Below are 285,613 nucleotides of genomic sequence, written 5' to 3' on the forward strand. Positions count from 1 at the left end.
TCACTTAGAATCCTTAATAACATCAAAGGTAAGATATTCATCTCATTCATCTAGTTACATTTGAGACCAATGTTCAGAGATGGTATAGCATTGTTCCAACACACTAAATCAGACAGTCTGCTATCCTAAGAGATTTGATGAGAAGTGAGATCTTGGATATTACTGTATGCCGCATGGTCATAACATCAAATAAAGGCCAACAGTTTTAAACATATTAAAATAATAAGAGAGTCACCATCAAAAAATATATTTCAGGAAAGTCGGTGTACTACGAAACATTTCAGATGGAAATTATTTATCTTGCATGTGACTACAGTGTCAGAATTAAAAAGGTCAGTCATCAGCTGAAGAACTCCAAAGGAAACATTACAGCCAAGTGATCAAAATAGATTTTAGGTCTTAAAAATGTGGTTGCATCCATAAAGAGTCCACATTAAACATTTGTTGGAATCTCATTAAAATGATATTGTGTTCTGCACAATATTGATGTTGAGAACATAGTGTACATTTTGAAACAAACTCCCCCCTGCAGCAGAGCAGAGCAGGGAGAAGATGAGGGGCAATTAATCCCTTTGAGAAAACCAACTCGTGCGTCAAGTACGTGGGCCCGGATAGAGGGTACTGGTGGTGATTAACCAGCAATTATTTTTCTCGTGGTCTGGACAAATTCTTAAACATTTAAACATTTTTTATACACATTTGTAAGACTTGGGCATTAGTGGCTGGCCAGCATTCCTTGCCCATCCCTAGTTGCCCTGTTCAGACAGTAGTGGAGAGTCAACCATAATGATATGGGTCTGGAGTCATATACAGGCCAGACCAGGTAAGGGCAGCAGATTTCCTTCCCTAAAGAACATGAGTGAACCAAACGTGTTTTTCTGATAATTGACAACGGTTTCATGGTCATTAGCAGATTTTTAATTCCAGTTTTTTTTTACTGAATTCAAATTCCACAAACTTCCATGACTTGATTCGAACCGTGTCCCCAGAACATTAGCTGAGTTTTAGATTAGTAGGCCTGTAATAATACCAATAGACCATCATCTCCCCACACAACTTTAAACATCAATCCCTATTATTATGTATAGTTAGAGTAACAATTAATTGTTTTCACCACAGCTATGTAACCAGAGGACACAGGTCTAAGATAACTGGCAAAAGAGCTGGCGGGTGAGGATGGAAAGATGTGGGAAAGAGCAGGAGGCAGCAAGCATTTTATTTATACAGCAAGTTATGTCTAGAATGCACTGCCTGAATGAGTGGTGGAAGCAGACTCAGTTGTAACCTTCAAACAGAAATGGAATGTCTACTTGAAAAGGAAAACCTTCTGGGCTGATGGAGAAAGAGCAACAGTAGACTAAGTGGTAGGTTTCTGAAAAAACAAGCACAAAGTGGTGAAGGGCTGCTTTCTGTGCTGTTTGGTTCTATGAAGACATTATTTTTAATGCTAACTTTACATGGAAAGTGCTGACTGCAACCCTTACATTGTTGAACACGCACTTTGACTTAAGAGTTTGGTGCATTGGTTTTATTAAATTGCCCCTTAGTGTATAAAGATGTACAGGTTCGGTGGATTAACTGTGGTGAATGTGCAAGATTACTGGGATAGTTGGGAGGAAGGGCTTGGATGGAATGATGTTTTAGGGAGTCAATACTATATTGATGGGCTGAATGGCCTCCTTCTGCATTGCAGCACTTTTATGGTTACATGAGTGTCTTATGTTCCATGTGATGTGTGATGTTTGCTGTGGCCTTTTGCTCCCTTATGTGAATGGGTGAGTTCTTCTTTCTCACTCTTAAGGGATGACCAATAAAAGAAGTAGGTAAGGAAGAACGCTGAAAAGTTTCCTGCAGACTCGTTTGCTCTTCAGCTGGCCACCTTGCTCGGGGCATTTCCAACACAGAGCCTTAGTTGGGTTGTTCTATTCCACCTGACGGGACCTGCACGTTTTGATGTGCTTCTCCTGTTAATCGCCATGACGTGTGTGCTATTAAGAAATGGGTGTTACCCCGAGTGAAAAATCAGCTGCTTCTATGCCTCCACACATTCCTCTAATGAAGTGTGAGTTCTGGCTGTTGCCACTGATCCCTGCAAATAACATTGATGGGAACTAACCTGAAAACCTCAATATTAAGTGGTTCGCAAACAGATCACATTGATTTTACAGATATTTGATGAACATTCTGTAAATTATCATTTAGAATAACACCTTGTACCTTTGAAACAAATGGCAATGAAGACAGTGAATTGAATATGCAATTCATTTAATAGATATTTGAATCGTTGAACAAATCCTTTCTTTATTATCGTTTTTAGAGCAAGGCATAAAGTCCACCCAAACAGGAAATTAAAATGGAATAATTTGCTTTAACAATATTATAATTTCATTATAGCTGAAAGTTAGATATTAAAGGGGTAAATTTGCAGTTCCATTATCCTTTACCTTGCGCAATATTGTGCTATATTTCAGAAAAAAACATTTAACAGCACTTAGACATTAATGGTGAGTTTAAGACGCAAAAGATATTTGGAGAAAAATAGCAAGTCAGAATAGAATGAATTATTAAATGCATTAGCATTAGTTTGGACCGAATATTAAAAGTTGCATTTGCTTCATATGCAGAACAAGATTGCTTGCAACAATTCACCTAATAGTTCAGAATGAATGTCTGCAATCTTGTATTCACATGAGCGTTTTGGTTACATCCATATTAGCAAGATTTGGATACATGTACTGCAATTTTACGTTCATTGGAGTAAAGTCGATCAATGAAATTGGCTTTATGGCACGTTGCTTGTCTTTATGAATTAAGGAATGCTGGTTGGATCCTTGCAGGTACCAAAGTTGGTGTTTGTTATTGAACCGATGATGGATTTATCACCGTCACACTTCAGACCTTTCTGACAGGGACATTTGTAATAGATATCATACAGGAGCTGAAAGGAGAGACACAGTTTCAATATTTCCTCAATTACATAAATAGGCTCAGGAAATCAGTGATCCTAGGGTTGGAGTATTTACTTTTTTTTTAAGTGAACCTGGGATTGCTGCATGTCAAGATTGTGTAGCCATAAATCAAATTTAATCATCATTACAGGCAGTGCAATACCACAATAATGGTTGGATTTGTTTGAACAAGGCAAAGATTGACAGCAAATCTAATCGTATCCTTCACCATGCCCCCACCCCATTATTGCCAAACCAAAGGGAAGTTCTCCCTGGTGTATGGGCAATATTTATCCTCAGTCACCAAAACAGATTATCTGGTCTTATCACATTGCTACTTGTGGGATCCAGCTGTCTGTGAACTGACAGCTGTACTGTGCACATTGCAACCCCTCAAAATACTTAATAGGCTCTGAAGCACTTGGAAGTATCCTGACGTTAAAGAAGGTACTCCACAAATATAAACTTTCCCTTCTTAAAATTGCAAATTTGGAAGAAACTGATGGGGCAAGATTAACAAGAATAAGTGTGCTTTACACAAGAACAGATGTGGAATTTTTTACATTTATATAATGCATTATCATGTTATTTACAGAATGAATGATATTTGGAATATAGGGATTGTTATGATGAAGGTGAATAGCGTTTTGCCGCAATAATAAGCAGCAAAGAGACCTCAGGAGTGCAATGATACAGCAATCAGAATAAATATTTCCATTTATGTTTGGATCCCACCAATGACTGAAAAAATGACTATTTTTGATATTAGTGAAGATCACTTTAAAATTGAGTACTTACATGACTTGAGCATTCGTATCCTTCAGCACTTCTATCAGCACACCTTGCAAGACTCAGTCCAGTTTCTCTATGGCAGCAACGACTCTTGCATTGAAAGCTTTTAACACAGAGCTCTCCATTATCCTTTTAAGAAGATAACACACATGTTCTGCATGTTACAATCAAACAGCCAAATTAATTGTGTGGTTGTGAAATGCAATTTCTAAAAATGTATCCAACACATTACTTGTCACAATCAAACAGCCAAATTAATTGTGTGGTTCTGAAATGCAATTTCTAAAATGTATCCAACAGATTACTTGCCACACAAGGAACAGTACAGCGCAGGAACAGGCCCTTCAGCCCCCAAGTCTGTGCCAACATAGATGCCTTTCTATTCTAATACTTTCTAACCACTACATGGTCCATATCCCTCTATTCCCCGCCTATTCACGTATCTATCCGGACACCTCTTGAACATTGCTATAGAATCTGCTTCCACCACCTCCTTCAGCAGCAGGTTCCAGGCATTCACCACCCTCTGTGTGAAAAACTTGTCTCTTACATCTCTTTTAAATTTTCCCCCTTTCACTTTCAACCTATGCCCCAAGAAATTGATCCTTTAACCCTGGGAAAAAGACTCTGACTACCCACTCTATCCAATCCTGTCATAATCTTGTGAACCTCTATCAGGTCCCCCCTCATCCTCTGATGCTCCAAAGAAAACAGTCCAAATTTGTTCAACCTTTCTTCATAGTCCATATCCTCCAAACCAGGCAACATGCGGATAAGTCTCTTCTGCACTCTTTCCAATACAACTCTCGTATTTTGAAAATACAACAAGGAAAATAGACTGGTATTATTAACATGAATGATATGGAAAAATTGCAAGTGAAGATCTCTAAAACTACTATACATTTTTAGAGAGCACGTTAGTATCAATCACTTCCGTAAAACAGTCAATCAACCAGCTTTCTTTTGAATTATTTTACTAAACAGACATGTTGTCCTTAGGTCTTTCGTTCAACATATTTTTGGTCAAAGCCCAAAACAGTTCTAAGTTCTGACATGTTGATTTATTAAATAAAGAGAAAACATCCTTGTTACGACAGGTAAAGGTTCCCTAAACATTTCAGCCAATTTAACTGAGTCTTCCCGCACCCATTTTCATAACTTGACTGGAGAGGTCATTTAAGCTTAAACAAAAATGACACTACTTTTCTAGGATTTCAGCTGAGGTTGCAAGCAAAGGAACCATGCCCCTAAAGCATGGTACTGAGTCAATAATAGTATGTGTAACCTCTTTCAGAATAATCTCACCACCGTTCACTGATATTGCATTGCCTTGTGTGCATAGTTGGTGTACGAAATGTTTCCACATAATCTTACCAGGTTCAGAAACAATCCTCTCTCTGGAGCTGCTATTCCATATGCAATGCAGCAAGCTAGGAAGACCAGTATTAGCTTCATGTTGCACAGTGCTGGACAATGCTAGTGCAATGAGGGAATTCCAATTCTTCCTTTTATGGACACTCAGTAGGCAAGCTAATCGATAAATTTGACCTTTTTAATTATTGCAAAATATGATTCATTATGTTTACTGGTCTGGGAATTTGACAGATGTACAGTACGTAAGTGGTTAATCGGTAATGACTGCTCCTCTATCTTATGTTTAGTATACTTTCTCTTAATAGATGTTCTGTAAAACTTTGCTCGCTTATTATGTTTATCTTTCAAACTACATTAGTTGGTGTTATCAGCTCTAAAACCAGGACATTTTTAGATGTGGAAAAGCAAACTTTTTTTTACCTCATTCATGGGATTGGACATCGTTGGCCGGGTCAACATTTTTGTCCATCCTTTATTGCTCTTAACTGAGTGATTTGCTAGGCCATTTCAGGGGCAGTTGCTGTGCATCTGGAGTCTTATGTAGACCAACCAGGTAATTACAGCCGATCTTCTTTCCTAAAGGACGTTAGCGAACCAGGTGGGGTTTTACATCAATGTTTTTGTAATTCATTTTCGAAACATGGGTATCGCTGGCTGGCCAACATTTATTGCCATCCCTAGTTGCCCGAGGGCAGCTGAGAGTCAACCACATAGCCGTGGCTCTGGAGTCACATGTAGGCCAGACTGGGTAAAGGCAGCAGATTTCCTTCCCTCATGGACATTGGTGAGCCAAGTGCGTTTTTCCAACAATCAACAATGGTGTCCTGGTCATCAGTAAATTCTTAATTCCAGATAGTCTTTACTGAATTCAAATTCCACCACCGAACTTCGACTGGTTCGAACTCGGGTCCCCAAAACATTAGCTGAGTTTTTGGATTTATATTCTAGTGATAATACAACAAGACCATCGCCTCAGCATCATCATTAGACTTTTTCAAGTCCAGATTATATTGAATTCAAATTTCACCACCTGTTGTGAGATTTAATCCTGGGTCCCCACAGGATTAGTTACTCTGGGTCCCTGAATTACTAGTCTATTGACAATACAACTATGCTATCACCTCCTCATGTAATTAACAAACATGCCTGATGAGTTACTCACGGTCATATATAATGTAGTTGCAGGGTTTTTTTTAACAATCAAATCATAATTTTAGGTTACTGAATGGGCCAAAAGTTAGCTGCATTGTTGGGAATGTTAGATAGAATGGGGATAATGATCTCTTTCTGTATTTTAACTTCTATGATCTTCTGTACTGAGAAAACCAAGCGTCCAGGGATCCCATCAATGATTGTGATCCATTGATATTTGCTCAAAATTGTGCATGTAGGAATATCAGGAGGAGACAGGATCAGATCCATTGTGATGATCTCCATGGCCAAACAGTCTGATGATAATCACTATTCAGGCTCAAAGATAAATGGCATAAAACAACAAACAAAGCTCTAGTGACCATGGCAAAATGTCCAAACTGAGTAAAGGTCTTCAGAAAACCATCAAACTGAATTGGTATCAGGATGGTGCAGTCGTTAGGACTGCTACCTCACAGTGCCAGGGACCCACGTTCAATTCAGGCCTCGGGTGTATCAGTTGAAACATGTCATGCTCATCCATTAAAGTAAATTCAAATTGTTGCTTACTTTTAAGCTGTTCATTGATCATAATAATAAAATGTGTAATGTATGCTGTAATCTCTCACATTTATTGTTACAGCATTGAATTCTACAAGACCAGCAAAGCATGAAGGCAACTAAATGAGTAAATAGTGTTTGGCCTTAAATGGAGTGAGTACGAAATTGCTGAGTTAGCCGCTAACTGATTCATCATGTGTGCTAATTGGATTTGATTAACAGACAGGCTATTAGTAGATTTGAACATGTTGGTGAGTTGTTGAATTGTTCTAATTCCTTCAAGTTACTTTATTATGATGAAATAGTGGAAACCAGTATAATGTGGAACTTGAATAGTTGTAACTTCCAGGAAACTACAAAATGATTTCCATAAAATTCCTACCTACAGTGCACTAAGAGGCTTTTTGGCCCTCAAGTCTGCACAGGTTTCCAAAAGAAAAATGGAAGTCTGTTGGTTGTTATCCTCCCACATCCACGTTTAACATCAGACAGCGTGGGCGTACATCCCATAGAAGAAGCAGATTGTCAATATATTCATTGTTTAATTACAGTGATATTAACATGGTTTTTTGCTGTTTAATATCAGCTCCGTGAGTTTCCCAAGCTTCCGAGAACTTCATAGTCAAGGTAAGGCAAGAATTCATTAGCACTTCGAGGGGCTGATGGCATAATAGGGAACTATGCCAGTAATCACACAATACTCAAAGCTGCTTTCTTACTTGTTAATTTAAAATGATTTGTTTACTGTGGTTAAACAGATACTTTACACATTTTGATGGTGACTTTGCACACTTTAGAAGTGTCAATTGAGTTTTAGCAATCTGATCTATCAGTGTGTTGCATCAATTGATGATAGATATTTAAATCCCCGGCCCTTTAAAAGTAGAAAAACTGGCTGCAGCTGTCAGATGGAGTTTAAAAAAAAATCTCTGGAGTATGTTAGTTTACAGATAATCTGGTGCAGTTTAGAAAAAAAATTACAATTTTGTTCCTGCAGTTTCAATAGAGTTAACATTTCCCAATGGTTGTTTTTATAGCAAGTGGCTGGAAGGAGGCTTGCTACCAACTGGATCCTGTGCCCACACTTTAACAGTGACTTAGTATCACTCCTGCCCTTGATTTTCTCTTTTGTCTCTGCCCTGCCTTCCTTTCCCAGTCAACATTGCTCAGCGCCAATTTATATCCTCCCATTCATCAACTGCCCACCAAGCAATCAAGAATTAGCAAGATAAAAAGTGGTGCAAAAATAATCTTTATGCCACACATTAAAACAGACACCTCACAGTGCCAAGGACCCAGGTTCAATTCTGGTCTTGGATCACTGTCTGCATGGAAATTGCAGATTCTTCCTTTGTCTCCATGGGTTTCCTTTTGCGCGCTCCGGTTTCCTCAACAGACCAAAGATGTGCAGGTTAGGTGGATTGGCCATGTTAAATTGTACCAAGTTGTGTCGGTTCGGTGGATTAGCCATGGTAAATGTCCAGGAGTTACAGGGATAGGATGGATGGGTGGGGGCCTGGGTAAGAAGCTGAGTCAGCGCAAACTGAATGGGCCAAATGGCCTCTTTCTGTACTGTATGAATTCTATCACAATGTATAATATACCTACATGCAACTACAAATTTTTCCTCTTCCTTTCCTTTGTACTTCTATCTGGCACAGCCTTGTAGTTTCAGCAAAGCTAAAAGCGGGATGTTCTAACTGCTGACTATCTCTTAATGGATATCTTTATGGCTTTGGAGCCTCCAAAGCCCTGCTCCCTACATTGTGAAGGTGAAAAATGAAAGGCTTTCACTAAAGCACCCTTTCTATAACCACTTTCACTATGCTCCCTCTCATGGCCTAGCCACACTTCTCTGCTAACATTGAACTGGAGAACACTTTGCTGCAGATCAGAAAGTGATGAAAAGTCAGGACTAAAGTATCATTCATTCTGTCTTAGGTGCACTCATAGTGTGCAAGCACTGAGTAATACATTGTAACTTAAAAATTTCCACATTATTTCCGCCGGTGCTAAAGCCTGAACCTTCAATCAGTATCAGAAGTGCTAATGCTAATGTTATTGTACTAATTGAGGTTAAGTATATACACATTGTGAGCATTGATTGAATAATTATTTGAGGACAAGTAATGAACAGATGGTAATGGATTCTTCTAAGTTAGACCTTATGGCCTGTAAACATAATGGGCAAAATTTTTCCTTCCTGGGACTAAGTCCTTAGGAATGTGGAGTGTTTTCCACTGAGGGGGCCAACAGGTAAACACACAAAATCTTCTGACCTCAACCTCCTTAATTATGCACTTGGGTGTTTTGCGCCATATTCCATGGTGGGGCAGATTTGATGGTGTATAGTCTACCACCTTATCTGGGCGCTATATTGAAAAGGTGCCCAACATCACTGACCCACTATTGAAGAAAGAAGGCGGAGTTCCTGAGAAAGAAGATGGATCTCCAGGAACATTCTGAGGTTGAAAGATGGACCACCCTCCAGGATACTGAATCTGGAAGGTCCACCTATAAATGCTCCCCCAACCTACTGCCATGGCGTTCCTTAGACCAGAGGCCAGTGGCCTCCATCCTGAACACCAGAGACAGCTCCAGGCATTGTTCAGGTGAATCCCAGCTGCTGCATACCACATTTTTCAAATGTGTCCGTGCCGGCATGTTTTCCTGCTGGAAACATATAGCAAGAAATGGAATGTTACATTTAACATCTTGGTATGCCTCTTACAACAATCACTGAAATTCTTGCTGAATTCCCCAAGCCTACGCTCTAACATTTACCAAGAATCGGGGAGACACATAAGGGGGCAATTCCCCCATCTGGGGTTGGAAGAATCGCACGTTGGCCGATTCACGGAATTCTGGCTAGTGTTCACCCCGTGATTGCGCCTCCCCAGGCCTGGATTTCCAGCAGCGTCTGCATGAGGCTGGAAATCGGCTGGGAGGCAGGGCTAATATTTGAATAGTGTTTAAATGCAATTTAAACGTAATTAACGGGTCTGGGACTCAATTAACTGGGCATGTTAGAATCTCCAGCCCCACCAGCAGTATTTCACTCCAACAGGGTTCAGGCTGCCCATCGTGGATGGGGCAGTGCCAAGGGGATGGTGCCAGCTAGGGACAGGGTCTAGGGGGGGGGCGATTCGTAGGGGTGGGGAGTTCTGCTGCCATTCTGCATGGGGAGCAGTCGGGGCTTGAGGGAGGCCAGCAATCACGGGGGGGGGGGGGGGGGGGGGGAGGGGGTATGTGGTCAGCCAGGGGTGGTCTGCTAGGGGTGGGGTTCTGCGGGGAGGGGAAGAGCTGGAAATCGAGCACTCTGGTATAGCAGGAGGTTGAGGGCTGGCCCAGGAATGGGCGGGAGCCACGATTGGGCTGTGGGAGATTGGAAGTACAGCACTAAGAGGGTCCTGGACTGGCTAGCGATTGAGCTAGCCAGCAAACTATAGGCTGACACTGGACTTACACTGATGCTCAGAACTGTCAGCCTCTGGCAGGCATAGGCTCACCTCCCCGAAGTTTTAATGATATTCCTGACTGTGACCTCTGCATTGCACAGCAGGTGGGAGACTATTGTCTGAATTGCACTGGAAAAACCAGCATGATTTACGCCAGCTTTCCTGTGAATCTGAAATTTCGAACTATCATAGCTTCTAACTATCCTCTGATACGACTTTGCAAGCCAATCAATTGGAGTCAAGAAAGTGGCTCACCGTTACCTTTATCCAGGACAATTAGGGAAGGGCAGTAAAATGCTGGCTTTAGCAGAGATGTGAATCTGTGAATGGGTTCAAAAAAAATAAGTGGCATTACCAATTGGTTACTTACCATTTCTCAGCTAGGCTAGCTCCAAAGAGATCAACTAAAATGAAAGCTGGGCACTACATTTTGTTGTCAGTGTCAAGTGTGGGTAGAATCCTGGCAGAGCGGAAATGCAGTTTGTAGCAATTAGCAAGTTGAGAAAATAATATGGCAACAGTCCCTAACATTGCTTGAAATGGTAAACTCTCTGCTGCAGTTTAATCATGGGTCTCACAGGTCATTTATCGAAAACAACTCACATTAACATTCACAGTTAGTTATGGGGGCACCTTGGGCTCTATTTTACCATTGTGTCATGCCTGTTTTCGGGCACAAAAACATGGCAAAGTCGGGTGTGAGTCTATTAATGCGATCCTTGCCCATGTCCACGCAGAGAGCTACTTTATCGAAACCCGGGAATGGTGACGATCTGATTCACGCCCAAAACAGGCGCAACGGCGATTGAAATGCATTTGCATGTATCTCAATTGAATTAATGAACTGCCCGCAAACTTTATCGGCATTTCCCCCTTTACCGCTGCGTTTGCCAATCAGGAACCGCGCTGTAATAGACCTGCTGAATAAAAGTCTGAATCGGGTGCTCCAGTTCCAGAAGAACGAGTTCAGCACTTCCAACGGCTTTCTGACTCAGATTGGTGGTAGCGGGGGAGGAGGGAGGCGGGTCAGATGTATTTCTGGCGGGGAGGTGGGGGGAAGGGAGGCCCTATCGTTTCTGGTTATTTGGGGGTGGGGGGGGTCACTGCGGGAGGGCCGATCATTGCCTGGTGATTGGGGTGGGTGGGGGGGGCTGATCGTTGTCTGGTGGGGAGGGAGAAGAAGGCGGGTCAGATGTTCCTCTGGGAGGGTGAGTGAGGCCAGATCATTCTCTGAAAGTGGGTGTGGGGGTGAAGGTGAGTGAGGCCAGACCATTTTCTGGAAGGGGAGTGAGGCCAGATCGTTCTCTGAGGGGGGCACTTAGAATGAAAATGGTAAAATCAGGCCCATTGAGTGCAGTGGTGACGACATTGGACTAGTAACCCAGATGCCCAGGTAACTACTCAAAGGACACAGGTTCAAATTCCACTACGCGTCAGATGGAATTTAAATTCCAGTAAAGCAACCTGGAATTGGGAGCTAGTCTCAGTAATGGTGTCCATGAACTAGCATTGATTGTCGTAAAAAACTATCTGATTCATTAATGTTCTTTAAGGAAGGAAGTCTATTGTCCTTACCTACTCTGGTCTACGTGTGACCCCTGACCCACAGTAATGTGGTTAAATGGCCTAGTAAGTCATTTGCTGGAATTTTACTGCTTTGCCCGCCCAAGGCTCGTAAGATCTCACCCAGGCCAACGGAGAAAGCTGTTCTGCGGTAAAATTCCAGCCATTCAGTTCAAGGGCCATTAGGGTTGGGTGACAAATGTTAACCCAGGCAGCGACGTCCACATCCCATGAAAGAATAAGAGAAATCAATGTACTTGATAAGATCTGAAGACATTTACACTCTCTCTGTTTGGTTACTCCCATTGAATTCATGGGAATTTACTTTAAGTAGCAGGTGAATAACATTAGGTTATCAGCCTGACATTTTACAAGCTGTTTTAGTCTGCCAAACTGCCAGACTATTAATAAACATCCAGATTAATCTATCAACACTCACCATAGATTTTCGATGCAAGAGCTCCCTGTGCTCCTAAAACAAAGTATTGTAAGAAAGATTTGTGAATCTGATACATGACTGACGAAATAACAAAGTTACTGTGTTGAAGTTGCATGTTGGGGTTTTCTTTTCATGGGTATGAACCGCATTAGGAAAAGGAGAGCTAAAATATATTCACCTGCAATAGACATCGGTGGTTTTGTGAGGCATGTTACCATAGATTCATAGAATCGATGCAGTGCAGAAGGTGCCCATTCAGTCCATTGAACCTACACCAACAACGATTCCACCCAGACCCTATCCCTGTAACCCTAGGCATGTAGGACGCTAGTCCCCCTGACACTAAGGGGCAACCTAACCCGCACATCTCTGGACTGTGGGAGGAAACAGCAGCACCCGGAGGAAACCCATGCAGGCACAGGGAGAATGTACAAACTCCACACAGAGCTGCAATCGAACACGGGTGCCTGGCGCTGTGAGGCAGCAACGCTAACCACTGTGTCTCCGTGCCACCCGACAAAAAGTTACTTACCCTGTCAACCACTACGGTTGCACAATCATTTTAAAATGGAAAAGTATTAACTACACCATGCCTCAGCATGAGCTGAATACCACATTTTCAATAAAAATGTTGGCCTAGGAACATCGAGTGAAACATAATTTAATTTGATGTGAGGAGTATGTTTAATTTGTTTCAGTGAATTGTGCATTTGTTATACCAGAATGATGAGGTTTCCAGCTACTCAAGAGGCCAAAACTCTGGAACATAAATATCAGTGACCTCCAGAATAAAAAGACAGACCATCTGCTATTTTCCCAGTTTTGTATCAAAACATTGTAAGATTTTGATAATACTACTAATTTTTAGGATTCTGTATTGATTTGAAATAACATTTTATGGTTTTGCCTCAGATATCTTTTTAGACAGTTCCGTGTGAATTTCTGCTCGCCAGACAATTAACAGTTAAGGCAGCCTGGGAACAGGACAGCAGTCGTTTGTAAGAACCTGTCCTTGATGCACTTAGTAAGTTTAAGTGTGTCGAAAAGCCTGGATTCAAGCAATTTCCTTTGTAATAATTGCACAATGTGCAATTCAAGGCTTCTTGTTAGCTTTAAAGAAATAAGCAAAGGGTTTGAACTCAGCAGGCTGAACTTAGTGTGACAAAATAGGTGAGATTCTCTGGCCTCCCAGGCCCATGTTTTCCGAAAGTAGAAGATGACGTGCTGTTCGCTCACGGCAGGATTCTCTGGTCGCACCGCTGTCAATTAGATTTTCCACTATGGTTACCCCACCAGCCACCATGGGGAGGGTTGTGCTGCTGGTGGGATGGGAGAATCCCACTGGTTGAACAGCCAGAGAGTCCTGGCCCTTATCATTAAAGAAGAGACATGTGTTTTATTAAGCTTTGACTCGCCTGCTACCTAAATCTATGCACCAAATCTGAACAGTTATGTTTTAAAAAGCGATTCTGTCCCTGACATTATGGCAGGAATTATTACTCTTAAATGTCTTAGTATTCACGGAAAAAGGACAATAGGTTGATAGGGATTGTTTGGGATAGGTTGTATTATTGATAAAAGGATGCAACATTGTTTGTATAACTGCTCTTTATCAACAAGGATGTATCATATGCTAACAATGAAATGTCACTCATGGAGTCTAAGGAGATAGAGATGGACATTTGTCTTTCATCTACATGATTCTAGTTAGAGTTGGGGTGATACTAGATGACTCTTGCCTAAGCCAATTAAAAAGGTTCATTTGGATTATTTCCTAATAAGGAAGGTGAACAGACAGAATTAGAGATAAAAGTTGGGAAATCAGAGACTTTGTTGGCACAGTTTACCATCATTCCTGTGGTGTAATTCTTCTGAGACACTGGAGGGAATTTTCCAATCCCACCTGCCACGGGAATTGTAGCGGGCGAAGTGCAGGCCATGTAAAAGGCTGTTGACTTTGGGTGGGATTTTCCAGTTTTGGGGCAAGTATGGCTGGAAAATCCTGCCAGTGTTCAGTGTAATATTGCTTCAGAAACAGGAGAAGAAAGGCATTCTCTGTGCTGGCAGCACCTAAGAAAACCTGGACCTTGAGAGATAACAAACTTTCACGCTGGGAAGAAATGTTGGTTCGGGTGAGAAAAGCAGGGTGCAGTACACCAGCTGCACAGCTGACCTTTCTCACCATATTTTCCAACACTTGATAAAAAGAATGCTGAAGTCATGTCCCATGTTGTCATGCTGGCATGGGGTGGGCATTGAAAGAGCCAGAAACGGCACCTTTCCAGACAACAGTGCACTTTTTTTTAAAGGGCACCCCGATCTCCAGCACTAAAGATAAAAACAAAGCACCCACCCATTGAGAATGCCCATCCGTATACACATGGGGAATCCCTCTCCCTCTCCCCCACCTTCCGCCCTGACACATAGGGAAAACATCCCTGTGGCCCTCCCCAGAGGAAGCCCCATCTGGCCTTCTCAGCCCTGGGGGCTGCACCTACCTGTGTATCCCTACGTGGTCTATTCACCTGGTGCGTATTGCCCCATACCTGACATAAACCTTGCTGACGTGACGTCACATCAGCGAGGGAGGGGATCCAAATGTGGAGTGACGATACAGCAGGGAAGCCTATTAGTGACACAGTAATGTATTTAAATTTGGTTCTCGACCTTCCTGGAGGTGAACCGCATTATGTCGCTGGTGGGGAAGCGGGGGGAAACGATCATGTCGGCAAGATTCTCATTTGTGGTCTCTCGCAGGATTTTGAGTCCACATTGCCGTATCTACCCATGGCAAATGCGGGGGCAAAATCCCCACCATTCTCTTCATTGGTTTTGTTGATTATATGCAACATCTTGCTGAATAAATTTTGTTTGATTCATAAATAACTGTTCTGTGTACCTTGTTAGGTGAAGGTGGCACAGTGGCACAATAGTCAACACTGCTGCCTCACAGTGCCAGGGACTTGGGTTTACTGCCTGTGTGGAGTTTGGGTCCTGGCTTGGGTCACTGTCAGTGTGGAGTTTGCACATTATTCTCCTGTCTGTGTGGGTTTCCTCCGGGTGTTTCGGTTTCCTCCCACAGTTCAAAGATGTGCGGGATAGATGGATTGGCCATGCTAAATTGCCCCTTTGTATTAGGGGGACTAGCTACCGTAAATGTGTCAATTTGTGGGGATTGGGTCTGGGTGGGATTGTATTGGGGCAGATTTGATGAGCTGAATGGTCTCCTTCTGCACTGTAGGATTCTATGATTCTTTGAGACACAACTGGGGATTCCATTTTCAGGGAGTAAATATTTTAAGTAAAAATATTTTTTAAGATTTAAGAGTTTAAGATTTAATTCCTTAAAATTCCCAAAACGTAAAACATGTTAACAACCATCAAATACAGTTTGCAAATTTACTTCCCATTACTTAGTAATGACTTTAAACTAAAATGTTAATAGGATTAGAAATTTCTTGGTGACGGTTGTTGTGGTAGCTTAAATTAATTATATCTTTTAATACCAAATATCATGCCAATGTTTAGTTTCACTGAGAGAACTCTATCCCACCTGACAAAAAGGGGTGGAAAAAGGGAATGTCCGTGAAAATGATTAGATTATATCCTGAGCAAAGTATGGAGACACCATAGAAAAGGCAATATGGAGGGAGGGATCATTGAAGAAAAGAATTATTGTGGCATTCATCTGAGACACAGAACTGTCATAACATGCAGTATCGTGACATTTTTATCAGATTGTTTAGAAGATGCTGCCATTGTGGGTTGTCAAAACATATTCTCCAAATTGTTGGAGTTGAGAGTCCTTTTAATTCTTTAGTCATTGTTGAGTAGTAGTCAGATAAAGAGATTAGTTCAGAAGATTTTATTATTAGAAACTAAAGCATTGATACACATTATATATTCCTGTTCAGCTCACATTATCCAGTCAAGTTCTTGAGCTTCAAACTCAAGTCATTTCAAGTCAATGGAATCAGTTCTCCCCTGAACACTTGAATAAAAACACTTCAATGCCAGTTCCTATTTTACTAAGCTATGTTACTTATTGTAGATGGTCAAGTGGGTGGCATGGTGGCACAGTGGTTAGCACTGCTATCTCACAGCTCCAGGGACTAGGGTTCAATTCTGGCCTCGGGTCACTGTCAGCATGGATTTTGCACATTCTCCCCATGTCCGCTTGGGTTTCCTCCAGGGATCATTTTCCAACATTCCAAAGATGTGCAGGTTAGGGGATTGGCCAAACTAAAATGCCCCTTAGAGTCCCAAAATGTGTAGAATGAATGGATTAGCCATGATAAGTGTGTAAGGTTACAAGGACAGGGCGGGGGAGAGGACCTGATAAGATATTCTGTCAGAGAGTCAGTGCCAATTCGATGGGTCAGATGGCCCCTTCTGCAATGTAGAGATTCTATGATATCACCAGAGACAGATTGTTGCTGCTCTGGAAAGTTGTGAAGTTAAGCTGGTGGTGCATTGCATTATTGATGGATTTGATTTTTTTTCACATATGTGATAGGAACCATTGATTAGTATTCAGGTGGAAAGAATTCAGGCCATGTCTTAACTACCCGCTCCCCCAGTCTAGGAATTCTCAACCATTTACCCCAGATGTGGATTTCACAGATTTGTAATGGTGGGGCGGCATGGTGACACAGTGCCAGGGGCTCAGGTTCAATTCCAGCCTCAGATTACAGTCTGTGTGGAGTTTGCACATTCTCTCCATGTCTGCATGAGTTTCTTCTGTGTGGTCCAGTTCCATCCCACAGTCCAAAGATGTTTGGTTAAGTTGATTGGCCATGCTAAATTGACCCTAGTGTTCGGGGAATTAGCAGGGCATATATTTGGGTTTACGAGAATAGGACCTGGGTAGGATTTTGGTTGGCACTGACTTGATGGGCTGATTGACCTCCCTCTGCACTGTAGGGAATCTATAAAGAGTCGTGATTGCAATGTACTGAGAGTGTAATGATTTGGGACAATATGTAAAATGACATGTTGACAACTTAAAGAAATGAAAAGAGTATATTGAGAAGAGCACTGATCATAATGGCATATGACATCAGGTTTATGCTCTGGAATAGACCCACCTGTCCCGGTCAAGACTCAAGCTTCAAGACTGAGTCTTATATTTTCTCTAAATCACTGGATATTTCTGCTAACTCTTCTAGAATTCTTACCCAGAATTGAAATACCCCTCCCTCCAATTAATCACACTATTTTAACTCCTTGTGGTACAAAACTCCTGTAATCAGCATGAAGGAAATACTCTTTCTGTTTATAACTTTGGGATGGCAAATCAATTGAGTTTTCACAATGCGAGTTTTTAAAAAAATATATGGAAATCTGACCAAATGCTGACAAAGTATTTGTAGGTTTTCTTCAGCAAGTCTTTGAGTACACCATAGCCACAAAATCTCTACAAGAGAGCAACAGAAAATTTATTGCATGTATCCTGTGGAATTGCAAATCTTTTAAAAATAAAGGCAATTATCCTTTCCTATTTTTACATTCTTCCCTGACACATTTATTTTTCCAAATTAAAATGATTAGTGGATATAATCTTGAAGCAAATATTGATTTTTGGTATTTAAGAAATCAATACCAACCCAAAGTAGGGTGCTGAGTAAAACCTTTGAACTAACCAGCTGAATGGTGATAATCATTAGGATTGCAATCATAGAATTATAAAGAAAGGTCTCACAGACCATTGGGTCTATGTCAGCTCTTTGACAAAGATACCCAGTTTGGCCTGCCCACTTCCAGGTCTTTCGCGGCAGCCCTGCAATTCTTTTCAAGTGTATATCCAATTCTGAGAATTACTAATAATTCTGCTCCACTGCTAATTTAGACTTTGAATTCCAAATCCTAACAAGGAAGCTGATATATTAAGTTACAAATTATCATCAAAGGCTGCGTGCTTCATTGTGTTTGTTCTCAGAAAGCATTCGGAATGAAAAATAACACAGTATAGCAAGTAATATGCACAGCACGGTGGTACAGTGTTAGCACTGCTGCCTCACGGCACCAAGGACTAGGGTTTAATTCTGGCCTCGGGTCACTGTCTCTGTGGACATTCTCCTCATGTCTGCGTGGGTTTCCTCTGGGCGTTCCAGTTTCCTCCCACAGTCCAAAGATGTGCGCGTTAGGTTGATTGGCCATCCTAAGTTGACACTAGTGTCAGGGGATTTGCAGATTTAAGTATGTGGGGTTACGAGAATAGGGCCGGAGTGGGATGTGGTTGGTGCAAACCTAATGGGCCAAATGGCCTCCTTCTGCATTTTAGGAATTCTACTATGGAGACACGTGGCAGGAGTTTCTAGTGCACTCGCCCCAAAACTGGAAAATCTCTGTTTTCAGTGGAACTTTGCATAATCTGCTCCCTACCCATTGAGATTCCAGCAGCAGGTGAGAAGGGAAAACTCCCCCAGTGGCATAGATTTTCAGTTGGTACAGCATAGATCAGGACATGACACTGAGAAGTACTCAGAAGCAAATTAATTCATTTAAGTTGCTTGTGTATTAATCTTCAAAGGTTCCCCTTATTCTTTTGTTAACTAATTTAGTTTCTGTTCACGCATAAGGAATAAATAAGAGTGGACCAGATGAAACTTCCTCCTAATTAGTTATCGTTTAAGTAACTTCAATCAGAAAAAAACTGTAGTTTTGCTATAATCCTACAAAACATACAGCTGAACTTCTTCACTGCATTCCCACTAAAATGTTGTCTCATCATAGAAACCCTACAGTACAGAAGGAGGCCATTTGGCCCATCGAGTTTGCACTCACAATAATCCCACCCCAGGCAGTATTCCCACAACTCCACACATTTACCTTGCTAATCCCTCTAACCTACACATCCCAGGACACCACACGCCAATTTAGTGTAGCCAATGCACATAACTCGCACATCATTGGACTGGGGGGGGGAACCAGAGCGCCCGGAGGAAATCCAGGCAGACACGGGGCGAACGTGCCAACTCCACACAGTTATTGACCCAAGCTGGGAATCAACCCAGGCTCCTTGAAGCTGTGAGGCAGCAGTGCTAACCACTGTGTCATCATAGATCTTTGCCTCCAATGTAATTTAGTTAAAAAGCAAAACATGTGACACTCACATTATGAAATGCGGTTTCTAACTGTTCAACTGGAGTCATCACAGTGCACAATGAGGTACATCAGACTTTTTTGTCACATGCAGACTACTCATCATGTTTAGAGATTACAGATATATTCCTGCAGCTTTATGTGAATACTTCTTCATCAAATAGTACTGTTTCAAAAGAAAACACCAGGGGACCAATCTTACCAAAAATATTCTAAGTGCTGAATGAGCGAGGAAATGGAAAAGTTTCAGACTCATTTATTCGGGTTTAACATTGAAAAATCAATCTTATGACACTTTGCTGGAAGAAAAGCCATAATACGATTCTCACCAACAGGGGCAGGGGAAGACATGGAGTCATAGAGTCAGAGACATTTTCAGCCCAACTTGTCCATGCCGCCCTTATTTTTTTTAAAATACCTAAACTAATCCCAATTGCCCACATTTGGCCCATATCTCTTCATAGTTATCGTACACATGTAACTATCTAAATGCTTTTTAAAAGATAAAATTGTACCCGCCTCTACTACTACCTCTGGCAGCTTGTTCCAGACACTCACCACCCTCTGTGTGAAAAAATTGCCCCTCTAGACACTTTTGTATCTCTCCGCTCTCACCTTAAACCTATGTATGCCCTCCAGTTTTAACTCCCCTAACTTTGGAAAAAGATATTGACTATTTACCTTGTCTATATCCCTCATTATTTTATAGACCTCTATAAGGTCACCCCTCAGCCTCTTATGCTCCAGAGAAAAAGATCCCAGTCTATTCAGCCTCTCCTTCTAACTCAATCCATCAAGTCCTGGGAGCATCCTAGTAAATCTTTTCTGCACTCTTTCTAGTTTAATAACATCCTTTCTATAATAGGGTGACCAGAATTGCACACAGTATTCCAAGTGTGGCCTTACCAACGTCTTGAACAACTTCAACAAGACGCCCAACTCCTGTGTTCAATGTTCTGACCGATGAAACCAAGCATGTCGAATGCCTTTTCACCACTCCGTCTACCTGTGACTCCACTTTCAAGGAGCTATGAACATGTACCCCTAGATCTCTTTGTTCTTTCACTCTCCCCAATGCCCTACCATTAACTGAGTAATGGAGCCTAATTTCACCAGAAAGCCGGCTGCTGAGCTCTAGGTGTGCCAGTGCACAGGCACCCGATCTCCCAGTGTACTGTGTGCACACAATGTCATCCCAACTGATCAATGCCCTGCCAGGCAGATAATGCCAGAGTGGTACTGCTCAAAGGGTACCACCCCACCCTGCCTCCAACCACTCAGGGAGCTTCAATGGCCTCCAGTCCAACAGTGAAGCCAGCACATCAGGTTGCCATTGGTGGCAACTATATGTGATCCTTGCCAGTCAGCACCTTGATCAGCAAACAGGTAAGAGCAATTGAGCCCAGACAATAGTATCGGGGACTCACTAATTACATTTCAGTTAAGTCGCTGAATATTGAAATTGACTTTGCACCCATATCACTGGCAAATCAGAGGTGAAAAAGCCAGGCACAATCCCAATTTTTTACCACTCGTCCAATGTTATCGGCTCGCCTTGCCAATCATCCGGTAAAACGAGCTGGTAAGATCACCCCCCTCCAAATTTTTAGTTATCTAATTATCCCTTTTTGTTTCTCAAACAATAGAGATGATGTAAGGCCGGGCCACTAATTGCCTAAAATTGGCTGCTTCCCCTGTCATTGATAAAGTACCAATGGCTGCAGATAGGCTTTGGGTGTAGTGTTCCCCCATCGTGCAACACAATTTTACCCCCTGCTCCTGGCAAAGCCCATCTGAGATAAGGGAGTGGGGAAATGTGGGAAGTTCCGGCCTTTTGTAAGTTGGCACATAGTGGATCAAATTCTCCGACCCCACTATGGCTGCAGTGAACAGAGATTTGGTTGAGCGCCAAACTCTCCATTCTCGCTGGCAGTGGCAAAGGACAGGAACAAACAGCAAATTCCGGCCAGTATATCTATTTCCTGTTCTTTTGAACACTGCTAACAATTTTCATATGCTGGCCTGTTGAAACAATGAGGAAATTCCGTAATACATACGGCAATTAACTAATTACAGAACTGATAAAAACCTGCAAGAAATGGATGGTCCTGATGTTGCCAACTGCAAGCCTCGCCCAAGCGAGGTTGTAAAATCCCTCATATCTTAGCAGGCTCCTCAACTGAGGCCTTTTGGGTGGAACTTAAAAACAAAAAGGGGGCAATCACACTGCTGGGAATGTACCATAGGCCCCCAAACAGTTCGGGGTGCAGTAGAAAAGCAGATATGTTGGAAAACCTGCAAGAAGTGTAAAATCAATAATAGTTGATGGCTTGGAACTGAGAGATGGAGTCAGAAATAGAGAAACACCTGCAGTCTGCTTCAAGTGCTGTCAAAGGTTAGCCACATGAGACTGATTTGATGTGATGCATTCCAACATGATGTACTTTGATGGACAGAAAGCGAAGGTGTTGAATTTACTAAACCAACTTTCCTCTATTTGTTCAGTTCGGCTTTTTTTTATTTGGCTCCTTTTCTATTGGTTTAATTAAGTGCTTCAAAAGCCTGCCATCTGTTTTGATATTTTTATGGAATAATTAGATCTCTGTCCAGCTGTCAGTCCCAATACCTCTCATTTTGTTTTGAAATCGTTAATTGTACAAACTTCTACCCTACCCACAGGCAGCACAGTACAGGTCATTACTACTTGTTGCATATCTCAAGTTTTCCTCACATACTCCATTGTATCTTTTACCCAAAATTTTAAATCTGTTTGCTGTCCTTATCTTTCTCGGTGGTAAAAATCATGGGATTGGAAGGGGTTGTTGAAGGAGCCTTGGTGAGTTGCTGCAGTGCCTCTTGTAAATGGTACACAAGGCTGCTATTGTGCATCAATGATGGAAAGACTGGATGGTGAAAGTAGTGGGTGCAGTGTTAATCAAGTGGGCTGATTTATCCTGGACGTTGTTGAGCTTCTAGAATGCTGTCGGAGCTGCACTCACCCAACCAAATGGAGAGTATTCCAACATACTCCTGGTTGTAGAAAGTTGTTTTTCAAACTGGAGGCCTGTGACCAGCGGTGTGCCTCAGGGACCAGTGCTGGCCTCAATGTTATTTGTCATTTATATTAATGATTTGGATGAGAATATAGGGGGCATGGTTAGTAAGTTTGCAGATGACACCAAGATTGGTAACATAGTGGACAGTGAAGAAAGTTGTCTCCAATTGCAACAGGATCTTGATCAATTGGGCCAGTGGGCTGACAAATGGCAGTTGGAGTTTTAGCCAAGTGTGAGGTGATGCATTTTGGTAGATTGAGCAGGGCTGGACTTACTCAGTTAATGGTAGGGCACTGGGGAGAGTTACAGAACAAAGAGATCTAGGGCTACATGTTTATAGCTCCTTGAAAGTGGAGTCACAGGTAGACAGAGTGGTGAAGAAGGCATTCGGCATGCTTGGTTTCATTGGTCAGAACATTGAACACAGGAGTTGGGTGGCTTGTTGAAGTTGTTCAAGACATTGGTAAGGCCACACTTGGAATACTGTGTGCAATTCTGGTCACCCTATTATAGAAAGGATATTATTAATCTAGAAAGAGTGCAGAAAAGATTTACTAGGATGCTACCAGGACTTAATGGATCGAGTTAGAAGGAGAAGCTGAATAGACTGGGACTTTTTTCTCTGGAGCGTAAGAGGCTGAGGGGTGTCCTTATAGAGATCTACAAAATAATGAGGGCATAGACAAGGTGGATAGTCAATATATTTTCCCAAAGGTAGGGGAATCTAAAACTAGAAGGTGTAGTTTTAAGGTGAGAGGGGAGAGAAACAAAAGTGTCCAGAAGGGCAATTTTTTTTACACAGAGAATGGTGAGTGTCTGGAACAAGTTGCCAGAGGTAGTAGTAGAGGCGGGTACAATTTTATCTTTTAAAAAGCATTTAGGTAGTTACATGGGTATGATGGGTATAGAGGGATGTGGGCCAAATGCGGGCAATTGGGATTAGTTTAGACCTTTTAAAAAAAAGGGCGGCGTGGACAAGTTGGGCCAAAGGGCCTGTTTCCATGCTGTAAACCTCTATGACTCTATGATTGAGGTAACAATATAAATATTCTAAATATTTTTAGTTCATATACATTGGTACATAGAATTTGACAGACTCTATGTTAATGTACACACACTTTTTTGTATATAGAGTTTTTAAATCTATCATAGCTTTTATGACTGAGCACTATTTAAATACTTCCTAAGGGGAGCTGCATAATAAATATATCAATACCTAATTGGTTGCCTTTCTGGGCAAAGTATTTGCCTGTGATGCCCACAACACTCTAATAGGACTGTTGTAGAGTTTGGCATTGTACTATATGTTCAGTGACATCAGTGGTCTCTCTCACAAGTTGGTCGCATATCCCCTAACAGAAGTTAACCTTTTCTGCATAATACCTGTTCATATAATGTTACCCAAGGGTATGTTAATAATGAAACCCCTCATTGTGCAAAATTGCAGTATCCAATGTGCATATTGTCCTGTGCACATTATGCCCATCTTTCAGAAGGTGGATTGAGTAATATGAGACAAGCCTAATGCTCAACCCAAAAGATGTTCTTCTTTACATGCAAGAAATGAATGAACAGGGAACCCAGGAAACATTATACCTGATGAGCTGGCAAACTGGATGTAACTGAAACCCCAGATTAAAAATAGTCTGGGCCTCAAACAGACAGCATTGAGCATGTTTGACCCACACCATACCTTCCATCTGCTAGAATCCCACTTCCAGTTAAAAAATCCCTCTCTCCCCCTTACAAATGCAGATTCATTCCAAGGTCAGCAAAGAGATGTTAGAGTCTGCCCTGCCAAGTGTGGGAGAGAATTTTGCAAGAATGGAGGACAACCTTCTACTTTAAAGTGAGTTAGCTTCAAACTGATGTAAGCGTCTGCGAGAGTTTATTTACAACAGCAAATCAGTACTTCAAGAAGATTTCTGGATGAAAGAATGGAGGTGAATCTTCCAACTCACTGTGGGCAACATCTTTGCAGATCAACTAGTTCAGAATTAAAACTTTGAAGATCACAATTATTTCAATATCAGAAGGAACTTTAACAGCCATTGCATGGGGAGATGGTGGTATAGTGGTATTGCCATTGAACTGGTAGTCCAGACATCCAGGATAATGTTTTGGGGACCCCCAGTTCAAATCCCACTCCGGCAGATGGTGAAATTTGAATTGAATTAAAACCATCCGGAAATGAATGTCTGTGTGGGTTTCCTCCGGGTGCTCTGGTTTCCTCCCACGCTCCAAAGAAGTGCAGGTTAGGTTGATTGGCCAGGCTAAATTGACCCTATTGTCAGGGGGATTAGCAGAGTAAATATGTGAGGTTATGGGAATAGGGCCTGGGTGGGATTGTAGTTGATGGGCCAAATAGCCTCCTTCTGCACTATAGGGATTGTATGAATAGGACTAGCTAATTAAATGACTTGAAAATGAAAAAGAAATCTGAAGGAAAGGAATAATGTCACTGTGCAATTATAGCTAAATTGACAATTTTCCTCTCGCTAACTTTCGGCTTCAGTGCAAATAGTTATAACGTAAAAAATAATAATATTAAAGATAAAGAAAGGATTTGGCAAATCCTCTATGCAATGTCATTGGAAATCATGTTGCGAACAACTTCAGAAACCTGAATTTAATTCTGCCACCAAAGATCTTCACTGGGTCAGATTATGATAGATCTATAATGTTATCTTAATGACACATGCTGTTATCAATGCACAAATTGACTAGCGACATGTAGCAAGGAAGAGATAACCCGTGGATTGTGAATCACCACAAGTTGAGGAATGGTATGCATTGCACCCCCTTGAGCATTGCGAAAAGCCTAGGCTCAACCTCTCCATGATCTTCATGGGATTGCCTTTTTACATCAATTGCTCATTCAATTCACCATAAATGAGTGAGCCAAGTAATTATCAATATAAACAATTATCACATTTATCACAGAATCGCTACAGTGCAGAAGGAGCCCATTCGGCCCATCAAGTTTGCACTGACAACAATTCCACCTAGGCCCTATCCCCATAACCCCACATATTTACCCCGCTGATCCCTCTAACCTACACGTCCCAGTACACTAAGGGGCAATTTAACATGGCCAATGTACTTAACCTGCACATCTTTGGACTGTAGGAGGAAACTGGAGCACCCAGAGGAAACCCACACAGTCACGAGAGAATGTGCAAGCTCCACACAGATAGTAAACCAAGCGGGGTCCATGGAGTGATGAGGCATTAGTGCTGACCACTGTGCCACTGTACCACATTTAACAATGTAATCATTTTTATTCAGTACTAATCACCCTCTGTTGCCCAGTAATTGTGTGGAGTCTCGTTCCTCTTGGTTGAGAGTTGCTTATGGGGAGTTTAAAAATATTAAAGTTTACAATTGTTTTCTTGTATTTCTTTTTTATCTGTTTTTCACTCTCTTTCTCTGAATGTTTTAAAGTTTTCTTATTAGTGTCAGAAGTGGGCTTACATTAACACTGCAATGAAATTATTGTGAAAATCTCCTAATTGCCACACTCTGGCACCTGTTCAGGAGCACTGAGGGAGAATTTAGCATGGCCAATGCAGCTAACCAGCACGTCTTTCAGACTGTGGGAAGGAACCGGAACACCCGGAGGAAATCCATGCAGACACAAGGAGAATATGCAGACTCCGCACAGCCAGTCACCCAAGCCGGGAATCAAACCCAGGTCTCCGACGCTGTGAGGCAACTGTGGTAACCACTGTGCCACCATGCCACCCCTTTCTCTATTTGTATTTCTCCTTCTGGCAATGATTAGATATTGAATTCACCCACTCTGATTCATCCTCCTTTGCAATCATTCCTCTGCTTACTTCTTAAATCTCATTTGTTAAGAAAATGAACTGTTTACTCTATCACTTACCCTGATGCCCTGTTTCCCTCGTCACACTGTTATCAATCATGTGAGTGACTATTTGGTGTTGGGTTTCAATGAGCACATTGTTTGTTGGTTATTATGATGGAAACATCCAAAATTCCTGTATGTTCTAAAAAGACAGTCAACTTTGAATATTATCAAAATATTCATTTCCTTTGTGGAACTATCTCATTGACATCATTACACAGAACTAAAAAAGTATTGTCACTTTACTTATGACACAAATTGTAACAAAGAACTGTTGGGAACAAGAACTTTTTTTCAAGAAAGAAACAAGTGCATGCATTAAAATAGTCAGACATAAAAGAGGGCAACTTGCTTGGTAGCTGTTCTGAATAAAAATAATGGAAATAGAGTGAATTGTTCTCAAGAGAAATATAATACCTGTTATTACCCTCTGTGCAAGTTCTACTGAAAGTATATCAGCACTCACACCCACACATTTTCATTTATTTAGCTGTCATTTCATAAAAACTGAAACTATTTACAACTTCCATGGATTGCACTAGAAATGTAAAATGTATAGCAAGTATGGCCAGCACAGGTGGCACTGTTGCCTCACAATGCCAGGGACCCAGGTTCAATTTCAGCCTTGGGTGACTGTCTGTGTGGAAATTGCACATTTTTGCCACGTCTGCTTGGGTTTCCTTCGGGTGCTCCAGTTTCCTCCCACAGTCCAAAGATGTGCTGGTTATGTTGATTGGCCAAGCTAAATTGCTCCTCAGAGTCAGGGAATTTAGCAGGGTCAATACGTGGGGTTACAGGGATAGGGCTTGGGTGGGATTGTTGTCAGTGCAAACTTGAAGAGCGGAATGGCCTCTTTCTGCACTGTAAGGATTCCATGATGATGAAAAATTTTCCGACCATTAACATAATGGGATTTTCTGGACCCAAAGCCGTGAATGGAGATTTGGCTGAGCGCCGATGCTCAGTCCATGCTTGCAGTGGTGGTGGGACATGAATGGTCAGAAAATTCCAGCTATTGCTTTTTATATTTTACTCTGAGAAAACAGTTCCTTAAGAAGTGGCCTATAATTCCATGTAATAATTATTAAAAATGTACAGGCAGAATCATATGTTTTATGACAGAAAATGTGTATATATTTTAAAAGCTGTTTTATTCCAAAGGGACTAGACTTGACCTTTGATGTGTTGGGTTCGGCATGCTGATTATGTAGATTACTAACTTGGAAGTCATGGTGCCGAAATCTGTCCGAGTGGTACTGGTGGGTCATATTAGATTAATTTGAAATTAACTTGCCTTCTGATCTCTGATTTTTTTTTAAATTAATTTGTGGGACATGGGCATTGCTGACTAGCCAGCATTTATTGCCCACCTCTAGTTGCCCCAGGGAGTCAAATGCCATTCTAATTTATCCTGTATTTCCTCCTCTGCTATAATATGCTACAATATTCCAAAGCAATTACTGACCTGAAAGGTTGCACAGATGCTGACAAACCTGTGTTTTATTTAGTACCTGTCTCCCAGAATTGGCACTTGCCACCTGCCCTATGATGTGTAGATGAGACTGGCAACATTTTTCGAGAGTTTACAGCATTTAAGAGTCAAGCACACCTTGCAATGGGTCTGGAGGCACATATAGGGCAGATCAACTAAAGATGGCAGATTTCCTTCCCTCAAGGACATTAGTGAACCAGATGGATTTTTCTGACAATGGTTTTATAGTCATCAGTAGATTCTTAATTCGAGATATTTTTTATTGAATTCAAATTCCTCCATCTGTCATGGCGGGATTTGAACCTGTGTCCCCAGAACATTAGCTGTGCTTCTAGATTGATAGTGTAGCGATAATACCACTAGGCCATCGCCTTCCCCAATGCTTAATATTGTTCAGGGCTCTTTTCAAGCTGGCACTGATTTCAACCAATACCAGTATAACCTGGCAGTTGGATTCAATGACAAATTGCTCATTGCATCTTCCATGAATAGCAAAACCTACCAATACCAGGCCTTCATCCCCACAAATAACTAATTCGGAAAAGTATAACTCCAGAATTAAGGCAAAGGATCCATCATTCATTCTTGTTAATGAGACTTGCCCATGTAAATAGTGTGGCCTCATTTTTGTTCCAAAGTTTCTAGTCAAGAATTTAGGCAAACTGAGCTGGGATTTTAGTAACACATTGCACCTGTTTTTGGGTGTGATGCGGTCGTAAAACGGGATGTAAAGTGATATGCACCAGTTTTCACGACCCGTGTCATTTTATGAGCGCCGGTTTTCCATCACAGTCAGCCTTTCACCAGAAAGGCTGACTGTGCTGTCGATCTGGGTGTCGGAGGGGTGTTCGTCAGGGGCTGCATCTATGGCCAGGGACTGCCATGATTCCAGGAGGGAGGAGCTGCTTGAGGCTGCCTGCACCAGCAGGGACCTGACAGCTCTCTCTTTGTCTGTCAGACCCCTGCTACTGCTAATGCGCATGTGCAGTACTAGAGGCCTGCACATGCACACTATCTCCCTCTGAAGGCATTTAGCCCTGCCCACAGGCTTTCTGCATCGAGCAACAGGCTCACTCAGAATTTTGCAGCCAGAGTGCGTAGGGGGTGGGTGGGTGGGGGGGGGGGGGGGGGGGAGGTGTCTAAAACACACCCAAAAGAGATAATTGAAATTCTCCCACTTTCAACTCCGCCTAGCACTTAGGCAAAAAAATTGTAAAAGACCGTCCAGAGTCTAACATGGCAACCAAGGGTCTGACAAACTAACCCCATCTACAGTCTTCACAACTCTACTCTTAACAGCACTATAAATGTACCATTGATAATTTTTAACATACAAAACTCCAAACAAAATGTTGACCTATTCTGAATCCACTTGTACCAAAAGTGCAGTGAAGATATTTGTCAGGAGTTTGATGTTGCTGAGAAGATGAAGTAGCGAGTGATGATCTTCAGGAATTACTGGGCAGGCTGATACTGGTTCCAACTTAAATCAGCAATTTGAATTCAGAATTTCAATGACTGCTGAACAGATTTATAGATGAGGGAAGAGAATCTGAAGATCTGTTGAAAGCTTATACAATAAGTTGAATAAAATAGATAAATGTCAGAGCAGAAACAGTTGAAATTTAGTATGGATAACTGTAACATTTCTCAGCTAGGAAGAAAAATGTGCTACATGTAGTTTTGAATGGTATTGAGTGAACTGAAAGTAATCTGGGGTATTGGGAACTTGTGTTCAATAACCACAAGTTCTGCACTCCTCAATTTTCCACACTTTCATTTTAATAAGTGAAAATTCATGAGATGGTGAGCACAGGAATTGAAATCTCAGCCTAAACTCCATGTCCTGCTTGTAGCTACCTCAACCAGGAGATGTGCCCTCCAGCAGACATGATAGCTTCCACAAAATTTCACAGTCAATCTGGAGGTACGCGAGGACCAAGAAACTAAGAACTTCTTCCCACATCATTCTAATGTTGCTCCTGAACAATGCAGATTGAGAATGGGGACAGGGAGGGGAGTTAATGGTGGGATGAATGGATTGTTATAAAGATAGTTGGAGTGATGTATGGATAGAGAGACAGATGGATGGAGGAAGAGTCAGAGAGAGGGATAGGTGGATGGAGAGATGGTCAGAGTATTGGACAGATGGAGTGATGGACAGACAGAGGGATGGAAGGACACGGGATGGACAGATGGAGGAAAAGTCAATGGGATGGGTGGATGGAGTGATGAACTGACAAAGGGACGGATGGATGGAAGAATGGTCTGTTGTTGCACTAATTGTTTGCAATAAATCCCCAATTATTATCTTTGGTTTGTACTAGACCCAACCATCAGGCAGGATTGAACACTTCAAATGGCAAAATAAAAACATTTATTGACAATTAAAAGGTAGAAAGGTAACATGTTAAAAAGATAGATGGCAAAGTTTGAATTAACGATAAAAGGAGGAAGCTCAATTTAACAACTAAGCAGACCTCACAACTTCCTCAGGTGATCATACTGAAGGCATGAACAGGTCACTCAGTACTGGATAACACACTAACAAGTGGCTTCTGAAGCCTTAATTTAACACTTAAAAGATGGGGCTGGATTCTCCAACCTTGCCCATAGCTTGGATTCTATGAGCCCAAACCACCTGCTTGCCATGAAATAGGGCACATCAAAGCCATCCGACAGGACAAAAATACCCGGTCTTTTTCAGATTGTCCTGGAACGGCAAGGTATCTTAAAATTTGAGTGACAGATGAAGCGAGTTATTTCATGCTGCTACTATACAAAAGCAACACCACTAACAGGATACTGCTGTCAAGCCAAGAAGACATTCTGTCTATCACACAAATAAGTAATGTGGTGTGTGAATTTTTGTGTTGGTGTAATGCTTGGTACTAGTGGATAGTCTCAAACAATATGAGCCTTCCAGTATTATGACAGACAAAGTATGAACCCTACCCCACCAGCCCGTGTTTGCAAACTCAAATTTGATATGATTCTGAAGTTGGACATTTCGTAAATCCTCGGTGTGATAAAAATTACATTGACAACTAATTTAAGACGGTCAGTCATGCTCACAGTGTGGCACATCTACATGTAGTGGAAGCTACATATATTAATACACAGGGCCCTATTCTTTTTGAAGATAAAAATAATCCATACACATATTGCACCACTTTCAGCTAAACACAACAAACGAAAGCCATTCACTCGTTCATTCCTCAGGACAATACCTTGACTAATCAGAATTAAGCTGCCTGGTTTAAATTTTCAAAAATGTTTCACAGTTAACTGTAAGTCACCATTAATTGATGCATTTGCCATGGCAGCCACACTACCAATCAGATCCGCTTGCCAAACAATCAGTACTCTCTTCTAGTACAATATCAAGTTGTTTCTTCTGACATCGGTATTCTTGCACTTGTCCTGATGAGAGTAAGACAAAACGTCTGACAAAATGTCTTTTTTCAGCAATACTCAAGTTTTGTACTACCAAATGACTATTTAAGTAACAACCCTTAATTAATACATATGATAATTATACAGAATATAAATTGGCTTTTTATCTCAAATGTTAGTGCAAAATGGCATTTGACCTTGTTAGCTTTTACAATGAATATAACATGATATTAAACTGAAAAGTGGTTGGATTACACTAAAATTATTGATTTTAAAACTCCCAAGAGGTTGAAAGGATGGACGGATGGAGGGACAGTCAGAGGGAAGGATGCTTAGAAGGATGGATGGATAAAGGGATGGTCAGAGGGAAGGATGGATAGACAGTGCATGGAAGGATGGATGGAGTGATGGATAAAGAAATGGAAGAATGAGTGGTGGGGTGGATAGGTGGGGGAGGAATGGGCAAAAAGATGGAGAATGGTAGAGAGATGGCGAGATTGGTGGAAGGCATTTCTGTGGGGTGGTTAAAGTTGTCAGCCTAAAACATGTAATGATATATGAACACACAATCTTCTGACTCACAGGTGAGAATTCTACCAACTGGTCCAGAGATACCATTTTGGGAGAAAGAGGGAAAATGACTAAGAAAGACCAATCCTTATAAATAAAAGGTGATATTTCATGCCAGAAATAATTGCCTCTGCACTCAATTTGCATCGGTTCAGCTAGTATTGCATTAAGTTATGTTCAAATTTGACTACATTCATTTGTATCTGTGTATAAATATCATGCAATCTACTGCGAATAATATTTTACGTTCAATCATCCTGGAGTTTGCTGCATTTTGATTTTTTTTAGACATGCAAAAGGTCTAAACTGGGGATATGTAAGGTAGATTTAAGTTTCTGGTGTTATGGTTCAGGTCAGAAAATGTTTTAGAAAGCCCACTTGAATCATAAGCTTTGCATCTTGAATTTGGCTGGGGTAAGTGTGAGATGTTCCACTTCAGGTATGATTCGAATGACCCAGTAGGGAGCTTTTATCAAACAAAGTTTATTTAAGAATATAGTTAATATGTATAGTAAGAAAATTAGCAAGAAGTTTTATCAATTACAAGCAAGCAACAAAACAACCACTATAATATATCACCCTTAATGAAGATCTCTAATATGTTCCAGTTAAAATTAAACCCTTGCCACAGATAAATCCTTTTAAACTGGTTCAATACAGCAAAGTCTACTCCTCACGTGATAATGGAAATTGAGTCCTCTGAAGTTTGCAATTCTCTGGATTCACTCCAAGAAAAAACAGCTTCCCAAAGCACCAGAGAGACTCTGGTCCAGCCCCAACAACAAAAGATTTTCACTCTTCCAAAGAAAAAAAAGACAGGGAGAGGGGGAAAACGCTTCTTCTTAGCTTGCTGTCCCTTCTAAAACCAAAAACCTCAGATCTATAGCTCCTAACTGAAACTGAAAATGAATCTCTGTGACCTGACCAGCCTACAGCTTTTTTCTCCTGCCAACACTGACATAATCCAAGGCTATGAGCGCGAATTTAAAAAAAAAACCTCTTACAAGGTACAATAACACCACACTGGGAAGCCAAAAATAGTTTATTTTGAAATCAACAGCAGAGCCATCGTGTTAAACCATTGATTCTACCAAAAGAGGATGTGATATTTGTGGAATTGCATTTTCTTTTCATATTTATACTGTTGATATTAGTTTTATTAAAATGTATTAGAATGGTTGTGATGTCAGATACAATCATGACAGAAGGCGGTGAGTTGGATGATCTTGCTATTCTGTCATCCATGGCTTAAAATGAAATGCGAAATATGAGACATTGCCATGGTGACGCCTCTTTAAGGTCCAAGTTCAGAAAAATTAATTTGTGCAAACATGTGGTTTTACACAAATTTTTTCACATTGCACAAGAAGTAAAGTACAAGTGAAACTTTATCAATCATGAATGTACAATTATTCTGGATTGAATTTAAATGTACCTTGCCTTCAGCTGGTTTAACCTTGAACACCTTAATTTTCTGATTGTAATTTTTCAGCATACAGAATATAAATTCAACACAGTTAAAATATTTACAAGTTTTCTTTTCCATTGTTGGTGTTCCTTACATTTGCAGGCAAAATAACTCTTTAGGTTTCAAAGGTGCAAATGCTCCCAGAGTGCACCGCATGGATCACTCTGCCAAACAAAATCAAATTACAGACATCAAAGAGAAACAAAGAACAAACAGCTGCTCAGAATCGAGAGGAAATTGAAAGTCTGAGGGGAGACTAATCATCCTAGGGAGGCATGATGGTTAGCACTGCTGCCTCACAGTGCCAGGGACACAAGTACAATTGCAATCTTGAGTGACAGTCAGTGTGGATGGAGTCTGTACATTCTGTGTCTGTGTGGGTTTCCACTGGGTGCTCTGGCTTCCTCCCATAGTCGAAAGATGTGCAGATTAGGTTGAATGGCCATGCTAAATTGCTCCTTAGTGTCCCAAGATCTGTAGATTAGATGGATTAGTCATAGGAAATATGTGGGTTACAGATATATGGTGGGGACAAGAGCCTGGGTAAGATACCCTGTTGGCTCATCGAGTTGGTGCAGACTCCATGGGCCAAGTGGCCTCTCCTGCACTGTGGGGATTCCATGATTCTATGAAAAACACATCAAAACCTATATGGACTTGGCTTGAGAATATGCTTTTTTTTAAAATGAATTATTTTATAGTTATCTTCAGCTGTGAACAGTTGCAGGCAGAAGATAATACTCCACCCAAAGGCTATAATCAGAAATATAAGGTCACTTAAACACTACTTTCTCCAAATCAAACGTGTAGCGTTTGGTACCAGGATGGGTGCCAGCTATGGTTGTCTTTTTACAGAATGTATGGAACATTCCTTGTTCCAGGCCAACCCAGGTCCCCTCCCACAACTCCTTTACCAGTATATCGATGACTATTTTGGTACCGCTTCATGTTCTCATCCAGACCTGGAAAAATTCATCAACTTTGCTTCCAATTTCCCACCCTTCCATCGCCTTCACCTGGTTCATCTCAGACACTTCTCTGACCTTTCAGTCACCATTTCCAGCAATAGATTATCTACAATTTCCATTACAAGCCCACTGACTCCCACAGCTATCTGGACTACAGCTCTTCACACCCCCACATCCTGTAAGGACTCCGTCCTTTCTCTCAGCTCCTCCTCCTCCATCACATTTCTTCGGATGATGCCACATTCCAAAGTGGTGTTCATAATATGTGTTCCTTCTTCCTCAACCATGGTTTCCCATCCACAGTTGTTGACAGGGTCCTTAACAGCATGCGGTTCATCTCCCATGCTACAACCCTCACCCCCTTCTCTCCCTCTGAGAATAAGGATAGAGTCCCCTTTGTTCTCACATTTCACCCCACCAGCCTCCGCGTGCAAAGTATAATCCTCCACCATTTTCACCAACTGCAGTGTGATGCCACCACTAAACGTATCTTCCCTTCACTCCCTCTGTCAGCATTCTGCAGAGACCGCTCCCTCTGGGATAACCTAGCTCACTCCTCCATTATACCCAACATCTCTCTGATCATCCATGCACCTTCCCATGCAATCACAGAAGATGCAACACCTGCCTTTCCCTTTTCCTTGCTTACCACCAAGGTCCAAAACGCTCATTCCAGGTTAAGCAGCGTTTCACTTGCACCTCTTTCAATGTGGTCTCCTCTATATCGGAAAGACCGAATGTAGACTGGGTGATAGCTTTGCTGAGCACCTTCGGTCTGTGTGTAATCAGGACCCTGACCTTTCGGTTGCTTGTCAGTTTAACACATGATCCTGCTCCCATGCCCACATATCTGTCCTTGACCAGCTGCAATGTTCCAGCGAAGCTCAAGCAAACTGGAGGAACAACATCTCATCTTCCAGCTACAGCCTACTGGTCTTAACATCAAATTCAACAACTTCAGATGATTAGCTCTACCCCATCTCAACCCCTCTGTTTTCATTTTGTTTTTAACTGTTCTCTACCTTTTATTTCGTTATTGTCTTTCTTTATTTTTCTTCTCCCTCTCATTCTTTTCCCCATTTCACCCCTTTTTTCTTACCTTTTCTCCCCCTTTTTTCTCATTTTCCCTCTCTCCCACACATCTCCCCCCTCCCCCCACATCTTCATCTGTCACAGCCTACCCTCTGATTTCAGCTTCTCTGCCGTTTGGCCATTCACACCTTCTACTTTCTCAATGAACTGCCATTAGCACTTCTTAGCCTTTCCCCTTTTTTGTGGCAATGACTCATCTTTCATTCCCTCACCCTGCAATATAAATATACCCTACTTCCTATGCCTTTTAGCTTTGACAAAGGGTCATCTGGACTCGAAATGTCAGCTCTTTTCTCTCCTTACAGGCGCTGCCAGATCTGTTGAGATTTTCCAGCATTTTCTCTTTCGGTTTCAGATTCCACCATCCGTAGTAATTTGCTTTTCCTCACCTCGTCCCTCCCACACAATCTCAACAGTGAGAGCCATGGAGACCCATGGTGACAGATATCCTGGAATGACAGCCTCATCACTCAATGAATCCTAGGCCTCACTGGTCCTCCCTCCCCCCCGCCACCAGAGTGAGTCAGGCTTAGGCAGCACCAGAGCAGCATCACAACTTGTCTCACAATGAGTCGTCATCACCCTCCCACCTTGACAATTAGTCACTGACACAGACAACCCAGGCCCAGCACTCTGGCATAATGCCAGTAAAACCCTCGAAGGGGGTGGAAGCACTATTCTGGGGAGGTGAGAAAATGGTTGTGGATTTGGGGGTGGTTGGTGGGTTTGCAGATTCTCCTCAGGAGACAGAGGATGTGGGGGTGGGGGGGGGGGGGGGGGGGGGGTGGGTGGGGAGGGTGGTGTTAGACCTGCCAGACACCAAGCCTCTATTCGGAGTATCTGGCAGCCATCAGGGTGTCCCCCTCTGGGGCTGTACTCCAGAACACCATCAGTGCAGTCCAGGCAGCAGAACCACATCCTGAGCAGCCCAATGCATCTACTCAAATGACAGATCAGATGGCAGCCTGGGTTTCCGCCTTGGTCTCAGGCCTCCACACCAACGCCATGATCAGCAGGTAGCACTTAGGTAGAGGATGTGGTTAAGAAGGCGTATGGTATACTGGCATTCATTAATCGAGGAATTGAGTTTAGGAGTCGGGAGATAATGCTGCAGATGTATAAGACCCTGATCAGACCCCATTTGGAGTACTGTGCTCGGTTCTGGTCACCTCATTACAGGAAGGATGTGGAAGCCATAGAAAGGGTGCAGAGAAGATTTACAATGATGTTGCCTGGATTAGGTGGCATGCCTTATGAGGTTAGGTTGAGAGAGCTCGGTCTTTTTTCCTTAGAGAGACGAAGGATGAGAGGTGACCTGATAGAGGTGTATAAGACGTTGAAAGGTATTGATTGAGTGGATTCTCAGAGGCTTTTTCCCAGGGCTGAAATAGCTGCCACAAGTGGACACAGGTTTAAGGTGCTGGGGAGTAGGTACAGAAGAGATGTCAGAGGTAAGTTTTTCACTCAAAGGGTGGTGGGTGCGTGGAATTGGCTGCCAGCAGCGGTGGTGGAGGCGGATTCGATATAGTCTTTTAGAGACGTTTGGATAAGTACACAGGACTTAGTAAGATAGAGGATTATAGGTAAGCCTAGTAGGTAGGGACATGTTTGGTGCAACTTGTGGGCTGAAGGGCCTGTTTGTGCTGTAGTTTTTCTATGTTCTAACCCCCACAACCATCCCAGCAGCCTGGGGATAGCCTAGTGCCCCAGGATGATGCTGTCTTGCTATCACATTCAATGCACCTGGGCAGTCAGTGCACAAACTGTGACTTGTAGCCCGATGGGGAGACAGATGGTAGCCCCCTTCCCGTCCTCAGGGTGTCTGTCCCGACATCTCTCTCTGAGTGACATACAGCCAGCCCCTTGTGCTGGCACATTTCAGTTGTGCAACTCCCTCCCACTCAGATATGGACCCCTGGCATAGGTGGTCATTGGCAACAGCATGCGGCAGATTGGGCTGAGCTCTGTGGCGCTCAAGTAGACAATCAGTGAGAAGGCCCTAATTGGGGAATGCTTGCAGTATGATTTCTGGGTGTATACACCTGGATGTCTGGGGCAAACTAGTCTTCGGGAATGGCATATAATTCAAACAAAAGAAAGTACACTCCTCAGTTCCATGCAATTAGATATTATGGTGCTTATTATAGGAAGATTTCAGGGCTTATGCAGTGTGAAGTGCCATTTTAAAATCTGGCAAGCTTCCTTTGAGGCAACAGCTGTCAGACCTGGTGCTTGTAACTGTTAGTGGAGCCTGGGATGGAATGTCAAAAACAAACAACAAAGCCTTTCAAGCAGGGTAACCAGTGCAACATTAGTGGGCTTTGCAATTGATATCATAGGCAATCCCTCAAGCAGCCTGAGAGAATACTCGCCACATGAGCCCCAACCCAGCGGTGGGCCCTGACCTGCAGACCTCAGTCCCACCAAGCCTTTGCAAGACTCTGCACACTTGAAGGTCCCCCACCCAACACCATGGTTGCAGCTGACTTGTCCTTTTGCACCCTTTAGACTGGTGCTAAGCGGTACCTTGCTTGCCCTCACAAATAGCACCTGGACCACACTTCAAGGGGGCAGTAGTGATTTGTACCCATCTGACTTCCCGCTGGACCAGGGAAGTGTGGGGGGGGGGTGGGGGTGGGATTATCACGCCCTTTCTGGATGAGATCAGGTTTGTGCCAGTAGAAAGGAACCGGGAAGATTGCAAACTCTTTGGCACCAGGTATACAGCCCACCTTTGGGCCCACTGGCAATTTTCCCACATCAGCGCCGTCTACTCCAGGCTCAACACAGTTGGAAAATTGCAGCCTTAGTTTCAGTGGCACAATGACGGTGACATTGACAGTTTTGCTGTTGTTACAATCGCAAAATCTGGACTAATTCTGTCGAAATATAGAAGCAATGTGGCACAGTTCATAAAATTAAGTTTGTATCCAATCCATGAGCACAGCCTTCAGACAGCTAAGGACAAACGTTTTTGATGCCTGTGACATCCATGCTGATCCTAAGATCCTTGTGTCCAATGCAGTTTCTCCTCCCAATTCTTCTGTACGGCTCAGAAACAATAGACTACAGATAGGCACCACCGGAAGGCCCTGGAGAGGTATCATCAATGCTGTCTGAGTCCGATTCTCTGCATTAGCTGGGAGGACCAGCATAATAAGATCCTCGAAGCACTTTTCAATGCAGCATAATTCTGACTTAAGTACAAATTATTAAGCAAACCAGGGCGGAGTTCCCCTTTAAATTATCACAGCATCCGATCTCTAATGAGTTCAGCTCCAAGAAGTTAATTTGCAGTATTGGCTTCAATTAATACTGTATGGATTCATTAAATTGTACATCACCGAAGTGGTTGTTCAATTAGTACTCAACTCCCTTTCAAATGCAAAACACGGGCTGTAACGCAATTCATTTCAACTTAATATGAAAGAGATTCCCTGGTTCTATTATTTTAAAGAAAGAAAGAACTAGCCTTTATTTAGTCTTTTAATTACCCATATTATGCTTTAAACTGCAGCTTTCATCCACATTGGGAATTAACTGAAAATGGTGATGATATGAGTCTTTGCTTGTGCTTATTAAACATGCCTTCTCACCATTTAAGACATTAAACAATGACGGGGGTGGAGGGATTATATTACAGTTCATAAAACTTCAACAACAGAAACAGAAAATGCTGGAAAATCTCAACAAGTCTGACTGCATCTGTGGAGAGAGAATAGATGTGGAGATGTCGGCGTTGGAATGGGGTAAACACAATAAGAAGTCTCACAACACCAGGTTAAATTCCAACAGGTTTATTTGGTACCCAATGGCACTAGCTTTCGGAGCGCTTGCTGCTCCTTCGCCAGGTGAGTGGGGAGTTCTGATCACAAACAGGGCATAGAAAGGCGCACACTCAGTTTACAGAATACTGATTAGAATGCAAGTCTTTACAGCTAATCAAGTCTTAAAGGTGCAGACAATGTGAATGGAGATAGCATTAAGCATAGGTTAAAGAGATGTGTATTGTCCCCAGGCAGGACAGTAAGTGAGATGTTGCAAGCTCAGGCAAGTCATGGGGGTTACAAATAGTGTGACATGATCCCAACATCCCAATTGAGGGTGTCCTCATGTGTGTGGAACTTGGCTAACAGTTTCTGATCAACGACTCTGCGCTGTCATGTATCGTGAAGGCTGCCTTGGAGAACGTTTACCCGAAGATCAGAGGCCGAATGCCTCTGACCGCTGAAGTGTTCGCTAACAGGAAGAGAACAGTCTTGCCTGGTGATTGTCGAGTGGTGTTCAGTCATCCGTTTTTGTAGCATCTGCATGTCTCCCCAGTGTACCATGCCTCAGGACATCCTTTCCTGCAGCGTATTAGGTAGACAACGTTGACCGAGTTGCAAGTGTATGTAACGTGTACCTGATGGATGGTGTTTTCACATGAAATGATGGCATCCGTGTTGTTGATCCAGCATGTCTTGCAGAGTTTGCTATGGCAGGGTTGTGTGGTGTTGTGGTCACCGTTCTCCTGAAGGCTGGGAGTTTGCTGTGGACAATGGTCTGTTTAAGGTTGTGCAGTTGTTTGAAGGCAAGAAGTGGGGGTGTGGGGATGGCCTTGGCGAGGTGTTCGTCTGCAGCAATGACATGTTGAAGACTCCGGAGAAGATGTCATAGTTTCTCTGCTCTGGGAAAGTACTGGATGACGAAGGATACTCCGTCCATTGTGTCCTGTGTTTGTCTTCTGAGGAGGTCGGTGGGGTTTTTCGCTGTGGAGCGTCAGAACTGTCGATGCAGTCAGATCTGCTGAGATTTTCCAGCATTTTCTGTTTTTCTTCCAGATTCCAACAACTGCAGTATTTTGCTTTTAATAAAACTTCAAGATGTGATTTTTGTAGAGCTACAGATCTAAAAGTTGACTGCATGGTACCCTTTTATGCTACAAAGAAATTGTACATTTATTACAAGCCAGAAGCTAGTCCGTCATCATATTGATGTAGGCAAAATATAAGAGGGAAGGACCCACTTCTTAAATAGGCTTCTTACTAAGAACATAAGAACATAAGAAATAGGAGCAGGAGTAGGCCATCTAGCCCTTTGAGCCTGCCCCGCCATTCAATAAGATCATGGCTAATCTTAATCAGTTTGCGTAGACAAATAAGGGGTCTAGTGCTATAGTGAAGCTCTTAATAATATGTAAGCTTCGTTTGCCCTGAGACTCAGCACCTACTACATTCAATAAAACCAGGCCAACATTCATAGAATCCCTACAGTACAAGAGAAGGCCATTTGGCCCATTGCACCAGCACCGACCACAATCTAGGCCCTATTCCCATAACCTCACACATTTACCCTGCTAACCCCCCGACATGAGGATCAATTTAGCAAGGCCAGGCCCTCTCCCTTGTCCTATCCCTTGAATCCCACACATTTCTCATGGCTAATCCACCTGACCTACACATCGTGGGACACTAAGGGGCAATTTAGCATGGCCAAGCCACCCAACCTGCACACCTTTGGACTGTGGGAGGAAACCAGAGCACCCGAAGGAAACCTATACAAACACATTGAGAAAGTGCAAACTCCACACAGACAGGGCAGCTGAGAGTCAACTACATTGGCTCAGGAGTCACATGTAAACCAGATCAGATAAGGATGGCAGATTTCCTCCTCTGAAGGACATTAGTCCGATCCGCAGGGATCAGTGCTAGGGCCTCAACTGTTTACCTTATACATTGACAATCTGAAGGAGGGAGCTGAGTGTAGGGTAACAAAGTTTGCTGATGACACAAAGATGAGTGGGAAAGCAAATTGCACGGAGGACATGGAAAGTCTGCAGAGAGATCTGGATAGGCTGAGTGAGTGGGCGAGGATCTGGCAGATGGAGTATAACATTGGCAAATGTGAGGTTATCCACTTTGGAAGAAATAATAGTAAAATGGAATATTATTTAAATGATGAAAATTTATAGCATGCTACTGTGCAGAGGAACCTGGGGGTCCTTGTGCATGAATCACAAAAACTCAGTCTGCAGGTGCAGCAGGTGATCAAGAAGGCAAATGGAATGTTGGCCTTTATCGCAAGGGGGATAGAATATAAAAGCAGGGAGGTCTTGCTGCAACTATACAAGGCACTGGTGAGGCCGCAACTTGAGTACTGTGTGCAATTTTGGTCCCTTTATTTCAGAAAGGATATATTGGCCTTGGAGGGAGTACAGAGAAGGTTCACCAGGTTGATACCAGAGATGAGGGGATTAGTTTATGAGGAGAGATTGATAGATTGGGCCTGTACTCATTGGAGTTTAGAAGACTGAAGGGTGATTTTATAGAGACATATAAGATAAGGAAGGGGCTAGATAGGTAGAGGTAGAGAGATTCTTTCCACTTAGAAAAGAAACCAGAACTAGAGGGCACAGCCTCAAAATAAGGGAGGGTCAGTTTAGAACAGAGTTGAGGAGGAACTTCTTCTCTCAGAGAGTAGTGAATCTCTGGCATTCTCTGCCTATTGAAGTGGTGGAGGCTACCTTGTTGAATATGTTTTAAGTCACAGGTAGATAGATTTCTGACCGATAAGGGAATTAAGGGTTATGGGGAGCAGGCAGGTGAGTGGAACTGATCCACTTCAGATCAGCCATGATCTTATTGAATGGCAGGGCAGTCTCGAGGGGCTAGATGGCCGACTCCTGCACCTATTTCTTATGTTCTTATTAGTGAACCAGATGGGTTTTTCTGACAATCAACAATCATTTCATGGCCATCAGTAGATTCTTAATCCCAGATATTTTTTATTGAATTCAAATTCCACCAGCTGCCATGGTGAGAATCACACCCAGATACCCAGAACATTAACTGAGTTTCTGGATTAATATTCCAGTGATAATACCACTCGGCCATCGCCTCCCCTTAGATCTATAATAATCTGTAACTTTGAACAGAAAAGAATTAACAAAATAGTGGATAGTTTGTTTTGCAATCTACTGAATAAAACAAATCAATATTACAGATGACAAGGTGTATGTCAATTCAGACATGCTGCAATCTGGAAATAAATATCTACTGTGATGTTTCTTATACAATGGCAGCAATCCTGGCCTGGCACACACTCTGTTGTAATACACTTTAGATGAGAAATAAAATACCCAAGTGGATGTTGATGTAATGGGCAATAGACTCACCAAATGTATTTGGTTTAGATAAATGCAGTGTTATGCACATAGCAAGACCAATGACACATATACCATCACCATACACAATTTAAATCTATCAGCAGGGAAAGAGAATTTAATTTTATTATAGCACATAATTCTCTGCTGTGACCAATGTTGTGAAATGGCAGCCAAAACAAATAGAATATTTGGCTACATTGTCTGGACAATGCAGTATGAAGCAGAACAACATTCTGGTGTATGGCTTTGGTTAGGTTTCACGTAGAGCATTGGGATCTAAATTCGTAACAGAGTCTCAGGTAGATGGAATTAAGATATAGATGAGTTATGATCAAACTGAATGAAACACAGAGGTGCCTCCTGGCCTACTCCTTTTCAAATGCCTGTTTTCAAGTATATAAATTTCAGTATGTTACCAGAGCACATGTGAGCCAGGAGGCATGAAGCATGATCAAAACTAGGCCTTTGGCCTTGCTGCAATAATCTTGGCAAGGTGCCAATATCCATGTGCCTGGATTAAATTTGGACCATTTGCTTCAGTGCTTTTTCTTTGCTTTTGTCAGGAGATCATGTGGTGGTTGTTGTTTGGTGGATTCATAAATCTAATGCTCAGCGCATGATGGATAAATGGGACAGGCACAAAAAAAAACACTTAATCTGTTCCTGTTTTTCATATTGCACAGTCCTCAAATATCACAGTTTTATCTAATTATTGATTGTTTTGATTTCCATAGAGATCACGAGATTTGAATTCCCAGTGACTGGCTAAAAACGTCACACAGCAACATTTCACCTAATGAGACTTTTATTGTAACAAACAAACTAAGATCAACAATGAATCACCATTAAAATAAAAGCAATAAACTGCAGATGCTGGAAATCTGAAACAAAATCAGAAACTGTTGGTAAATCTCAGTAGGTCTGGCAGCATCTGTTGCGAGAGAAGCAAAGTTAAAGCTCTGAGTCCAATTTAACACTTCTTTGGAACTGGGAAATGACTAAACTTTACTAAATAAGCAACCAGTACAGTAAACGACATAAAATACATCCCTTATAATCTTTTTAACCTACTCATAAACTCCACGCTGCATTTATATGTTACAGCAGCCCTTCCACAGAATTGTAGTCTTTACTGGACCCAGTCCAAAGTTACTCCCAGCTCACTTTTACTGACTCATAAGGCAGGATTTTCCAGCCATGCTTACTCCTAAACCAAAAAATCCCACCCAAGGTCAACGGATCTTTGCATGGTCCGCCCCCTGCTCGCTTCGATTCCCATGGCAGGTGGGATCAGAAAATTCCCCTCATAATGTCCAGTGATCATTGAAGGTCCTTTCTCCCTGTCTTCCAAGAAATCCCAAACCAATCTCCAGCAGCACAGTTCACTCTAGTGACTCTTTCCCCTTGCCACGTGAAGACAAATCTTCCAATGTCCTTAAATGTCCGCAGATTCATTTTGTTTAACCAAGAATGTTTTCCCATCCACATTCTGTCCGGTAGCTAGCAGAGAAACTGTATTTTTTCCCCTTTGCTGATTGCAGCAGCTACATCACTGTCTCTCTTTCTTTAGGACAAACAGGAAGTCATTGGTACTTATATTATGCAGAAAGATTTAAAATTAATACCAAATTACTCCAATTCATCCTAAGTTCCAAATGTACATTTGCTGATTATGCTTTGACGTATACTGGTTGCAAAAAAAGCATAGAGGGAGATATACTTTTTAATGCTCTGTTTGTGTTCCTTTTATTGAGACTGTCAAACAATATGTAAAGAAATAATAAATGTTATAACATTTACATTTTTTAACCAAGCAATAGATTTTGTGGGTACAGACAGTCACACAATACAAAATGTCCTTAATTCCGTTGAATAAGGGAAAGCAGAATTTTTCAGTCAGGCTATTCAAGTCAATGGGGACTGCCACATCACTTGCCAGCTCTTTCTTCCCTTCAATACTATCCCAGCTATTAAGAGTATGAATATTGAAATTTTAGCAGAGTGATTGAGGAGTGGCAAATCCAATATGAATTATGAGCTGGCAATCATAAAGTAATTTAGTGACCTCAATGGGACATTATTATATTCAGAAAATGTTGCAATAATAGCACTACATTGTGCACTACAGATGAAATATAAATATTCAATAACACACTAAGGTGAGTGACTAAGTTTAACCTGGATTTAAATTCCAAAACATTTTATCGGGTTTAGTTGTTGAAGTGTACTTGTTAGTGTCATTACATTAACACTGCAATGATGTTACTGTGAAAATCCCCTAGTTGCCATACTCTGACACCTGTTTGGGTACTACACTAGGGGAGAATTTAGCATGGCCAATCTTTCAGACTGTGGGAGGAAAGCAGAGTACCTGGAGGAAACCCACACAGAAACTGGGAGAACGTGCAGACTTTGCACAGCCAGGAATCGAACTTGGGTCTATAGGGCTGTGAGGCAGCAGTGCTAACCACTGTGCCACCATGTCGCCCGAGCTAACAGATCAAATAGTGATCTTTTTTAACATACCCAGTATATTGTGAAATAATTTGCCTCCTATGAAATCAGGTGGAATACTTTTAGGAAGCACATGTGCACTTAAATTCAAATGTATCTATTCTTTGAAAACACTGTTGATTTAAGAATAAACTTCGTTGTTTTGTAGATCTGTATAAAAATGTTTATCCAGCAATCTGAATTTTTATTCCCTTCAGTCCATTGCTTTTGCAATGAATTAGTACAATGTCGAGAGTTCATTTTTAACTATGAATCGTACATGAATTATCAAACAATCCCTTCAGTGCAGAAGGAGGCCATTCAGCCTATCGAGTCTGCACCAACTGCAATCCCATCCAGGCCCTATCATTGTGACCCCACATATTTACCCTGCTAATCCCCTGACACTAGAGTCAATTTATCATGAACAATCAACCTAACCCACACATCTTTGGACTGTGGGAGGAAACCAGAGCACCCGGAGGAAACCCATGCAGACACGTGGAGAATAACACGACAATAACACGAGGCCAGGATTGAACCTGGATCCCTGGTGCTGTGAGGCAGCAGTGCTAGCCACTGTGCTGCTCATAATTGAACTATCATGATAACTTTTTAGAATAAATACCATTTATCGGGATTTGGGACAGTTTATTCTAGAAAGAAGAAAGCATGACATGTGTCAATAATATTTCTCAAACATTGTGAAATGTGCAGTTTTTCAGTATCAACATGAGATGTGAAATCAAATAGAAACTAAAATCATGAAAAGCTGAACAAAATCTGTCTCAGCTAAAATTATGGCTTTGTAACATCAAAGCCCATCAGATTTACAGATTGGAAACACGGAATGCGTTCCACTTAAAAATAATGTCCCACCAATGATAATACACCTGAATTTTGGATTTACGTTCTTGGTGGATTAGACTGTCCACTGAGCGCATCAAGTCAGAAAAATCACCCTTATAGGTTTACTACATCCAGATTGTATGGAGAAAGGAATAAGAAATGGGGCTAGGCTGGACTAAGTAATCTCTGGTTCCTCTGAGAATGCATGCACAAAATGGTATGATTTAAATCAGGACCAACCATCGAATGTTTTCAGAACTTTTTACCATGCTGATCTTAGCTGGTGCAGGGGTGTTCAAGTTAACATCAGCAATCACTGGATTTAGGAGGAGAAAACAAGCCACCATTTGCACTCCAATTGCTATATAATAACAATTGTTTGATATGTATATGTGTGGAATGGATTGCACTTGATTTCAGTTCCCATCTCTCATCATGATCAAATAAACCAAATAGTGCTGAGGTGGTGGGGAGCACCCAGCACCAGTGGAAATGTATACTAAAAATGAAACAATGTGCTTCGGAAGAGGAGAGGTGGGGAGAAAAGTGATTAGGTGAAGCACCTTAAGAGAATCATTTTCAAATGCAGAAGGCATCCGAGAGTGAGCTGCTGCCACTGATGTGCTCACATTTAGAACAGTTGGAAGGGATTTCTAAGATATCATTCTAAGTTTAAAGTTTATTTATTAGTATCACAAGTAGTTTTACATTAACACTGTAATGAAGTTCCTGTGAAAATCCCCCAGTCGCCACACTCCGGCTCCTGTTCAGGTAGACTGGGAGAGAATTTAGCATGGCCAATGCACCTAACTAACAAGTCTTTCAGACTGTGGGAGGAAAGCAGAGCGCCCAGAGGAAACCCATGCAGACACGGGGAGAACATGCAGACTCTGCACAGACGATGACCCAAGCCAGGAATTAAACAACAATCCACTGACCTGTGAAGCAGCAGCACTAAGCACTGTGCCACCTTGCCGCCCATTCTCGAGACACTATCAAGAATTAAGACAATGCTTACATTGTGGGAGAAAATTAAGAAGTTGTGTGATACAGCTCATGTTTCAAATTTTATTGAGAACAGTTTGTACTTAACAAATTTTCATTCAATTATATGACTATATATCAAGAAGAATAAGAAAATCAGTGGAATATAGATTCCCTTTATGAAGTTTGCTGTTTTTATTGTACTGCTTTTGAAAGAAAAGCATTTGACACTTGACATAATAGAGAAAGGTACATTTGAAGCAGTTACACAGAAGAAAGAAAAAGCAGCAAAAGATGCATGGTTTATAATGAGACTCTGGTAAGATTTTTTTTTCTTGATATCAGCTGCAGAGACACGTAGAAGAGGAGAGGGGTGATCCTTCTGAATCCATATACTCGTGATGTGATAACATTATCAGATCTCTCCAACAGCCACTGTATCGGTGTTAGTATTTTACAAGGCATGATTGTTAGCAGCACCAGTATAAATCTTCAAACTTCAAAGTATTGACCACAGCATTTACTGCAGTGGCTGATCACTCCAGATTGTAAAACCCTGATGGTAAATACAGAGAGCAAAGTTGATGCAGAGAAAGGCAGTTACCTAACTATGCATGATCTTGATGTTTATCTTAGTCATCTTATTTGTTTGTAGGTTCAAAATAATGTTCAAGATTTAAAACTGCTATGACCAACAAACCACTACAGTTAGGCTCACAATTTCAAAATATATTAACAATTGACTTTGTTATACTATAAGACTATAAGACATAGGAGCAGAATTAGGCCACTTGGCCCTTCAAGTCTGCTCCACCATTCAATCATGGCTGATATTTTTCTCATTCCCATTCTCCTGCCTTTTCCCCATAACCCCTGATTCCCTTATTAATCAAGAACCTATCTATCTCTATCTTAAAGACACTCAATGACCTGTCCTCCAGAACCTTTTGTGGCAAGGGTTCCACAGATTCCCATGCTCTGGCTGAAGAAATTCTTCCCCATCTCTCTTTTAAAGGATTGTCCCTTTAGCCTGAGGTTGCGTCCTCTGGTTCTAGTTCTTCCTACTAATGGAACCATCCTCTTCATGTTCACTCTATCCAGGCCTCACAGTATTCTGTGAGTTTCAATAAGATTCCCCCTCATCCTTCTAAACTCCATCAAGTACAGACCCAGAGTCCTCAACGCGTTCCTCACACGACAAGCTCTTCACTCCAGGGATCATTCTTGAGAACCTCCTCTGGACCCTTTCCAAGGCCAGCACATCCTTTCTTAGATACGGAGACCAAAACTGCTCACAATACTCCAAATGGGGTCTGACCATAGCCCTATACAACCTCAGAAGTACAATCCTGCTCTTGTATCCTAGCCCTCGTGACACAAATGCTAACATTGCATTTGTCTTCTAACTGCCGACTGAGCCTGTACCTTCGTCTGGTTAGAGAAAATGAGGAGGTGATTGACAGGAGCTACTGGCAGGTAGTCACACCGGGGCCACAGGAGGAAGGCAAGTGGATAACTGTTAGGAAGGGGAAAGCTCAGGTGATGGAGAGCACCCCGGTGGATGTGCCCCTTCATAAAAAGTACTTCTGTCTGAGCACTGCTGGGGGGGACAGCTCACCTGGGGGAAGCAGCAGTGGCCGTGTCTCTGGAGCTGAGCCCGACCCAATAGTTCAAAAAGGTAAGGAAAGGAGGAAGGCAGTGTTAATAGGGGACTCTATAGTGAGGGGGTCAGACGGGCGTTTTTGCGGATGCAGATGGAAGTCACGGATGGTGATATTGTTGTGGAACTGCACAGTTCAGATTTTTTTTAATGCGGAACACACTCTCAAACTGTAATTTTGGCAGGCATTGAATATATGTAGCCAGAAAATAAGCTGAGATAGATTTTGTTCAGTTTTTTGTGACTTTTGCTTTTATTTGATTTCACATCTCATGTTGATGCTGAAGAACTGCACACTTCATAATTTTTAAGAAATCTTAGAATCATAGAATCTATTACTGATATTAGACTAAAGAATATAGGAATAAAATTAGGCCATTCAGCCCATTGAACCTACTTCATCACTCAAACATGGCTGATAAGTTTCTCAACCTCATTCTCCTGCCTTTTCCCTGTAACATTTGGTCTCCTTACCAATCAAGAACTATCTATTGCTATCTTAAACACACTCAATAATCTAGCCTCCAGAGCCTTCTGTGACAATAAATTCCATCAATTCACCACCCTCTGGCTGAAGAAATTCTTGCACATCTGAAGAGTGGTCCCTTTACTCTGAGGCTGTGCCTTCGGATCCTTGTCTCTCCTACTAATGGAAACATCTTCCCCACAGCTATTTTATCCATACATGTCATGAATTTTTCATTCAAAAAATAAGCTTTTCCCAAATGCCAATAAGTGATATTTATTCTAAAAAGTTACCATTGTGGCTGGACATTTGAAATGCATGCCTTTGTCTGAAGAAGAAATACCTTTAAACGGCAATTGTCATATCAGTGGGTCCCACAGAAATGCATAATCATAGTGTGTCGGAACACATTCATTTCCTCCAAAATTATTCTCATTTATATTGTACTGCATATTGCCCCACCCCTTTTATCATGGGCGACAGAATGGTTAGCACTGCTGCCAGGGACCCAGTTTCAATTTCCAGCTTGGGTCACTGTCTGCGTGGAGTGTGCACATTCTCCCTGTGTCTGTGTGAGTTTCCTCCCACAGTCCTGGATTAAGTGCACTGGCCATGCTAAATTGCCTCTTAGTGTACTTGGACAGCCGCTGGACTGTGGCGACTAGGGGATTTTCACACCAAGTCCATTGCCGTGTTAGCCTGAGCCCACTTACGACACTAATAAATAAAACAAAAACGTAAGCTTGGCATCAGTGGGACCCGCCACAAACCACACTTGGACATTACATTTCAGAAAAGAAAGCATTCTTCGGGTTACTCCTTGTCAGGCTCCACCGCTAATGATACTTTCACAAAGGCAGGCTATTGCCTTTTTAATCAGCCAGACTTCCCGAAGTCTGCTTTGGGAGCCACGTCTGTGCGTCAATTTCGCGTCAGCCTCAAAACTCTGTTCAGATGAAGCCGCTGTCCACGGTGCTGAAACTGCCAGTTGTAGAAACCTTCTCTCCCCCTCCCCGCCTCCCCAGCTCCAGGGAACACAACACCGGAGCAGGGCAATTCAGCTGCACCCCGAGGCAAGAACACAGGTCGAGACGGCACCATTGATTTGTGTCTCGTTCAAGCCCAGCTTTTCGTTTCCTTAGCAACATGACTCAAGAAAAAGCCAGCGAGAAAGCATCTTAGGTGACGACTATCCGCATCAAAAGGAGAGAGAGGGAGAGACAGAACAGGGGCAAAGCACTGGTTAAGACCCTTCTCTGTTTTAAGAATGGGGGACAAAATGATCCCGGCCCAAGAGGCTGCCAAAATCTATCACACCAATTATATGAGGAATTCCAGAGCCATAGGTGTCCTCTGGGCTATTTTCACTATTTGTTTTGCTATTATCACTGTGGTCATTTTTATCCAGCCTTATTGGATTGGAGATAGCATCAACACACCCCAGGCTGGCTATTTCGGACTTTTTCATTATTGTATCGGCAACGGACTCACCCGAGAGTTGATCTGCAAGGGAAGTGCCCTGGATTTCGGCTCCATCCCCTCGGGAGCCTTCAAAACTGCCATGTTCTTCGTTGGCATCTCCATGCTTCTGATCATTGGCTGCCTTGTTTGCTTCAGTCTCTTTTTCTTTTGCAACTCCGCCACGGTGTACAAAGTCTGCGCCTGGATGCAACTTGCATCAGGTAAGTTCCAGTACTGCTGCTAACTCTTTCCCCCTCTCCCACCCTCATCCGGACTGCAATTCAATTACTCAATGTTACAAAGTAATGAGCCTCCCTTATTAAAACCAGAGTTCCATTTCTCCGCCTTTCCAGTTTCGCTAAGATCGCCTTTATCGTTAGGAGCTACTCACTGCCTTCCCTCTACCGCTGTTACTTGACTATTTCAGAAGGTGCCCTGTCCAAACGGTCAACTCGTCTAGGATCGCTTCCGCCAATTTTGTTATTTATTTCACAACAACTTTTCATCCTTAATTGTCAGCGTATGTTTACTGAAAGTTTGTTGTATCTCAATGCTGTAAGATCTATGGTAGGAAGTTTCCTTGGCAGTAATGTATAGACATAACACGGTTTGAAAATGTCACCCAAACTCCTAGATCAGTTTACAGGTTTAAAGTCACTGGCTTACGTCAATTATTCCTATTTTAGTCAGCTAGTTCTGTTAAACTGTCAGATTGACATGACCTGGGCAACTGCATTTCTCTAATGTGTTAATAGATAATCCTTCAAACACCAATATTTCTTTTAAGGCCATTACTTCTGTGCCTAATGTAATTACTGACTTTTCTCATTAATGCTCATTCCAATAAAATTGGTATCTAACAGTTAGCACTAACAAATGTTTTGATATTCTAATTACCTTCAAAACTCCACATCACTAATCATAGATTAGAATTCCTACAGTGCAGAAGTTCAGTCCATCAAGTCTGCACTGATCACAATCCCAACCAGGCCCTATTCCCCTAAACTCTCATATTTACCCTGCTAATCCCCCTGACACTAGGGTGAATTTAGCATGGCTAATCAACCTAACCCTCACATCTTTGGACTGTGAGAGGAAGCTGGAGCACCCAGATGAAACCTATGCAGACACAGAGAGAAGGTGCAAACTCCACACAGATGGTGACCTGAGACTGGAATTGAATTTGGGTTGCTGGCGTTGTGAGGCAACAATGCTAACCACTGTACTACTGTGGACTAATGAAAATTTTGCTGGGCAGTTCACTACATTTTGTCTCAACTTTATAGGCTGTCATGTCTGAGGATCAACTTTATTTTTAAAAAAAATCAAAATATACTGTAAACTATAGTTTGTGATCACAAGTTAGGCTTTGGTGGCTTTGTGTCATTCAAAGAAGTCCTACATTGTTTTTCAATCCCATTCTCCCATTACAAGAATACTCATCATTGGAATCATTCTGCAAGATTTCTACGCTCATTGGCACTTGCATCAGATGTAAGTAAATACAAGTACAGATAAAAATAAAGCTATTTCCAGCATACCATAACAGTATTTGAAACAATACTCTTTCTTGTGCACCAATTTTGAGGAGAAACTGCACAGAATGGAAATAAACACAATCCTATTGTAGCTTTTGAATTCACTAAAGCTTTGCCAGAGAAAATATCAGAGCATGACAACTTAGGGACCATTAACTCTGCGGGAATTCCTCTGCTTTTACACATTTGCACATGCTGTGTGCAGGTAAATAAACCTTTGGATAAAACAAATTAAATCAAAAATACAGAAATTCGGGCACGTAGAATTAGAAAAAGGAACCAAATGGACTGCAGTCATATCTGACCTGATATAAAATAATAATTCAAGTCTGGATAAATGGAAGAAAACACACATTCCTTTAACGTTCTTGTCTTAAACTATCAATGCTCATACAAAATTGCATTGTGAATTTGTATTGCTCCATTCTGCAGCCAATGTAATTAATAATCAAAATACATTTTGATTCTACAATTGTGGAGATATTAGACAGAGCAGACACTAAAGGATAAGTCTTGAGACACACAATATTACTGGTAAAATGACTTTGCATGCATGCTGTACCTGATTTCCCAGTCACAGTAATTCATGGATCTGCATTGCCAGAACACAGTGTCTCAATTCTCACAATAAAGTTTTCAGTCCAAGTTTTTATGATATTGAGGGCAATGTTCTGCCCACAAAACTAAGCATTCCTCTTATAAAATGTTTGAAGGATTTTACTGTGTTGATTACAATTCTCACAAGGCATTAACTGAATTTGCTGGGAAGAACTCCATTTCAGCACTAATGTTTAGTTTTTTTCCCCCCATTCCCAATACATTTCTTCCTTATTCTTTCATAAGATTAGCTTTTACACTGTCTCTTTGAAAGATGTGGAATAGGTACCCTGGACATGCTACCATAATCAAGATCAGAAAGTTAACAGCAAGATAACAGCAAAATACTTTGGATGCTGGAATCTGAAACAAAAACAGAAAATGCTGGAAAATCTCAGCAGGTCTGACAGCATCTGTGGGGAGAGAACAGAGCTCTGATGAAGGGTCATCTAGAATTGAAATGTTCACTGAATTCTGTCTCATCAACAGATACTCTCAGATCTATTGAGATTGTGCAGAGTTTTCTGTCTTTGTTTCAGAAAGGTAACTTACATGGAACCAACAAACACATGTGCCTAAGTTATTTCGAATACATCTATTAATATGAGGCTTGTACTTGGACATGTCAAAAGAGCTGCATTTTCACTGCCCCTGCTTCTGAAAACATGTAGCCCAGAGTTGTGTGATCTGTTCACAATGATGTATGCAATAACATCAACGTTAAGATGATTATTCCATAGAACTGAACAACCTTTGTTCAGTTCAACTGTACCCATTGAAGTCAACCCAAAGATATCTGCCACATATAACTGCAACCTGCAGTGTATATGTAAAACATATGACAGCTGCAATAGGTAACCCCATGGAAAGGAAGGTTCAACTCTTCAAGCTTCAAAACCGCCACCAGATAACAGGGACCCTTTGATGCAAAGAATCACATGAGGACTTGTGTGACCAATAAGGCTCTTCATATAAACATCATGACCTTCATGAACAGGAAAGAATTGATTTCTACACACAGTCAGTATCTGACCATGTCATCATGGATTCAGCAACCATCAACTAGGAAGCAACCATGATGTTCTTATTATGGAACAATCAACATTGCTCATATTTTCTGAAGAAGAAGTAACATTGAGTGCATGCCTCAAATAGGGAACAAGGCCACCCTCTGCATCCTTGGCTGCTGACCCATACAATGGAGTAACAACTTACTGTGCCAGCTGTGTATTTGGGCAATTACTGTGTGTGGCCCCTTTAAGAGGATGGTCATATGATTATTCTTAACATCACCAGGGCTGCCACAGGCAGCTGGCAGTTGGGGATTGGAGCCTGTACAGTGCACCTCAAAAATTAATCTCCAGTTGCTTTTAGAAAATCTTGTATGGACCTCCTGAATGAAACCGATCTCTGCAACCCCCACGCCATGTCTGCCAAGCCCCCCAGCCACAGACAACACAATAACTAAGCTGATGATGAGGCAGGATGAAAAAAAAACAGAAACCAGGCAAGAAACCTGGGCAGGATCCACGACAGGGACCAACTCTGCAGCGGCCGGTAAGCAACAAGGCTGAGTGAGTTAAAAAGAAAGTGCAACTTCCTACCGGCAAACAAAGCAAGTAGGTCCCAGTCGGCAGTGTCCAAACACATGGTCAGGGAGGGATGAACAGAAGTTACAGAGCTCACACACAGCAAATGAGGAGAATATAGGACAGCCAGTAATCATCGTAAGGTATTTAAATCAGTGACAATGTGCCACAGCTAACGTCCCAAGAATTTGAAGATTATCTCAAGGGGAATAATAGCCAACATGGTAGCACAGTGGTTAGCACCGCTGCTTCACAGCTCCAGGGACCTGGGTTTGATTCCCAACTTGGGTCACTGTTTGTGTGGAGTTTGCACATTGTCCTCATAGTCTGAGTGGGTTTCCTCCAGATGCTCTGGTTTCCTCCCACAGTCCAAAGATGTGTGGGTTAGGTTGATTGGCAATGCTAAAATTACACCTTAGTGTCCTGAGATGCTTGAATTAGTGGGTAGGATATAGAGGTAGGGCCTGGGTGGGTTTGTGGTCGGTGCAGACTCAATGGGCCGAATGGCCTCTTTCTGCAAATTGCTCCTTAGTTTTCTGAGATGAGTAGGTTAGAGGGATTAGTGGGTAAATGTGTAGGGATATAACAAAAACAAACAAAGAACAACCCAGCACGGGAAACAGGCCCTTCGGCCCAACAAGCCCGCGCCGCCGCATCACCCTACACCTATTCTACCCTGCGTATCTACAAATAGAACCCCTGACTTAGCCAGATTCAGGGGAGAATAGTGTCAATTTGGTAAAACCAATCAGCCTAAGAGCATATCTTTGGGGTGTGGGAGGAAACCGGAGCGCCCGGAGGAAACCCACGCATCCACAGGGAGAATGCACAAACTCCCACAGACACAGGCCCAAATCCATGTATCTGCACAGCTAGCAGTGCTAGTCACCGAGCTGTTGCGGCGCCCGTCTACCGGTCCAGGATCAAGCACACACACTGACACGAAGTACTAGGCCACTCCCGGAACCTCCAAGAGCAGCCCACGCACGACCCACCGTGTGCATGCCCCTCGTTTGACAACGAGGTGGACCTCCACTTGCGGAATAAAAAGACAAAAACGTTAATCACAAGCCTGCCTTTCCGGTGTCTCCCGAGGTTCTAACCCTTATTTAATAACCCCTACCATAACCCTCCATCCTCGTTTCACTCATGTGCCTATCTAACTGAACCTTAAACGAGTCCAACGTTCCCGCCTCCACCACCCTACTCGGTAGCGCATTCCATACCCCCACAACTCTCTGCGTAAAGAACCTTCCTCTCATATCCAAATTATACCTCTCCCCCCTCACCCTTAAATCATGTCCTCTTGTATTTGTAACCAATCTAGGGAGGAGTCTCTCACTATTGACTCTGTCTATTCCCTTCAGTATCTTATATACCTCTATCATGTCCCCCCTCAATCTCCGTCTTTCCAAGGAGAACAGTCCCAGTTTCTCCAACCTTTCCTCGTGACCCAGCCCCTCCATGCCAGGCAACATCCTGGTAAACCTCCTCTGCACCCTTTCCAGAGACTCCACGTCCTCCCGGTAGTAAGGTGACCAGAACTGGACGCAGTACTCCAAATGCGGTCTAACCAACGTTCTGTACAACTGAAGCATTAGACGGCAGCTTTTAAACTCTATACCCCTTCCTATAAAGGCTAGCATTCCATAAGCCTTCCTGACAACATTCTCCACTTGTGTCGCAACCTTCATGGATTTGTGAACCTGCACTCCCAGGTCCCTCTGTGTTTCTATACTCCTAATTTGTCTACCTTTAATCACATAGCTCCTCTCTACATTATTCCTTCCAAAATGCATCACCTCGCATTTGTCAGGATTAAATTCCATCTGCCACCTATCTGCCCAATGCACCAACCTATCTATATCTTGTTGTATCACCTCACAATCCACTTCGGTACCCGCCAACCCTGCCATCTTGGTGTCATCAGCAAATTTGCTGATCACACCACCTACGCTCTCTTCCAAGTCATTTATGTAGACTACAAAGAGGAGAGGTCCCAGTACTGAGCCCTGCGGCACACCACTGGTCACTGGCCTCCAGCCGGACAAAGTCCCCTCCACAACTACCCTCTGTCTCCTATTACCCAGCCAGTTCTCAATCCACCTAGCTACCTGACCTCGTATCCCATGCGCCTTAACCTTTTCTACCAGCCTACCATGAGGGACTTTGTCAAACGCCTTACTGAAATCCATATAGATGACATCAATGGCTCTCCCCTCGTCAACCGTTTTTGTCACCTCCTCAAAGAATTCCACCAGATTCGTAAGGCAAGACCTCCCTCTAACAAAGCCATGTTGCGTATCCCCAATCAGACCGCAACGCTCCAAATGCTCATACATCCTACCCCTAAGTACTTTTTCCATTAATTTCCCTACCACCGATGTCAAACTCACCGGCCTATAATTTCCAGGGTTATCCCTACTACCTTTTTTGAACAGCGGTACCACATTTGCTACCCTCCAGTCTTCTGGGACCTCACCTGTGCCCAAAGAAGAGACAAAGATTTGGGGGTAGGACCTGGGTGGAATTGTAGTCAGTGCACACTCGATGGGCCAGATGACCTTTTTCTGCACTATAGGTTTCTATGATTCTATGAAATCAAATCAGCACCCTATCACCCAGCTACTAATGGGTTAGCTGAACAATCTGTGCAATTCCTGAAACGTGCAGTGAAAGCTTCTCAAGACCAAGACTTGTTAACCCAACGTCTCGATAGCTTTTTGGCATTTTACAGGATTGCTACACATGTGACTACACAGAGTTCACCCACATTACGAATCATGAAGAGAAAGTTGCGAACGACATTTGATCTGTTAATACCCTAAGAGATATTGGTAATAGTAGAGTGAAACCAACAGTTGCAAGTAGCCAGGAGACAAACGAGTGCTAAATGATGCTAGTTTCACAAAGGGGAGTGAGTGTTGTCACATAGCTATACTACCCAGGAAAAGTGGATATCTGCAATTGTCTTGGCTCAAACTGGCCCCAGATCAAACATGGTCCAAACTGAGGATGAACTGGTTTGGAGATACCATGCTGGCCAGTTTCTGCTGCCACAGTGGCTTGCCCAAACCACCTCAAGACAAATCGCCTTCCCTAGTTCTTGACATTGGACCTACTACTACTGGAACAGCAGACAAGCCCGAAAAGACTGGTGATCTTATTAGTGCTACCAATGCCCCTATTGGGACGATACCATGACCTCTCCAAAGGAAGAAATATCTAGCAACATGCCCGAGCGATGGATACAACCAGTGAGGTCGTCAGCCTCCTGACGGCTTCTCCTATTGATCTGTTGCATTTAGCCCAGTTGCATAACCTAATGTGTGCCCAAATTGGTGATGCCATGTCCATATACCTCCGTGATTGATCAGGGAGTGGGGGTGGGACCTTAGAAGTAAAGGGGGAGGAATGTTGTGTATTCAGAGAATTACTGTGCGTAGAATATCCCCTTTACGAGGACAGTCACATGATCACTCCACAACTCCACAGATTGCTGGCAGTTGGGGATTGCAACCTGTACAATGTACATCCAAAATAAACCTCTGGCTTTAATCTCTTGAATGGAACTGATCTCTGCACCCTTTCCATTCCACCAGAAACCTCCCCCCCACCGCCCCCCAGCCTGCCCCTCCCTGCCCGCAGACCCCCCTCCTCCCCCCCCCCCCCAACCAACAACTCCCTCACAACCACACTCCCAAGCACTGACAACACAACAGTGGTACCTCAGCATCTGTTTCTTTTCTGTTCTTTGGCCAGCCCCTGAAACATTAGCCAAACCATACCTCATAGCTAGGGCGCAAACAAACAGAATTGCAGAAAGCTAAAAGTGCACTCAATGCTTAAGATGGTGCCTCACAAAGACTGTCAAAGTTTCAACATTCAAGTGGTTGCAGACTTGATAAGCCCCTTGGGAAATGTGTGGAGAGAATGACTCACCCTCTACAAGGTGAGCTCCTACAAGCACCAAAGTTGTTCCTCACTTACCAACAGAGGAGGTGAGCTGGGTGACTTCAATGATTTGATAGGTAACTTCTGGACTTTGCAGCACGTAAGCATATTTTTACAGGAGGATGACCAACAACCCTAAACAGGACCAGCTCATTTGATGCATTGTCTGTAGCAAAAGCACCAAATATTCCCTCTTGAAGCAATTAGTGCTGCTTTCACTGAGCATTGTAAACGATTATTAGAATTTTCTTAAATGATTAGCTGTTGCTTTTTAAGCACTGTTCTTAATAGAATTTGCACTGTTCTTAATAGGGTTTGCACTGTTCAATTAAGTGTATCACTAGTCACATCTACTGGGTGAACTGCATTCTTTTCAAAATATGGCATGAGGTTTATATTGCAAATTTCAACACATCACCCACCTCGTTATATGTTACCATCCCGCAGGCTTGTACAGACCAGATTTTGCCAAGGTCCTTGTATCTTTTTGTATTCTTCCTTGTTAAATATATATCTAAATCCACTTTACACAATAGTCTAGTCTCTGCCCCCGAGCAGACTCATGAAGTTGCAGGCTGTCATTGACAAGTCGCTGGGTTCACATAAACTTCATTCTAAGGTCTTAAAAGAGACGGCTGATAACATAGTAGATGCATTCGTGTTAGTTTTCCAAAACTCCCTAGATTCTGGAAAGGTTCCATCAGACTGCAAAGTAGCAAGAAGGGAAATGACCAGAAAACAGAAAACTATAGGCCAGTTAGCATTGTGTCTGCTAGGGAGAAAGTATTAGAATTAATCATCAAAGAGGTTATAGCTGGACACTTAGTAAAACACAAGGTAATTAGAAAAAATCAGCTGGTTTTGTGAAAAGGAAATTTTGTTTGACCAATTTATTGGAGTTCTTTGAATCAGTAATGTGCTCTAGGTAAAGGGAAGCCTGTAAATGGACTGTATTTGGATTTCCAAAAGGCATCTGATAAGGCGCCACATCAAAAGTAATTGTAAGAGCTAAAAGCTCATGGTGTGGGGGTATCATATTGGAGATATAAAGATTGGCTGGCTGACATAAAACAGAGTGTGCATGAGTTGGACTTGGTCTGATTTTCAGGATGAGACAATTAGAGTCCTTTAAGGGTCTATGTTGCAATCTCAGCTTCATATCAATGATTTAGATGAGGGGAGGCAAGGCATGGTGGCTAAATTTGCAGATGACACTAATTAAGACTTAAGTTGAGTTTGTTTATTAGTGTCACAAGTAGGCTTACATTAACACTGCAATGATGTTACTGTGAAAATCCCCGAGTCACCACACTCTGACACCTGTTTGGTATCGGCCTCTTGAGAAGAAGACAAAAGATTTGCAGTCAGACATAGAGAGATTGAATGACTGGACAAGCATCTGGAATGTGGAGTATAATGTGGGAAGTTGTTTACTTTGGCAGGAAGAATAAAAAAAAGTATTGCTTAAACAGAGAAGACTACAAAATTCTGAGAAGCAGAGGGATCTAGGTGTTTGATTGCATGAGTCACAAAAGCTAGTTATGCAGGTATAGCATGTACGAATAAATGATAATGGAACACTATTCCTTTATTATCAGAGGACTCGAATATAAATGTGGAATGTTATGCTTAAGTTACGCAGAGCATTTGTGCGACCACATTTCAAATATTGTGCACAATTTTGGTTTCCTTATTTAAGGAAGAACGTAAATGCATTCAAGATGGTTCAGAAGAGTTTACAAGATTGATACCTGGAATGAGAGGATTGTCTTATGAAGTGAGGATGGACAGGCTAGGCTTGTTTCCACTGTAGTTTTGAAGAATAGAGGGTGACTGGATTGACGTATACAAAATCCTGAATGGTCTTGATAAGGTAGTTATGGAAAGAACATTTCCTCTTATGGGTAACAGAAATAACATATACATTTTCTAAAATTAGGGTTCATCCATTTACGATAGACTTGAGGAGAAAGTTTTTCTCTCAGAAGGTTGTGCAAATTTGGAACTATCTGCCTCAGGAGGCAGTGGAAGTGAGGTCATTGGATATTTTTAAGCAGAGGTAGATGGATTCATGGTGGATGAAGAAATTAAAGATTATAGGGCTAGCTGGGAATGTGGAACTCGAAACACAACCAGGTCAACCATGATCTTATTGAATAGAGGAGCAGGCTTGGGACCAAATGGCCTACTTCCGTTCCTACTTTGTATGTTTGTAATAGTCCCAGGAGGTATAACATTCTGTTCTAATAATCCTCTGTATCCTTGATATCACAGTCAAAGTCCAATTGTTATTGATTCTTCAATCAGTGGTGGTTATCTGCTAAACGAATGCTGCATGTGCAAGAGCTCCAAAGAAAATGTCTGATTTGATTAAATAGAGAAAGGAAACTAAATATTTTGCCTTGTTACGTTAATGTTGTTAAACACAGTTATTTGATACAATTGGTTTTAGTCATATTATTATGACAATCAGATGCACCTTATCATATCTCTATATAATTACAGTCAAAATAGCATTCTATAGTCACTACTTTCCCCAATCAGCAATAATGTTTCGTCAAGCAAGAAGGGTCACATGGATGAGGTATGTAATAGCAATAACCATTTTTAACAAAATCTGCAGGTGACAAAGACAATTGTTTGTTATATTTAGCAATAATAATGGATGAACGATTTGTTGGACAACTTGGCTCATTCGATACAATTCCAGACAAGTATCCTTTTCACTGCAATAGTGTGTAACATTTCTTTAAAACTCATCACATTGGAACAGCATCACCAATTTGAACAACACGGCACTGGCAAAAGAACTTCAATATGAATAAATGTCAGGTAGTACGTATCAGTTACAAGTGTAAGGCAGCCACACAATCGTTGAGAAATAAGTATCTGAAGGGGTAATGAAACAAAAATTTGAGGATTCACAAATGTCTAAAAGTAACAAGGCGGGTTAATCAGGCCATAAGATGAAGGAAACATAGAACTTGGGTTCATTTCTAGATAGATACAACTGAAAAGCAGAGATGTTGCGTGCAATTTTACACCAGCATTTGCCATTAGTGTTAATGGCAACATGGGCACAAAACCTTGCAAGAATCAGGAAACAAGATTCTAGCCAGTGAGATCTCGTGTTCTGATTTTTCTTGTACCTCGCCAGTGATGGGATCCTCGTTTCAATACACTTTAATAAATTCTAATATGATTCATGGGCTTCCCCACCATATGGACAAGATGGGCTGAATGGCTTCGTTCTGTGCTGTAACTTTTCTGTGGTTCAATAATCTCTTTTAAGAAGTGCACCTTAAGTGCTGTAAGCTACAGGGCTATGGGCCAGGTGCAGGAAGGTGGGATTAGAAAGGGCACCTGGCTGTCTTCTGGTTGGCATGAACAAGATGGAATGAATGGCATCCTTCTGTGCTGTAACTTTTCTATGGTTCTTTAAACTCTTTCTAAGGTTTGATTGTTCAATGGTTCTATGCTCCCCCCACTTTTAGAAATCCCCCCTCACCAACATGACACAAGTATTTAAAAATGTGAAACAGTCAAAGGGAACTCATTGGGGGGTGGGGTGGGTTGCAGATGTGAGTGGAGCCACTGGGTGGGGGGAGAGGAGCATTCCCGGGTAGTGCCCTGGCACTGCCTGCGCCAGCATTACAGCGGCAGAGATGCCTGCAGCATTTTTCTACTCTTAATCCTGCCTTATCTGGCAAGCAAAGCCGGCTGTGCATCCTGGAAGCTGCATGCTGCTTTTCTTACTAAAACCAACACTTAGGCAAAAATTTCTGATATTTACTCTGTTATGTTAAGCTTGTGCAGAATCTACATAGAATACACCTGAAGTACTAAAATCAATTCTGGTTACATATTATTATAAAAAGCACATAGAAGCATTGGACAAGATGAATTAAAGATTTACTAGAACGATACCAGAACTGGGAGGTTATATGTATCAGGAAAGATTGAATACACAGGGACTCTTTTCTCGAGAGAAGCAAAGATAGGTATCTTTAAAATTAGAGAATTTTGATAGGGTAGATGTTAAGATGTTTCTATTTGCAAATGAGATCAGAACCAGGGTTCATAAATATGACGTTCATCAATAAATTCAAAAGGGGTTCAGGAGAAACCTTTTTACCAAGAGAATGGTTAGAACACGAAATCCACTACAGTACTTTAGTAACTTGGCTCCACCAGTTAAGAACAAATTATAGATGTTTATTAATTAACAACAACTATTTATAGGGTGATGCAAATTCACTGCTTCCAGACGTGACTCTAGGATCTAACTGATAGGACAAGCCCAGGCTCAGTGAAGCTCCAACTCAGTTCTCGATTGGTCAGCCTACGTTATGTGACCCTTTCAGAAGATCATCCCCATTAAGGGGCTAGACATCATTGTACTATGGGTAGCATAGAGGCTTTGATAAGTAAGCGAGGGAGAAAGGAACAGAAGGAATTTTTTGATTCATGGGATTTGGGCATCACTGGTTCAGCCATTTAGGAGGATATTTAAGAGTCAACCGCATTGTTGTGTAGATCTGGAGTCACATGTAGACCAGACCGATGTGGATGGCAGATTTCTTTCCATAAAAGGACATTAATGAATGGGATTTTACGACAATTGACAATGGTTTCATGCCATCACTGGACTTTTTAATTCCGGATTTTTATGAAGTGTAAATTTCACCATCTGCTGTGGTGGAATTCAAACCTGGATCCCCAGAGCATTACGCTGGTCTCTGGATTACTAGTCCAGTGACAATACCACTATTCCAATGCTTCCCTAGTGTGTGACATGGTGATGTGCTTAAATGGAAGGGGATAGGAGGAATCTCCACTTACAGTTTACTGTGCATGGATTTCGCCTTGCGTGCGGCCACCAACCAAAAAGGTAAGTAAAAGCTTTTTGACAAAGTGTTTTGTGAAACCAGAAGGAACAGGTCCAAAGATGTGTGGGTTAGATTGATTGGCCAAGCTAAATCACCCCTTAGTGCCCTAGATGTGTAGGTTGGTGGGATTAGCAGCTAAATGTATGGGGTTACGGAGATCAGGCCTGGGTGGGATTGTTGTCGGTGCAGGCTCAATGGGCCGAATGGCCCCTTTCTGCACTATAGGGTTTCTATGATTCTATATGGAGTGCTCTATAGTCCCATCGTATTGTCCCTCTCTCCAGCAATCCCCTCCCGGCATTTATCTATTCATGGGACCAGTGGTCCAGATTTGAATTTGGCATAAACCTCTGCCCCATAGAAACAAACATAAGATGTCACTCAAATTGGCTTTTGCTTACTTTTTAATTTCATGAGCTTCTTCAATGCATTATATATTTGGGAATGTAAATTCTAAATAAATTAACATTTCCTCAAATTTACACCACAGTAGAAATCATATTGATTTATCAAAAGATTTGGACAAAGATTAGCATTCGCTCCTTTTAACCTAATGCCAACAAGAATAATGCAATTCTTTTCCTGAAACTAAACAGTGGAGTGTTGCAAATTGGACAGTAACTTTTGGATATTCACATTTAACTACCTTCTCCTCATTTGTAGGTGATGTGCCCTTTACCAATAAATAATGACGTGAGCCATCAGCTGTGCTGTTATTACAATAGCAAGTTCTGGCTTAATGTTCTACTGAAATTACCCTTTTGTATCTGTTCTGCTGCTCTAACAAGGTGGTTACCCAGGAGTCTGGGAGGTGAAGGGTTGAACTTTTCTGGACTGCACCTGAGATGGCCATGTTGGATGAGTTTGAAGACAGTTGGTGCTTGAAGACCAAGCTGCAGATTGTTATGTTTCAGCATCAGCTGAGCTGATCTGGGCTAGCCTGCTGTGTGGAACCTATTAAATGGAACTGGGTCAAAGGCTGGGTAATAAAAAGAATAGCTTAAGCCTCTCCTGTGGATCCAGTTTCACTGTCAGCAGGCTGCATACACTGCACATGAGACCAAAGTGGAGAGTGCTCTAATATTCTGGAAGGCATTCATGCCCTGCCTTATTCTTTCCTTCATCAATTGAAACACTGAGAAGATGTTAAACCTCAGAGTCACAACGATAGCAATCTGATTTTTCAGCAAAGCTGCTGGAATCTCTGGCAATGGCTCTTTCATTCTGAGCCCCATTGCATTATTCACAAAGCTGGTTGCTTGTTACATGGTGTGGTCTGAATACCATTCTTCTGACAAGTTACTTACTGGGTTGTTCCATTCTCTTGCCCATGCTGCCGCACATTAGTTCACGGTGAACCTCCTGGTCCAAACTCCTCCTGCCTATCCTGTGAAGGAGGCAGTGCCATTCTCTGAGCTCATGCTTATCAAAGCACGATCAAGTGAGACTGATTCAGCATTTGGATGCTCTACATTTTCTTCACATGGGAATAAAGACAGGGACCAAGATTTGTATTTAACGTCAGAGAGAAGAAGAGATGAATGGATGACTGCTGAAAGGAGTTACTCTTTGTTTTAGATAATTGACTAAAGTTCCAATGAGTGTGTAAAATAGCCAAGAACACTGAAGGACTCATTCTTCAGCAGGTCACTTGCCTGTACCCAGATGCAACCTATATCCAAGATCTAGATGATGTACTCCTTGTTTGGGAAAGAAACCATCCTGTTGTCACCTTTTTAGCGCTAGCACTCACAAACTTGATCCTGCAGCAAAGAAGAAAATGAATGCTGGTTTTAACTGGGTGAGGTGTGCACATCAAGGTAGAAGAGCAATGCTGGAGTGAAGGGTGGTAGGGCTGTGATGAGATGAGGATGGTAATAGTGGGCATGTACAAGATGCAGAGTGTAGCATTAGAAGCAGAATGAGGTCGGATGAAGTATCAAAGCAGTGAATGGAGGAGAATGCCTGTGATTAGGAGAGGAAAGGACTATGAAAGCTGGGGCTTCAGATGGTACAGAGTGATGTGGAAAGTGATGAGACATGAGATAGGAACATTATCCTACCAAAACCGTTAGGTCACGAACTTTTTCCCTGCATTGCAATCATGTCCTAGGAGTGTCGCTCCTAATGCAAATACACTTTGCTACCTCTGTGCATACTTCTTCAGAGTGGTGCACCCTTTATTGTCACCTGATGGGGAGAGGATCTCTCTCTTCTGTGGACTTTCTCCACCAAGACTTCCAATACTGTATCTTAGGTCACTTCATAGAGCTTCTCTTTAGCCTACTATTTTCAGAAGTTGCCTTTTGGATTCCTGCCAAAGTGCACCTTTGCTATGAGAACAGCAGATAAATAGCATCACAGATACCAAATATTCTTGCTGCTCTTTTTGGAGACCTAGCAATCATAAGCACTAGCGGCACTGAAGACTGAATTGTTTAAAGATAATGAGACACAAGTGTGTCTCCTGTGGTTAGTGCATGGTGTCTATCCAAAGACATGATGCATGTCCAGATAAATTATTTCCATCAAGGAACTATCGCCAATAAGGACATTTTTTTGTATCACATTGAAATGAGCTATCATTTTTATATAATCATGTATCAAAATCTGTTCAAAAATCTTGGGCCAGATTCTCCAAACTCAGTTGCGGCTAGAATTCTCCAGTCCCACTGCAGTGAACGGGAGATATGTCTGAGCGCCAAATTCTCTGTTCTCGCTAGCAGCAGTAATGATGGGGCATGAATGGCTGGAGAATTCTGGCCCTTATCTTCCATTGCCTCAAACAGTTTAAGAAACATACATGTTTTCTATTTGTACATTCTGTCACTACTCTTTATGTATTTCACTTATTTTTGGCGGACAGAAAAGTAACAACCTTTTGTCCAAGTTCATAGACCATTTCTGAAAGGTTAGTATTCAGTTACCATTCTGCAGCATATAGCATTTGCATATTGAGTGTGGTCCGATTTTTCTAACCACAGTCCCTTCACAAAACCACTCTAAATGTAAATGGTAGATGTTATAGTTATGCTTTCCAGTAATGACTCCTCAGCTTCAATATCAGATTTTTTGCCAGTTTTAGACTATGTTGTATCAACTTGATTCCTTGGTGGGTAAATCCAGAATTGGCTAGTTAAAATTTAATTTTGTGAAAATAACTTCTATCCATTTTTGAAGATATTTGAGGATTTCAGGAATATCTCTTTGAAATAAGATGATACCAATTTTCAACGCTTTTCAGTGTCAGCTTAGCTCTTACACACAAGTTGGCAAGCTATGGGTTCAAGCACCATTCCATGGTTTGAGTGCATAATCTGGGCTTACTTTTCAATACAGTACTGAACTATCAGGAGGGCTGTCTTTTAGATGAAGCCTCATCTATTACCAATGGATGTAAAAGATTCTCTGGCACTATTTGAAGAAGAGCGAAGGCTTCTCTCAGTGTCCTGGTCAACAATCAACACTAACTAAATAAATTAACTGGGGATTAATCTTACTACTGCTTGTGAAACTTGCATTTTGAAAGCTGGTTGCCATCCCTGCTAATATAACAACATTAGTTACACTTAAAAACAAGTTCATTGACTTTGAAATGCTTGCAGTTATCCTAAAAAATGTGAAAGATGCAAATTCTTCATCCAAACAGTATGAAAAATTCAAAAGAGCTTAAATACTTTATACAATATAAAGATCCATTAGGAATAATGGTCACTTTCTAAAGAAAGAATGCAGATTTTTAAGTGATTATCACAGATTATCTTTTTTTTCACACATCTCAGAATAAGCACATTTTTAAATGACTCGTTAGTTTTATGTATTTCTTCATTATTTTATTGGCTATTGAACTTTGGTGAGGTGAATTGGATAGTACTCTTGAACGATTGAGCAGTTTATTCAGAAGGATTTCCAAAACAAAACCTTGTTGTATCTAGTAAAAGAAATCAGTTCCTAGTTCAGTGTCCTTAGACAGCCAGCATTGCCTTTAGAGAATTTAACCAGCAAAGTATAAATTTACTGCTTCTTCTCCATTAAGCACTTCTTGTGTTTTTTCTTTCAATTGAACAGAACAATGGCAAGGAGCAGGGGGAAGAAGAAATATTAAGGAACATACAAACTAAATGCAACTTAGAGTGATAACTTCATACTTAATAGCCTGCTTGCTTCCAGAAATACAGTAATTATAGAATTTAGTGGAAACAATCAAAAACCAAATGGATAGTTTCTTAGTCTAACAAAGAGATATATGTTTGGTGCCAAGGTAGAAAAAAGATAAAATGGTTTGTGTTGGATCTAGATGTGAGACTAAGTGATGGGAAAAGCTAAATATTTTAAACAGATCTACTTGTGGGTGGGATTTTACGGCCTTGCTCAGCAAGACTGGAAATTCCTGTCGAAGGTCGATGGAGATGTCCATTGTTGGACTCTCAACCTCTCCTATTCTGGGCGGGCGAGGCGGTAGAGTTGCGGTCAGTACTCTCTTCTGAACTAATTGGTATTAATATGCAGTAATCTGAAGATGGTGCATTGTAAATTCATATTTGATACATATTTAAAATTTAAAAAGAAGTTATGGTAATCAAGTTAAAAACATGGCTGCGGGTTAACAAAAAAACTTTTTCCATCTGAACATAGTATTAACTTTAATTAACAAGGTTAAAAAAAGTTATTCCCTAACAATTAGGTCAACTTAAGGGATACTTAAGAGTTGATTACACCAATACATTTCAAGTCACACTCTCCACATGTGACTTGTGTTTACTTACTCACTAAAATGAATGAAGACAAACCTAGTCATTCCTTTGTTCAATGGATGCTTTATGCTAAACCTAAACATGCAATATCTTACCTGAAGATGATTGAGGCTGACAGTGGAGACTGCAAAATGGAAAATGGTTTCTACTGTAGCCCCCTTAATATCCCGTACCTCAGTAAATACAAAGCCCTCAACAAAATATGGACACATGTCCTTGATCTGAAATAAATCCACATTGATTTTTATTTTGTTTCATTAGTTTTATTTTAAGAATGGTAATTTGAATGGTCACGTCATTCTCCAGATTTAACAAGTGGCTTTCTTCTGTAGCTTTTCTTTATTCATTAATGGGATGTGGGCATCATTGGCTGTATCAGCATTTATTGCCCATCTCCAATTGCCCTTGAACCAGCTTGGTTTCAGAGAGCACCAAAGAGTCAGTCACATTGCTGTGGAATGGAGACATAGGTAGGCCATACCAGGTAAGGGTGGTAGATTTCCTTTCTCTTAAGGACATTAGTGAACCAGGTGGACTTTTACAACAATCAACAATGGTATCGCGATCATCATTAGATTGTTGTCATTACAAGCTCAATGGCCTCCTTTGGCACTAGTAATTCTACTGAGTTGAGGCTTTTATGAGCTGCTTCTAATGCAGAAATATTCTTTTTCAAATAAGGGGAGCAAAACTATACACAATTCTTCAGATCTGATCTCACCAAGGCCCTGTAGAGCTACAGTAGAATATCCCTACTTTTATATTCCAAACCTCTTGCAATAAACATCAACATTTCATTTGCCTTTCTAATCGCTTGTTGAACCTGCATATTGACCTTTTTTTTGATTCATGGGTCAGGACATCCAGCTCCTTCTATGTCTCTGAGTTCTATGATCTCCCTATTGAATAAATGCTGTGTTTCCTGCCAAGATGGACAAGTTCACAATTTACCATCATGCTCACTCACTTAACTGATTAATATCCATATGCAGACTCTTTGGCATAATCTTACCAAAAAATGGCAGTGTCAGTTCCTGCAAGAGAAATGGTGGGCGGGATTTTCTGGCCGAGCTCACCCCTAAAACTGGAAAATCCCACCCATGATCAATAGTCTACCTCCGTCCCATCCGTGCCCCCCCGCCCACTATGATTCCCATGGTGGGAAAATTCCATTCCTCCCAATTGAGTGTGGTTTTCTCCAGATCGAGACTTTGTCAAAAAATATATAGAATAGAACCTTATAATCCCTACAGTGCAGAAGGAGGCCATTCAGCTCATGGAGTCTGCACCACCAACAATCCCATCCAGGCCCTATCCCCATAACCCCACATATTTACCCAACTGATCGATGCATCACGGGACAATTTAGCATGGCCAATGCACCTAACCTGCACACCTTTGGACTGTGGGAGGAAACCAGAGTACCCGGAGGAAACTCACGCAGACACAGGGAGAATATGCAAAGTCCACACAGACAGTGACCCAAGTCAGGAATCAAATCCAGGTCTCTAGCGCTGTGAGGCAACAGTGCTAACCACGATGGATTTCAGTTTACTGTGCATGGGTAGATGAAAATATTGCCCATGAGTGGACTTTTTTAGCTTACAACCATGCTTTCTGGCAGTTTCCCTTCAAATCCCCTAGTGAGAAAGTGCTCACAGCAATCTGTCATGTCCAGTTTCTCTGGGTCATTCTCTGAGGTTGACAACCAGTGAGACATTATGATATCAACCACAGCTCATTGATATTAGCAATACATATCTTGCAGCCTGAGGTGGAAGCTTCCCCTTCACAAAGGGTTACTCTAAGAGCATGTCCAGTAAGAAGCTACAAATATACTCTGCCTTTTCATTTTATCTTATCCTTCAAACTCTCCATCTGTCCGATGTTTCTAACTTTTTTTCCTGTTTACTTCTGTCTGTCCCTGATCTGTTTCTCTCTTTGATCTGGTGTCTTTCTCCTGCTTTCTGTAGCTTTGCCATCTTTTCTTTCTGTTGATTTTTGGTCTACGTCAGATCTGTCTGTCATCCAATTTCTCTTTCAACCTACCTCAGTGTTTCCTTTCCTTGGCCTGATTTCAACTGAATGATTTTATTCTTTAGATCTTCCCGCAATCTTACCTATCTTCCTATGCAGTACATTGAGCTCTTATTCATAAATGTGAATAGCCCAGCACTTACACAAGCATGGATATTTATCTTTACCTGATATGGTAGGTGACATATATACTTCTTGACCACCATATTGGAGCCATAGTCCACACAGTTCCTGATGTTTTGTGTTCTAATGAGACTTGCAATATCTTTCTCAGAATACAAAGGCGACACAACTGTCTAGCATGCCCATTTAATTTTCAACATATTTATGGTACACAAGAGGGAATTACTTTTAGAGAGAAAATCAGGTTCATCCCAAAGATTGTGTGAACTATCAGCGTCCCAGTGAATTAGTATAATCATGATATCTCAGGCATTTAAATCCATTTGTTATTATCATTGGAAGATGATTTTTTCATACTTATAGATATTGCCCTGTTCAAAATAAGTCTATTTTGGCCAATATGTAGTCAGAGAATACAAAATAGACAGGCATGATGAATGGAAAACTGACAAATGAATGTTAGTTATTGGATAATTATTTAAATAAAGATTTTGTGGCCTGATTCTATCTCCAACCTGTAACTTATTGTTGCCCAATTATTTAGTGCATGCTGAATTCACAGGTAGATGTGATGGAGGCATGCAGGTATTTATAGTAGCTCGGCTGCAGCATCTTTAACAATATTGCAGGTCGCATAAAGAACCTTGACATCTGATGAAATTGGACCTGACAAGACAGGAGCTTTGAAATAATCTATATTTCTGACTGACAAGATTGCAACACAACAAACGAATCATTAGGATTCTTGTAGATTGAAAACATACAGTAGAAGTGTCAATGTGACAGTATTTCAGCAAAGTGCTTTAAATTCACCTGATAAGCTATCTGGTTTCTTGATCGAATTGATCACCCAGGTCTATTTAGTCTTTAGAACAGCATTGCACCGTTCTGACTTAGTTCATTTTTCGTGATTTCTTCTCTTCCTATTAGCAGAATGGAATTGTTTTTGTAACACAAAGCATTAGTTCATCTTCTCTCTGTCATTTTCCATCACAGTCAACAACCCCTTTTCTTTCCTGTCACTTCCATGAAGGTGCTGCCCACATCACTTTGCACAACATGAAATGGAAAGGTACTGCGATACCTGCTGTAACATGATGTTATTTCACAAATGGATTAAATCAATAATCTTACAGGTAGCAAGTCTCAAGTGAGATTACAAGTGACAGAAAATCCAAAACACATGCTGGTTAGGTGCATTGGCCATGCTAAATTCTCCCTCAGTGTACCCGAATGGGCACCAGGATGTGGCGACTAGGGGACTTAAGAACATAAGAACATAAGAAATAGGAGCAGGAGTAGGCCATCTAGCCCTTCGAGCCTGCCCCGCCATTCAATAAGATCATGGCTGATCTGTCGTGGCTCAGTTCCACATTCCTGCCCTCTCCCCATAACCCTTAATCCCCTCTCTTATCAAAAACCCATCAACCCGCGTCTTAAAAATATTTAGCAAGGTAGCCTCCACCACTTCAACGGGCAGAGAATTCCAGAGATTCACCACCCTTTGAGTGAAGAAGTTCCTCCTCAACTCCATTCTAAACCGCCCCCCTTTTATCTTGAGGCTGTGCCCCCTAGTCCTACTGTCTTTTTTGAGCGGGAAGAGTCTCTCCACCTCTATCCTATCCATCCCATTCATCATCTTATACGTCTCAATGAGATCTCCCCTCATTCTTCTAAACTCTAACGAGTACAAGCCCAGTTTATTCAGCCTCTCCTCATAGCTCAACCCCCTCAACTCCGGTATCAGCCTAGTAAACCTCCTCTGCACTCCCTCCAAGGCCAAAATATCTTTGCGCAGGTGCGGCGCCCAAAACTGCACACAGTACTCCAGCTGCGGCCTCACCAATGCCCTATACAGCTGCAGCAAGACCTCCCTACTTTTATATTCAATCCCCCTCGCTATGAAGGCCAGCATCCCATTCGCCTTCCTGACCACCTGCTGCACCTGCAAGCTGGGTTTTTGCGACTCATGCACAAGGACCCCGAGGTCCCTCTGCACCGTCGCCTGCTGCAGTTTTTCGCCCCGTAAGTAATAGTCCTTCCTACCATTATTCCTACCAAAGTGGACCACCTCACACTTGCCAACATTAAATTCCATTTGCCATTTCCTGGCCCATTCGCCCAGCCTATCTAGATCCTTCTGCAGACTCTCCACACCCTCCGCACAATTTGCCGTTCCCCCAATCTTGGTGTCATCAGCAAATTTCGACACCCTACACTCGGTTCCCTCCTCCAGATCATCTATATAAATGGTAAAAAGCTGAGGCCCCAGCACCGACCCCTGGGGCACTCCACTAGTCACCATCCGCCAATCCGAATAGCACCCGTTGACCCCCACTCTCTGCCTCCTATTTGACAACCAATCCTCTATCCACGCTAACACCCTACCCCCAACTCCATGTCCCTCGACCTTCTGCAATAACCTCTTGTGAGGTACTTTGTCAAACACCTTCTGAAAATCTAGAAAGACCACATCCACCGGCTCTCCTCTATCCACCGCCCTAGACACATCCTCATAGAACTCCAGTAAATTTGTCAGACACGACTTCCCTTTAATGAAACCGTGCTGCGTCTGCTCTATCAAGTAATTCCCTTCAAGATGCCTCGCAATTTCCTCCTTAATGACAGATTCTAACATTTTACCCACCACTGACGTTAAACTAACCGGCCTATAATTCCCCGCCTTTTGCCTGGCACCCCTCTTAAACAACGGCGTAACATTAGCCGTTTTCCAATCATCCGGCACTTCCCCGGAATCCAGCAACATCTGGAAAATAACCATCAAGGCATCCACTATCACCTCCGCCATTTCTTTCAGAACCCTCGGATGCATTCCATCCGGTCCTGGGGACTTGTCCACAATCAGCCCCTCCAGTCTGTCGAGCACCGCCTCTCTAGTAACAGTAATGTCATTAAGACCCTCCAGTCCTACCACCTTTCCATCGCTAACACCCGGCAAATTATTCACGTCCTCCTCCGTGAAGACAGAAACAAAAAAGTTATTCAATACCTTAGCCATATCCTCATCCCCTACCACTAGGTCCCCTTTCTCATCCTCTAAAGGACCAACATTCACCCTAGCCAGCCTCTTCCTTTTTATATATTTATAAAAACTCTTGCTATCCTTTTTTATATTAAGCGCTAGCCCAGCTTCATAGTTTCTCCTACCCTTCTTTATCAACTTCTTTGTCAATCTTTGTTGACATTTAAACCTCTCCCAATCCTCTTCTCGCCCACTACTCTTAGCTACTCTAAATTCCTCCGCTTTTAATTTAACACTTTCCTTCACCTCCTTCGTTATCCACGGCTTATTACCACTTCATTGCAATGTTAATGTAAGCCGACTCATGCCGCTAATTAATAAACATTAAATAAACTTTAAGCAGAAGGGAAAGAAAGGCTTGCATTTACATAATACCAAAGGGTCTCCCAGAAATGTGTGAACGAGCTTCAAGCACAATTATTGTATTCTAACTGCAGCAACTGTTGCCGTGTGGGCAAAAGCAGCCACCCTTTAGCTCAAGACCTTACTAACAGCAATGAAATAAATGATTAATTGATCTATTTTAAGGGGGAGAGAAGCAAACAAAATTTGATTTCCAAGAAACAAATCTCCTCTCATCAAAAATGCCTTTGTGTTTTTGAAACATTTAAGGCATCAAAAAATTGTTTTCAGGGTTCGCAGGAAAGCCATGCTTAAACATAGATGATTGTGGCCATTAAATTAGTTGAGAGGTTGTGGGAAGCTTGTGACAGGTTAACAATGGCTGATAATTTGAAAATGACAAGCAGATACACCAAAATGAATACTGGTGATGACAGTTCCCCCTGACAATTGGGCTGCAGAGATTAGATACTAATAATAATCGTAGCCTACACGGTGGCTGGCAATTTCAAGATATTAGATTAAGTAGAGGGCAAGTGCATTTGCTTTGCCTGTTTTATCATATGACTTGCCCCATGTCATTTTGGTAGCTTTCAGAACTCAACTGGTAACAAAGCTTTAGCAACTTTGCAGTGAGTTACTGCCGTATTCTACAAATCCTGTGTTACTCCATAATTTTTAATGATGTTTACGTCATTAATATTATTATATAGAATAACCCAAGCTGCATGAAGATAGTGATCAGTCTTTTTGACAGCAAGTGCGGTTTTACAGAACAAATGCAATGCTCAGGCATTATATTACGCTGATATTCTTTCTTGCTTAGAAACAAGAAAATCGACAACGCTATAAATTCAGATATGTTTATGGGAACCACAACCTACAATGAAGTAGATGTTTTCAGATCACTAAGTTCACAAACTATATTTCCCGCCTGTAGCTAGCTGCACCCAGAAAAAAAATAAGCGTTCATTTGTAGAGTAAAATTTCATCGAAACTAGATTTGAAAGTTAAAAGGCCCTATGAGGTTATTAATTACGCAGTAGAAGTAAGCTACGTAGCTGTAACTAAACATAAAAATTAAGATCAGATAATCATTACTGGGTGGCATGGTGGCACAGTGGTTAGCACTGCTGCCTCACAGTGCCAGGGACCTGGGTTCAATTCCTGGCTTGGGCCACTGCCTGTGCAGAGTCTGCACATTCTCCTTGGGTTTGCATGTGTTTCTTCCCACAGTCTGAAAAGCATGCTGGTTAGGTACATTGGCCATGCTAAACTCTTCCTCAATGTATCTGAACAGATGCCTGACTGTGATCACTAGGGGATTTTCACAGTAACTCCATTGCAGTGTTAACATAAGCCTAATTGTGAGTAATAAATAAATGTTAATTTTTATACTGTCTTATGCTGTTTTTTTTTGCGTTGTGAACAAGCCTGGCATTCTTCCCATTTTGTAGCTTCTCAGTTATAAATTTTTCTTGTACAAACCTTTGTACAATGGTATTATCTCTGGTGACTTAATTACTCCAAGTAGTTCAGCGGGCAATCATTCTGTGATCAATTTAAATAAATATATTATGCAAATAGTATTTAAATGCTTTTTTCCTTTTGGTCAATTAAAAAGCACGTTGCTTCTATTTTATGTTTGGTATCCAGAGGCAAGACGAAAATTCAAATTACACAGAAGATTTTTATTAGTTTAGTTAGTGCATCATAATCAGCATGGGTTTGGTGGGCCAAAGGGCCTGTTCCTGTGCTGTACATCTCTTCATTCTTTGCAACTGATACACAGGTTTAGATGCTTAACATAAACTACAAATCCAAATGTTAAATAAATGCTTTTGGAGCTTACGCCACCTCCTAAATCCTTCTACCTAAAGTGTAAACCTAGAGGAACCCTGGCTGTTACCAATACTTTGAATTCCTCATCTGAGATTGATGTGGAGACGTCGGCATTGAACTGGGGTGGGCACAGTAAGAAGTCTCACAACCCAAGGTTAAAGTCCAACAGATTTATTTGGTATCACGAGCTTTTGGAGTGCTGTTCCTTCATCAGGTGAGTAACTCATCACTGAGTTTTGTGAGACTTCTTAGTGTTATCTGAGATTGATAACCAAGAGGCAGAGTAAGTACTGTATAATACTCTGAGCATTTCATAATAACAACCAATTTAAATTGTCTCTGTTTAGTGTATTGTTAAAAAATACAATTGATTTGAGTTTAAGAAACAAACTATCTGGAACTTGAGCCCAATTAAGTTAAATTTTATTCTGTGCAACTCAGCGCTATTATATCTACAGATTACTTTCCTCTGTGACCTGCCACTACAGGCAACAATTCAAAGTGGGAAGCACAGTGGCACAGTGGTTAGCACTGCTGCTTCACAGCATCTGGGACCTGAGTTCAATTCTGGCCTTGGGTTCCTGACTGTGTGGAATCTGCACGTTCTCCCTGTGTCCGCATGGGTTTCCTCCGGCTGCTGCAGTTTCCTCTCACATTCCAAAGATGTTCAGATTAGTTGGATTGGCTGTGCTAAATTGCCCCTTAGTGTCCCAGGATGTGTAGGTTATGGGGACTAGTAGAGTAAATACATGGAGTTACAGGGAGAGAGCCTGCGTAGGATGCTCTATTGAAGATTTGGTACAGATGCAATCAGCCCAATGGCCTTCTTCTGCACTGTAGGGATTCTGTCAAAAGAATTATCGCTTTTTGTGCTGATTTGAACATCAGAGCATGAAGACAGACATTTAACGGGCTGGAATCTCACCTTTTACAGTTCCCCAATTTGCTCCATCATTAAAATGGTCACTGAATTCTCTGAGGATCATTTCTTACAAAAGGTTTGATCACAGATTCAGAACCAAAAGATTTTCAAGAAAACTGCTAAGGCTTGAAATTGTTTTGAACAGCTGGTTTTAACTATTGTATCATATTTACCGGCTGATTCATTTCCGCCTCTGTCTAATTTTGCTTCTCATAAGGCATTAGTCCCAGTTCAGTGGCGGTACTCACTTCTGAGTCAGCAGGATATGAGTTCAAGGCTGATTTCAGAGATTAAAGCATGTAATTTAAGCTGACATTTCAGGGCAGCATGGAGCAAACGCTACATTGTCAAAGGTAACTTCCTTTAGATGAAATATTAAAACAAGTGCCTGCCTGCTCTCTCACATGGAGAAGATAGATCAATGGCAGTACTTGGAAATCAGCTGGAGAGGTCTCCTGACTTTCTCTGGCTGACATTTATTTCTCAGTCAGTAAACAGACTATCTAGTCGTTTAGCCCATTATTGAGTACATGTTGCCCCACGCTACATCAGCAATTACACCTCAAACAGTACTTCATCGGCTGAGAAACGTTTCCAGAATATCCTGAGATTGCATAAGCCGTTATAAAAATATGACTGTTCCTTCTGTTCTTCACCTGAGCTGTCTTCTGTCAGCATGACATTTACAACTATAGCAGTAGTAATTTATATAAGCTGGGAAGAATACAATAGATCAAAGTGCTATTGTTATCTTAGTGGTACATCATCTCATATGCTTTAGGTCTATGACAATTTCCAGTTTATTGGGAATGCAAAATTGCCTAGTGAGCTGGTTAGCTCAGATGGTTAGAGCATGGTGCTAATAACGCCAATATTGTGAGTTCAATCTCCAAACTGGCCAAATGCACTTTACCTGCATCTGTGGAGTCCAGGCTGATGGTATGTTCAGTGACAATCCCTTTGGGGCAGGAGGGTGGCACAATGGTTAGCACTGCTGCCTCATAGCGCCCGGGACCCAGGTTCAATTCTGGCCTCGGGTTACTGTCTGTGTGGAGTTTGCATGTTCTCCCTGTGTCTGTGTGGGTTTCCTCCAGGTGCTCCGGTTTCCTAGTCCAAAGATGTGCAGGTTAGGTTGATTGGCCATGCTAAATTGACCTTAGTGTCAGGGGAATTAACAGGTAAATATTTGGGGTTACAGGAATAGGGCCTGGGTGGGATTGTGGTCGATGCAGACTCGATGAGCCAAATGGCTTCCTTCTGCACTGTAGGCATTCTGTGATTCTATGATAATTAGTGCTGAGTGTGAGTGAAATGTATATCTACCAGGAAAGGTTTAGTGGCATCCAAAAGCAAAACTGTTCATGTGTAAGTGGCTTGCAAAGTTGGTCTTGCCATAAAAACATAGAGCTGATCACCGAAATGGAGATTACTAATTTAATCAAGCCAGAGATGTCCTTGGTTTATGTGGAATTCATATCTGCTCCTTCAGGTGGATGTAAAGGATGACATAGGATTATATTGAGGGAGGAAAGGAGAGTTATTCCAAGTACTTTGGCCAATATTTATCCCTCAACTAACACTACAAAAACAGACTATCTGTTCACTATCCCACTGTTGTCCGTGGGATTTCACTGTGTGCAACTATCTCTGGGAAGGCGGTGACATAGTGGTATCGTCACTGGGCTGGTAATATTCTGGAGACCCAGGTTCGAATCCCATCATGGCAGGTTGTGGAATTTGAATTCAATAAATATGTACATGGCACAGTGATTAGCACAGCGACCCGGGTTCAATTCTGGCCTCAGGTCACCATCTGCAAGGATTTCCTCCGGGTGCTCCGGTTTCTTCCCACGGTCCAAAGATGTGTGGATTAGGTTAATTGACCATGCTATGTTGCCCCCTACTGTCAGGGCAAATATGTGGGATTATGGGAATGGGGCCTGGGTGGGATCTCGTCGGTGCAGCTTTGATGGGTCAAATGGCCCCCTTCTGCACCGTAGAGATTCTATGATTCTGTGACCTGTAATTAAAAGTCTAATGATGATCATGAAACTGATGTTGGAAAAACCTCCATCTGGTTTACTAATGTCCTTTTGCAGAAGGAAATCTGCCATCCTCACCTGGTCTGGCCTACATGTGACTCCAGGCCCACAGCAATTTGTTTGACTCTTAACTGCTCCCTGAAATGGCCACGCAAACCTTTCAGTTCGAGGGCAATAAGGGATGAGAAACAAATGCTGGTCTAGCCAATGATACACGCATCCCATGAAAGAACGAAGAAAAAAATGGGGGCTTTGTGTTTCTTATAGTGCAACAACATTTCAAAAATACTTCATTAGTTATAAAGGCACTTTTGGACATCCTGCAAGTCTTTGTTTCGTAATTAAAATACACTTTGTTTGCATAAGTTCAATTAGAAATATTTAGCAAATCGACATTTTGAGAGAGAAATGTCATTGTACCATCCAGAATACTATTTACAAGCAAGCAGGTGACCAAGCATACGTTAAATACATATGTAGAATGGGTGATAATCAAGTATTTCTAAAAAATAAAGATTAGAGACATTTTCAGTGCACCGTAACTACCTAGAGTTAATTATGTTGTTAAATAATGCAGTGTCCGAAAATAGATCCACATTAATGCATTCAAATTACTGAAACCTGCTAGGAGAGAGCCAAGTAGTTATTTTCTTTTCCACCTTTTCTGTTTGTATTTTGAAGGCAGGCTGTCCAATTGTTTCTCTGCAAATGAATAGTTCTAAAATCATCTGTTCTGTCTGAGTCTCTTTAGTTTCAGTGAAGGTATTTTGAGATTTGAAGAGGATGTGGTATTGTTAGGGAATCATTTGCAGTGGTAACATTTGGGCCTTTTTTTGAGTTAGTAAATCCTACAATGCATTTGGGATGACTACACCTTTGGCAGTAGTGATACACCAATGCATTTGAAAACAATATATTAATGATAAAACAGAATATGCCGGAAATACTACCAGCTTGGGTCATTGTCTCTGTGGAGTTTGTACATTCTCCCCATGCCTGTGTGGGTTTCCTCCGACATTCTGAAAGATGTGCTGGTTAGGTACATTGACCTGAACAGGTACCAGGCTGTGGCAACTAGGGGAATTTCACAGTAACTTCATTGCGGTGTTAATGTAAGCCTTACTTATGACTAATAAGTAAACTTAATAAACTTTAAAAATATTTAGCAGGTCTGGCAGCATCTGTGGGGAGTGAAGCAGAGTTAAGGTTTCAGGTCTGCAACCTTGCATCAGAAGTGATCTGCATGCATACCTGCTAAGTAATTCCAGCATTTTCTGCTTTTAATTTCAATTTCAAGTTTTTGTAGAATTGTTAATAAACTCCTTCCAGATTCAGCCATGTTGTGACTAACACGTACAAAAATGCCAGGGGCACTTTCTTTTCTAAATCTGTAAAAACAGGCATGAAGCATGAATATTGCTAATAAAAATAACACACGCTAGAAGCTTTTAGCCTTGCACTCATCAGGAGAAATTCACTAGAGTGCCAATAGTAAAGGAAGTAACAATTTATACTGCATAAGAAAAGAGTGCTGACTGACAAGGCACTGCAATGGAGGATGCACCGGGGAATTAACTGCTAAGCTTTTGATTAAATTCAACTCTGATTGGTCAAAACGTTGGCCGTCCCACAAGCTTTTGTTTAGTTGAAAAGGTGCAAAGCATAGACATGCTCCTTCTGTCTGCAAAGGAAAGGGCTCTGTGTGTAAATATAAATAGTTTCTAATATGCATAAGTAAGCACATTGCCAGCCTGATTGTTTACCCTAAATTAGTTGTCAGTTTAATTCCAAGCACCATCCGGATTGTTCAGCAAGTGCTGTCCAATTATAGAACCACTTCTAATAGCAGACAGTATATTTTGAGTTTTGCAAGCACAAGCTGGTTAGGTCGATACTTTTTGCCCGTTACGATCAACCAAAGGAATGTGCTGCTTGATATAACCCACTAGTCATTGGAAACATACGGCCTATGTACCTGGCATCATATTGGCACTGAGATTCATATACCACATTATTCATTTGTGTGATAGGCAAATCTTTTTTGGCATGTTGGCAGCATTAGGTTAGTGGTGAATCCCACTTGTGTCATTACTACATAGTAACAACGTGAAATGGCTAGCTTCACCTGTTACTCAAATCTTTGAAACTCCTTATCTTTCAAGGGCAATCTGAGGTAATCTGGGCACTTTTCAGAAGTGGCAGCCATGGGCCCATGCATGAGTTTATGTTATATACGGAGAGCAATGATCTGATCAAGGTAGCCATTACCCTGCAAGATGACTATTATGCATCCTAATTCAGCATCAAGAATGCATGAGCAATTTTCTCAGGCCCTACTTATGAAGTTGCTGACGAGTCCACTCTTATAGCATATGGACAGTAGAAATTCCAAAGCACACATTGACCTGGGCTTAGTAAAGGTAGGCTTGCAGTAGACTACAGTAGAGAACCTACTGACAGCTTTCTCAACTGGTACATCAAGGAAAGGAAACCCATTTGATTGCTCCATTTCAAAGGTGAACTTGAGTGCAGGTTGAAACCCATTGAGGTGTGTAAAGAAATACCTGCATGCAGTTGAGGATACAAGTATTGCAAATATATCATCTGCATACTGGATGTTTGTGAAAACTGGGCCTAGAGGGATTCCATGGCCATACCATCTACTTAGACATAAACAGTGTCATTAAAACTGGACTCAACTGCATGAGTTGCTGAGTTCATAAGTTCCATGAATATAGATTCAGACATTGGTGGTGTGTGTCTAGGTGGCCATGATATAGTGATATGAAGCAAATGGCTATGACTTCTTCGAGTGATACATTGGTGAATAAGCTTGCAATATCAAACAAGCACAAAGGCACAGTATTGCCACTGATTGGTAGTCCTGTATAGTCTTCGCAAAGGTGAAGGAATCCTTCGCTGCATTTGGAAAACTTGTTCAGAACTTGTTGTAGCAACTGGCCCAATCATTTGGCCCAATTCATGTTGTACAGAACCAGAACATAAGTAAGAAAGGGCAGAAAGGGAGCAGGGCTATTCAGTCATGCTCCGCAGGAGGTCCAATATATAGAAATTTAGACCTATCATTAAGAATGGCATGCATTTTGTTGACTTAGCCACACTTTTTAAGGATGACTCTTCCAGTGCCTTTGTTGGATTTACAGATATGCATGCCTGGGTTGGCCTTGAGGCTTTGCAAAGCTACCAGACGTTCGCATTGCATGTGAGAAACAGCCAAGTCATTTGGAATTCTGCAATGTCTGTGTGCCAAATCAGTTAGGTGTGCTTTTGAGGTTTCAGCATCTTTAGTGGACACTTGTTTGTGGTGAGATAGCTGGGACTAGAGGAGCTCAAACGCAATAAATATCTCTTCCTGTTTGATGTGGGATAAGGCACACTGAAATTGAAACCACGCCCAAGAACAAATTGTCACTTTGAGAGTATATGGTCAGAGAGTGCTTGGTAGCATTGTTAATTGCACTGCTTAAGTGAATGTATAGTGCATAGTGTATGTATAGTGTTTCAAGTGGGTATTGTTTGTAATGTGATCATCCGTTGAGGCACTATAGTGGCACAGAAGGGAGAAATTGAAAAATGAAGAATATTTGGGCACCTCAGACCAAGCACAGTGGAAGGGACATTGTAAATTAATAATCCTAGTACCAATTCATATAAGCTCATTATGCATGAATACTTGCTCAAATGTGGGACTGCATCTCACTTCAGTATTATCAAGATGCTCAGTATTGAGAACTGGCACAAGCTTGGGACTAACACACTATTGAAGAAATTAAATAGATAGCTTAACTGCTCTGAACTTGTGTACAAGTCAAACTGTGCTGTTGATATCCCGAATTTGGTCTTTCTTATACTTCTGTCTCAGGTATACAAACAGTCGTTCGGTGTTACAGAACTTGAGTGTTGCTAAAAAGAAAGAGATAGAATGAATCAACACGGTCTTCTTATGCAATATAAACAATTGTTGCCTTTACTATTGGTATTCGTGCAAATTAAGAGCAGCACAATGGTTAGCACTGCTGCCTCTTAGTGCCAGAGCTCTGGGATCAAATCTGGCCTTGAGTGACTGCCTATGTGGAGTTTGCTCATCCTCCCCATGTCTGCATGGGTTTCCTCTGGGTGCTCTGCCTTCCTCCCACACTCCAAAGGTGAACAGGGTGGTGGATTAGCCATGGTAAAATTTGCCTTTAGTGTCTGAAGATTAGATGGATTAACCATGGTAAATTTTGGGAGCTTAAACATGGTGTTGTCAGACTTCTTAATGTGTGGAGCTACAGGGATAGGATGGGGGAAAGGGCCTGCATAAGATACACTGTCAGAGAGTTGGTGCAGATTCAATCGGCCAATTGGTCTCCTTCTGCACTTCAGAGATTCTATGACTCTAAATATGTCCTGATGAGTGCAGGATGAAAAGCTTTGACAAAAAAATGTTTCTTGTTTTCAGCAATGCTCCAGTTTTGAACTGCCAAGCAACTATTTGTAGTTCTGATGCAAATTTTCACTTCCAGGAAGTTTCAGACATCCCATAAAAATCAATCAAAATAACATCTAAAAAGACAAAAAGGTTAAAATGTAATTTTCGCATCCACTATGTAATGGAATTGTATGAAAGAAAGGAGAAACTCTTTCTACATTCAATCATCAATACTTCAGAAACAAGCATGATTGCTACTAATGTATTCCTTTCAATGTGCAATTGGAAATTCATGTCAGAAACAGTCAACCAGTGTTAATGAAACAAGGTCAGCTTCCCACACCTCCCCGGTTCTCTTTCCCAGACACTTCGTTAGTTCTCTCTCCATTTGTTATACCTTTATCAGGGAATAAACCACTCGGTGAGAAAACATCTCCAGAATCCTGAAGAGAGAACTGTCATTGGTATTCTTTCCTGCAGTGTGAAAGATTCTGCTTAAGAGTCTTAAGATATTTTGTTCTCTGCGAAAGGTCCCTAACATGTCTGGGGCATCCTTATGATGTCATGGAGGTCTAAACTCAAGCATTGCATTATGATTTGGAGAGTTAAGAGATAAGAATGTGATTACCTGGATTGAATCTAGGGACAAAATTGAGCGAGGGCACAAAACCGATGTTACTGGTTTGGCTGCCTGTTATATGCAGTGCAGTGTTAGTGCTGCCTCACAGCACCGGGGAGCCGGGTTCAATTCCAGCCTTGGGTGAATGCCTGTGTGAAGTTTACACGTTCTGTCTGTGTCCGTGTGGGTTTCCTCCAAGTGCTTCAGTTTCTTCCCACAGTCCAAAGATGTGCAGGTCAGATGGATTGGCCATTCTAAATTGCCCCTTAGTGTCCAAAAACATGTAGTTAGATAGATGACCTATGATAAATGTGTGGGGTTCCAGGGATAGGGTGGAGGAAAGGGTTTGGATAAGATATTCCGTCAGAGAGTCACTGCAGTTTCGAAGGGCCAAATTACCTCTTCTACACTATGATGAATGTAGGGCAGCACAGTGGCATAGTGGCTAGCACTGCTGCTTCACAATGCCAGGGACCTAGGTTTAATTTCCAGCTTGGGTCACTGTCTGTATGGAATCTGCACGTTCTCCCTGTGTCTGCGTGGGTTTCCTTTGGGTGCACTAGTTTCCTCCCACAGTCCGAAAGATGTGCTGGTTAGGTGCATTGGCCATGTTAAATTATCTCTCAGTATACCTGGGCAGGTGCCTGAGTGTGGCAATGAGGGGATTTTCACAGCAACTTTATTGCAGTGTTAATGTAAGTCTACTTGTGACACTAATAAATAAACTTTAAACATTGATTCTATGCCCAATGTTTCTTTCCTTACTGACAGGCTGTAAATTGCGCAGTAGATCTCCTGCCACAAGTTTTGCACCTTTGCCAAATTACATGGGCACGTGAATTTGGAAATGATCATCTGTTCAGCCTTAGCTTTAAATTCTGATATTCATGGATTCCTCAATTTGTCTGTTTTACTATTTTGCACTGGAGTTTCAGCTTTGATTTTTGCCCTCAAGTCCTGGAGTGGGACTTGAATCCACAATCTACTGATTCAGATGCGACAGTAAAACAAACTGAGCTAACCCTTCAACAAAGATCACGAAGATAAATTAAGAATATTCAAGCTGTCCAGTTATGCCCACAAAATGTAAAATTATTTCAGTCTGACAGCAGGAAAGCACTGAAGGTCTACTTTCATCTTGGTGAGATTAAAAGAATTTAAGAGCCTGACTGTCATGCAGAACAGATGCATTTGATCATACCACCTAATTTTCTTATTAATTTAAATTTAATGACAACCTTCTACCATTCCTCACAACCTTCAAATAATGTGTGGATGAGCACTTGAAATGCCGTAACATTCAATGCTATGCAGCAAGTGCTGGAAAGTAGGTTTAGTATAGTTTTGTCAGTGCAAACTTGATGGGCTGAAAGGCATCATTTGTGCTGTATGATTCTATGGGGGAATTTTTATGATTTGATTAGATTTATTATTGTCACATGTACTCACATGCAGTGAAAAGCATTGTTTCTTGCACGCTATACAGAGAAAGCATACCATTCATAGAGAAGGAAACAAAAGTGCAGAATGTTGTGTTACTGTTATAGCTGGAGTGTAGAAAAAGATCAACTTAATGCAAGGTAGGTCCATTCAAAAGTCTGTTGGCAGCGGGGAAGAAGCTGTTCTTGAGTCAGTTGGTAAGTGACCTTAGATTTTATATCTTTTTTTTGATGGAAGAAGGTGGAAGAGAGAATATCCAGGGTGTGTGGTGTTCTTAATTATGCTGGCTGCTTTGCCAAGGCAGCGGGAAGTGTAGGCAGAGTCAATAGATGGGAAGGCTGGTTTTTCTCATCCTGCCTGCCACAGGAATCGTAGCAGGTGGGACACGGACCATGCAAATGTCCATTGACCTCGATGTGATTTTCTGGCCTTGGGAAGAGCCCGACCAGAAACTCCTGCCCTATGTCTTTACATCAAGGCAGCTGACACTAGCTGAGGCTAGTATGAAAGTTAATTGAACAATCCAAATAAGGCTTCATTATCAAAAAGATTAGTTCTAAAGGTCCTAGGAAGGGGATACAGATTTTTTTATAAGAGCAAAATATTTTTTATTGACTGAAGATTAACAAGGTGGATATGAATAGATTACCAGACAGATTAGCTAGAATCCCATTTATGTATCAATCTGTCAAATGATCCCACTTCAGACTGATTTGCTGCAATAATTTAGTACACTCATTTTGAAACTACAGCCAAGTGTTCAAATGTTGATGGGAACAAACCAGAAACAAATGTGCCAGAATGAATTGACCATGACACGTTTTCATAATTAAATATTTCTGAGGTTGTAATAAAAGAGACAAGGATTATGTTATGAATGAAACACGCTGGGCTTTGTACGCATAATCCAAACTTGTAATCTTGTACATCACAGTCCAATCTCCCCTGAATGTTCTTTGCTGCAAGGTGATCAAGGCCACCGTCTTCTAGCTAACCTAGAAAATAATGCATCTTCATATGTACTGTTAGAAGATAACATGAGACACTTTAACAATACAACTGGTAACTAACTAAGATGCAGGCAGAGGTCAATCCAGTTTCTACAGGAAAGGGGGCCTAGCTGCCAGCTGCATAAGGGAGCTTGCAATCTCTAACTCTTACAGTTGAAAAGCACACATAGGAAGAGAGTAAGTATGGATTGTAACCACAGTAATGGAAGATGCAGCAACTCAGGCTTGCAATTTAGAAACAACATCAAAGAACAAAGAGGAACAAAGAAAAGTACAGCACAGGAACAGGCCCTATGGCCCTTCAAGCCCATGCCGATCATGATGCCCTAACCAAACTGAAAAAAAAAACCTTTTGCCCTTACTCGGATCATATCCCTCTATTTCCTCCCTAGTCATGAACCCATCCAGATGCCTCTTAAAAATTACTGATGTGCCTGCTTCCGCATCCTCTGGCAGCACAGTGCGTTCCAGGCACCCACCACTCTCTGTGTGAAAAACTTCCCCCACACATCTCCCTTAAACTTTCCCAATTTCACCTATAACCTGTACCGCCTTGTAATTGACAGTTTCACCCTGGGGAAAAGCTTCTGACTACCTTCTCTGACTATGCCTCTCATAATTTTGTAGACCCCTCTCAGGTCTCCCCTCAGCCTCCATTTTTACAGTGATAACAATCCTAGTTGATTAAACTACTCTTTGATTCAATGCCTTTGAGGCCAGGCAACCTTCTTTGGACTCTCTCCAAAGCTTCCACATCCTTCTGGCAATGTGGTGACCAAAACTGCAGTAATACTTCAAATACATCGATCTGACATGATAAGACTTACTGTTCCAAGTATTAATTATAGCATTCTTGCAATGTAAAAGGACAAAGATAGAAAGCCTCTTTAATGTACTGCAGTTAAATTTCTTAAAGTATATGCCAGCTTTATAGGATGACTTATAAATGACAAAATGGATTATATGGTGCTATGCATGCATGAATAAATTTTAAAACCATGACCATAAATAATACGCTTTGCTTATAAAAATGCAAAGGAACTTGTAAGGAACCTGGCAAAATCTCCTATTATGACTTTGTGTTAGCTTTTTCTGGTTTGAACTGTAAAATTTGGGTAATTATCTAACAAGCTATGGAGAATGGGAGTAATTTTAAATTATACGATGACACAAAGTAAGTGATACTGGAACAACCACCCATGAAACATCTCTCAACTTTAATGCAGATTGGGAAAGATGCAAACTAATATAATATTGCGGAAAGTCAAAATCATCATCCGGAAATTTTAGGTTCATTCACTTGGCCCAAGTGTAGATTGATTAACCGAACGACGCATGCAGTGACATTCTACTGCAGTGCACTGGGAAATGAATTGACCTAACTGCTTCTCAGGTTAACATTCATTCTTTTTCAAATGATACTCTGAAATGACTAAATTATTTTTCCGGAAATGACAGGTTACATGATATTCTTCTTGGTTTGCTTGAAATACCATCAAAAATAGATTAACATCTTTTGGCTTTAAGAAGAGCGATATGCAGGATGCAATGTGTTGTCATGCCATAAAAGGGGACTAATTACTCTGGATTGGGAAATAGCCCTTCTACCTTCTCAAGGCAGAGGCTGAAAGATCCATCAGCACTACTTTGACAAACAGCCAGTAAGCTAGCTCAAGTGGCTTGGCCAATACATATCCCTCAAACATCCTAACAAATTATCTAGTAACTAATGTTGCTGTTTGTGGAAGCTTGCTGTGTGCAAATTAGCAACCATGATTCCTACATTACAATTATGAGCACTTTATAAAGTATTTAATTGGCAGCAATGTTCTTTGAGAATCCTGTAATTATTGAAGAATAATATAAATGCAGGCCTTTTTTCTTTCTTTCTTTAATAATTGACAATTGTTAAGGCCCAGGCAACAAACTCCAAGGTGATTTGTGAAGTTAGCCTACATGGCAAATTTTATATTTGATCTTGGCATGGGTGGCACGAACACCTCCTCCAGCTGCCTGACCCCCTCCCCCTGAGAGGCCCCGATTGTCCCCCCTTCAGTCCAGCAGGGTCACCCCGCTAGTTCCCGAAAGTGGGGAGCTAGTCTGAACCCCGCTGAAGTGAAGTATTGTTGGCGGGGTGGGAGATGCTAGCAGGCCCAGAGAATTAAGTCCCAAGCTTGCTAATCATGTTAAAATAACTTTAAAATGAGATATTCCCGCTGGTTTCCGGCACAATTCAGAAATCCGGTGCTGAGAGATGCACACACAGCGGGAACTCATGCGCAAATCCCGTGCATGCCCGGATGTGAGATTTTCCCACCACGCTGCGCTAAAAAATTAGCACGGCAGTGTAGGAGAATTGTGCTCCTACAGTGTCAATAAGGGGAAGATGATGGTGTGCTGGTCGTGTTACTGGACCAAGAATCCAGAGACCAGGCTTATGCTCTGGGTCACGTGGGTTCAAATCCCACCTGGCAGCTAATAGAATTTAATTTCAATTCATAAAAATCTGGAATTGATGAAACTATCATCAATTATCATTAAAATCCATCTTGTTCACCAGTCTCATTTTAAGGAAGGAATTAGGCATCCTCACTCTTCTTAGCCTACCAGCAACTTCAGATCCACAACAATTGCCCTCTGAAATTGCCTTGTAAGCTACTCAAGGTAACAAATGCTGGTCTTCCCAGCAATGACAACCTTCCAAACAATGACAAATATTTTGGCTGCTGTTGCTGGAATAGGAAATGGAAATCCAGGCCAAGGTTTCAAAATCCTTTTGCTAAATGAAGACAGAGTTTTTAACAATTAAAAGCAAGTAATTGCAGATACATTAAAAAGCTTCACTTTCAAATGTCCAATTCACTTTCTTGAGTTTTTTCTCATAACAACACAACCCTCTTATTTCTAATAACAATGCACTTTAGAAAATGATTTTAAATCCTCTTGTATTTGTTTCATTATGATAACAGTTTAAGAATGCAGAAATGATTTGCTTTGCTCCAACTATTGATTGCTAAGTTGTTACCTAGCTAATGTATTATGGAATGGGAAGTAAGAGGGGGTGAGTGAGAATGGGAATGGTTGGAATAGCCATTAGTATTATCAGTTATGCTGAAATTGTACAAGTTCAAACCTTGCATTAAACTACCAAACATGGACACTGTTGGGTTGAGTGAATGTTTTTGAGGGGACTATATTTCTGTCATTATATCTAAGACATGATTCTCTATTTGTTAACTGATTGAACACAAACTATAACAAATAACTCAACAAAGGTTGCCTTTTAAACATTTGCCGTAAACATAGAATTCATAGATTTTTGAAAGTTTCAGTCTTTTAGAATTTAAGTGAAATACCTTCTTGAAATGAACATTAAAATATTCTGAGTTTGGAACCAAACATAAAAGTCAGGAACAAACTGAGATTATGCATAGGAATTTGTTAGGTTGGCATGGTGGCACTGTGGTTGCACTGCTAACTCAAAGCACCAGAGACCCAGATTCAATTCCTGGCCTCGGGTCGCTGTCTGTGTGGAGTTCGCACATTCTCCCCAAGTCTGCTGAGTTTCCACTGGGTGCTCCAGCTTCCTCCCGCACTCCAAAAATGTGCAGGTTAGGTGGATTGGCCATGTTAAATTGCCCCTTAGTATAAATACATGGGGTTAGGGCCTGGGTGGATTTGTAGCTGGTGCCGACTTGATGGGCCTAATGGCCTCCTTCTACACTGTAAAGATTCTATGATAGTAACTATTAGCCCAAATCTCCTAATATGGGGAGTGATGAACAACTGAACTCAAATTGCTGCACCTTGGGATGCTGAGGAAATCCAAAGTGCACACATGTATAAAAAGGCAAAAGATGCTGTGAATCTGAAATAAAACCAGAAAATGCTAGATAAACCCAACAGACCTGGCAGAGGAGAGACAAACAGTTAACGTTTCAAGTCCATATGACCCTGCTACAGAACTTGATATAAACACTCAAGACAGGATAAAAAGGATAATAACCTGGCCTGTTCCAGACAACATTTCCTGCAAGTATCAAATAATTACAGTTAACTTCAAGCAATTTTCTCAATAGATATTACTGAGGTTTAAACACTTGTAGTAAAAGGACTCGGTCATTTTTTTCTGCTGGGACTCAATCTTTCTTTGCTCTTTTCACTTCACTTTTTGCAGTTATTACAGTCATAGCTTCATGAAGAATTGCCGATCACAATTGAACTGTCACTGGTTATAAATGGAGGCCAGTAATTGGACCAAAGTAACTGTAATAAGTTAACTAAAACTGATAATTGAGAAGATTGTTTTTAATTAAGAATATAGCCATGTAACAAACTGCAAATTCTCTGCATTTCTATTCTGCTGAGTGACTATTTTTATTTATTGAAGGGATGTGGGATAAGCCAGCATTAATTGCTTATCCTTAACTGCCCTTGAGAAAGTAGTGCTAAGCTGTATTCTTGAACCGCTGCAGTCCCTGTGCTATAGGTACACCCATGGTGTTATTAAGGATTGAATTCCAGGATCTTAACCCAAGAACAGTGAAGGAATGGTGATATATTTCCAAGTCAGTAGGTGATGTTCCCATGCCTCTTCTGCCCTTGTCCTTCTAGATGGTAGTCGTCATGGGTGTGGAAGGTGTTGTTTAAGGAGCCTTGGTGAGTTCCTGCAGTTGCATCTTGTAGATGTTTCACACTACTGCTACAGTGTATTGGTAGTGGAGGGAGGGAGTGAATGTTTAGAAGGGGTAGCAATCAAACTGGCTGCTTTATCCTGGATGGTGTAAAGCTTCTTGAGTGTTGTTGGAACTGCACTCATCCAAGCAAGTGGAGAATATTCCATTAAATTCCTGACTAAATAGCTGACTCCCCTTCTAACATTTGCTACAACTCCTCTCTAATGCACCCCCCACAACCATGCTTCTCCATTGTCACTGAGCCAATTGTTAGCATAAGACAGCCTGAGTTCTTCCAATGAGGCTTTATGCTTCATGAAGAGGCAATGTGGTTGCAGTGTTGGTGTTACATATTGTAAAACAATGCGTCTGTGTGTGATTAGTTACATGACATTCTGTGATGTCACTAGAGGCATTCAGGGGTTTTTATCTCTCTTTCATTTTGGACTAATCAGGCAACACCTTGTAAATAAAGTTGCATTGGTTTAAGTAACTCCTGGTGTGGCACCTCAGAAATCCTTTTTTCCTTGTTGTCAAATTGGTCAGAAACAAACATACACAACAGTTAGCACTTTCTACACCAACAGCTCTTGAAACTCTGCAAGGAGATACTTACTGCTGCAGGACTTTCTAACAGAAAACTCCCTCAACACTCAAGATCAACATTTTGGTTTCTGTTCCTTGTCCTTGAAGCACGCTCACAGTTATAAGAATATAAGAATAATAAGAATATGAGGAATGGCCCAGACACATCCTCTCTTTACAAAGAACTGATAATCTGTATTCAATTTTTGTTTGACTCTGGAACTTCTAGTTCAGTTACTTCATTTCTTTATAAATATTAATTTTCACTCAATCTGCCCTTGCACTCCCCCTATGATGAGATTATCTTAACTGCAATTTGCCCACCTTGAACGGAAATAGTTTAGTCAGTTTGGTGAGAATTTGAAAATCAAGTTGAAGGAGTTCAGTGCTGTAAAGCTCATTAATGGGAATATCCAGTCCAATTTTAATGTAACTCACTCACCAGAAACTCTCAATTTACACTCCTTGGCCGGAGAATCGGAACAGGCAAGGCAAGGAGCATGGAAATATCTCTTGACCTCAGATGGGATTTTACAGAGGAGCGAGGCCATAAAATCCAGATACATATGATTTAATACCCCATTGAATTCATTGAGCACAAAACTGGGTAGTTTGCAAAATAGGTATCCAACCCACGCATCCCAATCCCACCAGGGCGATTGGGTCAAAATCGGGGCTGAATCATTCACAGTGGCACAGTGGTTAGCACTACTGCCTCACAACACCAGGGATCTAAGTTCATCTTTGGTGAACATCTTTGTGGATCTTGCACATTCTCCCCTTGTCTGCATAGGTTTCCTCCAGGTGCTCTGGTTTCCTCCCACAGTCCAAATATATGCAGTTTAGGTGGTTTGGCCATGCTGAATTGCCCCTTAGTGTCCTGAGATATGTAGATTAGAATAATTGGCCATAGTAAATGTGTGGAGGAAAGGGTCTTGGTAAAATACTCTGTCAGAGAGTCGGTTCAGAGTCATGAGCTGAATGGTCCCCTACTGCACTGTAGGGATTCTAGGATCATTCTAATCATCAGAAAAATACCAGGTTTAGCAGTCCTGTCATACCCTGTTCCCAATAATGGAGAGAATGTTAATTCCTTTGTCTTGGGGTTGGGGTTTGAGGGGGGTTTAGAACAAGGGTGTAATCTCAGTATATGGGGTAAGCCATTCAGGACTGAGATGAGGCATAACTTCTTCATTCACAAGGGTGGTGAACCTATGGAATTCTCTATCACAGAAGGCTGTGGAAGACAATTCACTGAATATATTTAAGGAAATAGATAGATTCCTAGACTCTAAAGGTGATAAAGGATATGGGGAGAGTGCTAGGAATATGGTGTTAAGATAGAGGGTCAGCTGTGATCATGTTGAATGGTGAAGCAGACTTGAAAGGCCAACTAGGCTATTCTTGCTCCTATTTTATGTGTTTCTAAGGTCTGATGTTGTCATCGCCCATCTTCTCATCCGGGGATTTCACTTCAGAGGGGTCAAAGATGAATGTGTCTAGGCATCGGGCCTGATTTTGCCATTTTCATTCTGAGTGCTGAATCTGGGCACAATTCAGATCCGACTTGGAAATCTGCATTCAGGCGCTCCCATACGCACTTAGCCTGAAAAGAAATTGTGAGTCTAAATCGTGCCGTGGGTGGGACTTAGTGCACCCAGAACAATCGGCGCTCTGAACTGCACATGCGCAGTTAGGAAAAAGTTTGAAAAAGCGCGCCTGTGTCACATCACTCCCAGGCTGCAGAAATCGGAGAAAGCCGCTCGGAAGCAAAATGCGGGAGTGATGGCCCCCTCAGACATCAGCCCCACAACAGAACTGTTCCCCTTATCCACACACCCCCCTCCTCTATACAGACTGATCGCAACCCCTTTCCCCCTGCCCTTCCCCCCGAGCAGAGATCCATCAGGCCTCCGCCACCCCCCCCACCTCAACCAGTGAGTGATCGAACCTCCCTCCCCTCCACCAGAGACACATCTTATCTGTCTCACCCCCCGAGAATGATCTGGCCTCACCCTCCCTGCCCCCTGCCTGTCGAGAATGATCTGGCCTCAACCCGCCGCCCCCTCCCAGAGAATAATCTGGCCTCACTTCCCTGCACCCCTCCCCCCACCAAGCGAATGACCTGGCCTCACTCCCCCCCACCCCCTCCACCCAGAGAATGATCTGTCATCACTCCCTCCCCCCCAGAAGGTACATTTGACCTCACCTCCCTCCCTCCCCCCCCAACCAGACAACAATCGGGCCTCTTTCCTTCCCCCCCCACCAGAGAATGATCTGACCTGCTTCTCTCCCTCCCACCCCCCCCATCACCGATCTGAGCCAGAGAGCAGTTGGAAGTTCTTCTGCTCTTCAGCAGCTGGAGTGCCTGATTCAAACCTTTATTCAGCAGGTTCATTTCAGCGCGATTCCAGATCGACGAACGCAGTGGTAAAGGGGGAAATGTTGATAAAGTTGGGTGGGCAGTTCATTAATTCAATTGAAATGCATTTAAATCGCCATTGCGCCCGTTTTGGGTGTGGATCAGATTGTGGCCATTCCCGAGTCTCAGTAAAGTGGCCATCTGCGCGTAAATGGCCTCACATCCAACTTTACCATGTTTTCGCATCCATTGATGCAATGGTAGAATCGGGCCCATCACTTCCACTTTTGTGGATCAGTTTCAAAGAGAAAAATTGCCTATTACTGCTCCTACTTCCCTGTTCTTATCAGATGAAGAATGTTGAACAGTTATGTTCCTCCCCCACAAAGAGTCCAGCTATCAGTGTTATATCTTGCAGAATGCAGCCCACCACAATTATCTAAAGATCTTCACTGATAAGTGCTGATAAGTCTTCAGGCCCATACAGACCCAGAAGTAAATGTGAGCATGCCAATGATTTACTTGATGACATACTAGTGCTATTATTGTTTCCATGGTTGTGCTTTTGAGTTCATTAGCAAAGTTCCTCTGATACGTCAACAAGCAGGTTGAAAGGTCTATACTTTGTCACCTAGCAACCATTCCTTCAACCTGGTTCCAAGCTGAAAAAGTCAGAGATTTTGGACAGTTGCAGCGTAAAAGCATCATGGTAGCTTCCAGAGAATATGATCCAGACCTGCATGAACTTCCTTTGTGGTTGCACACCACCTGTACATTGATGGACTCTCTCAGTTGTACTTAACAAATGCTGTAGTTGAAGCTCATGGTGAGCGGATTGCCATGTCTATGCAACCAATGGCACCTTACTCCTGCCTGCAGGGACCCAGTCAGAGTCATAAAAATAAATGGCTACTCATTCTGGCTAGTGCTATTACAGGCAAACTTTTTATATTTCCCAGCCCTGGTATGTCGCATGTCATATAGATTTATGTGCAAGGGCCAACAAGTCCCTCAGTAGAGCCCTGGAAGGAACCAGAGGTGAAAGAAACAAGGATAGTGATGACTTGAGCAAGCACAAACATCAGCATCCAGCAGGTAGCAATCTTCCTCAAAGAGACTGCAGACGCCTGCGATCACTTGATTCAACAACCTTAGCCTTCAGAAGCACTGCTCTTTTGAGAGGTGGTTGAAGCTGTGCCTATATACCCTGTTATATGGATATTGTTTCCTGCAACCTCGACTCCTTTGTTGTTTAACTCTTGTCTACCCCCAGGCAGTTCCCTCCATGGCACACCTTTGCTGCTACTGATAGTTTTTCTCTTCTGAAGTCTTGCCTAAAGCATTCATGGCATCATCCATCATGATGGTGAAGACCTCTAAAAAGTACAAACAAGTCTCCCACAATGAAGACTGTCACTAAAGCATTTCCCAGAGGGAACTGAGAAAGCAGTTGAGAGCAGCGACCCTTTATTAATCTCAGAACTCCAAATTTCAAAACAGGGTGAAACTCAATTTCACCCCTGTCTTAATGCCGAGTACCCCAAATCCTAGCAAACTTGTGCAGGAGGCTTTAATTTCAAATTGTTGCCAAAATCTCAAAAATACCTTCACTCGATTATCATAATCACTAACCACCATTCCGGCGCATATTACATGGACACACCCATGACAGAATAGATTCAGAAAGAATGTTCCCAATGGTGGGAGAGTCCAGAACTAGAGGCCATAATTTGAGGATAAGGGGTAAACCTTTTAGTGCTGAGGTGAGGAGAAATTTCTTCACCTAGAGGGTGGTGAATGTGTGAAATTCGTTACCACAGAATGTAGTTGAGGTCAAAACATTGTCTGATTTCAGGAAGAAGTTGTGGAGGCCAACTTATTGAGTGTCTTTAAGACAGAGATAGATAGGTTCTTGATTAATAAGCAGACCAGAGGTTATGGGGAAAAGACAGGGAAATGGGGATGAGAAAAATATCAGCCATGAGTAAATGGCGGAGGGGACTCGATGGGCCATGTGGCCTAATTCTGCTTCGATATCTTATTCTCTAAGAATTTAGATATAACTCTTGGGGCAAAAGGATCAAGGGATATGGGAGGACAGGGGAATCAGGATATTGAATTCCATGATCAACCATGATTAAAATGAATGGTGGAGCAGGCTCGAAGGGCCGAATGGCCTACTCCTGTTTCTAGTTTCTATATTTCTATGTAAATACTCCAAGATTAAATTGGAAGTAGATGAGTTTATGGATTTCATACCTATGCAAATTTATGCCAAACATCAACCGCCTGCTCCCCAACCAATGTCTTTTTAACATCACACATAATGCTTTCCCACATTGAATCGTAGAATCATAGAACCCTGCAGTGCAGAAAGAGGCCCTTTGGCCCATCGGGTCTGCACCAACCACAATCCCACCCAGACCCTACCCCCATATCCCTACACATTACTACCCGCTAATCCCTCCAACCTAAGCATCTTAGGACATGGTGCATGATTCACTGAGCGATTGATTTGTTCTCATTAGTGTGTCAACACATCTGGGCCAGAATTTTGCTGTCCTGCCCACTATTGGAATCAGAGTGGGCGAAGGGCAGACCATGGAAAGGTCCATTGACCTTGGGCAAGATTTTACAGCTTTGGGACGGGCGAGGCCATAAAATCCCACCCCTGATATTTTCTTTGATGAGTGACATTGCTGCTTTAAGTAACAAATCAATGAGGTGTAAATATGTAAAGTATTCTGATGATTTAGAAAGACTAACAAAGAACTGCAGAATCATGTCAAACAAAAGGCTATATACCATCTGGTGTTTATTTACCACGGTGTGGAGATACCGACATTGGACTGGGGTAAGCACAGTAAGAAGTCTCAAAACACCAGGGTAAAGTCCAACAGATTTATTTGGTAGCACAAGTCACAAGCTTTTGCAGCACTGATGAAGGGGCAGTGCTCCGAAAGCTTGTGGCTTGTGCTACCAAATAAACCTGCTGGACTTCAACCTGTTGTTGTGAGATTTCTTACTGTTTATTTACCATGCCAAAGCTCTCAAAGTCTTACCTTTGGCCATTTTTTTAAATTCATTCATGGGATGTGGGCATTGCAGGCTGAGCCAGCATATATTGCCCATCCCTAATTGCCCTTGAACTGAGTGTCTTGCTAGGCCATTTCAGAGGCCATTTAGGTGTCAACCACATTGCTGTGGATCTGGAGTCAATTATAAGTCAGACCAAGTAAGGGTGATGGATTTCCCTTCCCTTATGGACATTAGTGAATCAGATGGGTTTTAATGATAATGGTTTTGTGGTCATTGTTGGACTATGAATTCCAGATTCATCTTATTGAATTCAAATTTCACAATCTGCCAAACCCAATCTTCAAACCCATGTACCTAAGGCAGTACCTTGGGTCTCTGGATTGCCAGCCCAGTGTTACGATATCACTATGCCACCACCTCCCCAGTGGGGAATTGATGGCATCTACTTTTCCCACTTTATTTGTATCCCAATTTTGATGTTTAATTAAGTCACTGAGCAACCAGTTTAAATGTTAGCTTATGAAGCGTTTCAAATCAAAATGTACTACTCAATCTCTTATGAGCTCATCAAAGCAGGAGAGGACCAAGTTTGAACTTTGATCTGTATTTGAATGAGTTGACCTTAACCAGGAGAGTTTGGGCCTCTACTCTCCTTTATTGGGGATGAAAGAAATCAATCACTCCTCATCATTTTTCCTCCTCGGATGCTGTACACTGACACCTGCAGGAAATGTCATTTGTACAGATGCTGAGTAAGAAAAAGACTCAACCCAACGTCAAAGCCTCACATAACTGATTAAGCCGTCCATATTCACTGATTATACTTGGGTAACAGTACTGCAGCTCAACATTGTACACAGTTTCGTGAACAATCAGCAACCACTTCATCTTTGGATAGAGGGAACAAATTGAGCGAAAGTACTTTTTTTAAAATAGAGCTGAAATACACAAAATCACATAGTTTAGTATGTGTTGGGGGATTTGTGGGGTAAATACATGGGGTTATGGGGATAGGGCTTGGGTGGGATTATTGTCGGTGCAGGCTTGCTGGCCCAAATGGCCTCTCTCTGCACTGTAGGCATTATACGATACTGACAGTTCTGACTGCTTCACTCTGCTTCCATCTAAATAGGAATTACCATATCAAACAAAACAGCAAAACTAGAACATACATGCAGGCAATGGTGATTGTTATAGGCAATGGTGATTGCTATAGGCAATGGAGATAGTTACAGGCAAGGATTGTGACTTACACAGTGTTTACCCTCCATGTACAGATACTGTCTGAGAAGCCAGCAGCAGCTAAATTAATTACCAAGAAACAATTACAATTCAACACTATTCTTTCCACCAGCAATACCTTCCAGTTCTAATCTTAACAGCTACATAATCTTCCTTCAGCACCTTGTCAACCTCTGACTTGGCTGCTCTTTTTTATTGGTACAACTGCCACTTCCAGAGAAATACCTTTAGCACTGAGTTCAAAAACACATGCAAACTTTGGTATAAAAGATGTAACACAACTAAATTTATGTCCCTCTTTCTCACTTCATTCTAAATAAAATACTGTAATTGGAAGTATCTGCTAATTAGAGCCAAATGTTTTACAATTGTCCATGTAGAACAATGCTCAAGATAATGTGTAAAGGTATGGCTAAACTCTTACATCTAATAAAGTGAACATTTATGTTACTGTATAGTTATCAGAAGAGCAGATGTCACAGGGCTGTTCTGTCACAAGGTCCTAATGGAGAAATGGTAAATGTTAATATAAACACAAAAATGTTTTTTCTCCTCCAGTGAGAATGAATCATTGAGCTAAAAATGTTAACAATCTTGTTGATAATTTATTCCAAGTATTGTGAAAGAGGGCGAATTAACTTGAATCTTCAAACCACTTAGCACCAACAAGTAAGGTGAATAGTATATATATTTTGCAGCGGTGCATTAAAGAGCCCACATCTTCCATTCAAACGTCTATCAAAATACACAGGATTCTATTATTCATTTTGGCCTTAATGTCCCCCTCCCCATATATTTCTATTCCTGAAATGGAGTGATAAACTTTGATTTGATTTGATTTATTAACTATGTATTAGTTTACAGTGAAAAGTATTGTTTCTTGAACACTATACAGACAACTCATACCATTCATAGAGGAGGAAATGAGAGAAAATGTCATAGCTAGGGGTGTCAAGAAAGATCAACTTAATTCTAGGTAGGTCCATTCAAAAGCGGGGAAGAAACTGTTGTTGAGTTGGTTGGTACGTGACCTCAGACTTTTGTATCTTTTTCCCGATGGAAGAAAGTGAAAGTATGACCACTGTGCGTGGGGTCCTTAATTATGCTGGCTGCTTTTTCGAGGCAGAGGGAAATGTAGACAGAGTCAAAGGATGGGAGGCTGGTTTGCGTAATGGATTGGTCTACATTCACAACCTTTTGTAGTTTCTTGCAGTTTTGAGCAGAGTGGGAGCCATACCAAGCTGTGATACAACCAGAAAGAATGCTTTCCATGGTACATCTGTAAAAATTGAGAGTTGTAGTTGACATGTCAAATTTCCTTACTCTTCTGAGAAAGTACAAGCATTGATAGTTTTCTTAACTATAGTATCGGCATGGAGGAGACCAGGACAGATTGTTGGTGATCTGGACACCTAAAAACCTGAAGCTTTCACCATTTCTGTTTTGTCCCCATTGATGTAGACAGGGGTTACGGTTCCTAAAGTCAATGACAATGTCCTTCAATTTGTTGACTTCGAGGGAGAGATTATTATTGTCGCACCTGTTCACCAGATTTTCTATCTCATTCCTGCACTCTGTCTCGTCATTGTTTGAGATCCAACCCACTGAAGTGGTGTCATCAATAAACTTGAAAATCGAGTTGCAAGGTACTTTGGCCATACAGCTGTAGCTGTATAGAGGGGGCTGTGAACACAGCCTTGTGGGGCACTAGTGTTGAGGATGATCATAGAGGAAGTGTTGTTGCCTATTCTTACTGATTGTAGTCTGTGGGTTGGGAAGTTCAGGATCCAGTCACAGAGGGAGGACCGAGCCCCAGGCCATGGAGTTTGGAGATGGGTTTCGTAGGAATAAGTGACAAAAGGAACAAAGTGCCACTGGGGGTGCAGAAGTGATTTGGGCGGTTAGGATTGCTAGGATTGTGACTTATCTTGCAACACCATCCACTCCACAGGCTCTTGACTATAAGAAGCTAAATAGAGTCCCAGAGGGATTGGCGTGTAAATAAATACAAGAAACAATTTGCACAGTAGAAGAATGAGTAATGTTGGGTCGATAGCAATTAGGAGTAGTGACCTTGCTTGAACAATTCTTTCTCTTTTAAAAGTTTAAAGTTTATTTATTAATTTGACAAGTAGGTTCACATTAACACTGAGGTTACTGTGAAAACCCCCTAGTCGGCACATTCTGGTACCTGTTCAATATTCCTGAGGGCGAATTTAGCATGGCCAATGCACCTAACTGGTACATCTTTCGGACAGTGGGAGGAAACCGGAGCACCTGGAGAAAACCCACACAGACTCGGGGAGAACGTGCAGACTCTGCACAGACAGTGACCCAAGGTGGCAATTGACCCATGTCCCTGGCACTGTGAAACTGCAATGCTAATCACTGTGCCACCGTACTGCCCTTACAAGCCCAGGAGTGCTAACTGTTGAAGCAATCTTCTCCACTGACCTTATTGCATAACATCCAAGAATCAACTGTGAAACCTGTCTAGGCTGTTAGGCTCAGTACCCTGCATCATCACAGCATAAAATAAATTAAGGTTAAGCCTGAGAAGAAATAAGGTGTGCCCTGGCCAGTGATAAGCAAATATTTACATTCACAAGAGTTCCACCTCATATTTTGGAAATGAACATTAATTTCCATGGTTAACACGTTTTCCTTTATATGGGATGTGAGTATTGCTGCTTGGGCCAACTTTTATGGCCTGTCCATAACTGCCTCCCCATTTCAGAGGGCATTTGCAAGTCAACCACATTGCTGTGGGTCTGGAGTCACATATGGGCCAGACCAGTAAGGACAGCAGATTTCCTTCCCTAAAGCACATTAGTGAACCAGATGGATTTTTACAACAATTGACCATCATTTCATAATGATCATTAGACTTTTAATTAAAGATTTTTAATTGAATTAAATTTCACCATCTGCTGTAGCAGGATTTGAACCCAGGTCTCCAGTGTACTACCTGGGGTGTCTGGATTACTAATCCAGAGGCAATACCAGTGCATCATTGCCTCCTTTACAAAACATGACTATAACATTGATATAAAGGATCTATTATTGGGCCACATTTTACTCACGGCTGCAGTGAAACATTTCACTATGAGCTAGAAAAATTATTTAAGATTTTATTATCGCTGACATTTCAATCATTTTCACATTGAAAAGGTACATTAAAAAGATCATATTCTGAATTAATTCAAATACTCCACGAATGTGGTTTTTTGTTAATCATAGAATACTACGGTGCAGAAGGAGGCCATTTATCCCATCAAGTCTGCACAATCCCATGCAGGCCCTATCCCCATAACCCTATGCATTTACGCTAGCTAGCCCACCTGACACTAAGGGGCAATTTAGCATGGCCAATCCAATTTAGAGTGTAGGAAGAAACCCATGCAGACGCAGAGAGAACGTACAAACTCCATACGAGCAGTGACCCAAGCCCGGAATCGAACCTGCATCCTTGGCTCTGTGAGGCAACAGTGCTAATCACAGTGCCACCATGTCGAATGCTTATTCAACACAAAATCACACTATTATGCCCCCTTTTCAAAATTACTTAGAGTGAATTGTGATCAGGTTCTATGTAAGGGTGTTCTAATTTCGACGAAGTCTTTGAATGGTGACATTATGGGAGAAAATTTGTTGAGGGGAGTTATCAAGTTCAGCAGCATGAGGAAACAGTTAAAATAATGTTAATCAAAACCTCCATTGAGTATAAAGCCAATGCCCTCACACTTTCCAGTCTCAGTGATTCCTCAACATTCTTCATATGTTTTATTGGCAACTATGGTTTTAAAAACTACCACAAAATGAAGTGAGCAGTTGTTAAGATATGCGCTCTTTTATGAAAACAAATAACTCTTTAGTGAAAAATGAAACACAAAATGAGCACATTTATGAAAAAAAGTACCAAACAGCTGTTCTGAACATATTACAATAAAAGGACTTTAGGAATTTCCCTTTTTCTTTGCAAACTACTTACTTATACAAAATTCTTAAACTAATGTCATCTTGCAACTAACATCATCTTCCATGATGGAATTCACTGAGCCCACCAGTGAAAAATGGTGCCTAAGTATCAATATGATAGCTATGATATGTTTGTTGATTATGCACTAGAATATGCTACCTACCTTATTGCCAAAGGTTACAATCCAGGGTCTATGTTTGAACCAAGTGTTCATCTATTTGCATGTGCAAATGCCAATTTGAAGCCCCTCTACAAAATCAGGTTATCCTGAATTTAGCTGGCACTGGCCAAGCTTACAAATCTCCAGCTCTTAAAGGGATTGCTGGAGGCTGACACCAAAATATTAGGGTTCTTTAAAACTGTTTAGTGGAATGGCACATCATAAGGAACAGAATTCTGCTCAGGTACAATGTTGAGGACCACTTCCTGCACTGGTTTGAACTGTTTCCTCCCTCTTGATTAACCTATCATTCACAATCACACTATACCTTGTTCATAAAATTGGTTAAAGTACATTATATAACTGTTCAGATTTGATATGACAGTGCAATACAGTTCATCTTTTTCAATACAATGTGTGACACCTTGAGGTACTCCACCAGATTTAGGATTACAGATTATATTTACAATATGCGATTATATTTCATGTCAAACATTCTCTGATGTGTATCACTAAAGGGGCACAATGGCAGGAGGGCCTTCAGACCAAGGCCTTTCCCCATTGAACCTTTGCGGTGGCTTTTTTAAATTCATTCATGGGACATGGGCATCACGTCAGTGGCTGGAAAGCATTTATTGCCTATCCCCAGTTGCCCAAGGGCAGTTGAGAGTCAACCACATTGCTGTGGCTCTAGGGTCACATGAAGGCCAGACGAAATGGGTGGCATGGTAGCACAGTGGTTAGCTCTGCTACTTCACAGCTCCAGGAACTTGGCTCACTGTGTGGGGTTTGCACATTCTCCTCGTGTCTGCGCAGGTTTCCTCTGGGTGGTCCGGTTTCCTCCCACAGTCCAAAGATGTGCAGGTTAGGTTGATTGGCCATGCTAAAAATTGTCCTTAATGTTCTGAGAAGTGTAGGGTAGGGCAGTAGGGCCTGGGTGGGATTGTGGTCAGTGCAGACTTGATGGGCCAAATGGCCTCTTTTTGTACTCTAGGGTTTCTATGATGCTATTTTCTAATTAAGGACAGCAGATTTCTTTCCCTAAAGGACATTAGTGAACCAGATAGGTTTTTCCAACAATCAACAATGGTTTCATTGTCACCAGAGGATTCTTAATTCCAGACTTTTTTTTAACAGAATTCAAATTTCATCATCTTCCAGGATGGGATTCAAACCCAGATCCCCAGAATATTAGGTAAGGTTCTGAATTAATAGCCTAGCGATATTGCCAGTAGGCCTTCACCTCCCCAGGCTCATTTACCAGACATCTTCCCTAACAATTCGCCCCTTTCAATCGCATTCCTCTCTCTAGAACATTATTTTAGATGCAGCAACACAAAATTTAAATCATCAGTTGGGTTAATAGGGGGTGCCCAGCAAGGATCCACAACTTGCTAACCTCATTTAAATGAGGCCAGAGCTCAATTTGGGAGTGGCACAGGGGTTAGCACTGTTGCCAAACAGCACCAGGGACTTGGGTTCAATTCCCAGCTTGGGTCACTGTTTGTGTCAAATTTGCATGTTCTCCCTGTGTCTGCATGGATTTCCTTCGGACACTCCAGTTTCCTCTCACCGTCCAAAGATGTGCAGGTTAGGTGGATTGACTATGCTAAATTGTCCCTTAGTGTCCCAAGGAATATATACGTTAGGGGATTAGTGGGATAAAATATGTGTGGTTACGGGGATAGGACCTGGGTAAGGTTGGGTGCAGATTCAATGGGCTAAATGGCCTCTTTCTGCACTGTAGGGATTCTATTTTATGATTCTATGATCAAACTAAAGCAATTTGCAGCCAATACATCAGAATGACTGCTTTGAATATTTTGAAACAATTTTTTTTTAAAGTTGCTCTTCCACGAGTCATCTGGATTTTTTTCCACAATTAATGCACCTTCTATTTTGTGATAAATGCTAGAAATTTGAGTGAGTGGGGATTAATTAGACCTGAGCTTCTTTATGAGCATGTTGTGACGAAGCCCCAATACTTAATGCACACTCATGATCCCCGAGTTAACCAGATGGCAAGTGCAAAACAAAAGCATGTTATCACATCCTTGATTAGATGCTGGAATCCAATTCATTAGTGTAATTGCTTAAGGAAGCAGCATGCATGCAGAGTAACTCAGCACATTATGAAATATTCATTCGCACTTTGTCAGCACAGCAGAATGCAGACATATCACAAAATAAAGCGGGAGAAATAATTTACAGGAAAAATATTTACCATGCATGAGGCTTCTTTAATTGTCATTCTGGGCATTAGCAGCAAAGACTGGCATTTAACAGACAGGACTGAATTGGACGCCATGGTTAAATGGATTCTATAGATGAGAATTGAAAGGAACCATAATATGATACAGTACAGAAGGAGGTTGTTCCATCATACCTGTGCTGACATTTTGGTAGCTATCCCATTAGTTAGACTTCATCTTCCTTCCTTGTGCTATAATGTCCTTGTACTTAATGCATACGCATGATTGCACTCCTCTGGTCTTTCCCCATAGACCAACAATTTTTTTCCTCCCTTGAATTACTTACCCAATTTCCAATTGAATGTTATCATTATAATAGAATAGAATTCATCCAGTTTAAAAGGAAGCCATTCGACCCATCAAGTCTATACCAATAACCAGGCCCTATCCCTGCAATCCCACATATTTAGCCTGCCAGTTCCCTTGACACTAAGGGGCAATTTATCATGGGCAATCAACCTAACCCAGCCATCTTGGACTGTGGGAGGAAACCGGAGCATCTGGGAGAAACCCACACAGACACAGGGAGAATGTACAAACTGCACACAGGCAGTGACCTGAGGTTGGAATTGAACCCAGGTCAGCAGTGCTAACCATTGTGCCATATTCTAATTTACATACAAAATAGGAGGAGGCCATTCGGCCCTTCAAGTTTTTAGACTGACATCTCATGATACACGTGTGTGAAACACTGGGGGCAATCTCCACTCCCGCCAGCTGAAGGCAGGATCACCCATTGGTTCTGGTGTGCGCATTCAAAACGGAATTCTCAGCAAGCGTCAAAACCGCTGCCAGTCTCCCAGCCCATCTCTGTGAAGCTAGTGCATCAATACTAAAAGTGGGCGAATCCCTCCTGACAGGCACTGGTAACTCCAACGGGAAAAGCTTTGGGCAGGATTCTCCAGCTGCGCTTACCCCAAGGCCAGAAATTCCTGCCAAGGTCAATGGACCTTGCATGCCCCATATCGGATGGGTTTCCCACTAGTGGAGGCAAACAGGAAAATGACCCCACTGTATAATCACTAATACACAAGATTATTTCTGAAGAAATGCTGCTGTTTATTATTTCTAAAAGCTATATAGAAAGAATCATTTGAAAAAATAGTCAACTCAAGTTGATGCTTAAATCTGTTTTTAATCAATACATCATTTTCTTTCTGAAGAAATATTGTGGTATTTAAACCTTTATGAAATAATAAACAGCAAAACTTCTTCAGAAATAATGATGGTCTTTTATACCTGCAATATACATTAAGTTTGAGAATTAACTGGACTTGATTATTTTTTTCAAATGATTCTTAATCTTTCAGAAATAATAAAAGGAATTATTTGAAAAATAGTCAAATCCAGTTAATGTTCAAATCCAATATCCTCACCAGTACTTTGACTTTAGTGCCAAAATTCTACCGCCTCACCCGCCCGTGGCTCATAAGTTCCCGCCCCAAGTCAACAGAGAAGGCCGTCCTGCGATCCTTGCCCGCTCCAATTCTGGGGTGGGCGAGGCGCAAAACTCCAGCCTAGGTCTCTCATACATAGAAAATCCAATGAAGAGATAATTGTTAAAATGTAGCACAAATTTTGCAAAGTTGTTAAGAAAATTTCTCAATAAAGAGAATAAAATATGAAACCCTAGCAATTGCTTTACATGGGTTTCCATTGACAACTGGATTATTAAGGGCAGCATGCGTTAATTAAATATTTTGAAAGACTACGGTCATGTGATCACAAGTGGAAGTAAGGAAGTAGATTGTATCCTTAGCCTAGAGAATTCTATTCTATACCAGGAACCATCCAGGAAAGTATGATTGAACTGTTAATCCTCTCTAATTACATTGGATGTACAGCACAGAAAAGATGATGAAAAGAATCTTGAATTTCTCAACTTTGCTTTGCTCCCAATGTTTAAAACTGAAACCTCAAACGTTCCGGATTTTAAAGCTCTACGACGATTGCCGATGGCAATGCTTTACATTTTGTCCCTTGTTACTTCTCTTTCCTCAGGCAGTTAGGTGGGATCCTGTGCCACTTGTGTGATTGAAAAGTTAATTTGTGGTTACCACTGTAAGTATCAGACTGTTTGAATGTCCTGGCTTTGACTTAGTCTGTGACAACCCAATACAAATTCTTCCAATGATCTAAACAACCATAAGTGTCATTTTTCTGCCTTGCTACAACTGCCTATGACTGCACCACATTATTCGATCTGGTAAACAAAAAAAGAAAGCTTTATATAGTAATTTGATTTTTAAAAAAGGCATTGTGATCTTTACAAATATTGGAGTATTTTGATACCATTGGTTAATTGCAGAGTATTGTGTTAGGAAGCAGATTATGTACTAATTTTAATTTATTTTCAAAATTACAACAAAAACTCAAGAAATCTCTCAAGGCCATATGTGTCTATTACATTCCATCAGCTACCTGAGAGCTTTCTAAAACAAAACCCAGTGTTTGATAAGATTGCATTTTGCCCATAACAATCTAGCACACCACTCAATATCAGAGCAATTGCTATGCTAAGCAAGTCATTAATTAAGATGTACTACACCATAGATCTCCCACTTGAATAAGCCACCAAGAGCCATTTCATTGGTACTTTCTCCAGCAACTTGGAAGAGTTTTGTGAAATCAACCATGGGAAAGGGTGCTCACTCACCGTTGAGTTCAATTGTTGATATCATGGCTGTTGCATTAAAGTATCATTCTTTCCACATTACTTTTCTTTGGAAATGGGCAAATCCTTAAATCTAACAGTATTGTTCAATTCCCGTACCAATGAAAGGTATTCACGAAGCTTGAGCCTTTTCAACCTTGCCCCTCATCCTCAGGTTAAATCACCACCAGTCATCTCTCCCCCCTCAATGGGGAAAGCAGTCTATGATCATCTGGGACTATGACAACTTTACATTTTTTAAACTAGTCCTTTAATCCATTTTGTTCACTAATTCTCAAGACTCAGATATTCCAATTATTATTCCTCAACGGTGAAAACACCATATATTGACAGTCCAGAATACAATCCAGAGATGTAAGTGAATAAAAGGTATGTTGCTAGCTGTATTTTCTACTAACTGATGCTTACAAATCAACAGAAAACGTTGTCAAGCTGCATTACGGGAATGACAGTGACTCAGCAAGAGACCCATATCACACATCAGCTTAATAATACTTTTTCAATTCTTAAACTCAATGGCAGGAATTTTCCGGCTACTCGTGCCCTATTGCTGCTGAGGATGGAGAATTTGGTGCTCAGCCAAATCTCCATTCACTGAAGTGGGACCAGAGAATCCCGTTGGTGTGAACAGCCAGAAAATTCCAGCCAACAATTCTTGAGCAAGTTGGAGATATTTAGCAAGCAATCCTGAACTAGATGATGACAGCACAATAACATTCACCTCTTCAAAGTGGGAAGCAAAAGTCTGTGTATCACAGTCTTAAATATGTTCAGCTATTGAGTATCTACATCCTTCTGGTGTAAAGAATGCCAAAGGTTCACAACCCTCTGAGTAAAGAAATTTCAATCTTCAATGATTAGTCCCTTTTGCTGAGACTGCACCCAAATGTTCTAGAATCCCTAGCCAAGGGAAATGACCTCTCACTATCTTCAGAGCCTTGTATGTTTCAATTAGAGCACCTCACATTTTTCTTAACTCCAGAGGGTGCAGGTCCAATTTACTCCACCTCTCACCATATCACAAACATCTCATTCCAAGAAAAATCGAGCCAGCCTTCACTGTATCACCTTCAATGCAAGTACACTTATGGGTGGCACAGTGGTTGGCACTGCTGCCTCACAGCACCAGGGACATGGGTTCAATTCCAGCCTAGGGTGACTGTTTGTATATTCTCCCTGTGTCTGAGTGGGATTCCTCCGCTTGCTCCGGTTTTCTCCCACAGTCCAAAGACATAGCCACACTAAATTGACCCTAGTGTCAGGGAGATTCGCAGGATAAACATATGGGGTACAGGTTTGGGGTCTGGGTGGGATTGTTGTCAGTGCAGGCTCGATGGGCCAAACGACTTCCTTCTGCACTGTAGGGGTTTTATGGATTCTGCTATCTTTGTGTTTCTTCTAAGAGTACACCTGTATGTTTTGTCCTACTTGCCGTACTTTGCAAGTCAATGCATTGTGGTGTTGCAGGGTTCATGTTTTCTTCTTAGTTCGGTTGTGACAGCAATAAAGAATAGTTTCAATGTTAATCACTCATGGCTCTACATTTGTTCTGTTTGATCTTGAAAGGTACCAGGATCAAAAACATAATACCCACTCTGAACATCAACATTTACAAATTTTGCACCTTTGGTGGTAAGAATAGGAAAGCAGATATTATTTGAAAGTGAATAAGCACACTTCCATACATTATTCTCCATCTTGTTGTCAACTTACATTATCTGTCTCTACCTCTTTGCAGCCTCCTTTGTGCCCTCTTCCTATCATTTGGTCCAAGTTGAAACATAGAACCTCAAAGGCTCTGGATTGTTTCCTGAATCAAATACAAATTGGCATAGAGTAGATACGATTAGTGAATTAAATTTCTGTCTCTAAGACTGGTGTGGAAAGAAAGGATTTTGAATCAAGTGACATTCACATCATTACTTGGCAAAATGGGAGCTATTCTGTCGGGTTGGGCTCCGCTTAAACTAGACTGGCATCGGTGTTCTGGTGAATTATATAATTAGTGCTGTGGTTGGGAGAAAAGAGATGGAAATCAAAACAATGGATTTATGTACATCTGGATAAAGGTAACTGGTAAAATTAGGGCTGGAATTCCTGCTGTTATTCGATTTCCTACCTCTGCATCATCGCTTTCTTGAAGATTCTGGCTTTACGCACTACCTAAGTTTGGTGGGGAAAAGGAAAGAGGAACAGACAGCAATGAACACTCCAGAGAAATTCTTCTCATTGCTGTAAAACAAATGCAGTAGATTTTCCAGAAAGATTCAGATAGTGTGTAAAGAGAAATGGAACTAAGGTTTCAGATAAATGACCATTCATCAGAGCCAGGAAGAGTTGGAGCTAATAGGTGTGAAGCAAGTGAAAGGGAGGAGGTTAGTAAAAAAAAAGTAAAGGGAATAAAAGCAAAATACTACAGATGTTGGAAATCTGAAATTTAAACAGAAAATGCTGGAAAAATGCAGCAGGTCTGGCAGCATCTGTGGAGAGAGGAACAATTAACAAATCAAGTCTGTCTGACTCTTCCTCAGAACAAAAGAGAAGCTCTGTGAGAGAGTGCAGAGCAAGAGAGATTAAGTGACAAGAGATGGTGGTGCCAAGGCAAAAGAGAGTGGTAATGGGACAAGTAAAGAAGCAAAAGAAGTGTCTGGAGAAATAGTGAACGAGAAGGAATAAAAACAGCAGAAGAAGGGGAGGTGAAATGATGACCTTAAAATATTGAACTCAAGGTTGAGTTTAGAAGGCTGTAAAATGCTCAGTTGAAAGATGAGGTGGTGTTTCTCAAAATGACGCGGAGTCCTGCATTGAGACTGATTGGAACAATGTAGGAGACCGAGCACAGAGCTGTCAGCATGAGGGCAAGGTGAAAAATTAAAATGACAAGGAATTAGCAGCTCAGGGTCACGTTTCCATACTGTAAAGGCATGTTTTGCAAAGCAGTAACCCAATCTGTTTTTTATCTTCCCAGCATTGTGAGCAGTGAATGCAACACACTATACTGAAAGAATTACAAGCAAATTACTGTTTCACTAGAAAGAAGCACTGTGGAGACACGGACAGTGAGAACGGAAGGGGTGAAGGGCAGGTGTTGCAGCTCCTGCACTGGTATGGAAAGACGCTATGGAAAGAGGGGGCAGTAATATGACTGAGAATTGGAGCAGAGTACCATGGAGGGAGCAATCCCTATGATTGCTGAAAGGGGAGGAAGAGATTTGCTTGACAGTGGAATAACACTAGAGTGACAGAAATAGTGTAGATTAATCCTCTAAACATGGAGACTGGTGGGATAGAAAGGGTGACAAGGGAAGCTTATTCTAGTTCTGAGTGGGAGGGTAAGGGGTCAGGACAAAAGTGCATTCAATGAAACTGATGTTTGAGGGTTCCATCAACCATGGTGTGGGTGGGGGAGGAAATCCCCATTTGAAAAAACAGACATACAGAGAGTATCAGTATGGAAGATTACATCATCAGAACAAATGCAACATGTGATGGAGACAGAGAAACCGGAAGCATGGAATAGAGTCTTCACACTACAGCAGGGAGTAAGGAAGTGTATTCATGGTAGCTATGGAAGATAGTGGGCCTATTTTGAACATTGATCAATTGCCTATCCCAAAATAGACATAAAGAAGTCAAGGAAGGAAAGAATCAGAGATGGATAATGTGAGAGCAGGAAATGGCACTGATACACTCCCTGAAAAAATAAAAAAGGTGAGGGAGTGAGTTTGAGTACGATCAGAACAAAGGATATTCCATGTTTCTCAGAAAAAGACAGGTATAGCTGGGAGCCACATTGGGTTCCCATAGCAACACATTTTATTTGGAGGAAACAAGCAGAGTTAAAGAAAAAGTTTTAATTTGAGTTTTTACTGCCACATGTACTGGGATACAGTGAAAAATATTGTTTCTTGCACGTTATGCAAGCAAATCATACTGTTCATAAAATACATAGGAAAAAAAGGAAAGGAGAGGGTGCAGAATATAGTGTTGCAAGTACAGGTAGGGTGAAGAGAAAGGTCAGCTTAATATATGATAGGACCTTTCAAATGTCTGATGACAGGAGGGAAGAAGCTGTCCTTGAGTCAGTTGGCACGTGTTTTCGACTTTTATATCTTTATCCCAGTGGAAAAGGTGGAAGAGAGTATATGCATGGTGTGTGAGATCTTTGATTATGCTTATTGCTTTCATGAGGCAGCAGGAAATGTAGACGGAGGCAATGGATGGCAGGTTGGTTTGCATGATGGACTGGGCTATATTCACAACCCTTTTTGGTCAGAACAGGAGCCATACCAAGCTGTGATCTATCCAGGCTTTCTATGGTGCATCTGTAAATGTTGATCAGGGTCATAGTGAGCATGCCATATGTCCTTAGCCTTCTGAGAAAGTAGAGGCATTGGTGGGATTTCTTAACTATCAACGTGGAAGGTCCAGGACAGATGGTTGGTGATCTGAACACCTAGAAACTTGAAGCCCTCGACCATTACCACTTCATCACTGTTGATATAGACAGGGGTATGTCCTCCATTATGCTTCCTGAAGTCAATGACTAGCTCCTTCGTTTTACTGAAATTGAGGGGGAAATTATTGTTGTCACACTATTACACCAAATTCTCTACCTCTTTCCTGCATTTTATCTTGTTGTTTGAGATCTGACCCACGACAATACTGTCATCGGCAAACATGAAAATTGAGTTGGAGCAGAATTTGGCCATACAGTCATAAGTGTATAAAGAATATAGTCAGGGACTGAGGGCACAGCCTTGCAGGGCACTGAGGTTGAGGTGGGAGTGGTGTCATTACCTATCCTTACTAATTCTGGTCTTATGGGTTAGGAAGCCTAGGATCCAGTCGCAGAGGGAGGAGCTGAGCCAGAGGCCACAGAGTTTGGAGATGAATTTTGTTGAGACTAGAGTGTTGAAGGCTGAGCTGTAGTCAATAAATAGGAGTCTGACATAAGTGTATTTGTTAGCCAGGTGTTCCAGGGTTGAGTATAGGGCCAGGGAGATGGCAGCTTCTGTGGACCTGTTGTGGAGCTAGACAAACTATAGTGGGTCCAGGCAATTTAGAAGACTGGAGCTGATGTGTGCCATGACTAACTTTTCAAAGACCTGAAAAATAAATGATATAAAACTTACTTCCCTTCCTCAGACACCTTGGACAAGAATTCCATTAATCATTAGCCCAGCAAAACCATGACATCATTGATAAATATGCTTGTAAACTCATAGCAGTGAAACATCATGTTGGCCGTGCTTTTCTTCCTACTTCCCTTCATTTGTAAATGCTGTATCTATTAATACAAGCAAACTCTCCAACATAATCCGACCTAAATATAACACCAGGCACACACCAAGGCTGTGGTCTCTCAACTACTATCTGAAATCAAATTATTACAAAGAGTAGCAGGGATTAAACAGCCTTTATCACACAGACTGTGACGGTTCATAAAAGCAACTGATGGTCACTTACTGAGGGTAACAGAGGATGGCCAAAAAATGCCAGCAATGCCAAATCACCAGAAACAATTCCAAGTGTTGAGCTGCAAATGTTTAACATTTATGGCAGCTTCTGATTCTCGCCATTTCCTGATTGATGAACACATTACCATTCAGTTCTGATTAAATTTCCATAGCATTGAAATGCAAGCAACATGGTGGCACAGTGGTTAGCACTGCCACCTTGCGGTTCCTGGGACCCGGGTTCGATTCCTGGCGTGGGTGTCTGTGCAGAGTTTTCACATTGTCCCTGTATCTGTGTGGGTTTCCTCCCACAGTCTGAAAGGTGTGCTGGCTAGGTGCTTTGGCAATGCTAAATTCTCCCTCAGTGTACTCGAACAAGGGCTAGAGGTGTGGCAACTAGGAGATTTTCACAGTAAGCTCATTGCAATGTTAACGTAAGCCTACTTGTGGCACTAATAGATAAATTGCACCATTTTTGGATGGTTATGCCTGGGGACACCTTTTTTTCATTCGCTGCCCAATTTGTTTTTTTAAATGATTAACTGCAAGAACTGCAGAAGAATTGATCTCCAATTTGAAAAGTAACCACAAGGCAGCCACTCTTATACTAAAACTCTGGTTCAGCAATTAAGTACACTATGACACAAATAAGAGCCAAGGGAAATGTCAGAATGGGATATTGTAAAAGCTGACATGTAATTTGTAATTTTATGTATATTTCATTGCTGCTAACTATAAAAGTAAAATGGGTTCACTTTTAAAGGATTTTTTAATGAAAATAGCAGCCATAACATGGTGAGTAACGTATGCACATAACTGATCCAATATTAAAATAGAAAATGCTGGAAAATACCTGGTTCTGATGAAGGGTCATTGTCCTGAAATATTAATCAAGTGTCCATAGGTGCTGCCTAAACTACTGAATATTTCGAGCATTTTCTGTTTTCGGGATTCCAGCATCTGCAGCATTTAGTTTTTGTTTTAGCACGTTCAGTTTAACGGTTAGATGCATGTTACAGGGGCCATTTCTCAATGTTTTGACAAAGGAGACCTTTCAAAGGCAAAGATTGCTGTTAATAATTGATTTTTTTAAAAAAATCATTCATGGGACATGGCTAGCTGACTAGAATTTATTGCACATCCCTAGCAGCCCTTGAGAAGATTGTGGTGTAGCGATTGATACAACTGAATGGTCTGTAGGCCATTTCAGAGGACAGATGAGACTTAGCCACATTGCTGTGGCTCTCGAATCACATGTACGCCAGAACAAGTAAGGATGGCAGATTTCCATTAGTGAGCCAGATGGGTTTTTCCGACAATTGACAATGGTTTCTCAGTCATCAGTAGATTCTTAATTCCAGATATTTTTCATTGTTTATACTTTGGTAAAATTATTAAAGATATAAGGGGGAATTTTCCCATCCTGCCCGCCACAAGAATCATAGCATGCGGGGACGCGGACCATGCAACGCTCCATTGACCTCAGGTGGGATTTTCTAGTTTTGCGGTGAGCACGACCAGAAAAACGCACCCATAAAATCAGTATTCCAATAAAACACAAATTGTTTTAAAAAGCAATAACTGAAAAGATATCTGCATTTTAACCAAAATTGGAAATATATCTTTCCCTTTCTTTTCCCTATGTATCATTTGTTATTCCAATAGGTCATCAAACCATAGCGTTAATGCAAAATGACAAGCTCATTCACAGGGTGGCACAGTGGTTAGCATTGCTGCCTCACAGCGCCTGGGGACCTGGGTCCGTATTCCCGGCTTGGATCACTGCCTCTGTGGAGTTTGCATATTGTCCCCATGTCTGTGTAGGCTTATCATGTATGCTCCAGTTTCTTCCCACAGTCCAAAAGATGTGCAGGTTAGGTGCACTGGCCATGCTAAATTCTCCCTCAGTGTACCCGAACAGACGCCAGAGCGTGGCAACTATGGAATTTTCACAGTAACTTCATTGCAGTATGAATGTAAGCCTACTTTGATGTTAATTGCAAGTTTTATTGTTGACATAGCCCTGTGCATGGCTGCAAAATCTTCAGCTTCAAATGTTCATTTGGAGCTTTTCTTCTGCACTGTAGGGTTTCTATGTTTCTATAGCTTTCCATTCAGCATGTGAGCACATTATTTGAAAAAGAGCCTTTCTTCCCTCCGAATCCATGTTTGGCGTGGAGAGAAGAAAGGCTAACAGCAGTTGTTTTGTAGTTAATATCACATATACAGCAATTTCACACCTTATAATTGATTCAATCACAGTCAATTATCTGCTGGATGACCCTGAGCATGTTGTTTCTCTCCGGATATTGAGCTGAATTTCAGAGCAAGGAAATTAATCGGATGGGATATGCAGTTAGAGGTGAACGTGTCAGTGCTTGACTGCAAACACGTCAAGTAATGTAAAAAGACAACCTTTATTGATTGGAAGTTAACGTTTTAGAATTAAAACAGCATTTAAAAACAAAATCATTGTAATAATCTACAGACTAAGCAGTTTTTACAGTTTATGATAAGATTAGAACAATCATTGTAAGATTTCAAGGGACTTGGCTGCATTGCAAGATCATTCTTTCATCTGTACAATCAAACTTAGGGTAGACTAATGCAGGATACATTTTGGAGCACATACATAACATAGACCAGCACTTTCATTCATCAACAATGGAGAAAACAATGGAATCCCTATGGTGCAAAAAAACGCCCATCAAATCTTCACTGAGTCTCCAAAGGGACATCCCACCTAAGCCCTTCCCTTTGCCCTATCCTCGTAATCCCCATACATTTACCATGGCTAAGCCACCTAATTTACACATCTTTGGACATTAAGGGGCAATTCAGCAAGGCCAATCCACCTAACCTGCACATCTTTCGGACTGTGGGAGGAAACCGGAGCACCCGAAGGAAACTTGCGCAGACATGGGGCGAATGTGCAAACTCCACACAGGCAGTCATCCAAGCCAGTATTCGAACGCTGTCACTGGCGCTGTGAGGCAGCAGTGTTAAGCACTGTGCCCTTGTGCCAATCTTCTCTTTTTAGTCGGATCTTTTTAATCAGATTACCAGGACATCTTTACATATATCCAAAGCACAAGAGCATCTGGCTGTTTATAGGACATCTGCACATGCCTGTAAACAACTTCAGGAAAATGGCTATCAAGTTGTGAAGTACTTTTCAGCTGAACATTGACCTGTAAATAGCCTGACATCTGTTCCCCTGAAATGAATAGCCACTGATGTATATTCATCGAATCATAGAATCATACAGTGCAGAAGATGCCCTTTGGCCCATCGAGTCCACACCGACACATTAGAAACACTTGAACTTCCACCCAATCCCATCTGCCAGCACTTGGCCCATAGCCCTGACTGTTATGATGTGCCAAGTGTTTAAGCAGGTGGCAATTGCCAATCAAATCTTGCCATTTCCTTGCCAAATTTCAGGGGGTTTATTTATCCAAACACATTTAGAAATAATTTATAGGCCAAGACACGATTCATGAGTAACTGGGTCCAACTCTTAAAGTTCCATGGCACTGACTCAATGCAGAAAGACAGTAAAAGGATAGGTGGATTCTCAACTTGCTGCTTGGGCAGGAGACTGGCATTGTGAACCTTGGAGTACTTGTGTAATCTTCATGCCAGCCATACCACAACTGTGCTTGTTACAAACATTGTTGCATCACATTGATATCGAAATAAAGGTTGCAACACCACCTCTTAGCTACAGAATCCAACAATGCAGAAGGAGACCATTCAGACCATCAAATCTGCACTGACCACAATCCCACCCAGGCCTTATGAAGGCGCTATTGCTAAGTTTGCAGATGATACAAAGATATGTAGAGGGGCAAGTTGTATTGAGGAAGTAGGAGAGCAGCAGAAGTATTTGGACAGGTTGGGAGAGTGGGCAAAGAAATGGCAGATGGAATATAATATGGAAACGTGTGAGGTTATGCTCTTTGGAAGGAGGAATGGAGGCATAGACTATTTTCTAAATGGGAAAATGCTTAGGAAATCAGAAACACAAAGGGACTTGGGAGTCATTGTTTAAGATTCTCTTAAGGTCAAAGTGCAGGTTAAGTCGGAAATTAGGAACTCAAATGCAATGTTCGCATCCATGTCGCGAGGGTTAGAATACAAGAATAGGGATGTACTTCTGAGGCTGTATAAGGCTCTGGTCAGACTCCATTTGAAGTATTGTGAGCAGTTTTGGACTCCATATCTAAGGAAGGATAAGTTGGCCTCGGAAAGAGTCCAGAGGAGGTTCACAAGAATGATCCCTGGAATGAAGAGCTTGTTGAATGAGGAACAGTTGAGGACTCTGGGTCTGTACTCATTGGAGTTTAGAAGGATGAGGGGGGATCTTATTGAAACTTACAGGATACTGCGAGGCCTGAATAGAGTGGACATGGAGAGGATGTTTCCACTAGTAGGAAAACTAGAACCAGAGAACATAACCTCAGGCTAAAGGGACAATCCTTTAAAACAGAAATGAGGAGGAATTTCTTCAGCCAGAGAGTGGTGAACCTGTGGAACTCTTTGCCGCAGAAGGTTGAGGAGGTCAGGTCATTGAGTGTCTTTAAGACAGAGATAGATATGTTCTTGAACGATAAGGGGATTGGGGTTATGGGGAAAAGGCAGGAGATTAGGGAGGAGAAAAAAAATCAGCCATGATTGAATGGGCCGAGTAGCCTAATTCTGCTCCTATGTCTTATGGTCTTATGGGAGACTAGAGGACTAAAAAATTATGAGAGGCACAGACAGGTTGGATAGTCAGAGGCTGTTTTTCCCAGGGTGGAAGTGTCAATTACAAGGTGAACATGTTCAAGATGAGAGGGAGAAAGTTTAAGGGAGATGTGCGGGAGAAGTTTTCATACAGAGAATGGTGGGTGCCTGGAACACGCTGCCAGTGGAGGCAATGGATACAGGCACATTAGCAACATTTAAGAGGTATCTGGATGGATACATGAATAGGGAGGGAGTAGACAGGTATAGACCAAGTAAGGTAGTTTAGTTAGGGCATCATGATCAGCACAGGCTTGGAGGGCCAAAGGGCCTGTTCCTATGCTGTATTTTTCTTGGCTCTTGGCTCTCCCCATGTCGGTGTGGGTTTCATCCGGGTGCTCAGGTTTCCTTCCACAGTCCAAAAGACGTGGTGGTTAGGTGCATTGGCTAAATTGACCCTCAGTGTACCTGAACAGGTGCCGGAGTGTGACAACTAGGGAATTTTCACAGTAACTTCATTGCAGTGTTAATGTAAGCCTGCTTGTGACTAATAAATAAATAAATACGTGTATTGGGATACAGTGAAAAGTATTATTTCTTGCACGCTATACAGACAAAGCATACCCTTCATAGAGTACATATGGGAGATTGAAAGAGTGGGTGCAGAATGTAGTGTTACAGTCATAGCTAGGGTGTAGAGAAAGATCAACTTAATGCAAGGTAGGTCCATTCAAAAATTTGATGGTAGCAGGGAAGAAGCTGCTCTTGAGTTCGATGGTGCGTGACTTCAGATGTTTGCATCTTTTTGCCAATGGAAGAAAGTGGAAGAGAGAATGTCCCATCGCTGCCAACCCCTCCCCCCCCCCACCCCCCACCCCCAATTCAGCCCATGGTACAATTTCTGAATCATGATCATTTGAAACAGCTGTGTTTCTTGCATATTCAATTCAGTTTGAACTCAATTATTGAAAATGTCATTGAAAAGCGATTAAGTATTTGAATTACTTACAAATATATTGGCCCAAATTCTCCCGTCCCACTTGCCTCAGGAATTCGAGCTGGCCGGGAGCATACATTGCAAAGCTCCATTGACTCAGGGAGGATTCTCTGGTTTTGAGATGAGTGCGGCCGGAGAATCCCGTCCATTGTTAGCAGTGAGTGGTCATGTTTGATGCTGATAGAGAAAAATAGCATAGAAATATGAATCATCTAATCATTTGAAAATCTTTCAATGATGCAGATGGGGATTAACTATAATGAAGATGAATAACTCAAAGAGTGGACCTTAGTGATTATTAGAATTGTGGAAAGACTTAAAGAATTAAATTAAGATAGCAATGAATAACAAAATCCTGTATTTTAAGTTTTGTTATTAGTGTCATGAGTAGGCTTACATTAACACTGCAATGAAGTTACTGTGAAAATCCCCTAGTCGTCACACTCTAGTTCCTGTTTGGGTACATGGAGGGAGAATTTAGTACGGCCAATGCACCTAACCAGCACGTCTTTGGGACTGTGGGAGGAAACCAGAGCACCAGGAGGAAACCCATGCAAACACAGGGAGAACATGCAGACTCTGTACAGACAATGACCCAAGCTAGGAATTGAACCTGGGTGCCTGGCACCGTGAAGCAGCAGTGCTAACCACTGTGCCACTGTGCTGCCCCATTTAATGGGTTGCACCAGCTACCTTGATTCTAGTGGTTCACTCCTCATTTGAACATACATAGACAAGAAACTTAGCTGTAAGCAAACACCCTCTTTTTTTTAATTTATTCGATCATGGGATTTTCATTTGATTTGATTAGATTTATTATTGTCACATGTATTAACATACAGTAAAAAGTATTGTTTCTCGCACGCTACACAGACGAAACATACCATTCATAGAGAAGAAAACAAGAGAGTGCAAAATGTAGTATTACAATAGCTATGGTGTAAAGAAAGATCAACTTAATGCAAGGTAAGTCCATTCAAACTTCAGCATCAGGGAAGAAACTGTTCGAGAGTCAGTTGCTACGTGATCTCAGACTTCTGTATCTTTTTGCCAAAGGAAGAAAGTGGAAGAGAGAATGTCGGTGGTGCATGGGGTCCTTAATTATGCTGGCTGCTTTACCGAGGCAATGGGAAGTGAAGACAGAGTCAATGGATGGGAAGCTGGTTTGTGTGATGAATTGGGCTACATTCACAACCTTTTGTAGTTCCGTGTGGTCTTGGGCAGAGCAGGAGCCATACCAAGATGTGATAAAACCAGAAAGAATACTTTCAATGGTACACCTGTAAAAATTGGTGAGAGCTGACATTCAAATTTCCTTAATCTTCTGAGAAAGTCGGGGTGTTAGTGGGCTTTCTTAACTATAGTGTCGGCATGGGGGACCAGGACAGGCTGTTGGTGATCTGGACACCTAAAAACTTGAAGCTCTCGAATCTTTCTACTTCGTCCCCATTGAAAGGGGAATGTTCTCCTTTACGCTTCCTGAAGTCAATGACAATCTCCTTCCTTTTGTTGACATTGAGGGAGATATTATTGTTGCCGCACCAGTTCACCAGATTTTCTATCCCATTCCTGTACTCTGGCTCGTCATTGTTCAAGATCCGATACACGGTAGTGTCATCAGGAAACTTGAAAATCAAATTGGAGGGGAATTTGGTCGCACAGTCATAGGTGTATACGGAGTATAGTAGGGGGCTGAGAACACAGCCTTGTTGAGGATGATCTTGGAGGAGATGTTGTTGCCTATCCTTACTGATTGTGGTCTGTGTGTTAGGAAGTTCAGAATCCAGTCACAGGGGGAGGTGCCGAGGCCCATGCCACGGAGTTTGGAGATGAGATTTGTGGGAATAATAGTATTGAAGGCTGAGCTGTAGTCAATAAATAGGAGTCTGACATAGATGTCCTTGTTATCTAGGTGTTCTGGGTTGAGTGCAGGGCCAGGGAAATGGAGTCTGCTGTGGACCTGTTGCAGCAGTAGGCAAACTATAGTGGACCCAGTAGTCCAGGAGTCTGGAATTGATTCGTGCCATGACTAACCTTTCGAAGCACTTCATAATGATGGATGTCAGAGCCACCGGCCGGTAGTCATTAAGGCACGCTGTTCAGTTTTTCTTAGGTACCTGAAGGATGATCATCTTCTTGAAGCAAATAGGGACCTCAGATTGTTGTAAAGAGAGGTGAAGGTGTCTGCGAATACCCCCTCAAACTGATAGTTCGGGTACCCCACTCGGGCCAGTCACTTTCCTTCGAGAAAGCTGCTCTGACATCTGCAATGGTGACCCCAGATAAAGGTTCATCCAGAGCTTCCAGGGTGAAGGTGCCACTGATATGGGTGCCACTGACTGGGCCAGCATTTATTACCCATCGCTGAGGACACTTCAGAGTCAACCGCATTGCTGTGGGTCTGGAGTCACATGTAGGCTAAGGATGGCAGATTTCCTTCCCTAAAGGACATCAATGAACCGGATGAGTTTTTACAACAATCAGTGATGGTTTCATGGCCATCTTATAGACTTTTAATTACAGATTTTTATTGAATTCACATTTCACCATCTTTCATGGTAGGATCTAAACCTGGGTCCCCAAAGCATTACCCTGGGTCTCTGGATTACTAGTCAAGCAACAATACCACCACGTCACTGCCTCGCCTTGTGGTACAGCTTATGTAATTATGTTGATGGCCATATGCAGTTAGCTAGAGAGGTTACACTCTGACAAAATTTCTCCAACAAACAAGTTGATTTACAATCTACTCTGGTTGTTTTGAAGTCAGTGATTGCTTGAGAAGAAATGATTCAGTAACGTAAATTAAGCAATTTCAATAAAACAACATGGGAGGCTTTGTTTTTTGCATAAATTCCATTTAAATTGCAAGGCAATTTAAATTAAGCCACTTTTGAATGAAGGGGAGTAGACAACAGTTGGATACTAATGAGCTTCAAACGCCTGACCTAGAGGACATGAATGGATCGTGTCAAAAAATATCAGGTGGCAGCTATAAAAGATTTGAAGGTCAAGATGCTGAAATGAATGCATTTTGTTCATTTTTCAGCTGATAACAGTAGTGGACTGTAAGAGAGAGAATGGAATCCTGGAGACTTTGGAGGGAATATAGAGAAGGTTTACCAGGATGTTGCCTGGTATGAAGGGTATTAGCAACAAGGAGAGACTGAATAAACAGGGATTTTTCTCCCTAGAAAGATGAAGGCTGAGGAGTGTTTATAAAATTTATAAAATTATAAGGGGCATAGATAAGTTGAACAGTTGGAAGCTTTTTCCCAAGGCAGAAATGACAACCACAACGGGCCTCAGTTACATTAACAACATTTAAGACTTATCCGATAGGCACATGAACACGTGAGGGATTGATGGATACAGGAGATTGGTCTAGGTAGGACAACATGATCGGTGCAGGCTTGGTGGGCCGAAAGGCCTGTTCCTGTGCTGTACTATTCTTTGTTCTTTGAAAAAGAGATTGAATAGTTTGAACAAAGCTAGGGTCAGCAAAAATTAAAAGTAGTCTATAGAATAGTCCGCAAGTGATATTTCACAGGTGGTATTAAAAGAATGAATATGAATCTGGACTGGTACGAGTCTCTAGGGATACACATCTCTGCTGGCTCCATTTATTCTCTAACTTGTTGCAATTGCTATTCTCTCATATCTTATCCTCTGTATCTCATGTTAAATTCAAACACTCCTTCCATCCCCACAGCTGCCTAAGTCCTGTGCGCTTACTCAGTGAAAGTTCCTAACTAATTCACAATGATTTCCATTAAAAATCTATGGAGAATTTTCTTCCCCAGAGAGCAGAGTTCTTTATTCAAGATAGATTTTTGTTCTACAAGGGAGTTAAGGGTTATGGAGGACAGATAAGAAGGTGGAGTTCAGTGCGCAACCAGATCAGCTATGACCTTACTGAACGGTAGAGCAGGCTTGATGGATTGAACAGCCTACTCCTGTTCCTGTTCGTTATATATCTCACCGCTCTGAGATCATGTGAGCAGGCCACCAGTTGCATGGAGGTTGCCTCCCAGTGACTTGAGGTGGGGAAGGTGGGAGCTGGTGGGGAGGTGAGAGGAAGGAGGTGGTGGAAGGTGGGAGCCTTGGTTCCTGCAGCACCTGCCTCAGAAAGGAGGCCCTTGGGGGTAATAACTACCCACCGGATGCTGCCACTGCTTGCTTTACTGATCAGGCTTGGCACAAAAATATATTTGTTTTTACTGAAATAACTCCTCAGAGGCCGGTGTCCCTTCATCAGATCCCCTTTATTTACAAATTTAATTCCACTCCTAAGAGTGCTTCAGGTATAAAGTCAGAATCCAGAGTGCCTGTAGACCTGACATATTCGTATTTATACACAGATGGAACTGCCTGACTGTGCAATCAGTCAGGGACTCATACTCCAAGAGGACAACCTCCTGGATCTTGTTGAAGTCATTCAGTTGTACTGTTAGGGTGCTTCAATGTGGAGATGTCTTCTCTTTCCGTTGCAGCCTTAATAGTGGCCAGTGGACAGCGTGGACAGCGGCAGTGCTGTCCCTTCAGATTGGGCTGGCAGCTCAGAGAGACAGGTTGCCTTCCTTATTTGGACAGTGGGTCTAGCTGCAGCCACTGTGGTGATGGCACTGCGTCCACACTGGGTCCTGGCAATGGAATTTGCCTCATGCTGGGGAATTCCCGACAAGGATCTTAGCTTCTGTGGAGACCACAAATCATCGTTGGTGAAGGAATATTTTACACTTGTACGGACATTAATTTTCAGAACTTTTCAGAATACTTAAAATGTTGCATGGAAGATCAAATGAATGCAGAGCTTGATGTATTCCATTATGCAAACCGAGGGAAATCTCGAGGAACATTAAACAAACATAGGTTCTGCAAAAGATAATTTCATTATCTCTGATTCAATAAATAAAATGTAGCAGAAATAAGTTACAATAACAAAGTGCTAGCCTCTATCGTAATGAGCATCTTCTCTGAGGGGTGTCAGTTTTGAAGGCAATTAATTATAGCATTATCTTTCACTAAACCTGAAAACGGGAAGTGCAGGAACATGAGAAGCCTTTTCTCCTCATCACGCTTGTGTGAAAAAGTTGGGAGATTGTACGTAGAGGCTCAGGCACAGTGGGGAAGACTGGAATACAGTCTGCTTGTACCCAATCCCTCATGTCCTGTGGCCTAGCGACCATTTCAAATTATACCTCAATGAGGCACTTTGGTCTCTTTTCTGTGTGAAAAACACCATTATATCTGCAAGCTGTTGTTGGTGATATTGTTGCTAAGTGAGGTTGGAGAGCTGGCAGCACATCAATTCCTGCAAGCAGCGTGAAACCACCTTAAAAATGCAGTCTCTCGCTGTGAGTGGTGAGAAACAACTGCGCTGCATGCTGGCTAACTTTCTGAACTTCATTTTGAACTTTTCAGCAATAGCAAAGTGCTATTCGGCCCTTCTTCAATATTAGATATTTAATGAGTATTTGGACACAGATTGCTGCAATTGTGTAAGAACACACTTGCAGAGTTTTCCTTAACTGGCCCAAAAATTGTGTGAAGTCAGTAATCTAACTCTAATATCATGATTCCACTTTATTACAACTGGACACTAGTCCCAACCACTTGCATTATATTATTACATGTAATGACTTCAGCCAGGCTAATGAGGTTGGCATGCTAGAGTATGAACAACCTAATGAGTCTCGGATGTGCGGGTGATCTGGCTGCGACATGTGTCACCCCATTGATGGCTAGGGTTGATTCAGCTGACCTGGCTGGCTAGGCGGGTACCCACCTTTCCTCACAGCTCCATGTGCGTCCCTCCCGAAGCTCAGCGCTCGGTCACAGAGGATGATCCCCTAGAAGAGAACCGCTCCGCCGGTCTAGGGTATATGATGTAGCTACACTCCCCTGCTAGGCTCGACCTCCAAGACCATTTGTAGGATGATGTAGGGAAGTCAAGTCTCAAGACTTCAGGTACATCCAATCCTTAAAAGTGATACCTGATGAGTGTCCCTAAGTTAATTTGAATTTGTTTATTTGGTTGGAATATAAAAGAGATCCCTGATGAGTCTTAACTGATGATTAAATCAGGGAGCCTCAGGCTTCCTATTTAAGCACATGTGTCAGACTCCCAGCCTGCATTCAGCAGGGAGCAACTGGAAAGCTGGCTGTGTACAGATGTATGGTGTAAATAAAGTAACTTGGTGATGGGACTTTTGCCTCTGTGCAGTTATTACTTAAGTTATTAACTGTAGCATAGAACTAATAAACACTCAAATAATAAATCAAAAATAATAACATCTGGTAGCCATCCGTAATGATGAGTGTTAGGTTCCTATGACACAACAAGAAACCCAATATCCTTATTTCTAATTTTTTTAATAGATTTCCTGCTAAAAATCTGCTCTAACCACCTGACCACAGGGTAGGTCTTTTGCCTGGCAGCGATCCCCAGCAGTTTCAAGCACAAAATAATTATTTTCTCAATTTCTGGAATTTCACACTTCATTGTACAGAGCAGAAGAAGTGTGGACAAACGGCTCCCCTATCCTGAACACTGAAACTCATTATAATGCAAAGGATGCCAATAACCATCTCATCTCTCCTAAGGAGGACACTGGAATTCTGACCAGAAGCACAGAAACTGTTTGTTACATTGCAATTAACTATTAATAGGCCGTAGAACAAGAACTAAGTCTCCAGATCTTTGTACAGTTCAACATTTGGGCTTCACAATCAGTCTGATATTTTAAGATACAGTTGGTGAGCCACAAAGCAGTGACCTCCTCCACATAGAACATACCCATCTAGCCTGACTTTGCTGGAAGAGTTTGTCCCATTGCCTACAGACCCGACTCAATCTCTATGTATCTGCTTTATCTTTACTATGAGTGTGTACAGTGGGACATAGCAAGCATCCCCTTATGTGGGTTTTGAATATGGAAAATAAACTAATCTTCTGAGTTAACCTGACTCCAAGTTTGCCATGGATTATTAGTAGATTTGGATCATGCAAACTGAGGATTAGGATAAAACACCTGTTATTTTAAAAACAAATTCAAGTCACCTTCTGGTTGTGAGGTGGCACTGTGGCACAGTGGTTAGCACTGCTGCCTCACAGCGCCAGGGATCTGGGTTCAATTCCAGCCTCGGGTCACTGTCTGTGTGGAGTTTGCACATTCTCCCTGTGTCTGGATGCTCTGGTTTATCCCACAGTCCAAAGATTTGTGGGTGAGATGGATTGGCCATGATAAATTGCCCCTTAATGCCAGGGGGATTGACAGGGTAAAAACATGGGGTTATGTGTTACGGCCTGGGTGGGTTTGTGGTCAGTTTTGATGGGCTGAATGGCCTCTTCTGCACTGTTGGATTTCTATGATTCTATGACTGGTTGTAAGAGGGAATCAGAGCAGTTGGACTGTCTCTCTCCTGTCTATAGCTGAAGTCAATTTACCTGCAACTTGGAGGCACAGGTTCTAGCATACAAACTGAGAACCTGGTGGGCACGAGGCTTTAAGGTAGATGACAACTAAACTGTCAGAATGCATAGGGAAATAAAACTCTACCATCTGCACTCCCATTCTCCGTATCCCCAATTAGTGACATGAATTTGCACAACAGTGGAAAACCATCAAGAATGAAACATTCAGGTCACAACTTTGCTCTGTAGGATCGAGGAAAGCAGAACCCAACCCATTTGTTTGATTAGAATAGAATCTTGAATATCATAACCAGCTTCTTTCAGCAGCAGTCACATGCATAAAAAGACTCCAAATGAATGGAAAACCCCATTGTGTCAATAGAGTAGGCAGCCACTATGGTAAATAGCTGGCATACACTTCCATCACCTGCTTCCAATGTCTCCTAGCATAAAATATCAGACTTTTAACTATCTACAAGTATTTATTGTCTACCTGGGAATGGCTTGGGACGCTGTCCTGGACTATGATGAAAAATCAAGGTCCTCCTTTAAGTTTTAAAGTTTATTTATTCATCTCAAAGTAGGCTTACATTAACTCTGCAATGAAGTAAGTTACTGTGAAAACTCTCTAGTAGCCACACTCCGGTACCTGCTCGAGTACACTGCAGGAGAATTTAGCATGGCCAATGCACCTAACCAGCACACCTTTCAGACTGCGGAGGAAATCGGAGCACCCGGAGGAAACCCACACAGACACAAGAAGAACGTACAGATTTTGCTCAGACAGTGACCCAAGCTGGAAATCGAACCCAACTGTGAGACAGCAGTGCTAACCAGTGTGTCACTGTGCCGCCCCCTTTACATCATCATCTCAATTAAAGTTCTCAAGAAGCTTCTCCAGCATAAACAGTGAAACTAGTTTCTTTGAAGTGCTTTGCTTTCATGCTGTTGTGCTGTCAGAAACCTTCATACCTGCAATGTAAAAATGAAAATTCATCAAAAGCCCTTTCTCTTGATGACAATTTATCAGGACTTCACCACTTCCTCTGCTATGTTCAAATTTTAATCACATTTGTTTCCTGTAACACAATGTAATAATTCCTTGAAAACAGCTATCAGATGATTTCCTGGCAGTAATGAATATCACATTATATCATCAACAAGGAGTGTGGACTCCTTGCAGAATGGAACCAAATCAGCTGGTATCATTGATCCAAGCTTGGAAGAATGTCATTGCCGTATTTAAAGAAAGTCTCTCAAAGCCAAGTAACTCTTCAATAAACTAAAAGAATTAACATCGGCTGGAGTCATAAGGCAGAATTTTTGACAGATATTTTGGGGGTGGATGTAGGTGATGCCTGTGATGAGCTCCCTTTCCACATTAGTCTCAACCATCATGTCCCCCCTCTCCTTCCCAACCCCCACTGTCTCTTCCTGCTTGGCCCAATTATCACAACGACCGCCCATCCCCTTCTCTTCCTCACCTCCACATCCTGAGCCTCTCCAGGATCCAGGACTTAGCTGGTCCTGAGGGTTTTGGCACTCACTGGTAGGGCTGCTTGTAGTCCCAGAAGTGGCCACCATTCCCAGTGGTTCTGCTGGGATAACAGAGAAGCCAGCCAATCAAATTGGCTAGAGGCTCTTTGAGGCAGAACGTCGTCGCAGGCAAGGGGCAATTCAGGTTGTGGGCAGGAAACACTGCCATTGGGAAAATTGTGCCCACTAAGCCAATAAGATACAGGGGGCACTGATTCGAACCATCAAGCAACTTAGTTTCTAATCATTGGAAAGAATACTTTTCAACCAGACACCTTGGCTCAGCATCTCACTCTGGAGTTTGAAGATCATGTGTTCAAACCCCACGGCAAGATTTGAGAATGTAATGTAATGTAAGTTGACATTTCATTCTTTACAGAGGATGTGCTACACTGCCATAGATGTTGCCCTTCTTATTGAAATGTTAACCCAAATATAGTCCAACTTCTCCTGGGGATGTAAAAACTGACAGCTCCCAGAAAATAGAGAATTTCCTGGTGTTTTAACCAATATTTATCCCTCACTCAACCCCACCAGCCAGCAGAATATCTGGTTACTTATATCCATATCGCTTGTTGAATCTGCTGCTTATAACTGCCCTACGTTATAACCATGACAATGCCCAAAAGTATTTTACTGACTGGAAAGTCCTTTGGGATATCCCAGGGACATGAAAGGCAGCATATAAATCAGTTCTTTATTTCTTTCAATACTTTTGATTTGCTCACAGTATTGCTCATTGAGAATTGGTTTGGAAGGGAGGCGATGGCCTAATGGTATTATCGCTAGGTCAATAATCAGAAACTCAGCTGATATTCTGAGGACCTGAGTTTGCATCCTGCCAACTGATTAAATTTGAATTCAATAAAAAATATTTGGAATTAAGAATCTACTGATGACCATGAAACCATTGTCAATTGTCAGAAAAACCCACCTGGTTCACTAATGTCTTTCAGGGAAGGAAACCTGACATCCTTACCTGGTCTGGCTTACATGTGACCCACAGCAATGTGATTCACTCTCAACTAGCAAGCCACTTACTTCTATCAGTGTTTGAAGGAGGCAGCTCACCACCACCTTCTCAAGGGCTACCAGGGATGGGCAATAAATGCTGGCTAGTTGGCGAAGCCAATGAATGAATAAAAGGAAAAGTTCTCGAACTGCACAATGAGAGAAGGGCAGACTAAAGAGCTGCTTACCCAAATATTCTTCAGTAACCACCCAAATATAAAACTACTGACCACAAATGAGTTTTTCTTGGACTCAGGATGTCGTGTACTTGGTCGCTTCCTAGTCTCTCTGGCGCGTTGCTATGTTGTATCATGGTTGGGGTCAATATTAGGCTCAAATAGAAAGGGAAAGAAGCAAGATTTTCATGACTTAAAGAAAAAATTAATATTCTCACAGCGTACTCTCTATTTACAAGCTTCATTAGAAAAACAGCTGAGTTCTCCAAGTTAGATCTAGTTGGCTTTTGCTTCGGAGGGCTGTGCTGAATATGCATACTTTGATAAAACATGAAAGGGTAATGAGAACAAAAGCCAAACAGCACAACATCATGATGCTGTGGTCCCTGAAATAGAGGATAACAGCTACTATCACAGACAACCCAGTTCCTGCGGAGATTTCATATAAAAAATATACACTTCCAACTCAGAACTCTTTTCTTATTTACCTACATTTGCATTGAAGATAAGTGCCAAGATAGAGAGCTGACACCAGCAGATAAAACAATAATCTAGCGGGATAAAGCAATGTTAATTTTAGTTGCTTACAACAATGTACCTCCCTGAAAGCTGAAGCATTGAACTACACAAAAAAAATCCATCTAAATAACCTCCCTTTGGTGTTATCAATGGATAGATTTTTCATCATTTTAATTGTTTTTTTTCATCCCAAGCTGGGTCACATTAGTATAATTTGCTAAAACAGCCTTCAAGACCAAAGATGATGCTTTTTAAAAATTTGAACATTCATCGCTACAATTTTTATGTCATTCACTGTTCTGATATGTTAGAATCTCTACTGTAAGTTTAAGTTTATTTATTAGCATCACAAGTAGGTTAACACTAACATTCTAATAAAGCTACTGTGAAAATCCCCTAGTTGCCACACTCCGGCCTGTTCGGGTACACTGAGGGAGAATTTAGCGTGGCCAATGCACCTAACCAGCATGTCTTTCAGACTGAGAGGAAACTGGAACACCCGGCAGAAACCCACGCAGACATGTGCAGACCCCACACAAACAGTGGCTCAAGTCAAGAATCAAACCTGGGACCCTGGCGCTGTGAGTAGGACTAACCTTAGGGTCACAAGTAACCTGTGTTCAGCACTGTGAGTCAAGCCAAAGCTATAATGAAAGAGAAAAGATCTAGAGTTAAAAGAACTGCAACAAGATTGGAAAAGATGGAAAGGGTTATAAAGGCAACCTGGCGCAGAGAGACAAACTTCAAATCATTATTTCCAAGACAATACTAGACAGTCACAACCCATGATGCTACTCTTCAGAGATTGTAACAACAATAAAGAATTGATACTATTTACCATGACCCCACTGCATCTGGGAAAAAATGCACAGGATCCATTGTTACTCTAGAAAACTAATAAGCATCAGGGTAACTGTGGTCACTGGTATCCGCAGTTAAAATTTACATATTAGAAGGTACTCGTAGTCATTTGATATTACAATGAGGTAGGCATAATCAGCACAGGATATCAACAAGGAAACAGTTAATGGCACAGGACATTTGAGCTCGCACAATGTAACAAAAGCAGAACTTAGAGTAAAAAGATGATAATTGAATCTCGCATGCAAACATTAGAATGCGGAAAGGTACAAGAATGCTGGAAGAACCCACATGGGGCAGAGTAGCTCAGAAGCAATCCTGAATTATAGCTCTGAGTGCTCTCCCTTATATATGTGGAACAAGCTTGAATAAATCGTTTCTGCTGAAGCTCTATATTGTCTTGGAGATTCAGTTTGTTCAATCTCTCCAACAGAACTTGTGCACAGTTGCACAAGAAATAAACTCCACTCTAAGTGTGATGGTAGATTGCTGCTGGCCAGTGATCAACACTTTTCACGCATTATTCATTTTTTCCACAAATATTGTGCTTGGAAATAAATTGAACACACTGTATTACATTTTTTTAACATCTAATCAATGAATGTTCAGGAGTGATACAAGATAGAAATGTCTATGAAATCTCACCGTGACTTTAATCTCCTTAGCCATTGTGCCTCTAAAGGGGCTTATATAATGTCATGACTAATAATAGTGGATCTTGAGCCATTTATCAACCTTATCTGAATTCTAGTTTGCCATCAGTGCTTTTTCATTTTTAAAAAATGAGATACACTTGGAGGCCTTATTCCATTTTGGTTCAATTTATTTGCTGGCAGTGGCTTTTAAGATCACATAATAGAGAGCTGGTAATGTTCGATTCATGGAACTGTTCATAATACAGATTAATAATTGTAATGTAGCGGGAATAAGCTTATCAAATAATAATCCACAATTGAATATCAAAGAAATAACCCTTTAAATGTTCAGGTTTTGGGCTGTATTGCTGCAGGAATCGAAAGGTAAAATTTTTATATGGAGCCTATTTGCTTCAGGTTTCCAGCCCATTGTAGTCCCATTAAGGAAATCTAAAGTGGGATGGAGGTTGAAGTGGATGGGTGATTCTCTCAGTCAGCCTCCCTCTGTTGTGATATCACACTAGCAGATGGAACTAGTATAAAACCGGCCTCCATGGAGAAACCGGACCCATTCTACCTATTACATAAAGAAGTCACACTTGCTGTAAGTGGACGCACAATGGACTCACAAAGAGCAAACATTCTCAAAATGTTTGATCATTGCTGCTGCATCTGCAATGCATTATGAGAGAAGAAATCAATTCAAAATAGCACCTCTGTGCATGCTTGAACTTTTGGATCTGTTTCCCCTGTAGTGCTTACACTGTGTAATATTCTCCTACACGACGAGCACCGTCTTAGATTTGTGCCTTTGTGTTTCCTGATCTCATTATTCCTCTTCCTCTCAGGTTGGTGACTTTTCTTGCCACTCATTCTTATTTTAGCAGTTGATTTGTTGCCTCTTAAGGGAATCAATCAGTGATGAGAATTGGAACATAAGTTTGCATTGGATTTTTAGTGCATGCATAAGTTTGTGCATGCACTGGGAGAAAAAGTACCAACATAAAAAACTAAGCCATTGGTAATAAACCAATCAAAATTTTACTTTGTTAACTGATGCTGCATATACATTTTGACACATTATACATGCTCAAGGTGCTTTACACATTTTTGCTGTTGTTGAAATAAAGGAATAACTCATGTAAATGATACCTTCTACTGATAAATAATTCATTGTGAAACTGGAGTCTTTTAATCACCAATGGATAAGAATGGTTCTCCTGTTTACAAAAAACTTGAAAAGAACATGATGGAGAAGTTAGTTTCAAAAGTTAGCAACATGAAATAATACTCAGGAATTCAAGTGCCTCATCAATCAGGAGCGAGATGGGTGGGAACATTTGTTTTTTCATTCCACGTTTTGTAGATTATGGACCAATTTTTCCAGCACTTAGAGACCAGATGCACGTTGGGATCCAGTGGAAGTCCTGACAAATTAACCTATTTGGGAATTGGCTGGGAGGTTTAAGCTTCCAGTGGGCTATTCTTCTGTTCTCAGGGACTTTCCACAAGTGTCTCCAATTCACAGTTACAGTCATGTCACTGGATAGTGCAACAGTACCAGGGCAGCACGGTGGAACAGTGGTTAGCACTGTTGCCTCACAGTGCCAGGGACCTGGGTTCGATTCCCAGCTTGGGTAACTGTCTGTGCAGAGTCTGCATGTTCTTCCCATGGACTTCCTCCCTGGTGCTCTGGTTTCCTCCCACAGTCGAAAAGACTTGCTGGTTAGGTGCATTGGCCATGCTAAATTCTCCCTCAGTGTACCCGAACAGGCACCGGAGTGTGGCGACTAGGGGATTTTCACAGTAGATATGTTACTGTGGCGTTATTAATGTAAGCCTACTTGTGACTAATAAATAAACCTTACTCAGATAATTGCCGAGGAAAGTTGTGTCTCGCAAATAGTGTCTCCACAACTGAACTCCCTCCCCCAAACTACACTTGCCACCACCACCCCCCCCCGCATCACCCCATTATTCAACCGGACTACCCCTCACTCACCCAACCCACTAAAATTCAGAGGCTGGACCTTTAAACTTGGCATATACGGCTAATGCCCTCAAAAAGGGAATGAGTTCTGTCTTCCTCTGACTCCAATCCATTCCCATGCTGTCACCTGTGGATTGCTCGTTTTTGTGACATCCAAGATCGTAAGAGCCCAGAAGAAAGCATACCAACATCGAGTGTGGGGAGGTCTTCGAGTGTGGTGGCAGTCCAGCCATCATCGCCACTGGCCAAAAGATCCTGGTCTAGCTTCTTGTGATTCTTTCTCAATACTGATGATATTAATGTTGGATCAGGGACAGTCTGCTGCTGTTTGCTAGTGTCCAAACTCCAATCCAGCATTCCTCCGTGCTCACTTAACACCTGAACATGCCAGCGAGAGCAGAAAAAATACTGAAATGAGCTGACATATCTCACATTATCAGGCAAGGTCAGACCATTCCTGCACACAACCACTGAACAGTACTATCACTGTGGCGTCAGCTTCCAGGTCTTTAACAGATTTTTATCATTGGTCCAGAGGAAAACAAATATTTTCAGTTATTAGAATCCCCAGAGGTATCCATAACTTTTAAAAGAATCCCCGTGATGCCAATGAAAGCAAAACAATGAAGATTTCATTTTTTTAAGACTTTCATTTGACAAACTAAAACCAACATAGATTAAATTTTAATTAACAGGCAAATTGATACGTCAAAAGAAAGAAAAAGATACGTTTCATATTAACTAACACAACCACAATATGCCTTATGAAACAAGGAAGATGTGACTATAAGTGAGGCAGGTAAAGGGACTGAACAGACATTGGTGGAGGGAGGATCCCCAGACTTTACAATTATCAAACAGGTTTGAGGTGCTCACAACTTGTGTCTGCAAAGTGGCTTAGGACATAGAACATAGAACATAGAACATTACAGCGCGGAACAGGCCCTTCGGCCCACAATGTTGCGCCGACCAGTCTTATTTTTAAAAAAAAAACATTGACCCACTAATCTAAACCAATCCCTTTTCGTCCATAAACCTATCCACCAATCTCTTAAACGCCCCCAAACTAGGCGCATTTACAACTGCAGCAGGCAGGGCATTCCAGTCCCTCACCACCCTCTGGGTAAAGAACCTGCCCCTGACATCCGTCCTATAACTACCCCCCCTTAATTTAAAGCCATGCCCCCTCGTGCTAGCTTTCTCCATCCGAGGAAACAGGCTATCACCATCCACCCTATCTAAACCTCTAATCATCTTATATGTTTCTATAAGATCCCCTCTTAGCCGCCTTCTTTCCAGTGAAAACAACCCCAAATCCCTCAGTCTCTCCTCATAGGACCTCCCCTGCATACCAGGCAACATCCTGGTAAACCTCCTCTGCACCCTCTCCAAAGCCTCCACATCCTTCCTGTAATGTGGGGACCAGAACTGCACACAGTACTCCAAGTGCGGCCGCACCAGAGTTGGAGGCTGGAACCATGGCATAGGAAGCTGTAGAATTGGAGGAAGCAAAAGGCAAGTAGTGGTAATAAGGGACAGTATAGTGAGGGGAATTGACACTGTTCTCTGCAGCAAATAGCAAGAACCCAAAAGGCTTTATTGTTTGCCCGGTGCCAGGGTGGGGGACAGCTGCTCAGGGTTGAAGAGGTCCATGGTCCAGGTAAGCACCAACGAAATAGGCAAGACAAAGAAACAGGTTCTGCAAAGTTAGAATGAGGAGCACTACCTCAAAGGTAATAATGGGCTGGATTCTCTGACCTCACTGCATAGAACAGAGGTTTGTCTGAGCGCCAAATATTCCATCCTCAGTGGCAATGGTGACAGGGCATGAATGGCCAGAGAAATCTGGCCAATGTCTGGATTATTACCGAAGCAGTGTGATAATTGACAGAGAGCAAATAAGATTAGAGAGATGAATGTTTGCCTCAAAGGTTGGTGTGAGAGAACTGGCTGTTAGTTTGAGGGAAACTGGCACCAATACTAGGGTGGGTTGGGATGGTCTACATCTGACCAAGCTGGGATCAGGGTTTTTGTATGTCACATAGCTAGGGAAGAAGGGCGAGTTTTAAACTAAATAATGGGGGCAAAGAATCAAATTTAGGAAGATGTAATCTGCCAAAGAGTAGAAACAAGGCAAGAGAGGAAAATATTAATCTGGGAAATGATAAATGACCATGACAGGAAGAGTCAAAGAGTACAAATCAAAGAATAAATTAGTGTATAAGGCCAGAGATAGCAAAAATAATATAAAGAAAAGCCTAAGACTCTATACCTGAATGCACATAGTATTCAAAACAAAACAAAGGAACTGTTAGTGCAAATATAGATAAATAACTGTGATCTGATAGCCATTACAGAGACATGGCTGCAGGATAGTGTCAGATTGGGAGGTGAATATTGAAGGGCACAGAACACTTAGGAAGGACAGGCAGCTAGGAAATGGAAACCACGCATTGGACAGGGCATCAAAGAAGAAATAATGGGAGTTTGTCAGAATGGTACATCATGGGGGATTTAGTCTATATATAGATTGGAAAAAAATCAGATAGAATGAAGAATTCATAGAACTTTTCTTAGAAAAACATATTCTAGAGCCAACTGGGGAACAAACTGTACTAGACGAGATATTGAGCAACAAGATAATGAAGGCATCACTAGTTGTCAGTGATCATAATATGATTGCATTTTGCACCCAGTTTGAGGGAGGAAAGAGGGGATCTAAGACTAATTTAGATTAAACGATATGTCAATAGAAATAGTGGCCATTTAAGTGAGACATTTCAGAATACGCAGGATAGGTACATTCCAATGAGAAAGAAAAATTCTAAGGGGAGGGCCCACCATTCATGATTAACTAAAAAATAGATAGTATCAAACTTAAGAAAAAAACTAATTATTGCACAAAGCTGGGTGGTAGATCAAAAGATTAGATGAATATAAAATGCAGCAAAGAATGACTAAAATATTAATGAGGAGGGAAAAATTGTCATTTAAGAGAAAACTAGCTAGAACTATAAAGGCAGATAATAAGAGTTTTTATGTTTTTTTTTAAAAACGCATGAACAAAGTGAGTGTCTTTTCGATAGAAAGTGAGTCTGGGTATTTAATAATGAAAAACAACAAGGAGATGGCAGATGAATTGGACTTTGCATCAGTCTTCATTATAGAGGATACAGATAGTAATATCCCAGAAAAAGCAGTAAATCAGGAATTAGAAGGGAGGGAGGAAATTATCACCAGGAAAATGGTATTTAGAGAATGGTTAGAACTGTGGGTTGACAAGTCCCCATTCCTGATGAACTTTATCCTAGTGTGACTAGTGAGATAGTTGATGTGTTGGTTTTAATTTTCCAAAATTCACTAGATTCAGGAAGATTTCTTTAGATTGGAATATTGCAAATGTAACTCCTTTATTCAAAAAGGGAGGATGACAGAAAGCAGGAAACTATAGGCCAGTTAGTTTAACATCTGTCGTAGGGAAAATGTTACAAGCTATTATTAGAGATGTTATAGCAGGGCATCTAGATAAATTTCAACTAATCAGGTGGATTCAACATGGTTTTGTCTAAAGGAAATGACATGTAACCAATTTATTGGAGTCCATTGAAGACGTAATATGGTGTGGATAAAGGGGAACTCATGAATGTAATGTACTTAGATTTTCATAAGGCATTTGAGAAGGCGCCATATCAAAGGTTATTGTGGAAAATTAACATAGCATGGATAGACGATCTGATAGTTAACAGGAAACAGAGTAAGTATAAATGGATCATTGTTTGGTTGGCAAGATGTAACGAGTGGTACACAACAGGGATCAGTGATGGGATCTCAACTCTTTACAATTCATACCAAAGACTTGACTGTAGGAATTAAATGTATGGTTGCTAAATATGTCATACTTATTGCAGGATCAAAGAAAAGAATGTGATAGCACATGTGTTTTGGGTACAAAAACAAAACAGGTTTATCAGGTAGTTGTTTACAGTGACTGGGTTGAGACCAAATAAAGCCCAAGATGTAGCCAATGATGTCATGGACGGACCACAGAACCAAATCCTTAAAGGGACCACGTGATATATAATACTCTAATATATAACATCCCTCTTCCTTTACTTCTAAGTTCCAAAACAATGAATAATTATGGTATACTTACATTGTCATCAGAAAACATGTACATACATTGGTAGGCAAATTATCATTACACACTAATTATAATACTGTTACTAGGAAAGATAATCAGGAGGGTGTCTTTTCTACACTGGATACTTGCGCACTTCAGGAATCTATTATCCTTGAACTTAGAGGTATGTTTAGGGTTTGTAGTAGATGTTTCCACACTGGAAGGTGCAACAGTCTCTTCAGCAGAAGGCAGACTAGTAGCAATAGATTCATGAATGATCTCAGGTTGGCTGATTGATCTAAAGTCATGGTTATAGGGTGGGATTTTACAGCCTCGCTGAAGTTGCCCACCTCTCGCCCACTCCGATTCCATGGCGGGTGAAGTGGTAGAGTTCCGGTGACAACCTCTGGTGGAATAAAATGTGTTACAGCCAGATATAATTCTGGCACTGATGGTGATAACACAATGATGCATTTAGCTAATAATTGATCTGCAGTTGTCTCCAAACTAAGTCATGTTCTGTTCATACAGTATATGGAATTGGGCCAGTTTGAGCCAAGATAGGTGCAGGAACCCACTGCTTAGTGAAAGTATAACTATATACTAAAACTTGTTCTCCTTGCTGAAATAGACACCATTTTGAATGATCTTCGCAGCAAAGGATTTATGACTTTGATTGCATTTTACTATTTCAGAAATCTCCTGTGGTATGAGTAAATTGAAAGTGGTTCTCAGCTCTCCCTTTGTGAGTAATAAAGCTGGCGTATTTTGTGTTGTCTGGCATGTGTGGTATTTTGATATGTTGCAAAGAAGCTGGTAAGACAGTGATTTAATGAATCTTGGTCCTTAGAGGTTTTCAGTGCATGCTTCAAGGATGGGATGAAACTTTTGACTAAACCATTCGTCAAAGGGAGGTATGGTGCTGATTTTGTGTACTGGATTCAACACTTCTTTAGATAATCTTCAAAGGCTTGAACTGTGAATTGCAGTCCATTGTCACTTACAAGTTGTTCTGGTTTTCCAAATCTGGTAAAAAATTTCAATCGAGCTTCTCGATGATTTGCTCTGCTGAAATGGATTTTGTCATGACCATTTTGAGTGGGAATCAATGACAGTCATGAACATGTGGCCTTTGTATGGACCTGCAAGGTCTTTGTGTAAACATTGCCAAGGCATTTTAAGCCACTCCCATTGATGTAATGGGGACAACAGTGGTGCATTCCTGACCTGCGCACATGACTGGCACAGTCTGACTTTTTCCTTTTCATTGAACATCAAGTCCAAGCCATGAAAATTAACTTCTCACCATTCTTTCATTCTGGACTACCCCTGGGTGTTCTTCATGTAATTGTTCCAAAACCCTTTGTCGCAAATTTGGGGGGAATTATCACTCTCATACCCTGCAACAGGCATCCATTTGAACTCAAATTTCCTGGAGACATAAGGCTTTAAATCAGGATATGTTCCTACTATTCTCCCCTGTAATACCATTTCCAGTAGCTTTCACATCATGGCATCTTTTCTGATACGTTGTTAGACTTGACTAGCAGTTACTGGGACATTATCTACCTATGAAAAGTAAAGGAAATTGGAAATACAACTTGGTGTATGTGTCCAGCAGGTAACAGTAATGTGACAATGCATTTGCATTGGCATAGCTTTCAGAATGATGATATTTGATTTTGTATGAATGTGTTGATAGTATTAATGACCATTGCTGAAGTCTGCTTGCAGTGAGCAATGGAATACTTTTGTGCGGCCCGAAGATGGTTGATGATCAGTGGTCCATCAACCACATGAAGTGATAACCGTAAAGGTATTGATGGAATTTTCTTAATCCAAAAATAATGCACAGTGCTTCTTTGTCCAACTGTGTGGAGGTTGATTCAGTGCTTGTTAGGCTATACGATGCAAAGACTATTGGTCTCTCTCTTCCCCAAAAGGGAATTACTCCAACTCTGTAAGGCAACGCACCACAGGCAAGTAGTACTGGCAACTTTGAGTTGAAATGTATCATCATTGCTGACTTTTTCAATGCTTCTTTGGTTGCATTGTAATCTTTTTCACAATCTGTTGTCCATTGCCATGCTTGTTTAGTGCATAACAAGTTGTCTAGTTATTTAAGCAGCTTACTCTTATTTGCCCTTTGAAATGGCCCATCAAGCTACATGTCTGTATTTAAACCATTATGGCCTTCAACAACTGCACTGCAGAGGTTCAAGGGCAAGAAATGCTGGCTTTAACAAGTAATACCAACATCCTATGAGCAAATGGAAAAAAGCCAAAGCACCAGGTACCCTGTTTCCCTTATTGTGTCATTACCAACTTGCAATTTCAGAAACTTGCAAGGACAAAATATCCAAGCTGAAAGCTGCTGTTCGATCAAAAATACAATACCGCAGATGCTGGCAGTCAATAATTATAAAGAAAGAGTAATGAAAATTCTCAACAGGCCATGTAATATCTGTGGACAGATACAGGCTTAATGGTAAGAATCTTACCAAAAAATGGCAGAGTGCTGTTTCTGGTGAGGAACTGGCATGTTTCTTTCTTGAAAAAAAAACGCCAGTTTTCTCTCCAGATCTTATGACACTGTAATCTTTTTCACAAGAGATTACTGGCCTAAAAAAAATCAAGGGATCGTGTTTCATGCCATCTTGCAGGGTGGGTGGGGCATCAGCAAAGGACAGCTGGACAAAGATTGGAGCAGCATCCTTAAAGAACACCCGGATTATAACAGGAATAAATCTTCCCCCCAGTCCACCACACAAGCTTCAGGGGCTGCCCCCCTCAACCCGATCAGAGTCAGCACTTCTCACCATGCACCCCTCAGTCATCAACCCCTCCACTACCCCATCCACTTCGTCTAATCATCAGCCCCTCAGCCTCTATCATCCTTTGTCTCCCCCACAGTCGGAGCCGGCACCCATCTCCCTCACCGCCCACTCTACCGACAAACAGCTGGCACTGGCATCCCCTGCTCTTCTGTCCATTCCCAGCCATCGCCACATACAAGTGAAACCACCCCACCTCCCTCGCGTGTCTCCTATTGGGGCTCATTCCTTGACACGGGTTGGCACTGCTAATTAGCATGGGCAAGCTGCCAACCTGGCAATGCCAATCTGATCCAGAGGGCAGTGCAATGGGGCACTGCCTGGCCATGTCCCTCTCCCCCAAGGGGCTATACTCAACTTTACCAGTGTGACCAGTTTCGAATTAATTTTCTGCTCGAAATTGTTCTGAAACTGCCCTGAATCATTTCACTAAGGGGGTCCTTACTAAGCAGTCGGTGGGGGGAGGAGGAGGATTCTTACAACAGGAAAATATTAGCAAACTTAAGTTCCAGCTACGCCACAGAACTAAAATTGGCCAAAGCTGTGAATAAACTGAAGTCATGCTCATTTGTTCCCTTCTTCAGAATGACCCCTTCATTCCATTTAGCTGTCCTTCCAGTTTACTGGCAATCTTTATCAGCATTAAGTCTCATTTGAAGTTCCATTCAAGTTAATGGAATAAAAGATGATGCCCATCTGCTCAAGATGTGTTCAATTTGCTGCAATGTAAACTTCCATTTGCAGAGGCTATTTATAAAGATGGAGACTGAGGAGAATTTCTGATTTGATACATGAACAATTTATCTGGCCAGGCAGGTAGCTAAGAAAAGCGAGAATAATTACATTTTGTATCTGGTCGCCACAGAGGTAACTCAACTATCATTAATAAGTATAATATCCTGAAATATCCTTGCTGTGTGAAGGTCACAAGAGAGCTCAATAGCAGGTGAAGGTGCAAGAAAGTGAATATCTCAGTTTCAAGGTGCAGTGGACTATAACCCACTTCACCATGATTCCTACTGAGCATCAAAGCAATATCCTATTAACCTAAATTGCCACTTATTCCAAAACCTAGCATATAACATGGCATCATGGTATATTTATGGAACAATACTAAAAACAACTACAAAAGCCATAAATAATGGTCAATATTCCTTTAAATCTTTATTTCACATTTAAATATAAATAACAAATTATCATTCAAACAATAAAAAACAATGTTATTTGAGCCCCAACTCAGAAAAGTCAGATCAGGAAGCCCACAAAAAACTGCAGCGCAGCTTTCAACATATATATAAAAAAGGATTGGGTACATTTTCTGGTATTCATTCAAGGGGGTGGAGCCTAATGGTGGGCAGGGTAATGGGTGGGGTCCATTCTGCACTCACTAGTGACAGAGGGAGGGAGGCCAACGATCGGGGCTGCGGGGGCATTTGGGGGAGATCAGCTGGGGGAGGGGTGGTTGAGCGACTCACTCAGCAACGTGCTGTTGGCCTCTCCAGTGGAAAAGGCCCCACCCCCTAATCTTTCACAAGATTCACATTAAAGCTTTCTGTGATGTAGAGCATGGGACATTCATTTTGAAAATCCCGTTGAATAAAACTAGCGGGATTTACTCCAGTTTTCACATGAATTCAACACTTGAAATTTTCTGGGAGAATCCCATCCATTGACCTTAAGATGTATCTTCATTGCAGGTGGAGCAATTTTAAACCATTCAATACAAGGTGTCATTTTCACAAAGCATCTGGGACAGCAATTCTTGAATTTCCACATTTAACCCTTCATTGAGCCTTGTATGAGTTGCTGTACACAAAAAATGAAAAGTGCCCTTCAATTCATCATTATTTTTGTAGCAAATTGTCTCTCTATGAGCCAGTGCCACTAGGGGAGCTCATGCAGAGCAAAACTCAGGAAACTTATTTCAATGGACGGAAAACCAATGACTGTTCCCAACCAAAGTCCCCGAAAGAACATTGTTCCTCACTCACATAATTACTCCCTAAAAGGTGACACGGTAAAAGTCCATTTTAGTTACAAATGCAAGACAACATTGTTTTTAGAAAGTAGAGTTGTAAAAAAAAACACTTTGTGTTGAATTCTGTAAATTTTAGGGCAGGGATTGATGTGCTGCTGCTAATCTATAGAGGAATAATTATCCTGCAGTTGATCTCAGCAAGTACCAGCTATTAACTCAGACATCAAAGGGTGGTGGGGGCCTGGAATGCACTGCCAAGTAGGGTGGTGGAGGCAGACACGCTGGCATCATTTAAGACTTACTGGGTAGTCACATGAGCAGACTGGGAATAGAGGAATACAAACGAATGGTCTAGTTGGACCAATGAGCGGCACAGGCTTGGAGGGCCGAAGGGCCTGTTTCCTGTGCTGTATTGTTCTTTGTTCTTCGTTCTAAGTAGCTGACAATGATGCAGCATGGTGGCACGGGGGTTAGCATTGCTGTCTCACAGTGCCAGGAACCTGAGTTCGGTTACGGCTTGAGTGACTACGTGGAGTTTGCATGTTTTCCCTGTGTCTCGATTTCCTCAGGATGTTCCGGTTTCCTCCCACAGTCCAAAGATGTGTGGGATTAGGTTGATTGGCTATGTTAAATTGATCCTTAGGGCCCAATTTTACCATCATGTTGTGTCCTTTCTTGGGTGCAAAAACTTGGTAAAGTCAGGCATGGGGCGAGTAGCGCGATCCGTGCCCACCTCCACACCAGTTACCCCCTTACCAAGGCCTGAAAATGGCTGAGATCGGGACCACATCTGAAATGGGTGTGACGGCCATTTCAATGTATTTGCATGCATTGAAATTGACTTTACCGGCACTTCCCCCTTTACCACATTTGCCCATCTAGAATTGGTGCAAAACAAAAGTCTGATTCAGGCGCTCCAGTTAGCGAGGAGGTAAGTGCTGAGCACCCAACGGCTCTCTGCTTGAGATCAGTGGGAGGGAAGGGGGGGCCGCTGCCTCTCTGCCTGAGATCAATGAAAGGGAAGGGGGTGTCCGCTGCCTCTCTGCCTGAAATCAGTGGAGGGGAAAGGGGGGGTCCACTGCCTCTCTGCCTGAGATCAGTGGAGGGGAAGGGGGGTCTGCTACCATTCCGCCTGTGATCAGTGGGGGGGTGTCCACTGCTCCTCTGCCTGTGATCAGTAAGAGGAAGGGGGATCTGCTGCTACTCTGCCTGAGATCAATGAGGGGAAGGGGGGAGGGGTCCGCAAATCAGTCTGTGTGGCAGAGGGGGTGAGGGGGGGGATAAGGGATCAGTAATGTTGTGGAGGTGGGACAATGTCGTAGTAGCCACAGGAGGCATTATCTGGCCCGGGAGGGATGTGGTAGGGGAGCAGCGTTCTATCATTTCTTTTCTGTACATGCTCAATTGGAGGCACTGATCGGAGGTGCGGGATTTCAGGCGCGTTAAGCCCTGCTCACAGACTTCTGCAGTGTGATTCGGGATCGCTGATATTTTTTCAGGTAGAGTGCGTATGGGGCCACCTGAGAACGAGTCAAAAAGTCAGATCTGAAACACTCCCAGTTTCAAATCCGCCCAGTACTTAGAATCAAAATGGTAAAACAGGGTCCTCAGTGTCAGGGGGGTATTAGCAGAATAAATACATGGAGTTACAGCAATAGGGCCTGGGTGGGATTCTTGTTGATGCAGGCTCGGTGCTCCAAATGGCCTCCTCCTGCACTGTAGATTCTATGAATTGAGATGGAGCTGAATTTCGGATGGATTTATTTACAGCAATTTAATGTGGCGGCCAGCCAGATTGCCCACAACTTCACCTTTGCAGCTAAATAATACATTGTGGTACACGATATAATCCTCCTGTTATTCTAAACCAGCACACCTTCAACTTTGCGTAAACAACGTTACAGGGGATGGTTTAAAAAATTCACAAAGTTCCATCTTTTAAACCCAGTTTCCCAGGAAATGTATATACTGGCAGCCTGCCTGTATTGGAGGTTACTGAGCAAATATATAGCAGTACTGGTTTGAATCCTACCTCCTGCTTGCCATCCAAAGAAAAACAATCTGAAAAACTTAAATTCTCATTTTATCTCATCTTTGAATGGCTGGCATTCCTGATGTTTCCTGTGTTAAGTGGTTAGAACAGTCTACATAACTTGCACTGATTTTTAATATAATTTTGAAACTTTAAATCTTGTCCACATACTTTGCAAGATCAGATAGGATAACCTTAAAAGTTATTTAATGCTAGATTAGAATTTTCTAGGCAAACGTATTATTTTAAATTATCAAACGCTTGCGTGAAATTTAACATGAAAGAATAAGGCATAAATTGCATAGAAGGGTAAAGCAACCTGAGGGAAAAGTCAATAGAATAAATAAATAGCCTCAATAAAGCTAATTAATCAAGAATAAAGGTGAACACGGACACCAAGGCTCAGACACTGTAAGAAAGCAGGTGCAGTAAGAATGAAGTGTTCGGCAGTGAATAAGTACAACATACCAATATAAATCACCAATTCATTACTCAACCCAGCACGGATGCAGAGTAACTTTCCCTCAGCTAATTTACCCCTCAAAGCCTTGTGGCATGAGTGGGAGATCATTAGGAAAGCTGTAGGAAAGCTGAATGGTCATTCAGGTCTCTCTGCCCTCATTCCCTAATGTGACAGATTGTCATATGTTGGCTTGGGATCTCACTGTAACTCAGTGGACTGCTCCATTTCAAGGTGTCAATGACAGCACAATACCAACTAAGTCAGCCCCTAAAGCAAAACAGGACTAAATAACTGAGGATTATGTGCCAGCATATTTTAGCAGGCCAGTACCTGAGCAATTGTAAGTAAAATGAGCCGTGCTATTTGAGAATTTTAGAGGAAAACTGAAATGTTTTTTTCCTAAAGTGCCTTTTCATCAATACTCCTGTGAGAGTACAGTCTACCGTCATTCCAAAGGCACAAGAAGTGTTTGAAGCACTTGACTCACAGAACAGAATTGTGTCAATTGCTTTATCTCGAATCCTATTATCAATACTGGGGTCCTAGCTTGCCATTAAATGCCAATACATCATAAAACAAACATGCTTACAGATATATGTGCTTCTTTCACACCCAGGGTGTGACACACACCCAACCCAATTTCTTAATATTGATTTTGTTTCCTTTGTGATTTGTATTTGTGACCACTTGCATTGTGGTTGGCATGCATTAAGAGATAGAAAAGCTGCAAACACTGAAAATTACGTCACTTTAACCCTTTGAAGGGTAGGAACAAAGAAGTACACTTGCTCTGTGGAGCTGAACTATTTCCTCTGCTATATTTTACCTTGTACCCTGTGGCTGAATTTTGCCTCAAACCCGGCTGATGTTATCTGCGAGACTGTCCCAACCTGGGACAACAGTTCATGGTGGTGTATAGTTTTGTTTACAGGAATGGTGCGAGGAGCCCCATGCCAGTCCCAGTGAGAATCATAACCAGCCCAATCATAGTATAATACTTAATGAGTATTTATTACAATAAAGAAAAGACACATATGCACAAACAGGACAATAATGATCTAAGATAGTTACGTATCAGAATGATTAAACACACCCGTGCAGTTTATGTAGAAATTACCCCTTTTGATTCTAAGTGCATTCATGAGATCTGAACTCTTTTAGGGCCTCCCTCTTCCCAAACAACATCCAACTCAATAAATCTATAAGAAATAGTTTATAGTTGCCACATTGAAAACGATTGAGTAGTTATTCTGGGGAAATATCTCTTCTTGGTTCAGTGAAAATATGTTTTTAAACCATCTCCACAAAGGTTTCTGCACTCTTGCATCTGGTCTGCTAGCTAGAATCGGCTTACAGATTGCTAGGTAGAATCTGCCTTCCTGCTTCCCTGAAAGGCTGCCAATTATATTATATCCACTTGATGATTCTCTCCATAGTATTTGCTGTCTATCCCTCAACTTCTGTAGTTCTAAAAGATTAATGTAATCATGCCTTCCCCGAATGGTACAGTCATCTACCCAAAGTGCTTCCTATTAGCAGGATGATGTATTCTTCTGGTCTGTCCACAGCTGCTAATCTCATTATTGGAATTCACATCCCATGAAATACTTTTTGAAATGCTGGTGGCTTTTAACTTGCTGACACATTCATGACAATTTTTAAAGAAATCTCAGGAGACATGTTATCAAATATCTTCCGAAAATTGTTGTTCCCTTGATAAATAAGTAAGATGCCATAAATCTAATCAGTCTCTTCTTCAAAAAACACAATTACACTTTTCAAACATGGCTTGCCTTTAACATGCTGGCTGGCCTCAAATAATCTATGCGTTTCCAAATGCTCTTTAACTGTAACTTTAATTATAGATTATAAAAGTGGCACATCTGACATCAATGACATTGCAGTTGGTAGAGGGGTTTAAAATGGGAGATATTCCAAGTGTATAAGGAAGCTAGTGACAACCCAATAATTTCCTGGTACCGCAAGCACATGGATAACCTCAGGATGCTCCACTTCTCTAGCTTCCACTTTAAACACGTTAAAGAAGCCATCCCCTACGGACAAGCCCTTCATATATACAGGATCTGCTCAGATGAGGAGAATTGCAACAGACACCTCCAGGTGCTGAAAGATGCCCTCATAAGAACAGGATATGGCACTCAATTCATCGATCGACAGTTCCAACGTGCCACAGCGACAAACCACACTGACCTCCTCAGAAGACAAATACGGAACATGATGGACAGAGTACCCTTCGTCGTCCAGTACTTCTCTGGAGCAGAGAAGCTACGACATCTTCTCCGGAGCCTTCAACATGTCATTGATGAAGACGAACATCTTGCCAAGGCCATCCCCACACCCCCCCCTTCTTGTCTTCAAACAACCGCACAACCTCAAACAGATCATTGTCCGCAGCAATACACATCTCTTTAACCTGTGCTGAATGCTCTCTCCACTCACATTGTCTGTACCTTTAAGACTTGATTACCTGTAAAGACTTGCATTCCAATTATTATTTTGTAAATTGATTTTGTGTCTTTATATGCCCTGTTTGTGAATAGAACTCCCACTCACCTGACGAAGGGGCAGCGCTCTGAAAGCTGATGGCTTTTGCTACCAAATAAACCTGTTGAACTTCAACCTGGTGTTGTGAGTCTTCTTAGTGCGTTTACCCCATCCAACGCCGGCATCTCCACGTCATGGTTGCCGAGAAAGGCCAAGGAGTGGATAGTTGATCTGCTTTCAGAACGTGGATTGGCATTTTAAGCTGACTGTAATAAGCCTTTGGAGGCAGAAGTCTCTTCACCAAAATCCCTTTATTTATTTACAAACTCTAACAGAGTGCTAGCAGTTAGCAGTCTATCTTTTAAAAGTTAAGTATTTAACTATTTCTTAAGTACAAGGCAAAGACTCACTGATTGGCCCATTATCAGATCCCTAATCAGAGATATATCTTTTGTTTCATAGTCACCAGTAGATTCTTAATTCCCGATTTTTATTGAATTCAAATTCCACCATCTGCTATGGTGAGATTTGAATCTGGGTCCCGAGCAGTACTCTGGGTCTCTGGATTAATAGTCCAACAACAATACCACTGTACCACTGGCTCCCCTGCAGGAATCAGGGAGTTCACACTCCAATAGGCCAACCTCAATGGTCTGATTGAAGTCATTATGCTGACAACCTTTGACTTAATCCGCTTTGCAGGTTTCTTGTGGGCAATTGGATTTCCCAGGCTTCAGGATATTGACAATAGAAGTGAGGAGAGGAAAAATTCAAGGAGAAGATTAATGTTTCTCCAGCAATATTTGTGTGACTCCCCTAACCTTTGCCCAATTTTCCCCATTATCAGTCCACTCAAAGAACCTTTGCTCTCTGAAATTGGATCCACACCAGCCTCATCTCCCCCACAACCAGAGTCAGGGATCAGAACTCACTGATCAGGCAACCTATTCCCATCCCCATTCCCCCTCCTTTTGGGGAGCCGTCCCCTTTTTCTTTGTCCGAATATAATTTAAGTTTGTTTACTTGGTTGACCTGAAAGACACCCATCCCCACCTGACTGGAAGCCATTGATCAGAATAACTTGCAGGTGGGGAATCTTCCAGAACTTACATACACTCTGGTGTTAAAACCCATTTTGTGCCTGAAACTCCACCTCCCACCTCTGTAACACAGACCAGTTACTCAGGCTGAAGAGTTTGTCCACAACCCAGGTTCCATTAGTTGGCTGACCCCTTCTTGTCCTTTTTTGAACAAAGGTATTGTACTGGCTGCTGTCCAATCTCAGCATGATTTGAAAAGCTAAAAAGGATTTCCAAAGTTGTGGTCAATTTCTGCTGGCTCCTTATTGACTTCTATAAAGAGTGCTTGTCATCAAAAGCTGGTGACTTATCCACACAAATTCCTGCTTTTTTTTCAGAACTAATGTACCTAAACCAGTAGAACAAATAGGCAGAGCCTTGTTTTAGTGTCTAATCAAATAAGCCTCTGAAAGTAGTGTCCCTCAGTATTGCATTTGGCATCAGTTTACATTGCATGCATTATAGAGCACGACCCGATCCCACAACTTTCTGCTGACAGATGAGACTGTCACCAACTAAACCAAGCTGACACACAAAAATCAGTGATAGGAAACCCATAATTTTTTGTGATGCTTTCCTAATGTTGGGCTTACGTAATTCTAGCAAGGTCCGTTTGGTTTTTGCTGGGTAAGGAACCTGAAAAGCAGCTTGAGCCTATTACGTTAATGATTAGTAATTCTGCGCCAAATTAATGGCTTTGAGTAAATCAATGAAGATTTAATGTGGCCTCTCCTTATTTAGTTAATGGACATGTATATACACACGTATTATTTTCAGTACACAGAAGCAAAGCTAATTTTTCTTGAGAGTTCTACGAATATGAAGAAATAGATGTGAAGGCCCTGATTTTATCGGCACAGTCACCGTTGGCCTCAGGCAAGATCTTACAAGCCTTGGACAGCCGTGCCAGTAAAATGAGGACCAGTCTCAAATACAGTGTTAATGCTAAACTGGGAATAAGAATTAAGGAACTAAAAAAACAGGAGGGTTGCAGAAGGTAATGTGGAAAAAGAAACAGAAAATAAAAGCCAATTTTAAATATCTTGGCCAGAATCATTCTTGCCCCACCAGTTCTGTAAGCGAGGAAAGAGAATTTGGTATCCAGCCAAATCTCTATTCACTGCAGCGAGACCAGAGAATCCCGTGAAGGTGAATGGCCAGAGAATTTCGCCCTTAATTCTTAACAGGCTATCTTAAGATCACAAGTATGAAATCTTGATGTCAGCACAACTGTAATAAGGCAAAATGCTAAGGATCAGGCTGAGTATTGGCAAAATTGACCACAAAATGTTTGTGGGCCACTTCCAAAATCCAAAATCCGGTCTTACATTTTAACCTACAAGGAGAAGAAAGAGCTGACATTTCGAGTCCAGATAACCATTTATCAAAGCTTTGGCAAGGGGTCATCTGGACTCGAAATGTCAGCTCTTTTCTCTCCTTACAGATGCTGCCAGACCTGCTGAGATTTTCCAGCATTGTCTCTTTTAGTTTCAGATTCCAACGTCCGCAGTAATTTGCTTTACTTTTTAACCTTCTTGCCCATTTTATTGAAGAGATCAACATATTTATACCTGAACCCCCCCCCTAGTTAGCATGTCCCTTATTTAAGCTGATTTATCAACCAGAGGTAGCAAATGAAGGTAAAAGCATTTAAAGTTTATTTCTTAGTGTTACAAGTAGCCTTACATTAACACTGCGATGAAGTTACTGTGAAAATCCCCTCATCGCCACACTGTGACGCCTGTTCGTGTACACTGAGGGAGAATTTAGCATGGCCAATGCACCTAACAGCACACCTTTCGGACTGTGGGAGGAAACCAGAACACCCAGAGGAAACCAATGAGAATGTGGAGACTCCACACAGACAGTGACCCAAGCCAAGAATCAAACCCAGGTGCCTGGCGCTGTGAGGCAGCAGTGCTAACCATGCTGCCCCTTGCATTCCCATGCACTTGCAACACTGAAAGAGGCATAAAAATAGCTCATATGCTCATACCCCACATGGTGGCAAGATTAGGGCTTAAAGAGAGAAAGAAAAAAACTAATGCAAAATTGTTACAATGGCTAATGTATTTCCTATTATATAAAACGTAACAATGAAATCAATCCCAAAAATTGGATTCTCCATAAAAATGAAGCTTTAGTCAGCCGTGAGTAAAATGATTCTTGATAAATATTCAACTGTTGCGCAGGGTAATCAGAATTAGTTGGCCATGACAGAAGGGATGATGCGGTTGATAAATGAGTTCTGCCAGCTGCCAAAAAGGCACCCAGTAGTTGTGATCACAATGTCAGTGCAGTCAATAAAAATGAAAATATAACTTTTCTGGCAGTTTGCAGCATCCGGAAGCCTCACATTCTATATTGAGTAAACCAATGGATTGCTTCCCGCAATATGCATTTTAGGTGATGAATAATAATACTTTTATTCATCACTGGGGCGGCACAGTGGCACAGTGGTTAGCACTGCTGCCTCACAATGCCAGGAACCTGGGTTCAATTCCGGCCTCGGGTTGCTGTCTGTATGGAGTTTGCACATTCTCCCTGTGTCTGCATGGGTTTCCTCCGAGTGCTCCGGTTTCCTCCCACAGTCCAAAGATGTGTAGGTTAAGTTGATTGATCATGATATATTGCCCCTTAGTGTCAGGGGGATTAAGAGAGTAAATATGTGGGGTTACGGGGATAGGGCATCGGTGGGATTGTGGTCGGTACAGACTCAATGGGCCAAATGGTCTCCTTTTGCACTGTTGATTCTATAAGATTGCTTTTGAATTTTTGAACAGAATTAATCTCGATTCGGTTCCTGCCTGCTACGAGCATGCAAAGATCCGTTAACCTCGGGCGGGATTTTCCAGACTTGGGATGAGAGCGATCGGAAAATCCTGTCTTTACCTTTGGACGAGTATAACCATCTTGAGTTGACCAAACCAATGGCAGCAACTAACCTTCCTGTATTCATTAATTGATACAAAATGATTCTTCTTAGCTATTGCAGGATAGCCTTGCTGTCAAATTCATGCATAAAAAAGGAAAAGAAACTCTTCCATTAATCAGTTGTCTAAAAATCAATACGTAACTTTGGGAAGTGGAAAATAAGTGAATTTTTCAGTAGTTTTATTTGAAGATTCTCAAACTTGACTATAGAGTTGTGTGTATTATCAGACACTCTAGAATGACACAACAAATTCCGATGCTTTCTCTCCAAATCGTGGTTGGATTTTTAAAATTTGTGTTAGTTTACTTAGTTAGAGCCCACTTCATCAAAAGTAGTTTTTCCAAAGATTCATAAGAACATAAGAAATAGGAGCAGGAGTAGGCCATCTAGCCCTTCGAGCCTGCCCTGCCATTCAATAAGATCATGGCTGATCTGAAGTGGATCAGTTCCACTTTCCCGCTTTCTCCCCATAACCCTTAATTCTCCTGTCTATCAAAAACCTATCTACCCATGACTTAAATATATTCAGCGAGGTAGCCTCCACCACTTCAACGGGCAGAGAATTCCAGGGATTCACCACCCTTTGAGTGAAGAAGTTCCTCCTCAACTCTGATCTAAACTGCCCCCCCGCCTTATCTTGAGGCTGTGCCCTCTAGTCCTGCTATCCTTTCTAAGTGGGAAGAATCAACAACAGAGATGGTTATTATTGGGTACAATACTGGCCTACTCAAAGTAGATACAAATGCCTTTCTAGCAAATGTCATTTGATAGTATGGGACACGAACACCGATGCTCACATTAACCAAGGACGTTGGCTTCAATTATATAATCATTATTGCTACACTGCCTGAGAGAAGCCAACTCAACACAGATTTAGGTTTGGACACGGGTTGCATTTGATACACATTTCTCATTGGCACTGCATTTGCTAGTTAGCCGAACAGCAATAAGAAGGTTTCACTAGCTTGCCAGTGTGCTGTTGTGGTGATAACAACAACCAAATTACATACCAACCATCTAATCCCATTTGAACAGAAATTATTTAGCTTTTAACTAGGACATTGGAGAAAACAGGAGTATGTTGTACTGCCAGGTACGTTTAGTCTGTTGTCTATGCCTGTTAAAGTGTAAACAGCACAATTGTTGCAAAGCATTTGTGTGTATTTGAAGGCTACCCCTGATAATAATCTGTGTATATTTAAGTTTTTGAACTGCTTATGAAAACCATTATGGAATACCCCAATGAAAGTTACAATACCTGATGAATTTTGAATGAAAGTTATAATACATGAAAGTTCCATGAATGGAGACACTGTTGTCAAACTTTACTCTTAATTGCTCAATCTAATTAGATACTGCAAACATACAAATGTTCTCCAATAACTTGTTGTACGCACCAGAAAGTGATTAATTCAGCTGCTGTTCAATGACAGCAGATTCCCCACTTGTTTCACATGGACTATATGCTTCATCTTACCTAATGCATTTAGTGTAAGCTTCAAGTTTTACGTTTTTTTGTGCACTTTTTTTTTAAATGATTGAAGAGGCAAAACTGGCTTTCACTCCAATACATTTCTTGTTAACACTGCCCACCGGTTTCCATATTCCACCCGCCCCAATTCAGCTGACTTAAAGATTGGGGGAACGGCAAATTGTGTGGAGGGTGTGGAGAGTCTGCAGAAGGATTTAGATAGGCTGGGCGAATGGGCCAGGAAATGGCAAATGGAATTTAATGTTGGCAAGTGTGAGGTGGTCCACTTTGGTAGGAAGAATGGTAGGAAGGACTATTACTTAAGGGGCGAGAAACTGCAGCAGGCGACGGTGCAGAGGGACCTCGGGGTCCTTGTGCATGAGTCGCAAAAACCCAGCTTGCAGGTGCAGCAGGTGGTCAGGAAGGCGAATGGGATGCTGGCCTTCATAGTGAGGGGAATTGAATATAAAAGTAGGGAGGTCTTGCTGCAGCTGTATAGGGCATTGGTGAGGCCGCAGCTGGAGTACTGTGTGCAGTTTTGGGCGCCGCACCTGCGCAAAGATATTTTGGCCTTGGAGGGAGTGCAGAGGAGGTTTACTAGGCTGATACCAGAGTTGAGGGGGTTGAGCTATGAGGAGAGGCTGAATAAACTAGGCTTGTACTCGTTAGAGTTTAGAAGAATGAGGGGAGATCTCATTGAGACATATAAGATGATGAATGGGATGGATAGGATAGAGGTGGAGAGACTCTTTCCGCTCAAAAAAGACAGTAGGACTAGGGGGCACAGCCTCAAGATAAAGTGGGGGGGGGCGGTTTAGAACGGAGTTGAGGAGGAACTTCTTCACTCAAAGGGTGGTGAATCTCTGGAATTCTCTGCCCGTTGAAGTGGTGGAGGCTGCCTCGCTAAATATTTTTAAGACGCGGGTTGATGGGTTTTTGATAAGAGAGGGGATTAAGGGTTATGGGGAGAGGGCGGGAAGGTGGAACTGAGCCGCGACAGATCAGCCATGATCTTATTGAATGGCGGGGCAGGCTTGAAGGGCTAGATGGCCTACTCCTGCTCCTATTTCTTACGTTCTTTAATCTCCCCAGAGCCCAAACATTCAGGAACACAACTTCATAGAATTCCTACAACGCAGAAGGAGTTCATTCGGCCCATTGAACCTGTACTAACAACAATCCCACCCAGGCCCTATCCCCGTAACCCCATGTATTTACCCAGCTAATTCTCCTGACACTAAGGGGCAATTTAGCATGAACAATCAACCTAATCCGCTCATCTTTGGAGTGTGGGAGGAAACCAGAGCACCCGGAAGAAACGAACACAGGCAGGCAGAATGTGCAAACTCCATATAGATAGTCACCCAAGGCTGGAATCGAACTCGGGCCCCTGGCGCTGTGAGGCATACTTGTAACACAACAATTAATAAATGGTAATACAAAATTGCAAACCTATCATGGGGAAGATTCGGTTCCAGACAAAATTTAACAAGTGGAAATTCACAGGCTCTACATCCACAAATGCCCTTGGTACCCAACCTGGTGAGCCTCACTCTTATTGTGCCTGATTTGCAGCGATATCAGCACACCCATCTGGTTGATATTTTAAACCAATTTAAAAGAAATACTTTTGAATAAATATTTGAATTGTGACAGTGGTTTATTAATATCTCACTTCCTTAACAAAAATCAGCTGGGTGACCAGTGCCCATAAAGATCCATCATTATCTTTAAAGGTTTTCAAATCAAACTATTGAGAAATTTGTACATGTAGAGTTTTTGTTTACCTGATATATTTTGTATTTTCTTTCCTTCCATAGGGCCATATCCCATAATCCTAAGATTGACATCTTTCAATAATACTTTATTTTCCACCACAATTCACTCAAAATTGGTTTAAATGGCACAGATAAATTAGGGATTTTAAGTTCCAATTGCATTTAGGGCAACTTGAGTTATTGCAATCATTCTAAAAATATTGTGCTAGATGCAACCCCACTTTCCAGATGATTAAATGACCATTTGCTTTTTGACAATCACAACAATAGGCAGCATGGTGGCAGGGTGGCTAGCACTACTGCCTCACAGCCCCAGGGACCCAGGTTCAATTCTAGCCTTGGGTGTCTGCATGGGTTTCCTCTGGGTGCTCCAGTTTCTTCCCACAGATGTGCAGGTTCGGTTGATTGGGCACGCTAAATTGCCCCTTAGTGTCCCAAGATGTGTAGGTTTGACATGGTAAGTGTGTTACATGGATAGGGGAAAGGGCGTGGGTCAGATGCCCTTTCAGAAAGTCAGTGTAGACTCGATGGGCCAAATGGCCTCTTCTGCACTGCAGGGATGCTATGATTTGCAGCTTTCAAGACACCAAAAATTAAAACTTTATCAGTTGGACATAAGGACACCAATAGGTATGTTCAAACAGGTTTTGAATGATTTGTTTTTCAAACATTATAGGGATTGAGTCCCAATCTAACTAGCAAATCACTGTGTATTTTCCAATAGTTATTTTCAAACAATCAGTTAAAATCACATTATTCACTGTGATTTTAAATACTTTTTGTTAAATGCACTTTCAGCTATATTAATCAAATTTTACCAAGTTACCACTTCAAAACAAGTTTATTCTTTCAAAATAAAAAAAAACCTGTCTTAAAATGCTGTCCAGTTGTGCTGGGTCATGTCAAATTTTACATTCAACCATATGGAAAGAAATTTGAGTGAAACACAGAAACAGAAACAAGTGTGATTTTGGGTGTAATTTTCAGTGGACTCGTCAATTGTGCCCAAAGTGGGAAAGCTGCACAGGAGTAAGGTTTAAGAGCCCAAGTTTAAGGATCCAAAGTGTGTGCGATGATATCACGAGAGGTTAACCAGTTATGTATGTGCCGCTAAGATTGTGCAGCTTCCCAGTATAAACCAAACTGCATTTGTCTTAGATAATCATGAACTGATCATTGCCATCTGGCAAGTGAGCATTTGATCCCTCACCAGACTGAGGACATGTACATCTCTAAGCTAATTACTGTTGCAAAATGGATAAAGCACCTTTTAACTAATTAATAACATTGACATTTCACCTCCAAAATGACTTTGAAAAATATGACACCCTTTCTGGAGCAAAATGCCTGTAATGATGGACTCTATTTTTCTCTTCTAGAGACCTTTACCATGGTTCACAATGTGTTTCTAAATACCCCTGGCAGCAATGACATCTAAAATTTTTAAGAATGTCTGCAATGCTAAAAGACCACCGCAAAATCAGTCCAGCACACAGACTACATCGGCAGGGCCTGACCTTCAAACATGAGGATGTAATTCATGTTATCTTTCACTGCTGAAGGGCTCTCTGTGAAAACTAAATTGTAACCTTTACCCCAGTCTAACATCTATCACACTCTTTATTGTAATACACTGCTCAAAGTTCCTGGAGCATAATGTGCAGAGAGTGAATCAATCTCAAATGAAAATGCAACCACTAATATTATATTAAAAGTGGAATCCAATACAATTTCACAGACTATTTTTCATTCATGACTCAGTCCTGCTCGCTACTGCCAGATTATCTGTCAGTGATTGTTTATAATACATATGTAATTTAAACTTAGATTTCTTGCCGAAATTTTTAAGTTGTGTAAAACTATGAACTGTGAAAGCTCCCATTTATTTTTTAACAGTTAAAATATAGATTAAGATTTAAAATGCTAACGGATCAGTAGGATAACATGAAACTATGTTACCAGGTGTGTTATGTCATGCTAGTGTCAGTATTGGTAAACTGACAAAGCCTATAAAATTTACAGGAGCAGGAAGGTTTACAAAATGTTAAGACATAAAGTGAAAAAAAATTTGCTTTGCTTTTTAAAGTTTAGTTATTAGTGTCACAAGAAGGCTTACATTAACACTGCAATGAAGGCACTGAGAAAATCCTCTAGTCGCCATACTCCAGCGCCTATTCGGGTACACAGAGAAAATTTAGCATGGCCAATGCACCTAACCTGCATTTCTTTTTGGACTGTGGAAGGAAACTGGAGCACCTGGAGGAAACCCACACAGACATGGAGAGAACATGCAGACTCAGCACAAACAGTGACCCAAGCTGGGAATTGAACCTGTCACTGGCACTGTGAGGTAGCAGTGCAAACCCTTGTGCCACGTGCTGCCCTTTGCCATCTCTACAGCATTTAAAAATATTTCTTTTAAAATTAATGTATGTGAATGTCCACAGCCACGCCAAAACTGAAAAGAGCTGAGCTGGAAACCAAATAAATCCAACAGTAGTAGGTGATATGCAGCTTTTGGATCTGAGTGTTGATAATCTGAGATAGCCAAATGCCACAATGAAGAGTCATTTTCTGGTTGGCAAGATGTAATGAGTGCTGTGCCATAGGGATCAGTGCTGAGACCTCAATTTATATAAATGACTGAGATGAAGATACTGATGGCACGGTTGCTAAGTTTGATGATGTAAAGATAGGCAGGAAAGTAAGTTGCAAAGAGAACATAAAAAGGTAACAGGGTCATACACAGGTTAAGTCAGTGGACAAAGATCTGACAAACGGAGTATGACATGGGCAAATATGAAATTGTCCATTGTGGAGAATTTAAAAAAGGTTATATCTAAATGGTGAAAGATTGCAGAGCTTTGAGCTTTAAATGGATCTGGATGTCCCAATGCATAAATTGCAAAAGGTTAGTCTGCAGGTACATCAAATAATTACCAAACCTAATACAATGTTATCATTTATTATGAGGTGAATTGAATACAAAAGATAAAAGTAAAGGGGTCATGCTTCAGTTATAAAGGATATTGGTGAGACCACAGCCAGAACTCTACCACCTCATCCACCACATAATCGGAGCGGGCAAGGGTCGGACTGCAGAAATCTCTGTTGATCTCAAGTGGGAAATATCGGTCTCACTCAAACGAGGCAGTAAAATCCCACCCAATATCTGGAGAATTGTGTACAGTATTGGTCTCCTTATTTAAGGAAGGATGTAAATGCATTGGAGACACTTCAGAGAAGGTTTACTAGACTAATACCTGGAATGGCAGGGTTGTCTTATGAGGAACAGTTGGACAGGGGAGGCTTGTATCTGCTGGAGTTTAGAAGATGAAGGGGTGACTTATTTGAAGATCCTGAGGGACCTTGACACGGTGGATTTGGAAAAGACATTTCCTCTTGCGACATAATCTAAAACCAGGGTCACTGTTTAAAAATAAGGGGTCACCCATTCAAAACAGAGATAAAGAGAAATGCTTTCTCTCGAAAGGGCGAGTGTCTTTGGAACTTTCTTCCCCAAAAGGCAGTGGAAGCAATGCCTTTGAATATTTTTAAGGTAGAGTGAGATAGGTTCTTGATAGGCAGGGTGGGGGGGATGAAAGGTTATTGAGGATGGTGGTGGGGGGGGTGGGGGGGGGGGATAGATACGAATGTGAAGTTTAAGATTACTATCAGATCAGCTATCACCTTAAAGAATGGAAGAACAGGGTCAAGGGGCCAAGTCGTCCACTCATGATCCAAACTTGTACGATCTTGGCCATACTGTCGGTCTCATTAATACCGAAAATCTGGCCCCTAATTGTTTCGTTTTAAACAGTTTGTAATGATAGTTGGACTGTCTTTTGCAATACTTACAAAAGTCATACTTTGCTGTTAAAATTCTTATTTCAGTTTAGTTAAAAGATATATTCCATATCAATGGAGCTCAATTAAATTGATAATTGAAGTGGATAGGAGGGAAAAGAAATAGCTACAAATTGATAGTTTTGGGGTTATTAATTATTCCCCCATTTCTCCCTCTCCCAAGCCACTCCTCTGCTTGCAACTTTTTCACCTTAGCACACGTCAAGTAACTCAGTGGAAACACAGATGTCAATTCACATATTACCAGTCCATGCAAATGTATCACTGTAACCTAACTCTTCAAGGACTGTTGTAGGACCGTGTGTCTACAAAATAATAAATTAAACTAAAAAATGGATTGAAGTTATTGTATGGCAGCCAATGTATATTTTGAAATGAGTAAAAGTAAAGTCGCTCAGAAATGTTATAACACAAAGATGGATGATAAATTTTAAATTATGCTCATAGGCAAGAAACAGAAGAATCTATTATGCTTCAACCATTAAATGAACCATGTTGTTTTGCATCAAAATAAATTAGATTCAAACCCACATAGGAACTGGCAAGACAAAAAAAAAGATATCAAATTAAAGCAATTGTGCCTTAAAGTTTTTATGAATATCAGCATCACATTTTGTTGTTATAAATTCCAGCTTTTTCATCAGTTTTGCACATATCTTAGCAAGATAAAAAGCAAAATCATTCTTACTCAGTTAGATTTCAACACAAGAAAACACAACACATTCTGAACGATTCATTCTTTGGGCGAGAGATGGAAAATTGCCCAAACAAATGCATCACTTCACTGATAAAGGCAGACTATTTCAAGCCAGCCTGCTAGTTATCTATAACTGCCTTTGGATGTAGCCTGATACTTACCTATTTTCATTTGCACATAAGGTACATGAGGCATAAGCAATGGAAACTGTCTGATCCACAATGACATTAAATTCTACAGACTTAGTCCCTTGGAATTCCAAGTTTGTTGCAGCTAACAGTTTGAATTGCACAGTTTGTACTTCTGCAATCTTCGCTCATCACAAGTCCCAGCAAAATCATATAATCATAGAATCACAGGATCTCTGCAGTGCAGAAGGAGGCCATTTGGCCCATCAAGTTTGCACCGACTTTGACAGATATCTTACCCAGGCCCTTTCCCCTGCCCTATCCCCGTAACCCCACACATTCATTATGACTAATCCATCTAACCTACATGTATTGGGACACTAGGAGGCAATCCACCTAACCTGCATGTCCTTGGATTGTGGGAGAAAACCCATGCAGATATGAGGAGAACATGCAAGCTCCACACAGACAGACAGTCACTCTAAACTGGAATTGAACCCAGGTTCCTGCCGATGCACGATAGCAGCACTAACCACTGTGCCAACGTGTGCCCTATTATTTCTTAGTGAAATGAAAAATGACAATGCAACATAGATCATTTAATATTTGTCACCCAAGATGAAATATAAGCTAGAAGCAGGGAGGTTGTTTCCATTGGCAGGTGAAACTAGAACTAAGGGCATGGCCTCAAAATAAGGGAGAGCAGATTTAGGACTGAGTTGAAGTGGAATTTCACAGCCAGAAGGTTGTGAATCTGTGGAATTTGCTGCCCAGTGAAGCAGTTGAGGCTATCTAATTGAATGTTTTTAAGCCAAGGATAGATAAATATTTGAACAGTAAAGGGATTAAGGGTTATGGTGAGTGGGCGGGTAAGTGGAGCTGAGTCCACAAAAAGATCAGCCATGATCTTATTGAATGACAGAGCAGGCTCGAGGGGCCTGTTGGCCTACTCCTGCTCCTAGTTCTTATGTTCTTATTATATATATCTTTATTATAAGATATATAAATATATAATATTATTATAATATATATATAAATATAACTTTGACCAATTTGAGACTCTTTCACCATTCTCTAAAATCAAGGCTGAGCTTCAGAACTCCACTTTTTCACTCTATCCTCACATTCTCTGATTCCTAAAAAAATCATCACATCAAATAAACATAAACCAAATGATTCTTTACAGAGAAACAACACAATATAATAAATGGCACTCATGTCTGTAGGATAAAGAGATTGTAATTGTGTAATTTCACTGAATTCTAGGTTTTTATGCAGCTAGATGACTTAAGCTTCTTTGAAAGAGATTTAACACTGTGATTCCTTCACAAATCTGAAATAGAATTTCACCACTTTGGCACCAAGGATAAGGCTCATATCAGAATTATACCAGGGAAGTTACAGCGTTGCAATATTGCTGAGGAAAATAAATAATGTTAAAATGATTTTCTTTCCTCCCCCTCCACCTCCTTTCACTTTGTTAATCCTGATGATTCCACATGAATTGCGATACCTGCTACATGACTGAGGGGACTATCGAGCAGACCATACACTGTGATTCTATCAAGGAACTTTGCAATATCAAATATAAAGATCCTTAACAGTTCATAACAAAATGTCATCTGGTCAATTAACCAGGTAACCTTGAACATCCTCGATTTACTATGCGGCATAATTGGATTCTTCATATCGGACCAATTTCAGAATGTTATCAGGATTTCTCAGCCCATGAAGTGTGATAAATGCTCATTAACGTAACCTTTCACAGTGTGTCACATATGACTTAAGGTTATATGTCCTAGTTTTTTCGTATTAATCAAAGCTACCTGGAATCCAGTGTGTCTTATGACTAGAAACTATCTTTTACACACTATTTGCAAAACTCATCTTTTTATAACCTGTACAAGGTATACTGTTTGATTTATAATCTCATACACAAAAAATAATCACTCCAATATCTAAGGAGATTTGCCATAAACTTTTTGAACTGGGGTGTACATGCCTTAAACATGATGTGATTATGGCAGTATTGTTATACAAAATTTAGAGTTTATTTGTCACAATAGGCTAACAGTAACACTGCCATTAAGTTACTATCAAAATCCCTTAGTCGCAACACTCCAGCGCTTTTTCAGGTACACTAAGGGAGAATTTAGGATGGCCAATGCACCTAACCAGCACACCTTTCGGACTATGGGAGGAAACTGGAGCACCCAGAGAAAACCTACGCAGATACGGAGGGAACGTGCAAACTCTACACAGACAGTGACCCAAACTGGAAATTGAACCCAGGCCCCTGATGCTGAGGAGCAGTGCTAACCACCATGCAGCCCCATAAATTTGGGTTCTACAGAGAAGATCTATAAACAAAACATATTAAATACTTAGCTTTCTTGTCTGACTGTTGCATCGCCTCAAAACTGATCCTCCTGACTTTCTACATCCATGTGCGGTTGACTACACCTTGCTTTATATCATCTGATGCACAAGCTTTCTAACACTTACAGATGCATGCATCAACATTGAGGCACTTCACAGTGTGCAAGGTTTTATCTAAAATATTTACTTTCAAAAGAGAAGCCAATGTGCACCAATAATTTACTAACAGAGAATACCTTATTACAGCACCTCCATGTCGAGTAATATCAAAATATCACAGAGGACAGACTAGGAATTAAGAATCATGAACATAGAATTTTATCACAGAACAGGTCATTCATGTTTGTGCCTGCTCTTTGAGCAAGTTAGCCAATAAGTCACATGCTCCTTTTGTCATAGTCTTGCACATTCCTCAACTTCTGAGAAAGTGGAGGCGTTGGTGGGCTTTCTTAACTATACTGTCAGCATGGGGGATCAGGACAGGTTCTGGGTGATCTGGACACCTAAAAACTTGAAGCTCTCAACCCTTTCTACCTCGTACCCATTGATGTAGACAGGGGCATGTTCTCCTTTATGCTTCCTGAAGTCTATGACAATCTCCTTCATTTTGTTGACATTGAGGGAAAGATTATTGTTGCTGCACCAGTTCACCAGATTTTCTAACTCATTCCTGTAGTCTGTCTGGTCATTGTTTGAGATCTGACCCACTATGGTGGTGTCATCAGCAAACTTGAAAATCGAATTGGAGGGGAATTTGGCCACACAGTCATAGATGTATAAGGAGTATAGTAGGAGGCTGAGAACACAGACTTGTGGGGCACCGGTGCTGAGAATGTTCATGGAGGTGTTGTTGCCGATCCTTACTGATGCCCACACCCATGAATAAATTTTTAAAATTTTAAAAGCCCAGCAACGCAATGCCCTTGACCTTTTACCAAGTCAGACGTGAGTGTAAACCTTCAGGTCTCTCTGTTATTGTGACCCATTTAAAATCATATCAGCTAATTTACATTCACTCTCCTCATTCCTCCCTTCAAAATGCATCACTTCTCTCTCTTCAATGTTAAATTTCATTGGACATGTGGCTCTCTGAAGTCCACTATTCTCCTCAGTGTTTTATTTCTTTTCCCAAGCTTTGTGTTGACTTCGAATAAGGGTGCAATCTTCCAAAAAAAATTCTAAGTGCTGAACAAGTAAGGAAATGAAAAAGAATCACACCGGTTTTTCTGGCAAGGTGCAAGTCACAATCATATAGCAATTTGTGCAAAACTAGTACCAGGATACAATTCTCACCAAACATAGTAATGATGCTGCTCACCTGTTTTTCACCAGTAAATTCACAAACTCACTGATCAGAGCCATCGACCAGTGTTCACGTTGCAAACTAGCTACTCACTGTGCAAAACTTTGTAGCACCATGCCGAACTTCAATTTTTTTCCTTTTCTTTCTGCTGTTTTCTCATCACCAAAAGGATGTGGTAACTCAGCCACAAAAAAGGGTAGTTGAATGCATTGTGATAATAAATTGTCCTCACTTAGAAAAACAGTGAAATGCATTGCAGCATGGACTCAGAATTGGAGGCAGCTCCGATAAGACTAAACCCGCAAAAAACGCATGTGACCGATGATACATGAGCATGCTCATACTTGCTAAAAACATCGGTATAGACATTCAAATAGGAAGGTGCTTACTACAGCACTCTATTACGGTTACAATCTCAGAATAAGAATCAGCATTCAGCTTTCCTGTGTCTTCTTAAATAAAAGGTATAAAGAGACTTTTGAGATGACACTGGGGCAAGTCAGAGAGAGAAACAAGTTAATTGAAAGGGGATCTACAATCAACAGAGACTGGGCATTTAGGGCAATTTCTGACAATTTACTTAATATAGCTGAGCATTATGTTGCTCAAGATGAATTGTAGAAGTGTGGCATTGTCAGAACTTGGCATTACAGGGTATATTGCCACTTCAAATCTATAATTGCACACCCAAATAAACAAACGTGATCATCCATAAGGATTTCTGAGTGAGTCATTTCTTAATTCCCTTGTATTTCATGGGTCAAATAAACTACAAGGCCAGTGACTCAATGGGTTTATAGAGGGCATGGTTACATTTCCCTGTACAACAATGATAACTTTTATTCATTTAGCAGCTTGAGATAGCAAAACATGCCAATACATAATTTGTTGACCTCTTAGAAGAAATATCCTTATTCTTTCTTCTTTCTGTTGTGATCTGCTTTCTGGGCTGAGTTCCAAGAAGCCAAGGATTCCCTTACCTTTTTCAGGTATTAAATCACTAATCTATTGAACCAAAAGGAACCAGATCTATTAAGCTATGTCAATATCAGTAGAATACTTTCCTCCTTTGGCTTTAAGAACATAAGAACATAAGAAATAGGAGCAGGAGTAGGCCATCTAGCCCTTCGAGCCTGCCCCGCCATTCAATAAGATCATGGCTGATCTGTTGTGGCTCAGTTCCACTTTCCCGCCCTCTCCCCATAACCCTTAATCCCCTCTCTTATCAAGAACCCATCAACCCGCTTCTTAAAAATATTTAGCGAGGCAGCCTCCACCACTTCAACGGGCAGAGAATTCCAGAGATTCACCACCCTTTGAGTGAAGAAGTTCCTCCTCAACTCCGTTCTAAACCGCCTCCCCTTTATCTTGAGGCTGTGCCCCCTAGTCCTACTGTCTTTTTTGAGCGGGAAGAGTCTCTCCACCTCTATCCTATCCATCCCATTCATCATCTTATACGTCTCAATGAGATCTCCCCTCATTCTTCTAAACTCTAACGAGTACAAGCCTTTCAGAACCAGAAGTCTTACTCAGTATGAAGTACAACTATAGTAGTTCGGATTTACTTGAGTTCTATGAGGATGTGTCTAGGGCAGTGGATACAGGAGAGCCGGTAGATGTGGTCTTTCTTGATTTTCAGAAGGCGTTTGACAAAGTACCTCACAAGAGGTTATTGCAGAAGGTCGAGGGACATGGAGTTAGGGGGTAGGGTGTTAGCATGGATAGAGGATTGGTTGTCAAATAGGAGGCAGAGAGTGGGGGTCAACGGGTGCTATTCGGATTGGCGGATGGTGACTAGTGGAGTGCCCCAGGGGTCGGTGCTGGGGCCTCTCCTTTTTACCATTTATATAGATGATCTGGAGGAGGGAACCGAGTGTAGGGTGTCGAAATTTGCTGATGACACCAAGATTGGGGGAACGGCAAATTGTGCGGAGGGTGTGGAGAGTCTGCAGAAGGATCTAGATAGGCTGGGCGAATGGGCCAGGAAATGGCAAATGGAATTTAATGTTGGCAAGTGTGAGGTGGTCCACTTTGGTAGGAAGAATGGTAGGAAGGACTATTACTTACGGGGCGAAAAACTGCAGCAGGCGACGGTGCAGAGGGACCTCGGGGTCCTTGTGCATGAGTCGCAAAAACCCAGCTTGCAGGTGCAGCAGGTGGTCAGGAAGGCGAATGGGATGCTGGCCTTCATAGCGAGGGGGATTGAATATAAAAGTAGAGAGGTCTTGCTGCAGCTGTATAGGGCATTGGTGAGGCTGCAGCTGGAGTACTGTGTGCAGTTTTGGGCGCCGGACCTGCGCAAAGATATTTTGGCCTTGGAGGGAGTGCAGAGGAGGTTTACTAGGCTGATACCAGAGTTGAGGGGGTTGAGCTATGAGGAGAGGCTGAATAAACTAGGCTTGTACTCGTTAGAGTTTAGAAGAATGAGGGGAGATCTCATTGAGACGTATAAGATGATGAATGGGATGGATAGGATAGAGGTGGAGAGACTCTTCCCGCTCAAAAAAGACAGTAGGACTAGGGGGCACAGCCTCAGGATAAAGGGTGGGGGGGGGGGGGAGCGGTTTAGAACAGAGTTGAGGAGGAACTTCTTCACTCAAAGGGTGGTGAATCTCTGGAATTCTCTGCCCGTTGAAGTGGTGGAGGCTGCCTCGCTAAATATTTTTAAGACGCGGGTTGATGGGTTTTTGATAAGTGAGGGGATTAAGGGTTATGGGGAGAGGGCGGGAAAGTGGAACTGAGCCACGACAGATCAGCTATGATCTTATTGAATGGTGGGGCAGGCTCGAAGGGCTAGATGGCCTACTCCTGCTCCTATTTCTTATGTTCTTATGTTCTATCTCCTCATTATAACTAACGTATCTCTAACCAAATAGGTAGGTTTCTGATGAAAATTGGGATAAAGGGCTAGGGAGGACAGGTGGGAAAGTGGAGTTGAGACCAGGGTAAGATCAGCTATGCTCAAAAGGTTGAATTGCCTACTCCTGCTCCTAATTCCTGTGTTCCTATGAAGAAAATAAAAGTATTCTGGATAATAAAGGATCTCCAGATGAAATGGGGATGTCAACTGAATTATTTGGGAAGCATAGGGCACAAAATTATTTTTTGACCTGATTAGGGGTGTTATAGCACATAATTGAAAACCAATTGGCAGTTGATTGATATTTAATTAGCAATTTTTAAAAAGCTACTACCCAGTTTATGGCAGATGTCGCTTAAAATGTCCATGATGGTAACCTTTAAAATTGTGTAATAAAGTGACATTTGAATGCATGGAGAAATTTGATATGCTACTCCAGTTATTCATAATGCTATAGTAAAGGAAAAATGAAGTAAAAAATGAGTTCTGAAAATTGGAGAGACAGAATTCTCCAGTGAGAATATCAGAAGAAGAAACTGCAGCAAAAAGAATTGATCATAGAACAAAGATTAAGTAGCTTGGGATATGCCAGCAGAATGTCAAATGATCTACCCTTGAAAGCTCTCAGCTCAAGAATAAAGGAAACTAAATAGATTGAGTTATAAGAAAGTAGGAGGATTCGATAAATGAAAAGCAGCCAAAACGCGTGCTACAATTATCTGAATGTAGGAAATAAATGGCAACAGCTTGCACACCACCTTAAGGTCTCATTGACTATGGAGTAATAGGTAAATGTATAGAGGGATTGCAGGCTGATAGATTTAGCCAATGCCAGAAATGTCAAAGATTATGTATGTTAAAAGGATATGTACACAAATTCCTTTATAAAACAATGTCCCTATTTCTCAAAGCACAATGCTATACTATAGATTACTGGAAATGCTAGAAGAATATATTTTTAAAATATTGCATCCTGCTTAATTTTAAACAATATTTTAAAGAGCTTGGAAGAAACGCATTACCAATCATTAGAAATGAACAACATCTGGAAAAGCAAAATCTTAAAATTATGACAGGGGATATTGGCCTTTCAAGACTTGGCACGACAAAAATAAATGACTTCCCTCATTATTTTATTGAGGCACTAATCCAAGCTTCTGTTAAATTAGCACAGGGTAAGTACTCAGGCAAATGCATTGAACCTTCATATGCTAGTATTCCACTGCTTCAATTCAAGGCCGAAACATAATCTTACAACACTTGTGATCATAAATCCAGGGCTCTATCAGACTATTAGGCACAAGTGGGGTCTCTTGTATACCTGCCTGGCCTGCCTTTCCAATGAATTCAAAGTAAAATTGGGTGGTGAATATCACAACCAAATTGCCACTGCAATATTTTTGGCAGTGCCGAAAATTACAAACAACCACTGTCATTTTTCATTGATGAGTGAGTTATTAATGCTAGTTTTATCCCAAAACAACAAAATTGCTTACATCTTAATCAAACTTTTGGGTAACTTTGGACTATGGCACAGACCTACTCTTGCATGTGCCACTAGAAAGTAATTTGAAACCAAAGAGCCACAGAGTACAAGGATTAGTGTCACTTTAGTATAACAGCGATTGGACATGTTGTTGGGTCAACTTGGGATGTTAGGTTAGCCTTATAGTGTGATATTGCAATCTCAGCTAAACTGGAACTGCAGTTGACCAAGGCATGGGAAACACTGCACCTATTGTGTAGGGGTCAAGATGCACCAAATTTTGAGAGGAAAGGCTTTAGGAAGTCTTGCTGAAGGAACCTGCAGAACAGTGTTGAAGTTTACCGTAAAAGTAGAAACTCTTGGCAGAAAGAAATAAATTGGTTACTGTTACACATGGACAATGCCCACTTTACATTGGTAATCCAAAGGTCCTGCCGAGAGATGGGCATAGAAGCAGAGCCAGGTTTGAGGAACTATGGCAGTCTCTCCAAACTGTGGTGTGACTGTAGATTGAATCTGTCGGTCCATACCTATGTTTTGGGGATAGCAGTATTGCAGCCAAATTTTGCTTCACGTATAGCACAATTCTCTGTTGAGAACTTAGAAATAGTTAGTCTGGGAGGCTAAAAAGTCAGGAAATAAAAGAAGTTCAAATGTTTTAAATAGCACAATAAAAGCACTGAAATATAAATGATTGGGTGATCCATTCATTAGAAGATGTAGACCTTTATTGGAATAACAATTCAAGTATTTCTAGCATCTCATTTGGCAGAGGTTAAGTAAGTGAGATTCAGCTATTTTTTATTCTAGCAGTAAATAAATCTCATGTTACAATTCTGATCTACATTACTGATGAATCTTGTGAGTCAAGATTCATATTTATAATTGTCACTTGGAAAGTTTAACAGCAACAGCTTTACATGTTTCAAAGGTTGCTGGCAGCAAGCTCCACGGGAAACTCAGTGGCAGGGTGAATCTCGAGTGATCAATTAATCGAAACCTACCCATCCATCAAATAACTCACGTGCCCACGATACATTCAAAATTAACCAGGCACAAGAAGGCTTCGCTCAACATGCTCGTCATCGTTGCTTTATTGTCTCACAAGTGTGTCATGTCAGTAATTGGGGAAATAGGATTAGACTGCATCACTTAATTTTCTCTGGCATTTCAAGCTGAACAACTGTTGTCTGCAAAGGTTAATGAATACTCTTTTCCTCTTGTGAAGAGTAGGTTGGTGTTCATTCCCTATTATATGCCACTTGCACTCATGTCTGTGAACATTTGAATCACTAACACTGATTCCTTTCCCTCCTTCGGCTGTTAAATAAATAGACAAGGGAAAGGGAATAGACTGTTTGACAAGCAGAACATTGGCTCACTGATGAATGTTTAAAATCCTAACCTTATCCTAAACCTCAGAAGCAAAGGGGTTGCACCACTTGGACACAGAGCAAGAAATAAATCAGTTGATTGGATTCTTAATGTTAATATGATGTGTCCTGGGCATCCAAAACCACAGTAGATAAACAATTCATAACGTGCATGATGGTTTCAAGTCCCGCATCTCAAACAGATTCTCTGCCAACACTTTCCTGAATGTTTTCAGTTTAGCGCAGGCCAATTGCATCAAGATGGAAAATCCAAAACAATAGAGAGGAGAAGAATTAAGAAACTGAATACAGGAATTTATAGAGCTGTTCTTAGAAGTCCATAGACTAACAGTGACTTTGTGGATTATAATTAATGAGAAACTCTTCAGAAGGTCCACCCGAACTGTTGAATGATGGAGTGTGTCCTCAATGCTTCAGTTGTAACTTAGAAATCAACTTTATATACCCATGAACTCAGTTGCCTGAATTCAAAGTAGTTTATCCTTTACATGGAATAAAACACAATATAAAATGGTGAATAAAACACATCATATTTCCTAAAATTACACCAAATTTACAACGCTGCTGTTGGGCCTTATTTCACATTTGTATCTAAAGATTGTAAATATAACTACTGGCACAAAGCAAGAAAATGTTGGAAAATCTCAGCAGACCTGACAGCATCTGTGGAGAGAAAATAAGGCCAATGCTGAGGGTCTGGATGACCCATTGTCAGAGCTGATTTCCTGACAAAGGGCCATCTAGACTCAAAAGGTTGACTCAATTGTCTCCCCACAGAATTAGACGTTGTCGGACCTGCTGAAATCTTCCAGCATTTTCCGTTTTTGTTTCAGCTTCCAGCATCCTCAGTATTTTGCTTTTATTATTACTTCTGGCACACCTCCTCAGGCTGAATGTGACAACTGGCATGATTTTCCATAGATCATTAGAATGTCGTTTCTTACCTAATAATTGTGTATCTCACACAATGAGCAGGTTTTGTTGCCCTCAACTTATCAACAAATAATTATACAATCAATGTGAAAAAACAGTCAAACTCTCATTCACTAGCCAGTTTGACCTCATGTACAGATCCTTTTAAATCGTTAAAAACATTTTCCCTCTTTGAAGAGCTAACAATAGGAGAGTTAAGATGTGTGGGTTGGGTTGATTGACCATGCAAAATTGCCCCTTAGTGCCAAGGGGAGTAGGAAGGTAAATATGTGGAGTCATGAGGATAGGGTGGGATTGGTGTCAGTTCAGACTCAATGGGCTGAATGGCCTCCTTCTGCACTGCAGGGATTCTCTGAGTCTGACAAATGGAGGAACTTTGAATAGCCAGGATATGAGTGGAAGGGTGGAAATCTCAGGGTGGTCAGGATCCTGCATCAGTTAACATCAGGACCTCATTACCTATTCATTCCTTCCATTGGCAGCCAAACCAATCAACAAGCTGTTTAGCAGTCAGGTGGGACAGCCAGTGACATAAGGCCATGGCTGGGTTACTGTCCAGCAATCAGGAAAGACAGGGGCTCAGTGGAAAGTAAAGTGGTTTGGGGTTGGGGAGGCAAAGCTAGATAATGGTGAGGCAGGCAGCTCAAGATTGGAGCTTAGTGGATATGATGACACCCAGGGACCTGCGTGGCAAATCACTGATTAAGTCCCTGTAGGACCCGTTGAATATGAGCTCCCTGGGGATTGGTGATTACCTCACCAAGTGGAGCTAGTATACCAAGCCCTCTATAAAGCAGGCCCCTGAGTGAGTCCATTGTTATATTGTCCCTATTGGGACCTGTTTGTGTTCACCTGTTTGCAGTTTTCCTTTACTGTATTTTGTGCAATAAAACACTATTCCTTTACAGTTATGTCCTGGAGTTATTATAATGGGTTGGGATAGGAGGTTAGGATTCAAGGATTGGGGGTTCACCAATGGTGACAGCAATCAGTAGAAGGAATTCTCACATTTAAAGTATAATTATTTGCTCATTAGGATTTGAGGGCTACAAAACCTGCTCATTGTTTGAGATACACTATTATTAGTTGTGTTTTTGCTCACATGTCCAGAAGGAGAACACCTCTCCAGGCCTGCAAGTAGTGCTACTTATTATTATAAATCTACAAATAAAGGCTAATGGGTTACTGAAGGTGGAGTTAGAGCAATTATTTTAACCATGTGGAATTTCTTAGTAGCTGTGTGCATTCCCATCCATGGTGTGTTGAAAGGAAGCTATTAAATTAATTTTCTGTGGTTGCAGTATATCGGGGCCACTTGGCAGTGTCAGGCAAAGGTGAGAACAGGTATATTCAATTAATAGCCCAGCTGCAATGAGAAGAACATGCCAGATCCTTTCACAGTTCAGCACATTTAATTCACAGGGAATTTTAAATGTGAGATTGGAGTAAATTAAGGTCCAATTTTAATCCTATCCAGCCAATATTAACAGACCAATGGACAAGTTAAAAACAGGGACAATGACACAACACCCCTCCAAGAGTAGAAGCATTTTCACACTTCCAATGTTTCTGTCCTTTACAGCTTCCCTCAGCTTTTATTTACTAAAACAGGTGAAAATTGTCAAAAGTCATGCTCCAGTCATGTTTATAAAAGGCTAACTTTTTTCAGTGCCAGCAGGTCTTTTGGTTAAATCAAAGAGAGAAGTATTTGTTTCAATTTTTGAAAGCTGCTGTCACCAACATTTTTATAAACTGTCAAATGTGTTCATAAATAACCTGCCATCTCCACCATCTAGATTGACAAGTGCAGCAGATGCATGGGAATACAGCCACCTGCAAGTTTCCCTCTGAGCCACACATGTATGCCGCGATCATAATGAATTATGGAGCAGGCTCGAAGGGCCGAATGGCCTACTCCTGCTTCTGGTTTCTATATATGTTCCGTCACTGTGGCTGGGTCAAATCCCTGGAGTTCCCTCCCTAACAGCACTGTGGGTGTACCTACACCACATGGACACCCAGTGGTTCACGTGGTTCACCGTTGCCAAGGGAAATTAGAGATGGAGCAATAATTTCTGGCCTAGCCAGTGACTCCCACATCCCACAAAGGAATTTTTAGAAATGTATTATATCAGTATTTATTCTCATTGTATTTTGCAACAAAACAAAATTGCTTTAACAAAGATTATTTTCCCTTTAGCTACTGGCCTGATAATGGGATGTATGATTTACCCCGATGGCTGGGATTCAGATGCAGTCAAACAAATGTGTGGGAACAAAACTGACAAGTACACTTTGGGAGCATGTTCTGTTCGTTGGGCCTACATCTTGGCTATAATTGGCATCCTGGATGCTCTCATCCTGTCCTTCTTGGCCTTTGTGCTTGGCAACAGGCAAGACAGCCTCCTCCCTGAGGACTTCAAGGTAGAAAATAAAGGTAAGTGATTCTCTGCCATGACTTAAATTCAATTTTATCTGAACAAAATCCACAGGGGATTAAGTGTGGCTTCAAACCAATGGAGTTGTCAAGAATTGATCGAGGATTCTGCCAGTATTTAGGATAATTTTAATCAAATAAGGTTTCAAAATCTGATAGATAGTTGTATTTACCTTGTACTTGCACTTCAGTAGCTTAGTAAGACCAGCCATGTCCTTCAATCAGTCTGGTGGGGCCTGATTCCTGAGTGCAAATACAATATTTACACCTTTCGCCTGTGGTTTCCAATTAAGGGAGGCTCCCAGGACTGTTACAATTCCACACGTAATTGGCCACCACATGTGCCCTAGAGTGACTAACTCACTCTTCACGTTCTTTGCTTCATCATCAAATTTGCAGATGACACAAAGCTGGTTGGGAGGGTGACCTGTGGAGGAGGATGCGGACATCCCTCAGTGTGATTCGGACAAATTAAGTGAGTAGGTCAATGAATGGCAGATGCAGTATAATTTAGGTAAATATGAGGTTATCCACTTGGATAGCAAAATAGGGAAGACCGATTACTATGAGTGGCTGTAAATTAGAAGAGGGAAATGTGCAAAGAGACCTGAGTGTCCTCGCACATCAGTCATCTAACAGGCAGCAAAAAAAAGGCAAATGGTATGTTGGCCTTCAGAACGAGGAGATTAGAGTGCAGGAGCAGGGATGTCTTGACGCAATTATACAGGGTCTCGGTGAGGCAGTTAGATATAGCACTTGAGGTGAATGGGATCAAAAGGATATGGTGGGGGGAAAGTGGAATCGTGCTATTGAGGTGGATGAACAGCCATAACGAATGGCAGAGCAAACTCGAAGGACTGAATGGCCTCCTGGTCCCATTTTCAAATGTTATTTCTATGTTTCTACAAAGCATTTCCACTAATGCCTCAATAATGGTTGTGAATTTTGTAGCCTGTGCATAAGGCTTTGTTCAATTTGATCTCCTCTACAAAAAAAAGATTGCTGAAGGAAATAAAAGCACTGGTTCAAAAGGAAATCACAAGGAACAAGTGGTGCCATTGGGATCAACGTCATTGTTAAAGAAGTCAGGAATATATCACAGTCTGCTTTCAGCAGTGTTTTCTGTGAGGGAGCTTTTAAGTAAATCAGTCAGACAAAAAAAATCTACATATTCAATTTTCAATCCATATCAAATGTAATTTCATAAAATCACTCAGTATGATTCACTGGACACTAATTCAAAGCTTGGCTATCATTCCATTTCTTGAACATTTGGGAAATGGTACAATGTCAAATAGCATCTAAGAATAAAATGGGAATTCTGGCATAAGTTTTCCTTTCCCATTGGTTTTCTCTAGTGCCGAGCTGTACAAAGGGAATTTTAATTGAGAAAAGAATAGCTGACTGAATCGGGGAAAGAGCCAATCAGACTGCATTCCTCCATTAATAATTATATTGTGATCGCAAGCTCAATATAGTAAAACTGCTTTGTAGTTTTAAAAATAGTTACATTTTAATTTGTCAGTTTTATAAGGTGAGTCAGAGACAGTGGTGCAAGATGAAAGCTCTGACAATGCTGCCTGTAGCTGTTATAAATCTTAAGGTAATGAGCCAGGAAAAAGGTCTAAACTATTAAATCCCTGATTATTAACATTCATTTCATATTCCTGCCTTGACCTTAGGAGAGACTTATGCACAATTGTTCTCAATCTGTTATTGCTAGTATCTGTCAATGAAACATTGCAACACCCTTGTAGCCAATCAGAATTCAGGGAACATTTCCGAATGCATTTGAGATGCTTCTCATCATTCATCTGGTTTCCTTATTCAATGGTATGTTTACAATTTAGCAAACAGACCAAACAATCCCAAACATGTAATTACTTTATCCTGGAAGATTTTATTGTGTGTGATACGATTCCAGTTACCCCCAATTTGAATACATTAGACAACTCATCTGTAAATCTTGTCTGTATATGTCACTCAAAAATCACACGTCAAGGATGGCACAGTGACATTGTGGTTAGCACTGCTGCCTCCTAGTGTCAGGAGCCTTGGGTTCAATTTACTGCTTGGGTCACTGTCTGTGCGGAGTCTGCGCATGCTCCTTGTGTCTGCGTGGGTTTCCCCTCAGGTGCTCCGATTTCCTCCCACAGTCCGAAAGACATGCTAGTTAGGAGCATTGGACGTGCTAAATTCTCCCTCAGTGTTCCTAAACAGGCACCAGAGTGTGGTGACTAGAGGATTTTCACAGTAACTTCATTGCAGTGTTAATGTAAGCCTACTTGTGACACTAAAATGAACTTTGAAATGCAATCTGTTTGTAAAGTCCAATAATCAAAATAAGTGCTCACAATGCAGTTTACAGCCATAGCCATCCATTGACACGTACTGGACTCGATTTTAACTCGAGATGGGAGTGCCGCAAAACACGAAAGACACCTATTTAGGGATGGCTGATTTTAAAGGTCAGGCATTGTTAGCACGCCATATGTCAACTGACCAAAATGGTAAGGTCAGGGAAGGGGAGATGGAGAAAAAAGGAAAGAGGATATGAACAGCAACATTCTTTACTATATGCAATTAAAAATTGCAGTAGGTCAGGCCAAGCCAGGTGAGAAGTAGGAAGTAGGCAAATCAGCATGGAGTTGATTTAAATATGGATTTTAATTTCATTAGGGGGCCCAGGTCTGAAGGTCAGCATTATTGGGGGTGGGACTGGGTGGGGGACGGGGGGGACGCGGGTGGAGTACTTTGCAGGGTTTGCTGGCCTGTAATCAGGAAGCGTGAATCCCAATTTTCAGAGTGAATCTCTGCAATACTCAGTGTCGGAGACACATTTCCAAAATCCTGCTAAATAAATTGATGGCAGTTACTCCAGTTCTCACGCAAATTTGGCACTTAGAATTTTTTTTTAATATGAGAATCGGCCCCTGATGTTTGCCTTGCCTTGATCGTCCTAAAATCATTAGAATCAGTAGACCTCAACCTGAGAAAGAACAAGTTATTGCGCAATTTACTGCACGGTTTGTTATCACTTGCCTCAAAACATGAACGATTGCATCTTAATGGCGGTTTATGGGGAAAAAGATTATGGAAATCTCATTATATCAATCCAAATATTTGTGTTCTCAAGAACTTCCCCGTCTCTATATTCATTTGACCTTTTGATCGGATTGTTAGAAAGGCCAACCATGATGGACAGGCTAGAGGTTAACAAGCAACCTAGAATCACAGAAGTGCAGAAGGAGACCATTTGGCCCATCGAACCTGCAACAATAATCCTATCCAGGCCCTATCCCTGTAACCATGTATTTAGCCAGCTAGTCCCCGTGACAGTCAATTTAGCATGGCCGATCAACCTAACCTGATGCATCTGGAGGAAACCTGTGCAGACACAGGAGAATGCTCAAACTCTACATAGTTACCTGAGGCCAGAATCAAAACCAGGTCTTTGGTGCTGTGAAGCAGGAGTGCTAACCATGATGCCACCTTGCCAACCTTCAATGGACTGAAATTGTGATCTTGCATTTACTGTTGCGGTTACTTTTGATAGGCCGGAATTGGATTGCTAATTCATCCAAAGTTCCAGACTGAGATCCCATTGTTCCGTGTTCGATTCTTTCAGATAACTATTCATTCCTCATTCTATTGGCAAAATGCCGCTGGAAGGTAGAGGGGTCTTTTCTTAAAAAGATTACATGATTTAACACAAAACACTTCAATAATTTTACACTGATTTACCATTTAGTCAAAGTTGGGGTGTTTCACTACATAATGGTAAAGATGAATTTGTTGCTTGCATGTAGCCTTAGCCAAGCAGAGGCATAAACAATCCTTCCCACACAGATGAGGTATTAAAAGATGAAGGGGGCAGGCTGGCACAGTGGTTAGCATTGCTGCCTCACAGCACCAGGGACCCGGGTTTGATCCCAGCTTGGGTCACTGTCTGTGCAGAGTCTCCCTGTGTGCATGTGGGTTTCCTCCAGGTTCTCCCCACAGTCCAAAGATGTGCGGGTTAGGTTGATTGGCCATGCTTAGTTGCCCCTTTATGGGATTATGGGGATAGAGACTGGGTGGGATTGTTGTCAGTGCGGACTCGATGGGCCAAATAGCATCCTCCTACACTTAAGGATTTTATGATTCTATAAAATCTCATATTGCCACATGCCAGCCACTGCAGAGCACGTTCATCTGCAAAATAAAATGAGAGAATTCAAAGAATGGTGTATAGCCCAGGCAAAATAAATCCGGTAAAGAGAATTAAAATAAAGCAAGCTCAGACTCAGGAGTTGCTTCTTGACTCTAAAGTGAAGCTTCATTGTTTGCAAGCGTGGACGAAAGGCTGAGGTATTAAAATTATCTGAAAACGTAAAAGATGACTATAATAAGGAGAAATGGTCAGGAATGCGAATAAGATGAAAATGGGAGGATAGATTTATGCACATGAGGAGAATGTTTAATGATGAGAGATAACAAGTCATTAGAGACTGTAGTGTAGTCTCAATGAATTGCCACAGAAGATACATGCTTATTATTCAGTAGGTGCACAGGCCTTTTCAATATGCATACATGAATATCATCACTTTTTTCACTGCTGGTAGGACTCCACACAGAAACTATTTCATATAAACATGCCGCTGTTTCAGTTCATTTTGAAGCAATGCATAACAGTCTCAAACAGGTTTGAAAAACTCACGAGAAGAGCTTTGTCAATATTACCATGTTTATTCTTCCTATAACAAAGGCCTTTTAATTTTAAAATTGAGCTGTACATAACAAAACCTTTAAAAAGGTCCCTAACTCAGCACACTTAACAGTTGGAGTGTTCCATTCCAGAATTGCAGTTTAAGTTTGGGAACACATACTAAGAAGAAGCACCTATAACAAAATCATGGCATCTCAGCACTGTAGGGATTCTATTCAGCCTCTCGAGTCTACACTGACTTTGATAGAGTATCTTACCCAGGCCCTATCCCTACAACCCCAGACATTTACCATGGCTAGTCCATCCAACCTACACATCTTGGGACACTAAGGCTGAAATTTTACCGGCACACCTGCCCCGATTCCGAGGATGGACAAAGCTCGGAGAATGGCATTCTCTGTTGGCCTTGGGCAGGCGTGCTGGTAAAATTCTGCCCTAGGGGTCAATTTAGCGTGGCTAATCCACCTAACTTGCACATCTTTGGACTGTGGGAAGAAACCAAAGCACCCAAGGAAACCTACGCAGACACAGGGAGAGTGTGCAATCTCCATACAGGCAGTCACCCAAGGCTGGAATTGAACCTGGGTCCACGGAGCTGTGAGACAGCAGCGCTAACACTGTGCCATGTATTTACCTGGACTTCCTGCATAGCATAGAAAAATGTATTTAGCTTTAGGCAGATAGAAAAATAAAACCATCTGATATATGTGGCAACAGTTGACACTCCCTTGGAATGTGAGAAATTTTATTATACTATACATTATATTAAAGCAATTTTCAATTGTGACAGATGGAATATAGGAACACAAATGATAGTATCTAAAGCAGAGTAAATGCATTTCTGGCAAAAATCAAGACAACAGTATTATCTACAACTCACCTTGAAAAGCAAAACACATAGGCGTTGGACCAAATGCCCTAATTTTGTTCTGTTACTATGATAAAGTTGAATGCAAATCTGGGCTTTATATTCCAACTGATTGCAATTCAGTTGGAGAATTGGTAAATTATACAAAAAAAAAATCGCTATTCATGTGAGCTGATGGAAATTGATTCAGGCGCGGCCAACTGGACTTTAACATTCCATTTGCCTTCCTAATCACTTGCTGTACCTGCACACCAACTTTGAGGTTCATGTATGATTGCTCTTTTGCATTCTTACTCCATTTAAATATGTTGTCTTGCTATTCTTCTTACTCTAGGTGTGGTCTCACCAATGCCTTGTATAGTAACAAGACTGCTTCATTCCTTTACAATAAGAACATAACATAAGAAATAGGAGGAGTAGGCCATCTAGCCCTTCGAGCCTGCCCCGCCATTCAATAAGATCATGGCTGATCTGTCGTGGCTCAGTTCCACTTTCCCGCCCTCTCCCCATAACCCTTAATCCCCTCTCTTATCAAAAACCCATCAACCCGCGTCTTAAAAATATTTAGCGAGGTAGCCTCCACCACTTCAACAGGCAGAGAATTCCAGAGATTCACCACCCTTTGAGTGAAGAAGTTCCTCCTCAACTCCGTTCTAAACCGCCCCCCCTTTATCTTGAAGCTGTGCCCCCTAGTCCTACTGTCCTTTCTGAGCGAGAAGAGTCTCTCCACCTCTATCCTATCCATCCCATTCATCATCTTATATGTCTCAATGAGATCTCCCCTCATTCTTCTAAACTCTAACGAGTACAAGCCTAGTTTATTCAGCCTCTCCTCACAGCTCAACCCCCTCAACTCCGGTATCAGCCTAGTAAACCTCCTCTGCACTCCCTCCAAGGCCAAAATATCCTTGCGCAAGTACGGCGCCCAAAAACTACACACAGTACTCCAGCTGCGGCCTCACCAATGCCCTATATAGCCGCAGCAAGACCTCCCTACTTTTATATTCAATCCCCCTCGCTATGAAGGCCAGCATCCCATTCGCCTTCCTGACCACCTGCTGCACCTGCAAGCTGGGTTTTTGCGACTCATGCACAAGGACCCCGAGGTCCCTCTGCACCGTCGCCTGCTGCAGTTTTTCGCCACGTAAGTAATAATCCTTCCTACCATTATTCCTACCAAAGTGGACCACCTCGCACTTGCCAACATTAAATTCCATTTGCCAGTTCCTGGCCCATTCGCCCAGCCTATCTAGATCCTTCTGCAGACTCTCCACACCCTCCGCGCAATTTGCCGTTCCCCCAATCTTGGTGTCATCAGCAAATTTCGACACCATACACTCGGTTCCCTCCTCCAGATCATCTATATAAATGGTAAATAGCTGAGGTCCCAGCACCGACCCCTGGGGCACTCCACTAGTCACCAACCGCCAATCCGAATAGCACCCATTGACCCCCACTCTCTGCCTCCTATTTGACAACCAATCCTCTATCCAAGCTAACACCCTACCCCCAACTCCATGCCCCCTAACCTTCTGCAATAACCTCTCGTGAGGTACCTTGTCAAACGCCTTCTGAAAAATCAAGACAGACCACATCCACCGGCTCTCCTCTATCCACCGCCCTAGGCACATCCTCATAGAACTCCAGTAAATTTGTCAGACGCGACTTCCCCTTAACGAAACCGTGCTGCGTCTGCTCTATCGAGCAATTCCCCTCAAGATGCCTCGCTATTTCCTCCTTGATGACGGATTCTAACATTTTACCTACAACAGACGTTAAACTAACTAGCCTATAATTCCCTGCCTTTTGCCTGGCACCCTTCTTAAACAACGGCGTAACGTTAGCCGCTTTCCAATCTTACGGCACTTCCCCGGAATCCAGCGACGTCTGGAAAATAACCACCAAGGCATCCACTATCACCTCCGCCATTTCTTTCAGAACCCTCGGATGCATTCCATCCGGTCCTGGGGACTTGTCCACAATCAGCCCCTTCAGTCTGTCGAGCACCACCTCTCTAGTAACAATAACGTCATTGAGACCCTCTAGTCCTACCACCTTTACATCTCTAATACCCAGCAAATTATTCACGTCCTCCTCCGTGAAGACCAAAAAAGTTATTTAAGACCTCAGCCATTTCCCCAACCCCTACCACTAAGTCCCCCTTCTCATCCTGTAAGGGTCCAACGTTCACCCTAGCCAGCCTTTTCCTTTTTATATATTTATAAAAACTCTTGCTATCCTTTTTTATATTAAGCACTAGCCCAGCTTCATAGTTTCTCCTACCCTTCTTTATCAAATATATAAAGGCCAAGCATTCCATTTGCCTTGGTAATTATCAGGGATGGGCATCAAATGCTGGCCTAGCCAATGACACCCACATCCTGTGAATGAATTTTTAAAAAACCCTGCAAATCTGGCGAATTTTCAATTACAGCTTTCTCCCAACAAACAAATTTCCTGCCTTTCAGAACCAGCAGGCGACAAAATCTTTAGCCACAAGAAGTCATTTAAATGCCGCTGGGTCAATTCCTCCCTGGGATAAGTGGGATAAGAGTAAATAGCAGCTGTTAAAAGGAAACTCAGACATCCTTTAGTCATCTGCTGGCTTCCAGTTGAGTGGCTGAGTGCAGGCTTAGAAAGGGTCTTGTGGAAGGGTTGGAGCAAAGGAGATGACCACCTTTCAGGTCCTTTGTAAACTTTTTTCAGGTCTTCATCTTTCCCACCAGTTGCTGATCACCTTTTGCTCAGCAGAAAAGCTACTGTGATTTGCACAGTCAAATTTTGTTTAAAATTCAACTGTTGTCCTATTGATATTGCTTTGCATAAATTCACAAAACCCGTTAGTATCAGGGATGCTGGAGAAGGGTCACATTCCAAGTAGTTAACTAACTAGCTCAGTTTTTTTTTTAAAGAAGATGCCCATTCTCCAGCTGTCTGCTGAACAGGTCATGTTAAAATTGACCGTCATAGATCATGAAGATTTTTTGTTATTAGTTTATATGTTAATAGTGTTCTTTCCATTGCTGGATAATAACTGCATGGTGTGAATTTAACTAAATGCATTGAAACCATATGCGGAAAGATAGCTTTTCAGATACTCATTATAGATGGATTGAGTATGTTAATATATGGACAAACTGATGCCACCTACTGGAGCTCCTGTGCACAGCATAAAGATGCAAGAAGTTCCTAATCTTAGCTGACACATAAGAAAACACTCAAAAATATCATTTGTATCTGAGATCCAGCAGGGAAAGAGAGCCTATTCATCACCATACATACCTTCCATCTGCACTTATGATCATTCAATATTGTTTAAGCTTATTTGTCACAAGTAGGCTTACATTAACACTGCAATGATATTACTATGAAAATCCCCAAGTAGCAACACGCCGGCACCTGTTTGGGCACACTGAGGGAGAACTTAGCATGGCTAATGCTAAATTCCAGGGTGAGGTAGTCAAATGGATACAAAATTGGCTTGATGACAGAAGACAGAGGATGGTTGTTTTTCAAACTGGAGGCCTGTGACCAGCAGTGTGCCTCAAGGATCAGTGCTGGGGCCACTGTTGTCATTTATATTAGTGACTTGGATGAGAAATTAAGAAGCATGGTTAGTTTGCAGATGGCACCAAGATTGGTGGTAAAGTAGGCAGTGAAGAAGGTTATCTCGGATTGCAACAGGATTTTGACCAGTGGGCTGATGAATGGCAAATGGAATTTAATTTAGATATATACGAGGTAATGCATTTTGGTAGATCAAACCAGGGCAGGACTTACTCAGTTAATGGCAGGGAGTTGAGAAGAGTTATAGAACAAAGGTCTAGGGATACAAGTTCATAGCACCTTGAAAGCGGAATCACAGGTGGACAGGGTGGTGAAGGCAGCATTTGACATTCTTGGTTTTATTGGGCAGAACATTAAACACGAGTTGAGACGTCTGGTTGAAGCTGTACAAGACATTGGTGAGACCACTCTTGGAATAGTGTATAGTTCTGGTCACCCTATTATAGGAAGGATATTATTAAACTAGAAAGAGTGCAGAAAAAATTTGCAATAATGCTACCAGAACTTGATGGTTTGAGTTACATGGAAAGACTGGATAGACTAGATAGCTTTTCCCTGGAATGTAGGAGATTTAGGGGTGATCATATAGAGGTCCAATAAAATAAACGTGGGCAGAGATCACTTAGGTCATCAACATCTTTTCCCAAAATCTCTAGATTTAAGGTAAGAGGGGAGAGAGAGAGAGAAAGAGAGAGAGAGAGAGAGAGAGAGAGAGAGAGAGAGAGAGAGGGAGAGAGAGAGAGATAGAAGAGGGTCTAGGGGGGCAATTTTTCCACGCAGAGGGTACTGAGTGTCTGAAACAAGCTGCCAGAGGTAGTAGTAGAGGCAGGTACAATTCTGTCTTTTAAAAAGCATTTCGACAGTTACATGGGTAGGATGGGTGTAGAGGGATATGGACCTAGGGATATGGCAGGCAATTGGGATTAGCTTAGTGATTTAAAAAAAACAAGTTGCATTAAAAGGTCCTGGTTCCATGTTCTAACCCTCTATGACTCTAACGCACCTAACCAGCACATCTTTCATACTATGGGAGGAAACCAACGCAGACACAGGGAGAATGTGATGACCTCACACAGACAGTAACCCAAGCCGGGAATTGAACTTGAACCTGGGTCCCTGGCACTGTGAGGCAATGTACCATTGTGCCGCCAAATCCAGTTTTCATGTTCCTGATTGGGTATCAAGCCGTCCATGTTTAAAATCAACAGATCAAGCCTATCCATTCAACTACAAGCGCTCTGTGGCTAGTTACAGTAAGCATTTGTTGTCAGCTGTCGTTCAGCAACCAAAAACTATCTTCAATTTAGTGAATATTGGATCAGCTGAATGTCTCTCAGCCTTGTAAATCTCCAAGATCACTGTACTCTTCCAATTCATATCTGCGTGCCAGGATTATCAGAGGACATAAACATAGCAACACATCACTTAAATAAAAGGCCCAGATTTGCCAACCATTTGCAACAGATTGAAAAATTGTTCTTCTGTCTGCCAAAATGACTACACTTTTGAGATTTGATTTATCACCACGTAATAACAGTGAAAAGTATTGTTTATTGCATGATATGCAAAGCATACTGTTCATAGAAAAGGAAATGAGAATGTGCAGAATGCAGTGTTACAGTCTTAGCTAGGGTGTAGAAAAAGATCAGCTTAATGCAAGGTAAGTCCACTCAAAAGTCTGATGGTAGTAGGGAAGAAGCTGCTCGAGATGGTTGGTACGTTACCTCAGACTTCTGTATCTTTTTCCTGAAGGAAGGTGGTGGAAGAGAGAATGTCCGGGGTGCGTGGGTCCTTAATTATGCTGGCTGCTTTGCAGAGGCAGTGGAAAAGTAGACAGAGTCAATGGATAGAAAGCTGGTTTTCGTGCTGGATATCTTCCAATCACTGACAATAACATTGCATGAGAGATTCCCTGGGCTTCTCTGCACTCACCTGAATATTGTCCAGGTTTACTGGACACAATCTGGTTCACTAGGAACACAAAATTCACTTAAAAGGTGGTCTGCAATGCAAAATTTTAATACCTGCCATTCTGCCTCAAATTTGGGCAAGGAAGAGGCAAAAGGAACAGGTCACAACTGTCATTGTTCTTCTAGCTCCACTGCTACATTTTTGTAAGTACATAAACATAACAAGGCAGGGGGAAAGAGAAACCACAATTTTCACCAAATTAAACTCAAAATGACAAAAAAAATGCTCTAAATGCAAAACCTTGTTTGAGAAAGGTTAGAGAATAGATTTACAGTAAAAATTGGAAGTAGCTAGTTCAGCGTCCCTTTTGGCAGAAATTGAACAGCATTCAATCTAGATTAGAGTAGGACCAGGACTGCAAAAAAAAAGAAAATTGAATTTGCAGTTCCATCAGATAGATGGAGCTTCCAGTGAATAGCATTTATACCATATAGAAGAATAGAAAATGCATGATGGGATATGGCTTTAGGCAAGTAAAAAGATAAAAAGTTTGTTTCTGAAATAAATACTTTAGGAACCATAAACTACCGCTATTCACACAATCCCAAACTATTGATAGTTACTGACCTAAAATTTCTACCTAATTACCCGAGGATCAGCTTCAATGCTTTATAAAAGATAATTGATTACACAAGGCTCTGACTGAGTTAATGTCGACAACAACTTGTCCCATGCTAACACTCCATCAAATAATATGTCAAGGGATGTATTCTCATTCAGGTTTAAAAACAAAAAAAAAATGCTAGGAACAACAGGTCTGGCAGCATCAGTAGAGAGAGACAGCGAGAGATAAGCGTTAACTTTTAAAGTCATGACCTTTCAAGAGGTACAACATGGGACAATAGAGGCTTCAAATTAAAGGATGCAGAAATGGATGCTTTGGTGGAGGTGAAAGAAAGGATTCAGTGAATCAGCACGGAGCCAGGAGTGTCTCTGGACAAATGTTCAGAATGTAGTGGGAGGTCAATGCCAGCAAACAAGCTAAGTACCTGGATGCAGTGCCGCAAGAAATTCAATGACCACACGTAAGTGGTCAAGGTTAGTGAATGGAATTAAAATTGAATCCCATTCAAAGGGTCTTCAAAGACACAGGACAATTTCTTCTGTGCTGTACTATTTTATGACATCTAAACTGAAAATTGGAAATACTGATGTCAAGTGGTATTGGCAGGGTTAATGTTTTGGGCATTTTGCCCCTTTTTCAGAATGATTCTTTGATCTGACAACCATAGCAGATGCCCATCCCAGCACCACAAATATTACTCCATTCCCTCATGCACTTTTTAAAACACCCATCTGAAATTGATCAGACCCACTGTCTAAGAGGTTGGGAACTACAGGTAAGAACTATGGGAGTCACAAGCCGGTTGAAATGAGGCGGCTAATGACAATCACTTAGTCAGCCATCAACCTCACAGACACTGCTGTCCAAGTTGCCCCACTCATCCAGAAACCCTGCTCTGTGGATAATTTACTGAAAGATCCAGGAATAAAATACACAGAGTTGGGGTATTTGCATGAAAGTTCCACATACGAAACATGACATATTAAAGCCCATCCACTAAAATGCAACAGAATTCTTAATAGTATGGTATGTTTCAATTATTCCCCAACTCTCTGGCAATGAAAATTAACAAGCACGGTGTCTCATTTTCAAGATTTTAATGTTGGTGATTTTTAAGAGTTGAAAAATGCATAATTTTAAAATATTTTTCCTTTTTTTGCAATCCCACCTTTAACTCCCTCCCTTTATTTACTTTGGACCAATTCAAGTATTCTAATTTGCACTTCCTGATTTAGGCTTTGTATATCTTTAAATAAAGATTTTTTGATTTGCGATGAAGGAGAATCCCACCACCACCAACCCACATGTTAACATCTGAACACTGGATAGCAGAGCATTTAAACAGGTGAACCCTGTATAAATTTCACAGCGCAAATGTGAGGCTTTTTTCATGTGCATGTTTGTACCAGTTGTCAAGCTCCCCCAACAATATGGCGTTCAGAAAATTTGAGACTGGCTGGGGAAAAAGCAGAGATTATTACCAAGGTGATATCTATTTCTAACTTTGCCAGATCTGCAAAATACAATGCATGCAGTGGAAAGCATGGCCCTGAACAAGCTATGCCTGAATATGAACCGGAGTTGAGGGGGCTGAGCTATGAGAGGCTGAATAAACTAGGCTTGTACTCGTTAGAGTTTAGAAGAATGAGGGGAGATCTCATTGAGACATATAAGATGATGAATGGGATGGATAGGATAGAGGTGGAGAGACTCTTCCCGCTCAGAAAGGACAATAGGACTTGGGGGCACAGCCTCAAGATAAAGGGGGGGCGGTTTAGAACGGAGTTGAGGAGGAACTTCTTCAAAGGGTGGTGAATCTCAAATTCTCTGCCCGTTGAGGTGGTGGAGGCTGCCTTGCTAAATATTTTTAAGACGCGGGTTGATGGGTTTTTGATAAACGAGGGGATTAAGGGTTATGGGGAGAGGGCGGGAACGTGGAACTGAGCCACGACAGATCAGCCATGATCTTACTGAATGGCAGGGCAGGCTCGAGGGGCTAGATGGCCTACTCCTGCTCCTATTTCTTATGTTCTTATGAAGGTTTATTTCACAGATCTTCCATCTCAATATAAACAAGCCCCATCAACAAAAACTAAATATTCTAGAATGAAAATTACAGAAGACTGAGTGACCACTTTGAGAGACACCTTCACTCGGTCCACAAGCACGACCCTAAACTTCCGGATGCTTGTTATTTCGACTCACCATCTTGCTCTCATGCGCATATGTCCATCCTTGGCCTGCTGCAATGTTCCAGTAAAGTCCAAATCAAATTGGAGGTACACCTTGTGTTCCAATTAGACATTACAGCATTCTGGACTCAGCTTGAATAACTTTAGAATGTGAACCTTCTCCTCCATCTTGACCTTTTTGCTTTAAAGTTCAATGCAACACCCCTCTTCCACAGGACCATTTGCCACCTGTTTTAAGTTTTTTTCTTTCACTGAATACTGACTATTATTCTGTTAAACGCATTCTGAAAGCTTACTTTCTTGCCAGTCTCAGTACTGTCTATAGTCCTTAACTGTCATTAGCATATCTAATGCCCTAAACTTGTTTGTGCACTCACACCCATCTACTAACCTTCTACTCTGTTTCATCCCCATAAAATCCATTGCATTTCGCCCTCTCTTTAGCTCCGAAGATTCATACAAACTCAAAACATTAACTGTTCCTCTATCATAAGAACATAAGTTCTATCCATAGAACTCACCAGACCTAATTTTTTTCCAGGATTTTCTGCCTTTATTTCCAATTTCCAACATCCAAAGTATTTTGCTATCATCATACCGTGCTGAGGTTGCATCACACGGCAGATGGTTCTTTCCTATAGCAGAGAAGTCTCATTCATTAATTCTTCAAGTTCAGGTGAGAATTACTCTGCAGGCACTCTGGGCAGCTGTGACCCCTCCTGCTGAAAGTTCTTCTCTCCCTTTCCTCTACTTCCCTCTTTCAGAAACCTGTTCCACCTCGTGTGCCTCTGTTCATTTTCCAAATTATACAGTATTCCAAGTGGAATTACTACTAGCAAACAATTGTCTGAGAGCAATTGATCTATAAAAATAACAAAGACAGCAAAGACTCCTTTAGCGTGTGCAGAACTCCTGCCTCCAGGCTTTTGCAATTTTAAACTATAGAAAATTCTAAATGTTTGTGGAACTAAAGCAACAGCTATAATAAATCAACCAGCAACTAACTTGTATGTAATTGATGATTTCTTTAACTAGTTTTAGTGGCAGCGTGGGGTCCTTCCTACTTCTGAATGCATGTTCAGTTGTACAAGGTCAAGAGCAGAGGTGTTATTAGGTGATGCATTGCTAAATCAAGCAACAATTTTTTTAGCTGTGTTTACTTGTAGCAGCCATTCACTATATGCACGCACCAATGACCTCACCATTAAGGCATCTATGTGATTCAAACCAGCATGTGCGCATCACTTTGGGCCTCTGCAGTTACTCAAAACATTTTCAAAAAAAGGGCATAAACAATTCCAATTTCTCACCTGATATGTTTAGTTCTACGATTCAGACAGCCCCTGGCAACTGAAGTGCAGTATTAGAACTCCACCTACTGCGTATATCTGTAAAAAATGTTTTGCTTATAAATCATATAACATTCCAAGCAGGAGAGTTGAATGCAATGGTGCTATACATCACAAAATTTAACATGCAGCTACAGCAAGCAATTACAAAAGCAATGGAACCTTGGCCATTATTGAGAAGGGGGAATGGAAGTATAAAAGTCAGAAATCTTGCTACATCTGTATACAGCATTGGTGAGACCTCACATATAGAGATCAGAAAAAGTTCAGGAGGCTGATTCCTGGGAATAAGAGCATAGGATTAAGAGGAAAAGTAGAGCCTACACTCACTGGATTTTAGATGAATGAGAAACATAAGATTGAAGGGGCTTCACAGGGTAGATGCTGAGAATGCTTCACCTTGTTGAGGAATGTAGAACTAGCAGACAAACTTTAAAAGGGTCTCGTATTTGAGAGGAAGAGGAATTTCTTCTGTCAGAGGGTTGTCTTTGGAATTCTCTCAGAGAATGTTAGAGGTTGGGTCAATTAATATATATGGCAGAGATTTTGATTTTTGATCCATAAAGAGTCAAGGGATATCAAGGATGGGGAAAAATGGAAAAAATCGGGGTGGGACAGGAATGTGGAATTCAGGCCACAGATAAGCTATCTTACTGAAAGGCAGAGAAGGCTTGATGGGCCAAATGGCTTACTCTTGTAGCTATTTCTTATGATCTTCTAGTGAAGCACAAAACTATATCCAGAATGTTATATGATTTAACTGCAATGATGGGGCAATGGGATGAAGGAAAATAGTTGATTTGATAAACAGCATAATGTTATACAGTAGCAAATTTGGGGTTTGCAGGTGCTACTTTTATTTGCAGTTGCTATGAAGAAAAACCATCCCCATCCTTGACATGCTGAGAGCAACAGTTTCTAATGTGTGAATATGATTGGAGATTAGGATTTTACATGTTTAAGATCCTGGACTAGGACCCCAAGATATCAGGAGGGAGGGGATGGAAGAGGAGTCATCGATAAAGTTTTGAGATTCAAGAAACTTGCATTTGCTAACCACTGTGCCACCACGCTGCCTGCTTTAGTTAAGAACTCTAAATGGTGTGGCTTTTACTAAATAACCCCTCAAAAGGTTAGAAGACTCAACTCTGAGCTTCATCTGTTAATTTACTTCAGAAAAGGCTTCTAAATTTGCATTTAGATTTGTTATTTTTGAAATCATGACTAAACAATGAAAGATTTGAAAAACTGATACAGGTAAAAAGAAATGAAAATAATTGAAGGGGGAATTCAGTTTGAGACCATCTTGGACACCTGTTGTGGAATTTATTTTTTAAATAGCCATATGAGTGCGCATTTAAAAGCGAGTACAAGGAAAAGATGGCTATCTGAAGATTAACTTTAAAAAGTACAAGGTGTCAAAAGCATTAACTTTGTTAATGCCATTTGACCCATTTCCGGTATTTTCTATTTTCAAATTGGATATAGAATAGTACAGCACAGATGCTGTGTGAAGACCCTTTGAAGATGGTCCCAATTTTAGTTCTGTTCTTGTTCATCATAGCCCTGTAAATTTCTCCTTTATAGTATAAATCAACTCCGCTTTTGAAGGTTACCAATAAAACTGCTTCACCATCATTTGAAAGTATCTCAGATCATCACACCACGTAAAGCTCCACCTCAAAATGGCTTTTTTGCCAATTAACTGAAATTTGAGCCATGTTCAAAATATATAGCAGCTTTCATGTGGATCTTTAGCTTCTGCCTTGTCTCAAATCTCCAAAAAGGGACAGACAGGTGAAGGCACAAGTGCCAGATTTTATGATGGTTGGCCAAGACAACCTGCATTTTCTTCAACTTTATTTCCTATAATCAATCATTTAAATGCTGTGCCACCAAAAGTGTGAAAGCATGACAACACAATATTTTATATTAGATATTTTGCATAATACATCTCAATTTAACATCATTACACTGTACATGTGCAGTGACCAATTCTGCATGTACACAATGTTCTCCATTCAGAGAAAGATCAAGCATACAAGTGCAGCACAAATGTGGATGACTGATGCTCTGCTCTTAAAGAATTACAAATTAGATTTTATTACCTTAATATTTTAATGAAAATTACATACATCATAGTTAATTTGGCTTCAAAATGACTTAAGCTTTTGTTGGCTTTGGCTCAAAAGGAAGTTCCAGACATTATGAACAGCTGCTGCCTTGTTATCTCCAAAATGCATTAACGACCCCTCTAACTGCAAGATCAAAGCAAGGCAGTTGTAGAAAGGCCATTTGCATTTCTAAGGCAAGGCCAATAAGTTCACCAGTCTGCAAGGACAACAGTCCCAGAGATCTCTTGAAATAATTATCGTTGAAACATTACCCATCAAGAATCCAGACAAATATACATTCTTTGCTCAAATCCAAATGCAGAAGTTGTATTTATATCACATGACATTCTGTCAGTAGAATGTTAGCTTGACTTACTCGAACTACAAAGTACAGACTGCCTTCTTTCTACTCAAACTTCTGTACCAGCACCTACAAGACTAATTCATCTCTGTAGACCTATCCCATCATGGAAAAAGGAATTATCCAGCATCAGTCTTCATCCTGCTGCGAAAGAACACATTATTGGACCTTTTTTGATACTGGACTTGCATAGAACAATAATTCTTATTTTAACTGTGGTGTTTGCCTACAACCCATTCTTTATGCCTCTTTTACTGTATATACGTACCGGGACTACGTAATGATATCCCCCTCCCATGTTTGCATGTGCACAAATCAACCCCATCTTGAATTCACTCTGAGGGGTCTTAATAGAAATTGGATCTCACTCAAACGATGTTGGGAAAAATACACAACCAAAGGCGGAATTATAAATTTAAAAAACTTTTGTTTATGGACAGCTGCTGACAGGAAAAATCAAGGCTTTTAAAATTAAACACCTCTTGTCTGTAATAAAGTTCTAACAAAAACCAAGCTGCAGTAAGAACTCAACACGGTTTTAAAAAAAGATAAAAATATTCAAGACAAAACGAGGTTTTTGTGAAATTGATTCACAGGACTTGTTGCATTTTACGCACATGGTTTTATGCTAATCTAGAAATTCAATTATACATGTCAGCTCAAAGTCAATTACTAATTTATATGGTAATCAGTTGCAAGCACCTTATTGCATTTATTTCCTGTATTGCAGATGCAGACAATGCCTAAAGAAGATATCAACACTTGTATCAATTATGGTAAGTGTAATGACTCAGGAAGCCTGACTGGAAAAGAACACTTCTTAAAAATAAAAACTTTGTAGAATGCAAAATTAAACCACAACCGTGTACTCATACTAGTCCCCGCCTTGGGCTACATTTCAGCAGGCCCAGTTCTGCGCCTGCCCTATGGAAAGCTCACCTAATGAGATCCAGCTGGGTAGGCTGCTGTCTGTTACCAGGGAAACTCATACCCAATGAACCCCACAGGGAGGTCAATCACTGATTCCCCATTGACCCCATGGTCAAATTATCTATAAAGCCCACAAAAGTTTTAGTCATCATAGAAAATGGCAAAGTTTGAAACATGATTAAATATTTATAGCTCCTATAAAATCAAACAATATATTCTAGATGCCAAATTTAAACTAATTGTAACACGTGAAGCTATTTGTTTCTCATTCAGATCATCCCAGTCTTCCAGACAGTTTAGTGGCAAACAGGCATTGCACTATTTTGAATCATGACCTGTAGCAAAATATTTTTCAGAACTGTCTTTTTATTTCCAGAGCTGTTCAGCGTGCTCATGACATTGTGTCAAAGAAGCTTCAGTATTCTCCCTAGCAGGAGAATTACATTGCAGATTCCCGAAAGGAACAATTAATACAACAGTTCGTATCCCTGGAACTGCATTCAAGTTGTAATAGTCGAAATTAAGAAATGTGATTTACTTTGATTCATTCCATTGGAGGCAATGCTATATGGATGTAAATCAGAGGATTAATGCATTACAAGGTTTTAATTCCTGCCACTGTGTCTATACAAACAAACCTCATTAGAAAGAGCACTAGCATTGTTATCTTAGGTCCAAACACAGTGAAGTATAATGGTTCTGTACTGTGTGTATACTGTATTGAATGTATGTACCTTAAACATGGAGTAATAGCAACTACTTTTGTCAATGATGTCTTAATTCTTGTGATAAAAACCTAGTTAAGATCTGAATGTTTCAACGTAAATGCAATGTTTTAATTAGATGTGAAGAATTGATGTATTGTCACAAGTGAAAAGATCTCACATTATACCATTTTTGAACAAAGATTGTAAAGCTAATTTAATAGGAAGGGATTGATTCTTTCTAATCCATTGTGAGTGGCAAATTTAGTTTTAATAAAACAAATTATGCATATCTCCTTGCCCAACATCTCTCAAAGACAAAATCTTAGCAATGACACTTGTCCAGTTCAAATGCAGTTTTGAAGCAGCAAGTCAAATTATATTATCGAAAGGATGCCAACTTGAAATCTAATGTCTGCTGGTATTATGACTAACTCTTAAAGGCAAATTTTAACATACAAGCATATTTAAAATATTTCCTATTTAGATAGTGGCTATGGAAAAACTTTTAGAAATCCAAAAAACATGATGCAATAAGGTAAATATTAGTACCTTTGCCACAGAGTGTTACAGAAATTGTGCTGGGTATGGAAATGGACAGCTATAGTTTCACAGAGCTAGGCCTACTACAAAAACTGTGTTTTATACATTGACACATTATGTTTCATGGCAAGTCGCCATAAGCCCAAACAACATCAAACAGTGTATTCAGATAATTTCCCAGTAGCAGTCAAGTGCCCATTGTTGAATAACATCCCACCAGCAAAACAAAATAAATGAGTTAAAGTTTGTAGACTGTTGTATAGAATAACAATTATGTTGCCTCGTAATGCCTTAGAATGAAGAAAATGAATAAACCAAGAGCACTGCTTTCAAATTTTACATTATGGTCACCTCATGACAATTCCAGACTGTTATACTGAATATTTTAAATTAGAGATTTGTTTGCACTTTAGTGATTAGAGTATCACCACAAAATAATAGACACAAGTTGAGAAGTTGATGCATATACATTTATTTTCCTTAAGACAAATGTTTTTTTTAAAAGAGAAAGTTCCCTATTCACAATAGAGCAGAACAACATGCCAGAAACCTAAACCAAAATTTGGCTCAGTAACTGCACTGTTCTAGTATTTTCTACTGGAACATGCAGTGATTTACAGCACACACTATGGATTCCTAAATGCTTTGGAATTTCACCCTTTCCACAAGAGGCTAGAGACTAACCCACCATTAGAAAGATGCAACTCCAAAAAAACAAAAGTAACTCTTATTGTCTACCTAAGATAGCCTGCTACCAATCACCATCTTGTCATGCTTCGGACACATTCAGAATTTTGTTGCAAAATATTAAAAAATGACAAGAAAATCAAACCTTTTCTGTAAGTTTTTATTCAGTAATTTTTTAAAACTTTTTTTAAGGAGACATTTGTAACTAAAACGCAATTATAAAAAGCAGTGGTATAGACAATAAATGAATGTTAAAAAACAACAGCCTTGAGGAGCCTGTCAGAAAATGTATGTTATGGCTTCTTTTTTAAAAATCTATCTTGAAATCCTTGTTCCAAAATGGAAAATGTTAAATCATCTTGGTAGTAACACAAACACTGCATCATGCCTTAGCTGTGAAAATTTAACATGAGATTCAGACAAGGAAACTGTCCTGTAACTTACTGAAAGATATAAAAAAATGTAAAGCTTTAGAAATAAAGTGTACAAGACTTGCAACAATGTGAAATAATGTTGGTAATATATATTTGCTATGCTTTACATTTGCACCACCTTAAAATCTTTACTTAAATACAAGTGGATTTAATATCAATTTGGATTCAGTCATTATGCAGCCCGAGGTGTGTTTGTACAGAATGAAAATGTATGTAGGGAGGAGAAATAGCTCAGAGGGGACAAGGAGAGAGTGCATATCTACAGTAAAGTATAGAGCAATAGTCATACGCTATATGTAGTTTTATTTCAGAGATGAGCATTAACTTTACATACCTGTGGTTTAAAACATTAAAAATACTGAATTTGTTACATGAATTTAACGATAAATTATAGTAGAAAGGTTAAAGTTCCCAAAGTTCAGTTCTGCTCTGGATTCTACAGAAGGAAAGGTTATGTTGGTTATTTTCAGATCTAAAAATACAACAGGAAATATTCACAAGGGCAAATCATTCGACTTATTCTGAAAGTAGAATAGCGATTTGTAATCATAGGAAATCACGCACGTTGAATAACACTAAACACAGAGCTGCTGGATCAAATTTTGTACCTGACATCTTTTAACCACCTCTGAAATTATGGTATTACATAGAACAATGTTGGAGGACCAGCTCAGCATCATCATCCAGATTATGTGCAAACTATATGTTTAGCTGCGGTTTGCCAATTTTCTTGCGCACTTTTTGGGAGCAGCCTAAAGATCTAAAACAAATTTAGCTCAACAGCAGGAAGTGATGGGATAGGTACACAGGTGGCAAGTGGTTAGCACTGCTGCCTCACACAGCCAGGAACCTGGCCTTGGTCACAGTGTGTGGAATTTGCACATTCTGCATGTCTGTGTGGGTTTCCTCCAGGTACTCCAGTTTCCTCCCAGTCCAAAGATGTGCAGGGGTTAGGTTGACTGGCCATGCAAAATTGACTCATGTTGAGAGGGGGGGGAAAAGAAAAGAGGGAAAAAAATTAGCAGGGTAAATATGTGGGGTTACTAGGATAGGGTAGATTTGTTGGCAGTGCAGGCTTGATGGGCCAAATGGCCTCCTCCTATACTGTAGGGATTCTATGATCTTATTGCTGATGTGTTCAAGTGTACTCCTCTTACGCCAAGATATTTAAATAACACTCCTCTCAACTTCAATCTGCACTCAGAATATAGATTTAAATCTTGCTCAACCCAGTACAATAGGTACACCAGTTGAAGTTTGGACTGGAGTCAGTAGGGAGAGCATCTATTTAAGTAATACTGGAAAAGCAATGTGGAGTGAATATGGTGGAAACTGAAGAGATGAGTATTTATGCTACACTGCTGCTGGGTCGGTGGTATTGTAGAAATTGCTCCTGGAAGAATCTAGCCATCTGAAAATCCCAGCAAGTATATAACCCAAGCATAAGAAAATTAACCTGTTAGCCACAAGGAGACAAATTCTTGGTCTTGTATGCAAATATTGGAAAGTTAATTTAATTAACGTTTAGAGCAATTTAGAAAGTATTAACAGAATTATGGCAACTACTCACCTGATATTTAAAAAGAAATTATTAAAATGATGGGTATGGGATAGTGAATACTATTCGTGGGGTTATGGTTAAAAACTTTTCATCCATCATCAATACTGGCTAATTATATTCCCAGTTGTTATAAAATACTATCAATTAAGTCAAATGGCTTCAAGTAATTATACAAAGTGCTTGAAACACTCAGACCTAGCAGAATCTGGAAGAAAAGGTTATCAAAAACATCGAAAAATTGCCATCATTTTTTTGGAACAAGGGCACAGGATCTTTCAGTTTACCAGAACCACCAATATCAAAGCTTTGATCCACTGCTCAATAGTTTATACAAAGGATAGGCATCACCAACATTGCAGCATTTCCTCAGTATGGCACTAAAAAGCATCAGCTGAGATTACGCGCTAAATCCTAAAATGGAGCTTGAGTTAACATCTGACTCAAGCAAGAGTACCGCTGAGTCAAGCTCGTGTCTTGGTCACAGAAATTGAAATTAATATCCATTGGGGTGACAGACTTTAAATCATTTCGTGGGATGTAGGCGTAACCGGCAAGGTCACCATTTGTTACCCATCCTTAACTAACCTTGATCTAAGGCTTGCTCAGCCATTTAAGAGTCATCCACATTGCTGTGGATCTGCAGACAAATCTCAATCCTACCAGGTTATGAACTGCAGACTTCCTTCCCCAAAATGGCATTACTAAACTAGATGGGTTTTTACAACAGTTGATGATACCTACATGGTCTCAATTACTGAAGCTGGTTTTAAATTCCAGATTTCTTCATTATTAACTGAATTTAAATGTCACCAATTGTGATGGTGGGATTTTACCCCATCTCCAGAACATTAGCTTGCTCTCAATCACTTGTCCAGTGACATTATCACCATGCTACTGATTTTGTATACACCCATGAATATTGTTTTAATCTGTTACCAGCATTTTTAAGAAAGATGACCAATCTGCAGTATACTGGTGCATATCAGTATACTGGTGTATATCAAGGAGGCAGTCCTGTACCCAAATTTTTAAACTACTTGAGGCCAAATAACAAAATCCTGGATTCCTAAGGCAGCAAAGAGGTACAATACAAATGAAACAGCAAGGGTTTTAAGCCATAGGAAATATTAGTACAACATTACTGTTGAATAAAAAAAGAAAATGTACACAGCCATGCAAACTTATCATATTGCAGCCAAACACAAGCCACTGATCTGGAAGTATGTAAAAAAAATTCATTTCTCCCCTGTATACCCTACTTCACCCATGATGCACCGTGGCATTGTGGTTAGCACTGCTGCCTCAGGGCCAGGGTTCAATTCCTGGCTTGGGTCACTCTGTGCAGAGTTTGCATGTTCTCCCTCCCACAATCCAAGGGTCACGCCGTTTAGGTGCATGCTAAATTCTCCTGCAGTGTAAGTGAACATGTGCCAGAGTGTGGCGACTCAGGGATTTTGACAATTGCTTCATGTAAGCCTACTTGTGACACTAAAACTAAACTTTAAACATGGACAAACCAATTCATTAAATTGGTTGCATAATAAACACTATATAGCTTTATTCCTATATTTGTCCCTTATAGATTTTAGCTCACATGATTTTGCAATTGTAAAAAAGAATCCTGCAGAGGGGTGTATGCATCTAGTTAAACTACTTTTCACTTCCTTTCAGCTCTGCAACATACTTCTTTCCTGTACTTAAATTCAAAAGATCAGGAAAAAAAAAGACATTCTTGCTGATTTTGGAATCCTGTCAATGGTAATTTTTAGATCAAATAACACTTTTTCCCTAGCACAGGCAGTCTGTGCATCATACATGGTATTGCTGCCAGTAGACATGTTTATGACCAATTGATCACTTGAACACTATGATGATTTGAAAAAGAAGATCCTTTCCCTTATTACAAGGTCAGTGGACAGACATGCTCCCAAGCCATCTCCTTTCTCATTCCAAAGACCAATTCAAATTCAAACTGACTCCAATTCATGGTCCTCACAAGAAAAACATGCTAAATCCAAGATGACAAGAACTGGCATTGCAACTGATCTGACTTGATCTTATGCCTGATTATGCCCAAAATGATTAGATGATGAAGGGTCATTATATATTAACATCTCTTTTATGCCTTCAAGGTGAATATTTATTGAATTACCTGTGGCATTGCCAATAATGTGATTCTTTGGTCATATTTGTGTCATTTTTAAATATTCCATTAGGATCAATGGTGAAGTCAATTCTGCAACAATTCATAGGTGCAACCACTCTTTTCGATGGAAGGTGGTGAAAGAAAAAGAACTGAGAATAGCGCCCGATCCGCTTTATTTCAAGATTTGCACAATTGGGTTCTTACTGTAAGCAGGAATTTCCAAGGGACCTACAAAATGACATCGCCACACAATTTTAAATTTAGATTCATCACTGTGGTGCTTTACATAAAAGTGCATTTCCAAAAAAAATAAACAGATCACTGCACCTTACAAATGTTGCTGGGACAATATATACAAAGAATCTTTGACAGAATATCGAACAGGCAATTAATAAAGCAGTTCCAACCAACATAGGACAGCGTTGTTACAGCTGGATTTTTGATACACCATTGTAAGACTCAGTTCAAATGGTAGCAAAGCCATACCCAAACACTGTCCTATAGCATAGGACAATGTGATACTGAAGGGAAACACTTATTCATGTACTTTAGATTTGCTAAATATTCATTAAATACACAACCTGGCCAAATATTACCAATAGCAAATAAAAGTTAACTAGCTGCATTGGTCAAATGCAATTAATTCAGACATTCCACAGGATATATTTCAACTGGGAAAAAAAAATACCTTTTCTGACGACTTTGGATATAGCACTAGCTAAGAACAGACCAGTGTAATCTTACTTTATAGCCCAAAGGCATTTTAATTTGTTTCTAAAAAGGCAGACTTTCAATGGAGGTGTTTGACTGTCATTTCTTCTGGCACTGGTTGAAGATCTCCTCCAAAAAGTAGAGAAAACACTTTACAAACTCAACTTCCTTTCATGTACAATATTCACGTAAATCGTATGCAAAAAAGTTCACTTTATTTTTGAAATATAGTCTGTTTAGGTAAACAAGCCACATTGTAATGCAGTAGAACATGACCAAATTAATGATTAATTCCAGTTGGTTTTCCTGGACTATGCAGTGAAGCAAATTTTAAAAACATTTTCTGGACAGATGTTACACAAAACATAAAATGGGGAACCTTCATTAGAAAACAGTAATATTTAAATACAATGTTATCATTTCTAAGATCTGCAGTAAATATAAACATAGAAGGGACAAATGGAAAGGATCAATTTCCTACTATATATCTTATAGCTCTTCCAATAATAAACTTGAGATTTCAAGTACTGATAAGTACTTTGGAACGTCAACAGTCACTGACAGAATGCTTCTTCTAAAGTGCTGTTCCAGGAATGGCAGTTGGGAAGCTGGTAAGTATGAACACATCTTAAACACTCAACTACATGAGTTACTCAGCCATCAACCTACCTATAGAAAACATGGTCAGAAGGCCAAGTGCACAGCCTAGATCTTAAGCAGGCTAACTTTAAAGCATGCAGACTGGCCACAAGTCATTCCAAAGCGAAAGCAGTTAATTTACTAGATACCTTAATCTCCATTTCAACGGTCAATATCCTACATGTAAAACACAGCTAGCTATCTCTTTGGTACGAGTATAAGATAAGATTTTGTCAGGTCTCTGGTGCTGTACGTTGATACTTGTAGATTTTACAGTTCCTTGGCAAAAGACATTAAATTTTGAACTACTCATTTATACTCGCACTCATCATATATGTCATGAACAGCACAACTGGTGAATGTAGACTAAATTAGTGTTCATTAGCAGCTAACAATCTGCAGCTATTAATGACTATGCATATTTCTCTGTAATCCAAACCCCTGCATAATCCCTTTTCCTGTATATATTTTTTTCAACTAAATATGTAAAATCTGCCTAAAGATTGGAGTAGCCTATACAGATATATTTGTACCTGTAAGACAATGAACCAGGTGCTGCATGAGGTTAAGGAAAGAACAAATATGAATTTGGTTGCTATGAGTTAAGCCAAGGATGTCTGAGGCATTCTGCTGCAGTGGCTCGTTTCTCAGGTATCAGTTCCAGCATTGGTAACAGGAACTCCGTAAACGTAGCAGCTTCCTCCTGTGGCCATTCATACTTTTCCACCAGCACTTCATAGAGTCCCCAAGGTTTCAGTTTTGTGATGTGCCTCAGCTCACCTAAAGAGATAAAGCACCTTGGTAAGTGAGCATCTTAAACATTCAAAGGTGATGAACTGAATTACAAAAAGAATAAACAAGTTCTTGTCATTTTCTTCACTGCCAAACTTCCCCCTCCATTAGTGTACACAGCTTAGAGGGCATATGGAGTCTGAACTCCTCGGCTCTTCAAGACTGTCAATATAACAATGACAAATAAGTTCTGAGATAATGGTTGTGCCAGGTTTCCCTTCTGTCACTGGAGATGGAACATTTTAGTTTCATCTATGAAAGTTACTGTAAATTAGTCAAGATGAAAAAGTTATATCTTAACTAATACATCCATCCACTTGGGTCCCCTCATTTGCAGGCCCCAATTGTTCCTTAAATTCTCACTTGTTGATAAACATCATTGCAGTGTTAACTTAAGGCTACTTGTGACAACAATAAATAAACTTAAAAAATAGTGTGTATTGATTTTGGTCCTGAACTTACCTTGTACTTTGAATCCATGTTCCTTAGTCCTAGTTTTGCAATTTAATTTGAAAAAACAACCTAGATTTACCAACCATTCTTAATTTGTCTCTATCACCGATTGAATGCATCCTTGCGAGGCTGGAAGTTCATGCTTCACCATTCAGTCATTATTCAGACCCTCAATATTAGAGATCAGCCATATAGTTATTCTTTGCACTGGCCCAGTATATGAATATAATCCTTGTATCTTGGCAATCAGTAGGGACTCTTCATGGTATAACCCAACTAGAGCACTGTGCAGTTTAAGATCACAACGTTATCTACTGGTATGCCTTTTTTGCAATTTTCTACTGACTTTGTTGAACGCTGCTCTCGATTTTCTGAGCCTATTAGAAGCCAAGACTACTGAAATTCCTAGCTATATAAACAGGCACAGCACTTCCATTCTTATCTATAAGAAAGACAGTGCGCACATATAGAAAATCTAAATATATTGCAGCCAAGGACTTTTCATTAAATACGACATGCTGCAAAACAAATAAAGAGCTGGCTGCAAAACAGAACAGTAAATTAAGGGCAGGTATTCAGATGGCAAAAGTTGGAAAGCCATGGGAAGAAATTTTAGAAGATTCAAAAGAAACATTGGCCTGTTTCACAAGGTTTTGAATGTCTGATTTACTGATTGTAAAACGTAAAATATATTTTTGGAATCGTTTATGGTAGCTTGCACTATATATGCAACAATCCATGGCAATTTAGGCTACATTAACATTGGTGGCGTGAGAGAAGTAGAGAAGATCTGTAACGTGTAACCTTTTAGTTTCATTTAGAACAGATCCACAAAACAGCAATGCTGCTTCAGTGGAAAGAAAATCAAAATCAAGTCAAACCCATTCTTCAAAATTTTCACTTCAAGTTAATATGTCACTTCAAGCCACAGTTAAAAAACATGCAAAGTTAGACCACTATAATCTGAAATTTACCATTCAGGTTAGACACCAAGTAACACTCCAAGTGCGATTACAGGGAAACATTACAGATTTAATTGCTTGCATTACTATTCATGAGCTAGTAAATTACAAAAGTCCTAAACTATACTGCGCAACTGAGCCCTTGGTAGCCATACAAGATTGACATAATCTCAACAGCCATCACAAAGTACGTAACAAGTACCAATATTACCAAACTGAAAAATCTATGGTTCATTAGCAGCATTGAATAAGACTGAACATACAGAAACCTTGTTAAAAGCACAGTAACTTTAACAAATTTATCTGAGAAAATCTCTCTAACTGTCCCTGGCTGGAAACAATACACATCTCTTTAACCTTTGCTTAACCTTCTCTCCACTCATTGTCTGTACCTTTAAGATTTGATTACCTGGAAAGATTCACATTCCAATCATTATCTTGTAAATTGAGTTTGTGTCATCATATGCCCTGTTTGTGAACACAAGTCCTCACTCACCTGAAGGAGCAGCTTCAGGCTCTGAAAGCTAGTACTGCCAAATAAACTGCTGGACTTTAACCTGGTGTTGAGAACTTCTTAAATGGCGACCAACAGGGAGGTCTGAGTCATGGTAGTGAATGGACTGAAGGTATATTGCAAAGCGGCCACCCAGTCTGTGTTTAATTTCACCAATGTAGGTAAAAGTGGACCATATTGGGAGCAGCGATGCAATAAACTAGATTAAGAAGGAGGTGCATGCAAAGTGCTGCTTCAGCTCAAAATAGCATTTAGGCTCTTGGATGGTGAGCAGAGGTGGTGGTAAAGGGACAGGTGTCACACCTTCTGCAATTGCATGGGCAGGTGCTGTGGGAAGGAGTGAGGTTTGGGATGACGGAGGACTGAACCTGGATATCCCAGAGGGAACGGTCCCTGCAGAATGTTGATGGGGGGAGTGAAGAGAAGATGTGTTTGGTGGTGGCATCATGCTGCAATTGGTGGAATGGCAAGAATGCTCTTTTGAATGCAGAGGCTGGGGAAGCGAAAAGTGAGGATAAAGGGGCATCATAGCCTGGTTGAGAGGGGGATAAAGGCTGAGAGCAGAGGCGCGGGAGTTGGGTCATAGTGGGTGGGAAACAGGAAGACATCAGCAGCATCATTTTGGAAAGTGACATAATTGGAACAGATGCGACAGATATGAAAGGTGAGAGAATGGGATGGAGTCCTTACAGGACATGGGGTGTGAAGAGCTGTGGTAGACTTGGGTTGAGTTACTGAATAGCTTGCCATTGCATTTTTATAACATGCACAGAAATATCAGTCTCAAATTAAATACAAAATTAAAAATGTTTAAAAATCTTACTGTTATATTCTTGGATACTTTACCTTTTTTGGTGAAAAATTCCTTGGAATATTTTCCTGTGAGAATCAGCTTCCGAGGCATTTTTCCCAGTAGTTCAATAATCAGGGCAATGTGATCTGCATACAGAAATGTTGACAAAAACAAAGCAACAGTTTTAGCAATACAAGACAACTACTGCATTATGTACACAGCGGTGTAAATTAATTTCCAAATTTTTCAAACAAATGAATAGGTTACATCCTTAAATATGGAGTTAAGGTATAAAAAAGTGCTCCTGCACATCATGTTTAACTTATTACATTTCTAAGAATGCAGAAGAAAAAGGTCAATTAATCTGTCTGGTTCTACCAGAAGTAGGCAAGCTATGCCGGATTTTTACTGTGCCGTTCATGTACTCTCTCACGCAAGACCCTCTTAAATAGGCCGGAAGAGATATGACAGAGTCAGGTTTGTACCTGAATGACCTACATTGGAAAAATGTTAGCTCTATTACTAGACAAAAAAAAACTGCATGGATCTCAAAGCGCATTTAGTAATTTCTGTAGTAGAGCATGACGACCTATATTAATAAGTTTGATTTCGTATAAAGACATTTTTAATTTTACCATGGGATCAGGTGACTTTACATTCTTAAAGAATTTCTGCAAACTCAACTGGTTCCAATATAAAAGGGAACTAAATGGGTTGTATTTATAGGTAACAATTTACATGAAATCATTGACTAGGTAATGCAGGCAAATGGCCAGGTGAATATTAAAATTCTTGAAAGTAAAACCAAACTTTCAACACAATTACAGATTCAAAAGTACATTTCCAGTGTTAGCGTTATTAAAGTTTCAATCGTGTGCGTGTGTAATACAAAGCACCGCAAAAAATCTGATGCTACTTCTGCAAGTGAAGTATTCCTAGGCAAACATAAAATAGATTATCTGGCCATTTACTTCATTGATGTGGGACCATGCTGGGCACAAACTGGCTGCACATTTCCGACATCACAATACTTGTCAAAAGTCCTCCATTAACTACAAAGTGGCTTGGGATGTTGTATGGGCATGAAAAGGTACTATTAAATGCAAGTCCTTTTTCAAGTGAGAAGAGAAAGATGAGAAGAGAGAACAAAATTAGGAATCTCAGAAGAGAACAGAAATGTGTACTTAACAGCTGGGAAAAACAAATAAATAGGGCGTCTGCCACCTACTGCTTTAAAAGGGACAAAATACTCAATGGTTAGGAATGCATCTATTTCTCAAGCAGAAATTGGTGTATTTTCTGCAAACATTTGTCAATTGACTGCCACATTCTAGCAATCTTACTGGCAAAGAGCAGTAAGACATAAAACTTCTGAGAAAGATAGCTGATTGAGTTTGAGTTAGAGAACACAGCAAGCAGTTGACAAGTAGCATCAATACAAAGCAGTTACTATTCTAGTAACAGCAACTTAGAGTCATCATTGATTTCAATGAATATTATTTTGAAGAAGGAAAGCCAAGAAATCAGAGAGGATGTCCATGCTACCAAATCAGAAGAATGTAACACACAGATTCAGACTGGTATAAAAAAGAAATATTGTTTGGAAAAATGACAGCGTTTTTCATAAATGAAGGCATACATATGAAACATTGGATCTGGAATTTTAATAGTTAAGGGTCAGTGAAAAAATGTCCTTGCATCTTGGAGCAACAGGTTTTCCAATAGGAAAGCATATTTTTGAGTATCATCTACAAGTACTGCTTGTGCAAAAGTAGTAAGTGGCTGTTATCAGAACTTCCCCAAAAAAATTAGAAAGGAGCTAAGTCAGGAAGACTCATCTGTGATGTACTCTTAATGTAGGTTAAATAAGGTGTACAAAAGGTTTTCAACAGTCATATGGGGGACTTGAAAGATAAAGAAACCAAAAATTACTCTGAACAGATCAACCATCTGAGCTATCTGTATATGAATAATGCCTGTTTCTTACATTTCACCTCGAGTGTTTTTGTGCTCATCTAAACTGTATCTAGACTTAGACAACCCTTGTTCAGTTCGCAGTTGATTCAGAACAGGAATCACCATTTTCACAGGGCGAGTAAATCAAAGACCCAGGGCAAGGGCAGATGGCAAAATTTGAATTGAATAAAAATCTAGAATTAGAAGATTAATGAAACCATTGTCAATTGTGGTGAAAGCCCACCTGGTTCACTTCAGGGAAGGAAATCTGTTGTCCTTCCTGATGTGGTCTACATTTGACTGCAGGCCCAAAGAAATGTAATTATCAACTGCCCCCTAAGGGCAATTAGGGATAGGCAATGAATTCTGGCCCAGCCAAAACACCCAAAGAATTTTTAAAATTGCAGTGGTGGAAATAGAAAAAGGATTTATGGTGGTTAGGATTCCCCTGTTCTTGATCAAAAGGGCCTCCGGCACCCCAGTATACAAAGAACAAAGGAACGTACAGCACAGGAACAGGCCCTTCGACCTTCCGAGCATGCACTGATCACGATGCCTGCCTAAACTAAAACAGTATGCATTTATGGAGTCTGTGTCCTTTCATTCTCATCCTACGTATTGGTCTAGTTGCCCTTTAAATGCCTCTGCCCCTGAAATCACCACGAATATCTGTGCACAGTTCTGGAAAATACAGAGGGAACATCATCTTTGAAGGATGGGATTAGGCAGCTGGACTGTGACGTATGAGGGAGGTTTTCCTTGGAGTCTTTGAGGTGATCCCATCGAAACATTTGAAATATGACAAGGATAGACAATTATTAAAATCTCAGCAGTTTAGCTAAGAGTGGATTAAGACAGATATTTTCCTCCGAGTGTCAGTGGCAAGTGATCATTACATGACCATAATAATGTATAGCAAAATTATAGTGACACCATGAAGCCACTGATTTTACTGAAACTGGTTACAGTGAGAAAAAATTCCTTTAAAAATATTACATTTGTACACTATAGAATACAGGAAAAACATAAAAGACTTCCTCCACATAACTTTCAATCTGTGATAAAACTCTCATTCTGTGCAACCACTGGTACTCACATGCAAAGTGAGAGAATTATAAAGATTCACAATGCCCCAAGTGAGGAAATTTCATATTTCAGTCCTAAACGGCCATCCCTATGCCTGAGACTAAGCCCTCTTAATTCCAGACTCCAGTTGGAAGGATCAGCTTTGCAGCATTTAAATCTTCTCAACCACACAAGGATCTTGTTTAAGAGGTTACACCTCATTCTTGGAAAACGCCCATTCTGTTCAACCTCGTCACCTAGGACAACCCTCATACCAGACATTGATCTAATAATAATAACATTCATCTTAATCTTGAGTCTAAATATTAGACTCTCCAATCAGGTTAACAACTTTGCAACATTTGACATTTTCAATCTTTTCGTTTCTTGTACAGTAATAATGACAATGTCAAAGGAATGGATTAACAGGAAATACACAGACCATTTTTGCTTTCTATTGCCTGAGATGTGTATAAAATCAAGAAAGTATGTCACCTAGCTATTAGGTGGCAACATGCCTGTTAATCAGGTGCTAAACTGGCACCAAAACCTGGACAGAAAGTGGACATATATTAATTAGAAACTGGAAGTAGGTCAAGCATTGTTCGGTGTCTGTTTTTGGGTCCAGTAGTACACGTCTCTCTCTGTGTGTGTGTGTGTGTGTGTGTGTGTGTGTGTGTGTGTGTGTGTGTGTGTGTGTGTGTGGGGGGGGGGGGAGAGGGAGAGAGAGAGAGAGAGAGAGAGAGAGAGAGAGAGAGAGAGAGAGAGAGAATGTTCTTCAACAGATTAAAGGAAGACTCTAAAATATTCAAGACTTTGTTCCATTTTCCTTTATACCATAATTTGTGAACTGACATCACAAATGTGGATAAGTTGTAAGAAATGGAGGTTTAAAACATTTGATAGAAAGGAACTGGTTGAGTAACTGGACTGAGGGTTTTGAAATGCTGATTAGCCCAGCAGTCAAATATTTATCTAAGCAAAGTGGATAATAATAGAGCATAGAATTGCAGGAATTAAAGACTGATGGTTAACAGTTCAAAAGAGAACATAAAGATAGGATGTCACACTTACATACTAGAAAGGGGTAGCTCACGTAGAAATATTAATAAGGGCTAACACAAGGTGTTCAAAAAAGACAAGGTCAGAAGGAATAAGCAATACATCAATGGCAGGGTTAATTCTATAAGCAGAGGAGAGCAGTTGTGCATCAAAGATCGCAGCCACACAACTGGAAGTTGTGTTTTCTCCCAATCAAGCTTTTGTTTAAAAGTTCAGTTTGCTCAACAATTGTCGCTATTCCAAACCAGAGTAAGTTTCCCAAAAGTGAGACACAGGTCAAGCGTGATAATTATTGCTGGGTTTGACTCAGTATTAAAACATATGGGATGTTGTTTTGGGGACGTATATCTAAGTTTAGCAAAGTAGAAGGATGTGGAGTGGGGTCAATTAAAGCCATTATTGTAGTTCAGTGCAATCTTCTCAGGTTCTTGTGTACTTTTCAGTTGAAATCTCCTCCTCTTAGGTGTTCATCTGCATCTGATTACACTGATGTAAAGCACCTGGGATAAATTGTTTTCTATCAAATGAAAGTCGAAAAATGTTGAAAGTGCACACCACGCATGCCCAGTGTCTGGAAGCTAGTTCCCGATGTTTTGGGCACCTTGAGTTACAATTTAAAAAAGACCATCTTCAGTAGAACAACAGCTTATTTATAACTGGAATTTCAAGACCGGGGGGGCGGGGGGGGGGGGTCGTAATGCATACCTTCTTTCTTATGCACTTTTAAGTTATCAATTCCATTTCCTTCACCCTGTAACTTTTGTTTTGCATGTGCACACGTATTTACGAGTCACAGCATTCAGAAAGTGTTTTTACCTTTTTAATAAGTCTTATATTTTTATCCAAATGAGATTGAACAATAAACCTAATTCCATACTTGTTAACTTGAGCCATCTGGCTGGCTTCTTTCTTCATATTGCTTTACGCTTGCTCAGGTATATATATTACATACACACACACACACACTTTGAAAAGTTCAAACTCTCTTATAATCAACATCAGGAGTGAAAACATATTAATTCACCCCTCTGGACTTGGTCATAACCTGTATATGTGAACAGATGTAACAGAATCAAGGTACAGAACTTGTTTGGATAGAACTGTATTATTTTACAGCAATTACAGAATCCCTACAGTGCAGGAGGCCATTCAGCACCAACCACAATCCCACCCAGGCCCTATCCCCATAACCCCATTCATTTACCTTAGCTGGTTCCCCCTAACACTAAGGGGCAATTTAAGCATAGTCAATCAACCTCACCCTCACATCTTTGAGCTGTGGGAGAAAACTGGAGCACCTGGCAGAAACCACAGGGAGAATGTGCAAACTCCACACAGGCAGTCACCTGAGGCTGGAATTGAACCTTGGCTCCGGGTGCAGGCAGCAGTGCTAATTGCTGTGCCTTTGTGCAAAGTAATCAAGAGCAAAATTTTTAAAAGTTATTTGTCACTATTAAAAATACATAATATTTATGCACAATGTATTGATCAAAAATACTGGACCTATTTCAGATTTGCGGGAATTCTCAAGACTTAAAATCAGAATTTGATCTTAAAAGCTTTATTTTCCATGAACTTGTATTTGTTAATAACCAAAGAATGTAAATTTTAAAAATATACAAAGGTTTATTAACAGCAAATAACCTGTCACATGCTATGATTCTAAAGTCATTGACTCCAATATTTCAGCTTATATGTTTTTAGTGTTGTCACATCTATAATGTGATAGATGCAAATAATCTTTATGCAAAGATGAATGTGAGCAAAGCACAGTTCATGGAAACAACCAAAATATACAAAAATATATGTTGCACATTGCATAACTGTTAATGGAAATTAAATCTAAAACAGCAATTATAAGGTAAAATTAATCTATATGCACCAAAATCTTATTGATACTTATACAAAAAAAATCTATCAGCGAAAAAGGTAAAGTGCATTAACAATCTTAAAAACGTTTAGCTCAAAAAAAACCCCTAAAGTTTGCAAAACAGTAATTGATAGTGAGAATCCCAATCATCTCCAGCACTAATAAGCTTTCTAATTATTTTAAAAACTTAACTGGAAGAAACCCAACCTCAAGCTGCATACACAAACAATACTTCATATTTAAGAGATTAGGAGGGAAAAGCATGATTAAGAATATTCATCATGAAAGATAATTACCTTCATCTCTGGAATAGTCTTCACCAGAATGAGGCTCAAACAAATAATCTCCAGTTGCAAGCTCAAATGCCTTTGGAGACAAGGAAAGAAAGAAATGTGTTTACCAACGACAAATATATATTAAAATAATTCTAATCAAACATACTAAAATCAGGTTTAAAAAATACACTTCCGATTTGATATTTAACCAGCACATGGTGAGCTTTTTTTCCAGTTTCTGTTTAAATAAAGCAAAAGACAAACTGGTTGCAAATGGTATTACTGATGTTTTTGAAATATGACTATGCTGAATGCAACTGCAAATCCTAAAGATCATAACTATTAATAATTACTCACATTCTAGGGGAAAATTTGACATTAAATACAATGGATAAAAAGGCTCTCATTAAAAATGGGAAATTTTCCACTTATTGCATCAATTGGAATTTAATGTTGGCAAGTGCGAGGTGGTCCACTTTGGTAGGAATAATGGTAGGAAGGACTATTACTTACGTGGCGAAAAACAGCAGCAGGCGACAGTGCAGAGGGACCTCGGGGTCCTTGTGCATGAGTCGCAAAAACCCAGCCTGCAGGTGCAGCAGGTGGTCAGGAAGGCTAATGGGATGCTGGCCTTCATAGCGAGGGGGATTGAATATAAAAGTAGGGAGGTCTTGCTGCGGCTGTATAGGGCATTGGTGAGGCCGCAGCTGGAGTACTGTGTGCAGTTTTGGTCGCCGCACTCACACAAGGATATTTTGGCCTTGGAGGGAGTGCACAGGTTTACTAGGCTGATGCCGGAGTTGAGGGGGTTGAGCTATGAGGAGAGGCTGAATAAACTAGGCTTGTACTCATTAGAGTTTAGAAGAATGAGGGGAGATCTCATTGAGACATATAAGATGATGAATGGGATGGATAGGATAGAGGTGGAGAGACTCTTCCCGCTCAAAGGACAGTAGGACTAGGGGGCACAGCCTCAAGATAAAGGGGGGGGGCGGTTTAGAACGGGATTGAGGAGGAACTTCTTCAAAGGGTGGTGAATCTCTGGAATTCTCTGCCCGTTGAAGTGATGGAGGCTGCCTCGCTAGATATTTTTAAGACGCGGGTTGATGGGTTTTTGATAAGCGAGGGGATTAAGGGTTATGGGGAGAGGGCGGGAAAATGGAACTGAGCCACGACAGATCAGCCATGATCTTATTGAATGGCAGGGCAGGCTCGAAGGGCTAGATGGCCTACTCCTGCTCCTATTTCTTATGTTCTTATGTAATTGTCGCAGGTGGAGCGGACAATTGGACGGATCATTTTAAGGTCTATTGTCCTTGGGCAGGAATTTCCAGTCTCAGGGCAGATAGGACTGGAAAATCCATTCTATGGTGTTTTATCTGTACAAATTTCCAGTATTCCATCTTACATACCATGCAAGCAGTGCTCCAGATGTCTGCAGGTGTACTGTATCCAGCACCAATTAGAACCTCCAATGATCGATATTGCCTTGTTTGGATGTCCTCTGTGAAGTGCTTATGCTAAACAAGTAGGTAAATTAACATTCACCATAAGCAACGAGATACCAGGTGTCTCAATACGTTCTTTAAATTTCTTCCCCAAAGTTTCCAAATAATGAAAAAGTTTTATGTTATCCAAGATTTCTACTTCAATTATCCAAAATGCACTTGAAACAACTGTAAATGTAATTCTGAATCCCATGAATTAAATTATACACTTACAACCCAGCAAGCATTTCCAAGATCTGCAATCTTAACTTGGATACCATCGGCATTCAGTGGGTCGAGAGGATTGATGAGCAAGCTGGCAGCATCTGATTTCCCTGCAAAATAAACACAACCCAGATATTAAATTCTTGAAAACATTTGAGAAAAAGAGAAAACAAATACATTTAAATTGGGTTGCAGCGTGACTTTTGGAAAATTAAACAGTACAAAACCATGCACAGTGGCACCGTGGTGAGCACTGCTGCCTCACAGGAAACTAGAACACCCAGAAGAAACCCACATAGAAACTGGGAAAACGTACAAACTCCATGCAAGCTCTACAAGGCCAGAATTGAACTCAGGTCACTGGCACTGTATGGTAGAATAACCCTCAAACAACAAACGCTTAACACGTGGATAAAGAGGGGGATCAGGAGATGAGAGATCCTACGAAAAGCCAAGAATAAAAGCATTTAGGTGATTTTAAGTAAGCTAAAACTTTCACATTTGGTAGACTGTAAGGAGTTACTTTTGTGCAATTCCAAGCACATTAAGGACATCAGAGGCACAGAAAGCATATCAGTACTATGGCTGATAACAAGACTGAAAGAAGCTCAAAAAATTGAGTTTTTCCACAATGGAGCAGAAATAGAGGAGGGTGGCACACTGGTTAACATTGCTGCCTCACAGCACCAGGGACCTGGGTTCAATTCCGGCCTTGGGTGATTTGTATGGAGTTTGCACATTCCCCCAGCGTCTGCGTCGGTTCCCTCTGGGTGCTCTGGCTTCCTCCCACAGTCCAAAGATGTGCAGGTTAGGTTGATTGGCCATGCTAAATTGTCCCTTAGTTAGCAGGGTAAACATGTGAGGTTATAGGAATAGGGCCTGGGTAGGATTGTTGTCTGTGCAGACTTAATGGCCAAATGACCTCCTTCGGGACTGTAGGGATTCTATGAATGTAATTAATGTTTGTGAAAATTTTGGTACATTGAACAGTGAAAGGGTTTTGCCCCACATCAGGTTGATCCATACCGAGGAATAATATCCATGTTTGTTTTGCTGTTGATATGAAATGCAGAAACACAAGTTACAGGGAAGAATGTATTTTGGAAAGTGTAGGAAGACAGAACCAGGATTACAAGTGGAATATCGAAGGATTAAATTCATTTCTCTCTCCTGCCCACACCCCTCTCTCTACACACTTATCACTAGGCATGAAAAGTTAGTTCTCAGTTGCCAATTGTCCATGCTGGAATATCAGGATTGAAAGACCAATTAAACTAAATCAAAGACACATCGAAAGTGAATGTTCTACTTGTGACAAATACTGCACACATTTTACAGGATTCAAAAGAGAACTAACCATTGTCTCCAGAGCTGCAAACAGAATCTTCCCTGCTTCTACTCTGCTTGGTCTCATTTTCATCCAATGGGTTGCCTTCGGAGTTCAAATTACAGGTCATAGATTCCAACATTCCAGTTATTAAAGGTCCGGTTTCTGAGAAATTACTCTGGCTGTTTTGGTTCTTCTCTGTTCCATTTTGCAGAAGTCCATTTAACATGTCATAAGAACACGGAAAGGAGAAGTCTCCATCTCTATAGGGTTCTTTATGCTCACAATCATTGGTGTTTTGATTAACATCTTCCTTATTTTCTTCTTGACCATTATTAACTTGATCGGAAAGGGGACCAACCTCTACATGTCCATTGCAGTTTATTGATTCTGTCCTTATTTTTTCAGTAGTGGCAACTTCTAAATGTTCTTGTTCTTTCTCTTGCAGTTCATTTTCATCTATAAATATAAATATAGTACTGAAATTTTAAACTATTTTCCTGGTTTACAAAACAAATACAAAGGGGTACAGAAAGTATTGCCCTATATCTATAAAGCAGCGATTTCAACAAATTGGTGCAAAAACCAGTGGTATATGCCAATTAAGAATTTCAGAATTAAGAAATGAACGAGCTTCTCGTGACTAATTTTAGTTAGCAAGAAATACAAGTGACAGTATCGAAATAACCAACTTTATATCAACTTCACCAATCCCCAGGTGTTTACCTATAACCAGCTGTTAGCTGCACTCCCAAATTTAAACAGAAAAGCTCACCAACACAAGAAACAGATACAATCAAAGCAGAGAACTAGTCAATGTCAAGACAATAAAAAGCAATGACATCTCTGTGCAATGCATCAACACAATTTTTGAAACAATAATGGTTCATAAACTTTTAACATTCTTAAGAAAGCAAACAGATTTTTATATGCCAATATCCAAATCTAATGGAAAACAATTTAACAGAGCAGAGAAAAATTCCTTCATTACTGCTATAGTCAACAACCTTCCATAAAAGAACATTAGAATTTGTAACTGTGCACAAAAATTCACCAGATAGAACTTCTCTGAAGCATAGATTACAATTACACTTGCAAAAGATTTAATTCAAAACATTCAGATAAAAATGACAATTTGGGAGGAAGACTCTCCAAGTGCAACAGGAATTATTGTTAGATTATGCTAAGGATGATGCAAACTACCTTGTTCTTCATTGGTCATATTATCCACTGTTTTTTCCATCTGCTCTATGACGCATTGAGTCTCTTCATTTTCTGGCTCTCCATCACCATCCTCCAATCCTTGCTCTTTATCCATATTTCCCGCTCCTCGTTCTAGCTCTTCAATTTCTTGCATTCTTTTCTCTAATAACTCTGCCTGCCGCTTCTGTTTTTTCTTGAGTTTCTTTTTTTTGTTTCTAGACATTTTTCCAACCTACATAAAAATGCAATATTTAAATCTGCATGAAACATACATAGAATTAGAAAGTAGGTGTTTGATTGTTATTTCAATAATAATTCTCAAATCATCTTCAAGATCATCAATAGCCAAAACCCTCAACCTTCATAATTAAATGGACTTTCCTTCAAGAACAAAGCTCTGCCAATCGGTGTCTGCATTCCTTCTTCCACTTTGGCCTACCTTGCAATTGTATTATAAGTGTTTGAGGGTGGCAAATGTAATGTGAATAACTGTGAAGTTATCCACTTCTGTAGGAATAAAATACAGAATAGCAGTACTACATAATACTACAGTACAGAAGAGGCCCTTCGGCCCATTGAGTCTGCACTGGCGCACAAAAGGCTCTGATCTTCCCACCTAATTCCACTGGTCAGGACATGGCCCATAGCCTTGAATGTCATGGCGTGCCAAGTACTCATCAAGGGACTCTTGAAAAGGATGTGAAGCATTCCCCCTCCACCACCCTCCCAAGCAGTGCATTCCAGATTGTCACCACCCTCTTGTAAAAAGTTTTTAAACTTGTAACTTGTGCCCCCTCATAACTGACCCATCAACTAAAGGGAACAGCTGCTTCCTATCCACCCTGACCGTGCCCCTCATAACCTTGAACACTTCAATCAGGTCGCCCCTTAGTCTTCTCTGCTCCAGAGAAAACAACCCAAGCTTATCCATCCTGTCTTTATAACTTAAAGGCAAGATCCTGGTGAATCTCCTCTGCACCCCTTCCAGTGTGTTCACGCCCTTCCTAGAATGTGGCATCCAGAATTGCACACAGTACTCCAGCTGGGGCCTCACCAAAGTTCTCTACAACTCCATCATGACCTCTCTAATTTTCTAATCTATTCCCTGATTGATAAAGACAAATGTGCCAAATGCCCTTTCCACCACCCTTTTAACCTGCCTTTTGGCCTTCAGAGATTGATGGATAAATACACCAAGGTCCCTTTGTTCTTTGGAACCTCCTAGTGTCAGACCTTTCACAGTATACTTCCTTGTCAAATTACTCCTTCCAAAGTGCATCACCTCACACTTAAAGTTAAATTCCATCTGTCACTTATCCACCCATGTGACCAGCTTGTCTACCCAGAACACTCAATCTCATTATTAACCAATTTAAGTGGTAAGACATTGAGAAATGTTGATGTTCAAAGGGACTTGGGTGCCCTTGTACACGAGTCACTGAAAGCAAGCTTGGAAATGCAGCAAGCTTGGAAATGCAGCAAACTGGAAATGGTATATTACGCTTCATTGCAAAAGGATTTGAGTACAGCAGCAAGGATGTCTTACTGCAATTGTACAGGGCACTGGTGAGTACCACAGACAGTTTTGGTCCTTACCCAAGGATGATGCACTAGCCATAGGAGAATACAGCAAAGGTTCACAAAATTGATTCCAAGGGTAGTAGCATTGTTATATGAGAGAAAGGGCCTGTATTCACTGGAGTTAAAAAGAATGCAAGGGGACCTCATCCCAATGTTTAAAATTCGAGAAGGGCTTGAAGGCTAGACGTCAGGATGATGTTTCCTCTGGCTGGGGCTTCTCTGGAACAAGGGGTCACAGTCTCCAGATAGAGTAGACCACTTTAGGATTGAGAGGAGACAGTTTTCACTCAAGGAGGTAGTGAACACGTGGAATTCTCCATCACAGAAAGCTACGGAAGCCAGGTCACTGAAATTTATTTCAGGAATAGATAAATTTCTCAACTCCAAAGGTGTCAAGTGATAGGAGGAGATTGCCGGAGTATGACATTGAGATAGAGGATCAATGATCATACTGAATGGTGGGACAGATTCAAAGGGCTGAATGATCTCCTCCTGTTCTTATTTTCTAAGTAATGTCCCAAACAAATTCCCAGTACCACATATCAGCAGCTTGCATATTGTGCTACAGCTTTGTCAATTAGAAATATCTGTTTATCACCAGCTATCAATTGGATTGGTAGAAACTATAATGATTTAAATGTTTAAGTACTACACTTAAAAATTGTATTTCTTTATCTGGTGATTATAGCATCGATATTGGGTTTTTACGTTAAAAAGGTAGAAAAACAGATTGCATCTTGTTTAATGGACTGCTGAGCTGAGTGCACGTTGAACGTATCTGTTGACTAATATGGCTGACCTCAATTATACTCCTTTTGAGCAAATGCAGGATTTAGTAACTTTACACAGAAATAATTGCTATTATGGATGAACAAACTTAGCTAGAACAGTTGAATGTTTAGGCTCTGTGCTCTACTCTGAGATACATTGCTGAAAATTGCAGGCACTTCAGCTAAATCCATGTTTTGTTTTGTTTAAAGCAATTTAATACTCAAATGTCTGACCTAGAGATAGCAAACTGAAATGGTAGCAAAGGTTGAGCAGAGGAAACTGATTTTAAAGTCAAAAAATTATACTTCTTTCTAAAAAAAGTACTATTATTGTAATCAATAGCGAGATTTCACTCAAAACGTTAAACAGGATTATTAGTAATCTACAATCCCACGTTAAATAACTCGGCTGAGTTTCCTATGAAAATCAGCCCGAGATGCCACAGAATTCAAGAGGCCCGAGTTATTTTTAAATGTGATGCTTCATTACTTGATTAAAATGTTACAAGCTGAAATTAGTAAAAATCATTGGATAGAATGTGGTTTATGTTTAAAACTTTAATGATTTGACTGAACATAAAATGATGCCAGAATCCTAGCTCATTTACATCGAGAAATATGCACATATGTCTAGTCAGCTTTGAACAAAAAATGCAAAATTATTAAAAACTATATAAAAAATACCATTGCCTTGAGTTTGGCTTCTATTATTTTGTTTCAGAGTTTCATTGGTCCTTTTTAGTACTCTAGCATCAGTTAAACGGTTTATAATCATTGTCTATAAAAGAATGATGAGTTTTGTTTTCTCAGAAATCCTTGATTTACGTTAATCTAACCGATAAGAACATTAAAATGCCACCACAAAATCTAGAAATGTACTTACAGGCTTCGGCTGTGGTGCAGTGCTCACTACAAGTGGGAAGAAAATACAAAAGTTAAGATAAAATGTGCTTTACCCAACTTCAGCAAATTGGCTGATTAAATTCCCTGAAAAGAAAACATCTCAAACAGCATAGAGTAAACCAAGTTGATAGAGCAGAAAGTCAAAGATCGTTTTCCCTTAATATATTTTGATACTGTGACCTGGTCCACAAAATAAACAGTCCTAATCAATGTGGCTTTTGATGGTGCAGCGGAAATAGATTAAAACAAGATATTGTGCTATGAGCATGTGATAATATTTTCCTAGCAGAGGCAAAGGGTAGCATTTTGGATTCATTAGGCATTCTTCACATGAAGGCTTCTTTCCCCCTCCTAGGTAACAGTTAAATTCCTGCAGCATTCACCAGCCAATAGCAGTGTCTATCTTTTCATATAGGTAAAGATGGAAAGGCAGCATCTCAAGTGGAGATACAGTTGGGACAGAATTGGAATAACAGGTGCAATTTCACGCACACCAATTATTGGGTTGGAACAGTTCAGATCACCAAGATATTCCCAATGATTGAAGGCCATCATTATCATCTTAAAGAAATCTGGTTAGTCATCGGGAGAGAAAAGATTTAAGGGATATTATGTAGAAACATTCATAATTAAAAAGGTATGAGAATAAGTAGTAGAAGATAATTGCTGCAGGTCAGTGAGCTGAAACAGATGCATAAAATACAAGATTAATATGAGAAGCCAAGGAAAATGCCATTTTTCTTTTGTTTTAATTACCAAAACTAAGTAAATTGTGAAATTTAAGAGGGAATTAGGTAAATATTTGAAGAAAACTATAAAATGGCATAGAAAAAAGATCTTGAAAATAAAGTACTGAAAGTTTGGATAACTGCCACAGTATGATGAATGGTCTTCTCTTAAATTTAATTAATTCCTATCACAGCAGTTTTGATTAAAAACTTACCTGCAGAACCAGATGGTGGAGGAGCTCCAGCTTTTTGCCATTCTGTCGCCTCTGCAGCCAGACGGCGCACGTAAGCCTCATTCACACACAGCAGGATGTTTTCTGGTTTTATGTCTGTATGGATAATCTTGCACTTGGAATGTAAATAATCCAGTCCTTGAAGGACCTAGTAGCAATTTTAACAAAAAGTTTGAATGTTACACAATACCAGTATATAAGTGAACCCTGATTCTCTTTTCAGAAAATCAACACATGGAATTTATAATGCAAGTTATATCCTTACAACTATTATTAGCATGCAAAGCAACACCTGAAACTTGAAGCTATCATTCAGCTTTAGATGTAGGTGCATCTGTTCATCTTTTTGTAAATCTTCAAATATTAAAATGAGCCTCTCTTTTGGCTTACTCAATTCATATTCAAGTTTATCACATCATGTACAAGAAACAAAAATAGCAAAATCTTCATCACACAAACAGAATGGAATTTCACACTGAAAATATCAAACCTGTGTCATCAAATTCTCTGAAAAAAAACACCAGAAGTCTCAAATGCTTTAAGGCAAAGTAGCATTATTTGAAATGTGATCATTGCTATAATGCAGGAAATACAACAGCCAATTTGCACACAGCAAATGCCCAAAAAGGGCAATGTGGTAATTACCAGATTATCCATTTGATTGGTTAACATAAATATTGTAAATAAAGAAATACTGCCAACGTCAGCAGTGACAATGGCATTGTCCTTCTTTGAAATAGTGCTGCAAGGTATTTTATTTCCACCCAAGTGGGCAGACTCTGTTCAATATTGCACCCAAAGGACAACACTTCCAACATTTGTTCATTTATTATAACACTGGAGTCTCGGCCTTGATTTTACACACAGGTCCTAGAGTAGGGCTTGACCCCACAACCTTCTGACTCAAGGCTGCTACCAGCTGAGACACAGCTGATGCTGACTGTCGCAAAGTTCTAGATTATATAACAAAACTAAAAATTCCAAAAAAGGTAAATGTTGCATATTTCATATTTCATTTAAGTCAAGTCCATTGCAATTTTAAATTTGGTAACAAAAATAAAAAGTACTTACCTAGATTAACCTTACCAACATATCATATTTTAATATAATTTACATTTCACTCATCGGCAGAATTAGCAACATGTAAACCAAAGAAACATGCACTTCAAGAAATTGGAATGCTGCAGCCCAGAAGCAGCATTAATGCAAATATTTTCAAGGAACACAAGATAATGTAAATATTGAACTTCTGATTATAGATTACAGCATGGAATTAACAATGCTATCCAAGTTTCTGCAGTTTACACAACTATATTTTACAGCTAACTTCCAAGGGCTCTTACACCAAATTTACCAGAAACCTCTTAATACTGTGCAAGGAAATACATGTTCGTACTGGTAATCAGAAAAATGAACAAAAACTAACCACAATTACCACAAGAGGGAGCATTATACAGCATAAAATTCAGTCAGCTGCTATTACAGCTTACTTTTTCCATTAGTCTTCTAAAGAGAACTCTGAGCTTAAATTTGCAAATTCTCCCATTTGCTTCATTTTTCAAAAAAAAACAAGCATACTTACTTGTCGAATGATGCTTTTGACACAACTGATAGGAAGTCCTTGGTAGTTTGATTTGATGATCCACTTCAATAGATGATGACCTAATACCTCAAACACCATGCAAACATCTTGAACTAGGTCAAGGAAATGCACCAGTCTTGGATCTTCAATTAGCACTAAAGCAACCAGGTTATCTAAACTAGGAAATTCATATAATAACCCTCCAGAGAAGCAACTACTTGGAATATACCATCAATTTCATTGGCATGTATTGAGCTCAGACTTATTCAATCAATTCCAATCTTCCAAAACAATCGTGAGAACATGGCCATACAAGTTATTCAGGAGGTACTTGCACTGATTTCACCCAAGCACCATCAGCACTTCATAAAATCCAAAAGAATGGAAAGAAACCTCCTCTGGACTGCAGGCTATTATTTAATATAAGAAGAGTTTGTGCAATATCTAACCGGTTCCTAATATGTGCACTTGCAGAACCCTGCTGAAATACTGCTCTACAGAGTAAATATTTGGAGTAAAAGGTCTGTTTCCATGTTCTCACTTATGGCAATCAGGCAGGTCTAAATATGGCTTGGAGATGTAAAAGATCCCACACTGGTACAAAAATGGCTGCTTTCCAAGACAATGCTAGCAGCGGAAAAGTGATCTGGTTGCATTAGTTGACCTAGGCATGCTTCACGTTTGCATTTCTGAAATGAAGTGTTCCTTCCCACCTTGAGCACAATTTATTAAAAAAAGACCAGTAATTTATTTTTGAAACATGACACTATGATTGTATCAGTTAGAAAAGTAAAAGCAGAGCCACAGCAACAGGTAGTTTGGGAATATGGCCATTTAGTTTGCTTCATAATAGTTAACTATGTTTCACAATGCATGAATATATTTGGTACTGCAATAAATCTAATTTGCGAGAGCAAGTTAATGCTCAAAGCAACAATAAGAAAAAAAACAAATTTTCCCTGATCACTTGAATGACCAACTAGATCTTCAGCATTCAAGTGGAAAAAAGAACTATGCTTTCACCCAAATGGCAAATACTCAAATATAGGCCTTAGCTCCAGAATAGACAGCAGATTAACAGAAAACCAAGTAAACCAGGAATGGCCAAGTAAGAGGAAAAAAAACAGTCAAGCAGGGGAGGTCATTCAGCTACAAGTCTTTATCGTACAATATGCAGTCATGTTGATGAAATTAAGTTTTATCCTGACCATTCTTGGATCAGAATGTTCAGCCAATTAGAAAAGGGGCATTGTTAGATCTGCTGCTGGGTAATGTAGTGAACAAGTGTTTGTGGGAAAATGTGGGCAAAAGTGATCTTTGTATCATAAGGTTTAAATGAGTACCCAAGAACAACGGACAAATAATATAGAACGTCTAAATTGGAAGAGGGTTAATTTCAGTGTGACGTGAAAGGATCTATCCAGGATAAAATGAAACCAGAGACTGACAAGAAAAACTGATGAGGCAGTAGGTAATTTTTAAAAGAAGAAATGTTTTTGGTACAGGTTAGGTACATTCCAACAAGGGAGCCAAATACAGGATTCTTCGGATGAATGGGGAAATAGAAATTGTGAAAAAAAACAAAGAACGGATGTATATCTAGGTGAGAAAATCAGATCAGATATAACAGTTTAAGAGGGAAGGTGAAGCGGAAAATAAGACTAAGAGAAAGTATAAGAAATCAACAAAAGGGAAACCAAAGATTTTCTGTCAACACGTACATAATAGGGAGATAATCATTCAGCTGCGAATGCAAAAAAGTTAATAAAGGATACGGGATCCATTCACTCCTGAAGTTTTGAAGTCATCCAATAACTGAACAACCTTCTCTTTATTTGGGTCATGGGGATCACTATTGCGAACCTGAAAAATGACCAAACATTTTCTCATCAATTTACAGTTCTTACTACATAGACATGGCTTTAAACTCAAAAAACTCAGGAGGTATTCTTTCAAAGAGAACAATTATGAACACAAGACAAACCCATACCACAACAAAACGATCACTGCTCAACCAGCTGTTTCCTATTGCAGATTACTTTTGCACATAATGGCATTTCAGTTTATAGAAACACGGGCTTATCAGTGCAGGCAGATTATCTGTAAAGCCCAGGAGACAAAATATGTGGAACAAGCTCAAATCATAACAATTACAAACTATTAGAGCTTTTCGGACTTGCTGCATATATAAATTAATATCTAAATGCTTATTAAATCAATGAAAAATTCAATTGATTTTTAAGTGCTTTTCAAGCAGAAGACCTCGGTCCCCAAGGAATCTCTGTTGGATCAGATCTATGCTCTCATTTATATTTATAATATTTTGAAATACAATTAAGATATGCTGTCATAGCTATTTTGTTATCTATCATAGCTAGTTCAAGAGGAAATATTTGAGCCAAAAGAATGTAATTCCTGTCAGATTACTGCTCATGTTCTTGATGCCAAAGCTGATATATGAACATTGTTCTAACTATGCCTTAAAAAAGCATTCTTCATGCAAGTTTAAATATAGATGCTTCAATTAAAAAAATAACTACTGGAGAGAAGATAAATGTCCCCAATCTCAAAATTAATTTGATTACCTTGCAATGTTCATGGAGTAGACAACTTTGCCCTCAGCCGGTTGTCATTTAATTAGAATAAAGTTGATCTATATCTCAAGTCCTCCATTTTGTTTCTTGATGGCCTTAGCTAATACAAGATTTGCAGTCTCGTACTTAAAACTTACATTTGTTGTATCATTAGTAGCCTTTTGTGGGGGTAGGCGAGAGAGATATGTTTCAGATTTCCACAACCCTTTAAGTGAAGTGTTTTCTAACTTCACTCTCGAATAATCTAGTTTGAATTTTAAAGGTAATGCCTTCTTACATTTCTCAAAAGGAAATAATTTCTCTAACTACCCTATTAAATTCTTTTATTTTTAAAGATAGATTACATCCCTCTCACCCTCCCATTGGCTGTGTTGTATGACTCCCAAGGCCAAAATATCCTTCAAGGTTTAGTGCTCAAAACCAAGCACAGTATTATATGCTGTCTGACCAAGACTCTGTACAACAACCATACAAGGTTTACACTTTGAGAAACATATTGCATCTTGACCTATTTGTAGGCCTTTGCCATTTTGGTGACGTTCGCAAGCAAGATTCAAAACTGAAGTATGCTTTTTAAAGAAATGTTTATATTGGAGTATCGAGCTGTCTTCACTTATGAATGTGAACTTCCTGTCTCACATCAGGGCTCGCAACTTTTATACAGCCAGATGCCCTACAATGATATTATTTGTAGGATGCCAAAAATACAATCTAGGACTCGGTACACACCAAAGTTCCAAGATATGTATTGCACAGAGTTCCGGTTCAGGTGGTTAACTATGTTTTGGATCTCACTAGAAAACGTAGGGGGATTTCTTGCAATTTGAACTATTGTACAAGCTCCGGTTATAGTTGCCTGCGTTTGCTCCTGGGCAGGTGTTTGGAAAAACCAGTCAACTCTAATAAACGTTACTACTCCTCACCTTTTCATTACAATCAGAACAAAAAGATCTCTCATTTAAAGTGATATAATCACTAGGATAAAAAAAAAACATTGTATAACTAGAAATTATCACCGTAACAATGCCATGGACTTGCACATCCTGTCACAATGACTAAATCAACAGGGTCAAGGTTAGCAGTTGGGTTTAAGAGCCTTTATTATAATGGTGCTGTCATTAAATATGTTCAAAATAAAAACCTATACTCACTGCTTTCAGTAGTTTGATTTCATCCAGAGCAGTTTCGGTATAATGTTCAGCACTTTTGACAACCTTCATGGCAACAAACCTTTTCCCTCTAAATCAAGAGGAGCAGTTTAATAATTCTTTCAATACGACAATGATGTAGAAGTAATCTTCCATTTTTGATCATATTAAACATGATTAAGTGTCTCTCAAGCTGAAATTTTTTTTAAAATTGAAAACATATCTTGCGCTCATGCTTTAATTTCAAGTACAGATAATATATAGGAAACTCAAACCTTCTCTCCTACTCAATTTCAACTGAATCAAACAAAAGTACACGAGTTTGGATTTGTTCAGTTATTTTAACTGTGAGATAATCATAGACAAATTACCTCTCATTTAGCTTCCACAATGGATTATAAACCGTGTGTGTATTAGATGACTCAGTAGGACACCATCAGAGTCAATTGTAACCAAGACTACATTTTAGGGCTTCAACAAAGAGTTTGCACTTTCCCCAAATCATGAGTCATATGCATCAAGGCTGCTTTTGACAAAAGCAAAGTTGCAGCACTATAGTGTGAAGTTAAGCCATCCATTCTAGAAATTTGCCATGAGGTTATACTGTTAAATATGGTCGGTCCAGACTCGGCTACCATTCATCACGAGTTTAATGCCATTGAACTCCAAACCATAAAAGGTCAGCAGCACAAACGGCTTAAAACCACAAACATAGAAACCACCTCAGAAAAAATTGTTATTGATATAAATAGCTTAGTTAAACATGACTTACTGAATATCCCAACATAGCCAAACGGTAGAAAAATGGCCCCATCCCAGCTTTCGAATCACATGGTATCGTCCATTAAAAAGGTCGCCAATCTTAACATGATGATATCCACCTGTAACATCCGAACGGGACAATGCATATTTAAATACCGGATACTGAAAAGGTTCTACACTTTGTCTCATTGGCCCTGGTTTATACAGTGACATAATTTGTTATTGCAAAATATAAAAAGTTTAAGACACATTTAGTGAAATGCATCATAACCTGAGCAGAGTGTAATTTCACAGCACAGTGGACAATTCAGCCCTTTGATCATGCTTAATCTGTATCATGACTCCAGTTATCCACCTCTGCTTCATATCCCTTGATTCTTTGCGGAGATGCTGGCGATTGCTCCATATGCCCTGGGTTCAATGTGAGGAAATCACATGAAGATACCCATTAAATAAAACAATATTGAGATAGACATTATATCTGCTCTCCTCCCAAACTGCACAAAACCCATAAACTGGAGCCACTACACCAAGTCAAACTGAAAGTAAATACTTATTAGCGGGGTAGAGTTTCTGCCTTGGGCATAATCAGTCAGCAATCCAGATGTGAATAGCACTGGTTTAGAGAGTCTTTTTGTTTAAGTTTAGCTTCACTCACTTGCGAATTGTTGAATGCAAAATCTCTCATGAACCAGTGCAACTAAACAACTTTTTAAAAACAAATACATTAGAATATTTTTCTCAAAGCAGAACTTTAACAAAATATTAAGAGTGGTAACTCAATGCAGTTTGATTAACACAGCTGACAATCGGTTTAATAAGTGTTACTGTATCAGTCTACCATCTATCTGCATGTAACTATTAAAATGACTTGGAAAAAGTCACCTTGAAGTACATTAATCAATTGTTTAGTGAATGAAACAAAAATTCAAAGATTTAAAAAGAATCCAAAACTGTTGAGCTTAATTAATAGAACCCCTTCCAAATGGTGATTAATTTGTCCTGGGACAGGGTTGGCTTTGTGGGTAGGGCCAAATGCAAGCACAAGTTCTTTAAAGCTAATGTGAAAGATTGCAATAGTTTGCTCTTGAAATTTCAATATTTTGGACTGTCTTCACTAGATATTGGATGAACTAAGCCATTAACTGGGTAATAATTATTTTCCACTATGACTTGTATGATGGAATTCTAAAAATGCAATGATTCTTATCCCAGATGAAAGAAAAACAGCCTTGGGAAAAACTGCAGGCAAGTCTCGAGGATCCGCCCATCTCTCAAGGCTCCAAATCAAACATAGCTCAGCTGTAATAAGTGTTTGCAAATTGGTAACTCCCGGTCAAAAGTAACACCAATGTATCATATCCTTATACTTTCTTGTTAGGAAAACAGGTTCACACAGGCTTAAATAGTGATGATATTATAGAATCCCTACAGTACAGGAGATCATCAGCTCACTGAGCCTGTATCAACAACCACACCCAGGCCCCATCCCTGCAACCCCACACATTCACCCCGCCAATTGCCTCGACACCAAGGGCAACTATGGTTTTTTAACCGTGTTAAATTAACCCTAGTGTCAGGGGATTAGCAGGGTAAAATATGTGGGATTATGGGAATAGAGCCCTGGGTAGGATTGTGGTTAGTGTAGACTCAATAGGCTGAATGGTCTCCTCCTCCAGTGTAGGGATTCAATGATTCTATGAAGCTGGCCAATCCTCCCAACCCACACATCCTCGGTCTCTAAGGGGCAATTTAGCATGGCCAATCCACTTAAACTGCACGTTTGGATTGTGGGAGTAAACTGGAGCACCTGCAGGAAACTCATGCAGACATTGGGAGAATCCAAGGCCAGAATTGATGGGTCCCTGATGCTGTGAGGCAGTAATGCCAACCACTGTGCCACCATCCTGCTCAAATTATTATCCCATATTATTAGTGAAAAACTAAAATTGGGAAATAGTCATGGACTAACTGGATAGAGTTTAAAAATAGCTTGTACACAGCAGGACATCAATGGAAAACTCTCAAACCAACAAAATTAGTCACACAAAATTCAAATAGCTTGAGTTTTGTCTTTGGCACAGAAACTAAAACAGCATAGTAAAATAGTCAAGTTTAAAGTTAAAAAGATGATAAACTAGTGACAGGCAGAAAGGTACACAGCTGGTACTTCTCCCTGAAATCTTGAAATAAATGTCCCCTTATTAAAAAAGGAAATTACTGGCACCTTTAATGGTATCTACAAATTGAGCTGTATTTTTTGGTTACCCCCAAGGTTCTTTAACATTTTTAGAATCAAATTTCTGTACTTGCTGTAAAAAATGTGTTTTCTGGATGACATAATGAATCAGGGTCAATGTGACTGGCTAATATAACTTGCGCTCAGAAAATTCACTAGAATGGCACATGGATTTATTTCTTCAGATGGCTTTATTACAGCAGCCATCTATTTAAGAGGTGATGTTGTAAGCACAAAGCAACTCAGTTACTTTTCCATGCTACAATACGTTGCGTCACAGACCATAAGGTGTAGGAGCAGATACAGGCCATTTGACCCATTGAGTCTGCCCTGCCATTCAATGAGATGACGACTGATCTAATACAATCCTCAACTTCACTTTCCTCACTTATCTATATAGCCCTTGATGCCCTCACTAATTACAAATCTGTTTATCTCAGTCTTGAACATACTTAAATGACCCAGCCTCTTCTGTGCTCTGTGGTAAAGAATTCCACAGATTTATTACCCACAGAGAAGAATTTCCTCCTCGTCCATCTTAACTGGGTGACCACTTACTGTGAGATTACACCCTCTGGTCCTAGACTGTCCTACATGGGAAAAACAATCTGCCCTGTCAAGAATCCCCAACCCCCCCCGCCCCACTCAAGACTTTATGTCTCAATAAAGTCTTGATTCATTCTTCTAAGAGAGTACGGGCCCAACCTACTCAACCTCATTTGATAATAAAATCCCTCCAGTACTCAGGATCAATCTAGTGAACCTTCTCTGCAGTGTCTCTAATGCTTTCCTTAGATAAGGTGACCAAAACTGTTCATTGTATTCCAGGCGTGGTTAAACTAGTGCCTTCTATCATTTTAGCAAAAACTTCTTATTCTTATACTCCATTCCCTTTGGAATAAAAGGCTAACATGCATGAGAACCCCCAAATCCCTGTGCCACACTTTTCTGCATTCTTTCTCACGAAACCCAAGCATTCAGTTCCTTTATCCTTCCTGCCAAAGTGCATAACTTCATAGTTTCCTACATTATATTGCATCTGCCAAGTATTATTAATTTAAGGATTATGATGTCTGTAGCTGCTTCCTTTAATATCCTAGGGTGCAACGCATCCAGTGCAGGGGACCTATCGGTCTTTAGCTTCTCTAGTAATTCTGCCTCGTGAAAGTCATTTCACCTCCCCACTGTATTTTGGAATGTTAGTGCCTGTCACCATGAAAACTGATGCAAAGTATTTCTTTAACTCCTCTGCCATTTCCTGGCTTCCCATTATTTCCCCAGCCTCATTCCCTAAGGGGCCTATGTTCACTTTGGCCTCTTTTATATACGTTTAAAATAGCTCTTGCTCTCCATTTTTATATTACTTGCTAGTTTACTCTCAGTTTATCTTCCTCCATTTTTTTTGTAATCTTTTGTCATTTTTAAAATGTTCCCAATCCCACAATTTACCACTAATCTTTGCCATATTATGTGCTTTTCCTTTTCAGTTCATTATCCTTCAGTTCCATGGCCTTCCATGTTTGATTTATCCCCTTCCTAGAATCCTTCTTCAGTGGGATACATCTTTGCTGAGAGCCGTTAACTAGCTGCTCAACCGTCTTTCCTGCTAATTCCTTTCTCAGTCCACTCCAGCCAACTCTGGCCTCACTCCTTTATAATTACCCTTAAAGTGCAGTTGCTTCTGACCGAAGTTTCTCACTCATTCTGAGAGCTAAATTCTACTATGTTATGGTCACTGTTTCCTAGGGGATCTTATACTCAGACCTCTTGTGCCAGTCCTCTTCACAGGTAGTACTGGTAGAAATCATAGGATCAGATGAAGCCCATGAAGCATTGATGTGGATCAGCATACCAGAAACTGTATGAGTGGATAGGAAGGACCCAATGCCATTGCAACCAATAATTGACAGCAGGATGAGGAGGGAGTTGATGAGAATGTTTTTCATCCAGAGTGCTCTGGAGTCTGGAACTCTTTCAGAAAAGATAACCGAGACAGAAATCCTCAACGCAATTTAAAACTGCATGGACGTTCACTTGAGCCATAATCTACAGGGTTAAAAATGAAGAACTAGAAATTGGGATTATGCTGGGCAGCTCTTTTGTCTGGCAAAGACATGCTGGCTTGAATGGTCTTCTGTAGCCATAAATTTATGTTTCTACAATCATCAAATTTTTAAAGGTTTCTTAGTTCTTCTACTCCATTAACAATTTAAATTTAGTATTCATTCTTCCATCATCACCTCAATTTCTCTTCATGAAATTTCATCTGGCACTTCCCACATCTAACCAATCTTACTAACCAGCCCATCATTATCCCAAAGTCACAAGGAGCCTTCAGCAAATGTTGATATTGTGCTACCAATAACAACTGTCCAGATTTTATATTAACAGCACCTGGAGGTCACCATTGGTTACTCTAATCCAAAACATCCATTATTCACTGCATCCTTTTGTCACTTTAGGCACAGCCAGCTTAAATGATTAGCAATGACCCAGCTTACCCCTTTCTACTTTTTTTTTTGAACAGTGATACTATAAACGATACCACCACCCCCACCCAAGAAATGTCTTCATTTCTACTTTCTTAGCTCAACATTCTAGATCAGAGATAATAAGGTTAGAAAAACCCAGATATTAGCTTTGAATAGAAATGCATATGGGATGTGTCAGATGTACAAAATTCCCTGTGGAAATGCTCATCAGGCATACTATTCGGAATTAAATAACACGTTCAGGATTTTGGGGGCATGAGGGACACACCAGTACACTAGATGATATCAACAAGCACTTTTCAATACAACAGAAAAAATGAATACAGACAATTATCCTCTACTAGAAGAGCAGCATAAACTGTGGAATAATTTAAGACAATAGTTGTAATGGATGGAGACGGGCATAGAAAAATTGGAGATTTTTATCAGGATGAACTGTATGGCTGCCTTCATTTGTACATGGTGATCTCAAACCATTGATACCAATAGAGCTTGATAATTTGACATAGGGCAGCACGGTGGCACAGTAGTTAATACTGCTGCCTCACAGTGCCAGGGATCTGGGTTCAATTTTCAGGCTCAGGTCAGTGTCAGTGCTCCGGTTTCCTCCCAGATGCCAAACATGTATGAGTTAGATTGAATGGCTAGGCTAAATACATGGGGTTATGGGGACAGGGTTTGAGTGGGTTGTTGTCAGTGTAGGTTTGATGGGCCAAATGACCTCCTCCTGCAACGTAGGGATTCCACGATTTTAACTAAAACCATTTAAGCTAATGTGCCCTTTACAAACATTCAGCCCCAGTAAAGTCTAATCTTGCGTTAATTGCTCTTAATGGGCAGGCCACGTCACCGACATGGATGATTGTAGAATCCTCAAAACACATCAATGAGGCACAACTTCATTAAAAAAAAATCAAAAGGTGGCCAGTACAAAAGATACAAGAACACCCTTAAAAAAAACCTTACATACATCTGCTTGCAGATGACCTCTCTTAGGGTAAAATATTTGTCAATCAGCTCCCAGGCATGCATAAAAATTTAGTTCAATATGTTTCAATGACCATTTACACCAAACTCAACATCTAATGTGCCCAGAGAAAGCAAATGGTGGCAAAGCTTCAGAACTTACACCAAGTACCAACATCAACAATTGCCAGTTCTGTGTTCATCAATGCTAACCCTGCTTCAAACTTTACAGCTGTGAAAGGAAGACAAATAAATACTTACAGCTTGGAAATTCATGAACAAGTCTATTATTTTTGGTCTTCACGGGTTGTATTGGTATGGCTTGTGACTACAAGTAATCTCACCTTTACGAGAGTCAGAACAGTGCTGACTGAAATAAACTCACCTTTACAATAGTCACTTGGGTCTTCTTGTTCTTCATCATCAGACCCCAAAATTTCATCCTCCGGCTCTTGTACCTCAGATTCTGTTGTAGTCGGATGGACTCTTTGTTGAGGCTCAGGCCTGAAAACAATAGCCAAGAGTTTAATACTCCCATGGGGGAATTCCATACCTACAGCAAAACTATTTTAATCTACCCAACGTTTCATTTTACTCCTGTTAAATATCACCATTGAGTGGTGACTTACTTGTTATAAAAGATTTCTTAAAAATAATCACATTTTCAAAAATGAGTATAGAAGAGCCACGTGCACACAAATCACAAAGCTTAAATGCAGGTACAGAAAGTAATTAGGAAGGTAGACAGTTGGTTAGCCTCTATTGCACAGAATTGCTGCAAGAGGGAAGTGTGGCTACACTGATGTAGGGTTTTGGTGATACGACACCAGAAGAACTGCATAGTTTTGATCTCCTTACCCAGGGGAGGACATATTTGCCTGCGAGGATGTGCAATGAACATTCAGTAGATTGATTCCTAGGTTGAGTGTGAAGTCCTGCAAACAGAGATAGGGTAGAATGGGCCTATATCCTCTGCATAAGGATTCAAGGTGGCCTCACTAAAATGCGTTAATGCTAAGCATCTATTTTATTGAGGCCTCGAAAACATTTCCTGTGGCTGAAAAATCTAGTCTCAGGGTAAGGAGTTAAATACTTTGCACTGGGGCAAGAACGATATCATTCAGTAGATTGTGAATATTTAGAATTCTCTACTTCAAAGGCTGTGGGCACTCGGTCACTGAATATATTCAGGATCAAGATCCATGGATTTTTGGACATTAACAAAATCAAGGGATAGGTTGGAGGAGCAGGAAAGTTCAGACAGCTCTGCTGTCATTTTAAGGGTTGCCAAAGTAGGCTTGGGGGTGGGTCATTTGGCATCTTATATTCTCATGTCCACAGCTGAAGGCAGATTTCACATCTTTTCTGGCATACTTTCGTTAAATAAACCGAGTAGAAATATATGCCATTATGACCAGTAGATCAGCTTTTTCAAATGAGTTTTAGCGCACAATACAGTGCATTGGAAAATTATAGCAGCAATGGATTTGTTTTGATTACGTTGATGGATTACCTTAGCATCCTCTTTGGAAAGAGTGTAAGTGATAAGAAAGGGTTATTTGTAGTCTTGCTGGTGAAGCATGTTTATTAGATGCAGCTGACTGCAGTGTTTCTCTTTCTTTTAAATAAAATTTGAAAACTACAATATTACATCAGAAGGTACAAACTACTATAAAGATGTCTTTTTAATTCCTTCACAGGGTGTAGGCATTGCTGGCTAGGCAAGCATTTGTTACCCAAGCCACAAGGAGCGGGGGGGAAGAAAGAGAGAGAGAGAAAAAGAAGAGTCACCTTCTTGAACCACTGCAGTCCACGTGGTGTAGGTACATCCTCAGTTCTTTTAGGAAGAAAGATTCAGAATCTTGACCAAGCAGTGAAGAAATGCTGATATACTTTCACGTAAGGCTGTTATGGATGGAGCGTAGCTTGAAAAAAAGAGAGAGCCCTGCAGGTCTTGGTGTTTTTAAGCACCTGCTGCAATTGTCTTTTAGGTGATAGAGGTCATAGATTTGGGAAGTTTCTGTCAAAGTAGCCTTTTTGCCTTGCTGCAGATTGCACACACTGTTGCCACTGTGCGTCTCATTGGAGGGAATGAAGTAGTAGACAGGATGATAATCAAGCAGGCTATGTCTGAAATGTTGGAAAGCTTTGACTGCTGGAGTCACCTCATCCAGGCAAATGGAGAACATTCCATCACTCTTCTGACTTGTGCCTTGTAGAGGGACATGTTTTACAGAGTAGGGACATTATTCATGGCAAAATTTCCACCTTCTGTGGTCACAGTACTTATATAGCTGGTCCAGTTTTGTTTTTGGTCACTGGTAGCCCATTGACATTGGGGGCTTCAGCAATGGCACTGAATGTCAAGGGGAGATGGTCATTGCCTAGCATGTGAGGCGTGAACATTTCTTGCCACTTTTCAGCCCAAGCCTTAACATTGTTCAGGTCATGCTGCATTGGACTCCTTCAGTATCCGAGAATTCATAATTTGTGTTAAAAAAATCTGAAATCCGCGAACATCCCTACTCTGGCCTTGGGATGGAAAGATGGTCATAGATTAAGCAGTTGAAGATGGTTGGACTGAGGACACCACCCTAAGGAACTTCTGTAACAATGAACCGGGACTGAGATAATTGCTGTTCAACGATCAAACATAATTCTGTGTGCTAGGTATACGCTAACCAATGGAGTTTCCACCTACCCCCAGAATTTCCATTAACTTTCAGTTTGCCAGGATTCCTCAATACCATACTCTACTCTTAATATTAAGGTATTTGACAGTCACATTCATGGAATTCAGCCCCTTTCTCCATGCTTGGAACAAGGTTGTTACAAGGAGCCAAGAGGCCAATGAGGATCATTAAGTGCCACTTGATCGCACTGTCAATACCCTCTGCCATCACCCTGCTAATGATCAAGAGTAGATTGAGATGACAGTAAATTTTCTAGATTGTACTGGTCTTGCATTTTATGGGCAGGTCACAACCAGGCAATTTTCTACACTGCCAGGTAAATGCCAATGTGTATCTATATTGGAAGAGCTCAGCTAGGTGCATGACTGGATCCCAAATCTCCCCTCCAAAAAGCACTGTGGGTCTAACTACACGTGTGGACTGGAGCGGTTCAAGAAGCTCTGGAGCACTAAATTTTCAGTACTCTTGCCAGACTCCACAGCATTTGCAGTATCCAATGCCATCAACCATTTCTTGTATTACGGAGAGTGAGGGGAATTAGTGAAGACAGGCTTCTGTGATGCTGGGACCGTCAGAGATGGCGAGAGCAGCAACTGCTTTTGGACTGAAGCGCTAGGTTACCCCCATCACTGAGAACAGGGTTATTCATGGAGCCTCCTCCTCTGATTAGTTGTTTAATTGTTCACCACCATTCACAGCTTCTTTTCAAATTCTGTAGCTTAATACTAAACTAGTTACAGTGGATAAATTAGTAAATCAATATAGTCCAGGCAGTCAGTATTATGTACTTTCATAACATTCACAATTCAAGCCATTATTGCCCAAGTTTATCATTGTACATTTCAAGCCAAAGCACTTAAATTACAGCACTCATTTCACCTCGAGTAAAGGCTACACCATCTGCTCCACATAAATACATATCCATACAAAGACCGCTTATTTCCGCCTCCCTGACATCATCCAACTCTACCCTGCCTCAGCTCAGCTGAGACTAAAGCCCTCATCTGTACCATTGTTTCCTATAAATTTTGATTATTCCAACACATTAACAACTGCACTCCCATCCTTCGTAAACTTAAACTCATCTACAACTTTCCTGCTCATATTCCAACCCACGCCAAGTCCTGTTCACCCATCATCCTTGTTCACTGAGCTGCACTGGCTGATTCAGCAATGCATTTGTTTTAAAATTCTCATCTTCATTTTCAGATGTCTTCTTGTCCTTAGCCCTCCTGACTAACTTCCAATTGCTCTACAACATTTTATTATTTGTTGATTGGACTTGGGCATCACTGGTCAGGCCAGTGTTTATTGCTCATCCCCAATTGCCCTCAGGCGGTGGATGGATTGTTGCCTTCTTGAACCTTCATAGTACAGATGCTGAAAGTACAAGCAAAGTCATCATGTCAGGAAGTTCCAGAATATTGACCCAGCAACAGTGAAGGATTGGCAATATGATTCCAAGTCAGGATTGTGTACAACTTGGAGGGGAACTTGCAGGTGATGGGGTTCCCGTGCATCTGCTGCCCTTGTCTTTCTAGGTGGTAGAGGTCACAGGTTTGGAAGGTGCTGCTGAAACAACCTTTGAGTTGCTGTAATGCATCTTGTATATGGTACACACAGATGCCAGTGTGTCAGCAGTGAATGGACTGCAAATCAAGCCAGCTGCTTTGGCCTGGATGGTGTCGAGCACGTTGAGTTCTGTTAGAGCTGCACTTTGAGATGAGTATTTGCACTCTGCCAATTTTGGTGTCTTGTGCTCACCCAATTTTAATTGCTTCATCATTGGAGCAGACCTGCAGCTGTTGAGGTCCTAAGCTCTGAAATTCCATCCTAAAACTTCTCCACTTCTATATCCTCCTTTCAGGATGCTCCTGTGAAGTGCTTGGAGACATTTAACCACATTAAACTCACTTATATAAACAGTTGTTGAACCACTTCCTTTAGAATAAGGATTGAAATCTCAGTATTCTATCCTTAAGCAATCTAATGAAATGGCAATAAAGTATGCTTAAACTATAACTTTTAGATTGTTGAAACTCAAAAGATTCAGGGCATGCAGAGTAATTTCCACAAAAATCAAGGCAGTTACATCAGAATAGCAAGTACTGTTATGCTTATTAACTACTTCATACATTGTACTAGCACAAATTCCTTCTCATGTACTGTATTCTGAACAGCTGGCCAAAGGCAAAAGATCTGTTCAAAGATTTCTAAATAATCCCTTTATTCCACCATTTGTAGAATGAGAAATCATGAGAAACCACCCACCCAGAAATGCACAATTTCCAACCACTGCAATAACTGAAGTATTTAAGTTATTCCAAGTTACTGAGCACGTCCAAGCACAACACTACGCTACACTTTGCCTCATCGTCCAAAAAAGGTTCAGTATATTCGGATAATTTCACAAGTATGCTTTCTTCTCAAGTGAAAAATCTAATTGAGAGTGCAATGGCTAAATTAGTGAAGAAACATCTGAAGTCGACCAATAAGAGAAAAGCAATTTTAAAGCAATGATTCATTTGAAGGCAATATGTAGAAGTGTTCTGGGAACAGTACTTTGCTTTCTTCTTCCTAGATGCTAAAACTACTTGGGGAACGTTCATTTTTTTTGTTGGTCACTTGCACGATATAAAAATTGTGCACATGACAATACGTTCATTTGACAATTTAAAAGTCAATCAAAGCTTGCTGCAAAGCAAATAACTGCCTTCAAGGTAAAACAAAAGTCATAATTAGAAAACTGGATTTGCCACACCAAAGACCTTGGGTTATCGTGAAAACATCCCTGGCCTTCAAGATCGTTGGTTCACCAACAGACATATCAATTCTTTGATATTACTAGTTTTATTCCAAATCAAAACCACTGGAGAATAGCAACATTTAGCTTAAATTGTTACAACATGCCTACAGTTAATATGATGGGTCTCCCTCAATTCACAGTCTTGATATGGCTGCAGAGATGATTGTAATTTTCCAAAATTCCATAGATTCTGGAAAGGTCCCAAAGGATTAGGAAATTGCAAACATAACACATCTTCAAGGAGAGACAAAGTCAGGAAACTAAAGGCCAGTTAGCGTTACATCTGTCATTAGGAAAATACTAGAATCCATTCATTAAATAGCAGAACATTTAGAAAATCGTAATAAAGCCACATTGAAAGGAAAACTGTGTTTGATGAACTTAGTCTGGATAAGTGCGAGGTGATGCACTTGGGTAGGACAAACAAGGCAAGAGAATACATGATGAACAGCAGGACCCTCGGAAGCATCCTAGGGACCCTGCTGTGCATATAGTGGTTCCTTAAGATAGCAGGACAGGTGGATAAAATGGTTAAGGTGGTATATCGTAAATGTGCCTTTGTTAGTTGAGACAGAGGTTAAGAGATTATGCTAGAACAATACAAAACATTGTTTAGGCCACAATTAGAGTATTATGTGCAGTTTTGGAATCCACATTATAGGAGGGACATAATGGCATTGAAAAAGAAAGGGTACAGAGGAGATTTACCAAGATGCCGGAGCTTCAGAGTTTTAGTTTTGGAGAGTTTGGATAGCCTGGCATTGTTTTCAATGAAGCAGAGGAGACATAATGCGATATATTACGAGGGGCAGATAGAAAGAAAATTTTCCCCCTGGTGGAAGGATCAATGTCTGGGGAGGGGAGGGGAGGGGAGGGGAGGGCATAGATTTAAGGTAAAAGACAGGAGGTTGAGGGGGATGTGAGGAAAAACTTTTACCCAAAGGATGATGAGAGTCTGGAACTCACTGCCTGAAAGTGTGGTGGAGACAGAGACCTTGATAATATTTAATTTTAACAACAATTATGATGCCTACGAGGCTATGGGCCAAGTGCTGAAAATGGGATTAGGACAGGTGATTTATCTTTAACTGATGCAGATGTAATAGACCAAAAGACCTTTTTCTGTGCTGTAATCCTCTACGACCTTCTTTGAGGATACAACAAAGTGATGGATAAAAAGGAAACTAGACGATTTATGTATTCGAATTTCCAAAAGGTAGTCAATAGTGTTACCACATGAAAGGTTTCTGCAACACAAGAACCCTTAAATTTGGGGGTAATGACATTAACACAAAATGAAAGATTGGTGAACAGCGAAGAGTCAGGATAAATAGGTAATTTTCAGGTTGATAAACTGTAGCCTTTGAGCTAAAGGGATCAAGCGATATAAAGAAAGGCAGGATCAGGATATTGATGTGATCAGCCATGACCAAAATGAATGACACAGCAGGCTTGAAGGGTCTACTCCTGCTTCTATTTTCTATGCTTCTACATATCTAGTAGGATTCCACAAAGATCAGTGCCAGGGCCTCAACTACCTATAAATTATATCAATGAATTGGATGAAGCCACAGTGCACTGTAACCAAATTTACTGACAATGCAATATAGGTGAGAAACAAGTTGGAAAAGGGACAGACAATGGTCTGCAAAAGGACTCAGATAGCTTCAGTGTGTAAAAATTTGGCTGATTGTAAGCAATAAAAAAAATTATCTAAATACGGTGGTGCAATAGAGGATTCTGGGTATCCTCATACACAAAACACAAGAAACCAACATGTAGGTGCAGCAATCGTGTTATTCATTTACGGGATGTGGGTGTCACTGGCTAGGCCAGCATTTGATGCCTATCCCTGATAATTACAAAGACAAATGGAAAGCCTGGCCTTTATTGTAAAGGAATGAAGTAGTTTCATTACAATTATGCAGGGCATGGGTGAGACCACACCCAGAGTGAGAACAACAGAAAAGCAGCATATTATCTAAATGGAGAAAGAATACAAGAGAGCAGTCGTACATGAATCTCAAAAGGTTAGTAAGCAGGTTTAGCAAATGATTAGAAAGGCAAATGGGATGCTGCTTACTGCAAGCGGAATGGAATACAAAATTAAGGAAGCTCTCCTGCAGTTGAGCATTCATGACACCATATCAGGTGTACTATGTACAGTTTGGGTCACCTTACTTAAAGCACATAACTGCACTAGCAGTTCAGAGAAGACTGACTCGACTGATTCCTGGAATAAAGGGTTGTTTTATGAGGAAAGATTGGACCCATACCCGTTGGGAGTTTAGAAGAATTAAAGGTGATCTTACTGTAACATAAAGTTCCTGAGGGGCTGGATGCTGAGAGGATGTTCCCCCTTCTGGGAGAGACCAGAGATATCAATCTTTGGAATTCTCCACCCTAGAGAGCTGTAGAAGCTGCATCACTAAATACCTTCAAGGCTGAGGCAGCTAGATTTTTGAACTGTAGAGGAACAAAGGGTTATGATGAAAAGGCAAGAAAGTACAGCTGAGGTCAAGATCAGGTCAGTTTTTGCCTTATTGAATGGTGGAATAGGCTCAAGGGGCTATACGGCCAACATCTGCTTCTATTTATGTTCTTATTTCAGATAACATTCACATCATGCACCATAGTGTAACTGATGTCTGTACACTTTCGGTAAGAAAGGACACTAAAATTAGTTTATTTGCTACTGTTATCTTGCCAGCTGACCCTGAAGCAAGCCAACAGAGAAAATGGTGAACAAAAAAAGTGTCAGAGCCAAAAATTAGAGGCAAAATATCCCTAATTATCCACCAAACCTAAAGGGCAGAGCAGGCTTCAAGGGGCTAAAGTGCCTATGCTTGCTCTTAATTTCTATTCTCATATGTAGCTCTGCATATAGTTTTGGCTTTCTCTTAAGAATTTGCATTGAAGGCAATTAGGATAAAGGAATTGAAGAAATGTTGAGTCTATGCTTATTTTGGGATTTAGAAGACTGAATGGTGATCTTATTAAAAACATTCTGAAGGTGCTTGATAGGAGAGATGCTAAGGGGACAATTGCCCAGTAGGGGAATCTGAAATGGAACAGTTCAACCCTTCACTATTTTGCAAAGTCACACATTAACACTTCACACACACAACCTACTGTGCTGTATATTCACTAGCTTAGAAGATCAAGAGTACAGAAAACTAATCCCCTTCAGAAATGTTCTCCAATAGCTCAGAAATCTCAATTATAGTTTGGGACAAAGAGAGCTTCCTTTTTATTTCATTATTAACTCCCTTAGTACAAAGAAAATCTTATTTCAGTGCACTCAGAGAACCGGGACAGAGAAAACTGAAGGAGACATTAGTCCACGATGATTCCTTTGAAGAAAAACTTCACCCATTATTTATGCAGCAAAATAACTGTGGTGAGATTTCCAATTGTGCTCTAGCCAAATTTTACAAAACACAACCACATTACAGAAAAGCTTATAGAAATCAAGCGCAAATATTTGAGTCCTAAATAGGTGAGGGGAAGACATGCTTCTAATGAAGAGATGTCACCAATATCATCACTTTATGTTGAAGAAATCAAAATAGTAAAGCATTATGATTAACATTGATAGATTGAAACACGATAGTCATTTCTGGAAGAATATTTTATCAAACACAACAATTTGCAAGAGTACTGGGCTTGACAATGCTGTGAGAGGAAACTAAAACATGGAATAACTAAGGCTGATTCATTCTAGGATTTATCACTTACCAAACCCTAAAATTACTGGTCTCCCTCATCCCCCTTCTGTCCACCTACTATTAATATTCAGTTAATGTATCATGAACAAAATAAACTGGATAAAATTTCTCAGCTCCCACTGAAATCACAAATCTACAAGAGAAAAAACACTAAGAGTGTAGGAAAAGAGAACCATTTTGTAAGAACTTCACAACTAGATAGAGAAGTGCACAGGGACTCCAAAATAGCAGTTTGCAGACATGACCTACATTAGCTAAACCAGAAGTCACCCATGAAGGCCAAATAGAAGGATAAATTTTGTTTGTAAAAAAAATCCATGCTGAATGCTACAAAATAAAGTTTAACAACTATGAAAAGACAAGGGACACAGAAGAGGTGCCTCTCCCGAATATTTCCAGTATTTTCTGATTTTATACTACAAGACAGTAGATTCTAGCAAATGTGCAATTCCCCTTCACAGGTGGCACTGCAGCCAGTCTGGGATATGTTAATTTCTTTATCGCAGTTCCAAGCAAAGTTACTTCATGGAGCTGGATCATTCCTACCAACTAATTAGAACTTTTAAAGAATCAAATCTATATAAGGTGTGCCAGTGTTAAATGGTAGGTGCTTCCCCAACACCGCCCCCGCCCCCCCCCCCCCCCCCCCCCCCAAACCCCAGGGTGGCTTTAGATCAACTTTACTACATTTCTTCCCATTTATACACATGCAGCATAAATTTGCACAAATCGGTACTCAAAACTTACATGAACACTGCATCATTTTTTATCTCAAATTTGAAGAAAAAACACTCTTGCTTTGAGAAATTCCATCATTACATTACTATAACATTGTGCTCTGAAGCATTATTAACTCAGTGATCCAGAACATTTCATGGATCAAATAACTAAAAAGATTTGATTTTGCCTAGTGTGATCTAGACATGCATTTTTTTGAAGTTCTGCAGTATACAGGCTTTTTTTTAAACCTCTGGCACAAAGTGGGTATAGGTGATTTTTCATCCATTAATCTATAAACCTTGAACTTGAAAACTAATCCACAGAGTTCAACGAAACCTGGTGCACAGATAGTGGATGGCCCAAGGAAGAGAGTTGATTAGTTTTTGGCAAAAAGTGCGGATGCGAATCCTGGAACTTTTGTTAAAGAATTTGTTAACATTGTGAGATAGGGCAAATTGTTTCTTTTTAAATAAAAGAATGCTGTGAATTGGTTTTGAATTGGATTGGTCTCAGCTACAATAGTGGAATTTGTCACAGCTGTCAAAATGTGAGCAGAGTTTTCAGACCAGATTGTTGGAAATGCGCTGGCCTGAAGGTGGAAGCATTGAATATAAAGTTGTCTTTAGTTACAGCATCAACCAGGCAAAGAATAACCTCAAGAAGAACTCTAACTGTAATAAATCCAAGCTAACATAGCATAGATGAGTTGAGTTATCTGCTCTATTGAGAGCCTGCTTCACTTCTTTGATTATATTTTCACCTCCTTTCCGGAAGGTAGAGGGTCATGCTAGGGTACAAAACAACACATTTTAAAATGAAAGTTAAACACAGAATACTAACGGGCTTTCCAAAACCCTGGAAAATGAGACTGAAGAGCAGGACTAGGTCATTCAGCTCTTCAAGCCACCTCTGCCATTTACTAAGATCATGGTTGATCTAAGTGGAAGAGAGTTGCATCCAAGTCCTAACTTTTTTTCAGTTAATACAATGGATTTTTATAGCAACAGCAAATGATATCTGAAGCAGGTATACTAGCAAAATACTCCTCTAATTTAAATAATCCCTTTGTCAGTGATGGTAACAAAAGACCAGTCAAATTTGAGACTTGTGATTAATGTTGTACCAGACAGCTTAATTTACAGAGAATATGGAGTGCCCAGTCACAAAAGTCGATGATCTGATCTAAGCCCTTAATGCAGAATTAATCCTACACAGCAGATGAGGTTTGATTGATACATGCAAGATATTTTTGAATATCAGAAAAAGAACCAACTTGATGTGTATCGAATCTAGCAAAAAGTTAAAAATTTGCACCACGGACTCAATTTGAGAATTCATTGTTCTTTTTACCTTTCAGTTCTGAACTTCAGTTTGCCTAAGAAACTAACGAACGTGTGAGAGTATGGATTGCAGAGGTCAAGGCATGGATTTACTTTTACTTAAAAACAATCTTTGTCTGGGTGGGGTTTTTAAAAACGACAAACACCTAACCCCTTTTCATTTTAAGCTCAAGCCGACCAAACTAGTTTCTTTACAGTCAGCACCTAAATGGTTAAGCACAGTGAGTGAATACCACCTTTCTTCCATATTCATAAAAATCCAGTTACAGTCAGACTTTTAACAGGAGTAATTTGCATCACTCACATGACCATTTTTAAAAAAATTTCAACTTATCTGGATATTTCACTGTGGCAAATTGAGGGAAGTTAATTTCTAGACTTAAATTTGTTGATGCAAACAAAATGATATTTTAAAATATTTAAAAAGGCTTTGTCATCACCTAAATTCCTGTTCACTGCTGTAATTAGTCATCCACTCAGTGCTCATGACCTCCAGCTCCAAATGATTCAAATTCCAATAAGTAAATATTGATCCACCACATGACACCCCTCCACCAAAATGAAAGTCTTCAAGGCGACTTTGTCCTAATCATGTTAAGCACACTGCTCCCACTTCAGACAAAATGTCTACATGATGCTGAGAACACAAACTGTATGTTTTCATCCAATGTTTTGTGCAACAAATGTGGGAGCATATTAAATCAATATCCAGTAATGCAAATCATAATCCGCCAACAATTCAGCATCCTCTTTTCTGGTGCAGAAAAAGAAAACAATATTAAAGACAGACGACTTGCATCTGGATAGAGACGATCTATACTAAACGCCCGACTATCCCCACCCCCACCCGAAATAAATTAACAAGACTGCTGCAACACAGCTAAAAATAAATGCAATACACTGAACCAACAAAATACCAATAACCAGGGAACCAGAACAAACTGATCAATGAATGTAATAGAATCAACTGGCTAAAATAGCAATGTATGCATATCAAGGCTGCAATCTCCCCTCCCAGGGAATAAATCCAATAAACGCAAGCTCATGTTGCCTTTTCCAAACAAGCGTACAAAGGCTTAGCAGTTTTGCTCACCTGCTTGCATCTACTAAGTCAGTGCTTACATGCAAACATGAACACTTCACTTCATCAAAACACTGCTTTCTCCACTGTATACCTGATCTGAATATCAATTCTCTGGTATTTGCTTTAATAAAACAGTTTTCAGACCTATTATGGTCAACTGCTGCTGTATAAACCAATACTCATGTTACTTCATATTTCCCATAAATCACAATCTAGTTTTTAGAATTATTTAAAAGAAATAAATTCTGACAATTAAAAAAATTGTTTCAATAATATGATTTGAAAACAAGCTGTAGGAAAGCCTCAACTTAACATTCTTAAACGGTTAACTCACATACAATTTACAATACCTGCATGAAGCTCTGATACCCATTGACGATGGCAGCCCTGAAGTCAGATCACAGATTCTCTGTAAAGCCATCGACAAATATTTCTGCTGCCTCTGCCAGGGAGCACTGCAGGCAGTGATCAGCTTTCCAGCTGCCAGTCTTCCAAAAGCACAAGCAGCAAATACTCCACCACCTAGCTGCAGAAAGACTATACTGCATTGCAGGTGAGCACCCTCAAAGTTTAATAACCAACCATTTTACTTAAAAAAAAATGTAAAATCCCTATCGTGCAGAAAAAAAGCCATTCAGCCAATTGAGGCTGTACTGATTCTCTAACAGAGCATCTTACACAGGTCCCCCTCTAGCCCATCCCAGTAACCTGAGCATTTACCATGGTCAATCCACTAATCTACACATCTTTGGACACTATCGAGCAATTTAGCATGGCCATTCCACCAAATCTGCACATTTGTGGACTGTCTGGGAAACCAGAGCACCCGGAAAAAACTCTCAGACACAAGGGCAAACTTCACAGTCACCCAAAGCCGGAATCCAATCTAGGTCCCTGTCACTGTGAAGCAGCAATGCTAACCGCTGTGCCATAATGCTATCCCTTGTATTTAAAAAGGTGTATCCATTTGAAACACAAACATCATATGAATGAAGAAATATGTTCCATCACCACATGGTCCAACAAACCCCAAAGATTATTAAAATAGCCAAGTGAAAATACCGAGTTGGCCAATGCAGTGTGTTGCACTCCTGAATTTGGGCTGATTATTTGTGTGGGGGGCGGGGGGCTTTGGTGGTGGTGGTTAGTTGTTTCCATCTTCAAACTAAGATGGAAGTTTGATGCGTACTCAAATCAACACTGCCCCCTCACTGGGCAACCTACTTGCACACAAGCATTGTGAGCACTCTACACTAACCCTAATGCTCCAGGAAACATGTTGCAGTGCATGAGCTCAGATCGTTCCAGGGTGAGTGCTCAAGCCTGTACGTTCATTTGTTTTAAAAGCAAATTACTGCAGAATCTGAAACCAAAAGACAAAATGCTGGAAAATCTCAGCAGGTCTGGCACCATCTGTAAGGAAAGATGAGAGCTAACGGTGAGTCCAGATGACCCTTCGTAGCTTTGACAAAGTCACTTGGGCTAGAAATGTCAGCTCTTTTCTCGCCTTACAGATGCTGCCAGACCTGGTGAGATTTTCCACCATTTTCTCTTTTGGTCATTTGTTTTGACAGCCAGAATAAGGTAGTTGGCTCTTGGCTGCACCCTTGCAAGTGCCAACCCACAGAAGGGAGTCACGAAGGCTGAGTGAACAGGCCAGGAGGAGCGGCACCTGCAGCAATGGAGGGGCTTGGGGCAGTTGAATTGCAAGAAAAAGGCAAGAGGATCACATCTTGTCATCTGCACGGTCATCCTAAACTCCTCCTCGGCAAGATTAAATAATTAATCTCATTGATCTCAAGATTAATCTCAAACCTCCAGGCACGGGATGAGCAAGCAGTGATTGTGAAAGACTGCAACAGGATGCAGATGAGGGGTAAAGATGGGGCAGATGCAGTTCAATACAGAAAAATGTGAAGTGATAGATTTTGCAAGAATAGGTAAAGAAAATATAAATTCCAAAAATGTAACATGCTAAATAAGGCAGATGAATCTAAATGTGTAAATCTATAAATTCTTATCAAAATGGATCACAAGTACACATGGTCATAAAAATAAACAAATCCTTGTTCAGGTAGTACAGAATACAAGAAAAAGGAGGTTATATTGGAGTTTTACAGGATCATAATTCAGACTGCACTTTAAATTACTGTGTGGTTTTGAGCATCCACAAATAGAAAACGATATAAATGCAATAGAAAAGGTGCATTGTGGGTTCACCAATGAAGAACATGCAGGCAGAGTGAGGAAGAAAAACTTGAGCTTTGAAGACCTGCTTCTGACCCCCAATTTTCTATGAAATTTGCCAAGTCCAGCCTGGAGGCAAATTCAAGGCCGATGTTAGTTGAACCCAACTCATTAACTTGGCACAAGCCTGCTGCTGTTCATGGTGACCAGAACTTGGGGCCTAGTTAGTTTCTGAATGAAAAGTCAAAAATTGGTTTTACTAACTGGCTGCATTACTTGACATTTAAATAATTTTTGTTAATTACACATTTTTAAAAGATCAATTTGTTTTGATATTGATATTTTAAAAATTGCTCAGCATATTATTTGTTTTCTTCATACCCTAACTTCATTTTTTTAAATTCTGTTCAGTATTGTGCCAAGCCAGATCTCAGACAGCTGCTGCTGAGTTTCTTGCAGAAGGGGAAGGAAGAGGTCACAAGAATGGAGTGCTTTTTGTAGGACTTGCCAAAGGGGTTATCTTTGCTCCAATAGAAATGGAAAGTGTTGGAAACATTCAGCACATCTGGCATCATCTGTGCAGAAAGAGTTCAGAGACCCTTCACCAGAACCAGTGCAGATTGTGGACCTGAAGCACTGACCGTTTCTCTCTTCACAGATGCAGTCTAGCCCGAACATTTCTAGCATTCTTTATTTATATTTTGGATTTCTAGCCTTTCAGTACTTTGCTCTCCTATGTTCCAAGCTGGGCATTTCTTTCGAATTAAAAATCAGAAAATATTTATCTCTCAATGCAAGCCTTGCTCCTCTGTTAAGAGTGCCAATTTGTATGAATAGAAATCGCACACTATTGTAGGCAAATTCAGTGGTCCTAATTTACTGGTAGGTTTTATCATTTTTAAACTTGAAATTGAAACCAGAGTCATGCACCAATAAAATACAACACTGTTTGCTCAAGATATTCTCAGTTGTATATGAGATTGTTTGCAGTGTTTGTAAGGTTCAAGTCTTTTGGATGTTGCTGCCCAGATATTGCACAGGGCCAGATTCAAATAGAGCTGACTATATAATATGAATGACCAAGTTGTGTGGAATTGTCTGATAAAGCCATATTGCTGTAACGTATATCAAACTGAAACTTGAGCTTTCAATGGGATTTATAAATAGAGGCATGAGAGCATTAAAACCAATAAGTTTTGTTAAACCTCTATAACTCATCCCACCAGCTTTTCAGCAAACTATTAATTGCAACCAAATAAAAACTTACAAGAATTTTGTGCTGTGATTAATCACTATTATTGAACAATTAAAAGTTAAGAATCTTCTCCATCTTCCATGCACTTTTACCTGCTTAATTGCATATAAAGTACCAGGTTATCAATTTGCAGCATTCTCGCCTTTGGGATAGAAGACAGTCTACTCAGTACAGAAAGGGCTAGATTAATATTTATAACTTTCCTTTTTATACAAAGAGCTGACTGCTCTACAGGGGGAATTAGGGGAAAGCAAGTAAAACAGGAGGGGAAATATTAGAATGAAAAATGATTTTGGCCATGTTTCTGAAAGTGAAGGGGAATAGCAAGGGGGGGGGGGTGCAAAATCTTGCTAGGGAAAGAGTTCTGTTGGTTTCAAATGTTCTCTGCCATTCTTCATTTACAAGCATAGATAGCGCAAAGTACGCAGGCTATTAGGTTTGAGAGAGAATATAGATGACCCCTTTAAAAACAAAACACGCAGTAACTGAATAAAAAGGTCAGATGAAAAATCCCAGCCAATTTTCCCCTCAAAAACCCTGTAACTGCACTTCAACTGCCTCAAGCTAACCATGACAAATTGAGACTAGACAATTTTTCCATACAAGTAATTTTCTGGGCATTTGCCATTGATAACAGGTTTCCATTGACTGACTTGAGAACTTTTTTGGCAGGGACCTGGAAGGCTGTAATGATTTTTTATTTCTTGGTGAAGGAAAGGCAAATTCAAACATGAATTTTTTTGTGGCTTTAGAAAAAAGATGATGTGTCAACATAAAATGATGCAACCAGTTTATTTGAAAAAAAAACTCCTGTCTCAACAGATAGGCTCAAGTCCTGAAATGAAGCCAAATATATAGTCTGACCTAGTTTTTAAGGAACTGAGTTTAGAATATTAAAGACAGTGTTAGTTATTTTAAACAAGCAATATAATAGTAAATCTGCAATAACTATATTTTGCTTAAGCAATATAGTTTATTGAAAATTCCTATTAATTCTAAACTGATCAAATGCAGTTGACTTTACAAAACTAGAAAAAGGTACAGAGTATTTAGTTTACATAATTAAAAGAGGAGATCAAAGATCCAGATCATCAGTAATCAACATTTCAATGCTCTCATTTTAAGGAGCTTTTAATGGGCGAGTAGAGGGAAAGTATAAATCCAAATTGAAAAATTGTTTTGCTTCCGAGGGAATTTCTCAGTGCATCATTCCAACAGTTATACTTAATGCTTCCCTTCCTGCAACACAATTACTAGAACATAAACCATGTCATCACATTAATGGAAGCGCAAGGTAAGAACAGAAATACCACAGCAATACTTGCCTTCTTTGCTCCTGCCAAAATTAGCTTACATTGGAACATTAAATCTCAGGTCATTGTTCACTTCAAAGCTAAACTGCAAAGTCATCCATGTCAATCAGGGGCCAGAACAGAGGACTCACAAATGCTCCCGTGTGGCAACCTGCTCCTTGTCCAATGGACCACATTCACAAGAGTCAGGAGCTGTATATTCAAGCTCCATCGCACAGCACGCAATTAAGCTAACATTTTAATGCATTACTGGGGAGTGCTGCTGCACTGTAGAGGTGTCATCGTTTGAAGCAGACATTAAACTGATGCCACATTAGACATGCATAATAGACCTTATTGCACTTTGAAGATCAGCACAGCAATTTTTTCCAGCGTTCCTGGCTCAAAGAAGTTTAGCGAGACTGATACTGGCTGTGTTTCTCCACTTATAACATTTTGGCTATATTTCAGTACTTTGGGACATTTTGAAGTCATTATGATGCTACAGAATTGCAAAGTCCTTCAGCAACTACAAATCAATAACAAAGGCAATGGGAAAAACAAGTCATTTTGGTCAGGACTGATCCACCATTCAATTAGATCAAAGCTGATTTTCTACCAGAATTCCATTTTCCCACATTAGCCCCACATCCCTTGATGTCTTAAATATCGAGAAATCTATCAGTCTTGACTACCTCAGTGACTGAGCCACCACAGTCGTTGAGGGTAGAGAATTCCAAATGTTCACCATGCAAAGAAATTTCTCCTCATTCCAGGTTTAAACGGTCTCCTCTTATTTTGAGACTGTTTTCACTGGTTCTAGACAATGTCCACTGCACCTATCCTCACCACAATCCCAGCCAGGGAAAACATCTTTCTCAGCATTACCTTTTGAGTCCTGTAAGTATTTTGTACCCCACTAGTCACAGCCTGCCAAACTGAAAACAGCCAGTTTATTCAGCCTTTCTTTTTACCAATTCTCAATCCATACCAACATATTATGCTCGATCCCATGTGCTCCGATTTCACTCACCGACCTGTGAGACCTTATCGAAAGCTTAAAAATCAAAATACACCACTTCCACTGGTTCCCACTTATCTATTCAGCTAGGTTACATCCTCAAAGCTCCAACAGGTTTGTCAAATATAAATGCCCTTTTATAAATACAATCATAACACAGCTCATCACTGACATGCATGTTAAATTTAATGCCAGAAGTTTGCTTCTTCACTGGTCCTGATCAGGTAAATGGTCACAGCAAATAGCAATTGAGATGTGGGACCATTTTGAATCTAGATTTAAATTTACATTTAAGAAAATAATCAATTACCACATTGGCATTTATTCAATTGTTTCCAGATAAACTTTCCAAAAAAAAAAGAATGGCAGCAAACTAACTTTGCTACATTTCCCATCTGGCCAAATTTGTCTACGGTGCCCTTTAATATTACTGCCCCAAAATATTATATCAGCCATGATTTGATGGGAAGCATTCTTGCCTCAAGTCACAGAGTTCCAACTTCAATCCAGGGCCTGAACGCAAAACTCAAAGCTGACACTCAATGAAGTCAGGTGTCATCTTTCAAATAAGATGTTAAAACAAGGCCTCACCTGACTGCTTGGGTGGATGCAAGGGATCCCATGACACTATTTTGAAGACCAGGAGAGTTATCCCGTTGTTCTGGCCAATATTTGTCCCTTGATCCCTTTCACAAACCATCATCTGTTCAAGAGTTTGCTATGTGCAATTTGGCTGCCACTTTTCCGACATTACAATGGTGATGATATTTTTAAAAGTAATTCAGTGTTTTAAAAGTGCTTTGAGGTGTCCAGTTGTCAAAGAAAAGTGTTTAAATGCAGGTCTTGTTTTCTTTCAAGAATTTTAATTGCGTTCCAGTCACGAATTCAAGCTAACCTTCTACAAAAAGGTTAGAAAGTAAATCACAGATATAACTGAGGATATATTCTTAATTCTTTTGTTTATAAGTCAGTCAAACTAGCAGTGGGGACATTTCTTTCATTTGCTCCCAATACATGTTCTGCAGAAAATGATTTTGCTGCAATCCCTGAAATGTACATGGGGTTGGAGCCATCACCACCAAAACCCATCTTCAAGCATATTGAAAACAGTTTTGTTTCTGAAAGGAATTTTATACACACACAGACACATACCTGGGCACGTGTTGTTGAGATTCTCAACAATTTTTATGTAAATAATTGTGCATCAAGAAAAATTTAGCCCAACATATTTGATTGATCTGGATTAGTGCAAGCAGCGTAACACCAACATTGACATTAAAAAAACAGTTAACTGTGAAGATAATTATAACAAGTTCAGGATGACGAGTTAACTTGGCTCAAAGATAAATGAAATTTGGTTATGGAGAAAAAGGAATCATACCCAAAAGTTAGTTTTAAAAGCAATAAAGGGTGACACCTAAGAGTGTTAAATATATGTGAATCAAGAGAACTAATAATGAAGTTGTAAATCAAAACACAATCTTAAGTTTTATAAATTGCAAAGAATACAAAAGGCAAAATAAAAAATTCTAAATCCAAACATACCATTGGTTAGACAACGTATGGTTCTGCTACCTAATGATGGCAATGCTATGGGGATGGTGCAGAATAAATTCTTTAGATAACACTACAGATGGCAGACAATAAGACGACAGCCTGGGTTCTGAAAAGCTGATAGGATGGTAGTATTCCAAATTAAAATTTGGAAAAAGCAAATAAGGAAATGCTTCCACTGTTTGATCAAAAGGGCATAAATTTAAAATCACCCACTGGAACAAAGATTAGAAGTCTCTTTTTTTAAGAATGCAGAAGATTGTTTAGACGCGGAAGAGTCCACCAAAAGTAACAGCAGGTGAAACTATAAAGAAGGGAAGTGACAAACAGATTAAAATTATAAACAGGTAAACAGAAAGCAAATGGGACTAAGGAGATAACACTTTCAGGGAGGCAGCACTGGTTAGAAAGTCTTGTAAAATGCCATGATAGTGATTTTTTTCAAAAAGTACAATCAACGAGGCATAAAAAGAATAACTAGAATGTTTATGCAATAGCAAACTGTCCCAATTTTTCTAGTGATCCTGTTTTTCAGTCTAGGTTTCAGTCCTGTAGCCAAAACTTACCTGATCTGTTAAATGCAACCTTGTTCCTTAAATAACTTGCACAAGCACCCTTGGGCCAGTTTACAGATACTGCATTTAAGGAAAGCAGTCAGCCAGAAAACCGCATAAATGCAAAACTAAAATAAAACATTTTTGACTCGTCCCATTACTGTACTGAGAATGCTATTTATGAAGATATCAATGGTAAGCCACATCATTAGAGCACACTTCCAAATGTGTTTTGAATTATTTTTGATTGGTGAGTTTTAAATTCTCAGAACAAAGGTGTTAAAAAAAAAAGCACCCTACTTCTCATTTCAATCAGGTAGTCTCAGCTTCCAGCAACTCGGTCTTCAAGCCTTCACTGAGAAGCTATGTAAGCAAATGTCAAGGTGAATATTTTTTGGTGGTTATTTCTTCAAGATGACCATTCCATTCAAATTTTACACAACTGTCACAAATAGAAACCGGGTTCTTTAGCTTTACTTTGTATAATGCTAAACCGGTCATGTGATGATTGTCTCTTTAAGGGCAACACAAGGCCATTTTTTAAAGATATGCACAGTAACAGCCTCAATGTAAAAAAAATTAAATCTTCAATATCTGGATGCTTTAAAAAAATCATGATACCTTAATAATAGATAGATAGTATCCACAGAGTTTTCGCTGTGCAGATAAAGGAGGAAAAAGGAGGGTGGTGAGTGAATGGAATCAGCTGCCGTCAGTGGTGGTAGAGGCGAACTCGCTGGGGTCTTTTAAAAGACTTCTGGGTGAGTATATGGGGTTTTATGGGATTGGGGGTTATAGATAGGTGTTGATGTGATCGGCGCAACTCGTGGGCCGAAGGGCCTGTTTGTGCTGTAGTGTTCTATGTTCTAATATTTAGAAATGACAAGCTTGGTCACACTAGGTCCTAATTCCAGATAACAGGTACATCTAGCTAGAATTCCAACTATGAGTACGTTTCAGCTGCTCTCCCCATCTTCCACCACACCATTTTTGCCTTCTTCAAATATCCCCAATGATAAGGGAAATTAGCAAGTTAGTACAAAAGACAAGGCTGAAGCTGTTGCAGCTATCTTCAGCCAGAAGTGCTGAATCCAACCAGCCAATTACCACCTCTACTTCAATCAACAACAAACGTTGACGGAAGGTGTCATCAACACCTAGTTACTGGCATAACCTGCCACTGAGTTTGGGTTCTGCCAGGGACACTCAGCCTTGATTCAAACATTGACAAAGGAGTTGAACTCAAGAGGACGGGTAAAGCATTTGCCCTTGATGTTACGGCAGCATTCGACAGTGTGGCATCAAGAAGCTCAGGCAAAATTGAAGTCAATTGGAATTAGGGTAATATCCCATTTGTTAAAGTCATACGTGGCACAAAGGAAACTGGCTGTGGTAGGAAATCATCTCAGTCCAACAGCATCACTGCAGAAGCTCCTCACGTTAGCGTCCTAGGCCCAACCATATTTACTGAAGGAAATTATGTTCACGCACATCAAGGGTTAGACAACATTTAGACTTGGACAAATAAATGGAAATTAACATTCACATCAGGCAAGTACTGACCAATGACCGTTTCTAACAAGAAAATATCCAACCACCTCCCCATGACATTCTTCAGTATTACTGTTGTTGAATCTCCCACTTTTAATATCCTGGGGGCTATCAGTGACCAGATACTAAACTGGATCAGCCATATAAATATTGTGGTTACAAGACCAGGTAATAGGCTGAGAATTCCAGAACAAGTAACTCACCTCACCTCCCCAAAGCCTGTCCCCCAGCTACAAGGCACAAAGTGGTAGCATGATGGAATGCTCTCCACTTGCCTGGATGAACACAGCTCTAATAACAAAAACAGCTACACTATCCAGGACAAAGCAGTCTGCTTGATCACCAGCCCATCCATCACACAAGTGGCAGCAGTGCAGTCCATACGTAAAATGCATTGCAGCAACCTGCAAAGCTTCATTCAATAGCACTTTCCAAACTCTTAATCTCTATCACCTGGAAGGATAAGGGTAGTGTATGCATGGGAAGACTATCATCTACAAATCCTTCTCCAAGCCACCCACACCATTAGAACTTGGAATTATATCACCATTCCTTTACTGTTGTTGGGTCAAAAACCTGAGATATTCTCCCAACAGCACTATGGGTGTTCCCAAACCATGTGGCCTGCAGTGCTTTAAGAATGTAACTCACCACATCCTTCTCAATTAGGGATTGGCTGCAACATCTGGCCTTGCCAGCGATGCCCACATCCCATGGGAGCATAAAAAGTCTCAGCAACACTGCATGCAAGCCTCTCCGTCTTCCTACCGACCATGACTGAAGTTATTTTAGTTTTCAGCTAATCACATTATTTCTAAAAACAAGGGTCAGTAAAAGACCACGTTCATATGATTAACTATAGCAACAGCTTCGGGTTACTTGCATTACATACACTTTCTGAAATTAAATGTAGAAATAGTAAGGTCAGGCACATTTCCCATCAAAGTTATTGTTTCACTGGTAATAGTTTAAATGCCTAAAAAGTTTCTCCATTCCATCTGTAGCAACAAGTTACTGATCCAAGTTCTATCCACATCTGAATAAGTGGAATTAAAAACTAGTAAGCCAACATTTGAAGAGCTTTTCTAAAATTCAACAACTTATAGTAGCCTAAGAAAATTACACATTGGATAACGGTATTTAGCTAGAACATCAGTAGCAGCAAAAATATTTCAGAGTTTAAGGAATGTTCACTAAATTTGTGTCTATCGTGACTCACTCCATGCATTCGCTTATCTAAAGTGACTGATACAGGCTACTTTGCATTTACACAAAAACTGAAGAATGGGGCATGCAAATTGACTAATGGAATAGACTACAATATTGTCAAACATTTTTGTTTCCAAAATGCACTCAAATACACTGGAGAAAGCTGAGAATGTTATGTTCAACTAAGATGCTAGTCATTTAAAAATATATATATAAAAATATACGAAAAGTGGTTATACCCAAGGTGCAAGTAGATAGATGTGTAACCACAGGCCATCAGTGCAGGAATTCCCATGGCTAAACAGCTGATGTAGGGAGGGAGGGTTTCAGATATCTGGACCATTGGGATCTCTTCTGGGGCAGGTTGGGCCTGTACAAAAAGAACAGCTTGCATCCAAACTGGAAGGGCATAAATATTCTGGTTGGGAAGTTTGCTTGTGTCACACTGGAGGATTAAAACTAGTTTGGCAGGGGGGTGGGAACCAAAGCAAAAGGTGAATTAACTGAAGAGGAGCCAGACAGTAGGGCCAGTAAGACTCAAAGTGCAGGCAGGATGTGGTTGCTAATCAGAGAGAACTGAAGTAGTGCATTTGTTTCAATGCAAGAAGTCTAACAGTTAAGGCAGATGAACTTGAGTTTGGATTAGTACTTGGAACTTGAGGTCGTTGTTATTACAGAAACATGGTTAAAGGAAGGACAGGATTGGCAGCTTAACATCCCAAGATACAGATTATTTCAGATGAGATAGAAGGGGATGTAAAGAGGAGTGGGGGAGTTGCACCACCAGTTAAGGAGAATATCACTGTGGGAGGACACCTTGGAGGGCTCACACAGCAAGGCAATATGAGTAAAGCTCAGGAACAGGAAGTATAGTCACAATACTGGTGACTTACAATAGGCTGCCCAACTGCCAGCAGGAGATAGAGCAACAGATATGTAGGCAGATTTTGGCAAGGTATAAAAGTAACAGGGTTATGATGATGGAGATTTTAACTTCCCCTATATTGACTGAGATTCACAGTGCTAGGGGCTTGGATGGGGCAGAATTTGTAAGGAGGATCCAGTAGGGTTTCTTGAAACAGTATGTAGATAGTCCAACTAGGGAAGAGGACCTGGTATTCAGGAATGAGCTCAGCCAGGTGGTTGACATTTCAGTAGGGCAGCAGTTCAGGAACAGAATCCACAATTCAGTAAGCTTCAAGGTACTAATGGATAAAGATAAGTGTAGTCCTCAAGTTAAGATGCTAAAATGGGGCAAGTTAATTACAACAATATTAGGCAGGAACTGAAGAATGTAGATTGGGGGCTGATGTTTGAGGGCAAATCAACATCTGGCATATAGGCGGCTTTCAAATGCAAGTTGATAAGGATTCAAGACCAACTCACTCCTGTAAGGATGAATGATAAGTATGACAAGTTTTGGGAACTTGGATAACGAGAGATATTACGAGCCTAGTCAAAAAAAGGAAGCATTTGTCAAGGCTAGGAACACACAAAGCAAGTGGAAAGAAACTTAAGCAAGGAGCAAGGGTCTAAAAGGAATCTTGAAAAATCATTGGCCAGCATGATTAAGGATGATGCCAAAGCTTTTTATGCATATATAAAGATCAAGAGGGTAACCAGGGAGAGGCATGGCCCACTCAAGAACAGGGGAGGGAGGAAATCTGTGTGTGGAGCCAGAGGAAACAGGAGAGGTATTAAATCAGTACTTTGCATCAGTATTCACCAAAGAGAAGGACGAATGACGAGTCTGGGGAAGGGTGTGTAAATAGTTTGAGTCATGTTGAGGTCAAAAAGTTGGTGGTATTGGGGTTCTTGAGAAATATCAAGGTAGACATCGCTCCAGGGCCTGATGGGATATACTCCAGAATACTGAGAGAGAGAGACAAGAGAGGAAATTGCAGAGGCTTTAAGAGAAATCTTTGTATCCTCACCGGCTACAGGGGAATTATGATGTAGAGATGCTGGCGTTGGACTGGGGTAAACACAGTAAGAAGTCTCACAACTCCAGGTTGAAGTCCAACCAGTTTATTTGAAAGTAATCCTACAAACTTCAAATAAACTGGTTGGACTCTAACCTAGTGTTGAGACTTCTTACAGAGGAGTTCCCAGAGGATTAGGAATAGCCAATGTTATTCCTTTGTTTAAGGAGGGTAGCAAGAATAATCCAGGTAATTACAGGCCAATGAACCTTGCATCAGCGGTAAGGAAATTATTGGAGAGGATTCTTTGAAACAGGATTTACTCCCACTTGGAAATAAGTGGACATATTAGCAAGAGGCAACATGATTTTGTGAAGGGGTGGTCGTCTCTCTCATGGGCTTCAGCAAGGTCTTTGACAAGGTCCCTCATGGCAAGTTGGTGAAGACGGTGAAGTCACATGGGATCACAGATGAGCTGGCAAGGTGGATACAGAACTGGCTCAGTCATAAGAGTAGCAGTGGAAGGGTGTGTTTCTAAATGGAGGGCTGTGACAAGTGGCGTTACTCAGGGATCAGTGCTGGGATCTTGGCTGTTTGTAATATATGTATACAAATGACTTGGAGGAAAATATAACTGTTTTGGTTAGAGAGTTTGCGGATGACACAAAGGTTGATGGATTTGCGGATAGCAATGGAGGCTAGAGGATCAGTTGGAGACTTGGGCAGAGAAATGGCACATGGGAGTTTAATCTGGACAAACGTGAGGTAATGCATTTTGGAAGGTCTAATACACTGTTAATGGCTCTGCCGTGTACTGAGTATTGATAGGCAGAGGGATCTGGGTGTACAGGTACACAGACTACTGATAATAACACAGCTGGAGAGGTAGTCAAGAAGTCATACGGCATGCTTGCCTTCAGTGGCAGGAGTTTAAAAATTGGCAAATCATGTTGCAGCTTTAGTTAGGCCACACTGGGAATACTGTGTTCAATTCTGGTCACCACACTACCAGAAGGATGTGGAGGCTTTGGAGAGGGTACTGAAAAGATTTACCAGGACGTTGCCTGGTATGGAAGGCATGAACTATGAGGAGACGTTGGAGAAACTTGATTTGTCCTCATTGGAACGACAGAGATCGAGAGACGACCTGACAGAAGTCTATAAGATTATGAGAGGCATGGACAGGGTGGATAGCCAGAAGTGTTTTCCCCAGGGTGGAAGAGTCAATTACTAGGGGGCATTGTATAAAAAGATGCAAAGGGCAAGGTTTAAAAGATATGTACGAGGCCAGTTTTTTTTTTCCAAAACAGGTGGTGGTGGGGTGGCTGCAATGCTCTGCCAGGGAAGGTAGTGGAAGCAGATACGATAGTGACTTTTAACAGACATCTTGACAAATAGATAATAGGATGGGAATGGAGAGATACAGTCAGAGGTTTACAGCGTGGAAACAGGCCCTTTGGCCCAACTTGTCCATGCTGCCCTTTGTTTTAAACCCCTAAGCTCATTCCATGTTTGGCCTATATCCCTCTATAACCATCTTACCCATGTAACTAAATGCTTTTTAAAAGACAGAATTGTACCTGCCTCTACTACTACCTCTGACAGTTCGTTCCACTCACTCACTACCCTCTGTGTAAAAATTGGCCCTCTGGGCCATTTTGTATCTCTCCCCTCTCACCTTAAACCAATTCATCTAGTTTTAGACTCCCCTACCTTTGGGGAAAGATATTGACCATCTAGCTGATCTACATCTGCCATTATTTTATAGACTTCCATCAGATCACCCCCAAAGCCTCCTACGCTCCAGAGAAAAATTCCCAGTCTATCCAGCCCCTCCTTATAACTGAAGCCATCAAGTCCCAATAGCATCCTAGCAAATCTTTTCTGCACTCTCTCTAGTTTAATAATATCCTTTCTATAATTAGGGTGACAAGAACTGTACACAGTATTCCAAGTGTGGCCTCACCAACATCTTGTACAACTTCAACAAGATGTTCCATCTCCTGAATTCAAAGTTCTGAATAATGAAACCAAGCATGCTGAATGCCTTCTTCACCACTCTGTCCACCTGTGATTCCACTTTCAAGGAGCTATGAACCTGTACCCCTAGATCTCTGTTCTATAACTCTCCCCAATACCCTACCATTAAGTGACTAAGGCCTGCCCTGGTTCAATCTATCAAAATGCATCACCTTGCATTTTTGTAAATTAAACTCCATCTGCCATTTGTCAGTGCAATTGATCAAGATCCCATTGGAGTCTTAGATAATCTTCCTCACTGTCCACTTTGCCACCTATCTTGGTGTCATCTGCAAACTTACTAAACATGCCTACTAAATTCTAATCCAAATCATTAATATAAATAACATAACAGTGGACCCAGCACTGACCCCTGAGGCTTCTGTCATCAAGCCAATTTTGTATCCTCGCCTCGAATCCCGTGAGATTTAACCTTATGCAACAACCTATGTGGCACCTTGTCAAAGGCCTTGCTAAAGTCCACGTAGACAACATCAAATGCACTGCCCTCATCTATCTTCTTGGTTACCCCTTCAAAAAACTCCAAATTTGACAGACATGGTTTTCCGCTCACAACGCCATGCTGACTGTCCCTAATCAGTCCTTGCGTCTCTAAATGCCTGTCTCTCAAAATACCTTCTAACAACTTGTCCACTACAGATGTGGGGCTTACTGGCTTGTAGTTCCCATGCTTTTCCCTGCAGCCCTTTTTAAACAAAGGCACAACATTTGCTACCCTCCAATCTTTGGGCACCTCACCTGTGACGATTGATGATTCAAATATCTTTGCTAGGGGACCTGCAATTTCCTCCCTGGCCTCCCAGTGTCCTGGGATACACTTCATCAGATCCCAGGGATTTATCTACCTTGAAGCATTTTAAGACTTTCAGCATCTCCTTCTCCATAATATGTACACTCCTCAGGACATCACTGTTTATTTCCCCAAGTTCCCTAACATCTATGCCTTTCTCAACAGTAATACTGATGAGGAATATTCATTTAGGATCGCATCCATCTCTTGTGGATCCACACATAGATGACCTTGTTGATCCACAAGAGGCCCTACTCTTTCCCTTATTATTCTTTTGCCCTTTATGCATTTGTGGAAACTCTTTGGATTTTCCTTTGCTTTACCTGCCAAAACAATCTTGTGTCCCCTTTTCGCTCTCCTGATTTCTCTTAACTCTACTCTACTCTTACACCCACTATACTCTTCAAGGGATCCACTTGATTCCAGTTGCCTACACGTCATGTGCCTCCATGGTCCCCAGAAGGGTTTTAATTAAGTCGGGCAGCATGGTCGGTGCAGGCTGAAGGGCCTGTTCCTGTGCTATAATTTTCTTTGTTATAGCATAACTGGAAGCAGGTGTGAATTTGAGATCATAATCACTATGCAGATATATCATTATTGTCTTCCTAACTTTAAATAAATGCAGTTATTCTTACTAAAATTTCTGCTAAATCACAAGGCAAGTAACATGGTAGTAGTTTGAAACAAAAAGTTATTCTATGCATGATTCTTCCCATGGTTATATAAAGTTCCTGAGGGTATTTTCTCAAATGTAACTGAAAGATTTTCTTGGAATAATATCAATCAGAATTGGTAGAAATAGTGACCACGAAGCTAAAGTAAAAAGCAAGTCGGGAAAAACCACCACAAGAGACAATCAAATACTCAGCTAAAAAACAAGTCTTTACTGTAGTTTGCATCAAGGTGAAGAGTATTCATTCTTGGGAAAGGAATATTTTATACTGAGCCCAGTATACACCCAAAATAACATGACTTTCCCTTATCTAAAAATATTCTAAAACTTTTCTCAAACAAATTATTACCAATCAATTCCCAATCAAGTTCCCCAGTACTCTCCAAATTATTTTTTGTATTCACTTTTTAGTGGTGCATTTATTTGAAGTAGGAGCAAAGTGTGGAGTTACTGTACTAGATTCCATCAATAGGACAATCATTCTCCTGGGGCTGCTGCAAGGTTCACAGATCTTTATAGATTAACATGTCTCCATGGAAAATACACAAATATAACAAATCAAATTTTATGATTCGAACAGCTAGATTCACACCATATTGTGATGTATTGACATGGGAGATTGACTGGTATTCATTCACATTTGGAGGCAATACATACATTGTCTTTGTTTACTTCTTTTTATGTTCACATTTGTCAACTTGCTACTATTTGTAATTGCATCCTCCTATCCAATGGGCTGACCTATCACATGTTTGAGCTAGAAAGATAATGAAAGAAAATCAGGCTAAAGTAGAAGACAACAAGAAGACAGCCAAGTCATGAGGGGTGGGGGAAGAGAGAGAATTCATTTCCTAATTTTTAGTGTGGTCTTGTGGAACTTGCTTTGATTGTCTTCAGGGTTCAAACATTCAGAAACTTGAGAAACTTCAAGATGAAATGGTTTTACCCTGATGTGGCTCAGAATGTTTTCAAGTTTTTTTTATTTATGCTGATTCCATGGCTGCAATATGCCTGTATTGACAAGTTAGACCCATCCAGTGGGAGTTGTATACCTCAAAATTCACACAGGCTAATCCTACCAAAGTCACAGGCAATTTATGCAATCCACCAGGCACTAGAAATAGAATCAGTGTACCTTGAATAGTGAACCACGTAAACCACTTTCAGCTTTACCCACAATCAGATGAGAAAGGGTGTTTTTTTATAAAAATCCTTTTATGGAATGTGGCGTCACTGGCAAGGCCAGCATTTGTTGCTTAAGAGTCAACCATTGTGCTGTGAAATGCAGTAACGTGTAGGTCAGACAAGGCAAGGGTGACAAATTTCCTCCTCTAAAAGGATATTGGTAAACCAGATGAGCTTTACTACATTCCATGATAATTTCATAGTCATTACTGAGTTTAGCTTTCAATTCCAGCTTTATTAATTGAATTCAAATTTCCTTGGGCCTCTGGATTGCTAGTCCAGCCACATTGCCATCTTTTTCCCCCCGACAAAGATCACAGTGGTAATCAGAAAGATTAACTTAACTTTTAGCGACTAATGAATAATCATGCTTTGATGTTTGTACAGCTGAAATGCTCAAAATAGCCATCCTACTTAACATGGGTTTAAGAGTACCTTTATAATTAATGCCTTTGGTAACAGAGCACGCTAGCACCATTTACCAGGCACTGTCTGGGATAAACAGGCACGGTCCAGTGTTAGTGGTGGGGCCGTATCAATTAACTGACAGACTCAAGCTCACTATTAAAATTACGTGCTGCAGTTTAAAACAGTTCACATCATACTGATGGGTTACAAGCAGTTCAATAGGTTATTAAACACAATTTACTCCGGAGAGCCTCAATACAGGCAGCACTTGTCAAATGAGGTAACAATTTAATTGATTGTGTTCGTGTTATGGAGCTTGCTGTCTACTGGCACCTCCTCAAATGGCCAAGGCAAATAGCAACAGCTTGTAATCTGTCTAGTGCATTGCCCTCTCTCTCGCTCTCTTTACACCCCTCAGACAGGATTAAAGCCTTCCAATTTTGAGTATATAATCCAAAAGTTAATCTTCTTGACCATTTAGTCCACCTGAGTTGCCACCTTCACGGAATGGTGGATCTGCACACTTGGATCCCTCTGTATGTTAATATTTCTAAGGGCTCTTTGATTTACTGTATACTTTCTATCTAGAGTAGACCTTCCAAATTGCATCACTTCACATTTGTCCAGGTTAAATTCCATCTGCCATCTTTTGGCCCAGGTCTCCGGCAGATTTATATCCTGCTGTATCCTTCTCTCTCAACTACTCCCTTAATTTTTTTCATAAATTTACAATTAAAAGACTTAAAACAATGACAAAATATAAGTCTCTCTATTATTCCAATTCAGCAGTATCCCCCATAAACAAATCCCTTCTGTAGAATCAATTAGCACAATAACCAAAGGTGCTTACATGATGCTAGATTTCCAGCCCTTTGACTTCTGGACAGAAATCCAGACAGCAATTTTGAGAGAAGGCTATATCCTCAAAACAGCAAAACTTCAGAGAAGTAATCCTGATCTCTGGCAGTACCCAATCTCAAGACTTCAGAGATGGAAAGAGATGTGTCCCTCTCTGTAGCTTCCAAAACAGCAACTCCACTATCATACAGCAGAATTTCCAAATAAGAGACTCATCTCCTGGCAGATCTCAGTTTCTAATCTCAGGTGAAAAGAGAGGCATTCCTCTCTCCCGATTCAAGATGGCATCTAAACTAGAAATCTTTGCATAAGTCTAGCTTCACCTTGTCACTTGACCAAAGCCATCCATCATGCCAAGATCCACTCTGCAAAAAGTGGAACACCGAGAACAGCATTAGTTCAGATTAAAACCAACACACTAGCAATTAGAAGTAATTATGCTGCTGCAGTGATATAGGGTGTCTGTTATTGATAAAACGGCATAGATAAAATGGAAGGGACTGCGAGAAAGATCTTGCACAGAAATATCTCAAAATAAATTTGTTAAACGCACAGTACTGTTACACAGGAAGACAGATCTGTGCGATCACAACCATCTTATTGCTGCAATCTTTTCTGGTCCCACAAGATTTTGACATCCCTAATTTTAGTTGCCCTTCTGTGACCCAAGTTCTAGAATTCTCTCCCCAAACTTCTGTGTCTCTACTTCTCATTGCTGTTCAAGAGAAATGAACAAAGAGTTTCCATTAGCACAGGGATTGAGAAGCAGAGGACACTGATCGAAGGTACTTAGCAAGAGAACTAGGTTTTTTTTTAAACTTTTCTGCAATGATTAGATACTGAATACATTGCCACAATATACACAGGAGGCAGTTCCAGTCATGGTTTTCAAAAGGGAATTGGATAATCATAAAGGAAAAGATTTACAGGATTATAGGGAAAAGCAGCGGCATGGGATTAGTTGAGTATAGCTTTTGGAGAGTTGGCACAGATGTGCAATTGCCATTTCATGATTCTAAACCTCTTGAAATCACAGAACGCTAACTAGGTGGTCAAGAACCACAACTACCGGCTGATGAAGCAGAGGTGATGGTGGTTGGGGGTGGAGTGGGATTCTGAACTGTAGGGGGTTTCATGCTATCCTGGCAAAGAATAGCATCAAACTCACGCACAGTTAAAAAACACTACAGCCCTTTGGATGAAAACTCAAATAGTGCTTATAGGAGGGATTTTCCAATATTAACAGTAGCATCAGCTTAGAGGTCTGAAATGCTTGTATGCATAGATTATAGAGCTGACTGGTCATTTGTGCTTCTGTTTCACGGACTGACTTCTAAAAACGCGATAGTGTAGGATAGGAGGGGAATGCAGTAAAACTTACAACATAGACTAAATCACCTGTTGTGGACATAATTAAAACCATGTGGTTAAGCGAGAATAAAGGCGGCAGGGGATGAGGTGAACCGGGGTGGAAGCATAACTTATTCCACTTTCTTTAAAAAAAAAAATTTACAACGGCAGTATTAAAACAACATCTAGTTTATACAGACATTGCATATGAACTTCTCCAGCTATAATCCACTTTTCTGCTATTCACAATACCACTTTTGAGGATGCAAATAGAACAGTAGGTTTGTATGGTCAGTGGACTCTATAATGGGAACAATTTCATAGAATTATTGATTTTAAAATTCAATTATAAAATGGAGGCATCACTGACTAGGTCAGCATCTACTGTTCATCCCTAATTGCCCTTGAAGTTGGTGGCAAGCTTCCTTCTGTGTTGTTCTTTGTTCTTGAACTGCTGAAGTCCAGGATTGACCCACTGACAGGAACAGCAAAATATTTCCAAGTCAGGATGGTGAGTGCATTGGAGGGGAAGTTCCAGGTAGTATTGTTTCCATATGGCTGGCCCCTTGTCGCTCTGGATGGTAGAGACTTGGGTTTAGACTATGCTTCCCAAGGTTCCTTTGTGATCTCCTGCAGTGCATCTGTAGATAGACCATACAACTGTCACTGCGTGTTGGTAGTAGAGAGACTGAATGTTTGAGAGTTGATTTATCCTGGATGGTTGACTGTTATTGGAATTGTATCATCCAGGTAGAGTGCATATTCAATCACACTCCCCGAGCTGTGCTAGCGGACAGACTTTGGGAAGTCAGGAGGCAACTACTCTGAGTCTCTGACCTGCTGTTGTAGCCACAGTATTTGTATGGCTCATCCAGTCCAGCTCAGTTTCTGATCAATGATAACACTACAATGCTGATAGAGGGAATTCAGCAATATTAATGCCACTGAATATTAAGGGGTGATGGTTAGATTCACTTGCTAAAACGTGGTCATTGCCTGGCATTTGTATGGTGCAAATATTACTTGCCATTCTTCAGCCCAAGACTGGAAATCGTCCAGGTAATGCTGCCTTTGGACATGGACTGCTTCAATACAAGTCGTCATGAAGGGTGCTGAACATCCATACTTCTGACCTTATGATGGAGGGAACTTCACTGATGATACAGCTGAAGATGGTTGGACCAAGGACACTACCCTGAGGAACTCCTGCAGGTGTTGTCATGGAGCAAAGATAATTGAGCTTCAACCATCTTCTTGTGTACCAGGTATGACCCCAAACAGCAGAGGGTTTCTTTTTCTCTCTCCCACACCCTCATCCCCACCTGAACCAATTCTCACTGACTTGTTTTGTTAGGCCTCCTCAATGCAATACTCATTAAAATGCTGCACTGATGTCAAGTCATTCTCACCTCACCTCTACAATTCAACATCTTTGTCCAAGTTTGATTGCAATGTGTAATGAATGACCCTGGCAGAACCCAAACTGAGCATCCGTAAGCAGGTTATTGTTCAACAAATGCAACTTGACAGCGCTGTTGGTGACTCCTTCCATTTAACAGATGATCGACAGTAGACTGATGGGGCGGTGGTGATTAGCTGGGTTGAATTGTTGTTGCTTTTTCTGGAAAATGTGTAACTCAACAATTTTCCACATTGTCAGGTAGATACAAGTGTTGTAGTTGAATTGGAACAGCTTGGCTAGGCATGGCAAGTTCTGGAGCACAAGTCTTCGGTACTATTGCCAGTGTCGTCAGGGCCCATGGCCTTCAGTCATTTCTTGATAGCACACGGAATTAATCAAATTGGTCAAAGATTGACATCTGTGATGCTGGGGACCTCTGGTTGAGGCAGACATGGATCACTCAGCACTTCAGGCTGAAGACTGTTACAAATTCTTCAGCCTCATGTTTCTGACGTGCCATCTTCTCCACCTGAGCATAGACATTTGTGGAATCTCCTTGTCCTCCGGTTTCTTGTTTAACTGTGAAGTTATAATCAACAGGACACTACCTTGCCCATGTTTGACCTGATGCCATGAACTTCATGGGGCCCACAGTCAAAGTTGAGGACACCCAAGGTAACTTCTTCCCAACTATATACCATTTGTCACCATGCCTGCTGGGGTCTGACAGTGATGCAGGAATGGTGATGATGGTATCTGGGATAGTTTCAGGAATGAATGTATGACAGCCTCAACTCATCTATGAGACAGCTCTCCCACTTTTGGCATAAGCACCCCCCCCCCCCTCCCCCTGCCCAGACAGAGGACTTTGTGGTGTTGACAGGGATGGGTTTGCCATGGCCCTTTTCTGTGCCTAGGTCAATGCTGGTTGGTCCATTCAGTTTCATTCCCTTTCATTGACTTTGCAGCAGTTTGATAAAACTGAGTGGGTTGCGAGGCCATTTAAGAGTCAACCACATACAAGAGAGTCTGGAGTCACATTTCTTTCCCAAAAAGGTCATTAGTAAACCAAACGGGTTTTCATGACAAACAATACTTTAATGATCATTAGGCTTTTAATCCCAGATTTTTATTTAATTCAAATTCCAAAACCTGCTTGATGGGATTCGAAACCTGCTCCCCAGTTTACCTTGGATCATTAGTTCAGTGACAATACCACTACACACCAGCCCATAACATATCCCTGTAAATTATTAGCATATTGACACAGATAGCTTCTCTTAAAATACTTGACGCCAGGTTCACTTTAAAATATGCTGCTACAATGCCAAGCTCAAATCAAGAACTTCATGATTACTGTTGCTTTAAAAGTACCAAGCTGAATGGAACAATTACTATATTTTGTCTCTTTTCCTGCCTATAGGCAGGAACTACAGTTTTTCCTGTTTGATTTTTAGAAAAAAAAGGCAAGATCAAGTTTTGAGAATGTGACAGTACTTTTTGTGAACTAGCAAACTCCTTAATACTCTTAACTTCCTGCAGCAAAGCTCCTAAATCTACAAGACATGACTAGTCCCAAACTGGTTAAAATGAAGAAAATGTGCAAAAAGGTACAGAGATCCATTTTTTGATTTTTTCACATTTGGTAGTTAATACTGCTGTGTAATTTTATATCTTTCTGAACTTGTTTCAAATCTGAAATATGGTGCAAAGTGGTATGAAAAGGCTTATAAAGGTTGCTAAACTCATTTGATTATGTGAAAGGGAGGCAGGAAATTGATTTGTGGATAACATTGTCCATGAAGCTCATAAAAAAAAGCAGCAAAAAAAACTGCACAACAGAACGCTGACTGTAAGAAACCATGCGAGAGAAGCTAAACTTTAATAGCATAGAAAAGAGAGAATATGACATCTGCAAATATAAAAAAGTTCAGTATTTTATAAACATGACCCACGGAAAACCTGCTGAAATAGCACTAATTTAAAGTTGTCTAAAATCAAGGAACAGGGAGAATGCGAAGAGAATTTCTGGTAAACAAATTCCCATCAGGTTCCACTCCTTGCTTTGGACCCAAATATATTAGACCATTTCAGTAAAAGGTAAACATTAAAGCTGCTCTACTGCATTCAGTTGGTCTTGCCTCAACAGCTTGCCAATTAAGCATCAGCCATAACATACATTCCAGATTTGATTTTATGCCACATTGAGCACACAACTGCACTGAAGGACAAATTCAGAATTCCCAGTGAAAATAGCAGTCAGAAGGTTCACAAGACAGCATGCAAATAACTTCCACAGATTCAACAATGTAAGTGATAGTACAAACTCTGAAATGCAAGGTCACCGTGATTAAAATATACTGGGGCATCCAGATAGCTCTTGGTCCAATTCAAGTTCACCTACAGCATTTTGTAAATGCTCAAGCTAAAAAAAGATACTAAAATGGAGTTAGCAGAACTGCCCCATTTGTTAAAGCCAAATTATATAGTTCCAGGAAAAGCGGAAAGGGTTGCTTATTTGGGAATTTCAGACATTGATGTCTTCCAGGCCGAGACATCTTGGGAACAGAAGAAAAACGTGCTTCGACTTAAAAGAAATGTGTCAAGTTGACTATGTCCAAAATATGCCAATCCCCTCAGATTTGTGGCATTTTACAAGCACTGTGCTCACAATATCGCAAAGGGACATGTTTTGTGATAATGTTTTAATGTATTCAAGAGGTAGCTGGATATAGCACTTGGGGTGAACGAGATCAAAGGTTATGGAGAAAAAGCAGGATTAGGCTATTGACTTGGACAATCAGCCACAATCACGATGAACGGCAGAGCATGCTCAAAGGACCAAATGGCCTCCGTCTTTTATGTTTTTATGTTTGTCACACATTTCCATGTCCTTAAGGCAGCAAGTTGAAATTTACAGCCAAAGGTTTCAATGTCATACTGCACATTGTGATCAAAACTCAAACTGTTACCGGAATATACCTTTTTTGAAGTACAATGCATGGTGGTACTCGGAAGCACTCTCTGCTGCTCAAAGAGTGAGCATAGTGTTCTCAGCTAACAGCATGCCAAAACGGAAAAAAAAATTCCAAGATAACACAAGAATGAGTTACACTCCTAACAATGGCAGCTCTTCCCGTCTGCCAAAGAAACCACTCGCTAGAGCAGGAAATGGTGGAGCCTTAGCAACACGTGGCTGGTTGGCAGCCCAGAAACAGAGAAGGCAAGGAGTGAATGCCAGACTCAGTCCGGGGTCGCTGCTGGGCCCAAAGTCCTGCCTTTACCAGTAGTTAACAGCTAGAGACCCTGAAAATGGTTTTGTGGCGGGTAGGTCGTGCCTTACTAACCTTATTGAGTTTTTTGAGAAAGTGACCAAAGAGGTGGATGGGGGTAAGGCAGTGGACGTGGTGTATATGGATGTTAGTAAGGCGTTTGATAAGGTTCACCATGGTAGGCTTCTGCAGAAAATGCAGATGTATGGGATTGGGGGTGATCTAGGGAATTGGATCAGGAATTGGCTAGCGGATAGGAGACAGAGGGTGGTGGTTGATGGTAAATATTCATCATGGAGTTCGGTTTCGAGTGGTGTGCCTCAGGGATCTGTTTTGGGGCCACTGCTGTTTGTAATTTTTATTAATGATCTGGATGAGGGTATAGTTGGGTGGATTAGTAAGTTTGCTGATGACACTAAAGTCGGAGGTGTGGTAGATAGTGATGAAGGGTGTCATAGTTTGCAGGAAGACTTAGACAGGTTGCAGAGCTGGGCCGAGAGGTGGCGGATGGAGTTTAATGCGGAGAAGTGTGAGGTAATTCACTTTGGTAGGAATAACAGATGTGTCGAGTATAGGGCTAACGGGAGGACTTTGAATAGTGTGGATGAGCAGAGGGATCTAGGTGTACGTGTACATAGATCCCTGAAAGTTGGGAGTCAAGTAGATAAGGTTGTTAAGAAGGCATACGGTGTCTTGGCGTTTATTGGTAGGGGGATTGAATTTAGGAGTCGCAGCGTCATGATGCAACTGTACACAACTCTGGTGCGGCCGCACTTGGAGTACTGTGTGCAGTTCTGGTCCCCACATTATAGGAAGGATGTGGAGGCTTTGGAGAGGGTGCAGAGGAGGTTTACCAGGATGTTGCCTGGTATGGAGGGGAGGTCCTATGGAAGAGAGGCTGAGGGATTTGGGGTTGTTTTCGCTGGAAAGAAGGCGGCTAAGAGGGGATCTTATTGAAACATATAAGATGATTAGAGGTTTAGATAGGGTGGATAGTGATAGCCTTTTTCCTCTGATGGAGAAATCTAACACGAGGGGGCATGGCTTTAAATTAAGGGGTGGTAGTTATAGGACGGATGTCAGGGGTAGGTCCTTTACCCAGAGGGTGGTGAGGGATTGGAATGCCCTGCCTGCTGCAGTTGTAAATGCGCCTAGTTTGGGGGCGTTTAAGAGATCCGTGGATAGGTTTATGGACGAGAAGGGATTGGTTTAGGTTAGTGGGTCATTGTTTTGTAACTGGTCGGCGCAACATCGTGGGCCGAAGGGCCTGTTCTGCGCTGTAATGTTCTATGTTCTAAAAGTCAGAAGTATAGGCCCAGCCAGCAATACAATAAGAGCATGGGGCTGCTATGGACTAACAATTCAATAAGATACTCGATGATGATAAGATAATGATGCGAGTATATTATCAAATAAATAGGTTGGACTAAAACCTGGTGTTGTCAGACTTTTTACTGTGTTTACGCCAGTCCAACGCCGGCATACCCACATCATGACTAACAATTCAAGACAGGGGAGGGGTGAGGAACAGGGACAAAGATACCATCCTGCCAAAAAAATCATTCAGGAATGATAACAAGAGCAAAGTTAAATTCAACAAAATAAGTCTGGAATTGAAATGACCATGAAACCATTGTCAATGTTGTAAAAACCCTCCTGATTCACAAATGCCCTTAAAAAGGAAACCGAGGTCTTTACCTGGTCTGGCCTATATGTGACACTTTGACTCTTAACTGCTATCTGAAATGGCCAAGCTACACACTTGCATCCAACTGCTACAAATTTCGACAGGAATGAAACTAGACAGACCACCCAGCATTGACCTAGACACCAGAAACGACAAAGGCCAACCTATCCCTGTCAATCTTGCAAAGTCCTCCATCTGGGACCTCATGAAAAATTGAGAGCTGACCCAGAGGCTAGTCAGGGCATAGTCATTGTTACAGAATCATAATTTGCAATGTCTCAGACACCACCATCTCTAGGTCTATTCTGTCCCACCAACAGAACAGTCCCAGCAGAGGTGACAGCAGCACATCAACTAAGAGGGAGTTGCTGAAGGAGACCTCAGCATCAACTTTGGACTCTCATGAAGTCTCATGACATTAGATCCAACATGGGCAAGGAAACCTCCTGTGTAATTTACATACCACCCCACTCAGAGCTGATTAGTGCTAGATGTCAAAACACCATTTGAAGATGACACAGTAAAATCCCCCAGCGTACAATGTCCATCGGAGTGGTTTAGTTGCACCACCCTAGATATAGCTGCTAAACTAGATCTGCAGCAGGTGATGAGAGAACCAACAAAAGGGAAAACATACTTGCCCTCATTCTCACCAACTTGCATGTGACCATCACACAGCCCTTGGAGACAAAGTGCCATCTTCACATGGAAGATATCATGGCACAAATTCACATCAGCCCAAACCTGAACATTGTCCAATTCTTACTGCATATCAGAATGGACTATTTCAGCATGAGAGTCATCATGACTAGAACCAAATGCTGTGCAATCAACAACCATCCATTTTTTGAATTTGATGGAGGGAAGAAATTGATGATGAAGCAGCTAAAGATGGTTGGGCCGCAGACATTAGCTTGAGAAACTCCTGCAGTGATGTCCTGGAACTGAGCTGACTGAGTTCCAAAAGCTACAACCATCTTCCTTTGCACCAGGTATAACCCCAGCTATTATAGAATCCCAACAGAGCAGGCCGCCATTCGGCCCATTGAGTCTGCACCAACAACAATCCCACCAGACCCTAGACCCGTAACCTCACATTAACCTATGCATCTCAGGACACTAAAGGGGCAATTTAGCATCGCCAATCAACTTGACTCACGCAGACATGGGGAGAATGTGCAAACTCCACATAGATAGTGACCCAAGCCAGGAATTGAACCCAGATCCCTGAAGCTGTGAGACAGCAGATCTAACCATTGCGCTGTGCTGCCCCAATCACTGTGCCACTGCCACAGTCAAAGACCCTTGCCACTTTACTGATGATTGAATGGAGGCCAACAGGTCAGTCATTAGCTGGGTTGGATTTGCTCTGCTCTTTTGAGGACAGGGAAATTCTGGGCAATTAGTCAGGCAGTCCTGTAGATGTACTGGAGTAGCTTGGCTGGGGAGATAACTGGTTCTGGAGTACAGATTGCACTACTATCACCAGAATGGTATCAGGGTCCAAAACCTATCAAGTGCCCTCAGCCATTTCTTGCTATCAAGTGGAGTGAATTGAATTGGTAGAAGACCGGCAATGACGTTGGACACCTCCATGGGAGACCGAGATAGGTCACATTGGCAATTCTTGAAGATGTTGCAAATGCTTCAAGCCTTGATTTTTGTCCTGATATGCTGGATTTCTCTGTTATTGAGGATGGAGACGAGCTTCCTCTTCCAACTGTTTAATTGTCTATCACCATACACAAGCAGATGTGACAGGACTGCAGTTTTCATCGGATCCATTGTGGTGCATTGGTTTGCTCTGTTGCATGGGACTTACTGTATTGCAACTTTGACAGGGTGACCTTATTTTTAGGTATGCCTGGTGCTGCTCCATGTCCTCCAGTATTCTTCATTAAACTAGGATTGTTTCCTTGGCTTGATGGTAACTATACGAAGGGGATAAGCCAGGCTATGAAATTACAGATTGTGGTTGATCACAATTCTACTGCTGTTGAAGGCCCACTGCACCTCACGCATGCCCGGTTTTGAACTGCTGGACCTGTTCTGAATCTATCCCATTTAGCACAGCAATACAGTCATGGAGTACAATGATGTTCATTATGAAGGCTGGGCTTTATCTCTGATATAGTCATGCAGTGGTCACTTCTATTTCTACTGCCATGAACAGATGCATGTGACAAGTAAATGGGTGAGGATTCTGGTAGCTTTGCCCTCTTGTTGGTTCCCTCATCTGTCAGATAGGGTTTGTAGCAGGCAAGTCCATTAGCATTAAACCAGTTCAGTCAGGAGTGATGTTTCCAATTCATCCTCTGTGATGAACACAAAAGTCTCCCACTTTGTGCCCTTGCCACTACTGGACTCCCTTCAAGTAATGTTCAACACAGAGTACTGATTCATCAGCTGAGAGAATGTGATAGGTTACCAGTGGGCAATTCCTTACCCTCGTTTAACTTGGTAACTTTGACTTTTAACCAATTAAGTTTAATGTTGAGGATTCCCAAGGTAACTCCTTTTGACTGACTGCAACTTTGCCATCAGTTCTGCTGAATTTGTCCTCCTGGTGGGGTGGGGCATACTGAGAGAGAGCGATGGCTGTGTCTGGGGCACTGGCTGCGGGCTGTGATTCTGAGAGAAAGGCCATTCCAGACTGTTGCATGGAACGATCTCAGTCTGTCAGACAGCCATCCTAGTCTTGACATAAGATCACAGGTATTAGTATGGAGGACTTCACAGGGTCAGGTGCGCAGATTGTCTTTTCAATTGGCTGCCCACCTCCAGTCTTTGCATGGCAGTGCCACTGAGGTTCGCACCATTGGTAAAATCCCACACCCGTAGGGAGACATCAAGATTCCTGCACCAATACATTCCACCACTATTTTGCAAGGCCTTCCCCATATCTAGAGCTCAGACTGGAAGTGGAAAATCTCCAAGAATCCAATAAGTGTTAACAGTCTCAAACCTGTTCCAAAATTACCCCACGTTCAGAACTTACTTGCAGTGCTACCCAAGACACTAAGGACGGCTAGTGTGAGATGGTACGTGGGAGTGCACTAAATCTGAAGTCAGGGGAAGAGCACTGGAAGCTTTGCTCTGCATCTAGCTGTGCTATAGCTGACCCATAAAAGTGTTGGACACCCAGGTAAACATCTTTACCTTAATATCCATTTTTTTTCTGCTGATCAAGAGAACTGGTAAACAACTGCCAGAGCTATCAATCTGCTAATCACACCTAAAGATTACAATCATACATTAAAATTAGTAGTGCTTCTAAATCAACAAAATCCTTCAGCAACTTGAACATTCAATTAAAAAATTAATCCACTCCCATAAACTTAACTCTTGGGGCTATAAATACCCACAGCAGTATATCTGTGGCTTTAATGCCTCTTCTACAAATACAATACACAAAAAGATAGCTTGCATTTTTTCCCACCACACAACTTTCATAATCAAGTCTAGTTTAAACAATTGTATTTTAACAAATATGCAAGAGCTACACACAAGAAAGCAATATAGAGATTCCTGAAAGACAACGAGTTTGCAAACTCATTAAGTGATGAATGCAACAATTTTTTTAAAAAAAAAGACACGCACACATCCTTCGTAATATCCAGCTTTCCCAAACTTTCATTCTTATCCTGAAGCCAGTGGATGACCAAGTGGTCGTGTAGACCTACTTGAAGTGTTAACAAGCTACTTGATCAAAAAGATGGAACAGAAAAACTTGATCTGGCTGCAGCCAGAATATATTTTACAAGAGGATCACTCGATATCTGGAAACTATGTTGCAAGGACCAGAATATTATTTTTTCTCCTTCCCATCCAGATTGTAATGTCAAAGGAATTCAACCTTGAACTTAATTTGGACCAATGCACGACAATTAATTCAAGGGTACTGCTGGCAGATGTCACAGCAAATTGTGTGCATGCACCCGCAACTAACATATTATACAGTTAACCTAATTTTTTTTGGAGTGGCGGGGGGGTTGAAAATGTAATGATAATGCTGGTCACAATATTGTACCAGAATGCACTTGATTTAACATGGCTGATTAAAATATTGACCCAACAGAAGGAATTGCTCTCTTAATAAGACAGAGCAGTAGTAATGGTTACCACTGAACTCTTCAGTTACAAATGAAAATTGCCCATTCTTGTTTTAATGATGTGACAGAAAAGAGATACTTCCTTCGCATTTATTGTTTATAAGAACACACTAGAAAAGAGAGGAAATTATTTAAGTATTTACAACCATGTTTATGGGAGATCTTTCTGTGTCCGTGCCAGCTCTTTGTTAGGCTAGTCCAAAAAAAAATCACTGCTTCACAGCTCCAGAGACACGGATTTAATTCCAGCCTTGGGTAACTGTCTATTTGGAGTATGCATATTCTCCCAGTGTCCATGTGGATTTCCTCTCAGGCCAAAAATTTGCAGGTTAAGTGGACTGGCCATGCTAAATTTCCTCTTAGTGTAGGTTTTAATGGATTAGCCATGGTAAATGTGTGAGGAGCAGGGGAAAGAGGGCCTGAGTAAAATACTCTGTCAGAGCATCGCTGTAGTCTCACTGGGCCAAATGGCCTCTTCTGCGTTATAGGAATTCAATGATTCGAATCCAATTTTCTGTCAAGAGGCAAATAGTCCTCGTCTCAACCACTTGTGACACTGTGTAAAGACATTTCTTAACTTCGCCTGCAAGAGGATTTCCAACACAAAATATGAATATGCGTTTCAATTTCATAAAAAGGAAACCTCAAGATGTTTTAGTCAGATAAATGATGTCAACTGACATGTTTCTGTTAACTACTTGTTTGGTATTTTTGCTTTATACCTGCAGAGTAGGTATGCCTTATTTCACTACTGAAAAAGTATACAGTTTTCACATCTGACAGTGATGCAACGAAACAAAAATACATTCTGTTTTGATTTTTGGCTTGATATGTAATTTTAATCACCAACGAGCAAGGGAAAAAGACTTTGATAGAGCACTGGGAATTGTATATACCTACCATTGAGCAGTAATCTAAGTCTTGCTGGTTGCCCATTACTACCACCACCAAATCTGCCAGCCACAGCAGAAGGCTATCAGAACTATAAGTGGCTTAAGACAAGCTCCATTTGTCGCTAAATGATCATAAATCATGCAGTTCACTCAAACCAAGGCTATGAATTGACAAAATGTGGCAAGTCACCTTTCAACAATAGACTAATAAGATGATTGAGAAGCAGCACTAGCAAATTTTAAATATAACAATCTAATAATAGTAGGACCAAGCAGAAACATTTTATTGTCAAGTTTTAAAAACTGAGAAAATGATCAGTTGAACTGCTTTGTGATGTCATTGAAGTTATGATCTCACATCATAGAAACAGACTGTAGCTTGGTAACCATGAAAACAAAAAAAGGGTAATAACAATTTATGCATCAAAAGCTATACCCTAGAAGATTAAACTACACTAGACTTAAAACTACGTGACATTATAATAAATTGTGCAGCTAGTCTGTTGGGGACAGAGATCTACTTCTGCTAGCACTTTTGACCCAAAGCGGTATCCTAAATCCTATTACAGAGCCTCCCCACCCTTCCTGACCCTCTACTGTAGAAACTGTGATCTATACCCAGATCCTCTCTAGATTTGACTTTTTATAATGCTCTCATTGCCAACTTCAGGAGCACAACCACTCACCAAACTCATCTGCCCAAAGCTTTAATTGCCCAAACCCACTTCACCCATTATTCAAATTTAAAACACTCAATCCAAGTCCACCAATCATCCCGTGACACAACCCCACATTTCAACATTGTTCCCATCTTATAGTGCTCCACGCATTTTCTGACTCCAGCCTGCCTGTGGATTTCCCCCTTACCTTCATTCCACATTTGGCCACCTCAGCCCTACTACCATTGAGGATTCCTCAGAAAACTTTTGTTAAAGAAAAAAACCAGGTCTTCAGACAATGGGAGCTTGGGAGACTTACTGCAAAACCATAACCAAAAGATGTTTACACCACTCAGCTTTTTCCAACTTATAGGTTTCATATACCACAGCAGAACCTGTTCTCTTACTTGGTCATTCAGCAGCAGAAATTAAAATATTAAAAAGATTCCTCTACAGGAAAAACAAAAAAGTATATATAGGCACAGGAAAGTGTATACAAATTGAGAACTTTCCCCCCCACTTCCAAAATGTTACTAATGCTTTCCGTGCAGGGAATTGAATAAACTTCAGAAACAAAAAGAATCAAACTTCATCCTTTGGGGATGAAAAGGTAATGGGGAGGGTGTCATACTTAACACATTGTGTAGCGCACTACCTACCCCACACCTCTAAAACACACCATCAGACCAAACAAAATAATCCAGAGCAGAGGCAGCAAAATAATTAAATAAAAGTAACCGACCAGCAGTTTCTCATCCCGCTCACTCCTGGAGCGGGAGGGAGAATGGAAGCTGCCTAAAGGCCTGGGCCACAGTCGGAGCCTCGGCCTTGTGTTGAAATTAAGCCCAGAGCGAACGGGGGTGGGCCCGGCTCACCCCCCAAAAAAAAACACACCAGTACTCACTTTTTCACAATCTTCTCCTTTTTGATTCGGCTTCGCTTTTTGCGCGCTTGGAGAGCCAGGACTAGAAGGGAGAGAAAAAATTAGATATATGAGAGCGAAAATCGCGGGTCCTGGAGACGGTTGTTAAAGAAAAACCTTCCTCACCTTTTCGGGAGCTCATGTTGGAGCCGGTTCCTCACAGACTCGCTGCGCAAGCGCAAACCCGCCCGCTTTTTCTAACGTCCTCCTCTGGCCGCTCAACTGTTCCGACCTCCGGCCGCTAGGTGCTGCCCTATCCCTCCTGGGTGCCGCCGCCCTTGTGATGTCGCCGACTGCTAGACCGACCTCCCACCGCCAGAGGTGCTGCCCTTCCCTGGTCGACGCCGCCATTTGATGTCGCCGCCTGCTGTTCCGACCTCCGGCCGCTAGGTGCGGCCCTATCCCTCCCGGGCGCCGCCGCCGCCGCCGCCGCCCTTGTGATGTCGCCGGCTGCTGGGCATATCTTCCACCGTAAAAAGTCTTCCACCGCCAGAGGTGCTGCATCGTCTCTTGTCGGCGCCCTTTGATGTCGCCGCCTGCTGTTCCGACCTCCGACCGCTAGTTGGAGACTACTCCCTTGTCATCGGCGCCGCCCTTTAATGTCTCCGCCTGCTGTTCCGACTTCCAGCCGCTAGTGGGAGGCAACCCTCCCCTTGTTGGCGCCGCCCTTTGATGTCGCCGCCTGCAGTTCCGACCTCCGACCGCCAGTTGGAGGCTTCCCCTTCCCCTTCCCCCCCTTGCACTCTCTGCCCCCTCCCCCCGTGATGTCACAGCGTGATGTCATGGCTCTGGGACCAGGTAGCACCAGTTTATGATTCTCAGTGTAAAGTTAAAGCACGTGGACTGGCAGATAATGTCTTCAGATGGATAGAAAGCTGGTTAACAGATAGGATGTGGCGATGCTGGCATTGGATTGGGGTAAACACAGTAAGAGGTCTCACAACACCAGGTTAAAGTCTAACAGTTTTATTTGATAGCAAATGCCACTCGCTTTAGGAGCACTTGCTGCTCCTTCGTCCGGTGAGTGGGAAATCTTTTCACATCAGGGCATGAAAAGGTACAAACTCAATTTACAGAATAATGGTTGAAATGCGAGTCTTCACAGCTAATCAAGTCAAAGGTACAAACAATGTGAGTGGAGAGAGGGTTAAGCACAGGTTAAAGAGATGTGCATTGTCTCCAGGCAGGACAGTTAGTGAGATTTTGCAAGTCCAGGCAAGTCGTTATGGGGGTTACAGATAGTGTGACGTGAACCCAAGATCCCCGTTGAGGCCATCCTCATGTGTGGAACTTGGCTATCATTCTTTGCTCAGCGACTGCGCTGTTGGGTGTCGTGAAGGTTGCCTTGGAGAATGCTTACTCAAAGATCAGAGGCCAAATGATAGGAAGATAGGAATCATAGGCAGATAGAAAGCAAGAAGTTTACATAAATGATTGGCAGTCAGTGACCAGTGGGCTTCCACAAGGATTTGTGCTAGAATCCCAATTGTTCACATTATATGTTAATGACTTGGAGGAGGGAACTGAATGTAATGTTTCTAGATTTGCAGATGATATAAAGTTGTGTGAGGTGGATGCAGAGATGCTTCAGTGTGATTTGGACAGGCTGAGTGTGTGGGCATCTGCATAGCAGATGCAACATAATGTGGATAAATGTGAGGTTAGTCACTTTGGTAGCAATAATAGGAAGACAGATTATTAGTTGAATGGGTGCAAATTGAGAGAGGTGGATACTCAACGAGACCTTGGAGTCCTCATGCATCAGTTACTGAAAGTAAGCGTGTAGATAAACAGGCAGTAAAGAAGGCAAATGGTATGTTGGCCATCATTGTGAGAGGATTTGACTGTAGGGATGTTTTGATGTATAGGGCATTGGTGAAGCCATACCTGGAGTATTGTGTGTAGTTTTCGTGTCCTTATCTGAGGAAAGATGTCTTTGCTATAGAGGGAATACAGCAAAGGTTTATCAGGCCGATTCCTGGGATGGCAGGTCTGTCATATGAGAACATAAGAACATAAGAAATAGGAGCAGGAGTAGGCCATCTAGCCCTTCGAGCCTGCCCTGCCATTCAATATGAGGAAACACTTAAGTCGGTTAGGATTATATTCAGTGGAGTTTAGAAGAGTAAGAGGGAATATCATAGAAACTTATAAATTTCTGATAGGATAGATTCAGAAAGAAAGTTCCTAATGGGGGGGGGGGGTCCAGAACTAGGAGTCATAGATAAGGGGTAAACCTGTTAGAATCAAGGTAAGGAGAAATTTCTTCACTCAGAGGGTGATGAAAGTGTGGCATTCACTACCACAGAATGTAGTCGAGGTCAAAATGTTGTCTGATTTCAAGAAGAAATTAGATATAGCTCTTGGGGCTAAAGGGGCCAAGGATATGGGAGGAAGGGGGTTCAGGGTATTGAATTCGATGATAACGTTAATGAAGATGAATGGCAGAGCAGGCTGGAAGGGCTGAATGGCCTGCTCCTGCCTCTAGTTTCTAAGTTTCTATGTCTCTTATTAAAGCTGGAAATGCTCAGTAGGTCAGGTAGATCTTTTGTAGAGAAAAAAAACAGATTTTTAAAATAGTTGCCCTTTCATCAGAAGTGGAAAAAAGTAGGAAATGCAATAGGTGTTTTAAGTTTTAAAGTTTATTTATTAGTGTTACAAGTAGACTTACGTTAACATTGCAATGAAGTTACTGTAAAATTCCCTAGTTGCCACATTCTGTTCAGGTACACTGATAAGTAATTTAGCATAGTGAATGCACTTAACCAGCATGTCTTTGACTGTGGGAGGAAGCTGGAGCAACCATAGGAATCCTACGTAGACATGGGGAGAATGTGCAGACTCCACTTCGACAGTGAGCAAAGCCAGAATCGAACCCGGGTCCCTGGTGCTGTGAGGCAGCAGTGCTAACCACTGTGTCACCATGCTGCCCTTCATGCCCCAATGTAGTGTTGAGCAAGGGGTGAGTGGGACTACGTTACAGAAAAAGAAATAGGTTTGTGATAGGGTGAGATTGAGTGACGGCGCCCCAGGAAATGGTGATGGGGCAAGAAAAGACATGCCTGGGGAAGTTGTGCTACTGTCTGAAAGCAAACACAAGAAGAAAACCAAAAATATGAAGAAAAAGAAAAAAAAAGAAACAGTTTACCGTCTTAAATTGGTGGTCACGGTGGTCGGTCTGGAAGGCTGTGTTGTGCCAAATTGAAAGATGATGTGCTGCTTGCTTACGTTGAGCTTCATTGGAACCATTGCCGCAGGCCAAGAACTAGAGATGTCACTGTGAAAGTAAAGTAGAAAATTAAAATGACAGGCCACTTTGAGATTGGATTATGCTTGTGAAAAGAATGGAGCTGTTCCGCAAAATGGTCACCCATTCTGAACTTGATATCCCGATGGGTAAATGGAGCTGAGTCCATGAAAAGATCAGCCATGATCTTATAGAATGGTGGAACAGGCTTGAGGGACCAGAGGCCTACTCCTGCTTCTAATTCTTATGTTCAGTGAAGGAGATCGCATTGTTAGCAACAATGCAGTAGACTATATTGAAACATTCACGCAGTGTGGGGCAGGTGAGTAAAGCCACTTGCCAGCAGGGTAGTACAAAATCTAGCCCTATGTCTTCCTTCTTCAGAATGTGCCTCTTCACTGGTAGTGGAAGCAGTGGCTTGTTGGTCATATTTTTTCTCTCAATTTAACCTTTCTGTCTTCCTAAATTAACCTCTCTTTCCTCTCCAGTTTCTTGAAAGTTTTGTGACCTCCTCACACATTGTTTGCATCCCTCCAGTTAGGTTTCTAACCCTCCCATAAGACTGAAATAGCCTGAACAACCCAAATTTATCAATTAATCTGTGCCTGTGACACGATCTATTAACTCTCCTGTGCTGTTCAACTGAATAATTAGGAGCAGGAGTAGACCATTTGCTTCCCTCAAGCCTGCTCCACCATTTGATAAGACCACGGCTGGTCTTATTGTGGGCTCAACACTACTTTCCTGTCTGCCGTCCACCACCCCAAAATCCTTAATTCCCTGTCTATCAAAAATCTAACTCAGCACTCAGATCATATGGATGATCGTTGCATCCTCTTCAATGCCATTTCAGTTGTACTCAGCCTTTAATTACTATGTTGTCACCTATCTAATCATAGCCAAAGCATCTTTAACAATAGCTTCTTTTGTCCCTCCCGCAACATCACTGCAAAATTGTGCCAAGGATCTATTCCTCATTTACAACTTTGGTGATATAATCTACAAACATGGACTTATCTTCCCCATGTCTACTGAGGACATGCAGCAATATTACTTCCTACACTTCTCTTTCTTTCATCTACCTTTGTTTCCGCTCCCCCCCCCCCCCCCAACCCTACCACTCCATCTCTCTCTCTCTCTCTCCTTCCTTTTCTGTGCTATCACATTGCTTAACATCTAGTTTTAGGTGAGCCATTTCTTCCTTCAGCTAAACATTGGGAAATCATGAACCATCGCATTTGGTCTTGACATAAGATCCATACCCATGACACTTATTCCATCCTCCTGTCCAGCTACTCGTTCAATATCAAACAGATTCACAACCTTGACATCATGTTCAATCTTTTCTGTGATAAGCATCACAGCGCCAGGGACCTGGATTCAATTCCTGGCTTGGGTTGCTGTCTGTGTGGAGTTTGCACCTTCTCCCTGTGCCTGCGTGCGTTTCCTCCAGTTTCCTCCCACACTCCAAAGATGTGCAGGTTAGGTGCATTGGCTATGCTAAATTCTCCCTCAGTATCCCTGAACAAGTGTCAGAGTGTGGCAACTAGGGGATTTTCACAGTAACTTCATTGCAGTGTGAATGTAAGCCTACTTGTGACAGTAATAAATAAACTTTAACTTTTATTTTAAAACGCTCTTCTGGATAAATGCACAATTAAATCAAGATAAATCAAAACTCTGCGAAATGTGTCCCATCTCACAGTTACTTGCTCATCACATTTCTTTAGCTTTGAAGAAAAGTCATACAGACTCGAACCTTTCTGTCTGAGATTTTCCAACATTTTTGGTTATTAACCATATTTTGCTGACTGGTTTGCCAATGTCTCACATGTAAAATAATTATTTTTCTGTTTAGGACTTTCATAGCCTTACCTTATCTTCTCTCTGTTATCTCTTTTCACCCAACGACATTTCCCCAACACTTCATTCACCCTTGTGCATCTGCTGGCAAAGCACCCGGCTACTTGCAGTCATGTCGTTAGCTCTTTAATCCCAACACTGTAGAATTCCCTCCCCTAATCTCTCTGTCTGTCTATGTACCTCCCCCTTAAATTGAACTCTTTGGCAGAGTTTTTTTCTTAATACTTCCTTTTTTATCTTAGTCTCTGTTCCTCATAGCACCATTAAAAAATGCCTTGGGACATTTTATTACGTTATCAGCGTTACAGAAATGTAGAGGGCAATTCTCCGGCCCAGCCTGCTCAGATACAAATCCCATTATGACCAGAGGCACTCATGAGAGGAGCCAAATCATCATTTATTTGCACCAGGGAGAATTAATTTTGAGATTCTCCCTGCCTCTGGCTGACAACAGTCACATCCAATCCACAAATGGAGACCATTGTCATGACCACACTGGGGGGCCCAGAGGTCGTTGGAGCCCACAAGTGTTCAGTTTCGTGGCTGAGCAGTGCCCTGGCACTACCTGGGTGCCACAGAAAAGTGCCAGACTGACAAGAAAAAGGTGGGGCCTGAGGGGGGCTCTTAATGTCCCCCTTAATAGCCAAGTCACATGAGGGTAGAGCCGCTGATATTGGCGTTGAGACAGCAGCCCTGATGCCGGAGGTGTATCCTCTTATTTTGAGATTGGGGCATCCTGATCTATTGAGAAGAAGGCCTTACTGGTGTCGTTAGGCCCTGCCCTGCTCATTCACGATGCAAATCGCTCCCCCCCTCAAAACTAAATTAATAAGTGATTAATTTTGCATCAACCAACCAAACGGGAACCATGTTTCCCACCAGAGATGATCCTTAGTCATTGTTTTGGAGAATTGTGCCCATGATCTTTGCTGTTGCCATTTATGTTGGTATCTTGTCCTTGAAAAGGAAAACAAAAAGAGACATATTATCCTTTGTTACCCTGACAAGCAGTAATACATTGTTCTCAGAATGCAGTCCAAAAAAGTTGTGATGATGTATGCATGTAGTTACATACCATATAAAGCCTTTTTTTTGTTGGATTATAAGCATTTAAGAATGCGACTGGTCATCCTGATAGTGTAAGTGTAAAGAACATTGCACAATTTCGTTGATAATGATGTAATGCTATTTAAGGAATGTATTTCAGTGTCAGGAGAAGATAATTGTACACATATTTAGTACAATACGTTCTTAAATTGTGTGGCTAACTACTCTGTAATTGCTTGATGTGATAAGGCCATTACACTTTTTCAACTAGTTGTGCTTCAGGTTTTGGAATGGGCACTAACTTTCCCAACCAATTCCCTCAATGTCCCTGACTTATGAACCTGTTTCATTCAGTTCCGAACAACGTCTTCTTTCTTTGCCTGGTCATATACAGCAGCGCATTCACCACTGTATCTAAGAAGCTGAAGTTGGATCTCTCTTACCTCGAGGCCTGCAATTATTGCCCATCCCTATTTGCCCCTGTGCTAACCCGTACATCTTTGCAGTGTGTGATGAGCTACCTTTTTGAACTGCTGCTGTTCATGTGGTAGATGTACACCCACAATGCTGATCCCACATCTGGCATCATTCAATGCCATGTGATGAACAATGTATAATTTACATAGACTCATTGAATCGTAGAATCTCTACAGTGCAGAAAGAGACCATTCGGTCCATCAAGTCTGTCCCAACCACAATCCCACTCGGGCTCTATTTCAGTAACCCAAATATTTCTCCTGCTAATTCCCTTGACATTAGGGGAAATTTAGCATGGCCAGTCAACCTAACCCGTACACCTTTGCAGTGTGTGAAGAAACTGGAGCACCTGGAGGAAACCCTTGCAGACATGGGGAGAATGTGCAAACTCCACACAGTGGCCTGAGGCCAGAATCGAATCCCGGTCCCTGGTGCTACTGAGGTAGCAGGGTTAACCACTGTGCCACCTTTATATGTTTTTGTGTTCAGGAAGATAGTGAATCCAATATCACCTCGATTTTTCTGTGGGACTTGGTGCCTGTATGTCTGGCTGGACCCATGGCTGAAAGGTCAGTTTTTTTTTTAACAACTCCTGAAGTTAAAGTGAGGGGCTAAAAAGAGGTTAAAAGTTGAGTGATTTTGGAAAAAAAGTACTAACGACCTCATCCCGCCCAACTTTCAACGAGGCGAGATGGTACAATTGGATGAGAGGCGAAAAATGGGAAACACGCCTGGTTTCTCACCTCCCCTGATCATACCAGCTTCGTTTTGCCACGGTGGTAAAGTGGTTAGCACTGCTGCCTCACAGCGCCAGGGACTACAGTTCGATTCCCAGCTTGGGTCACTCTCTGTGTGGAGTTTGCCCTTCTCCCCGTGTCTGCGTGGGTTTCCTCCGGGTGCTCCAGTTTCCTCCCATACTCCAAATATGTGCGGGTTAGGTAGACTGGTCATGCTAAATTGCCCCTTAGTGTCAGGGGGACTGGCTAGGATAAATGCATGAGGTTATGGGGATAGAGCCTGGATGGGATTGTGGTCGGTGCAGACTCAATGGGCCTATAGGGATTGTATGATTCTAAAAAAAATCCTCTCCATGCCTTTTTATGGCTCAAGCTGCCATATTCTTATATGTATTTGAAGTCCAGACTTTTAATTAATGGTTGAGTGAATGGTACGTGGGAAAGTGGGTGAGTTTGATGAGGGGTGAGTGAGTGAGTCAGGTCGGGGGTAGTCAGCTGGTCAGGAGGTAATTGAGACTGGTCATGGGTTGGACAAGTGTACTTGAGGGCTAGTCGTGTGATCAGGTGGATATTTGGATTTATGGGGAAGGTGGCCAGGTAGATGGGAATGGGGTGGTTGATGGTCAGGGTGGGTGGGATTGGGGGAGGTGTTCGATGATTGTTGGGTCAGTTGTGGAGTCACCTGGGTTTTAGGCCAGGTTTTAATCTGTCTAACATTTTCTGGGTATTGATCCAGGTAGGTATCACGGATCTGCCCAAAGTTTCCAACTCTAGCTCAGAGTCGGAGATATTCACACAGGGGAATTGCCCTTCAGAGGCTTAAACTTTCTGGGCAATTCCAACAAAGGTCCACATGTCAAGATTTTCACGGCATCCTGATGCACATCTTTGATTGGATAGACAATCTTCGAAACCAGAAGATTTGGGCCAAGTGATGTAGTGGAGTACAGCAAAGGACAAGGTATAACATGGTGTACTAGTGACAAAGTGAAGTATAACAGGCTAAAGGTGCCGATTAATGATATTCAGAGGATTATAGCAGTTTGCTAAAGCATGGTAGCAGTACTGCAAGTGGGATCATTTCAGACAGAATAGAGTTCCGCCAGACTTGTTTGTCTCTTGGAGAATATTATTAACACGTCAAACTAGTTGAAACAGTTTTCTGGTACCTCTGACCAAATATGGTATAATACCAAACCTAAGTTGACCTGATTTGTGAAAAATGGAACATGTCTGCAAACCTATTAATGGAAATACACCTTCAACAATAGGTCTGTTACCCTGGGACAGCAAACTGTCCCAAAACAGCTAGTCAGGATACTGGGGCAAGTACATTAAAATTAGGACTGTTATGGTCAAATGTGATCATCATAATTATATAGAATGCCTTTTAGACCCAAAGCAGAAAACCAGTGAATGAGCAAGAAGAAAAAGGATGTATCAATTATTTTGCATATCTTTTTTTGAGCCTCAGAATTCTGCACACATGAAGATGATAGTGGGCCTTCTTGTGGAACTGCTGTAGCTGCTTGATACAATCGAATGGCTTTCAGAAAGCAGCTGGATATGCAACAATTGACAAGTGTGACTCCCAATCCTAGAGCTTTCATATGCTGCAAATAACTATGAAGTGTTGCTTTCTTGCTGGCATCCATGAAGCTTGTGGCAGCTTCTGGGAGTCTGAAGCAAATCCCAATTTAAGCAGCAGCTGGAGTCCACCTTAGCAAAAGCTCACATGACATTTGGTGAAAGAATAAAAAGCAGCCTATATTTTGGCTTCATATCTCTCAGGACCTTTAGAATGTATCAGCCATCTGCTGATCAGTTGGGACATAAATCGAGGGCTCAGTGGAATGCTGATAACTGGTGCCAACCTCCCTGACCACATCAGCACATGTCAGAACTTTGGCCCTATTCTTTCAGAGATCTACACCAGTGGAGTGTGAGAGGCTATAACATAGTGCCCACATTAATATAGAGAAACTGTCAACAATTGTTCACTGTCAGGACCAATCTACCATGAAAGGCTGGAGCCACCTCAGCCCTTGATCTGATTGTCAAGCAAGAGCAGTCAGCACCTCTTCTCGCAATACGTGCCTTCAGTTTACATCTAGGAGAAGCACCAGAATGGAAATTCATTCCTAGAGGTAGCATTATGTTAGGAAAAATAGGTTGGCTTGTGTCACTTTAGACCTCATTGTAATAAAATATGTACAACAACATTGTGCCTTGTTGGTCATTGTAGTTAATCAGACAAGAAAAGGTGTGTGTTTATTTAGTGGTGATTTGTTCACTCAGGTAAAGATTGTTGCCAGAGTTACATGGAACAAAAGGTCAATTTATTGTCATGATGAGGGAGGATATTTGACTAACATAGAAACATGGAAGATAGAAGCAGGAGGAGGCCATTTGGCCCTTCGAGCCTGCTCCACCATTCATTACAATCATGGCTGATCATCCAACTCAATAGCCTAATCCTGCTTTTTCCCCACAACCTTTCATCACATTTGCCTCAAGTGCTATATCCAACCGCCTCTTGAATACATTCAATGTTTTCGCATCAACTCCTTCCTGTGGTAGTGAATTCCACAGGCTCACCACTCTTTGGGTGAAGAAATGTCTCCTCACCTCTCTCCTAAATGGTCTACCCTGAATCCTCAGACTGTGACCCCTGGTTCTGGACTCCCTCACCATTGGGAACACCCTCCGTGCATCTCTCCTGTGTAGACCTGTTAGAATTGTATAAGTCTCTATGAGATTCCACCCCCCTCCCCAGATTCATCTGAACTTCAGTGAAAATAATCCTAACCTAGTCGATCTCTCCTCATACATCGGTCCCGCCATCCACGGAAACAGCCTTGTAAACCTTTGCTGCGCTCCCTCGAGAGCAAGAACACTCTTCCTCAGAAAAGGAGACCAAAACTGCACACACTACTCGAGGTGTGGCTTCATTCACCAAGGCCCTGTATAATTGCAACAACACATCCCTGCTCCTGTGCCCAAAACCTCTCACAATGAAGGCCAACATGCCATTTGCCTTCTTTACATCTGCTGCACCTGCATGCTTACCTTCAGTGACTGTTATATGTCACCTTTTTATATACAGAAGTGAATGTCTCTGTTTACAAGTGGTGTCATGTGCATTGAAGAGTCCATTGACTGTAGGTCATCATGATGTTCTCCATTTAATGTGGACTGCGATGGAGTAATATAAAAATCCAAACCTTTTTAAGTGTCAGAATCATGAAGACATAGTGTGCTACAATCATACACAACATACATGGTTGAATTTACTGCACACCCCCCCCACCCCCCCCCCCATGCCAAGGTTTGGTGGTGCTGATATTTAATCAAACAGGAGGACAGTGGATGGGTGCTCTGCCATATACCTGCCTTTGCCCCAGTTAAGCCAGAGGTGGGACTCTGACCTTACCACTCTAACTCCAATTAAGGGTCTCATCATGTCACCAATGATATTCACCCAGTGGCTGTGGGGTACCCTGACAGCGTTGCTTGTGCAGTTCCAGGGGAGATCCATCTTTCAAAGGTACTCAGTGCCTGATTGAGAAGCCCAACATCAGAAAATGCCACTGAGAACCACCCTCTGCCCTTGATGCTGACTCCCACTTCTCCGCAACCAACATCCCCCTCCTGTGGCATGGGTGCCTTGGCAACCCTGGATCTCAGGTAGGTGCATGACCAGTAGCAGCCAATGCTTCCCTGGTAGTGATACCGAATAATGAAGGACGGCTGGACTCTACGTCCTGTAGCTCTTAGCAGGAGAGACTTCCATCCTCAGGGTGCATGTAGGTTCTTACTTTGTCACTCCTTAAGAGGTGAGAAGGGCTGGCTTTATAACTGGCAGCGAGACACTCCATCACCAACATTGAATTCTGCCCGCAATCTTGGTCATTTACTGTTTTTTGTATTCCCCTGCCAGCAGTGTTGGATGGTAGAGGAGCCCATAAAATGCAGAGACTAACCTTTCTACTGTTTTCCTTGACTGCCCTGACTTGCCTGAAGTTTTATCAGGCCAGATTAGGCAGCTTGCCAGACATGGGGTCTTTTGAATCCCTTGATGTGTTGGAACTGCCTGTATTTTTAGCAAGGGCCAGCATTTGGATCGGCCAGCAGCTCTTTAAGCTTGGGTTTACTCCTGATATTGGCACAAAAGTCCCATTGTAAAGCTTTTAACGTTTCTTCCAGATTGTGCAGCAGCCATTGGGACCATGAGCGGTCTCCCACTGACATTTTAGCCAGGGGACATGGGGACCACAGGTCTCCGCAAAATCCAAATCCATATTCGAGGCCTTTGATCAGGGAGCTAAAAGTGCCTTTGATAGCTTGATGAACCTTGATGGCTAGTTTACTGGACCTCCTCCACTGCTATTTTGACCACTTTTCATGGGAGCATTGAGTTCTGCTTTGTCACCAGGATGTTCTTCCCTGGTGAGGTCAGAAAGGGATACATTTCCACAGATAAAACTTACGTGATAACATAAGAACATAAGAAATAGGAGCAGGAGTAGGCCATCTAGCCCTTCGAGCCTGCCCCGCCATTCAATAAGATCATGGCTGATCTGTTGTAGCTCAGTTCCACTTTCCCGCCCTCTCCCCATAACCCTTAATCCCCTCTCTTATCAAGAACCCATCAACCCGCTTCTTAAAAATATTTAGCGAGGCAGCCTCCACCACTTCAACGGGCAGAGAATTCCAGAGATTCACCACCCTTTGAGTGAAGAAGTTCCTCCTCAACTCCGTTCTAAACCGCCTCCCCTTTATCTTGAGGCTGTGCCCCCTAGTCCTACTGTCTTTTTTGAGCCGGAAGAGTCTCTCCACCTCTATCCTATCCATCCCATTCATCATCTTATACGTCTCAATGAGATCTCCCCTCATTCTTCTAAACTCTAACGAGTACAAGCCTAGTTTATTCAGCCTCTCCTCATAGCTCAACCCCCTCAACTCCGGTATCAGCCTAGTAAACCTCCTCTGCACTCCCTCCAGGGCCAAAATATCCTTGCGCAGGTGCGGCGCCCAAAACTGCACACAGTACTCCAGCTGCGGCCTCACCAATGCCCTATACAGCTGCAGCAAGACCTCCCTACTTTTATATTCAATCCCCCTCGCTATGAAGGCCAGCATCCCATTCGCCTTCCTGACCACCTGCTGCACCTGCAAGCTGGGTTTTTGCGACTCATGCACAAGGACCCCGAGGTCCCTCTGCACCGTCGCCTGCTGCAGTTTTTCGCCACGTAAGTAATAGTCCTTCCTACCATTCTTCCTACCAAAGTGGACCACCTCACACTTGCCAACATTAAATTCCATTTGCCATTTCCTGGCCCATTCGCCCAGCCTATCTAGATCCTTCTGCAGACTCTCCACATGCAGCAGGTGAGGTGGTGACATATTGGATTCTGTGGTGGGGGAACTTTCCGACCATTTCCGTTGTTGGGATCATCTGACCCTACAGATGGCGGGCAGCCACTGTCCCCAGCAGCAGAGGATGCGAACCACAGGAAACTCTTGACAGCGGTAGGACTGAAAGATCCTGCTATTGGCCAACGGCAGGCCACCTCCACTGCCACAAAACTGGTTAATTTTTGGATAAGTGTGAGGTTATTCACTTTAGCAAAAACAAGAAGGCAGATTACTACCTGAGTGGCTGTAAGTTGGGAGAGGGACATGTGCAGCAGAACCTGGGTGTCCTTGTGCATCAGTCACTGAAGTTAAGCATGCAGGTGCAGCAGGCAGTAAAGAAGGCAAATGGCATGTTGCCCTTCGTTATGAGAGGTTTCGTGTACAGGAGCAGGGATGTGTTGTTGCAACTATTCAGGGCCTTGGTGAGGCCACACCTACAGTATTGTGTGCAGTTTTGGTCTCCTTTTCTGAGGAAGGATGTTCTTGCTCTCGAGGGAAAGCAGCAAAGGTTTACCAGGCTGATTTCTGGGATGGCAGGAGTAATGTATGAGGAGAGATTGTCTATGTTAGGATTGTTTTCACTTGAGTTCAGATGAATGAGGGGGGGAATCTCAAAGTGACTTATAAAATTCTAACAGGTCTACACAGGATAGATGCATAAGAACATAAGAAATAGGAGCAGGAGTAGGCCATCTAGCCCTTCAAGCCTGCCCCGCCATTCAATAAGATCATGGCTGATCTGTTGTGGCTCAGTTCCACTTTCCCGCCCTCTCCCCATAACCCTTAATCCCCTCTCTTATCAAGAACCCATCAACCCGCTTCTTAAAAATATTTAGCGAGGCAGCCTCCACCACTTCAACGGGCAGAGAATTCCAGAGATTCACCACCCTTTGAGTGAAGAAGTTCCTCCTCAACTCCGTTCTAAACCGCCTCCCCTTTATCTTGAGGCTGTGCCCCCTAGTCCTAGTGTCTTTTTTGAGCAGGAAGAGTCTCTCCACCTCTATCCTATCCATCCCATTCATCATCTTATACGTCTCAATGAGATCTCCCCTCATTCTTCTAAACTCTAACGAGTACAAGCCTAGTTTATTCAGCCTCTCCTCATAGCTCAATCCCCTCAACTCCGGTATCA

At 41.0% G+C, this 285,613-nt stretch overlaps 3 protein-coding genes across 4 annotated transcripts; 1 reads left to right on the forward strand and 2 right to left on the reverse strand.

Moving 5' to 3' along the window:
- Window positions 1-2,809: 2,809 nt before the first annotated feature.
- LOC145356770 (colipase-like) lies at window positions 2,810-5,195 on the reverse strand. Its single transcript, XM_080209637.1, has 3 exons — window positions 5,115-5,195; window positions 3,747-3,869; window positions 2,810-2,938 (listed from the first exon to the last, which is right to left on the reverse strand). Exons 1-3 carry the CDS (start codon window positions 5,193-5,195, stop codon window positions 2,810-2,812), a joined length of 333 nt encoding a protein of 110 aa, XP_080065763.1.
- A 44,919-nt stretch (window positions 5,196-50,114) lies between these two features.
- On the forward strand, window positions 50,115-171,901 carry LOC145356771 (LHFPL tetraspan subfamily member 5 protein-like). Its single transcript, XM_080209638.1, has 3 exons — window positions 50,115-50,564; window positions 170,257-170,493; window positions 171,852-171,901. The coding sequence occupies exons 1-3, from the start codon at window positions 50,150-50,152 to the stop codon at window positions 171,899-171,901; spliced, it is 702 nt and encodes a 233-aa protein (XP_080065764.1). The 5' UTR covers window positions 50,115-50,149.
- Window positions 171,902-195,349: 23,448 nt separating this feature from the next.
- LOC145356989 (SRSF protein kinase 1-like) lies at window positions 195,350-271,900 on the reverse strand. 2 transcript variants are annotated; one of them, XM_080210017.1, is made up of 16 exons: window positions 271,819-271,900; window positions 271,675-271,735; window positions 226,911-227,029; window positions 220,839-220,947; window positions 220,070-220,157; window positions 218,100-218,187; window positions 216,325-216,431; window positions 214,725-214,890; window positions 213,762-213,787; window positions 210,528-210,759; window positions 209,355-209,783; window positions 208,007-208,107; window positions 207,698-207,805; window positions 206,307-206,376; window positions 200,111-200,203; window positions 195,350-197,323 (listed from the first exon to the last, which is right to left on the reverse strand). In XM_080210017.1, exons 1-16 carry the CDS (start codon window positions 271,832-271,834, stop codon window positions 197,139-197,141), a joined length of 1,998 nt encoding a protein of 665 aa, XP_080066143.1. In that variant the 5' UTR covers window positions 271,835-271,900; the 3' UTR covers window positions 195,350-197,138. The 2 variants fall into 2 exon arrangements, with proteins under 2 accessions (XP_080066143.1, XP_080066144.1); XM_080210018.1 differs by lacking the exons at window positions 271,675-271,735; window positions 271,819-271,900 and adding an exon at window positions 239,247-239,371.
- Between the last annotated feature and the right edge of the window lie 13,713 nt (window positions 271,901-285,613).

This window comes from Carcharhinus amblyrhynchos, chromosome 22 (assembly GCF_965287045.1).
Source record: "Carcharhinus amblyrhynchos chromosome 22, sCarAmb.v2.hapA, whole genome shotgun sequence".
NCBI classification, from domain to species: Eukaryota; Metazoa; Chordata; class Chondrichthyes; order Carcharhiniformes; family Carcharhinidae; genus Carcharhinus; species Carcharhinus amblyrhynchos.

Excerpts from the sequence above, each read along its gene's own strand:
- LOC145356770 (XM_080209637.1), bottom strand. The coding sequence starts at position 5,195 with ATGAAGCTAATACTGGTCTTCCTAGCTTGCTGCATTGCATATGGAATA. Across the intron at positions 3,870-5,114 it reads GAGGATTGTTTCTGAACCTG|GATAATGGAGAGCTCTGTGT; the intron begins GTAAGATTATGT and ends TCTTCTTAAAAG. Across the intron at positions 2,939-3,746 it reads GATACGAATGCTCAAGTCAT|CTCCTGTATGATATCTATTA; the intron begins GTAAGTACTCAA and ends CTCTCCTTTCAG.
- LOC145356771 (XM_080209638.1), top strand. The coding sequence starts at position 50,150 with ATGGGGGACAAAATGATCCCGGCCCAAGAGGCTGCCAAAATCTATCAC. Across the intron at positions 50,565-170,256 it reads CTGGATGCAACTTGCATCAG|CTACTGGCCTGATAATGGGA; the intron begins GTAAGTTCCAGT and ends TTTTCCCTTTAG. Across the intron at positions 170,494-171,851 it reads CTTCAAGGTAGAAAATAAAG|TGCCGAGCTGTACAAAGGGA; the intron begins GTAAGTGATTCT and ends GGTTTTCTCTAG.
- LOC145356989 (XM_080210017.1), bottom strand. Across the intron at positions 220,158-220,838 it reads TGGCTATGTTGGGATATTCA|AGGGAAAAGGTTTGTTGCCA; the intron begins GTAAGTCATGTT and ends CTCTTGATTTAG. Across the intron at positions 209,784-210,527 it reads TATGACCAATGAAGAACAAG|ATGAAAATGAACTGCAAGAG; the intron begins GTAGTTTGCATC and ends TTATATTTATAG.